Source organism: Notechis scutatus, chromosome 3, assembly GCF_049901735.1.
Source record: "Notechis scutatus isolate UNSWTSFEM ecotype Mainland chromosome 3, rNotScu1.2, whole genome shotgun sequence".
In the NCBI taxonomy this organism is placed as follows: Eukaryota; Metazoa; Chordata; class Lepidosauria; order Squamata; family Elapidae; genus Notechis; species Notechis scutatus.
In genome coordinates this window covers 113220807-113488898 of record NC_142011.1, presented here as the reverse complement: position 1 = coordinate 113488898, position 268092 = coordinate 113220807, and the positions used below count along the sequence as shown (strand labels likewise).

General features: G+C 41.9%; 4 protein-coding genes and 2 long non-coding RNA genes across 13 annotated transcripts; 3 read left to right on the top strand and 3 right to left on the bottom strand.

Moving 5' to 3' along the window:
* Window positions 1-29374: 29374 nt before the first annotated feature.
* On the bottom strand, window positions 29375-41794 carry LOC113425068 (cysteine-rich protein 1). Of its 2 annotated transcripts, none has more exons than XM_026687051.2 (5): window positions 41724-41794; window positions 33017-33111; window positions 32428-32485; window positions 30536-30583; window positions 29375-30422 (listed from the first exon to the last, which is right to left on the bottom strand). In XM_026687051.2, the coding sequence occupies exons 1-4, from the start codon at window positions 41761-41763 to the stop codon at window positions 30543-30545; spliced, it is 234 nt and encodes a 77-aa protein (XP_026542836.2). In that variant the 5' UTR covers window positions 41764-41794; the 3' UTR covers window positions 29375-30422; window positions 30536-30542. The 2 variants fall into 2 exon arrangements, with proteins under 2 accessions (XP_026542836.2, XP_087818662.1); XM_087962536.1 differs by having other exon boundaries at window positions 29375-30424; window positions 30540-30583.
* Window positions 41795-45454: 3660 nt separating this feature from the next.
* LOC148131354 (uncharacterized) lies at window positions 45455-46968 on the top strand. Its single transcript, XR_015749105.1, has 3 exons — window positions 45455-45554; window positions 45687-45911; window positions 46643-46968. It is a non-coding gene; the product is annotated as an uncharacterized LOC148131354 (long non-coding RNA).
* On the bottom strand, window positions 45509-261666 carry LOC113425066 (cysteine-rich protein 2). 7 transcript variants are annotated; one of them, XR_015749102.1, is made up of 9 exons: window positions 261332-261666; window positions 208942-209036; window positions 161985-162042; window positions 158557-158694; window positions 136795-136863; window positions 121998-122092; window positions 119663-119720; window positions 71313-72370; window positions 71163-71279 (listed from the first exon to the last, which is right to left on the bottom strand). XR_015749102.1 is itself a non-coding variant. In XM_087962529.1 (8 exons), exons 4-8 carry the CDS (start codon window positions 158600-158602, stop codon window positions 45628-45630), a joined length of 537 nt encoding a protein of 178 aa, XP_087818655.1. In that variant the 5' UTR covers window positions 158603-158694; window positions 161985-162042; window positions 208942-209036; window positions 240395-240538; the 3' UTR covers window positions 45588-45627. The 7 variants fall into 7 exon arrangements, 6 of the variants coding, with proteins under 6 accessions (XP_087818657.1, XP_087818656.1, XP_087818655.1 ...); XM_087962529.1 differs by lacking the exons at window positions 71163-71279; window positions 71313-72370; window positions 261332-261666 and adding exons at window positions 45588-45896; window positions 240395-240538; XM_087962528.1 differs by lacking the exons at window positions 71163-71279; window positions 71313-72370; window positions 261332-261666 and adding exons at window positions 45588-45896; window positions 239442-240284.
* LOC148131353 (uncharacterized) lies at window positions 106870-136365 on the top strand. Its single transcript, XR_015749104.1, has 3 exons — window positions 106870-107246; window positions 121899-122387; window positions 135616-136365. It is a non-coding gene; the product is annotated as an uncharacterized LOC148131353 (long non-coding RNA).
* Window positions 137136-144030, bottom strand: LOC148131352 (uncharacterized). Its single transcript, XM_087958994.1, has 3 exons — window positions 143414-144030; window positions 142956-143353; window positions 137136-137142 (listed from the first exon to the last, which is right to left on the bottom strand). Exons 1-3 carry the CDS (start codon window positions 143942-143944, stop codon window positions 137136-137138), a joined length of 936 nt encoding a protein of 311 aa, XP_087815120.1. The 5' UTR covers window positions 143945-144030.
* LOC148131351 (uncharacterized) lies at window positions 212522-214934 on the top strand. Its single transcript, XM_087960966.1, has 2 exons — window positions 212522-214751; window positions 214800-214934. The coding sequence occupies exons 1-2, from the start codon at window positions 213717-213719 to the stop codon at window positions 214914-214916; spliced, it is 1152 nt and encodes a 383-aa protein (XP_087817092.1). The 5' UTR covers window positions 212522-213716; the 3' UTR covers window positions 214917-214934.
* Window positions 261667-268092: the final 6426 nt, after the last annotated feature.

Here is a 268092-nt window from a genome sequence, read left to right as displayed (position 1 = left end):
CCTTTCAGAAATAGCTAGAAAATCAATCCCTGAAAGCTAGGGTTCTCTTTACTAGGACAAAATTTGTACTGTCTCAATAAAAACAAGATTTCATGTTATATATTCTTTTTTCACTAGTTATGCAAAAATAGAACTATTGATTCCAGGAGAATGCAAATGACATTTTTTTCTCCAGATTTATAAAAATAAAAAACTATTGGAGGAGGTGGTCAGAAATCAGAATTTTTTCCCCCTAAGTAAGAGGCAGTTTCATAATTTCCTTAAAAGGTTTAATATATGGGTTGATTTAATCATTGCTGTTAGAAGCAAGACCTGCTAATTTCTGAGTAATTAACTACTAGTTTATTATAGTAGAACCATAGTAAAGGAGATTGTGTGCCTTCAAAGCACACAGAGTATTTTATTGCCCTAAGGCAAAGTAAATTGCCCTAAAGAGCTGTGTTGATGGGCTCATTGCTCCTCAATATCTTCATAAATGACCTAGATGAAGAGATTGAAGGGGTACTCATCAAATTTGCAAACAACAAGCTGGGGGGAATTGCTAACACTTCAGAAGATAGGCTCAAGATTCAGAAGGATCTTGACAGATTTGAGCATTGGGCCTTATCCAACAAGATGCAGTTCAGTGGAGAGAAAAATAAGGTCCTGCACTTAGGCAGAAAAAATAAATGCACAAGTACAGAATAGGCAGTGTATAAATGGCTAAGGAAACTACATATGTTTAGCCTAATAAAGAGAAGGTTCAGAACATAGAATAACAAGAATGGGAGGGACCTTGGATGTCAGGCTACAGAACTTTTTCCCAATCAATTAACAAGAATGAACTTCTGAACACCAAACTTATCAAGAGGAATCCTTTATTGAGATGAGACAATTCATGTAGGAGTTCAAAGCAGCGTCTGAGGTCCCTCAGGCATACAGGGATAAGAGAGTTATCGATGTGTATTTAGTGAAACAAAAGCCAGTATGTTAATTCCTCCCCCACCCCTTCTCAGTTTCCCAGGGCATAACTAGTTTCCCCCCACCCCCTTTTTAGAACGAACTTTTCTACAGATTCCCAGGACACATCTCACTGGATTTTTTATGATCTTCTCATCTCCTGGCTGTGCCTCTCAGAGGTGAAAGGTTCCAGCCATCTGGCTTTTCTCCCTCCATTGTATCATGTGTGGGTTATACAAATTCGAAATTCGATATAAGATTAAATATATTCAGGTTACATCAAGAAAGGATTTCTTTATCAGTCTTTCCCCCCCCTTTTCTTCTTCCACTAAAGAAATGACAGATACACGGATCTGACATCCTGCCATCCTTAAAAAACAGATAGGTCTACCTGGAAAAAACAAAAATCATGCATTACATTTGCAATTCAGGATGGTTTATTTAGGTGGAAGTTTCGTAGTAACGTGGGTGCTTTTATATGTGTCGTTTTCTGAGGAAGGAAGGTGTTTCCAAGCTACTAAATATTGTGTGGATCCACGGTGAATGCGTGAATCAAGGATATCTTTAATTTCAAAATGTTGTTCCCCATGTACCATGATGGGGGTTGGAGGTGTGGGAAGGTGGGGTCTGAGGTTTGAAGTGATCTCCGGTTTGAGCAATCTACAGTGAAATACTGGATGAATCTGCCTAAGTGTTTTTGGAAGTCGAAGCTCTACCGTCATGGGGTTAATAATTCTGGAGATGGGGAATGGGCCAATGAATTTTGGTGCTAACTTAGAGGGTTGTAATGATTTAAAGAATTTTGTGGACAAATATACACGGTCCCCAATCTTGAAAGGTTTAGGTTCGCAACGTTTTTTGTCTGCTTGAGTTTTGAAAACTTCTCTAGCTTCCTGTAAAGATAATCTTACCACTGGCCACATGGCTTGTAAGTTATCCATCCACTCCTTGAGGGGATTTCAGGATCTTTGGTGGATAGTTCCGGCATGGAGTTGAATTCTTGGCCCGTGGCTACCTGGAATGGGGTGAACCCCGTGGTACTATGGGCTGAGTTATTGTATGCTACCTCTGCAAAAGGAAGAAGGTCAGTCCAATTGTCCTGTTGGTAATTAATAAAGCATCTTAAATATTGTTCTAATATGCTGTTAACTTTCTCCGTCAAGCCAGCTGTTTCAGGGCCTAATAGGTTTAAAAACGCCCGCCAAAATTTGGATGTGAACTGAACATCCCTATCTGAGATAATCCATTGGGGAGCTCCATGAAGGTGATAAATGTGTATTAGCAACATCGTTGCCAATGCCTTGGCAGTTGGGATCTTTTGGCATGGAATAAAGTGAACCTGTTTGGAAAAAATATCAGTTACAACCCAAATGACAGTATTTCCAGCACTTTCGGGAAGCTCCACTATAAAGTCCCTAGCAATCTCTTTCCAGGGTGCAGAAGGGTCTGCTACTGTTTGTAAAAGTCCAAGGTATTTTCCTTGTCTTCTCTTTGCAGCAGCACAGGTGGGGCAGCTCGCAACATAGTTTTCAATGTCCTTTTTGAGGGATGGCCAACAAAATTGTCTTTTGATGAGGTGCAGGGTTTTTACAAACTCAAAGTGTCTCGCTATTTTGGAGTCGTGGCAGCGTTTCATGAGGTCCATTCTCTGGCTTGCAGGAACATAAAGTTTGTTTTCTACTCAAGCCAGTCCATCTTTGAGTAAACAAGTGTTTTTGTTAGCCTGGAGCCAGTCGTCCTTAAGTAGTGCCTCCTTAAATATTGATGTCGTTGTGTCTTCAGTCAGGAATGATTTTTTTTCCTCTTGTGCCTGGGTGATTACTTTGGCTGCTAGTTGGGTCGGTTGGATCAGGTTGGATCATCGGTTTTATAACCTCAATCTTTTTGCTGTTGTATTGGGGTTTTCTGGACAGTGCATCTGCTAAGAAGTTCTTTCTCCCAAGAAAATATTTGAGAGTGAAATTAAAACGTTTAAAGTATTGAGCCCACCTTGCTTGTTTTTTGGAGAGTTTCCGTGGATTTTTCAGGGCTTCCAGATTTTTGTGATCAGTCCATACTTCAAAGGGGATTTGGTTTCCTTCCAGGAAATGTCTCCATGTGAGCATTGCCCACTGCACAGCATATGCCTCTTTCTCCCATATGGCCCATCTTTGCTCGGTTTCCATCAGTTTCTTGGATGTATAAGCGTATGGTTGTAATTGTCCACTTCCATTCTTTTGGAGAAGGACTGCTTCAACATCACTAGCGTCTGCTTGGATGACAAAAGGTTGTTTGGGATCTGGGTGCTTAAGGACCGGTTCTGCTGAGAATAGATGTTTGAGTTTCTCGAATGCCGCTTGGCATTCCATTGTCCAGATAAGGGGTTGCCTTAGTTTGGGTTTCTCCCCCCCCCTTCATTTTTAGCAAGTTTGTGATAGGGAGGGCGATGTTTGCAAAAGCTGGAATGAATTGGCGATAAAAGTTCGCAAACCCCAGGAAACTTTGCAGTTGTTTGCAGGTGTGCGGTGGGTCCCAGTCCATTACAGCTATTACTTTCTGTGGGTGGAATATCTCTATTCCCTCGTGGAATATTCTATACCCAAGTAGTCAATTTTTTCTTGGTGGAATTCACATTTAGAGAGTTTTGCATATAGTTTAGCGTCTAAGAGTTTTGTGAGGACTGCATGGAGTAGCTTGATGTGTTCTTCCATCATTTCAGTGTAGATTAAAATATCATCAAGATACACTAGAACCCCTTTATATAAAAATTCATGAAGGGTTTCATTGATCAATTGCATAAACACAGCAGGCGCTCCTTGCAGTCCAAAGGGGAGCACTTTAAATTGGTAGCATCCCAATGGTCTGTCTTCCTTTATTCTTATGAGGTAATATGCCACTCGTAGCTCTAGCTTTGAAAAAAAAATTCCCTTTCAAGAGGTGGGCTAACATGTCCTTCATGAGGGGGAGTGGATACATATTCTCTATGCAAATCGTGTTTAATTTTTGGTAATTCACACAGAGACGCATGGAGCCATCTTTTCGCGGAATAACACTGGGGCAGCTATTTTTGGTCGGGCGGGTTCGATGAAACCCCTTTTTAAATTTTTGTTGATAAATGCTCTGAGTTCTTTTAGTTCTCTGGGAGACATGCAGTACATTTGTGGTTTTGGGAGTTTAGCCCCTGGTAGGATTTCGATAACGCAGTCTGTGGTGAGGGGTGGGAGTTCATCACAAGCTTCCTCGCTAAATACTTGGGCCAGATCCTGGTACTCATTGGGGATGTTAATGGGTTCAGCCAACTGTCCGGTCATGGCTGACTCTGTTCTCTGTTCCTTTTTTTATCCTTTCCGCTGAGCTATTTGCAAATACTACATCTCTCTGGAATTGTACGGTTCCTCTCTTCCAATTTCCTCTCTTCCTGGGGCTACAATGAATGTAAGCATCTCACTATGGTTCCCTAATCTTATTTTCAATGGTTCTGTGATAAACCTAGCTGGCTCCCCCCCCCCCCGCTATAGTTCCATCTAATTGGCAGAAAGCGATGGGATTTTTCATTTCTTTCAGTTGGATCCCCAATTTCTCTGCAAGGGAGGGGTTTATTTGGCATCAGGTGCACCCCGAATCCAGCAACGCTGCAGCTTCTTCCCCCTTCCCTCGGCTGGGGATAAACAGTCTTAGGGGTAGAGTGATTGGTTCAATTGGGTTGCTTACCAGTGGGTTGTCTTCCGGATCACTTTCGGACTGGCTCAGGTCCCCTCGGAGCGTTGGGGTTTTTTCCTCTGGGTTGGGGGGGGATCGGAATCCCACAGCTACTCGGCCTCTCAAGCCAGTCTCCTTTCCTCGAGGGCTGGATGTTCCAGGTTTTCCCCCCGATGGGTGGTCTGGCTTTCTGGCAGGGGTTTTCGAACGGCATTCTGCTGCACGGTGTCCCTCCTTTCCACACTTAAAGCAACCAGACGTTCTTGGAGTCATGGTGGTTTGGAGTTTGAAAACTTCCCGTTTCCCCTGGGATGGGGATCTTTTCCAAAACTTGCCACTGCGGTACCGGTTACAAGTCATGTCTATCTCCCCCTTCTCTGCCATCATGTACCATTCATGCAGGAGGTTGGGGGCCCCTGGGCCAGGCAGGCAGCGTCATTTAGTCCATCTTTGAACCAACAGACTAGGATATCCTATGGCCAGTCGACTCGGCCAGCCAGGTCACAAAATTCCTCAGTGTATTCAGCTACCGGGCGACGGGCTTGTTTTACGACTCTGATGTGGCCTCGGGCTTGTTTTACGACTCTGATGTGGCAAGAGGGTCTTTGAAGTGGTGGTGTAGGGCTGTCATGGTCGAGGTTCCTTAATTCTGGGGCGTTGATGTGGAGCGTCACCATCCATCTGGCTGCTGCCCCTTCAAAGGCCAGTTTGGAGTTTGGAAATTCTGCCCATATTCTTCCATGTATTCTGCCCATATTCTTCCACTTGCACCAGGAAAAATCCCAGTTTCTGGGGGTCCTCATTGAATTTTATTCCCAAGGGTGGGACCTTCCTCTGCAGTTGTATGTCTCTGGGTTAGCCAGGGTTAATCCCCTGTTCTGGGGCATTTAGGGGTCGGGTACCTGGTATGGCTGCTGGTTCTTCAGTTTTTCCTGCTGCCCGATCATTCTCAGCTGAATCCAGCGTGGCGGCTCAGGTTCTCTCATTTTCTGGTTCCCTCGCTCTCCTGCGTTGGCGTCCTGGTGCATCCCTCACCTCGAGGTTCTCCAGGTTCTCCTTCACAAGGCGATTTATGTACCGTCTCAGTCGGTCATCGGCCGGTGGCTCCTCGCCCCATCCTTCCTGATCTGATAGGGCCTCCAGCTCCAATTTCCATCCGGGTTTATGATTGCCCCGGGTGAGGGTTACTCCCCTGGTTCTTCCATCCCAGCTGTCTCTCTGACACCTATACACCACCAGGGCTTTGTGGAGGCTTCATAGGCAGCTTCGCTATTTTTGATGGGGTGCACCAAGTTAGTATCTGGCTGGGTAACTGTCGACGTTTCTCCCCAGCATTCAGCTTCCCCTTGGTCCTTGCTGTACTCAGACATTTTCCATTACACGCTGTGAAGTGGGCTTGCTTGGAGAACAAGTTGATGACGGTCCAAATTACCGTATTTCCTCCACTTTCTGGTAATTCTACAATAAAGTCCATTGTATTTCTTCCCATGGCTTTGTTGGTTCAGCTACTTGTTGGAGAAGTCCAGGGGGTTTCCTGGGTCTGTGTTTCATGGTGGGACAAATTGAGCAGCTTTTTACATAGTCCTCAATGTCAGTTTTCATTTTTAGCCACCAGAATTGTCTTCTGACCAAATGTAGGGTTTTTAAAAACCGAAGTGCCCCCCCAACTGAGAGTCATGACTGCATTTTAATACCATCAGTCTCAGGGTACTGGGTACATAAATCTTATTTTCTTTCCAAGCCAGTCCTTCCCTCATTGTCAAATCAGTTTGATTCTCAGCAAACTATGGATCGTTTAAAAGTGCTGCTTTCAAATCAGCTGTTAGTTTATTCTCAGGGAGTTCAGAATGGTGTTTGGTTTGGGCTCTGGTGGTTGCTTAGGTGGTGGGTTGGGCTTCTGAAATCATGTCATGAACTATTTCCTCTCGGCTACTGTCAAATTGGGGTTTTCTAGACAAGGCATCAGCCAAATAGATTTCCACGCCCTAGAATATATTTCAGTTTAAAATTGAATCTCTTAAAGTAGAGCCCAGCGAACTTGCTTGGGGGAAAGTTTTTGAGAAGCTTTTAGAACCTCGAGGTTTTTTTTTTAATCAATCCACACATCGAATGGCTCCTTAGCTCCTTCCAAAAAATGCCTCCAGGACAAGAGGGCCTATCACACAGCAAAAGCCTCCTTCTCCCAAACCACCCACGTCCATGTCAGTCAGTTTCTTAGAAACATAGGCACAGGGTTGTGGGGGCCTTTTTGAAGGAGAACCGTGGCCACGGACACATCACTTGCATTGGCTTGGACTATAAATGGCTTGTTTGGATCAGGATGCTGAATGATAGGTTCCTCTGCAAAAAGCCACTTAAGTTTCTCAAAGGATTTCTGACAGCCCATAGTCCAAGCAAGGGGTTGGTTAGGTTTTGGCTTAGAAGGACAAGGGCCAGTTTTTAGCAGTTCAGTTAGAGGGAGGGCTACCTCCGTGAATGAAGGAATAAATTGTCTATGAAAGTTAGCAAACCCCAAGAAACTGCAATTGTTTGCACGTCCTAGGGGCTGCCAGTCCAACACAGCTTTCACTTTTCCAGGATCCATTTAAATTCCCTGGGTTGACACTCGGTAGCTAGTCCAGAGAGGTTGTATGAAACTTGCATTTTGACAGCTTTGCAGCTAGAAGTTTTTTTGCAACACTTGTCTCATGAGTTTCACATGTTCTTCCAAAGTTTCACTGTATATAAGAATGTCATCAAGGTAAACTAGGACCCCTTTGTACAGATGGTCATGTAGAACCTCATTAATCAACTGCATGAATACCGCAGGGGGGCCTTGAAGCCCAAAAGGCATGACCCTGAATTGGAAGCTCCCCAGCGGGCAGTTGAAAGCTGTTTTCCACTCATCTCTCTCTTTTATGCGCACGCAGTAATACGCTTCTCTCAAGTCTAGCTTAGTAAATGTCTTGCCTTTTGACAAGTGGTTTAGTATGTCTTTCATGAGGGGTAGGGGGTACATGTTTTGAACATACACCGCATTGATACTATGAAAATCAACGCACAATCTCATGCCCCCATCTTTTCTTTAAATGATACAGGAGCTGCTACTTTAGATTTCGCTGTCTCAATGAAGCCTCGAGCCAAGTTGGAGTCAATGTACTTCCTCTGTTCAGTCATTTCTGCTGAAGTCATGGAGTACATTTTCAGTTTTGGTAGCTTCGCCCCAGGTTCTATCTCAATGGCACAGTCTATTGGTCAGTGAGAGAGGAGGATATAGCATTCCTCTTCACTGCACACTTCAGCCAAATCTCTGTATTCTTTAGGAATTAGGGGCTCACCTGGCAATGCCTCTGAAGCAGCTGCTGCTGGTTCTGGTGGCAGGACTGGATTAACTGGCAGTTGCTTCTTGGGAGGGACTGGTGGTAGTGGTCCAACTCCAATAATAATCTTCCAGTACCCATCCTCCCAATTTATTTATTTATTTTATATTGCTGCCTATTTTATATTGCTGCCCATGGCGACTCGAGGTGGCTTACACAATCTAAAACCATATTTAAAACCAAAAAATAAAATAAAAATAAAAAATATAAAAACTAACAAAAAGAATCAGGTAAATTAGTAAAAGTACAATAGAACAAAATTTGGGAAAACAACAAAAAATCAAAAACCAACTCCCCCTCCCCTCCCTGACAACAGCATATCACACTAGGCACCTGATGGGCTCCATCCCTCTCTGGGTTCCCCAGACCCACTGGCAAAACCAGGTCTTCAGTGCCTTTTGGAAGAGGGTGGCCATTCTAATCTCTGGGGGAATGATGTTCCAGAGAGATGGAGCCACCATGGAGAAGGCCCTTCTTCTGGGTCCCACCAGGTGTATCTCCCTCAGGGTGGGACGTGCAACATTCCCTGTCTGCTCGCTCTAATAGGTCAGGTGGGTGTGACTGGCAAGAGACGTTTCCGTAGATAACCCGGACCTAAGCCATGAAGGGCTTTATAACCAGCATCTTGAATTGCACCCGGAAGCAAATTGGCAGCCAGTGCAGCTCCTGCAGGAGAGGTGACACATGTGCACACTGGGGTCTGCATAAAACCATGCAGGCTGCTGCATTTTGCACCAACTGTAGCTTCCGGATGCTCTTCAAGGGCAGCCCCATGTAGAGCGCATTGCAATAATCAAGACGGGAAATGACCAGGGCATGAGTGACTGTGAGTAGGGACCACTGATCCAGGAAAGGGCGTAACTGGTGCACAACAGTTGCACAAAGGCCCTCCAGGCCACAACTGCCATCTGCTCTTCAAACAGGATTCGTGAGTCCAGGAAAACCCCTAGGTTATGCACAGGGTCTGTTTGGGGTAGTGCCAAGACTAAAGGTAATTCTCCATGAACCAACGAACCCCAAACCCAAAGTCCCTTGGTCTTGCAAGGGTTTAGTTTCAACCCACTGCTCCCCATTTAATGATGGGGCCCATTTATCCAGCCAGGTGAGACCTAATACTGATTCTGACATCTTGGGAGCTATTATAAAATGTATGAGCTCGCAATGCCTCCCCATCTCTAATCTGACAAGTTGAGTGACTTATGTGGCTGGCGTTCCACCTATTAAAGTCCTGTCAACTTGTTCGAATCTAATTGGGTTCTTAAGGGGTTTTTGTTTTTATCCCTAGTTGTTCCACGATGGCTAATCCAATTAAGCATCTGATACAGCATGTATCTATTGCTGCCTCCAATCCCCCTTGCTCACCCATCTCTGGCACTGTTTAACACTGTTTTCAGTTTAACAGTAAAAGGGGAAATTGGTGCACTTACCATTAGATCATCTTCATTGTTAGTCTCTCCTGGAGAGGTTTCTTTGACTGGAGATTCCTCGCTCTCTTCCATGGGGAGGGGAACCTCTATGGCTTGTCTGGCAAATCAACTGGTCTCTGGGGGCTTCCATGGTGCCTTTCTGCCTCTGGCAGCTGTAGCTGGCTGCAGTTGTGGAACCAGTGCAGGAGCCAGACATTTGGAAGCCCGATGACCTGCTTGACCACAATGGTAGCATTTGACAATCCCTATAGGGATTATCAGGTACCCCTCAGACTCCACAGGCTCTTCTGACTTCTTGATCAATGGCTTCTTTAAAATAGTGCAGAAATCAGGCTTATGTTCAAGATTTCCTGCAACTTGTCTAAAGTCCCATACAAAGTATTTTATGGGTTGATTACCTTGCTTCATCACTTTTAGTTTGTCTTCATTTTCACCTGCTCTGTCAGGGTCTTCAAATCTGGCCTGGAGCAGCTGAACAAACCCATCTGCATCAGTTATCTCAGCAAACCCCTCATTGTGTAGCTGGGCTATCCAGTGAGAAGTGTCTCCTTCATTCATCCCATCTGCAATTGCTGAAACTAAGTTGCAATATGTCTCGTATTGTTCTCCATATTGATCTATATATGCCCAGATTTGGCTGAAGAAATAAGCCAGTTTTTCAGGCTACCCAGCTTATATCGCCCTAAACCTTAGTGGTGGTGGCCTCACTGATGGAATTGCCATGGTGACTGGTGGGGCGGGAACTGGCTTCTGGATAGCGGCTGACTGCTGAGCTGGTTGCTGAGCTGCAAAAGAGGGGGCTGCAGCCAGCTGCTGGATCAGACACCTTTGCTGTGCTGGGATTGTTGAGGCAAATTGGCCCCATGGTGGTCCCAAAGAAGGTGGTGCAAAAGGTGCTGGCATCCACTGGCATTGGACCCACCCATGACCAGGATAGAATCCCCAGCCTGGGGGAATACATTCTGCAGGGATAGTATAAAGGCAGACTGATGAGGGGGAGGGGAAATCGGAAGTTGCAATATTCCAAATGCCAGCTGCATCTGCTGTCTCCCCACTGCTGTTTGACCATGTTGCGCCAAGCCAATTCCCCAGTCATCTCTAGCTGAATGGAAAGAACCCCACTGGTTCCACTGCCAGGTCCTGGGTCAGGAAAAGTGAACATGGGTTGCATTAAGCTCCATCAGTTGGGGATGTTGGGACTGCGGGATATAGCTTTCCACTTCAAGCCACTCAAAATGCTCCAGGAGTTCATGATGGGTCAGACACAACTTCGTGACTAACAACAACAACAGCAACAACAAATAGGCAGTTCATCCCAGTGTTTGCCCAGATCGCTTTCCCCATCACTGACCTACTAAAAACCAAGAGGGGAGACAAACCAAAATTGGAGAAACTCTCAAAGTTCCAACCCTCAAAGGACCATGGAATGCCAAGTGGCATTTGAAAAGCTAAAGACTCCTTTTCACCGAGCCAATGTTAAAACCCCCGGACCTGGAAAAGCCTTTCATAATCCAGGCAGACACTAGTGATGTGACTGTCGGGGCTGTCTTGCTTCAAGAAGATGAACGGGAAAATTAACAGACACAGAGCAGAGATGGGCAGTCTGGGAGAAGGCGGCTTATGCCGTCCATTGGGCCCTTTTTACTTGGTGCCATTTTCTGGAAGGGGAAAAATCCCTTTCCAAGTATGGACTGACCATCAAAACCTGGTGTGATAACCCGGGGTGTAGCACAAAGGCAACACAGTCAGATAATCAATAAGAGTCCCTTTATTAGCTCTAACTTTGCCCCCAATGTCCAGGTTACTTTCTGGCTGGAGAAAAACTCTCCCAGGAACAGCCTTTGACTGCAGAGAATCAAGTCCAAAACATGGTCAACAAAAACTGTAACTATAAATCCAATCAAGCCAAACTGAGGTAATTAGTTTGGCAGCACAGGAGCAAGAATTCACAGTTGGGAAAGCACCAAGAACACAGATAAACAAAGACAACACAGGATAAAGTCACATTTGCTCCCAGCAGCTGCCATTGTCAGCATTCAGTTGTTTTAAATTTTCATTCCCAGGTGTGGCTAATGAAGGGAATCAGTGCCCTTTCCTCCCCTGTAAGCCATGCAGCCCACATTGCTCTCTTCTCCATTCCTCCCTGCATGCCCTAGGATGAAGAGGGAGTGGGCCTCTGAACTTCCTTCCTTCCTCCCTTGTTCTATCTCTCCCCTGCTCTGTCCAGCCAGACTTGCCCTTCCCCAGCCTCCTCCACAGCCAATGGAGCCACACTCCCACTCCTTGTCAGCTGTTCGTCTTCCTCCTCAGATTCAGATTCCGACAGGGGCATGACACTTGGAAACCCTTAAAACGCCATGGAAATTGTCCCCCAAGCAGGTATGCTAGGCCCAGTACTTCCAGCATTTCAATTTCATTCTCTGGTACCTCCCAGGGGGAAATAATTTTCTGGCTGATACTCTGTCGAGGTTTACCATAATACAAAAGCAACAAACTGGAGATAATTAAACCTTTGCTTCTGGCTTCACAGCTAGCCTCCAGAAAGGTGACCAGAGCGCAGATGAAGGGAAACCTCCCAATGGATAACACCACTACCCGGGCGTTTAAACAGATCCTCAGAGATGAGTGGTTCTAGAGCCACAAGGACTCTTGCCTAATAAAGGAGGCCCTGCCATGGATTGGGTGTGGGGGACTATACATCCCTGCAAACCAAAGACTCAAACTCATGCAAACCTGTCATGACTCCAAAATGGCAGGCCAGTTTGGTTTTGTGAAAACATTACATTTGATAAAGAGACAATTCTGGTGGCCATCCCTTAAGAAAGACATTGAGAGTTACATTGCTAGCTGCAGCAGTGAAAAGCCAGCAGTGAAAAATGCCTGCCCTTTCGGAGTCTGTGGCTGAATATTCAGCACCCTGGAGAGAAATTTCCATGGACTTTATTGTAGAACTGCCTGAAAGTGCGGGAAATTCTGTCATTTGGATTTTGTCATTTGGATTTTCAAAACAGGTTAATTTTATCTCATGTCAGAAGATCCCAATGGCCAAAGTGCTAGCAAAAATATTTCCACACCATGTCTATCACTTGCATGGTGCCTCACAGAGGATTATTTTGGACTGGGGGGTCCAATTCACTTCTAAATTCTGGAAGGCATTCCTGACCCTCCTAGGGACTGACCAAGGACTGAGTTCTAATCATCCACAGACAAATTGGGTGACAAAATGTTTCATAAACTATCAGCAGTAGCAAACTAAGATGTTTCATAAACTATCAGTAGGACAACTAGACCAACCTCCTGCCCTTCACAAAGGTCGCTTACAACAACACAATTCACTCCAGTACAGGGTTCACCCCTTTCAGAGTAGCTAGACTTTAACTCCATGCCAGAACTTCCAACCAAAGAACCCACTATAGCCTCTCTAAAAGAGTGGATAGAACAATTACAAGACACCTGGCCTACTGGAAAGCTTTAGAGGAGGCAAAAGCACCTTACAAAACGTAAGCTGACAAAAAACAGATAGAGGCAACACCTTTTAAAGTAGGGGGCAGGTTGTATCTGTCCACCTGATTTTTACAGTCCTTACAACCCGCAAAGAAGATAGGATCCAAGTTCATAGGTCCATTTCCCATTTCACGCATTATAAACCCAGTCACAGTAGAGTTCCAGCTGCCAAAACCATTAAGACAAGTACACCCGGTGTTCCACTGTAGCCTTCTACAACCAGAAAACACCTCTTAGACTATACCACAACCCATTATGGTGGAGGGTGAACAATACTTTCAGATTAAAGAAATACTTGACTCAAGGAAACATCACAGGGTGACCCAGTACCTAGTAACCTGGAAGAATCTCCTCTCACCTGAAAATGAATGGTGCATAAGAAACACATTAGGGTCTCCAGGTTGCTGAAATGTTTCTATGTCCAATACCTGATAAACCTATTTGCTGTATTTCTCTATTCTGTTCTTTTCCAGGTGGAGTTCTCCTTCTTCTAGGAGGGCAGCATGTCAGGTGGAGATAGATCCCTATCGGGATGCTACCATTCTGGCAGGAAGCTGAGACCTGATTACCAGCTTTAACAAGCTGCTGTAGAAGACAGATGCACTTTCCCTAGCAGGCGGGGAAGCTTCAACTCCACCATAACAGAATTAATGATCTTCACAATGGGGAAGGGACCTATAAATTTGGGTCCTAGCTTTTTGCAGGGTAATTTTAGTCTCAAATACTTGGTGGAGAGATAAACCTTGCTCCTTATTCAAAAGGGTAGCTGGAGGAACCTATGTTTATCGGCTTGCACTTTTGGGGGTTTTGCAGCTTTCTGAAGGGCTTGTTTTGTGTTCTCCCATGCTACCCTAAGTGACTCCATCCACTCACTTAAGGTCCTGGAGGAGGGTGTCTCTGATGACCATGTTTTTCCCACTCTCAGGAAGCTCTACTATAAAATCCATGGCTATTTCTTCTCATGGTCGGGAAAAGTCAGCTATTTGGTGGAGCAGTCCTGGGGGTTTTTCTGGTTGTTTTTTCATTGTGACACACATAGCTCTTGACGTAGTCTTCAATGTCCTCTTTCATCTTTGGCCACCAAAACTGCCTCCTGGCCAAGTGCAGTGCTGCCTACTTGCTGTCATGGCTCTTTTGCAATACTTGGAGGTGCAGGTTGCTGGGAACAGTTTAGAGCCCTTCCAGGCTAGTCTGTCTTTGAGGGTTAGTAGCTCCTTGTTGTTTGGGTACCATGGATCATTGGGTAATTCAGTTTTTAACTGTTGAGTCAAACCCCCTCCCTCAACAGTTCTCCGCCTTTGTGCTTGTTGCTTGGTTGTGGCTTGTCCGGCTTGCTGGGGGGGGGGGGAGGCATCATAGCATGGACCACCTCCTCATGCTTGCTGTTGTATTGTGGCATTTGTGACGAAGCTTCAGCTAAAAGGTTCCCGCCCCCCCCCCCCAATGTATTTTAAAGTGAAATTGAAGTGATTGAAGTATTGAGCCCATTGGACCTGCTTTGGTGAGAGCTTTCACAGGGTCCCAAGTGCCTCCAAGTTCTTATGGTCCATCCATACTTCAAATGGCTCCCTGGTCAGTAAAGCCCAGTGGACTGTGTATGCTTCCCCCCCCCCCATACTGCCCACCTCCTTTCAATCTCTGTTAGTTTTCTGGAGGTGTATGCACATGGTTGAAGGTTCCCCTCCACATTGTTTTGGAGGAGTGTGGCCACATAACGTTGCTGGCATCAGCTTGGACAATGAACACTTGGTCTGGGTCTGGGTGCTTAAGGACCAGCTCTTTGGCAAATAGTCTTTTGAGCATCTCAAGTGCTTTTTGGCATTCTAGGGTCCATTTAAGGGGTTGGCCTGGCTGTGGTTTAACTGCCCCTCCTCCTGTCTTTAGTAGTTTGGTGATTGGGAGGGTGGTCTCTGTAAAGGAGGGAATGTAGAAATTAGCGAACCCCAGGAAGCTGCTTGTGGGTTCAAGGGGGTTGCCAGTCCAGGATGGCTTTGTTGGGTCTATCTCTATCCCCTCAGTAGACACACGATACCCTAGGTAGTCTAGGCTAGACTTGTGGAACTCACACTTAGACAATTTGGCATACAGGTTCACTGCTAGGAGTTTTTTGAGCATTTGACACATCAGTTTAATGTGCTCCTCCAGTGTCTCAGTGAAGATGAGAATGTCATCTAAGTATACGAGGACCCCCCCCCCTTGTATAGGTGTTGATGCAACACCTCATTAATTAGTTGCATAAATACTGTGGGAGACCCTGCAGCCCGAAGGCTTAAATTGGAAATTTCTGAGGGGGAAATTAAAAGCAGTTTTCCACTTGTCCTCTTCTTTGATTCGCACTCTGTAATATGCCTCTTATAGGTCTCGTTTGGTGAAGATTTTTTCTTTCGATAGGTGAGCTAGCATGTCTTTCATTAAGAGGAGTGGGTACATGTTTTCCATGCAAATCCCATTAATTCCTCTGAAATCAACACACAGCCTCAGTGACTCGTCTTTTTTCTCTTTGAATAGCACTGGTGCAGCCACCCTAGATTTTGCTGGGTGTATGAACAATCTGGCCAGGTTTTTATCGATGTACTCCCTTAACTCCTTCATTTTCTTCAGGGTCATTAAGTACAGGTTTGGTTTGGGTAGCTTCACCCATCACAATCTATATTGCACAGTCAGTGGGTTGGTGGGGGGGGACACGTGTCACATTCTGCCTCGCTGAAAACTTCTGCAAGGTCTCGGTATTCCTTGGGAATCAGGGGGATTCCTGGGGGCTGTTCAGACATGACCTTTGCTTTATCGCCCTGCAGATGTTGGATAGCTTCCTTCTCAGGACTGACAGGAGGAGGGCCTATTCCTAGCTTTAGCTTTCTCTCTCCCACTTCCCATTTGTCCAGCCAGGACAGTCCCAGCATCACCTCTTCGGTCATTTTTGGTGCCACCACAAAGTGGTGCCTGCCCATCTCTAGCCTCACTGGTTTGGTGAGGAGCGTGGCGGGGGGCCCCAATTAATGATCTGTTGACTTGTTTGAATTTTATGGGTCAGGTTAGGGTTCTCACCCTGATTCCTAACTTCAGGATGGTTTGCAAGCTGATTAGGCAGTGGGTGCATCCCGAGTCTATTATGGCTTCTACATCCCTCGGGCTTCAGTTTTCGGTGCTATGATTTTTGAAGGGGTGGTGAAGGGGTGGATGGCTTCACTTACCATTGGGTTGTCCTTGGCCTCATTATTGATGTCATAGGGCACCAGCTGCCAGATGGAGTTCTCTCCCCTTCACTGGAGGGGGGAGAGACCTCAATGGCTGATGGGTAAACTTTTCCCTCTCTCTTGGCTGCTGAGGAGGCTTCTTCACCTTGGCAGTTTCTGCCATCAGTCATGGTGCCAGATGATCAGGACCCCTTGGTAGACACACACATTTAGCAGTTGCTTGGTCACGATCCAGACCCTCTTTGAAGAAGTAGACCAATACTCTCTCTGGCCACTGCCGCAGCCTCCCAGCCACTCATTGGAACTCTCTGACATATTCTTTGGTGGGTCAGCCCCTCTGTTTTAATTCTTGGATCTCAGCATCAGCTTGCAGGGCTTGGGAGTCACCCTCAAGCCTAGTTCTCAGCTCTTGCTGGAAGGTGGTGATGTTCCCCAGCTCTGTCATGGAGCTGGGTCACCCATTCAGTTGCCTTCCCCTCCAGGCTTGCTGTCACAGCTTGGACCATTGCTTGTCACTCGGGGAGTCCATCGTGGTCAACTAGATAAGCCCATACCTAGTTCATGAAGAATGCCAGTTTCTCTGGGTGCCCATCAAATGTGGCTGTTTCAACAAGTTTAAAAGTTTAAAAGTCATAAGCCATCATTGGGAGAATATACACTGCTCAAAAAAGTAAAGGGAACACAAAAATAAGATATCCTAGATCTGAATGAATGAAATATTCTCATTAAATACTTTGTTCATTACATAGTTGAATGTGCTGACAACACAATCACACAAAAATTATCAATGGAAATCAAATTTAGCAACCCATGGAGGTTTGGATTTGGAGTTACACTCAAAATTAAAGTGGAAAAAAACACTACAGGCTGATCCAACTTTGATGTAATGTCCTTAAAACAAGTCTCAATGAGGCTCAGTAGTGTGTGTGGCCTCCACGTGCCTGCGCATGCTCCTGATGAGGTGGCGGATGGTCTCCTGAGGGATTTCCTTCCACACCTGGACTAAAGCATCCCCCAACTTCTGGACAGTCTGTGGTGCAACATGGCCTTGGTGGATGGAGTGAGACATGATGTCCCAGATGTGCTCAATTGGATTCAGGTCTGGGGAACGGGCGGGCCAGTCCATAGCATCAATGCCTTCATCTTGCAGGAACTGCTGACACACTCCAGCCACATGAGGTCTAGCATTGTCGTGCATTAGGAGGAACCCAGGACCAACCGCACCAGCATATGGTCTCACGAGGGATCTGAGGATCTCATCTCAGTACCTAATGGCAGTCAGGATACCTCTGGCGAGCACATGGAGCTGTGTGGCCCCCTAAAGAAATGCCACCCCACACCATTACTGACCCACTGCCAAACCGGTCATGCTGGAGGATGTTGCAGGCAGCAGAACGTTCTCCACGCCGTCTCCAGACCTGTCACATTTGTCACATGTGCTCAGTGTGAACCTGCTTTCATTTGTGAAGAGCACAGGGCGCCAGTGGCGAATTTGCCAATCTTGGTGTTCTCTGGCAAATGCCAAACGTCCTGCACAGTGCTGGGCTGTAAGCACAACCCCCACCTGTGGACATCAGGCCCTCATACCACCCTCATGGAGTCTGTTGCTGACCGTTTGAGCAGCCACATGCACATTTGTGGCCTGCTGGAGGTCATTTTGCAGGGCTCTGGCAGTGCTCCTGCTGTCCCTCCTTGCACAAAGGTGGAGGTAGCGGTCCTGATGCTGGGTTGTTGCCCTCCTATGGCCTCCTCCACGTTCCCTGATGTACTGGCCTGTCTCCTGGTAGCACCTCCATGCTCTGGACACTGTGCTGACAGTCACAGCAAACCTTCTTGCCACAGTTCGCATTGATGTGCCATTCTGGATGAGCTGCACTACCTGAGCCACTTGTGTGGGTTGTAGACTCCTTCTCATGCTACCACTAGAGTGAAAGCACCACCAGCATTCAAAAGTGACCAAACCATCAGCCAGAAAGCATAGGAACTGAGAAGTGGTCTGTGGTCAGCACCTGCAGAACCACTCCTTTATTGGGGATGCCTATGCTTTCCACCTATTGTCTATTCCATTTGCACAACAGCATGTGAAATTGATTGTCAATTAGTGCTACCTAAGTGGACAGTTTGATTTCACAGAAGTGTGATTGACTTGGAGTTACATTGTGTTGTTTAAGTGTTCCCTTTATTTTTTTGAGCAATGCATATAACAGGAACCAGAAAATGCCTCACAGGAGCAGAGGCAGGAAATGTATCACAGAACAATGGAGATGAATGCTGGAGAGGGCTTGTGCTGCCTACACAGTAGACATAACTCCTATAACATCTTCCACTTTTCATATTAACACAAACAAAATTATAAACCTTATAAAACATTATAAACATTGTAAAAGCTCAGATAAGAACAGTATCAAAACAACTGTAACATCTAAACAACATTCTAAACCTTGTAAAGCATTGTAAACATTGTAAAAGTTCTGATGAGAATGATGTCAAAACAACTGCAACATCTAAACATTATAAACATTATAACATTGTGAAGTATGAATACAGTATCAACACTTCCTACAGATTAAGTCTATCAGGTGGTTCTGAACATCTGCCACACTGGCCCTCTTGCGCAGACTGGCTCTCTTTGCATTAAGGGTTTCTCCGACCTCACTAAGACCGCTGGGCTTTTCTTGCCACTTACTGGGGCGTCCAGCATTTGACTGCTATCAGGTATAATGGCTTGCTCCGAGCTCTCATCAATAGAGGTCTGAGGCATCATACCTGTGCATTCCTTATTGTCAGTGGGTAAGTGTGGCACGATAATACCAGATGCATCTAGCCTGTCCACTGAATATGGAAAATCTGGCTGCTCAGCCATGCGCAAATCTATCCGATTATGACAATAAAGAGTTCCTTCAATGTCCACTAAATAGGAGTGTGGTGCCACTTGCTGTAAGCACTTTTTCATCAAAACAAGATGGCGGCGCCCAGCGCTTCCAGTGAGCTTTTCAGGGTAGAAATGGCTTTCTGCCCGGAAAAGCTCACGAGCGCAGCGCCATCTTATGTTTGATGAAAAAGTGCTTCCGTGAGCTTTCTACCGGAAAAGCTCACCGGAAGCACTTTTTCATCAAAACAAGATGGCGGCGCCCAGCAAACCAGCGGCCTGGTAGGATTTGTTCCACGGACCGGTACCGGTCCGCGGACCGGTGGTTGGGGACCCCTGTTTCACAGAATACTGGGGCTGCTATTTTCGGTCAGGTAGGTCTGATAAAACCCCTTTTTAGATTTTTGTTGATAAACACTCTGAGTTCATTTAGTTCTCTAGGGGACTTGCAGTACATTTTGGTTTTGGAAGTTTAGCCCCCGGCAAGATCTCAATGGCACAATCTGTGGTGCGATAAGGCAGGAGTTCATCAGATGCCTCCTCAGTAAATACTTCAGCCAAATCCTGGTATTCTTTGGGGATGTTAGTGGGTTCAGTACGGTTCTTCTCTTCCAGTTTTTTTTTTATTCCATTTCTGTAGCCATTTCAGTCCTATGGCCCTTCCATTCCTGGGGCTACAATGAACGTAAGCGTCTTGCTATGGTCCCCCAGTTTTATTTGCAATGGTTCTGTGGCAAAACTGGCTGGCCCTCCCCCGCTATAGTCCCATCTAATTGACAGAAAGTTGTTGTGACTGGAAGGATTGACCCTGCTGGGAGTTTTGACTCTGATGCCTCTGAAGATGGAAGGTTTGAGCCTGCTGTGAATGTGGAGTCTGAATTATCAGAGGACACAGATGTGAGCCAGGAGGATGAGAGAGTGTCGGAGAGACAGTCCTCTCCAGAACCTTCGACTTCATTCATGCCAGCAGCTGATCCACAAAATGAGCTAGAGGCTTCGAGCGAGGAAGAGACTGACGGATGTTGGCTTGATGTTGGCTTGACTAGGAGAAGATTGAAACGTCAATCACAATCTGAAAGGAGACGTCAAGCCCAGCATTGATTAGAGAGACTGACACGCCCATCCAGGGGATTTAAGGAGGCGTGCTGACTCTCAATCTTTGCTTGGAACAAAGTGAGTTGTAGATTCGAAAGGATACGTTTGGAGCGGCCGTTGTGATTTATGGACAATTCTGAATAGCCACACAGATTCCGGGAAGATTGCCAAGGACTGGAATAACAGTGCAGTTAACTCTTTTGTGTCTGGTTTTGTTTTGCTTGAATATTTGAACTCTGGAACTTTGTATTCTCACCTGTGGATACAGGTGAGACATAACAGAAAGTGATGGGATTTTCCATTCTCCTTAGGTAGATCCCCAAACTCCCTACTAGGGTTGCAGTGATTAGGCACCAGATGCACCCCAAATCCAGTAATGCTGCTACTTCCCCTCCCTTCACTCGGCTGGGAATAAACAGTCTTAGGGGTAGAGTGAGCGGTTCAATTGGGTCGCTTACCAGTGGGTCATCTTCCAGATTGCTTTCGGACTGGCTCAGGTCTTTTTGGGGTGCTGGAGTTTCTTCCTCTGGGTTTGGAGGGGACCGAAACCCCATGGTTTCTTGGCTTCTCAGAGTGGTTTCTTTTCCTCATGGGTTGGATTTTCCAGGGTTTCCCCCCGATGGGCAATCTGGCTTTCTGGCAGGGGTTTTCAAACAGCACTCGGCTGAGCAGTGCCCCTCTTTCCCACACTTAAAACAGCCAGATGGTCTTGTTGCCATGGTTTGAAAGGCTCTGCTTCCCCTGGGGTAGGGATCTTCTCCAAGCCCTGCTGGTATGATACTGGTTTTGAGTCACGTCGATCTCCACCTCCTCTGCCATCAAGTACCATTCATGCAGGTGGTTAGGGGCCCCGTGGGCCAGATAGCCAGTGTACAGGTCATCGAGTCCATCTTTGAACCAGCAGACTAGAATATCTTCTGGCCAGTCGACTTGGCTAGCCAGGTCACAGAATTTGGCTACAGCAACAGTATTTGGCTACAGGGCTTTATGATTCTAATACAGTCGCGGGCTTTTCAATTGGCAAGGGGGTCTTCAAAGTGGTGGTGTAGGGCTATCATGAATCAATCAAGATTCTGCAACTCTGGAGCATCAACCTTGTGAAGGGTTACCATCCATCTGGTGGCTGCCCCTTCTAGGGCTAGGGTGACAACTTACACTTGAGCCCCCTGGGTTGGGAAGTTCCGCCCATATTCTTGCATATAGGCGAGGACTTGCACCAGGAAACCCCCCAATTTCTGGGTGTCTCCATCAAATTTCAGCCCCAAAGGGGGGATCTTTCTCTGCAGCTGTAGGTCCCTGGGTTGGCTGGAGTTAATCCCCTGCTCTGGAATGGCAGGAGGTTGGGTACCTGGCACAGCTGCTGGTCCTCCAGCTTGGTCAGTTTCTCAATCAGTTTCGTCTGGATCAGTGGTGACAGCTTGGGTTCCCTCGGTTGCTAGTTCACTCGCTCTCCTTTGTTGGTGAATTGGTTTGTCTCGTACATTGAAGTCTTCCAGGGCTTCCCTCATGAGTTGGTTTATGTACCATTTCAGTCTATTATCTGCTGGCGGTTCTTTGATCAGCTCTTCCTGTTTGGAAAGGGCTTCCCTTTTCCACCCAAGTTTACATTTACCGTGGGTGAGGGTTATTCCCCTGGCTCTTCCATCCCAGCTGTCTCTTTTCCCTACACCTATAGACATTGGGGCTTCATGGAACTTTCAAAGACAGCGTCGATGTCTTCAATGGGGCATATGGAGCCGGTGTCTGGCTGGGTAGTTGTTGAGGTTTCTCCCCAGCACTCAGCTTCCCCTTGCTTGTTGCTATGTTCAGACGTTTCTGCAGGGCCCCCTCAGTAGAGTGAAATTTTGGAAGAATTTTTTTTATCTCCGGGTTGACCACTATTGCAGACCCTGCCTTATTTAGATAAGTCTCTCCCCACTTCAAAAATAAGTATGAACTCTTGAAAACTTTGTATTTTAAAAGGAATCTTTTGTTGAAGAGGGAAAAAGCAAGTCAGAATTCAAAGCAGGGCATGCAACTCAGATAAAAGGAATTAGAACCCCTCTCCATAGTCAGATGTCCTCCAATCCGCAGGTGCAAACATTTTATTTTCCCCTCGTCTCTGGGAACGCAACTAAGGAAAGGTTCCCAGGAGTTTTCTTCCATTGTTGGCCCTTTCTCCCCTTTCAATCTCTCCAAGAGGTGAGAATTTTCCAGGGATCTGGGGTGCCAAGCAATGGTTATAAATAGTGTAAAAGTTTATACAGATTCAATGCAAGAATTAAGATAATTATATTACGAGTGGAAAAGAATTAACTGTATCATCCCCCCCCCCCTTTCTTCCATCGAAGAATGGCACAGATCTGACACACATCTAACTTTGTTTCCACTTGGAAATCACTTCTGGATTTTGTGCTTGAGATGGTAATAATGAAACTTTGATTTTGTGTTTTGCTGATTAGATAGGTTTGTTGTTATAGAAATGGTTTGTTGGAAGAAATATCCTCTGGGTTCAGTTCCAAGTGGGGAAAAAGATACTGGAAACATGGAAGCTGCTTGGAAAGATGGTTTAAAGGTGGACAGGATCACATGCCTTGGAGCTCTTGGAAGAAAAGGGAAAAGATGCTGAGAGTTCCTGGGTTTTATACTCTCTCTGGCTTTGAACTTCCTGGGGCACAGGAAGAGTATCCTGATTGGTTGTTGTCAGAGGTCATAGCTACCTTTGTAGGTTGTCTGTGTGCTAAGTTTGGTTGAAATTTGGTGGGTGGTGCAGTGAAGGGTAATTGAATGGCTCTGTCTGAAGGAGGTCGATCTTTGTTATGTAGAATAGACTGGCCCAGGCCTTAATGGCCCATTAACAAAGGTGGGATGGCTGAGTTTCTGTCTCTCTGAGTTTCTACTTCTCTTTTAGGGGAAATATTCTGCCTTTTTAATATATCCTAAAATATTTCATTTTTCTAGGAGAGGGGTGGATTTTAACTTCCAACGGGCTAACATGTATTACTGTGTATAAGCAAAATAATGAGGTTGTAATGCTATCATTTTCTACTGTGCTAAAAAGAGTTGGAATTCTTTCATTTCTCATCATTCAATCAGATCCGAAGAAGCTTCTTGGATGAGAAGCAAAACATTTTCAAGGAAAACACAACAAAAAAGTCTAGTTACCTTTTGAAAAAGCACCTTTGGGAAAACCATGACTTGCGTGATTGAGAATCTCCTTAGACATACCTCCACCTTGGTGTGTTTAGTGGCCATAGGTTCTACTGGTAGGTTTTATAGAGAAGTATGCTATCTCCTAGGAGCAAAAATCAAATACATGACTGAGGGGCTTTCTACAATAATTAAGCCCACAGATGATTATTCCTTTCTCCTCTGTCATGTCAAGGAAAACAATGTCAAGGAACTTTGAACAGCTAGGCATGAAAACCAAACAGATAGCAGCATAGGTGGTGTTTTCATCTGTATCCAATGAGATCAACATCCAATGACAGAGTAGAGGACTTTGGAAGAAAAGTTTGTTCACTTATTTGTGCTTTGGAATTAATTGGCTCAAGGGATGGTGCCATCGAGAGAACTTTGGATTACCTACATGAGGAGCTTCAGGCAGGGGATGGGCTACATCTTATAAGAATCAAGAAGAATGTATTTGGAAAACAACTGGCTCAGCTCAGGGTGAGGAGATCGTTTGAATCCATAGACTTTGTGGTATAGCTGCTGCTTCAGTCTATTTATTTTTCCATATCCAGCAATAGAAATAATAAATTATCTTGCAAAATTCCATTGCTAATCTGATTCATTTTTAAATAATTTTCCCAATCTTACTCAATGCGGTTTTCTCAGATTCTCCTTACATGATTACAAATTACACTTATGTTTCAAATTTCCCAAATTCCTTAAAGGTCAAGTGTAGGAAGTGTCCTAATTTTTATTTTTAATATTAGGCTTATTCCATAAGCAAAAAAGATACTTCATATACTGATAGCAGTATATAGTGAACAATGGCTAATATTGTGAGCTGTGAGGAGTTAATAAAATAGAGAGGACATCACTTTTATTCCTTGCTCAGTCACGAAACCTACATCTTGCTATTGTGAGAAAGAAAACAGTTCTTTAGGAGAACAGAGATGGGTGGGGATAAAACTTTCTAGGCTCTGACTTTATAATTCATAAAGAAAAACTAGGGACAAAACTAGGGACATAACACAGTAAATATAAAGTATTGTAGTAAAACAGTATCCTACACAGTAAACATAAAGTACATAATATAGTAAATTATGTAAACAACTGATTATTTTATTTGCTATATTTGCTTTTTGATCTTCTCAAAAAGATTTTCCCATACTTGGGTTTCCTCACAGGAAAGCTTTTATAAGAAAAGAAATGGTGGTGAGGCCGAACTGGTAGACTTATGGTAAAATAATATTTTTTAACTCAGGGTACCCTACCCTCAAATCTAAGAAGCAGATAGAATCAGAAACTCATGCTTGTCATTGGTTGATATATTTACAACTGAAAGAAAGATTTAAATTAGATAAAAAGAATCATGGGTTTAATTTTGTTAAAAATGAACTGGATACTCGACTGTGTGGTAGTGATGAACATATCATTGCTAAAGTCTATAAAGTGTTATTGAATTTAAATCTGGAAAATGAATAAGTAAAGCATTGTATGATTCAGTGGGCAAGGAATTTTGGATATAATGTAATGCTTGAGCAATTATGTGGAATAAGGGTTTAAAGTTTACATTAAATTATTAATTTGAAAGAAAATTTCTATAAGATGATGTATCACTGGTATTTAACTCCAGATAAATTGTCAAGAATATATAAAGGTACCTCAAATGAATGTTGGAAATGTAAATATAAAGAAGGGACTTTTTTCATCTATGGTGGATGTATGATAAAGCAAAGAAATATTGGAGAAGGATTCACATCTTAATAGAGAAAATCCTTAAAGTGAATATAGAAAGAAAACCAGAGATTTTTCTTTTGTGTTTAATGGAACATGACTTTGAAAAAAAACCCGGAACTGTGATATTATATTTGTTGACAGTAGCAAGTATACTCTACATACAAAAATGGAAAGTCACCTCAATTCCCACAATGGATGAATGTGATGGTGTTAGCAGAGATGGCTAAAATGACTGCTTTGATTAAAGAGAAAAATATAAATATTTGTATTTCTACTTGGAAACCACTTCTGGACTTTGTGCTTGAGGCAGAAAAAATGAAACTTTGATTTTGGGTTTTACTGATTAGATGGATTTGTTGTGATAGCTTCTATTATTATGAAAAACTAAAAAGTTGACTTAATGTCTTATTTTATTGCACCAAAGGAGTCAGAAATCAATGCCCTTTTCCCCCTTGCCTTCCCCCACTTTTCACTTCCTTTTTCCTTTCCTAATTTCCCCAATATTTGCTTTTGTGTTCTTTTTGTATGTCATATTATAAATTAATAAAACTATGTAAACACTTGAGGAAAAAAATAAAAATAAAAATATTTTCCCATACTGAGGTGATTTCAGTCTGTACATTTTAGAATAGGCCAAGGAGATCCCTGGCAGACAGTGATGCTTGAAAAATCCCCAGGCTGTAGTCAGTAGTCAAGGACAGAAAGCAGATTTAGAAATGCTCAGTAAAACAAGAGATATGTTTCAGACTTCTATCATATTTGGTTAGTATTTTTAATTTTCAGTTTAATACATAATAGCTCTGCTTTGAAGAGTTATAGCTAAGCTGAGCGTACAATACTTATTTTTTTTCTGTTGGACTCCTGAAAGCAGTACTTGTGTGTTTTGGGTAAAATAAGCTGAATAAGGGTCAGATAACAGATAATCAGAGTTGGAAGGGACCTTATAGGTCATCTAGTCCAACCCCCCGCCCAAACGGGAGACCCTACACCATTTCTGTCAAATGGCAGTCCAATCTCTTTTTGAAAGTCTCAAGTGATGGCGCTCCCACAACTTCCGAGGGCAAGCTGTTCCATTGGTTCTGTCAGAAAGTTTCTCCTTATTTCCAGGTTAAATCTCTCTTTGTTCTTGTGTCTTGGCTCATTTCTCCTTGTTTTTGATATCAGGCTGTTTATAGATACACATTTGTTATGAAGGCAATCAGTTTCCTGTATGTTCTTTCTGTTCATTATCTTTCTATTTCTATCCACACCCAGTAGAGCAGATTGCCTTTGCTTTGATGACTAAATGTTTATAGCAACTAGAACTTCCGCAAAATCTCTGAAAAAGTAACAGCCAACCTGCCAAGTTTTAAATTTAATGGTGTGTTTTTTGCTTGACAGCAGATCTTGTTATGGTGGGAATTTATTTCATATAATCTATTTTTTGTCTTTGAACAGGAATTTGACTTTTCTTTCAGTGAACAGACTAGCAAATACCCACTGTACACAGAACTTCCTTTTTTCATTCATTCTGGAGTAAATAATGTGAAAGGCTTTGTAGGGACGCATAACTAAGGCAGAACAAATAGCCCGAAATGGCAAAGACGAGGTCAGGAAAGCTAAAGCTCAGAATGAACTAAGACTTGCAACAAATGTCAAATGCATTTTTAAAAAGTTTATTTCAACATATAAAAAACAAGAAAAAAAGTCAAGGAAACAATCAGTCCACTCATCAGGGAAGAAGCAAGGAAGTAATGGGCAGTAGATAGAAAAATCTATTTAATTCATTCTTTGCATCTGTCTTCACGCAAAAAGATAATACAGTCCAATTTATAAAAAACATAACCCTAAAAGACAGACTAGGAATACAAATTAAAATAAGAAAATGGTAAGAGAACACCTGTCTGCTCTAGATGAGCGGACCATTGGGATCATCAGATCATTGGGATCTGATGGATTACATCCCAGAGTTCTGAAAGAGCTGGCAGATGTTATCTCAGAACCATTGAACCATATCTTTCAAAGATCCTGGAGGCCCTGGGAAGTTCCAGAGGCTTGGAAAAGAGCTGATGTGGTTCCCATCTTCCAAACACACCTACCAGTAGAAACAAAATTATAACCAGAAGACAACACGGGTTGTCAAAACAGATCATGCCAAACAAATCTTAAGGCATGTGACAAAGTAGACCACAAACTATTTCCTGTTAAGATATAAAAATGTGGTATAGACAGCACCACTACTAAATGATTTGTAACTAGTTGACAAACCACACTCAACATGCAGGTCTTAATGGAGCTATATCTACATGGAGGAAAATATGTAGTGCGGTACTCCAAGGTTCTGTCTTAAGACTCAGTATTCTTCAACATCTTCAAAATTATTTAGATCAGGGATCCATGGCATTCCAGAAATCGGGCCGTGCAAATGAAGCTCCATCTGCAGGATACACGCAGCACATGAAACCACACCCTCTCCAGTCTGTGGAAAAACCACTCTCCATGGAACTGGTCCCTGATGTTCAAAAGGTTGAAGGCTGCTGGTTTACATGAGATTGAAAGGAAACTCATCAAAATTACAGATGAACAGAACTCAACAGCACAGAATAACCGATTTGGAAGGGACCTTGAAGGTCTTCTAGTCCAACCCCATGCTCAAGTAGGAAATTCTATACCAAACCCAATTCCTGCCACCATTCTTTATTTTAGCCTTCAAACCCCTAACCATCTTTGTTGCTCTTTTCTGCACTTTCCAGTCTCTACGTAGATTCTTTTTTATAATCTAGTGAGCAAAACTGGATGTAGTATTCTATATTTGGGCTTACTAAGGCTAGTTAGTAAGTTCATATGATCTCCATTCTATTCCTATCTTAATGCAACCTAGGATTGCATTGGCTTTTTTTTGCTGCGGCCACACTGCTGGCTCATGTTTAAGTGATTACTGACTAGAATTCAAAGTTCCCTCTGTTACTGCTGAGCTGAACTAGATTTCTTCTATGTACCTGTGCATTTGATTTTCTTGCTTGTGTAAAACCTTACTTTTCTCTGCATTGAATTTCATTTTGTTAGATAAGGCCGTGTTGATGTCTATCGAGGTCCATCTGGATCTTGATTCTATTTTCTAGGATGTTGGCTATTTCTGGTTCATCTGCAGATTTGATGAAATCAAAGTATACTATGTCCACTGCATTTTGCTCGTCCACTAATTTAGTCGCTTTGTCAATGAATGAAGTAAGATTTGTTTCGCATGATCTGTTTTTTACAAACCCATATTGGTTTCTGGTTATAACTTTGCTTGCTTCTAGGTGTTCGCAGATTATTTTTTCCAGTGTCTTCCTCGGTAAGATACTTTTTTGAAGATAGCAACTACATCAGGTCTTTTCCAGAGATCATAGGAATGGAGGACTAAGGTAAAATTTGTAATGGAAATGTGTTTTGTCAGGATATCCCAGCAAACCTGCATAAATAAGCTTAAGTGGCTGCAATATGGAGGCATATATCCAAAACCAGCATTCAAAAGCTATTTCAAGGAGCTGTAGGCTGAGTAGTATGGTTAGATTTTTATACCATATTTTATACATACATTTTAAAGGCAGCAAACATACCTAACACTCTTGCCTCTTCCTGTTTTTCCCACAACAGCAACCCTGTAAATAAGGCTGAACTCAGACAGTGATTGGCCAAAAATCACCCAATCAACTTTCATGCTGGATATCCCTGAAGTGGGCTCAGATAACAAGGAAGAGCCTGCTTTAGGAACTTGGGAGCGGTGAGACTCTGAACTAGGAGGAGATGGGTAGGGAGAATAGGAGACTAGAAATTTAAGATGGGCCGGAGGAACAACTGGATGAGTGGCTGGTTGACAACAGAAGGAAGGAATACAGCCTCAGAAGGCAAGCCAGAAGCAGAGGTGGGAAAGGGGTGCAGCTATAACCAATGAGTGGAACTGCCTCCTCCTCCTCTGCCACCAGATCCTAGGGGTGTGGGGCTGAGAGGAGACAGGTGTTTTGCCTATAGTATTTAATGTAATCCACTCTGTACTAAATCTGTATTTTGTTTTGCTTCACTATTTTTAAAAAAATTGACAAATTTCTTAAGCATTTATTAGTAGAAATAGAATTCAGATGCATGTTTATTTCAGTGAGTAAGTACATGTGTTAATCTGTTTATAAATGACATGGCTATCTTTCTTAAATTAAGAGCACAAATGAAGATTGTAGCAAATGGAGGCAAATCCAATCCCAAGATATTCAGTCAGTGAAAGAATTAAAGAAAATACTTTTATTCAAACCAAGGCAGATATCTGAAAGCCAAAGACTCAGGAAATCCAAATGCTGAAATTCCAATTAGAAACAGCTTCACTTTGTGTTTGTCTTTTGCATTTCTTTTACAAGAATCCCTTCACTGAAAATTTGTTGTTTAAATTAGAGAAACTGAACCGAATAGGAAAAATTGTTTCTTTAATTCAGCACAACAGCTCTCATTTGAATTGGAGCCAACTACTTTCATATAATCTGGTTAATTTAAGTAAAATGAAAATATACGTAAATCTCATAATTGACTTCCTATACCACATATTTTATTTCTTAAAACATTACTGTACTTTTGCTCCCATTTTGGATGGGGGGTCTCGCTACTGTTATACACTTTTCAGCTTCAATAAAGTCAAACCTATATTAACCTTACGAGAGGCCTAGACTTGCTAGTTTGCAGATATAGGTATGGAAAAATTTATTGTGGAAAAGGAGCTAAAGAAGTTAAGGGAGAGTCAGGTAAACAGTACATTACTCTCACTTATTTTCTACTGCAAGTTGTACCCACTGCAGAATATATAATATATATTGTACAGTAAATTGTACCAACTGCAGTATGTATATTGTACAGTAAATTGAACACCTAAAAATGAACCACTAGCCTCTCAGAATGCTTTAACACAAATATACATCAATGTTCTGCAGATTATGTACTTGGTTGCTGATTGTACAATCAACCAATTGTTCCTCAATGGGTTTCAGTCTGAATTGCAAATTCATAAATTCAAAATGCAAGTTTCACTGGGTACAATAAGTGTTCATTTCACATGAGTTCACTACAAATAATTCTGAAGACACTTTTTAATATCCTTTTTAAAAGAACACCAGTAAATATTTCCCAATATTTATATTCATTTTCTGATTCATTGGTATCTGCAAGCCTCTTTTGATTTAAGATTTTATTTGTAAGGTAGAAAAATAAGAACAAAAGGAAGTATCTAAAGCAGGCTTTGATTTTGTAAAACTTCCATGCTTTCCTATGATGCCCCCAATGCTATTATTTCCTAGTTTCCACATGATTATATTTCTCAACTTATGTTAAACAGAAACCCCCCCATTCAATTATCATCCCCTTCTCCCTTTTTGAAGTCTTCGTTATATTCACTTCTAGTGAAAAACAGGGTGGTTATATTTCTTATAAACTCCGCCTGGAATCAGCAAAATTCATCCTTCCATTCCTAAGAAGGGAAAGATAATATATAAGCAAAACCAAACAGAACAAGACTTAGCCTACAAGGTTACATGTAACTCTCTAATCATGGAGCCTATTAATAGAAAAAATGGGACTCACCTAAGTTTTAATTGAAAGTGTAGCTTTCAGCACCTCCACGGCCAAATCCTTAAAATAAATAAACAAACAAATAAATACACACACAATGTCAGCATTCAGATTTCAATGGCACCTTTCCATTTCTCAGTCTAAGAATTTTGAGTCCTCCATTTTGAGATAAGATACTTGGAGCCTAAGGTTTCTGTATTACTTGATGAACCAGAAAAAAAATCAGGAAAAAAATGCTAAATGCTAGGTAAGATCTTTTAGCTCATGCTTCTTTCTTCTATACCTTCTAGATATAGAGAAAAATATTTTTCTGTTTTGGATAGGGTAGCTATAACCTGCTCTCTTCTGTAGTGATGACGTAAAAATGCATTTAAATAGACTGAGGTTTCCTGTTAAATATATAATACATTTCTAGTTTGGCAGCAAGAACATAGCAATATCCTGAATGCAAGACGTCTGTGACATTGTCTTAGTGAACATGCACTAAAGAGACACCTCACATTGTAAAAATCTTACTCTGCAGAAATTTGCTATGCAAAATTTCTGCAGAGTAGGATTGTAAAATTTTCTATTAGAAACATAGAAAAATATACTGGAGAATAAGCCCCCAATGTGTTGTAAAACATGTTGTAATGTTTTATACTGTTGTAAAACATGGATTCTTGTCAAAACAAGCTTTCTGTTTGGCAAGCTTAACCCTAATCTAAGATGAACAGAATTCTTTAATGTTGCTAATATTTGTTTGTTTTTTCTAGAACTTCAGCCAAGTAGTTGAGAAAAATATGTATAGTACATCAAGATTTCCAGCTTCATACCAAACCTCCATTCACATTTTAACTGAACAGAGAAATAAGGGGTGGGGGGAAATACTGGGCTCTATAGGATTTACATTCCCTCTCCACAGTCATTAAGTTGGTTCCAACTCCTAACAAGAAAAACAGATATACCAGATCTTTCTCCCTTCCAGCTGATCTCACTGATTTTTCATCTCTTGGGCAAAGGGTGGGAATAAAAAAGATTTACAGATCTTTCCCAGACTTCAGTTATGCTACTGACCCAGGGGAAATTTAGAACAGCTGCTGGCCTGGTTTAATAAATTCTTTCCCATAGCTTTGAATAAGAAAAATTAAGCAGTCAAAAAATAGTGACCATGAAAACTGCCAGACAGGGCTTTTGAACTGCTAGAAAGCTGGAGCATTTTGCAATACAACATGGGATTGCCCAATATATAATTTAGTAGCCAGTTTTTATATAAAATGTTTTATATTTTATTTATGCTATTTTTATTATTTGGATGTATTTATGCTAATTTTAAGTAGCAAAAGTATTCCATTTATCCAAGATTTTTTATATGCTTTCAACCCAAATACAGTACATAAAATTCACAATGAATAATCTCTTAGATATGTTACAGTGGTAATGCTTCAAATGTTATGGCTGAGTTATCAATTCAAAATTTGTTTAGAAAAACATTATGTAAAGAAACATTTGTTACAAAAGATTATGTAGAAATGCATCTGAAATAATATACATATTGTTAAGCAGACTTTAAGAAAACATTGAAAGCAAATGAGCCAATGGCATAGAACAAATGTACTATTATAAACTCATTTTCAAGAAAAAATGAATGAAATTCTACTTAGTTAGCCTGCTGATTCTTACTTCTGCTGATGCACACTAACAGTGTGACATGAGAACGATGCCAGATAGAAATGCTATTATTTATTGTTTTTAATGTATTTATTAAGTTTATATGTTGCCCATCTCATTATCGCACAACTCTGGGTGGCTACCTATAATAGGCCTATTTGGGGATGTGTATGTGTGTGTGGTTTCTAATTATGTGTGCATGCGTGTGTGTAAGTACGTAGTTTATAGAATAACATCCTCTTGCTGGCTCTTACCTTTGGGCCCAAACAGTGCAGCATAGCAGGGGTAGTTGCAATAAGGTTTCCCATCATGCTAAGGAAATAAGAAAAACATCTCAAAGGCAACATAAACAAAATGATATATGATGGAGTCTATTCAAATTTTTGTTGGATTACATTCTCCTTCTGAGGATGGAGGCAGACACAAAGTCTTGTAGCTGCCAGTTTATTTCTCCCCAAAGTTAAGCAGGAAGATATTTTGCAGGGGAAACAGATTAACCTTAAGAACTATAGGCCTGCTTTTGTCCCCATAGTTCTCTCTCATCTGGACAGACATCTCAAATATGGTCTCTCTTGTCCAGCTTTTCTGCACAGATTTCCCCCCCAAGCATCATTGGAGGACATAGCCATTTACAGAAGAACATGTTCCCAAAAGTGGTATAGGAAAAGTCTATGCAGCATTCTTTTGTCCCTTATATGGGTAAATGCCAGGTTTGATAGCTAAAGATAAAAGCAGGTAAACATTGAAAAGAACAATTACTATAAGAATGAAGCTATGAGACAGGACAAAATTGTTCTTCAAGCCAAAGCCAAGAACATGTATGTCTTCATGTAGTCCACTTACTTCTGCATGGCCACCTGCATTTAAGGTCTTCTTGCATTTTTCACACTTCAAACATGGCCGGTGCCAATCTTTCCCGAGGGAGGTGACCTTTTCAGCTACCATAAATATAGATATAAATAAAAAATGTTTTTGTGAGATGGATGGCCATATAAATGAGAGGAGGGAGAGAGGGAGATGGGGAGAGAGGGAGAGAGAGAGAGATGATAGATAGGACAGACAGATAAAAAAATCATGTATGAAAAAAGTAGGAGCATAAAGGGGAACACTTAGGCTGAATAAAAGTGCTCCATCCCTTCCTAACAACTATTTCTGAGGCAGGGAGCCTTTACCAATCTTTCCAATAAATTGCTTTTTCACAGGTTGGCGATAGATATGGGACCAGTGGCATGAAAGAAAGTGCCCTCCCACTAAGTCATAGCTTTTATATAGCTCTTCTTTTAGAGCTCTTCTTGGTCTATGTAAACACTGTTAAGGTGTAGGAGTTTGCTGTGGCTACTTTATCAAACACACAATATGCTTGCTTTTGAGTTGTTGCCTTCATTTGACTGTACTTTACACTGAAGCCATTTCAGTTAAACAGGTCTTCCTCCTTCCCCGTTCCACTGCTTTATTATCAGGCAGTCAGACAGTTTGCGAATGCATAAGTCACCACCCCCTCTGCAGAAACAGGCATGATATTCCCCTCTGAAAAAAAAATCGGGGCCAGCCAAAGAGACCCCCACCGCGCGCCAAGAAATCGCCCGCCGTGCGCGCCCGCCCCTCGCCCTGCCCGCCCGCCCTCGCCCTGCCCGCCCGCCCCTCGCCGCTCGCACCGCCCGCCCGCCGCTCGCCCACCCACCCGCCACTTGCCCCGCCTGCCGCTCGCCTGGGCTCTGCTCGCACCGCCCGGGCGATTCCCAAAAAAATCGGAATTCCGATTTTAATCGGAAAAATATCATGCCTGAGAAAGAAAATTTTTTAAAAATCCTTTTCTCATAGCGCCAATTCATCTTCTATTTTGGTAAATAATAAAACAAGTTATTTAGTTTGCTAGCAAGATGATTGAGTATGTCCTGAAGGATGGAGCATACTGAGTGGGAGTTGTCTGGGAAGAACATAAGCTAATAATAATCAAAACTCAATTGGATGTTACATAGTGAGCAGGTAAAGAAAAAAAGTTATAGTTGGTGCTAGTTGGGAAACAATTCTGACTACTATAGAAAAGATGAGTCTGACATATGGCCTATAATCATAGAAAGAGCATGCTCCAGAGAGGAAAAGCATTCTGAGATGTATTGACCAGAACACTGTTTGGTGAAGAAAAAAAATATATGACATGAAAAAAGGGAGAGAACAGATTAATATCAGGTTGTTTCCCAGAAGGTGCAACATCAATTGGATGAGCAATTTATACATTTAGTGTGAAGGGGAATTCTGAAAGTGCAAGTCTTAGTTCATTCTGAGCTTTAGCTTTCCCAACCTCATCTTTGCCATTTCGGGCTATTTGTTCTACCTTAGTTATGCGTCCCTACAAAGCCTTTCACATTATTTACTCCAGAATGAATGAAAAAAGGAAGTTCTGGGACTTCCGGTTTGTCGGCTTCGCGAGCGGCAGGGATTTGCGACTCTGTGCGATCCCTGCCGTGCTAGCCGTTTTTGGTGCTCCGATCTGGACGGGTTCGGAGCTAGGCTACCCTGTAGATAGGGGTCCAGCTGAAGATAGGGGGGATCCGGGAAGGGGTTTGGGGTGTTGCAGACCCCCTCCCGGCCGGCAGAACCCTTTTCCCAAGACGGTGCAGCGGCGGTCTGCAATGGCCGCCACAAAGAAGCTGGCAGCCGGGTAAGAATGCGCAGGAGGAAGTGGAGAAAGCTTTTGAAAAGAGAAAGTTTTTCTTGGTCCCCGGGACTCTAAGATATACTTAACAAAACTCCTGGAAATTATGGCTTTCTGAATGATACCTTCTAGAAGAGAAAATAAGCGGCAGCTTGGTGGTGCTGAAAGGAAAGTTTACTCTCCTTCTCTACGGATTTAATAAGTGGATATTAAGAAATCTATTTTTTTTAGGTAAAAACTGGCTTTAAGTGATAAGTGAGAAGGGAGAGGACTAAAAAAAATATTTGTGTGCTAAGGCTGTTGGAGGAGATGCCTTAAGGATTTGAAGACTGAAATATATATTTCAATAAGACTTTAAGAAAACAGATTTGTACCTTCTTTTTTTCTGATTGATACTACCCCAGGAAGAGAAAGTGAGAACTTTGCCTTGGCTTGGACTGATTGATAACTTTGGGACTGTTTTATTTTTTTGAAATATCTTGGTTGTTGTAGGAAGAAAGAAGGGGAAAAGAAAAGAAAAGATTTATAATGGCTTTTTCTGTTGAGGAACTGAGAAAAGAATATGAGCAAACAAAAAAAAATGGTGGAGATGCTGTGAGGGAAGCCTTCCTTTTCTTAGAAATGGCGCTTGCTAACTATCAACAAACATTACAGCAGATGAAGACAGCAGAAGAAGAAGGAGAGGAAGAAGCCATCTTTAATGAATTTCAGAATTTAACCAAGAAAGAAGGAAGAGGGAAAGGAAATGAAGGACTTAAGATTTAAAAAAACATTTAAGAAGGGGAAAAATAAGATGCAAAATCAACATAATGATAGTAAACAAAAGGGAAAAGGAACACAACAGAGAAGGGAAGCCAGTAAGGCAGAGGTTAGAAGAAGGGGGTAGAAAGGTTTGGTGGGGGAAGAAAGGAAGGAAAATGGTGGAGAAAAGCTACAAAGTTTTGAAATTAGATGGGAAAAAAGGAATCTTTTTTAGGGATAAAGGGTAAAGTATAAATTCTTTAAAAAAGGTTTTGCAAGGTACATAAGATGATATTGTAGCATTGTATTAGAAATAGAAAATTAAAATGGTTTAAGAGTTGATAAGAGATTAAAATGTTGAAATGTTTAGTAATGATTGATTTTAAATTTAATAATATTAAAGGGAAGGTTTAGAATATTGAGTTTTAATTAAAGAGTTTAATAAGATTATGATATTGATGTTATTATAAAATTTTTATTATAGCATTTGTTTTTGGAAAAGACAATGGGAATGTTATAAGATTCAACATTTAGATTTACTGTTTAACTATGTATTTAATTATTTTGGATTTACTATTTAGATAGAATGTACCAAGCAGAATCGGATTGGGTACTGGGTGTTATTTTAAATGTTAATTTGATTAATTTAGAGGGGAGACAGAAAGGCATCATACTCTGATTAGTGATTTCAGGAGAAATTCTCTTTTTTTATATATATTATAAGGGACAATATAGAATGGACAAAAGATACAAATGTAATGATTCAAATTAAGATGGATTAATTAAGATAGAATTAAGAGTGAAATGTGTGGAGAAGTTAATATAGAAGACTTAGAATGGTAAATAAAATAAGTAATGATATGTAAGATGAGCATGAATATAATTGAAGTTCATGAAGAGAGAGATATCTGGGGCCAAGTTACTTTCCTAAAAGATTTTTTTTTGTTTTTCTTTTATGTTATATGTGTTGTGTGTTTATGTTTCTGGGAGAATTAGTGGAACCTTGCAGAAGTATAGAATGGGAATGATGGTGGTCAAGTCAGAAAGAAATAGATGAAACAATAATAATGAAACTGAATAAGAGTAAAGAGAGGTAAAGAGAAACTGGATAAGAGGTTTTTGTATGCTTATATGGAAATGGTTTAAAATAGAATTAAGGTTTTATCTGACTTGTTAAATTTATAATGGAAAAAGGTTTAAGTATGTAATGGTTATTGATGATTTGTTTGTTTTTGAAAAAATTAATAAAACTTGTTTAAAAAAAAAAAGGAAGTTCTGTGTACAGTGGGTATTTGCTAGTCTGTTCACTGAAAGAAAAGTCAAATTCCTGTTCAAAGACAAAAAATAGATTATATGAAATAAATTCCCACCATAGCAAGACTTGCTGCCAAGCAAAAAACACACACACCATTAAATTAAAAACTTGGTATGTTGGCTGTTGCTTTTTCAGAGATTTTGCGGAAGTTCTAGTTGCTATAAACATTTAGTCATCAAAGCAAAGGCAATCTGCTCTACTGGGTGTGGATAGAAATAGAAAGATAATGAACATACAGGAAACTGATTGCCTTCATAACAAATGTGTATCTATAAACAGCCTGATATCAAAAACAAGGAGAAATGAGCCAAGACACAAGAACAAAGAGAGATTTAACCTGGAAATAAGGAGAAACTTTCTGACAGAACCAATGGAACAGCTTTCCCTCGGAAGTTGTGGGAGCGCCATCACTTGAGACTTTCAAAAAGAGATTGGACTGCCATTTGACAGAAATGGTGTAGGGTCTCCCGCTTGGGCGGGGGGTTGGACTAGATGACCTATAAGGTCCCTTCCAACTCTTATTATCTGTTATTATCTGTTATCCATGTAGAAGAAACTTTGGTTAGATTCTTGGAACATCAATATTACAGTATCAATAGTATTTACATATTAAAAGTATTTCTATAACATTGTTCATTAGAGAAAACATTGCTAATGAACCCTAACCCTGTGCTTTAAACAAAGTTATTCTAAGTCTTTTTTAAAAATCTATGTATAATTCAGTTCTTTTACTGCAGTCACATGGTAACAGTTGCCATAGAGAAAATTGCTGGTTAAGACAAGAAAATGATTAAGTTGTTTGTCTCAATTTTATCCAAGACTCTCCTAGTAACAAAAACAAAAGTAAAGCAAAACTTAAAATAAAGATTAAAAATACCCCCAAATTACTGCAGAAGCCCTGCTGCCATCTTGTATTTTAGAGGGGGGGGGAGGAGAGAGTGATATTGTTTTTTGAATTTTCAATGATTTGAGGATCATTTGAAGGGTAGGGAAATGTTTTTGGCTTTTCTGCAGATGCCTCAGGATTACAACCATTTTAAGGATCAAATTGTTTGAATATTAAGATAATTTTATTTCTAAACTATAAGTACCATTGTGCGGACTAAACAGTTAATCTATTGTGGATGGAAGATTCTGAAAGCTGCCAAAGCATTGTTTATCTATTTCAAATTAATTTAAGAGATGAAGAATAATCTTGCTCTGAACAATGAGAAACACACATTTATATGTACTTTCACATATTTCTAAAATATGCTTTCATAGGTGTCTGAACAGTTTGATAGACATTCATTTTCATAAGTATTTAGAATATTGATACTTGATCATAGAATCTTAGCACTGGAAGAAACCTTGGAGGTTTTCTACTCCAACTTCCTGCCCAAAGCAAGAGACCTTATTCCATCCTGGACAAAGGGTTGTCCAATATTTTATTGAACAGAGGTCCCCAACCACTGGGCCGTGGACTATTACAGGGCTGTAAAGCAGCAGGTGAGCACGCAAAGCTTCATTTGCGGATGTGCAGGTTTTAGGTTGCACGTGAAACTATTCTCTCCTTCTGCTACCAAAGCCACTGTTACCACCAGTGCATGGAATCAAAAAGGTTGGGCCCCCCTGTTCTTGAAGACTTCCAACAATGGCACACCCACAACACTGGGAAGTAAGCTCTTTCACAGATTATTTGTTCAGTCAGGAAATTTCTCCTTAGTTCCATGCATATGTATGCTTTCAACTGAGTCTGCACTGCACAGCAGGCAGCTTAACATGGAAGCATGAGCACAGTACTGCAAAATACTTTTGGATGTTGAAGACTATTATGGTACACTAACACAAATCATTTGATGATCCAAATAACAGTAATAAATTCATAGCTTTGACTGTCTGGAGAAAGAATTATTTTTGTATTATTCTTTTCTTTACATATGGGTATTTCTGCATTTTACCATACTGCAGATCTGTTTAAATTTTCTTACAAATATTAAATAAAACGCTTAACAATAAACAATGTCCAGCTTTTTCCATTGTGACAAGAGTGCTCTTTAGAACTCTCTATGCCTAGCATTTTTAAAGAACATAATTAGGTAGTACGGAATGGACTAGGTCAGCTCAGGAAGGCACTGCAGCCATTAGTCATGGCTTAGTGTCCAGGGGGAATTACCCATTCTATGTTTGATATTAAGATCATTTGTGTTAATTTTAATCATTCTGTTTAATTTTATTTTCTCTTCTTCAGTTGCATATATTCTTCCCACTTAATTATTTTTACATAATTTTTAAAACAAAAATTGTATTGCTGAATGCTTATAACACATAACTAAAAGGTTGAAATCAAAAGCTCTTGTGAACAAAAGGTAGCATTAGTTCTATGGCAGTATGAACAGCTATTACTCATTTCTGTTCAAAAGGCCCCATTATGTGCAAAGGAAAACAAACACTTCTTTTCTAAGAAATGGCAGGATATATATTTAAATTTTTAATATTTTATGAAAGAAGCGGGCTTTGATATATTCAGATCTAACTCTCAAATGTTCTAAAACTGTACTTGGCACTAAAGAAATACCCAGGATAAAACCCCAAGGTTCCTCATATCATATTAAATTGTGTCACCAATTTAATATTGCACTATCTTCTAAGATGCATGCTGTAGCTCTGAATAATATATAGTAAAAACATGTTGCACCAAACTCCTTTTATTTCCACACATAACATCCACGAAATATTGCCATGGGCCTGTTTAAACTTGATACATTGCTTAACTTGGACAGCATGCTAAGGCTAACTAAGATTTGTAAATAATTTACAATCTAGTGTGTACAAATTGCACTTAACTCTGAATTATGATCCACAAACCATAAAAAACTAGATTAATACAGTGTCAAGACATATATCATATAAATATCATGGATTTGCCTAAGGCATGAATTGCGCCACATACATATACACTTTTCAATCAGAAAAGCTGGATAAATTATTAGTTCATTTCTTTTGATAATCTTTTTATATTTCTGGTTGCCTACTTTACAGAATTGCATTGGGCATGTAAACTAATTAAATAATTGAGAATTTTTGTTCTTGGTCTTTAGAATCTAGGGTATTCTATGTATTATGAACTCTACAAGATTCACTTCTTTACCCTAGACATGAAAAATCTCTGAACCTTAATATTATATCCCTGTTAAAATACTTATTTCTCCCTTCTCTTATTGGTAAAAATTAAAGAAACCAGAAATTTATAATTCAGGTGAGAGCAATTGGCAAGTAGCATTTCTTCTTATTCTTTGTCTTAACTTTCCTGCACATAGTATATGTTGTCCAAGAGATGTCTCCAAGAACAGTTGATTGTGCTATTTTAAAATTGTTTCTTGTTGGCTTCAAGCAAATTTTATATCATTTGGCCACTCCATACAGAAATACTGGAAAATATATTTACAAAGTGATCATCAATATACTTCATTATATAATATACTTCATTTTTTAACCATGATAACAGGTTTACAGCCCAACTGGATTTTAGATCCAATCAAAGGGCACTTTCCAACCCTCAAATGTGGCTTTTTTGGACTTTGGATAGAAAACTTGCAATTCATTTTTACAATCCCCTCACATGAATTGAGATTATAACTCTCATGATGCTCAGCCAGCAAGACAATACCGATACTTCTTTTAGGTCCTTTAGGAGAATCTAGAAACACACAAAGCAGTTTAAATTGAGAGTACTCCAAAACCTCCTCTCCCCTTCTGCAACAGGCTATATATAATCTCCACCCCTCCCATTTTTTCATCTGGCACTCTCCTTTCTGCTTTAAGGTATGATAAGTTTTATATTAAAATATATTTTATTCTTTATACTATTTCCATCTCCTATTAAAATATTAATAGAATCCATAATGGTCTGAGAATCAGTATCTCCACTAAATAATTGAGTCAAGTTGAAACTAAATTAATCAAGTAAAAATAGCAAATGTTACCCAAACTTCCTGAAGCCTCCAAATAAATTACCCAGACCTATCAAAGGATAATGTTTGCAATTAAATTAGGTCGAGCAGAACTGCATATTCACAAGAACATTATAGACATACCTCTACACACACACACAACCCCCCCCAAGAGTCACTCTAGAATCAGCACCTACACACTTCCACACCCAGGACAAGCTCCCTGTTAGATTGGGTTGCTGTGCCCCATTTCTTTGGAGCTGCCGGTAAAGGCAAACAGTTTGCTTTTAAGAATAAACATTTCTTTTTTCCTCAAAGGTGTCTGGATCTCATTTTTATTTATTCTTATGCAACCCCGGCCAGAGTTGGAACCCCAAATTATTATTCTGAGAAAGGGAAGACACTTTTTAAAGTTCTAGAAGTATGGAATCTAGGACTGGTATATTAGAATCGTTTAATGGCGCTTGCAAATGTGTGAAACAATTCTTAATGCACTGAGATGCAACAAAAAGTTAGGATCAGATTATAAAAAAAAAATACTGAGAAATCGAGAAAAAAAAGGACTTTAGTTCAAGCCTTTCCTAATCAAAATTGCGTCTCCGAAGTTCTCTATGTTGTACAGAAGACCTCGAGCTCAGGTACTACAGCGAGCTCCCAGGATCTGGGGCGCTCTTCCATTGCTCCAAATTCACTGTACTTCGGGGTTAGACATTACGAGCCCGGAGCATCTGTTCTGAATCAGCCTTGATTGCTACCTTGCACACCCAACGCCTGCTGCAGGGAAGACCTTAGATTTTAGTATCTTAAATATTTTTCGGAACAGGTTCCGATGGTAGCCCTTCTTTGCTTTCTCCATTCCGGCTGTATCTGTTTTGAAGTGAGGAAGGGGCAGTAGTTCTACCTTACCAAAATAGACCTCCTTTTGACAACGAGGGCACTTGGGCATGGCGTCGCCGAAAGCGAAATCGGTCCGCAGTGCAACGAGGCAGCAAGTGAGGCTTCCGGCAGAAAACATCTTGCTTTACCGCCTCCGGCCACGCCTACAAAACAGAGCGGGAAGGCAGGACCGCGCTTTCGTGGTCTTTCGGGCCGCTGTGGTCTTTGGTGAATTAATGAGTTTTAGGCGGGAACGCAACAATTAAGGCTCGGGATGGGTAGATAGCATGGTGGGGATGCCTTAGGAAAGACCTTCTAAAGCGGAGGGAAGGAAAGTCCTTGGAAAACAGCAGAAGCTCTCAAAGGATGTAACTTCTATTCAGTTGCAGGTAGGAATAATAATTTTTAAAAATGCATTTGAAAGAGAACTAAATGGATCAAACTATTGCTTAGCTATATTATAATTGTTAGAAATTTATTATAATTGTTTTCCCAATTACTGTATTTTCCACTGTTACCAGGAAAAATCTTTTTAGATCAAAGAATGCAAGGATTGCAAGGGATCTTGGAAATAATCTAGTCAAACCTGCTCACTGAAGAAATCTACTACAATAGCAATAGCAATAGCAATACAATAGTAACAAAAAAAGTGTATCCTCTAGGACAGGGTTCGCCAACCTTTTGGATCTCAGGGGCCACCAAACTCATAATTTTAAATCCCGGGGACCACTAATATGAATTTTGACTGACAGTGGCTTTCTGATGGTGGGAGAGATCTGATCTCTCCCCCCCCCCCCAAACACACAGAGGCGGTGTAAGCATTGGACTTTTTCCCTTCAACTGGAAAGAACTTTGGAAAACCAGGTTCTTCAAAAGGAATTCTTTATTGAAAGGGATTTTATTTCAACACTAGGCAAAGCAGAGTCTAAGATATCCCCAGGCATACAGTCATAGATAAAGGAAGTTAGAATCCCTCCACTTATTCAAATGTGAATTTAGTCAAACAAAGAACCAACATTTTAATTCTCCCCTCCCCTTCTCTGGGAACTTATCTTAGCAGAGTTCCCAGGAGTGACTTCCAGAGCTGGAATTTTTATGGTTCCTTCTCATCTTGTTATCTCTTCAAGAGGTGACAGTTTCTGGACATCTGGCTCCACTTCTCCAGTTGTATATCATATGTAAGTTATACAGAATCAATATAGGATTTATATTCAGGTTACATCAAAAAGGATTACTTGTACCAACTCCCCCCCCCTTCCATCAAAGAATGGCAGATACACGGATCTGACAGGCGGGATTCAAATTTCTTAACCGGTTCTGTGGGTGTGGCCTAATTTGTGGATGTGGCTTGGTGGTCATGTGACTGGCTGGGCATGGCTTGTATGTAAATATTATAAATATTTATGTAAATATTGAATTTTTTATTTAAAAAAGAGCAACTTTTACCCATAATCAGGCAACGCAGGCAGGCAGATTAAGTTGCTCACAGAATCACAGATTCACTCAGAGATCTATCTGCCATCAGCCGAATAATAACCTGAGTCTGCACTGAATAATAGAAGCTTCAGTCCTAAGGAAGGTTCGACTCTGCTTAAAAGATTAGCTAGAAAGCAAAAAAATCCAACGATTTCTTCTTTCTAGCTAATCTAAATCTTTGGGCACAGCAGAACAGCTAATGGTGGGGGGTGGGGAAGGAAAAATAGCAACTTAGCAGGCAAGTTTGCCAGTTAAGGAGTGAGTGGGTGGGGAGAGTTTCCGGGGGCCAAGTGGGTGGCACAGCCTTTTGTTCCTGCACAGCCTGGATTAATTGCTTTGGGGGGTGCTTTGGGGGTGACATTTCTCTGCGGACCACCAAATTTTTCTCACAGACCACTAGTGGGCTGCAGCTCACCAGTTGGCGACCACTGCTCTAGGAAATATTTGCAGGAGAAGGAGATTCCACCACTTTCTGAAGTGCTGAACTGCTCTTATTATTTTTTCTAATATAAAGTAAAAAATCTGTTTTCTTGTATTTTATGTAATGCTTCCTGATTGATTGATTGATTGATTAATTGGCTGTTTCAACCTGCCAACTCTGGATACAATTGTACAATATATAACTAGGATTTAAAACAATACAAATCAATATAAAAAGAGAGGCTGGGGGGGAAGAGAAAGAAGGAGGGAAAGAGAAGGGGAGGGGGGAGGGAGAGGAGAGGGAGGGGCAGAGAGAGAGAGAATCCAAGTCAATGTAAGACTTCAGAAACAAAGCAAATTGCAAGGGCTTCTTGAACAAAAGTCACAGCAGGAAGATGCAGAGGCAACTCTAGAGGAAGAAAGAAAGGAGACTCAGCCCAGAAAAGGCAGCCAAGGGAACTGCCCAAGCAAGGAAAGAAACCCTTCTAGCTAGAGGAAAAAAAATGACAAAATGGGTGCAAACCAGAAAGTGCAGTGAAAAGTTGGGGTTAGAAAAAGGCTGAATGAGAGAAAGGAAAGAAATGCTGCTAAGGAGAAGATCATCTTGCTTTGACTATTGTAGACAAAATTCTGATAAACTAAAGCTGCCTAAAGTCAAGTCTGTGTAGCCTCAAGGATCCCTTCTGTTGTCCTCTCTGCCACCAAATCAGAAGTCTTCTAGTCTTGAATAGAAATATTAGAAAAAATGGAGAAATAAAGGGAATGAAAATAAAAAATGAAGAGTATAAATTACAAGCATTTGCAGATGATTTGGTTTTTATATTGGAAGAACCATTGGAAACAGGCCCAAAGTTGATTAGAGGAGTTTGGCAAAGTAGCAGGACTGAAAATAAACAAACAAAAATTCTGGTGAAAAATATGACAGAAAAACAAAAGAAAAGACTAATGGACAAATTAAATATTCAAATTACAAAAAAGTGAAATACTTAGGGATACAAATGACAGCTAGATGTGGAACACTTAAAGCAAATAACTATGACAGATTATTACAACAGATTGCGATAGATCTAGAAAAATGGAAAAATCTACAACTATCCTTAATAGGTATAATAGCGACAATTAAAATGAACATACTGCCAAAAATATTGTATCTATTTCAAATGATTCCAATAAGATTGAAAAAAAATATTTTGAAGATTTAATTAAAATTATGATGAAATTTATTTGGCGTGGGGAAAAGGCAAGAATCAAGATAAAATTACTACAGGAAGCAAGGTTGAGAGGGGGTTTTGGATTACCCAGTTGGGAATTATACTATCAGGCAACAATATTGATGTGGATGAAGGAGACATTATATTAGAGATGCTTTATTAACAGTATGGGAAAAGATAAGAGACTATCATTATTTGAAAATACCAGTCTGGTTATCAACTTAGAAACCTTTTCATATTCACAGCAATTTAAAAAGGAACACATAATTAGATATGATGAAATTTTAAATGAAAAGGGTGAACTCAAAACAAAGCAAGAATTTGATTTACAAGGGATAAATATAAATTGGTACTTGTATTTGCAAATACACACAAGGTATGCAAAAGACATTAAGATGACTGGGTTTTATAAGGAATTGACTGAATTAGATAAAATCCTAACAGGCACTGATGAGAAGTTGATTAAAAAACTGTATGGTTATCTATTAGGAGTGAAGTTAGAGGATGAACAAATAAAAGAAACAATGATTGGGGGAAAAACTTTGAATATGGAATAGATCTTGATATGGTCTAGAAATTATAAATTAATTATGTCAACGGCCTATAAAGAGAATTTGTATAAGATGTTTTACAGGTGGCATCTATCCCCAATGAGAATTACTAAGATGTTTGAAGATAAGTCGGCGATGTGTTGGAAATGCCAGAAGTTACCAGGATCATATTACCACATGTGGACATGCACAGAGACTAAAAGGTACTGGGCTAAAATACACATGTGGCTGGAGAAGATGATAAAACAACCTATAGACTTAAAACCAGAGACATTTTTATTGGGAATTTTGCCTGAGGGTTATAACAAAGAAATAACGTATTTGATTCCATTCAGTCAGGTACTGAAATCGCCCTCTCAACCACTGAGAGTCTCGAATACTGGCGACTTCATACTCTGACGAACTGCCTCCATCACGTGGTGCTGGCAGGGAAGGGTCAGGTTGGCGGAGCGGACAGGCCGGCTTTTCCCGAATCAGAAGGGAGCGATGGAACACCGGATGAACCCGTAGCGATCTAGGCAACTTCAGACGATAGGGCGTTAGCCCTATAAAAGAAAGTGGTGGACTTGTGAGGAGGCCAGGAAATACTGGACTAGAATTCACATATAGTTGGAAGAAATGACAAAAAAACATATAGATTTGAAACCAGAGATTTTTCTATTGGGAATCTTACCTGATACATTTAATAAAAACTTAAAGTATTTGATTGTAAATGTGTTAACAGCGGCTAGGATTGTATTTGCTAGAAATTGGAAGAGTGAGAAAATACCATTAGAGGAAGAAATTATTAAGAAAATACTGGAATGTGCTGAAATGAGTAGATTGACATTTGAAATTAGAGAACAAGAAGATAAACAATTCTATGAAGTTTGGGATCTTTTTTATCAATGGTTAGATAAAACAATATAATAATAGAATATATATATATTTTGGTTTTGATAATATTTTTAGAATATTATATTAAGATAGATTTGGTATGATTTTACGATTTGTTATAAATTAACTAAATTATAGTTATCTCGCTTAAGCATGAATTAGTTAAATTATAGTCAAATGATTGTTTAATAAGGATATTAGGATATATAATTGTTGATTGATAATATGAGTTATTATGTAACATAATTATTATGATGACTATGAAATAGATGCACAAAAAGAAGTGATAAACCAACCGATACACTGTCTGTAAATTTATGAAGAATGATGATGTTCTTATGTTATGTTTTATGTTTTATGTGTTTTTATTTGTTGTTAAAATCAATAAAACTTTTATAAAAAAAAAAAAAGAAAGAATACAAGATAAAAGGATACAAGATAAAACATGTTACACATCCTACAATATTTTAAGGTTTGTCAGGATATTTAGCATGAAATGCCTATACGAGCCAAGGGGCTCGAACATCCCTCTCATTCACCCATTCCGACTGGGAAGGAGGAAAGTGTTTCCAGATGACTAAATACTGGAAATACACAAAGACGAATATGAAATTGAGTTTGTGTCTGTATGGAGAAGTGATAACCCGGGACCATGCTGTTCTCAAAAAGAGATGTTTTATTTGTATTATGTTTTGTGAAAACCCAAATAAAATTTCTTTAAAAATAAATAAATAAATACTGGAGTTGATTTCTTTGTCTCCTAGAATCCAAAATTTCCTTAATTTCAAAATGTTGTTCACCCTCAATCAGAAGAGCAACGGGGGGATCGACCTGAGCTGATCTCAGGTCAGAGGTATGTTCAGGTTTCAACAAACTAACTTGAAAGACAGGATGAATCCTTCTAGGGTCCCTGGAACCATCTGACCCACCTCAGGGGGGGGAAAGAGGGGGAGACCGCCAGCTGGGTCGAGGGGAGCTGCATCTGTCAATTGTGATTGTGATAAATTTCCTGGGACTGTTCGGTGCCAATTGTGATAAAGAGAAGGATTAATAAGGGAAATAAAGACAAAAGGAGACTTTTGGCAAAGATCGCAACAAAAGGTTTTGAATTTTAATAACTGATTAACAAAAAAATGGAAGAAACAAGTAAAGACTTTAAGTCGGAATTGCAAATTGTGAGAGGAATGCTGAAAGAAAGAAGGGAATTATTGGACATACTGACAAAAAAATAATAATGGCGATGCAGTCCGTACAAGAACAAAGAAATTTCACAGAGGAGGAGTTAAAGGAAGAGGAAAGTGACTCATGAACATGGAGAACAAGAGTTATTGCCAAAAGACATTAAAGGAACTAAAACTATGACACTGATGATAGAGTTAATAAAGAAAAGAGAAAACGCTCCCAGGATTAAACAACAGAAGAAGAAATTCTACAAGAAGAAACTTCAAAAAAGAGAACAGGAAAGGGTGGGGGAGAAGATGGGTGACTGGCACATGGAAATAAAAAGGAAAGATTGGGAAAATTTAGAAAAGGGAAAGCTAGCTAAAACCAAGAGAAATGACAAGGACGAGAGATTTAGAGATATGATATAAAAGGGGGATGCCACATGGGAATGTATTTGGGTATTTTTATTAGGAATTTAAAATGGGGAGATTTGAAACTCAAAACGTATTGGGAATTACTCTAAGAGTATTATATAACTAAGAAAAGTGAAGATATATATATATATGTGTGTGTGTGTGTGTATATATGTTTTCTTAAGTTTTCGCGGGTACTTACATGTATGGTATTCGGCTTGGTTCGGGTATTTTCCCACGTCATTGTAGTTGTTCTTTGCTACAACTTTAAAAGAACAACTACAGTGACGTGAAAATACCCAACCAAGCTCAATACCATACATACATACATACATACATACATACATACATACATACATACATACATATATATATATATATATATATATATATATATATATATATATATATGGCCTTCAGCTTTGTTCGGGTATTTTCCCACGTCATAGTAGTGGTGCTTTTAAAGTTGTAGCAACGTTTCAGCAGAATCTCATCTGCCATCATCAGGCTTTTGTATTGTGTTCGTCTGTGAGTTAGACTTTTACAGTGGTTTCAGATTTAAATTTGGGGCAGCCTATTGCTGTGCCAGAATGGTTTTTTTCTTCATCCTGATTGGTTGAGAGTCTTGGTCTGTGTTTATTGGTCTTGGAGTTTGCTGTGTTCTGCTTCTAATATCTTCTGTCTGTTTTTTTGGCTCTTTTTGTATCTTGATTGGCTGGCAACATTGTGTTACTTTATTGGAGGCCTTTAGTGCAGCTTGGCTTCGGGTAAATGGACAGCTATCATTAGTTAGAAAGCTGGGTTTCATCTGGGTGCCTGGTTGGGGTGTGTTTGAGCTGGAGGTATCAGGGGGGATCTGTTTGTGTTTGCTTGGCTTGTGGTGTGGAGATTTGTTTGTTTGTGAGTGCAGGCTTCCAAATGATTGACAGCCTGGTGGAATCATCTCTTCTGTTCATGCTTTCTGGTCTTTTTTCAATCTCTATGGCTTCTCTGATGATTCTGTGGCTGGGATTTTCTATAGTGGCTAGGGTTTTGGTGCCATTGAAGTTGATTCTATGACCTGTGGCTTCCATGTGTTGGACTAGTGAGGAAGTGTGTTCCAGCTTTTTGACTGCATTTTTGTGTTCATCCAGGCGGGTGCTTATTCTTCTATTGGTCTGTCCAATACATGTAAGTACCCGCGAAAACTTAAGAAAACACACACACACACACACACACATATATATACACATACATACATACATACACAAAATGAAATTATAATTGACTAAACAAAGGATATGAGAAAATAAAAAATATGGATCATATTGGAACTTTATAATGAGAATATTATATTACAATGTTAAGAGATGTTAAGAGGGTTTTATTAATATTAATCCATGTGTGTGTGTGTGTGTGTGTGTATACACACAAAATGAAATTATAATTGACTAAACAAAGGATACGAGAAAATAAAAAATATGGATCATATTGGAACTTTATAATGAGAATATTATATTACAATTAAAAGTAGGGGAATGAAACTTTATTTAAATTATAGGGGTAAAATTTGGCTATGTGGAAATAAAGAAAAAATATGTAATGGTGATATGAATAGTGTTGGAATAAATATAAGATATTGAGGAATATACCATATGGATCCTAAATCCATTAATTTTATTTTATTTTTATTTTTTGTGTTTATTATATGTTGGTCTTGAGTTAATGAAGATAATAATGTATAAGGCAAAATAAAATAGGTGGTAAGCTGAAAATGGAAATAATAGGGGATAAAGAATTGGAAATATGTGAGGAAATGATTTTGATATTGAATTAATGAATTGAAATATGAAATGGAAATTTATTTGAAGATTAGTGGAGTGGATAATAATTTGATGTGATATTAAATAAGAAAGTTGGAAATGTAAGTATGGCTATGTATAAATATTGTAATCTGGAATCACGTTGCTCATGTGAAGAGATGTGTAAAATATAAAAATAAAAATCTTTTTTAATTTTTTAAAAAAGGAACTCCTTCCAAAAGTTCGAGGTGAATTGGACACCTCTATCCGAAATTATCCGTTCAGGAACACCATGCAGTCTATAGACATGTAAAATAAACAGTTTAGCTAAAGTTTTTGCAGATGGGATTTTTGCACAAGGTATGAAATGTACCTGTTTGGAAAACAAATAAATTACCACCCAAATAACTATTTCCCCCCCTTTCAGGCAATTCCACTATAAAATCCATAGAAATTTCTTTTCATGGAGCAGTCTGTCTGGCTACATATTGTAGTAGGCCAGCTGGCTTACCAGGCAGCTGTTTGGCTGAGGCACAGATAGGACAATTAGCCACATAAGTTTCAATGTCCTTTTTTAAAGTAGGCCACCAAAATTGCCTTTTAACCAAATGTAGGGCTTTTACGAACCCAAAATGTCCAGCAGCTTTGGAATCATGAGCTTGTTGTAATACTGGGTTTCTCAACTTTCCTGGCATGTATAATTTAGCCCCCACCATGCCAATCCATCTAACCATACAGTTATTTGATTGAGCGAGGAACCAATCATCAAGTTTCAGAGCTTCTTTTAACTGTGCAGATAAATCATTTGATAAATCAACTTCCTTTTTTTTTCTGGGCTCTAGTAAGCATTGGAGCCGCCAACTGTCTAGTTGGGACAATAGGGCAGATCATTTCCGGACGGGCACTATTATATTGAGGCAGCCTAGACAGTACATCCGCTATGAAGTTCTTCCCTCCTGGAATGCACTTCAATGTAAAATTAAAGCACCTGAAGTATTGCGCCCAGTGAACTTGCTTAGGCAACAGTTTTCGAGGTGTTTTTAGAGTCTCTAAATTCTTATGATCCGTCCACACCTCAAAGGGGTGTTTTGCCCCCACTAGAAAATGCCTCCAGGTTAATAGAGCCCAACGAACTGCAAAAGCTTCTCTTTCCCAAATGGCCCGTCTTCTTTCTGCCTCAGTTAGTTTATGGGAGATGTATGCACACGGTTGCAGATTCCCCATCTCGTTTGCTTGTAGTAGCACCGCCCCCACTGCTACATCACTTGCATTGGCTTGGATTACAAAAGAGGCATCCATGTCTGGGTGCTTGAGCACCGACTCAGCTGCAAAAAGTCATTTCAGCTTCTCAAAAGCGGCTTGACACTCCATGGACTACTCTAGTAGTCGATTGGGCTTCAGTTTCACCTCCCCCTTGGTTTTTAGAAGATTTGTAATAGGCAGTGCAATCTTCGCAAAAGCTGGGATAAACTGACGGTAAAAATTAGCAAATCCCAAGAAACTTTGCAATTGCTTTCTGGTGTGGGGAGGGGGCCGTTCCAAGATGGCATGAACTTTCCCCGGATCCATTTCTATGCCATCATGTGATATGCGATAGCCCAAATAGTCAATTTTCTCTTGGTGGAACTCACACTTGGATAACTTCACATACAGTTCAGCAGCTTGAAGTTTTTTCAAAACTGATCGCACTAATTTCACATGTTCATTGAGAGTCTCGGTGTAGATAAGAATATCATCAAGATAAACCAGTACCCCTTTGTATAAATGTTCATGCAAAACCTCATTTATCTTTTGCATGAATACAGCAGGGGGGCCCTGTAGACCAAATGGGAGAATGTTGAATTGGAAACATCCCATTGGGCAATTAAAGCAGTTTTCCATTCATCTCCCTCCTTGATTTGAACTTGGTATAAGCTTCTCTCAAATCAAGTTTCGTAAAAAATTTCTCTTTGGCTAGGTGGGCCAACATGTCCTTCATCAAGGTGAGTGGGTACACGTTCTCCACCAAAATAGCTTTTAAATTTATATAGTCAACACACAAATGAAGCGAGCTATCTTCTCAGAACAATACTGGGGCTGCTACCCGAGGCCTAGCAGGTTGGATGAAACCTGGTTCAAGATTTTTATCGATAAACGACCGCAGCTCCTCTAGTTCTTGCGGTGTCATCGAGTACAGTTTAGGTTTTGGGAGTTTTACTCCTGGTAAAATTTCAATACTGCAAACCTTTTGGAGGGGCGATTTCTACAACCTCCTCCACTTTAAGAGCTGTTTTGCATGGCTTGACTCGAGTTTTTTCAGGTTTTCTTCCTCCCCCTGGCGCCCCCTTCGGCTCCAGCTTGGTGCAGCAGTCTGCAGCCTGGTGACCCTCCTTCCCACATCGGAAGCATGCAATGGTCTTGGGTTTTCCTGCCGATCCTCCCTGTTGAGGTTTTGGGGCTTCTCAAGGGCTGGTAGGGGATGGCTTGCTCCCACCAAGATAACCCCTGCATCTGTTTCGGGTCAGATCGATCTCCACTTCTGCTGCCAACACGTACCAGAACTGCAGATCACTGGGGTCTTTTCTGGCAATGCAGCTTTGATAAACATCTTCACTCAGCCCATCTTTAAAAGCATCAGGGCTCCCTGGGACCAGCCTCGAATATGGCATGCCAGCTCTCTAGATTCCTAGGTGTATTCGGCCACTGATCTCCACCCCTGATTTGTGGTTTTCATCCTAATCCTAGCCTTACCTTCGGCTAGTGGGTCTTCAAATCTGGCATGCAATGAACAGGTTGTAATTCATCAACTGGGGGGCATTATCATTATGCAAAGTCACTATCCATTTTGCAGCCCTCCCCTCCAAAGTCCTGGTAACACATCTGACTTTAGCTGCCTCTGAGGAAAAGTCCTCACCATACTCTTCCATGTGATTCCACACTTGAGCAAGAAAAAACCCTAACTCCTTGGGATCCCCTCCATATTTTACTTCCAATGGAGGCACCTTTGGAGCTCGACACCTTCTGGCAATTGCTCCCCCCTCTGGGGGGCCCTGGGCTGCTGCCGCTTGTTGCACTGGCCCAGGTTGATTTATGGGGATGGCTGCCTGGGCTCTCATAGCTGGGGCTGCCTCCCCCTTTTCCCTCTCATACCTTTGATCAGGCTGGATTCCTCCGACAGTTTCATTTAGAAGATTTATGGCTTGAGCTAATAAAAGATTCTTTGTCCTCTTGCCACGCTTCTCCCTGACGCTGTCGAGTAGTGGTCACCCCTGGAGAGGGTTCTTTCTCTGGTTCCTTTCAGCCAACCCCCAGGGACCATTTAGGTTTTACGGCTGGCTTCTCATCGAGATGTAGCCCGGCTAGCAGCTCGGCCTCTCCTGCAGCATCTAGAAACAGGGAAACAGTCTTCCAGTAGCTCCCAGATCTTCTTGGTCTCTGGCTGGATTGGACATTGTTTTCAGACCCCCTCGGAAAAAATATATATTCTCTGGGTGGGCTGGTAAACTGAGATTCACAATAATGTCAGCTGGTGCTCCATTCAAAATCCAAGAAAGAAACACTTAGACTCCATTAATTAGAGAAAAGATATTTTTTACTGGAAATCAAGTGGTAGCATCAAAGGAATTCTGAATCTGAGGAATTGAATGCGAAAATCACATATACAAAGTGATGGCAACGTTCCCACCCATAATAGTTCAAATTGTCCATCCAATTAAAAGTTGTATGTAATGTCATGTGGGGCATCTTCAGGTGGTGAAGAGGTTGACCTTGGCCTATTTTGATAAAGAGGTACGCTTGCACATAGCATAGGAAGGAAGCATATAAACAAGAAACTCCCCCGTCCAATTTATACAGTTTAGTCTCTCAAAACCTCCAGCTCACTTCCCATAACTATTTTATCCCTCCTCCCCCCCCACATTACTTATGACAGCTGAAAGATGCAAAGCAAAGGAAAGAAATCTTGAAGGATGACAGCACCATCACTTGAAACTTTCAAGAAGAGAATGGACTCCCATCTGTCAGAAATGGTGTAGGGTCTCCTGCTTGGGCAGGGGGTTGGATTAGGTACCTTCCAACTCTGATTATCTGTTATCTGTTATCTGACTCAATTCTGCTTGTGTTATTGAATGCTGACTGGTGTGGCTTTCCTTTTGACACATGTCAGTAATGCTTTCTTTATGTTGAGTGACTGCATCAATCTAATATTACTCCAATTTCCCAAAATGGAAACCGTTTTAACGCTTCAGAACTCCACCCAATCAACTCCCTGAGCTTTAGTAATAAAATTTACTCTTTTTTACAATACACTTTTTTTTACAATGGATTGGCTGAAAAAGGAGGGTATTTTATTTGATCGTTAAGCAGGCTGCAGAGATCAGCCATGATTCAACTGCCAACTTTCAGTTTTTAGTTGAAAATACCCATTCAGGCAACATAATTTTCTTTATGTTGCATACATTACCTACTGGGCTCCATGAAATGCTGCTTCTCCGGCAGCTTTGGGCTGGGCAGCAGTTTGTCTTTCCCAGCTGGCTGAACCCTCGATCCTCGCCTGCCCTTCCCTTCCTGCCACAGCTGGTGGCAGAGAGGAAGACGAGCCAGGTTGAACCACTGCTGCTCAGCCCTCTCTCCCAGCCTGCATCTCACCCCTGCCTGGACTTTCCTGCTGCAGCTAATAGCAGATGTGGTGGCCAGAGATTGCAAGGTTGCACCACCCGATTGCTCCTCTCCCACCTGCCCTCCCACCCAGTCAGGTTGTGGGAGTGCCTGGCCTCCCAGCTGCACCCTGCCCTCTGAAATGGCAACAGCAGTGGCAGGGAACCCGGGATCGCCCAGTAGTGGGGAGGGAGAGGGAGAAGAGGGTGGCTGCTAGCAGAGAGGAGAGAGTGTGAGGTTGGTGCTTCTGGAACAAGGGGAGCCAGGAAGCTACTGGATCCAATTCACCCGCCTCTCACAGCCACATGTCCTCCAACCAGCATGGACGGCAACTACTGCCTCAACATGTTTTGCCAGTGCTTCTGCTAGTATGCTGAGGACATCAACTTCATTAAAGTGAGGGGGAGGGCAGCTGTGTAGGTCCCAGCCATGCGCTTTTGGTTGCCCACTGCCGCTGGCAGCTGATACTCCCTTTGTTGCCCAGAGTTCCCTGGCAATGCCCATGACATCTCCTGGCTCTAATGGTCATGTGCAGGCTAGGGAAGTAAATCTGAAAATTTGTGTAATGTACAGAAGTTATAGGTAATTTTTGGCAGAAAGTGGAGTCTGGGTGTGTGAGGTTGAATGTGTATAGTTTTAGAAGAGCTATGTGTGTGTGCGCGTGTACATACACATACAGTATATATAGTACCTAATGTATCTTTTTGTGTGCCTATACTATGTATCTACACATATGGCATAGGGACTCTGTCTTCCTGCTTTGCCCAAAGTCTGAGAGCTCTCTGAATATGTCCAGAGGCAGTCTTCACACTTTACCCAAAGCCCAGGAGCACTCTGAATATGCCCAGAGGCACTCTTCCTGCTTTGTCTGAAGGCTAAGTGGTCTCTGTACATTACCAGAGGCATTATTCTCTTCCCACTTTGGCCAAAGTCTGGGAGTGCTTTGCATATGCCCAGAGGTACTCTTCATGCTTTGCCCAAAGCCTGACAGCACTCTATGTATTCCCAGAGACACAAAGCTGAGAGCACTCTGCACATGCCCAGAGGCACTTTTCCAGCTTTGCCCGAAGCCTAAAAATCTGAGACAGTGCTTCTATGGGAGGGGAATTCTGGAGTGTTTCTATGGCAACAGCCCCACCCCACTGCAAGTTGCTCCTTGGAATTGCAAAAGCTTGGTGACACCTGCCTCTGGGCATATGCAGAGCATTCCCAAGCTTCGGGCAAAGCAGGAAGAGTACCTCTGGGCATATACAGAGTGTTCCTAGGCTTCAGGCAAACCAAGAAGAGTACCTCTGGGCATGTGCAAAGTGCTCTCAGGCTTTGAGCAAAGCTGTGCTCTGGCACCATATTGCACCATATTGCCTTCACTGGATACTTTTCACAAGCAGCCCCAAACAAAGTACTTGTGTCAAGCCCAAAATTGACATATGTGTAGCCATTTTTGTTAGGCTTAATATATATTCTTTTACTTACTTTCTCTGTGGCAGTCATGGGGGAAGGGTTTCGGGCTCGACACATTCCTAAGAGGGGAAGAGTGGAAATAAAGAGAGTGTTTTGGCTGGGTGGTCTTTCTTCCTGTGGGAAAAAAAATCAGAAAATAAAATACAAGCTGAATAGTCAAGATCTTGTTGATGACCCAAGCTCTGTAAAGGACCTTGGAATACTCACCTCTAATGATCTAAGTGCTAGAGCCCACTGCAACTACATAGCCAAAAAGGCATTAAGAGTTGTTAACCTAATCCTACGTAGCTTTTTCTCTGGTAATATCACACTACTAACCAGAGCATACAAAACATTTGCTAGACCAATACTCGAATACAGTTCATCAGTCTGGAACCCACATTACGTATCTGATATTAGCACAATTGAGAAAGTCCAGAAATATTTCACAAGAAGAGTTCTCCACTCCTCTACTCGTAGAATACCTTATGCCACCAGACTTGAAATTCTAGAACTAGAAAACCTTGAATTACGCCGTCTTCGGTCTGATTTAAGCATGGTATATAAAATCATACATTGCAATGTCCTACCTGTCAATGAATACTTCAGCTTCAACCATAACGACACAAGAGCACACAATAGATACAAACTCAAAGTTAACCGCACCAAACTTGATTGCAGGAAATACGACTTCAGCAATAGAGTGGTCAATGTCTGGAATACTCTACCCGACTCTGTAGTTTCTTCCCCAAACCCCAAAAACTTTAACCTTAGACTGTCTACTATTGACCTCACCCCTTTCCTAAGAGGTCTGTAGGGGGCGTGCATAAGCGCACCAACGTGCCTACCGTCCCTGTCCTATTGTTTCTCTTATTCTTCTTTTATTTTTCTTATATGTACCCATTTCATGTATTCACGACTATGTATACACTTATACTTATTATCTTGTAAACAATTGGCAAATCAAATAAATAAAATAAAATAAATAAATAAAAGAGCTGTCTGGGCTTGGACTCCTTGAGGTGGAGATTTATGACATCAAGCAATGTTGAACTATTGGAGAATGTGACTTTGGGGGGTGTTTCTAACTTGTAGTATTGTGGGGTAATTCTGGGTTGAGTCAGATCCAGAATTACCATGGACTTTGCCAATTTGATGCTTTCCTAAATAAAATAAATCTTTTTGAAGATGGACTTTGTTCTTTTATTTTTAAATGGATTTAATCACTTGGAAAGCTGACATTATTCTGGATCTCACAAAAACCATAATCCCAACATATCGTTCACCTCCAAGAGTGGAACATAGAGGGATGAGTAGGAGGGGGAGTCCACAAAGAATCCACCGAGGAACGAGCCCTCTCCCCACCTCGTTTAACTCCAGCTGACCAAATCCCTCCGGGATGGGCTTTTTAGCCAGGCAGAGGATGGATTTGGGAACAAGCTCAAATGAGGCCAGCCTAGGCTGCAGCACCACCTCCCCCCACCTCCCCCGCCACAACTGCATGCGAACTCCCCAACACCTTTTAAAACCATGTTTGATGGGACTGCAAGTAAATTTGCATTTTTCCTGAATAGAGTATGGTCTTACATCGAGATACATGGAAATTAATTCCATGATGAGGCAGAACTAGTCCAATTCCCTGGAGACAATTTAGAGGAAGAGGCATCTGAATGGTTCACCCAGCTCAATGATGAAGAAGCCCCTGAACTAAATAATGTGGATTACTTCCTAAGAGAGCCCCATTCACATTTTGAGGATTCTTCCCAAGCACAAGAAGCAGTAGCTGAAATAAAAAGCATCAGACAGAAGAGTAGACCTGCTTGAGTTCAAACGCCTGGCCACTAATCTCAGGCATTGGTCTCGAAGATTACTTGTGCACTATTTCCAAGCAAGCATGGATGAGGAGTTGTTAAAAATCTGCCTGTGCCGTGGGTTGCCTGAAGATAGAATCTATGAGTGGTACAGGATGGCCATAAGAATGGACAACACGCTCAGACAGCACAGGAAGAGCAATGCTGAGAGACAACCAAAAAGGCAATTCACACGACACTTATTTCCATGCCAAGGAGAAGGATGTCAAACAGCAGCCCCACCAATCTCCATGAAATGTTTCTGTTGTGGTCAGCAAGGGCATCAAGCATCAGAATGCTTAGCACCAGCCCCAGTACCTCAAGGGAGAGCACCCGCTCCCCCTAAATGGAAAAAGGCACCTAGAAAACCTGAAAAAAGCAAATTTGTGTGTCAAGTCATCGAGTCCCCAACCCCCAACAAACAACAGGGGAGGGAACTGTGGCAGCAGGAGTACCCATCGTGCAAGATGCAGACAGTGAAGAAAATGACCAGATGGTAAGTGGAGCCATTCTACCTTTTAAAATTGAAGGGACATTAACTGTTACACGCACGGGCTTAGAAGGGCCCATAGACATTATCATTGACACTGGTAGTTTGCGGTGCCTTATCAGTCCTGAGACTGTGCATAGGCTAGGTATAGAAACAAAAACACCAACTACCCCATTCGATTCCAACAAGTAGATGAGTCCATGATAGGGGGAAGTCCAGCTACGCAAATCACCGAAAAAGTAAAACTAATCATAGGAGAACACTGGGAAATAATCCAGTTCATAGTAGTCCCAAAGATGACCCAATCAGCAATCCTGGGTCTCGCCTGGCTAGACAAATGTCACCCAAATATAAGCTGGGAGGGTGACTATAGGAAAATCAAATTAACACTCGGTCCTGAGCCACCTCCTGAACAAGATAACAGCCAAATTGTCAGCCCAGAATTACAGAAAAGCCAGAATGATAAAACAGTATCATTGGCTGATCAACCCACAGGGATTCCCAAAATCCCAATCCAGAACTGTGATTTGGTTGGGAGACACCAGGTGATACCAGAATTGTAGGCTTGACAGAGAAGTCTTCTGGAAGCCTTGGCAGGGCAACACATTTGATTTTCTTTTTTTTTCTTTTTTTCTAGCACTGTTTGCATTTTCCAACAGCAGGCAGTGTAAAAATGGGTTTACACCACTTCAATGTAGGACAACATCCAGTGCTTTTTCTTTGTAGGAAAGTGTGGATTCTAGCAGGATTTTCTTTGTCACAGGAGGGGAAGGGGGAACACCATGCCCCTGCCCCTTTCCCAGGCTTGGCGGGTTTGAGAACACCACTGTAATAATTTGTATTTACAGATTAATAGAGTTGGAAGGGACCTTGTCCAACCCCCTGCCTAAGCAGGAGACCCTACACAAATGGCAGTCCAATTTCTTCTTGAAAGTCTCCAGTGATGAAGCTCAGAGAGTTGATTGGGTGGCGTTCTGAAGTGTTAAAACAGTTTCCGTTTTGGGAAATTGGAGTAATATTAGATTGATGCAGTCACTCAACATAAAGAAAGCATTACTGACATGTGTCAAAAGGAAACCCCCGCTAGTCAGCATTCAGTAACACAAGTGGAATTGAGTCAGATAACAGATAATCAGAGTTGGAAGGGACCTTGTAGGTTCCTCTAGTCCAACCCCCTGCCCAAGCAGGAGACCCTACACCATTTCTGACAGATGGGAGACCAATCTCTTCTTGAAAGTTTCAAGTGATGGCGCTCCCACAACTGAGGGCAAGCTGTTCTATTGGTTGACTATTCTCACTGTCAGAAAGTTTCTCCTTATTTCCAGGTTAAATCTCTCCTTGTTCAGTTTCCATCCATTATTCCTTGTCTGGCCTACAGGTGCTTTAGAAAGTAGCAGCCCCTCAAATATTGGAACATTGCTATCATGTCTCCCCTGGTCCTTCTCTTCACTAGACTAGCCACTAACGGTTCCTGCAACCGTTCTTCATTTATTTTAGTCTCCAGTGCCCTAATCATCCTGGTTGCTTTTCTCTGCAGTTTTTCTAGAGTCTCAACATCTTTTTTATAGTGTGGTGACCAAAACTGGATGCAATACTCTAGGCATGGTCTTACTAAGGCTTTATAGAGTGGTATTAGTACCTCACATGACCTTGATTGTATCCCTCTGTTAATGCAACTTAGGATTGCATTGGCTTTTTTGGCTGCCAGCGCACACTCCTGGTTCATATTTAGCTGGTTCATATTTAGCTTGGACTAAGAGTCCAAGATCCCTCTCACAGTTACTGCTATTAAGCCTGGTTTCACCCAGTCTATATGTGTACTTTTGGTTTTTCTTGCCTAAGATTAGGACTACTTTTCTCTACATTGAATTTTATTTTGTTAGCTAGGTCCCAGTGTTCAAGTCTGTCAAGATCCGGACTTCCAGCTGGACTTGCGTCGCCTTCAGAAGCAAGGACCGCAAGTTCTGCATCCCCTTTCCGAGCTCACCTCGTCAGAGGGCCCCTATCGTGGCTATAGCCACCCTGGAGGGGTGGTGAAGTAAAGGGGGACCACCTGCCAGGTAGAGGAGAGCTGCACCTCTCCTATAAGGAATATATGACATGGAAAGCCCCTTATCTGAAGATGAGCTGCAGCAGCAACCAAAATGGCTGCCATGAAGATGGAGACAGTCAGAATATCCAAGACTGTGCAGGAGCGAAGAGACAGTGAATAGTGTGCAAACTGGGTGAGAATATTTTTGAACCTTTAAGCACAACCCTGATAAAGATATCCAAAACAGAGGACTCATAAGGATTTTAAAACTGGCAGCGAACCTAACATTGGAGCAGAATCTTTAAAATAAAAACCTAATTTTATGAACTGAAAAACGGAAGTAAAGGATTTCCTAAAAAATAACTGAAAATTGGATTTTATGATTAGACAGATCGTGGCTTTGGATAGGCATTGTTAAATTGCAGTAATCTATTTATAAAAAAGGAATATATATCTAATTTCTTGAAATATTGGTAAAGTTTGTTGAGAACAGTAAAAAGAAAAGAAAAGTGGAAATTGATTAAAGGGTGCCACTTGCTGTTAAAAGAAGATATTACAGATCCCTAAATTTTTGACAAGGAGAATTGAGAGCGAGGGGAAAAAAGGGAATTGAATTATTAAAAGACCCTGAAAAGCTACAATATAAAATTTAATTTAATTCATGAAGGTTTCACCCTTGGACTATTTAAAAGAATAAATGGACTAATATTGGGATATAAAGACTCCTGGGCATTGGAATTTTAGTCTGAAAAGTCACTTTGGAATGAATAAAAGACTATTGGACAATTTGGACAGAAAGAAATAGAATAAATAAAAACAAAGATAAGCAGAATTTATAAAGAAATTGTGGTGGAACTTCAGGAGATAAAAGACATGAATAGAAGATTTGAGGACATTTTGAATAAAATACAGAACATGGCAGAAGATATGGAAATAAAGATGCAAATAATAGAAAGAAAACAAGAGATACAAGAAGAGGAGGAGCCATTTGGAAGAACAACTAGAAAAATAGAACAAATAGAACAATAGAAGTGATAAAAAGAAAATAAAATTAAAAATGACAATGATTGATGTAATAAACCAAGGGGAGAGTATTTTAAGGGAGATGCCAAAGGGAGTGGAATTTCAAGGAGAATTTCTTGGGAGAAAGACGGGGTAAGAGTAGATAATTTGAAAATGAGACAATGGAACGTAACAGAAAAGGAAGGAATGACTAAAAGGAATGGTCAAAAAATGTTAGATAAAGATAAAGAGGAACATGGGAGACAAGCTAGGAAGCGATCAATTAAAGCTTTAAATGAGAGTGAGAGACAATGGCTAAAAGGGAAAAAAGATTATGATTTCACATGTATATATCTAAGGATTTTTAATTAACTGTAATAAACATGAAAATTGATATTTTATTGCAGAAAAAGAAATGATATGTGGAATCTGATGGACATAAAAATAATATGGTAAAATATAGCATAAGATAAAAATAACTACGGTATTATTAGAATTGTATAATTTGTTAAACGTAAATAAGATGAATATTTTGTTTGTACTAAAATGTGATTAGAAAGGGATTAATTTAATAAAATATGTGTACTAATGTTAAATTACAATGGTTAAAGGGGAAAAATTATGATTTCACATAAATATGTGAATATGGTGAAATATAGCATAAGATAAAAGTAATTATATTATTAGAATTGCATAATTTGTGAAACATAAATAATATGAATATTATTTTGTTTGTATTAAAATGTGACTAGAAAGGGATTTTGCTTTAAATATAATAGCACAATCAAGAATTAAAAAGGGGATAAATAATGGAAAATATAAATTAATTTGAATTTATGAAAGAATATTAGAATTCTATAATTTGTTAAATATTGCAAATATAACTATTAATATAGTATCTGTTATAAAAGAAGTTATGTTAAGAATATAGAGATTGACACAAAAATAACATGGTAATATTGAATAATTAAGATTGATAATTTAATATCATAAGTGACCTAATAGCAAATTATATAAGAATCTCAACAGTATTAAATATGAAATTATTGTCATGTTTGTTTTAAAATGTAAAACACTCTGGAACCACACGGTTCACACAATGATGATTGTTGAAGCAAAAAAATAAAAAAAAATATTTATTAAAAAAAGTCTGTCAAGATCCATCTGGATCTTGAGCTTATCTTCTAGGGTGTTAGCTATTATAGACTTGCTCAATTCAAATGGTATGTTATTGTTATTTAAACTTAAAGGAGAATGCACTCTTTTCAAATAACAAAAACAATAGTTTTATCTGTTCTATTGTTTCAATAGTTTTTATTAAGTTATAAGGTATAAAATACAAAATACAAAAGCAAATAAGAGGACAATGAGGGGAAAGGGAAAAGGGGAAAGAAAAGTGAGGAGAGATAGGGGAAGAAAAAGAAATATTGACTTCCAACTCTGTTACAGTAGAATAAGACATTAACAAATCACCACTCATCAGCTTCTGCAACCAATCTTACATAGTAGAAATCAAAGTGTCCTTCCAGTTTTGCGCATACAGTAGTCTTCCTGCTGTCAACACATATAGTAACAAAGTCTCAAATTTTTTCTCTAGTTCTTTTTCCATTAGACCCAAGAGGAAAAGTTCTGGTTTCATTTTTATCTCCATTTTCAAGATTTTCTGCAGTGGTGGGATTCAAATAATCAACTACCGGTACACCCAGGGTCACATTAGCCCTTGTGGGAGGTGTGGCCCTCCAGCTCTGCCGCACATGTAGGATGAGCCTCCCGCAATGGCCAACCTGACCCTGGGCAAACCGGTTATTAAATTACCCCCCCCCCCCCATCAAAGTGCATCCTGGGTGCTGCGCTGCAATGGAGAAAAGGGAAATGGGGTGGACAGCACAAAGGAAGGATGAGGAGCAGGGAAAGAGAGAAAGCGGCCTCCTCCTTCCCTCATGCTGGCTGCTGTGTTGCCCATTTCTCCGTTGCAGTGCTGCAGAGATTGCCCTGCCTTGCCCATCAGTGCCTGCACTGGCACCTGGGGGGTCTGTTCTGCGGGGGGATCCCTTTGATTTATGGGAATAACTTGATTGTGGGAGGCAATAATGGAGGTGTCAGTGAGTGCCAAGGGCTGCCTTTCTCAAAGTAGAGATTTGGTGGGAAAATGTGGCAAGATGGGAGTTCTGTGGAGCTTGGGCTCTTCTACTCAGGGTTTTCTGCTTTGAAGAAAAAGCAGCAAAGAAGGGAGCCCCTTTCCTGGATGGGGGAGCCATGAGCTTTTGCCACAAGCAGCTGCTGGCAGCTGGGGAGTAGCCAGGCCCACCAGACCCTTGTCTCCCTGTCTCAGCAAGGGGAAACCACTGTTTTTTGCTTGGGCATACTTACCTCCTTCAAGATGGGCAGCCATTGCCTTTTGTGCCTCTCTCAGGAAGATACCTCCCCACTCCATGTCAAATGCCACCGAGTGAGGTATTCACACGACACATTCCATCACTCCCTCCCTTCCTGAACCTGGGCATCGGAGGGGTGCCACGGAAAGAGGGCGGGTGCATCAAACCAGAGGCCTTTAGGAAAAGGACACTGTTCAAGAGCCAAAAAGAGATGTGAGTGGGTGCTGCTCTCATGTTTCTTTCTGCCCACCTCCTCTTCATCCTAGGGCACTCAGGGAAGAACAGAGAAGAGAGCAACATGGGTTGCATGGCTTACAAGGGAGGAAAGGGCCCTGATTCCCTTCACAAGGCATAACTGGGGATGGAATGTAAAGAAGAGGCAGATGGGAGGGGCAAACTGAGTTCACCTAGTGTTGGCTGCTGTTATCTGAGTTCCTGGCATCCTCCCAACTGGTTTGATTTACTGCCGTGTTACTTCACTTCTGGAACTCCTTATCTTGTTCTGCCGGATTTATTACCTTATCTTGCCTTGTTGGATTTATAATTTGAAGTTTTCTTTTATATATATAAAATTATTATTATTATTATTTACGTATATAAATATTGAACAACCATTCTGGCATTTCCTCCGCCATACATACTAAAATAAAAACACACAAATAGCATACATATTATTTATACATTACTAATTTTGTTGCCTTATTTTGATCACAATACATCTTTTAGTTCATTTATAGTGTCACATTTTGGGTCTATTCTAGCTCTTTTATGTTCCGACTTCCACCTCTCATTTGCAATCATCTGTAAAATCTATTCCATGTATCGTAATACTCAGTTTCCCCTTTATTTTTTAGTTTTAGAGTTAATCTATCTAATTCTGAGCAAACCAGTATTTTCTTTATTATCTCTCTTTCTAGAGGTGTATTTTCACTCTTCCATTGCTGGGCATATACCATTCTCGTTGCTGTCAGGATGTGTAGTATTAAATAAATTGTCCCTGTGATGTAGCTCTCTGTTGTAATTCCTAATAAAAATAATTCTGGCTTGAATTCTAGATGTTGTCCCACCATTTGTTTTAGCCAATTATGAATCTGTCACCAAAATTTCCTTGCATATTTGCATGTTCACCACATATGTGCCTGGTAATTGCTTGCTTCTCCTCCACGCTGCTAAGAGAGTCCAGGAATGGGATATGACTCCTACTGATGTCATGGAGCTGAGTCTGCCACTATAAAAACAATCAGCCTTGGCTGCTCGCCATCTTTTTGACTCAGCTCTTGACTTGGAGCTTTGTATCTGGAGGAGATTGTCTGAGTTCAAAGAATTTAAAGTGTGTTTTGGTTTCTCTTTGCCTTTTTCGGCTGTTTGCTGCTGCTCCTGGGGCTCCGGTTTGAGCGAAGCTTCAGGAGGGCGGGGACCCGCTCTCCCGCAGCATTGAGGCTTCGGCACTGCCTCGTAAAGGGGCTGCGGTTACAGGGATCGTTCTACAGAGCCTCCCACACAGCCTGAAGATTGAAACGTGTTGTCACGCTACTGCTTATCTTCCCGCTTCACAGCTGACTCCGGAGCTTGTTTTTGGCCACTTTGCAGCTGTTCTAGGGCAGCGCAAGATTGCTCGGGGCTGATAAGGACCTACTGAGCTGAGGAGGCAGTGAAGCTGTTCCAGTGCTTGCCACACATGGCGGGTGGCCATTTTGGGAGGCCAGGAGGCCATTTTGGGAGGCCAGGAGGCCATTTTGTCCCACTGAAGTGATTGTGGATCGGGCCTCACAGCTTTAAAGCTCACGTAGCCCTCGCTACAGGTAGTACTAGCAGTGGGGAAGCTCACAGCGCCTCTTGTGCCTGCCCTGTTTGTGTGATGGAGAAGAAAGCTGCACATGCAGTCCCTTAAGGGGCCAGAAGAACCTCTCAATTCTCAAGCCGCTGCAAGAAAAAAGAGAAGACAAAAAGGCCATTCTACAAATAGAGAAATGGCTGCTAAACTCAAGGCCAAAGCCCTAGCTCCAAAAAAGACTTCCAAACCAGAGAAGGGCTGAGAAGAGAAGACATGCTGCTTTAGAAAAGCAGTTTGAGAAGACATTGGCAGAGATGAGAGATCAGATTCAACAGGACTCCCAGTCTGGGGAGATGCAGGTTTGCCCTGATATTTCTGTGGGGGGTGGGGGGAAGGTTGCCTCCACCTCTGCTAGTCACCTTTTAGCTTGGTCTCCTGAGAGGGTGGAGGAGGAGCTTATGCCCCAGGATTTAAGTAGAACAGGCCCATCTTCCAGACAGGCAGCCTGGTCCATCTTTCCCCATAGGTCACTTGGTCCAAGGGGGTCACAGGCCTAGGCCAGAAGCTACATATATTCCTACGGCTGCTGGTGTCCACCAGCAACAAGGACACAGGAAATGGTAGTCATCAGACAGGGACTAGCTGAGGGGTTTCAACAATTCCTTCGCCCTCAAGAGCGGCAGTCCTTGTTTTCTTCCTTATTTCAGGGGGTCTCTTCATCATACAGAAGTTACCCTAGTCAATGACCAGCTCACTCAGATTGGGGGAAGGAGGAGGAAGGGAATTATACTAACCCTTCTGATCACAGTCGCTCCTCACACTTTGAGGAGTAAGAGGGTGAAATAATAGATCACAATATGTCTGAGGAGAAAGAGTTTAGAGCTGATCAACCTTCCTCAACTGGGGTTTTCAAACCTTTCTTCAAGCCACTTTTGCACAAAGCTTTGGTTATGGCACAATTGACCCTGAGGAAGTGGCCCCAGAACCTCAGGTGGCCCCTCCTGGCCACAGCCATTCTCTGTTCACCAGACCAGTGGTTCATACTGAAATTCTCCCTTCCCCTACCATATTCCTTGATTTAGTGAAGGAGCAGGGTGCATCCCCTGGATCTGGGCCACGGCCTTCTTTGCATGATAGGTGATTTTACAATGTTGGCCCTGCCTTAGCCAGTGCCCTGATTATACCTTCAGTAGATGCCCCAGTGGTTGCCTCGTTCTCTTCATCAGACACGCCCACTGAACCTGAGGATGTGCTTAAGGCAGAAGATAAGAGGTCTGAGCAAACCCTTAGGTGCACCCACCAGGCTGCAGCTTGGGCTATCAGGGCATCTACGGCATCCTCATTTTTCATGAGATCCTCATTGCACTAGCTCCATCAGCTACAAGAGAGACTCCCGGCCACTGATTTCAGGGCGCATCAAGATCTTAACAAGATAATTGCTGCTGCGGAATTTACGGCAGATGCGACTTTGAATTCTGCCAAGTTCGCCTCCAGGGCCATGGCTTCCTCTGAGCTCCTTTGACTGCGGAATTGGCAGTCAGATACGCATCATAAATGGAAGTTGGCGTCGGCCCCATGCTCTGGAGATAAGCTGTTCGGCGACGCCCTGGAGCCTTACTTGGTCAAAACCAGTGAAAGATTCTCTCTACAGCGGGGAAGACATCTGAATATCGTCTCAGTCTGTACTATCAGCCCATTTCCTTCAGGTCTGAATCCACAACGCGATTCTCCAGAGGCCAGAGATCTTTCCCTCAGCGCCAAGACCAATGTCCTGAGGCTTCAGGCAGGCAACAACAGGCCCATGGTAAACGGTCCTTTCAAGGGGGAGGAGGTCGTTCGTTCCGATGCTTGAAGTAAAGATCCTATTCTCCCCCCCATCGGAGGCCGTCTGGCTTTTTTCGCCTCTAGATGGGAGGAGTCAACATCAGACGCCTGGGTGCTTAAAACAGTGGGGTTTGGCCTACAGCTTGAGTTTCTCTCTCCACCCCCACAATTTTTTGTTCAATGTCCTACGTCAAGGGACAGCTCTTTTATGTTCCAACTTTGGGCCATTGAGCCAGTTCCAACGAGGACTTGTTTTCTACTCTTGCCTCTTCATGATCCCAAAGGCCTCTGGGAGGTGGAGGGCCATCCTCAACCTTAAACTCCTAAACAAATTTATTCTGTACAGGCGTTTTAAAATGCAAACTCTGCATTCCATTCTAGAGAATGTTTGAGAGGGTGACCTCCTTTCCACCATTGATCTCTCGGAGGCTTACCTCCATATTCCTATCTGGTCTCATCACCACCAGTTTCTCTGTTTCTGTTACCAGAATGTCCATTTCCAGTACCAGGCCCTTCCCTTTGGTCTTTCATTGGCACCCAGGGTCTTTACAAAGGTTCTGGCACCTCTGGCGGCTTCACTTCAGTCTATTCCAGTGAGGGTCCAGTGCTATCTGGATGACATCCTGATCCAGTTGCAGTCAGTCGGCTCTGCCCATCAAGATCTTTGCATCATGCTGCAGTGCCTGCGAGACCACGGCTTCTCGATCAACCTGAAGAAAAGTCCCTACGATCAGGCTGTTGCATCTCGGGACGATCACTGATATTTCCTGTTGCCAAGTTTTTGTTTCCCCACACCGCAGAGAGAGCCTCAACGCCCTTATACTCCAGATTCGACGCTAGCACACCGTTCCCCTGTCTCTCCTGTCTCAGCTCCTGGGGAAGATGATTGGCATCGTCCCATGGGTCCACCTTCATGCCCATGTACTCCAGTGGTTCCTGCTGCCATTCCAACAGGCAGGCACCAGCCACTCATCCATCAGAGTGCAGGTTCCACCCCAGGTCCTTCAATCCTTCAGGTGGTGGCAATCCCAGGCAGTATGGTGGGGTCTTTCCTTCAAGGAGCCAGATAGGGGAACTATGGATGCCAGTCTTCAAGGCTGGGAAGCCCATCTAGCAGGCGAGATAGCTCAAGAAAGTTGGTCTCAGAGAGACAGAGCTTGCCCCATAAATTGGCTCAAACTCAGGGCCATCTTCTTGGCCCTGAAACATTTCTGACACAGGGTGGCGGGTTGCCACATTCTAGTCATGACAGACAATGTGGCCGCAAAGGCCCATGTCAACAGACGGGGGGGGACCAGGTCCAGGGCCCTCATGAGGGAGGCAGAACACCTGGGGAGATGGGCCAAGAGACATCTTCTGTCCAACAGGGCAGATCACATCTTGGGGGTCGACAATGTCCAGGCTGACTGGTTGAGTCAGTCTCAGGCCGAATGGATTGGAGTCTCCATCCTTCATTATTTCTGGCCTTGTCCCACAGGTTTGGAACAAGAGTGGATCTCTTCTTGTTTGGAACAAGAGTGGATCTCTTCTCCCCTCAATGCTCAGGTAAGCAGAGTCTTCACCAGGTTTCCAACTCCTGGACGACAGGATCTCCTTGCGTCAGGGGGCCTTGCTCCACCAGGACCCTCAGTGGTTCCGATTAGCCGCTTGGTGCTTGAGCGGCAATCTATGAGAAAGGCCAATTTTCCTGATAGAGCGATTGACACCAATCAGGCCTTCCGAAAACCTTCCATCACGCGCATCTACAATGCTACTTGGGGGGGGTCTTCTGTTCTGATCTGCTAAGTCAGCAATAGTGCCATCTTCAGCATCAGTTGTGGAGGTGTTAATGTTTCTCCAAGATGGGCTCGATCAAGGCCTCACCCTTAATACTCTTTGCCATCAAGTGGCGGTTCTTTCCTCTGTTTTGTCCAGGGAGGGTCTTGATTCCTTATCTCATCATCCCTCGGTACACAGGTTCCTACAGGGGGCAGCTAACCTCTGCCCTCCCATGGTTCATAGGTTTCCCACTTGGGATCTCCCTAAAGTTCTGCAGGCCCTTACGGGTCCTCCCTTTGAACCCCTTAAATAAGTGTCTCTCCAACTCATGACCATCAAGGTGGCATTTTTGGTGGCCATCACTTCTGCCAGGAGAGTGTCGGAGTTAGCCGCTCTCTCCATTAGACAGGATCTTTGTGTGTTCCATGACAACGGGGTGGTATTGAGGTTAGCCCCCACGTTTGTTCCTAAGATAAACTCCTGGTTTCACCGGGCGCAGGAGGTTTTTTTGCCAAATTTCTGCCCCGGGACACAACATGAGTTGGAGCATAGGTGGCATAAGTTGGATGTAAGGCGGGCCCTCAAGATCTACATCAAGCCGACAGCTGAATTCCGGACATCTGAGGCCATGTTTGTGTCATCCCACCTCCTTGGGGACCAAGGTGGCCCCTTCTACAATTGGGAGATGGATTCAGACTTGCATCTCCAAGGCCCACCAAGCTTTGTCCCTGCTGGTTCCCAGGAACATCACGGCCCACTCCCCTAGGAGTGCGGCTACTTTGGCTGCCTGGTCTACTCAGGCGTCACTGGAAGAAATTTGCAGATTTCCATAATGGGCGTCTCTGTTGCCGTTTATACGACATTATAGGCTGGACTCTTTTGCTTCAGCAGATGCCTCATTCGGAATGAGGGTGCTTCAATGGGTGGTACCACAGTCAGAGTAACCTACCCAGACGTTGATCCTCCCATGGACATGTGGGCTTTGGTATGTCCCATACTCTCTTAGCAGCATGGAGGAGAATGGGTGTTGATAGAATTACTTGAGAACACCCTATCTACGCTGCAAGAGAGCCCAGCCCCACCCTGGTACGTCGGGGGGGGGGGGAATTTATCTAATTTGCTTGTTTATCTTCCAGAGACACGTTAACTCTGTCAAGAATCTTCGCCTAAAAGATGGCGATCAGCCAAGGCTGATTGCTTTTATAGTGGCACACTCAGCTCTATGATGTCAGTAGGAGGAGTCATATCCCATTCCTGGATTTTCTTGCAGCGTAGATAGAAAGGGCGTTCTCAGGTAATTCTATCAATGCCCAATTTCTAACAATTCGGGGATAAATTCCTAAACATTTTGGCCAGTCTTGCCAGAGGAAGATGCCACCTATAAAACATTTTATACAAATTCTCTTTATATGATGTGGCCAATGTTAATTTCCTGTCCCCCCTGCAAAGTTTTTGCCATCTATCCAGTTCAATATTGCATCCAAAAATTTTGGCTCATGCCACCATTGGTATATTTTTATCTTACCTTGATCAATTTATCATCAATCCCCACTAATAGTGTATCTCGTGTCGTTAGTTCTCTATTAATATCCCACATTTTCACATCCTGTACATATCATGACTGTATTTATAGGTATGACCACCACTCCCAATCCACCCCTTGTTCTTTTAATTCTAGTCTGGTTTTCAATTCCCCTTTTTTGTTTAGTATATCCTTATATGAGACAATTTTTCCCATATTTGTAAGTTTTGGGTATACCAGCGCTTCTAATGTGGAACTGGAATTTCTATATAGTTTTCGTGTTTAATTTTGTTCCACACCACCAGTAGTAATTTGAAGTTTTCTCTTTACAACATTTGGACTGAAGTATCTGCAGCCAAATGTTGTTACAAGTTCATGGGTGAGGTTTTTCTCCGGATCGGAGAGTAACAGGGATGTTGGGGCGAAGTTAGAGCTAATAAAGAAACTCGTAATTATTCTCTGGCTGTGTTGCCTTTGTGCCATGCATGTGCCATCACATGTGCCATCCAAATCTTAATTCTTGAATATCTGGCATTAGCTTCTTTGGCTTCATGACCCCCCCCCCCCCCAATGCCTGTCTCCTGCTGCCCTGATTGGATGCCGGGAGGCGCAGCTTTTGTCCCCTGCACCAAATTAACAAGGTAGAAATGCACCTCCAGAAATGGGGCTAGGACTGGAGGGCTGGGGAGTGGAGAATTGTCAGAAGAAAGGCTGCTTTGTTTTGGGTATGGTGGATGACCGAGAGTGAAATGGGCATGACCAAGGGGGTGGTGCCTAATTGTCCCAGACATCTCTGTGAATAAAGGATTTTCTTAAACTTAGGATGAACTACACCCCTTCTCTCCTACAAAGAACAGCTTCAAACACAGTACACATAAGTTGTAAAACATCTTTATTAATTGCAAAAGGTATGCAGATAAGCATCCTGCATTGGAAAAATTAGTCTGCAGGTTGGGTAATGCAGCTTTTACAATGCAAATATTTGTATATTGCTACCTCAGCTCATATATATTGTATATTGCTACCTCAGCTCATACTCTTAATTAGTTTCAATTGTGCCTTAGGACCCAGGGCTGCTAAAAACACTAGAAGAATAGAGCAAAAAAGAACATTACTATCTGGCTATAAATAAATTTCAAGCATATAAATAATAAGATCAGAACTGGTTCCTTTGCAAATAGCTACAATCCCATCCTATCACATATAAACACACACACAGTGTCTCTTTTTCTACTTCTCCCATTTTTGCTGCTTGGTCTTTATAGCAAGTTGCTTGGTTTGTAAGCAGTAATATTTTCCATGTATACATGCATACTTACATAAATAACTTATACTTCCATATCCAAGTTAGGACCATATACTGTCTGGCATAACATTAGTAGGGTCATAATTTCTGACAGATTCCTCAAGAATACAAACTAGTTTCAAAAAACAACTCTTTTGCTTCAGCTAAGTATAGTGGACCCAGCTGCTAGGATGAGTTTGCTGCTGACATCTGCTTCAACAAGGGACAGTGATGAAACTTTATGTAGGAAGGTAATCCATAGCTGGTAAGAACCTTAGCTCTCAATCTAGGAGGCATCATTCTATATTTAATAGCCTTGTTCAAAAATATACCTGATTTTTTTTACCTCCCTGAATAATTTGTTTATTGCTCCAGTTGTTCAGCCACTAATAGCGAATGGTAAGTTGTACCTTAAAAAAATGAACTCCAAAGGCTGGAGGGGACATTGCAAAATTGTGTTCTGTCATATAAAGTAATGGCAGCAAAGATATTTGCTCAGAACACACAGAATTGAAGTGAAATCAGAAACTTGGGGGAGAAAGAGCTCTGTCTTTTTAAAGCACAGCCATTAAAAATTTGCAAAGGAAACAGAATATCATCTCCTGCCTGGGGAGCATATAAAAGAACAGATACAGCTATCTCTTCTAAGCAGGTTTTACTATGTTTACACACATAAGATTAATCAGTGCAAATGGGCTGAGCAGGTGGATAGTTGGCTAGAAAAAAGCTCTCAAGGTTGGGCTTTTGCTTCAGAATCTTTATCATAGATGTAGCTTCCAACTGCACCTGTATTCACCCCTACAAAAGAAAAAAACACAGAAAAAAGTCAGTAGAAGAAGAATTAAGGATAAAGAGGCTAAAGGGAAAAGAGGAAGTATAAGTCAGTTTGGGAATTATTTTAATGTATATGACCTTGAAAACCAATAGTGAATTCATTATTGGAAAATGAATGTTTATATATGGCAGTATATAAGTAAAGTATTAGCAGATTCAAAGAACTGGGGGTTTGGGAAATGCTCAGAGGCCACACAGTTTTGACTGAGAGAAAGAGGCAACGTGATAAAATGAAGGAGATATTAATGAGAAGGAGGGAGGGAGGCAGTGAGGGAAGGAAGGAACCATAATGCTGATGTGGCACTCAATGAAATTGAGTTTGACACCCTTGCCATAGCAGAATGCTTTCATTTATCATTTATTATGTTATGATCCTGTTCATATATATATATATGATACATACTATGTAATATATAATAATATAGTAATATATTGTGATCCTGCTGATAAACCTTTGGAGGAAGACAAATGGAGATGTGTCACACATAGAAGGAATAATAAAAAAGCAAGTATATCTAACCCATATCTAACAAATCACTATTGTCCAATCTAACCCAACCAGAAGCAGCCCCATTAAAACTGACCAATCGATTTCTCCCCCTAGACAAAAATATGCAGGCCCAAGTTTTCCTTCCTCAAAGAAAACTTGCAGACATCTAGAAAAGAGACATAATCAAATAGCCCTTTAAAAAAATCATATCAACAAACACACCTGAGATAAACAGAAAAGCACCCCAGACTGCACCCCCCCTCCAAAAAAGGAAGGTGAGTGTTGATGATAGAAGATTCTATTCAACAGCTTATAAAGAAAATTTGTATAAGATGTTTTACAGGTGGCACCTTCCCCGACAAGAATAGCAAGAATGTTCAAGAATAAATCTGAAAAATGCTGGAAATGTCATCAGATACCTGGCTCATATTACCATATGTGGTGGACATGTGAGGACGCTAGAAAATATTGGACTAAAATTCGCATGTGGTTGGAAAAAATGACAAACACATAGATTTGAAACCAGAGATCTTTTTATTGGGAATTTTACCTGATACATATAGTAAAGATTTGAAATACCTGATTGTAAATGTATTAACAGCGGCTAGGATTGTATTTGCTAAAAACTGGAAAAATGAGAAAATACCATTGCAAGAAGAAATTATTAAGAAAATATTGGAATGTGCTGAAATGAGCAGATTGACATTTGAAATTAGAGAACAAGAGGATAAACAATTCTATAAAATTTGGGACCTTTTCTATCAATGGTTGGATGATAAAACACAATAATAGAATATTTAGAATTTTAGACAATAATGAATATATAAAGTGATATTTCTTTCTTTTTTATCTGATATTATATTTACAGAATGTTTTTAGGATAGATTTGGTATGATTATATGATTTGTTATAAGATAAATTAAGTAAATTATGGTTATCTCGCAAAGTATGAATGAATAAAATTATAGTCAAATTGTTTGATAGTGATACTAGGGTATATAATTTTCGATTGATAATATGAGTCATTATGTAATGTAACTGTAATTGAGACTACGAAATGGATGCACAAAAAAATTGGTAAACCAACCGACACACTGTTTGTATATTTATGAAAGAAAGCTGGATGTTTTTATGTTTTGTTTGTTTTGTTTGCTTTTAAAAACTAATAAAATTGTTTATAAAAAAAAAGAAGAAGATTCTATTCTCAAAGGAACAGAACCAGCCATCCGCAGACTGGACATACAATCTAGGGAGGTATGTTGTCTCCCTGGAGCAAAAATCAAGGATGTGGTTGAGAACCTAACCAAAATAATTAGGCCTACAGATTAGGCCCCTTTCCTCCTTCACGTTGGGACAATGACACAACAAAGAACCTGAATACAATATTGAAAGATTATAAGCAACTAAGGCAATACAGTTAAGAAGCTAAAAACACAAGTATCTCATCAGTACTCCCAACAAAAGGTCAACCCTCGTTGAGGGAAAAAGGAATCATAGAAATAAACAACTGGCTAAAGGGTTGATGTAGCCAAGAAAACTTTGGTTTCCTGGACCATGGACTGCATTACCTAAAAGAAGGACTCTTGGCAAGGGTTGAGCTGTACCTCACAAAAACAGGAGAAAATGTACTCGGAAAAAGATTGGCCCAACTCATCACAAGGGCTTTAAACAAACCACAAAGGTGATGGTAAATGGAGATATGACTGAAAAGGTTAATATTAAGAAGGGAACAAGGCAAGGATACCCCTTGTTGCCATTACTATTTGTTACTATTACTATTTGATATTAGAAGTACTAAATAGGAATATCACAAGATAAGGAGATAAAAGGTATGGAAATAAAAAAGGAAAAATATAAGCTACAGGCATTTGCAGATGATTTAGTTTTTATCCTAGAAGATCCATTAGAAACAGGACCTAAGTTAATAAAAAAATAGAAGAGTATGGAGAAGTGGCAGGATTAAAAATGTTACAGAGAAGCAGAAATAAGAGTTAATGAAGATATTAGATATCCAGATCACTAAGAAAGTTAAATATCTAGGGATTCAGTTAACAGCAAGATGTGTGAAGATAAGGAAGATAATTATTATAAATTGATACAACAAATTAATATAGATCTGGAAAAATGGAAAAATTTGCAATTATCGTTAATAGGGAGAATAGCAACAATCAAAATGAATATATTGCCAAGATTTCTGTACCTGTTTCAAACAATTCCGATAAAATTGGAGAAAAAATATTTTGAAGATCTTAATAAAATAATATTAAAATATATTTGGCAAGGGAAAAAAGCAAGAATTAACTTTAAAATGTTACAGGACACAAGAACTAGAGGAGGGTTTGGACTACCTAACTGGGAATTATACTAGCAGGCCGTAGTGTTAACATGGATGAAAGAATGATTATATTGAGGAATACAAGATTATCTGGAGCAATGGTCGCCAACCAGTGGGCCGCGAGAAAAATTTGGTGGGCCGCAGAGAAATCTCACCCCCAGAGCACCCCCCCAAAGCAATTAATCCAGACTGCGCAGAAACACAAAGCTGCTCAGCCTCACAAACCCTCCCTGCCTTACCCGGCAAACTTGTCTGCTAAATTTCTATTTTTCCTTTTTCTGACCATCATCTGTTCTGTCTAATTTGTGGGTGTGGCTTGGTAGTCATGTGACTGGCTGGGCATGGCTTGTATGTAAATATTATAAATATTTATATAAATATTGAATTTTTTATAAAAAAAGAGCAACTTTTACCCAAAATCAGGCAAAGCAGGCAGGCAGATTGAGTTGCTCACAGAATCACAGATTCATTCAGAAATCAATCTATCTGCCATTGGCTAGCTCAGTCTGTCACATAAAATTTGCTTGCAAGCAAACTTACAAAATTAACTCACAACGCACCATGTATGTAAATATTGAATTTTTTATAAAAAAGCAACTTTTATCCAAAATCAGGCAAAGCAGGCAGATTGAACTGCTCACAGAATCATTCAGTGATCTATCTATCTGCCATCGGCTAAGCTCAGTCTCTCAAATTTGCTTGCCGTGAGTCTGTACTGAATTTGCTTGCAAGCAAACCTTCAGTCCTAAGGGAGGTTTGGCTGTGCTTAGCTAGAAAGCAAGAACCATTTCCAGTTAGAACAGAACCAGTTAGTGGTCCCTGGGATCTAAAATTATGAGTTTGGTGGTACCTGAGGTCCAAAATCTGGAGGGCATGATCTGGAGGGCATGATTTGCAATTGGGTTGGTATGGGAAAAGTAAGATACACGGTTACTTTCAAAGACATTATATAAGAAATGTTTTATTGTTAATATGGGAGAAAATTAGAGAACAGCACTACTTGAAGATACCAGGCTTTTGACAATGGAAGCACTTATTCATCCAAATATTATCAATATGGGAAATATTGTTAGATACAAAGACATTTTGAATGATGAGGATGAGCTCAAAACTAAACAAGAATTAAAGAAGCAAGGGATCGATATGGTTTGGTATATGCAAATACAGGCTAGATATGAAAAAGATGCTAAATTAGATGGTTTCTATAAAGAATTGACAAAATTGGATAAATTACTAACAGGAACAGAAGAGAAACTGATAAAAAATGTATAGTTATTTATTGGGTATTAAAATGGAAGAAGAACAAGTGAAAGAGACAATGGGCTATGGCAGAAACATTGGGACAGAAACTGTAAATTAACAATGTCAACTGCATACCAAGAAAATTTGTATAAGATGTTTTGTAGATGGCATTTTGTGCCGGCAAGACCGGCAAGGATGTTTAAAGATAAATCAGCTAAATGTTGGAAATGCCATCAGACACCTGTATCATATTATCATATGTGCTGGTCATGTGTAGAAGCCAAAAGATATTGGATAAAAAAAACATACGTGGTTGGAAAACATGATACAGCAACATATTGATTTAAAACCTGAAATGGTTGGGGATTATACCTGAAACTTATAGTAAAGAGAAGACAAACTTAATTATTCATGTATTAATTGCAGTTAGAATTGTATTTGCACAAAATTGGAAAAGTGAACAGATTCCGACAGATGAGAATGTGATCAGGAAAATATTAGAATGTGCAGAAATGAACAGGCTAACACTTGTGATTAAAGAGAAGGAACAAAATGAATATTATATGATATGGAACTATTTTATCCATGGCTGGAGAATAAATATAGAAGTTAGAAAATAAAGAAGGCTAGCGAAAAATAGTAAGCATGTGAATAGAATTAAATATGTTCAGATGGGGATTGTTATAATAATCAGGTATATTATGTACATCAATATTAAGTAAGAATAGAGTATTAATGCTAAAGTAATGAATATGTATAAACTGTAATTGTTATTGCACAAGATATTTGTACCCAGACGACACACTGTTTAAATGAAAGATGGATTGTTTGTATAAAATAAAATAAAATATTTTTTTAAAAAGAGCTTTAAATTAAAATTGAGGGGGGAGGGTGACCAATCTTTAGAATCTCTAGAACACAAAACCAATCATAAATCCCAAGAAAACAAATCAAACGAAGAGGTAGGGAGTGATGGGAAAAAAGAAAAACCTAAACAACAATGAGGAGATGCAGGAACCATATTCATGGACAGAAATAAAAGTCTTAAATTTTATATACAAATGCTCAAAGCTTTTATTTATTTATTTTTATTTATTTGATTTGTCAATCGCTTACAAGATAATAGGTATAAGTATATACATAGTTATGAATACATGAAATAGGTACATATAAGAAAAATAAAAAGAAACAATAGGACAGGGACTTATGCACTTATGCGCTTATGCACACCCACTACAGACCTCTTAGGAAAGGGGTGAGGTCAATAGTAGACAGTCTAAGGTTAAAGATTTTGGGGTTTGGGGTAGAAACCACAGAGTCAGGTAGAGTATTCCAGACATTGACCACTCTGTTGCTGATGTCGTATTTCCTGCAATCAAGTTTGGTGCAATTAACCTTGAGTTTGTATCTATTGTGTGCTCTTGTATTGTTTTGGTTGAAGCTGAAGTATTCATTGACAGGTAGGACATTGCAATGTATGATTTTATATACTATACTTAGATCGGACCGAAGGCGGCGTAGTTCTAGGTTTTCTAGATCTAGCATTTCGAGTCTGGTGGCATAAGGTATTCTGCAATGAGTGGAGAACTCTTGTGAAATATTTCGGGACTTTCTCAACTGTGTTAATATCAGATATGTAATGTGGGTTCCAGACTGAGGAGCTGTATTCGAGTATTGGTCTAGCAAATGTTTTGTATGCTCTAGTTAGTAGTGTGATATTACCAGAGAAAAAGCTACGTAAGATTAGGTTAACAACTCTTAATGCCTTTTTGGCTATGTAGTTACAGTGGGCTCTAGCACTTAGATCATTAGAGATGAGTATTCCGAGGTCCTTTACAGAGCTTGGATCATCAACAAGGTCTTGACTATTCACCTTGTATTTTATTTTCTGATTTTTTTTTTGCCAATATGTAAGACAGAGCATTTATTTGTTGAGATTTGAAGTTGTCATTTGTTTGACCATTCTGATACATAGTCAAGATCTTTTTGAAGGGTAGCAGTATTGTCTGTGGTATTGAACAGCTTTACATCATCAGGGAAGAGAACACAGTTGCTCTTAATATGATCACAGAGGTCATTTATGTAGAATATGAAGAGAGTTGGTCCTAGAACACTGCCTTGGGGGACACCACTATTGACAGGTACAGGATTTGATAGGACACTCCCAATTTTGACCATTTGTTGTCTGTTTGACAGGAATGCTTCTATCCAGTTATGCAGTTGTCCAGAGATACCATAAGATTTTAGTTTTAGTAGTAGTTTGTTGTGTACCACTGAATCAAAGGCTTTACAGAAGTCTATGTAGATTGCGTCTATTGTTTTGCCCTGATAGAGTTGTGTAGTCCATATGTTTTTGCAGTGTAAGAGTTGCAGATTACAGGATAGTTTTTTCTGAAACCAAATTGTTTATTGGAGAGTACGTTGTTTGTCTCTAAGTGGAGGATGATGGATTGGTTAAGAATTGATTCCATGACTTTACAGGTGACGCAGCATAAGGAGATTGGTCTGTAATTTTCAATTAGGCTGGGGTTTCCCTTTTTGAAGATGGGGATGACCGTGGCTTGTGACCATAGGTTAGGCAAGGAGCTGGTCCTGAAAGATTTTTCAAAGATTATGCTTAGAGGCTCTGCTATGGCAGTGGATAGCTTTTTTAAGTAGTAGGCACATATTCCATCTGGTTCAATAGATAGAGATGGTTTTAGATTGCGTAGTCCTTTTTCAACATTGTCTTCTGTAAAATCGATAAGCATTAGATCATGGTAGTTTTCTGTGGTTCGGCTAGGAAATACTGGGCATGATCCATTGCTGTTTACAGCTTGGGGAACAAACAGGGTGAACTAGAAGCAATAGTATATGAGGGTAGGTATGACATAGTTGCCATTATAGAAACCTGATGGGACGAAACCCATGACTGGAATATACTGATGCATGGAAAAAAATGTGGAGGTAGAGTTGCACTATATGTGAGAGACCACTACATATCTATAGAAATGCACATAATCGAGACTTCCGGTGGCAGGACAGGGACGTGCAGAGGTGGAGAAGACTGCTGCGGTTTTTGATTACCTTTTCTTGCGTCTGGAGCGATCCCTAGAGGATACACGAACCCCGGAGAGATTTGTGTCAGTGTAGGGGACTCTCGGGTTGCAGTGTGGGGAAAGGCAACCCCCTGGCAACGAAGGGAAGAGCCCCTGAGCCCAGCGTGAAAGAGCCAGCTGCCAGTCTATGGTGGCTCCAAAGTCCGGTCTGCCACCGATGTGACTAAGCGAGAAAGTGACAGCCGGTAAGATCGGAGCAGAAAGAGGTGCAGAAAGACTATAGTATTGAAGAGTGAGATTGGCGTGAGATTTCTTTTCCTGGATGTGAGCAGTCTTTTTCGGAAGCCGGTGAGAAAAGCGGCCAGAAAAGCAGCTTGAAAAGCAAAAGTGTGATAAGCGTGGGCGGAAAGGCTTGATCGTTAGAGCAAAAGTGTGGATTACAGCATCAGAAAGGAGAAACCTGGGGAAAGAAGAACTCAGGAAAACTAAGAGACTGGAGGACTTGAGCTTGTGAGTGGTTTGCTATTTGGGATTAGTTTCTTGATAAAATTCGAAGAGGAAGGAGGCGACGGAGGAGAAAGAAATGTGGCGCTGAAAGTGATTCATTGACTTTCTGAATTGAGCGTAACAGGATTATAGGCTCTATTTAACACTGTTTGTAGGACAGACTGCTAAGCGATTGGGAGGAGAACAATATCGGATTGAGGAGAAAGTAATAAGCGAAGGAGATTTGTACATTGGACTCAAAAGTGTGGGGAAAAGGAAAAAGGAAAAAAGAGGAAGAAGAAAGAGACTAACTGAAGGCTGGGAAAGATCGACTGCTGACAGTGATTAGTCAGCACTTCTCACCATCCTCTTTCTGGTGTGCCGGAAAAGAAATACAAAAACCCAAAATCTCTAGCTTTAAGTCTGATCGTAAAATTCTTTTTCTTTACCACACTATTCTAGCTTCTTGAATCCCTTCTTGGCATTATTTCTATATTATTATTCCTGCAGTACTTCTACAAAGTTAATTTCTTGTCTTCTGCTTATTGACTGCCTGAAGTTAAGGTAAATTTTTCTTTCTTTCCATTTTTTTCTCTTCTTTCCTTTTCTTTCTTTTTCCCTTAATAACATATATAAATTTATTTACTTAGAAAAGGTAGATTGATTTTACAGATTTCAGTGACAATTGATTTGATTGTTTTGAATAATTAACAACAACAAAGATTGTAAAATATTGCTGATTTAGAATATTTAGAATATTTAATATTATCTTATAGCATAAGATAAAGGTTTACAGGGATTTAGAAATCTTAGAAATGTTTCAAAGTGGTAATTGGGTTTGATTTGATATATTATTTGTTATAAATATTTGTATTTGGCATACACACTTATTATAGAGAACATTATATAGTATTGGATAGCGCTCTATAATACGGGAATATAGACTGCCCAACTACATACCTGACTGAAGTAATAGAACAGAATCCTTAATTTAGGAGCAATAACATCGAATGGTGATTTGGGACAATATAATTAACATAGTTCAACAGCAAAAACCAATTTTAAAAGATGACCTCCATGACAACTACAGCCCTGAAAACAGGAAGGAAGACTACCCCGACCCTAACGACCACCTTGACATCAGCCTCACCAACAATCCAAAAAACTATTGAAGAATCTTTAACAGGAGAAAAACAACCCAACGTCTCCAATGCTAACATACAAGCTACCCTACTATCTTTGCAAGAATCAATGTCCAAAATGCAAGAAATAATGATTAAGAACCATAATGAAACTAGAGCGGACATTAGCGAATTAAAGGAAGAGATGGGAAAGCTCAAAGTGGAAATGAAAGCAGATTTACTTAAGGTGGAGGATAAGATAGGGACATTGCAACAGGCTATGGAAAAAAATGAAACAAAGATAAAAGAAATAGAGAGAAGGACAGAACGAATGGAGAAGAATTTAGAAAGGGTAGATGAAGAATTCAAAAACGTAACCAGAGAAACGGAGGACTCCCTGGTTCATCTAGAAATGGATAAAGCAGCGGCATATTTAAGATTTCAGAATGTGGAGGAATTTAAGAACGAAGAATTAGAGCAGCTAATGGCAAGATTATTGGCCGAACTGTTAGAGAAAGAAAAAAGATGATCTACTTAAGGAATTCGACGAGGTGTATAGGGTCAGCACCAGCTACGCAAGACGCCACAATTGTCCGAGAGAGATTCATATCCATTTCACAAGAAGATGTGTGAGAGATTTAATACTCAGAATGTCTAGAGATGAAACAATAACATATAAGGGCAAAGAGATTATGATCCTTAAGCAAATCCCAAGAAAAGTGAGGGTCATAAGACTACAAATTCCTAGCTAATTATTTAAATAAAAAAGGAATCCCATTTAAATGGTTAATCCCGGAAGGGATGCTGATAACATGGAAAGAAAGAAAAATTAAAATAGACTCTATAGAACAGGCACAAGACTTCCATGAACAGTTAACAGGCACGGATGACCAATACACTAAGGAGGAAACCAAAAGGAATCTGCAGGAAGACCGTAATCGCTATAGAAATAAAAAAGAAGGACCCCTCCAAAACCAAGGGAACGACAACCCACAACCAGAGAGAGAAGAACCAATCCCACAACAACCGCAAGAAGAGAACCGAATTATCACAAGACAAAAAGCTAAACAGACCTAGGTAAATGGAGGAAGGAAAGAAACTCCTTTCAGGCATGATATTCCCCTCTGAAAAAAAAATCTGAAAAGTAGCCAGGGATGCAGGGGTTACCTAAGCACCCGCCACGGTCCGCGCAGCGCCCCGGTGGGAATTAAATTGCTTTAGCAATTTAGCTTTAGCAGAGTAAAGTAATCAAGAGTGATTTTTCAAGGTGAGTCTGCATGATAGTTTTATTATTTGTCAAAAAATAATAATAAAAAGCACCATGAGAATGCTCTCGGGCAAAGGATTTCACATTTAAAAAATAAAACAAACAAACAAAAACAACAAACAAACCCTGCTTAACAGACAGAAAAACAGCCACAATGCTTCATCTCTAATTTGACTTTTTCTTTGTTCCCTTTCCTTTGATCAGCATTGCTTCTCTATGCTTCTTTCTAGCTAGTTGAGCTGATAGCATAACTTTGAGTCTGGCCTGTCTTTTGGCTACAGTTGTCTTCCTCTTCAGTTCCAGATTGGCCCTCTTTGCTGCAAGCTTCTGTTTTATTGTCTTCAGTTCTTCCATGTACAATTTATGTGCCCTTCTCATATTTCTTACAAGACTTGGATTCACTGGGTCATGTTCAAGGTTCTTCCTTTGATACTGCTGTACAGCAGACTTCCCTGAAGCCTTCAATGAGTATTTAACACTTTGAAGAGCATCAAATGTCCTTATGCCAAGGCGAGATGTCTTGGAAGTTATAATGAAAGAAGTTTAGGCTGAAAGAACTCTCAACTTGGGGTCCATGGAAGCAGCTCATGATTGCTTTCATCATCTTGAAGAGGCAAGGATACTTTCCTGCTGAAGCAATCCCAGTCCACCAGTTGTCTATTATTGCTTGGTCTGCTGCACTAGGTATCCTGGCATCACTGTGATACTGGTGAACCTCTAGTATGTAGGGCTCTACCTTTGAAGCTTCCAAGACATTTGGTAGAAGCTGTGGAAGTACCTTCATGCACTTCAGTGTCCTCATAATTAGCTAGGAATTCATGCACTTGGGAGTGTCCTCTCACAATGGGGTCTGTTGCTGAGAAATGAGCAAGTAATTTGTTCTTGATAGGCAGTTTTTCTTGCAAGCATTTTCCAGCTGAAACATAGGCAGACCTTGCCCTAGTAAGGAATCTGTTCTTCACCTCCTTCTTCTCTTTCTTGAGAATCTCTTTCGCTTCAGGCCCAACAAACATGGTAACAAAGAAGTCTCAGCTTGGACATCTACTGCACACACTTTACAGTCACGAAGTACTTCTGGCTTCACAAAGCATGCAAAGAAGTTCTTTGTCAAGTTTACAACTTCATCATGCAATTTGTGGATTTTTGTTTCCTTCTTCTGAAACACCAGAACAAACTTCTTCAATAGAGGCAAGGAAGCACAGTAGAAATGAAGGAGCAATCTTGTGTAGCTGCGATTCACAAACAGCTTCTGTGTGATTCTTTCTTTTCGTTCTTTCCCCTCTCCTGTCATCTTCTTCTCTCTGAGCTTGACTTGAATTGCTCTGATAGCCCTGAAAGCTTTGTCTCCAATATCCTTTGTGTTGAAGATACCCTTGCACAAGAAGAAAAAATGCTGACGGTCGAATGAAGGTAGGAAGGAGAAGTAGAAGATAGTGTACACTTCAAACAACCTTAGAGTGTCAACTGCTACATCATACACACTAAGCCACCTGGTTGGAACGTATCTCTCTGGCATGGTGAACTTTACTCCAAGAATGATGCTCAGCTCCTCCAGGTACTGGCGAAGATCCGTAGACCATTTGAAATCATTGTAGATGGAGGTGAATAGCTCTTCTAAATAATGTTCAAAAGCACTTGAGAACTTCTTGCAAGAATTCTGTATATGATGACACACATCTCCATCAATGTCCAGGAGATGAGGAGCATGCTTTGTCCTTATCCGTGTCTCCAATCCAGCCTTTGAGCCCCTCATAACATTGCAGGAATCCATGAGAATAGACATGACATTTTCCCATGGTATGTTGTGTTGTTTTAGCAATGCATCGATTTCTTTTTCAAGATTCTCACTGTTCACCACTATCAAACTAAGTGAGGCAAAGTGCTGAATTATAACCTTCTTCAGAGAATCAGAGTAGTAGCTCACCAGGACAGTCAAAATTTTCTTGTTGCTGTCAGAGGTTGCCTCATCAATGTTCATTGAGAACTTGCTGCTTTGCAGGTCCTTCACTAAGTCATCTTTGATAGTCTTCGCAAGGCCATATTGCATTTTATATGATGCAGTGTTTCTGTCCATGGAGAGTTGACTTAGGACCTTGGGATCTCCAGCAAGAGCCTGTGACAAGCTGATCAAATCTGGTGCCAAGCTGAATGGAAGCGACTTCTCTGCAAGAAACGCCAACAGCATGGCCTCGTGGTTAGTAACTCTGTCCACGAGAGGAACTGAGGCTTGAAGAGGTGGACAAGATGGTGCTACGTTTGACTTGAGGGAAGGGTGCAAGCCATACATTGAGCTGGAGGTTGATGTAGTTGAGGGAGCAAATGCAGCTGTAAAAAGAGAGAGGGAGAGGTAAAACAAAGCAATATGACATAATAATAATGATGATGGTGATAATAATAACTACAATTATAATTATTATTATATTATTATTAATAACAATGTACTACTATAAAATTTATGATACTATGTACTGACATTTCCTATATAATTACTATTACAGGAAAGAAATAATTTTTGAAGATATTGTGAGATTTGTCACGCTTTAAAACATTTTTAGAAGTACAATTTATGACGCATTTACTTCATGTTTCAATACCTTGAAATTATTTACAAATTTATCTTCCCTAAAGTCATAAATGTTCATAGATTTCCTCTGAGGCAGATATTGAATTGGAAGCATGATTTTTCTCCTGATCTAAACTTGCTGAGTTTACAATTGGTTATTTACATGTTGTTTATTCAAAATTGTTTGTGATCAAGTCTAATTATATGTTTATTCAATTTTTTTTTGTTTGTGATGCTATATTAATTAATATGCAGGGCCATCATATACAGTAAACCAGTTTATAATAACCACTGATAAAGCTACCCTGGGTAAAAAAAAAAAGAATAAATAAATAGAATAAATAAATAAATTGAAAAATAAGTTTGGGTGCATTCACTAAACACTCCTTCAATCACTTACTCTCTAATTAAATTTCATCAAATAAATCAAACCAGCATAAAAACCCCATTCATAAAATATAAAATAAATGAGATCACAGATGAAACTTACCACTAAGGCTGTAATTTGTCTTCCTAAGTTTTTTCACATCCATATGTTTCTTCTTGGTCATATGCCGCTTTATCACAACGAGGCCACCCTTTGCATAGGTGATAACACTTTCACACCAGACACAAAAAGCTTTCCCTGGTTCCGCGACTTTTCTGATGCATTCAGATATCATGGTGCCATCAACAGTTCTCTGGGTCCATTCCCAATTCCACTTGTCACGGACAGTTCCATCAATTTTCCTGACAAGGGCTTCATCCTTTCTTTCCAAAATTTTCCACCGAGAAGCCATGCTGTTTTTGCTGTCTTGTACAGGAGGCCAAATCCAGGAGTCTGGCGCGAAATGCAAGAAAATTTCCACACCACAACTTTTGGGCATGCGTACAAGGTATGCACGCTGCTAGCACGCGCCTCAGCGCTCCTACACTAGCTCGCTCTGCTGGCTATTACGTCCTATGGGCTGGAAAGTCTTCCGTTTCAAATCAAGCCCGATCCTGGAGCCTTTTCCTTCTGACCTCACCCTTCTCCCCAAATCTAATCATCCCCCCCACCGCCCTATCAACGGCGAGAAGGGAGTAAAAAAAGAAAGGGAAAAAAATTCCGAATTGTTAAATCAAGGGAGCTCAGGTTCCAGTCGTGGCTCCAAGCTCTTTTTCCCCCCTCCGCGCGACTTCCCGCAGGGGAATTTTTATTAAATGATTGCTTTCGCTCTCCGGAGGGAGCTGCAGCCGTCTGGCTCTTTCCACATCCCGGGAAACCTCTCCCCCCTCCCCGCCTCTCAGGAAGTGAGGCTGCTCTACCTGGGCGATTGGACCTCCAGAGGTTTTTCTTTAAAGCCCCTTCTCGATTCATGGAGGACCGTGGGGTTGCTCCGATGCACGTCGGTTTCCCCTACCTGCGGGTCCTCCTTTCGTGCGGAGGGCTGCGGGGGAAGGCGCTCGCCCGAGAGGATCTCTCCCTCTCTCTCCCTGCAAGGTCAACGTCTGCACTGCGGAGGAGAGGGCAGGAGGTTCCTCCTGCTTGCTGAGAGGTGAGGAAGCCGCGGCTCGCCCGGCAAGATTTGGGAACGAGGGGCAGGGCTCATGCGCACACCCGCAGCTCACTTTCCCAGCTCTGCCCAGCCCTCGCGGCTCTGGTGCGGTCCTGGCAGGATGAGCGGAGGGTCCGGCGGGGAGGCGCTCACTGCCCACCGGGGCCACGCCAGAGCCGCGAGGGCTGGGCAGAGCTGGGAAAGTGAGCTGCGGGTGTGCGCGTGAGCCCTGCCCCTCGTTCCCAAATCTTGCCGGGCGAGCCGTGGCTTTCTCACCTCTCAGCAAGCAGGAGGAACCTCCTGCCCTCTCCTCCGCAGCGCAGACGTTGACCTTGCAGGGAGAGAGAGGAAGAGATCCTCTCGGGTGACCGCCTTCCCCCGCAGCCCTCCACATGAAAGGAGGACCCGCCGGTACAGGAAACCGAGCCGCGGAGGCGGGAAGGACGGGCTGGCGGGCGCTAACCTCGGCGAGCGGCTCAGACCCCAGGGCGCCTTCCGCCTTCTCCTCCTGGAGCAGCCCAGCCTCGCCTTTCTCCGTTCTCCCTCTCCCCAAACCCGGACTAATTCCAAGCCTCTGGAGTGCAACGAGCGTTCAAACCCACTTTGCAACGAGGTTCGCTTCCTTCTCGCATTCGCTACCGCATCTCCACCGCCCGCCCCGCACATGCTCTTTCGGGGCCGGCCAAAAGAGACCCAGTGCCGCGCGCCAAGAAATTGCACACACACACCAACACCCTTCCTTTCCAGCCGGTGGTGTGGATCAGCTCCGGAGTTGGGCAGCTGCTTCCCTGCTCCTGACTCAGGGGGCCTCCGAGGGGAGAGGAAGGAGGAGAAGAAGGGGGGAAGGGGGGGAAGGCACGATGAAAAATCGGAATTCCGATTTTAATCGGAAGAATATCATGTATGTCCTTTCTATTAATATGAATGGTTTAAACCTAACATCTAAAAGGAAAAGGATATTAACCAAACTAACTAGACAAAACACCGATATGTCTACAAGAAACACATATTAGGAAAAATGATGAAATATATTTAATTTGCCCGAAACTTGGAAAGCTATTCATGGCACCAGCAGACAAACATAAAAAGAAAGGAATTGCAATATATGTGAAAGATGACTTAAAAGCAGATCTAATTTGGTCAGACCCGGAAGGAAGAACTCTGGTTGTACAAATCTTGATTAATTCTATTACATTTTTACTGGTTGCAATTTATGCTCCAAATGAAGAACAAGGAAAAAAATTTTAAAGATCTCCACCAAAAAATAATAGGTTTTGAAAAAAGTAACATTTGCATGATAGGCGACTTTAACTCTATTGCTGACCATCAAAAAGACCATAGTAAGAACAAAAAAGGGCAAAGAGAATTCTCTAAGCCCTGTAAGGATATGATGAAAGAACTAAATTTAGTAGATTTATGGAGAAAACTAAACCCAGAAGATAAACAATTTACATATTATTCTAATCCGCATAAAATTTGGACAAGAATAGACATGGCCTGGATGAATGGGGAATTGGCAAATGAAATAAAAGAAATCCAAATTTTACCAAACGAATGGGCCGACCACAACCCAATTCAAATAATTTGGAGAGGCAGGAGAAAAACAAAGAAAAGATGGACACTAAACAATCATTTAATAAGTGAAGAGTACATGAATAAGCTGAAAGAGGAATTAAATCATTTCCTGAAAGAAAATAACAATGAAACAACCTCGAAACAAAATATCTGGGATACAATGAAGGCAATCATAAGAGGAATAACAATCTCTTATAATGCCATGAGAAATAAAAGAATACATGCCCAACAAAACAAATTACAACAACTAATTAAGGAATTAGAAATTCAATTACAAAAAACTCCCAAAAACCAAAGAATACAAAATCAGTTAATAACAACTAAACACAAATTGAACCTATTCGAACAAGAAAAAATGGAAACAAACTTGAAAATGACCAAAAAACTTATTTTGAGTATGCAAATAAACCAGGAAGATGGTTATCCCACAAACTTAAAAAAGGGAAAGAAAAGAGATTGATACATCAACTAATGGATGAGAAGGGCAATTTACAACACAAGATAGAGAAGAAAAAAGATATCACTCACAATTACTTCCAAAGATTATATAAAAAGGAAGAAGTCAACGAAGATAAAATAAGAAACTATTTAGAAGAAATGAATGATAAAGTAATTGGAGAGGAATGGATAGAATTACTAAATAAAGATATTACATGGTCCGAATTGAAGTCAGCAATAGAGAATCAAAGTAATAACAAATCTCCAGGACCAGATGGGATTCCGGCAGAATTATACAAAGCAATAATGGAATTAGTTGGACCACTGATGCTGGAAGTGTTCAATGAGGTACTTCTAGCAGTTAGGATGCCAGACTCGTGGAGGGGAGCATTGATCTCGCTAATCCCGAAGGAGGATGTAGACCACAGATATATTAATAATTACAGACCAATCTCACTTCTAAACGCTGATTACAAACTACCGTGTTTCTCATATAATAAGGCTGGGTCTTATTTTTTTTTGAGCCCTGACAAAATGGCTAGGCCGTCTTTTCGGGGGTGACTTAATTCCCCCCCTTGCATCTTTGGGCGGGCAGGCTTGGATGTTGACCTCGGCGTTGGTGAGGCACTTAGTATCGGGGTCAACGCAGGCAGCACCATATCCGGGTGTGCAACAAAAGTACTTCCTAACGGCAAGCCCCCCCCACCATTCCCCCCCCCATTTCACATGTTTTAATATAGGCCTTAATTTGGGGGGAGGGGCTTAATTTCATTTCATGCCTATAAAACATGCTGGGACTTCCTATTGGGGGAGGCCGTATTGTTGGAGAAACAGGGTATTTACCTCCATTATAGCTAACAGATTAAAACAAGTTTTAAACCCACACATTCACGAAGACCAAAATGGATTCCTCCCATCCCGACAAATACAGAACAATCTAAGAACAGTTATTGATGTCTTAGAATTCTGTGAAGCCCATCCGGAGAAACAATTCGCACTTATGTTCTTAGATGCAGAAAAAGCATTTGATAATTTAAATTGGCATTTTCTAATTCAAAAAATTTATAACATGAGTCTTGGCACTAAATTTGAAAATATTATAACAACAATTTACAACACACAACAGGCTAATATATTAATTAATGGGGAACAAACAGATCCAATAAATATAGAAAAAGGTGTTAGACAGGGCTGCCCTCTCTCACCTCTTCTCTTCATATTCGCCTTAGAATCACTTTTAACATGCATTAGGCAAAATTCTGAAATTAAAGGATTGAGGATCAAATCAGAAGAATATAAATTACAAGTGTTTGCTGATGACATGGTTTTCTTTTTGGAGGAACCTATAGAGAAAGGATACAACTTAATAAAAGAATTAGAACGATTTGGCGCAGTCGCAGGATTAAAAATTAATAGAAAAAAAGACAAAATTAATGACCAAAATCTTAACAGAAAATCAGAAGAAAGAATTAGAAGTAACAGGTAACAAAAAGAGTCAAATACTTAGGAATATGGTTAACACCACAAGGTAAATCACTTAAAGAGAATAATTATGATAAATTACTCCAACAAGTAAAGAAAGATTTAGAAACCTGGAGCAAGTTGCAGCTTTCTCTATTGGGCAGGATTGCTTCGATTAAAATGAACATACTACCAAAATTTCTATACCTATTTCAGACAATCCCAATCAAGTTACATAAAAAATTCTTTGAAGACCTAAATAAGATAACACTCAAATTTATTTGGCAGGGAAAGAAAGCCAGGATTAATGTAAAGGCATTACAAGATTCGAAGAGTATAATTTCCAAATTGGGAATTATATTACTCGGCAGCCACCTTACTATGGTTAAAAGATTGGGTGAACCTACTTAATAAAAGAACTCTATTATTAGAAGGGCACGATCTCCAGAGAGAGTGGCACGCCTTTTTATGGGAAGTGGGGAAACCCAAGCAGTCATACTTTCATAGACATCTTATTAGGGACTCACTATTAACTAATTGGAAAAAAATACGCAAAAAACACTATCTAAAAATACCGATTTGGCTATCAACAATGGAGGCAATGGTACACCCTAATAACCTGGACATAACAAAAATGATCAAATACAAAGATTTATTAGACCCACAAGGAAAACTGAAAACACGACAAGAATTACAAGAACGAGGATTTAAAATTGATCAGTGGTTATATATTCAAATCCATAGTAGATACAAACAAGACAACAAAGATTTTGGAATTTATAACAAACCGCAGTACTTAGACAAAATTTTATTAGGACCAAATAAAAAGAATATATCTAAATTCTACAAATACTTACTGGAAGTAGAACTAGAACAAGAGATAGTCAAAGGAAATATGATAGCCTGGAGCAAGAATGTTGGACGAAGTATTACACTATCAGAATGGGAAAGGATTTGGAATAGAAATATCAAGATCACAAAATCGGCAGCTTATAAAGAAAATACATATAAAATGTTTTACAGATGGCCCCTGGCCCCTTCGAGGTTGGCGAAAATGCACCCCAACACGAGTCCAAAATGCTGGAAATGTAAAAGCATAGATGGAACCTTTTTCCACATGTGGTGGTCATGTAAGGAATCCCAGAAATATTGGCAAAAAATAAGAAAATGGTTGGAGGAGATAACCAAAGAACAAATTGAATACAAACAAGATTCCTTCCTACTAGGGATTTTCGACAAACAATTACCCAAAAAGATGAAATATGTAACAATTCACATTTTAACTGCAGCCAGGCTAGCGTTCGCTCAGTGCTGGAAATCACCTTATACACCCACAGAACAGATGGTTATCCAGAAAATATTAGAGTGCGCAGAAATGGACAAATTAACGTTAGCCTTAAAGAACAAAGAGTCCTCAATATATTACAATAACTGGAACCCCTGGTATAATTGGTTAATTCAAAGATAGACCGTTTATAAGAGAAACTTAGTTGAGGGTAATTTATGTATAGATACCGATAAGATGTGCGCATAAGATGTGCGTATACGATACAACTTAAGAAGAATAGATCTTACAGATTGTCAAAAAGGATATTGTTTTTTTTAAATGTCTCTTTTTCATTTCTCTCTCTCCCCCCCCCTTTTTTTTACAGTACAGGCCACCCAGCTAATCAGAAGAAATAAATGCCAACCAGTTAACAAATGTATGTAGGAAGCATACCACAGTTGTAATGGGAGACTAACTATTCAAATATCAACTGGGAGACCAACTCTGCAGCAAGTGGGAGATCAAATAGATTTCCAACCAACTAGCCAACAATTTTATCATCCAAAAGATATAGGAGGGAACTAGAAGTAAAGCTATACTGGACCTAATTCTTACTAATGGAGAATAACTGATAGTTGGAGTAGAAATTGTTCGAACTTTGGATGAAAGTGACAACTTCATACTAGGATTCAATATAATGCAAACCCAAGCAATAGAAAATAATCCAAACAGTGTCTTAAACTTTCAAAGAGCTGATGTTGACAAACTCAGAGAGGGCATAGGAAAGATTCCATGGATAAAAATCCTAAAGGTGAAAACAACTCAAGAAGCATGGGAAACTCTGAAAAATGTGATCATAAAAGCCCAGTCCACTACAATACCACTAAAAGGGAAAAACAAGAAATTCAAGAAGAAATCAGCATGGCTGCACAAAGATCTCTCTGACAAATTGAAAGACAAAAAGGACAAGCACAAAAAATGGAAAGAGGGACACATAAATAAGGCTGATTATTACCAGATAGCCAGAACATGCAAAGATGAAGTCAAGAAAGCAAAGGCTCAGAATGAACTAAGGCTTGCTACAAAACTCAAAGATAATTTTAAAAAGTTTCTTTCAACATATTAATAACAAGAAAAAAGTCAAGGAAACAGCCCACTAAAGAGAGAAGATGGCAAGGAAGTAACTGGCCGTTGGGAGAAAGCAGAGCTGCTTAACTCTTTCTTTGCATTGGTCTTTGTGCAAAAAGAAACTATAGCCCAACCTACCAAAAACACAACTGTAAAAAACAGACTAGAAATAAAAGTTAAAATAAGCAAAAATATAGTGAGAGAACACCTGTCTGATCTTGATGAATACAAATCACCGGGACCTGATGGATTACACCCCAAAGTTCTAAAAGACCAATGAGATCAATCAGTCTAACATCAATACCTGGGAAGATCTTGGAAAAGATAATAAAAAAAAAGATCTGTGAACAACTAAAAGCAAATAAAGTTCTAACTAGTATCCAGCATGTGTTTGTTTAAAACAGATGGTGCCAAACCAACCTTATTTCATTTTTTGATAAAGTCACTAAATTAGTAGACCAGAGAAATGCTGTAGGCATAGTATACTTAGATTTCAGTAAGACATTTGATAAAGTACACCACAATCTACTTAGTAAGCTAGAAAAATATGGAATAGACAATATCATCACCAGATGGATTTGTAGCTGGCTGACAAATTGTACTCAACGAGTTAATGGTAGTACATCCACATGGAGAGAAGTCAGTAGTGGGGTATCACAAGGCTCCATCTTCATAAATGACTTAGATAAAGGAATAGAAGGGGAACTCATCAAATGTGCAGATTATACTATACTCCAGAAGACAAGCTCAGGATCCAAAAAGATCTTGTCAAACTTGAACAATGGGCCCTGTCCAACCAAATGAATTTTAATGTGGGGAAAAGCAAAGTTTTACATTTATTCAGGAAAAATCAAAGGTATAAGTACAGATTAGACGAGACCTGGCTCAAAAACAGTAACTATGAGAAGGACCTTGGAGTCCTAGTGGATGATCACTTGAATATGAGCCAGCAGCAGCCAAAAAAGCAAATACAATCCTGGGTTGTATAAACAGAGGCATAGAATCAAGATCACATGAAATATTGGTGCCACTTTATAAAACCCTAGTAAGACCACACCTGAAATACTGCAACAAACTTTGGTTACCATACTACCTAGAAAATGTTGCGACTTTGGAAAAAGTTCAAAGAGCAACTAAGATGATCAAAGGCCTAGAGACTAAATCATATGAAGAATGGCTGTAGGTTTTGGGTTTTCCTGGTCTAAAGAAAAGAAGAATTATGGGTGACATGATAGCAGTATTCCAGTATTTGAAGGGCTGCCATAAAGAAGAGGGGGTCATTTTTTTCTCCAAAGCACCAGAGGGCAGGAGAAGAAATAATGGTTGGAAACTAATCAAAGAGAGAAGCAACCTGGAATTAAGGAGAAACTTCTAACAATGAGGACAATTAACTAGTGAAACAACTTGCCTTCAGAAATCATGGGTGCTCACTAAAGAGAGACAGTCACTTATCTGAAATGGCATAGGTTCTCCTGCTTGAGCAAGGCGTTTGACTCCAAGGTCCCTTCCTACTCTACTCGCAGTCAGGATTCCAACGATCACCCTAATCATGAGTCTTGAGCCAAACTTCAAAAAACTTCGAAGAATTCATTAGCGACATACTGGCCGATTCTGGCATACGTAATTAGTAACCTGTGACCCTGCTTTCCCCCTTCCCCATGGGTGTGCCATAAGCCAGTTTCCCCAATTAAGCACGTACACGGGCTAGGTGTCATCCATCACATTCTCCAATTAAATTTTTTTGTGGGCAAAAGCTTCAGTTGCTTAGCTACAATCTTTTTAAAGATAAAGTTGGAATATGCTTCTAAGTTCATTTGCCATATGTCCCCCCCTCTTCCTTATGCCAACTTGAAAACAAGTGTAGGAATGTTTTTCAAGTTGAAATCCGGCTGCCCTCACTTCTTGAAAGCGATCTGTGCAGAGCAAAAACAAGTTGAGTGCAGGTATAAAATTTATGGTTGTGACCCTCTGTTGAGGTAATTCCCCGTTAGGAGAATAGGTGCATACAGGGAGGTGCATACAGGTAGTGAAAGTAATGAAGAATAATATACAAACAGCACACAGATACACTGTACAGTAAATGTAGGTTTTTACTTCCAATAAACGTTTAAGCACAGTCCAAGATAAGCAGTCCAAGTCATTCACAGGTAAGGCAGTCAGTGTTCAGTTCAGGGATAATCCAAATATCAAAGTCCAGTATCAAAAAATAGTTCAGTAACAGACTTACATCAATGATCAGTAACAGTCATTAGGAGGAACGGCAATACTCTCCAACAGAGGGAAACAGAGACTCACACTCTCTTCTGAGACTAAACAACCCCAGGTTTCTGGCTCCATCTTATGGCCATTTGCGGAACCACCCCCAATTACAGTTTTAGGATTCTCTAAAAGATAGAGTATTAAAATTTCTATCCTGGTTTATATATTTCCAACCCAAATAACAGTTAGGTGACTTATATTCCTAACACCCTCCCCCCAGACTTGGTTGGATTTTTTGCATGGAATCTTGTACATTCCTACTCTTTTACCCAAGATGCCTCTGATAAGGGGTAGCCATTCCACTTGATTAAGTATTGGAGTTGTCTCCTGTACCACCTCGAATTAAGGATTCGTTGCACGTCATAATGGATTTGGCCTCCTATGACCACAGGGTCTGGGGGCTCATGAGGTAGAGGTCTCAGGGTCGATCCAACCATGGGTTTTAAGAGGTTACTATGGAATACTGGGTGTATTTTCCCTAACAATCAGGGCAATTTCAATTGCACCGTGACTGGGTTGATAATCTTTACTATGGGGAATGGTCCCATAAACTTTGGCCCCAGTTTCTTGTTAGTGAGTTTTAACCTCAGAGGTAAACTTTCTCCCCCAACTGGAATGAGAAGTGAACCTTATCCCCTAACTGGAATGGTCGTTGCGATGCTCAGTATTTATCTGCCTGTTTCTTATAGCATTGACATCCAATCAGTCAGGCTGACTGATGAGGAGGGATCCCTTGGATACTCAGGCATTGGGATGAAGTCCATACCGCTCACTATTCTGAAAGGGATTAGTCCCGAGCTGCTGTGAACAGCATTATTGTATGCAACCTCTGCGAAAGGCAAGAAGTCCACCCAATTGGACTGCTGATAATTCATGTAGCACCTCAAGTATTGCTCCACCATGGCATTCAGTCTCTCTGCCCCCCTCCCATTGGTGCTCGGATGAAAGGCCGAGCTAAGATCCTGGGACGACCCAGTAGACCACAGGAACTCCTTCCAGAACTTAGCCGTGAACTGGATCCCTTGGTCTGAGATAATTCTTTGTGGTACTCCATGCAGGTGGTAGATGTGCTTCAGGAACAGCTTGGCTAATTGGTGAGCTGAGGGTAGTCTGCTGCACAGTATGAAGTGCGCCTGTTTGGAGAATAAGCAAGTCCAGATCATTGTGTTCCCCCCATTTTTCGGAAACTCCACTATGAAGTCCTTTGCGATCTCCTCCCATGGCCTCGTCAGCTCTGCTACCATTTGTAGCAGTCTGGGGGGTTCCTGGTCATTTTTTCATTGCGGCACAGATGGTGCAACTTTTCACATAACTGTCCACAACTTTCTTTATGCCTGGCCACCAGAATTGCCTCCGTGCTAAGTGTAAAGTCTTTAAGAACCTGAAGTGGCCTGTCGGTTTGGCGTCGTGGCTCTTGTGGAGGACTAGGATGCGTAGGGATTCTGGGAGATAGAGTTTCATCCCCTTCCACGCTAGATCATCTCTTTTTGTCAAGATGTGTTGATAGTCCTGGAACCAGGGGTCTGCTAGCAGTTCACTGAGTTTCGTGGTTAGGTCACTTGTGGGTTGGTCTTGCCAGTCGCGGTGTTGTCTGGTGGTTACTTGGGCAGCTATTTGGGTAGAGGGGATGATGGCATTCATGACCTCCTCCTGTTCACATTTACACCAGGGCATGCATCAGCCAGAAAGTTCCTCCCCCCTTGGATGTATTTTAGCACAAAGTCGAATCGGTTGAAGTATTGAGCCCAGCGCAATAGTGATAGTTTTCACAGGGTCCTAAGGGCCTCCAGATTTTTATGGTCGGTCCAGACTTTGAACAGTCTCTGCCCCACTTCCAGCAGGTGGTGCCAGGTTTGCACTGCCCATCTCACTATGAAAGCCTCTTTTTCCCATGCAGACCATCACCTCTCTGTGTCCGTGAGCTTAGGGGAGTGTAGATGCAGGGTTGTAGGCTTCTTTGGTTATTTCTTTGGAGTAACACTGGTCCAACTGCCACGTCGCTGGCATCCACTTGAATGATGAAGGGTTGTTCAGGGTCAGGATGCTTTAGCACTGGTTCTTTCACAAACAGTTCTTTCAGTGTTTCAAATGCTTTTCGGCAGGTTAGGTCCCACTGTAGGGGTTGTCCTGGGCGGGATTTCGTTCCTGGGCTTGCTGTATTTAGGAGGTCCCTCAGGGGTTTGGCAATCCTCGCAACGGAGGGGATGAACTACCGGTTAGAAGTTTGTGAACCCCAAGAAGCTTTGTAGCTGTCTTGGGTGCGAGGGGGCTGCCAGCCTAGAAAGGCTTGTACTTTGGCTGGGTCCATCACTATGCCCTCATTTGAGACTCAGTAACCCAGGTAGACTAACTGGTTAAATTCGCATTTCGACAGTTTGACGTACAGGTTTGCCACTAGAAGTGTTTTCAGTACCTGGCGGATTAGGGATATATAGTCGTCCATGGTCTCAGTGTAGATGAGAATATCATACAGGCAGACAAGGACCTCTTTATAGAGGTGCTTGTGTAGTACCTTGTTTATTAACTGCATGAACACCACCAGGGGGGTCCTGTAGTCCGCAAGGCATGACTTTGAATTGGAAGCTCCCTAGGGGGCAGTTGAACGCTGTTTTCTATACATCTCCCTCCCTGATGCGGACTCGGTAGTATGCTTCTCTGAAGTCTAATTTGGTAAAGACCTTCCCCTTGGCCAGGTGAGATAGCATGTCCTTCATGAGCGGGAAGGGGTATAGATTGTGTACACACAGACCATTTATAGTCCACGCATAATTTCATGGTCCCATCTTTTTTCTCTTTGAACAGGACTGGGGCTATGACCCATGGCTTGGCTGGCTCAATGTATCCTCTTGCTAGGTTTTTGTCTATGTATTTGTGCATTTCTTGCATTTCCCGGGGCATCAGGTAGCTTTGCTCTGGGGATGATTTCTATAGCGCAGTCTGTCTCACGGTGGGGAGGTAGGACGTTGCACTCAGTCTCGCTGAACACCTCCATGAGGTCCTGATATTCCCTCGGGATCTGTTTGGCCTCTGGGGTTTTGTCGTAGGTGGCTGCTAGTTGTTCAGGTGGGCTCTCTGGGAGGGTTCCCTGCATGGGCGGTGCTTCTATTTGCTGATGAGGAGGGGGTTGGGGTCTCCTTGCTATCCTCAGTCTGCGGTGGCCCCCTACCACCAGATAGTCGGGCCCCACTTTTCTAGCCAGGAGAGTCCCAGTATGACTGCATCTGTCACTTTGGGGGCCACTACGAATTGTTTCTCAGTGATCTGCTAGCTCTAATCTCACTAGTTTGGTTAAGTGAGTGGCATGGGCCCCTCCCAATAGGGACCCATCGACCTGTTCAAACCGGATCGGGTGGGCCAACCTTTTTGCTCTAATTCCCAGTTTCAGGACTGTGGTCAGGTTGATCAGACATATAGTGCAGCCTGAGTCGGGGCTTGGAAAGTCCCGAGTCCCTGTTTTTGTGGCTATGAGTTGTAGTGGGAAGACAAAAGGGGAGACCAGTCCACTCATCATTGGGTCATTTTTGCCCTCGTCCTTGCTGTCATAGGAATCCGGCGACTGGTCATTGTAGCCTGGGGTTTTTCCCCCCTTCAGCTGGGTGGGGAGCAGTGGTGGGATTCAATTTTTTTTACTACCAGTGGGCGTGGCTTGGTGGGCATGGCACAGGAAGGTTACTGCAAAATCCCATTCCCTCCCCACCCCACTAACCTGCTTTCCAGCTCCGTTCTGCCATGCAGGGCAAAAAAAGAAGACCCAGCTGACCAGCTGGGACTCAGGAGGCAGAGAATAGATGGGGGATGGGCCAGTCAGAGGTGGTATTTGCCGGTTCTCTGAACGACTGAAAATTTCCACTACCAGTTCTCCAGAACTGGTCAGAACCTGCTGAATACCATCTCTGGTGGGGAGAGACCTCTGCAGCCTGAAGGGCCTTGTGGGGCACGTTGGTGGCACATCTGGGGCCTCGTTCTGGTTGTGCCTTGGGCAGTGACTCTGGCTTTGGTTTCAGAGCTGGGGTTGCGCACACCATTGCCATGTGGCCCATTCCTCTGCATCTGTAGCATTTAATTGAGCTTCGTGGGATGGTTTTGGGGACAGTTGTGCTGTGGTCAGCTGGGTGGTCTCTGGTCTGGTTGATCTCTCTGCTTGGTGTCCTGATGTCTCATGTCGTTGATGCGTAATCCCCCATTGACTTTTATGGCCACTCAGAACAACTCAGAGAGTCTGTTCAGGATGTCTCGATAGGCGGTTCCTTGGCCAATTTGCTTCTCCAGGCTTGTTCTGAAAAAATGGACCAGCATCTGCTCAGGCAAAAGGGGTAGCTTCCCACTTATTTTCCTGAATTCATGGATGTGTTCCTTGATGAGCCGCCCTCCCTGCTTTAGACTGATGAGCTCATCTTCTGCGTACGGGTCCTCCTCTGCCTCCTCAAATGTGGCCTCTATATCCTGCAGTTGGGAGCCCTTCTCTTGTGGAGGATTGCTAGCCGTCCTCTGGCTTCTCCCTCTAGCTCCTCAGAAATGGTATTCACCATGGCTCTGGGGGATGGGTCCATAGTGTTCTTGGTGGATCTCATCTGAGTCAAGGAATAGAGCTAGCTGGTCTGGGTGCCCATCAAATATTTTCCTGAACCGGGGTGGATCGTTGAGCACTATTCCCCCTTCCTCCTGTCGCCCTCCATAAGCCTGAGCTTGAGGTGGCTGGCCTTCTTCCCCAGCTCCACTTTGTAGAGAGGGAGGGGGCTACCTTCTGTGTGGGGAAGGCACTGGCTGCAGCTTCGGACTACTCTTTCTTCTGGTGGGTGGAGAAGGAGGGCTGTGATCTTGCCTGCTTCTCCTCACTTCAAAGTGATGGAAGCAAAAGAATAAGTGATTTCAAGGTCTGCTAGCTTTGCAGAGCAAAACTGGAACAGAATTGATGCAAATTTATGGAATGATTCACTTAGTAACGGTGATCCATTTAGTGATGGTAATTCAGTGATGGTGTCAGCATTCAGGGAGGAGAAGCTGAAAAAGATATGAAGCAAGAGAAGGTTGGAGCAGTCAATACCATGCAGGTCAGAGTGATGGAACAAAGGGATTTCACCTGACAGGTATTCTGCTAAAAAAGTTAAGGTGTATAATGTATGGTATGATCCAAGAAGCTATAAGGAAGTATTGGCATTACCTAAAATTGAACAAGTAAAGTGGAAAGAAGCCATGGATAAGGAAATCAAATCCATGGGAGAACATGAAGTATTCCCATCTATGACTTTGCCACAGGGTGAAGGGGGTATATAAAAAGAAAGTACTACCCAATAATGAGATATAATATAAAGCAAGGTTAGTGGCACAAGGTTTTTCACAGATGAAAAATGTGCACTATGATGAGGTATTCGCACCAAGTGTAAAGAGTGAAAGCATCAAACTGGCACTAGTGTTGGCAGTGGCACATGGCCATAAAATTCGGCATTTTGACATAATCATTGCATTCCTCAATGCAGAATTATAGGAAAAAATTTACATGGTTCAAGCACCAGGGTATGAAAGTAAAAAGCCTAACATGAACATTGAACAAGGCCATTTATGGGCTGAAGCAGTCAGCCAGGAATTGGAATATATGAATTGGAATATATACTGCATTGAAGGGTCTTGGGTTCAAGAGTTGCAAGGCTGATGGTTGCATATACACTGGAAAGTTACAAGGTGGGGATTGTCAACTATTAGCATTTATGGATGATCTTTGTTTCATTGCAAAGGATATCACAGGTAAAAGAATTTGCTAATAAGTTGGAGAAGAAATTTGAATTAAAGAATTTGGAAGAAATAAAAAAATACCTCAGTGTAGAGATACAAAAGACTGAGAAGGAACATTGGCTTCCCTGAATGTTAATTTTCTGTCTATGTGGAGTGAGTCCAGATAGGATGGGGTTAACCCTGCTTAAACCAGTTGGATTGAGTCTGCTCAAATTCAAGTTCCGCCCCTTTGCTGAAGCCAGTTTTCGACGAAGCATCAAGGCAGACGAAACGTGATTCCACTAGTGTATATAAACAGTCACACATTAATGCCCACCCCAGACCAGACGAACCAGGGTGGGGCTGGACTCACTCCACATAGACAGAAAATTAGCATTCAGGTAAGCCAATGTTCCTTTTCCTGCCTATGTTTACATGAGTCCAGATAGGATGGGATAGCCTGCTAATTCCAGGGAGGGCAATAGTCTGGTCCTACTTACATTAGTGTTCATGTACACTTTGCAGGACTCTTCTGCTGAAAGTGGCATCCGCCACAGCGAAGGCATCAATGCAATAATGGTGGATAAAAGTAGATGGAGAAGACCAGGTGGCCGCTCTGCAAATTTCCTCAATGGGGGCTTGGGTAGCCCAGGCCGCTGTTGTTGCTGCTCTCCTGGTGGAATGTGCTGTCACTCCTCTTGGAATCGGAAGAGCCGAAGTGTGGTAAGCCTTAGCAATGCAGGCCCTAATCCACCTGCCCCCCCGTCGTTGGCGACACCTTCAACCCCAGGGGGGCGTGCATAAGTACACCAACGTGTCTACCGTCCCTGTCCTATTGTTTCTTTTATTTTTCTTATATGTATCCATGTATTCATAATTATGTTTTTACTTATACCTATTATCTTGTAAGCAATTGACAAACCAAATAAAAAAAATAAAAATAAAAATAAAAAAGTGGGTTCAAATGATACAAACAGGGCCTCCATCCTGTGGAATGGAAGGGTCCTCTGGATGTAAGTCTTCAAAGCCCTCCGTACATCCAGAGTGTGCCATGATCGCTCGAGAGAGTGGGAAGGAGTAGGACAAAAATTGGGAAGGATAAGTTCCTGTGCTCTATAAAATCTGGAATTGATTTTAGGTATAAAGGAGAGATCCAACTGCAACACCACTCTGCATGGAAGACACACAAGCCCTCCTTGACAGAAAGAGCGGCTAACTCTGAAATCCTCCTAGCCGAGGTAATGGCTATGAGGAATGCCACCTTGAGAGAGGAAATACAAGGTTATGGATTTAAGTGGTTCAAAAGGTGGAGACATTAAGGCTTTTAGAACTTTGGGAAGGTCCCAAGTGGGAAATCTGTGAACCACTAGTGGACTTATGTTGGAAGCCCCTTTTAAAAATTTACGAATGGTCAGATTGAGAGACAGGGAACCTTTACGATGCAAAAACAAAATTGAGGAAAGGGCTGCTACCTGTCTATGCAAGGTATTAGCGGAGAGTCCCTTGTTGAGACCCTCCTGCAAAAAGTCCAAAATATTGGCCACAGAAGCCGAAATGGGGGAAATCTTGGATTTCAAACACTACTGGCAGAAAGCTTTCCAAGTGGCTTGGTAAATTCTGTTAGTGGAAGGCCTTCTGGCTGCTAGGATGGCCTGGATGGCCTTCTCAGAAATCTTTTGCTTCCTCAGCGCACTCCACTCAACCGCCATGTGGTCAGTTAGAACCACTGGGGTGTGAGACTTCTCCTTGGAGAAGAGAGACTTTGAGAGGAGGGATTCTCCAAGGTGTGGAGCACGAGAGGTTCACCAGGTCCGCGAACCAAGGATGTCTGGGCCAGTATGGAGCTAATAACAATACCTCCTCCTCTTCCTGCAAGATCTTCCGAATCACCGCTGGTAACAACAGAAGAGGAGGGAAGGCATACAGCAGCCCCCAAGGCCAATGGCACCTCAGGGCATTGGTCCCTTCTACTCCCTGGTGCGCGAACCTGGTAAAGAATCTGGGAAGTTGGGCATTGGTCGGAGAGGCGAACAGGTCCACCACTGGAAGTCCAAATATCTGAATCAGCTCCTGAAATAGAAGAGGGGGAATACTCCACTCTCAGGGGTCAATTTTTGCTCTACTTAGCCAATCAGCTTGTGTATTATCTCCCCGGAGATGTGTTCTGCCCCTAATAGAAAGCAGATTCTTTTCTGCCCAAAGTCCCAGACACTCAGCCTCTAACATAAGAGCTTGGGATCTGGTACCTCCCTGTCTATTAATGTGACCCTTGGTGGTGGTATTGTCCATCAAGACAAGGACACAGGAGTGAAATATGTGTGACCTAAATTGTTTAAGAGCAAATCTGACTGCTCTTAATTCTAGTCAATTAATACTCTTCCCTTTTTCTATTGGAGACCACAGGCCCTGCGCCAAATTCAAGTCTAGATGGTCTCCCCAGCCAGAGACTGGCATCCATGGTGATGACTATATGGGAAGGTTCTTTGAATGGTTGTCCAGCATGTAAGGCTGGAGAAGACCACCACAACAATGATCTCTTGATTGACGTAGGGACAGAAACCCTGATAGCCGAATGACTTCTGCCAGCCTTTTGATGAGGCAAAAGGAACCATTGAAGCTTTCTGAAGCCTGTCCCAAGGCACAATGGAGATGGTAGACATCATTTTCCCTAATAGTTTGGATAGAGAAGCTAGGGTGGAAGAATGAGCCTTCACAATCTCCCCAATCATAGAATGCAGACTGTCTATCCTCTCTTGTGAGAGAAAAACTTTTCAAGAAAGTGTATGTTAGCCCCCAAATGCAATAAAGTTGTGGAAGGAGAAAAATGGCTTTTCTTCTTATTTATGGAAAATCCATGGTCTTGCAACATGTCCCTTAGGGCATGGTTCTTAGAAGTAGACTGGATTAAAATGTCACCTAAGTAACATTGAACCCTAATGGGGATATTCCTCAAACGGGCTGCCAGGGCTGCCAAGATTTTTGTAAAAACCCTGGACACAGAAGACAAGCCAAAGGACATGGCCCTGTATTGGAAATGTTTGCCTTGGTAAGTGAAACGTAAGTATTGCCTATGTGACTGACAAATTCTGATATGAAGATAAGCTTCAGTTAGATCTATAGAAATGAGGAAGTCACCCTCCCTGACCCCAGCCAAGATAGTCTGTAGTGAATGCATCCTGAAATGCTTGTACAAAACAAATTTATTGAGCCTTTTAAGATCTAAGATCCCATCCCCCAGAAGATTTAGGTACCACAAACAGACGGGAATAGAATCCCTTGCGGTGTTGGTTAATGGGGACCTTTTGTATGGCCCTGATATCTAACAGGTGTTGAATTGCTTGTTCCACCAACTGTCTACGAGAGGGTATTCTGGAGACTAAACAAGGTACAAAAGATCTGGGAGGGGATCGAAATTCGAGGGATAGACCCTGTCTAACAGTTTGTAACACCCAAGCATCGGATGTGGTAGTTTCCCATTGGGCAGCAAAATGGGATTTTGCCCCCAATGGGAGGACTACTGCTATCTTTATTGGGAGCGTCTGAAGAAGTGACTTCCTCTCCCGCGAAAGGGCCGCTTGCCTGAATACTGTGGTCTGTCACGGGCTGCTCTGTCCTGAGGGCGTTCTTGCCGGTAGTAGGGTTGCCTCTGGGACCCCTGAGCCCCTGAAGTGCCCTCTCCTCTGTAAGAGAATCTACAGTTAGAAGGAGCAGCCCTAAAACTGGAGCGTCGATTTAGAGAAGGAAGATAATTCTTCTTGTCCCTGGTTTCATCCAGGTGTGGCTCCAGAACCTCACCAAACAGTTTGTCCCCTTTTATGGGAGAAGAGGCCACCTTCCACTTGTGCTGAATGTTTGCCTACCAACTCTTCAGCCAAAACATTCTACAGGCAGCTATGGATGTGGCGATGGCCTTGGAGGCAAACCTGGCACTATTCAAAGTAGCGTCTGCAGTGAATTCTGCAGCTGTGACCACAAAGAGAAAAGAAAACCCTCCCTCTGCTGCCACCGCTGCTTTCGCCCCTCTCTTAAACCCTGCCATCTCCCTGGTGTCCTGTTTGCAGTCCTGCCCCCCTGTTACATGTCTATCAGGAGCACCTGAGTCCAGCTTCTGAAGTCCTTTGGGGCACCGGGTGTAAAACCGCATCCGGCCGGCCACTCCTTTGTCTCAAGAGGAGATTCCTGGTTCCTTGTGCTGCCATGTTTTTTCTTCTCCTGTGGACGGTGGAGGGTTTCATGTATTTGTGGTGTGGGTCCCTGTCACAAAATCAGAGCTTTTTGGCAAGGCTTCTTGTATTTTATGTTATTGGCTCATTGCAGGCTGATAAATATAATAGTTGGGGTAGAGAGGTTGTTGAGAGAAAGAGAAATTGTAATATAATGGCAAAATAGTTCCATTTTATTATACTGGTTGGAGAGTGGCTTCTAATCAAGAAATGCAAAACAGTAAATGTTTCCCACTCCTAATCAAAGTGACAGTACCTGAGGCAATAAGCAGTAGAAATTCAACAGTACAGAATGAACCATTTTATGTGACACCTCACTGTTGATACTTAGAGACAATTTTGCCTGTTAGCGGAGAGAAGCAGCCGGAGTCACTCTCATCTCTTGAGAGCCCGGCCAAAGTTTCCTGCACCACTGTCAGCCAAAATTCAAATTAGTGGTCCACGGGATTTAAAATTATGAGTTTGGTGGTCCCTGAGGTCCAAAAGGTTGGCGACCCCTGGTCCAGACCAGACATAGCTTGTGAAGTAAGCATTTTGAATCGCTTTACTGCTGCACCAATGTAATTGCATTGGACGGGTGTAAAAAGGATTCTCAGGTATTTGAAGGGAACTGTGAATTTGGGTCTTCAAATACAGGTATCTGATTAATATTAAGGTAATTTGGATTTATGTCTATTCCAATCATGAAGGGAGGACTGTCAGAATATTCATGAACTGGAATAGACATGGCAACAAGGTCAGCCAATGTATAGGCATAGCAACTAATCAGCCAATGAGGGCTGTTTGGGAGCTGAAACAGCTTGGAGCCTGGACATGGTTTAGGCTTAGCTTAAGTGCCCTGTATAGAGGAGGTTCTTTTTAGGTCTGAGTTCTGAAGCTGCAAACAAGTCTATCTGCTGAACAGAAACTTACTAACAATCTCTCCTCTCTACCATGTTGGAAGAATCTGCTGTTGATATTGTAAATTTACTTCATGTATTATTATGTATATAAAAAAGTTAATGAATCCTACTGAATCAGTTATCTGTGTGTGCTTTCTGGATTTGATTTTCTGCAACAAACTCTGACAGTGTATGTGTAGGGGACATTGAGAATAGTTTTTCAGCCCCCTATCCAATCCTGCTGTGTCCCCAAAACCTTCTCCACACCCAGTCACCCATCATGCACTTACCATTTGAAGAACTCTAGATATTTGGACCTCAGGAGGGCAGGCTACTCCATCTTTCAACATCCGTGGGCTGCATGGCTGCATCCTGGAAGCAGCTGCCATTTTTAGAGTGGCCATAATTCTTGCGTTGCACAAAATGGCAGCTCCTTACAGGATGCAAGCACATGCCCCAGGGATGGAGTGATATACTCCACTTCTCTAATGTGGTCTCCACAGTGCTCCAAAAAGATCCAGAGCTTTTTGCAGTGCTGCGGAGATCAGATTAGGAAAGCAGGATGAACTGCTTCATGCCTGGGCCCTCCTGCCTGTGGCTGCTCAGAAAATGGAGGCTGCTTCTAGAGTTGGAAGGGACCTTAGAGGTCTTCTAGTCCTAAAGTAGGAGATCTTATACTATTTCAAACAAATCATTGTCCAATCTCTTCTTAAAATCCTCCAGTGTTGGAATGCCCACAACTTCTGGAAGTAAATTCCACCAATTAATTGTTCTGTCAGGAAATTTCACCTTTGTTCCAGGTTGGTTTTCTCTTTGATTAGTTTCCATCCATTGCTTCTTGTCCTGAATTCAGGTGCTTTGGAGAATAGGTTGATCCCTTCTCTTCTTTGTAGCAGCCCTTTGATATTGAAACACTGCTATCATATCACCTCAATCCCTTTTTTTAGCAATATACCGCTTTAAATGCTTTACAGCCCTCTCTAAGAGGTTTACAGAGTCTGTATATTGCCCCCAACAATTTGGATCCTTATTTTACCCACCTCTGGAGGATGGAAGGCTAAGTCAACCTTGAGCCTGGTGAGATTCTAATTGCCAAATTCGTTATTTGTGTTATATGTGAAAATTACATATTGTGAGTTACACCTGAGAAAATGAAGAACAGAAGGGAATCCATGTTTATCCAATATTTGAACTATGCCATGATTACTGGACAGTTATTTAACTATACCTAATAAACATGTTATCTTTTGTAACTTGTTATGTTCTAAAGTAAGAGTCAGGTTTTGGGCAAGAACAGAAGCCTGTAATTTCTTGGTTTACAGATATATGTGAGAGATACAGGGTTATCCTGACCCATGAGAACGAGGTAGTTTCCCAGAGATGATGTGTTGGGCAGAGCTAGAGGTGAAATTGAGGAAAGCCCCTAAAAACACTGAAAGAGCATAACAGGAAGAATTATGTAATCCTCTGAATGTGATATTCTATAAAAGCAATAATCATTTTGGGGACTTCATCTCCTAATGAATGGAGATGGGGTCCTATTCTGATATTTGCAATTTTCTGAACAAAGCTTTTTACAGTTCTTTGGTTGTCAAGTCTATTTTTTTTTTGGGGGGGCGTTTATCACAATTGGCAAAGCCAGAGCCAGGAGCAAGACTTTTTTCTTCTGACGGATGATGGATTTTGAAGGCTGCAAGGCGCCCCCACTGTTTTCAGTGGATTGTCAATTTGATGGATCTCTCGACTGGGAGGGAAATCGCTCTTAGCAACCTGTTGACAGATGACCTGTAACCTGACAAAGGCTGACAAACAACCCAGGCACTGGTGCACCAGGATACAGGTGAGCTAGCTCTTATAGTTTGTTTATATTGTGTTGCAACACTGTTAAATTTGTTTAAGGGTTGTTTAAATCACTGGGTGGAAAGGATTTTTTCTAAGCTTGTAAGTGTATGTTAGTAGTGTATGTCTTCGTATGCTGTGTGCGGCATAGGTTTGTGTGCCTATTGTATTGCATTATCATTTCCTCTGTTCCATTTCCTCTGCTGGGAGAGACAGTTTTACTGTTTTTAAATGGGGTCGTATTTTTCTAAGATAGCTGCTGTAGAGTTACCATCCATTCCTCCTTCCTCTCCCTCGGATGAATTGCTCAAACAGTGGGGAGAGCTTACTGAATATACAAAACACTTAAATAAAGTGACAATGATAGAGCTTTGTACTGGGATGTGGCCAACTTTTGTGCTAATATCCCCAAATTATAGGTGGAGTAAATTTGGTGAGTCAGATCCTTATTGGGTTAAAGCATTGAGAAAGATTCTTGTTAAAAAGAAGTTACAAATGCAGTTGATGTATGTGGAGCCCTGGCTGCACATCCAATGGACGGATCCTTTCCCTTTTACAAACAAGAGACTTTTATATGCTGAGGAGGAAGGAAAGTGGGATCCACTTGAATATTCCATCTGCCCGAGACCTCCCCATATAATGTACAGGATATGGCAGCTGCTGCTCCAGTAGTGGGGGATGTGGCAGACAGAGCTGAAGGAAGTGATTTTTCGGCAATGACACAATATAGAGAGCTAAAAAGGGAATTAGATTCTATTGAAGATGCTGCTGGAACTCAGCCAGCTTCTTCTTTAGGAGCTTTACTAGATCTAGAGCTAGAAAGGAAAATAAATTACATCCACTAAGGGTCTTACAGATGCGGGCGTTCCCATGAATGTGCCTCTTACTTCCTCTGAGTTAAGTAATTATAAAATGAATATGCTATCTTTGCAATCTGATCCAATAAGGTTATTTGAATCTTTGGATTTATTTCTTGGCCCTAATATCTATACTTTTGTGGAATTGCAACATATTTTGGGTTATTTGTTTACTCCAGAGGAAAGGGTTCAGATAAGGAAGGCTGCAATGCCATATTGGGATAAAACCCAGATAGGGTTGCAGAACCCCCCTGCAGCTGAGACCACGTTTCCTTTGGTTGATCCTAGTTAGAATAATAATAATTCTGAACATTAGAGTACAGATGGAAGATCTTAAGATAATTATTGTTCAAGGTGTATGTACTGCAGTTCCACAAGGACGCAATCTGATTAAGGCTTCTGAAGTAGGCCAGCTGAAGGATGAGCCGCTGGCTAAGTTTTTGAATAGAATCAAGGAGAGTTTGAATAAGTATTCTGGTCTTGCTCTGGAGACACCAGCATATAATTCTTTGGTGAAAGTAGTTTGTGACAAAGGCGTGGCTGGATGTTAAACGTAAACTACAGAAGCTAGTTAGCTGGGCTGATGTTGACATCTCCATTTTATTGCAAGAGTCGCAGAAAGTTTTTGTAAATTGTGACGAACAGCAGACTAGACATAAGAGCCAGATGATGGTTTCCACATTCAAGGCAGTTATGAAGCCTGAAACTAAAATGGAAGGAGCTGGTAGAGGTAGAGATAGAAGGGTTGGAGCACCATCTACTGGGGATAGATGGAAGCGTCCTGGACAAGGTAGAGGGTTTCTTCCTTGGAACAAATATAGGGTGATTGGAGGAAACAAAAAGTGTTTTGCTTGTGGCAAGAAAGGGCATTTTGTTAGAAATTGCCCGGACAAGCTAAGAACCCAGAGAAGGGAGCAGAGATTGTATACCCTAATTGAAGGGGGGGTCGAGGGCTCGTTTCTCGGATCCCACCAAGAGCCCTTGGTAAACCTGAAAGTGGGACCAGAAGAAGAGGATTGTGTTTTCTTAATAGATACTGGTGCAGCTAGAACTTCATTGTGTAGATTACCTAAAGGTGTTAGTTACACAGATAGGGAAAACTTTAGTGATATCTGGTGTAAAGGGAGAACCATTTAATGTTTCTGTTGTTGAGAATATGTGTTTAAAAGGAGGACAATATGAAATAAAACTGGGTGTTTTATTGATACCTGAAGCAGTTTGGGCCGGGACTCAACAGCTTGCCTTTCCTCTCCCCACCCTTGCTTCCCCCTTAGGAAAGCAAGGTTGGGAAGTGTGGTTGACCGCCATCCGATTGCCATGGCCTCAGGTTGCCCTGTGCCCACCTCCTGCCTGTCTGAATGACCACCTTGACCTATCGATAGATCCGCCTCTGCCCCCAGCTCGTCTCGACCACTTCAGCAACCGATAAGCACAGTCGGGTGCCCCCTCGGGGAAGCGGGCCTGGGAAAGGTGGTCAGCCAGGGCCTCACCTGCAGCCTGCCCCTTGTACAGCACCTTTAAACTTTGTGCGCTTCACAAATGGGGAGGAGGAGACACCAGCGCCATTGCCGCCGGTGCCTCATATGTGAAGCACGCTAAGTTTAAAGGTGCCGTGCAGCATGAGGCTGCTTGCAGCGAGATAAATGGGGGGGTGAGATGCTGCACAGCACCTTTGAGGTTAGCGCACTTCACAAATGAGGTGACAGCAGCAATGACGCTGGAATCCCCTTCTCATTTGTGAAATGCGCTAAGTTTAAAAGTGCTGGGCAGCGCGAGGGTGCTTGCAGCAAAAGAAATATGAGGGGGAGATGTGCTGCAAGCACTGTTGAGCTTAGCATGCTTCACAAATGAGGCGGTGATGGGAATGGCCCTGGAATCCCCTTCCCATTTGTGAAATGCACTAAGTTTAAAGATGCCGCTCAGCACAAGGCTGCTCATGGCAAGATAAATATGGGGGGGAGAGGTGCGCTGTGCAGCACCTTTAAGCTTAGCTCATTTCACAAATGAGAAGGGGATTCCAGTGCCATTGCTGCCACTGCCTCATTTATGATGTGTGCTAAGCTCAAAGGTGCTGTGCAGCACATCTCCCCTTGTATTTCTCTCACTGCAAGCAGCCTCGTGCTGCGTAGCACCTTTAAACAATGGCTCTGGAATCCCCTTATTTGTGAAATGCGCTAAGTTTAAAGGTGCCGCACAGCACAAGGTTGCTCGCGGTGAAAGAAATATGGAGGGGAGAGGCATGCTGCACAGCACCTTTAAGCTTAATGCACTTCACAAATGAGGCAGTGATGGCAATGGTGCTGAAATCCCCTTCTCATTTGTGAAATGCGCTAAGTTTAAAGGTGCTGCGTAGTGCGAGGCTGCTTGCAGCGAGAGAAATATGGGGTGGGGAGAGGTGCACTGCACAGCACCTTTGAATTTAGCGCGCTTTGCAAATGGCGCTTAATTTGTGAAGCTAAATTTGGTGCTGCGTGAGGCTACTCAAGGTGAGATGAGAGGAATATTGTGGGGGGCGACTTTTCTCCCGAGACACTGACACTGCTGCTCTTGCCATGGAGGAGTGAGAGAGATGAGAAATAGAGAGAGGGAGAAAGAAAGAGAAAACTATACTCAGAGGTGGTATTCAGCAGGTTCTGATGAGTTCTGGAGAACTGTAGCAGAAATTTTGAGTAGTTTGGGGAACCAGCAAATACTACCTCTGACTGGCCCCATCTCCATCTATTCCTGCCTCCTGAGTCCAAGCTGATTGGCTGGGTCTCTTTTTGTTGCTCTGCACAGGTGAACAGAGCTGGAAAGCAGGTTAGTGGGGTGGGGTGGGAATGGAGATTTTACAGTATCCTTCCCCTGCCATGCCCACCAAGCCACGCCACAGAACCAGTAGTAAAACTTTTTAAATCCCACCACTCACTATACTACCATAAGTATTCCAGAAGCAACATGCTCCCTTCCAGTTTCCACAGCCCCAACCAATCTACCACGCAACAGGAGCAGAAATTTCATCCACGCAAAAGCTGCATGACAGGAATAGGAAATTAAGTCTTCAAGTTCCTGTATACTGTTTCTCGCCATCATTGAGCCTCAACAAACCAATGTTCTTCCCCCCCCCCCTTTGGGATAATTGTGTTATTCACATGGCTTACCTTCAAAACATGCTATGAATATATTAAAGATGGCATAAATGAAGGACGTTACCAGGATTTTTAAAAGATAAAAAAATTTAAAAAAAATTAAAGGTAAAGCGCACACACCCACCTCCCCAATTCATCAACTCAACAGAAATACAGATGTATAGGATGAAGAGAGAGATACTGTATAAGAAACTGATACCCTGTATTCATTTGCTTGGTTAACAATATTTGCAATCTATTCACTTCCAAAACACAGGCAGCTAACAACAAATACAAAGTAAATGAAAACCATGCAAAATGAGTAGTATACCATAAAGAAAAATAAATAAATCTGTTTGTAAAACTCATATTTAAGCCTATCACAATATATCCAAATCTATATCACCAGAAGAAGACCCAGCTCAAGATATTTTCCTGCCCCAGGGTGGAGCTGGCGTTGCGACGATACGGCATGCGATCTTGGAGGTCTGAGATCGCTGCCAATATCTTTGCTCCTGGATGATCCTATTGGATCTAAACCGTCCTGAAGAGATGGTGAAAGTGAAGAGCGCATCCTGTTGATCCCAGGTACACCGCAAAGTCCCTGGTAGATCCAGGAGAAGCTCTTCTTGCCAGTGGCAAAGAGGCAGCCACTAAAGCTGCTGAAGTTGGGACAGCTCCGAAACGGAAGAGAACAGAAAGAGAAAGTGTGCCAGTTTGGTGAGAACTTTTTCTTTATTCTAAGATCTGAAAGGACACCCTAAGGAAAAGAAAGAATCTGTAAAAGTTTTGACAGAAGTGATTAAGCAGCGATTTTAAATAGGAATGTCAAAGTAATGTTTTTTCCTCATTGCTGGATTTTCTATACATGATCTTATATTTTGAAACTGGACTGGTTTTTTCTTTTTTATCTATTTTTTTTCCTCCTTTTTGATTTTGTAACTATTTTAGGCTAGAGACTCCCTTTTAGTTATTTCTTTTTTTAAAATATCTTTTTCTTTTTTTTATTAATTCTTATTGCATTTTGCTTGGAAGAGGGGGAAAGTGAAAGCAAAGAAACTTTGTTAACACTGCCAACTAGAGGCTTGGAAATATTCTATTTCTCTTGTGACCAGACAAAGCTGAGAAAGAAAGAACGGAGACTTTTTTTTCAAGGACATTGCTATTTGATAAGATAGAGGGAAGAGCATGGGAGAGTATTATTGCAGGTGCTCTTCTGGGTTTCTATCAACAGCTGGAGTCTGGGGTTGAAGTTTATAGGAAAAGAAAAGGTGATAAGTTTCTGGAGAAGAGTGTTATAACAAGAGCCTTGGATAACTAAACAAAGTGCAGTGTGTTTTCTTGTTTTTTCCTAAGCTGTGCTACCCCTCCTCAACAGTTTACTTTTTGAAATAGCTATTTGGACTTTTAGTTCTTTGGAACTTGTCTTTGCTTTTTTTTTCTTTATGCTTGTCTTTGGAAGTTAATTTTTTACGTTTGTTTTTTATTTTAAAAGAAAAGTTTTAGTAGTAATGATTCCCTTCCTTTTCTTTTTAAGGGAGTAGCCTTTTTTTCTTTTTCTCTTTTTGCCTTTCTGGTACTTTTGTTTGTCCATCTACCTCCAATACTGGTTTTTTCTTTCTTTTTATCTTCCTGGCTTTTTTTCTTTTTCTCTTATGCAGTCTTTTATATTTGAGACCTCTTAATTGGATTAAGATGTTGAAGAACCCGAAGAATTTTTCTTTTTTTTTTTAGCTTTTTATTTTTCACTTTTCCGTCTTTTTTAGGATTTTACAACTTTTTCTCCTTTGTGTATGTTTATGTTTTTTTCCTTCATTTTTGAATTTTCATTGTTATCTAACTAATCGGTTGGATTAAGGTATACAAGAACCTGAAGAAATTCTCTTTTCTTTTTTATTATTATTACTATTTGGCTTATTTTTCCCTACTATTTTTATTTGGAATCGCAATTGGTTACTTCACAATTGGATTAAGGTCTAGAAAAACCTGAAGATTTTGAATTGTTTGAAATGAGTAGGAAATTAACAGCTACCAGTTCTTCAACTTCTACTTCCTCCTCTCCACCATCTGGAGGACAACGTTCAATACAGACAATGTTAAGGCAAGAGAAAGAACAAGAAAAAGAAAAAGTGACCCTGCAGATGATTATGCAAGGAATTCAAAACATTCAAACAAGATCAGAGAATATTGAAAAGAGAATAGAGAACATTGAACAGGGAAAACCGATGAAAAAGTGGAGAACATCCAATAAATGATGATGAAGTATGATGAGAGACTACTAAAAATTGAAGAAGAAGATAAACAAAGAGATAAGAAGATTGGAGACATTGATACCAGATTAACTGTGGTTGAACAAGATAAAAGTGGTATGCTGAGATGGGAGATGGACAGATCAGAATTTTATCTCAGATTCCAAAACATAGAGGAAGAAAAAGGACAAAATCTAGCTGAGATAATGATAGAAATATTGGCTGAAGCTTTGGAAATAACTGAAGAGAAGATGATGGATGGAATAGATGAGGTTTATCAAGTCTTCACAAGATACGCAATGAGAAATAGCCTACCAAGAGAAGTTCACATCAGATTTACAAAGAAAGCCATTAAAACGCAAATATTGCAAGTGGCAAGAGAGAAAACATTGAAATATAAAGACAAGGAGATTGTGGTTTTGAAACAAGTACCCAGAAGAGTGAGACAGATGAGGAGAGAAGAGATTACCGATTCTTGACCAAATTGATACTCAAAAAAGAGGTGAGTTATAGATGGCTGATTCCAGAAGGTTTAATGTTCACATGGCAAGCACAGAGATACAGAATTGATTCAATTGAGAAAGCTGAATCATTTTATACAGAATTTTTCAGAGGGAAAGAGGAAGAGGCAGAAAAAGAAATCTCACTAATTGAATTCCAAGAGGACTGCCAAATGACGACTGAAAAACAGGAAGGTGCAGTAGGTGGAAAGGAAGAAGCCAAAGGACAACGTGAACCAAGATCCACGAGAGCTGCCAAACCTAATTATAAAATATAACCATGGAAGAGAAAAAAATGATTACAATTAATATAAATGGACTTAATTCAGCCGTTAAAAGAAGGAAAACTTTCCATAAATTAGAGAAACAAAAATTTGATATAATCTGCATACAAGAAGTACATATTAAAAAGCAATATGAACAGCCAAAACTAGGGAAAATATTTACCTCCTTGACACAATGCAAGAAAAGAGGAGTGGTTTTATATATTAAAGAGACCATCCCAGCGAAACTGATTTATACTGATGACGACAGAAGAATACTAATGGTGGAAATAATGGATAATAATACGAAAACACTCCTGATTGCAATCTATGCCCCGAATGATAAACAAGAAGAATTTTATAAAAAATTACATATCAAAATAATTGAACTGGACTATGCTAATATAGTTATGATGGGAGATTTTAATGGAATTGTAGATAATAAACTGGACTACACAGCACAGAAAACAACAAAGCAAAACAGAAAGACTCTCCCTAAATCTTTTTTTAAAATGATAGATGAAATAAATTTAAAAGATACATGGAGAGAAAGAAATGCTAAAACTAAACAATACACCTTCTACTGAAATAGACACTTATCATGGTCCAGAATAAATATGATATGGATGTCAACAGAATTGTTAACTAATATTCAAGAAATAAATATTGAAACAAGTACTTGGGAAGATCACAATCCAATGACAATTAAATGGAAAGGACAAAGAAGAAGATCTAGATGGACACTAAATAATACTATTTTAAAGGAAAAAGACTTCACACAGTGGATGGAGAAAGAATTGGCTTTTTTCTTCAGAGAAAACAAAAAAGAAGATACATCAATCCAGAATGTATGGGATACAATGAAGGCATATGCCAGAGGCTTGATAATAGACTATACAAGGAAAAGAAACACCATGAAAAGATTAGCCTCTAAGGCATTAGAGGATGAGTATAAAGGACTTGAAAAAGAGTTACAGAAAATGCCACAGAAAAAGGACATTAAGTTAAAAATGGATATAACTAAACATAAAATGGGTCTAATAGAAAAAGAAGAATTAGCACAGAAAATTAGAGGTGCTAAACAGAATTACTTTGAAGATGCAAATAAACCAGGTAGATGGTTAGCATATAAATTGAGAAAGGAGAAAGAATCAAGGAAAATATTGCAATTAATAGATGATCAAGGCCAAGTTTGCTATGGTAGTAAAGAGAAGAAGGAAATCATTTGAGACTATTATGGGAAACTATACACACAAGAGAATATTGATGAGGAAAGAGTCAAACAGTACCTACAGAATGCTAAGTTACCCCAGATACCTAAAGAGACTGAAACAATGTTAGAAAGCAATATAACGATGATGGAGTTAACTGAAGCACTCAAGAAGCAAAATGATGGAAAGGCACCAGGCCCAGATGGACTTCCGGCAGAATTTTACAAAACATTACAAGAATCATTGAATCTTCCACTGCTAGAAGTTATGAATGAAGTTATGTTAAAGAAGAGGATACCTAAATCATGGTCAGAAGCTTATATTACACTTGTTCCAAAAGAGGAGCCTGATCCATTACAAATCAAGAACTATAGACCTATTTCCCTACTAAACACAGATTATAAATTTTTTGTTTCAATATTGGCAGAAAGACTTAAAAAATACTTAAATAATTTTATTCATCCTGATCAAAATGGATTTCTGCCAAAGAGACAAATTAAAGACAATATGAGAGTAATCTTGGACACTTTGGAATATTACGAGGCACATCCTGAAAAACAAATGGCTTTGCTAGAAAATTTATTCAAGCAATAGAAGCTATATATCATAAGCAAACAGCAAAGGTAATGATAGAATCTATCGATATAAGAAAAGGAACAAGACAAGGGTGCCCACTGTCACCTCTGTTGTTTGTGTTAACTTTGGAAGTGCTAAATAGAAATATTAGAGATGAAAAGAATATAAAAGGGATGAAAATTAAAAAGGAAGAATTTAAGTTGCAAGCATTTGCAGATGATCTGGTTTTTATTTTAGAAGACCCACTAGAAACAGCATCAAAATTGATAGAAAAGATAGAGACATATGGAAAGGTGGCTGGTTTGAAAATAAATAAAGATAAGACAAAGATCTTGACAAAGAATATGCTATCTAGACAAAAGGAAGAACTGGCAGACCTATTGAAAATTCAGGTCACGAATAAGATCAAGTACTTGGGGATATACTTGACAGCAAGATGCAGTACACTAAAAGAGAATAATTATATCAAACTTAAACAGCAGATAGCGCTAGATTTGGTGAAATGGGAAAATTTACAACTGTCATTAATAGGGAGAATCTCAACAATCAAGATGAATATATTACCCAGAATTTTATATTTGTTTCAAACAATTCCAATTAGGCTTGGAAAAGACTATTTTGAAGATTTAAATAAAATTGTGTTGAAATATATATGGCAAGGTAAGAAAGCGAGAATAAAGTTAAAACTTTTGCAAGATGCTAGAATAAGAGGAGGATTTGGTTTGCCTAATTGGGAGTTGTATTACCAAGCTACAAATTTGATGTGGGTTAAGGAATGGATAACATTAAGGAATACTAGATTGTTGACATTAGAAGGACATGATCTGTTGTTGGGGTGGCATGCTCTTCTATGGTATAAAGGAACTAAAACACAGGGGTACTTTAGAACAGTGGTCCCCAACCTTTTTTGTGCCAGGGACCAGTTTCACTCAGAAACACTTTTTCAAGGACCGGGGGGGGGGGTGTCCGAGTTTGGTGGTTTGCTTGCAGACGTTTCATTATCTGCTTAGGTAACATCTGATGTTGTTACCTAGTCGGGTAATAAAACATCTGCCAGCAAACCACCAAGTTCAGGGAACGCCAATGCCTCCTCATTGCAACCCTGAGTGACAGATAGTCCCTGCAGGACGGCTGAGAAGCCTCGCCTCTCGGCCCTGCCTTCATCAGCCCCATCCCTCAGGTGTCTCCCTCCCTCCCTCAGCCTCATCCCTCAGGTGTCTGCCTCGTTCCTCTCTCAGTCGCTCTCTCACTCCTCCACCAGCCCAGGAAGAAACTGCTTCAAAGAAGCCAGCAGGGTGGCTTTTCCTGTCGGTGCAGCTTCCCCAAAGCGCCCGTTCACCCCCACCCCGCCGCCCACGGTTCAATCCTCCATTCTGCCTGCCTGCCTTCGTTTCTGGTGGTTTCGGAGCGCAGCTTCTCCGAAGCGCCCGTTCACCCCCGCCCCGCCCCGCCCCGCCGCCCGCGGTTCAATCCAGTGCTCCGTTCTGCCTGCCTGCCTTCGTTTCTGGTGGTTTCGGATCCTCCGAGCGCCTGTTCACCCCCGCCCTGCCCGCCCGGTTCAATCCAGTGCTCCGTTCTGCCTCCTGCCTGCCTGCCTTGGTTTCTGGTAGTTTGGAGCAGCTCGCTGAGAAAAAGAGGCAAATAGTTATTATTCTCAGCCGAAGCTGCTCCGAAACTACCAGAAACGAAGGCAGGCAGGCAGGCAGAACGGAGCACTGGATTGAACCTGGATTGATTGGCGGCGGGGTGGGGGTGAAACGGGCGCTTCGGAGGAGCTGCGCCGACAGGAAAAGCCACCACCCCCCGGCTTCTTTGAAGCAGTTTCTTCCTGGGCTGGTGGAGGAGCGAGAGAGCGACTGAGAGAGGAATGAGGCGGGAGGAAGCCGAAGCCACTGAGCCAGAGAGCAGGACAGGCTTCGGTTGCTTCCTCCCTCCCCTTCTCTCATTTGTGTCCTTGATCCCCGATCCCAGCAGCATTCACCGAAGGCGAAGAAAGCCGCCATTTTTTTTTTCCTTTGCGGCCCGGTACAGAGTGCTCCACGGACCGGTACCGGTCCGCGGCCCGGTGGTTGGGGACCCCTGCTTTAGAAGACATTATATACGGGAGTCTCTGTGGTTAAACTGGGAGAAGATTAAAAGACAATGTTATTTGGAAATTCCAGTCTGGCTATCGACTATTGAAGCATTTTCTTATCCTATAATATACAAAAAGGAACAAACAGATATGGTGAAATATTGAATGAAAAGGGTGAACTTAAATCTATGCAAAAACTAGAGGAACAAGGTATAAAGATGAATTGGTTTTCATATGCGCAAATACATTCAAGGTATGATAAAGATTCTAAAACAGAAGGTTTCTATGATAAATTGACTGATTTAGATAAGATTTTGACAGGTACTGATGAAAAGGTGATTAAAAAATTGTATGGATATTTATTAGAAATTAAACTAGAAGACTTTCAACACTATCAACATGATATCCTTCGATGAGAGAGAGAGAGAGAGATGGGTGGGAGGCAGTGGTGGTATTCTACTGGTTCGGTCCAGTTCTGGCGAGCTGGTAGCAGCAATGAGCAGTGAAGACCGAACCGGTTCTCTCAGCCGTTCTGCTGTTGGGCCCACCCACCTGTCCAGGCTCCCATACTCACCTTTATCCGCTAAATTTGAAGCGCACCTGCTTTGTGCGGCACAGAATAGTGCCGCGCGGCAGCTGTTGAAGAGTCCGGAATCATGCAGGCTTGCTGGAGGTGAGTTAGAACACCTCTGCGCCTGCGCAAACGCCTCTGTGCCTGCGCAAAGTGCATGTTTGGCATGTGCGTGAATGCAAAGTGTGCGCATGAGCGCAAAGCGTGCCCACCAAGCCACATCCACTGAACCGGTGGCAAAAGTATTTGAATCCCACCACTGGTGGGAGGAGATGAGAGAGAGAGAGAGAAAGAAAAAGATAGATGTGAGAGAGAGAGATGAGATAGAGAGACAGAAAGAGAGAGAGAGAGAGATACCTGTTTAAAAGAAAATAGAAAAATGGCTCTGAGTGTTTAAGGTTGCAGACCCCTGAGTTAGGCAAACACCATAGTCATTAAGTGAACCTTGTGGTCATTAAGCGAACACTGTGGTTAAACAAGTCCATTTTTCCCAATGGGCATTTTTAACCAGAAACCAGAAGGAAATGTTGGAAACTGGCAAAAAACATAAAAACCTCAATCACATGACTGTGTGGGAGGTTGTAACTGGTCATAAGTGTGTGTGTGTGTGTGTGCATGGCTGTCAAAACTCCAAAAACAGGTCAAGTAGCTCTGGGAAGGTCAGTTGTAAATTAGAACAGTTGCTAAGCAACTGGCCATTAAGCGAGGACCACTTGTATTTGGTTTGTCACCAGGCGACGCTCACCCAGTCACATGACAAAGCACACCCACCAGGCTACGCCCACCCAGTTTGAATCCCACCCCTGGCCCCAACTCTTTTGTAACATGGTTCCCAGCATAAACTTCAAAGCTTATGTCCTCACCCCAACCAAGGTTTTGTTATCTCTGCTCTAAATCTGCTAAGCCTGAATTGTCAAATACAAGACTATATTTTAATTCCAACAGAAGAGGTAAGTGGTAATAAACAAGCCAACTGGCTTTTCAATATTTAAACTGTCCATCACTTCACCTTTTGGTCCAAATAGGATCCCATAGCATGGTTTGTGGCAATATGGCTGTCCATCATGCTAGAAGAAAAAAAATACAAGATGAAAACATTAGTGTAAGTCATGAGATTAGCCCCCTTTCTGCTAAATTCAATGCACTGTTAACTTTTGAACAAAACAAATGGTTTTTGTTACCATCAATATTTTCAATCACTTTATACCTCAAAGAACATTAAATATAAATCACCTAGTTTATATAAAGAGTTTATATATAGCAAGTACCCAAAATAAAACAAACTTCTTAGCCCCTAGTACCTTGATGGCGAACCTATGGCACACATGCCAGAGGTGACACACAAGCCCTCTCTCTGGGCATGTGAGCTGTTGCCTCAGCTTAGCTGTGCTGTGTATGCGCACCTGAGCCTCCCGCTGGCAAGCTGGTCTTTGGGTCTGCCGCCCATGTGCAAGAGGTGGGCTATGCAGGGGTCGCGTGCATATGCAGGGGGTGGGACATGCCAGGGGGCGGGTGCACACACGGGGGTTGTGCAGCATGTGCAAAGTTCACTCATGTGTACATGCGTAGGGGCGGGGCGCGCATGTGCAGGGTTGTGCAATATGCATGGGGTGCACATTCAGGGGCCATGTGTGCATGTGCAGGGGCGGGGGCTTGCTCAGGGGGTTGCACAAACATGCGGGGGGGTGGCGCATGCTTGGGGTAGGGCACATTTGTGGGGGTTGCGGGGGGTTGTGTGCACATCTGCAGGGGGTCACGCATGGATGGGGGAAGGTGGCACACATGCATGCATGCATGCATGGGGGCAGGGTGCATGTGCAGGACATGCGCAAGTTACATTTGCAGGACATGCGTGCATAGACGTGCGTTGGGCACTTGGTGCCGAAAAGGTTAGCCATCACTGCCCTAGTATCTCTCATACTAAAATATTGACATTTTTTTATTTCAAGGCAATTGCAGCATAAGACTGCTGCCTCAGTTCTAGCATGCACAAGAATAAAACTGCAAGCCTTTGACCTAATTAAAAGTTATGTCCATTAATGGTAAGTAGTACATATTGTGCCTGATTGCAAAAACATCTTTTGGATCCCAAATCTCACTGATTGTCAATGCAGAACAATGATCTCTCTGTACCTAGGGAGACGTTTAGTCTTCATTGCTTATACTTTTGGCATACAGTTTCCTTGCAGCAGGAAAATAAATGCTATTTATTGATTTTCTAATAGAATCACTCAGAGTTGGAAATTCTTCAGAAGTCATCTGATATAAATCTGGTGCAGGAAATGTTAAATAAGTTTGGAACAGGTTAGGCAGGGATATGATTGCATTAAAAATTATTACAGAAAATTGTTGTGAGAAAGGTGACAAAAAAGGAGAAGAGAGTATGTACAGGAACATGGTGCTAGAAGCCAAAATCTCTGTTGTGTATAAGTCTGTGGTAGCTCTGTGTGTGTGAGGGGGGGAAGGGAGGGAGGGAGACAGAGGGAGAGAAAGAGAGGAAAAGTGAGAGAAAAATGAAAGAGAAATTGAGAGAGAAAATGAGAGAGAAATTGTGTATATGTAAAAAATGTATAAAGTGGAAAAAGAACAGCTCCAAACATTTGGGCATTGGACACTGATATAATCCACTTCTCACCAAGCTAATGTCTAGAGTGGCAATGCAGCTCTTTGTTCTAAGAATTTCTATATCCATAATACAATATATTAGAACTATTAAAAAGTGAAGTCTCCTTTGAATTAATTGATTCTCATCCAAGTAGATGCCTTGATTTGCCACGACTGTCTTCTCAGATTTTTTTTAAACTTAAGTTGAATGTACAACCCTAGAATTTCCTGGTAATCTCTATTCCAAAAAGTAACCAGTGTGATTGCTGTACGTTTTTATGATCAGCCCAGATCAACCAGGTACATCACCTGGTTTCTAGTCAGAATAGCAGCATACGTTACAGTTTACAAACAAAAACATACACCTCCAAAATTTCAGTAAGAAAATGTAGAAATCAGACAACATATACTTTATACTGTTGTAGATACACCTATTAATAAATGAATCAGATGCAGACTATATCAGAATATTTGGGAGTTATTGTCCAAAAGACACCTAGAAGGACCAAAGGATACTGTAAGGCAGAAACAGTTGATTATGAAGTAAAATGTAAGGAATAATTAATTATAAAGAATATGTGGTTTATTTTGGGATATCAAATATTAATTGTGAAATCTGTCAAAATCTACTTCTCTTTCAGATCTTGGAATCCAGATAGGAGCAAAATATGTAAAAGGCCTGCCAATTCAGTTCTAAAAACACCAGAAGATAAAACCTGAATCCAACAATAGATTCCTACCTCAGCATGGCCTCCAGGAATAAGAGTCTTCCCGCAACGCTCACAACGTAGACAGGGACGGTGCCAATCCTTGCCCAATGAAGTCACCTTCTCAGCTACAATACAGAAAAAAATGCATGTAGTTCAACTTATCTATAGGCGTAAATCAATATGCTCACCTTGGAGTCAAGGCAGTTGTTAAAAATAAGAATTGTAATACTTCATCCTTATCCTCAATGTTGATTTCAAGACCTTCAAAGAATATTACGTTCTGAAGTGAATATAGTTTTAAACTGTATTTAAAACTCAACAATATGGGATAAACAGCATCACCACCAAATGGATTTGTAACTGGCTGATACACCCTACTAACTAATAGCCCTTAATGGTACTACATCTACATGAAGGGAAGTAAGTAGTACAGTACACAAGGTTCTGTCTTAGGTGCAGTACTATTCAATATCTTCATAAATGACTTAGATGTGGGAATAGAATTTAGTATCAGATGCTGCTAAACTGGCAGGAATAGTCAAAACCCCAGAATACAAGCTCAGGATCCAAAAGATATTAACAGACTTGAACAATGGACTCTATACAAAATTGAAATTTAATGTAGAGAAAGGCAAGGGTTTATACTTAGGCAGGAAAAATCAAAGGAACAGATTAGGCAAAACTTGGTTTAAAAACAGAAATTATGAGAGGGACCTTTGAGTCCTAGTGGACAATCACTTAAATATGAGCCAACAGTGTGTGGCAACAGCCAAAAAAGCTAATACAATCCTTGTGTCAGGTTCCATCACACGGATGAAAGAAAGCACAACAGCCACAACAGGATTTGATGTAAGCAGTTTATCTTCCTCCGGATTGTGCCAGCACTTAACTGACCAGCTGCTAAACAATATAAGCTAGCAGAGATTAAAGTCAGGGCTAATCACTTAGCCCTCTCCATCACCTTTATTGACTCGATGTGTCCCGCCCCAATTATCCCAAGCATCCCGGTAGGCACACACCCAGTTATTCTTCCCAAGAGGAGATAGGTATTTTCCCCCAGCTGTTGGTCCTAGCCGCACGTCGCCCCTGCCCCCAATGGATCACATGCCCTGCGCCCGCCATGCCTCCCAATCAGCTGTTTCACAGCAACTTTGGGATTTCCCTCTCAGCTCTTCTGCCATCGCTCAAGGCAAGCCTGCATGCTTGCGGCAGCTAAATGATCTGGAGTCACAGGGCTTCATAGAAATGTCCATGGTCAGCAGCTTGAATGATCGGGAGTCATAGGGTTTCGTAGCAACGTCCACGGCTGGCCTGCCCCACAAATGGCAGCCCAAAGATGATGTTGGGCTGACATGCGGCCCCTCTACCACAAAAGTGGCACCAGGAAATACAGGAAGAAGCATTATTAGCATAGTCACCCCCTCCTGGCTTATGCGGGTTCCTCCTATGGTATTTTGCTATTCCTTGGGGTGCCCTCATAGCTGTACTGTTTACCCAGGAGGCCTCAGCCAATGGGTATCCCTTCCATAGCACTAGATACTGTAACCGGCCCCTAATACTTTATGGACCTCATAATGCTTTTCACCTCCCAAATAATAGGACCAGGACTTGGGGGTAAAGGGCCTCATATGGGAGCTGACCTTACTGGTTGTAAAAGACTACAATGGAATACTGGCCGAGTTCTCCCAGGCAACTTTGGTAATTTAAGTTGCACAGTGACCGGGTTGATGATTTTCTCAATTGGGAAAGGCCCAATGTATTTGGGTAGCAGTTTCTTGCTGGGAACTTTTAGGTTTAAATACTTGGTTGACAAATAGACTTTCTGACCCACATGGAAGTTGGGGCTTGTTTCTTTTCTTTTTTTTAATTAGAAAAACTTTATTAAACAAATAAACAAACACAAAAACAAACAAGTCTTACATTAAAAATTTGAATGTGGTAGTTTCCTAACATCAATCATTGTCATTACTTTGTTAAATCCAATAGTAGTATTATATAATTTCCATCTACATGCTTTAAATATAAATATAATCATTCCTTATTCTCATGGATCTTCCTCATCTCTAGCCAACCATAAAATTTACCCCATGTTTTATAATAATCCAAATCTTCCTTATTTTTTAGTTCTTTTGTTAATTTATCCATTTCTGCACACATTGTAATTTTCCTCAATATTTCCAATTCATTTGGGATATCTTTACTTTTCCAATTCTGTGCATATGCCAACCTTGCTGCAGTAATTACATGGATCATTAAATACAGATTTTCTTTATCGTATTTCCCAGTGTTAATTCCTAGCAGAAAGAACTCAGGCCTATGTTGTACTTTAATTCCACACATTTCTTCTATCCACTTATGTAGATTTTGCCAATATTTTTGGGCCTCTTTGCAACTCCACCATGTGGTAATACGTTCCTATTTCTTTATTGCATTTCCAACAGATGGGGGAAAGTTTAGGGTTCATTTTTGCCAATCTTGATGGTGGTATGTGCCATCTATAAAATAATTTATACAAATTTTCTTTGAAGGGTATCGCTAAAGTCATTTTTTTGTTTCTATCCCATAGTTTTTGCCAATCATCTAAATTAATGCTATAACCAAAATTTTTCATCCATACCACCATCATTTCTTTTACTTTTTCTTCTTCCAATTTAAATTCCAATAAAACTTGATATATATTTTTTTATCATCTTCAGTTCAGGTCCTAATAAAATTTCATCTAATTTTGTCCTAGTTCTACTAATTCCCCATTCTCTCTTATCTTTTAAATATTTTGATTGGAGTTGCTAATAGGCTCACCATTCGACCTCAATTTCCTGATTCTTCAACTCTTGTCTAGTTTGTAGTTCCCCTTTTTCATTTAATAGCTCTTCATAGGTGATGATTTTTCCTTGTCGCAAAAGGTGTGGGTGCATCAGTGCCTCCAAAGTTGATAGCCAAATAGGTATTTGTTTTCTTAAGTTTTCGCAGGTACTTACATGTATAGTATTCAGCTTTGTTCGGGTATTTTCCCACGTCATTATAGTTGTGCTTTTAAAGTTGTAGCAACATTTCGGCAGAATCTCATCTGCCATCATCAGGCTTCTGTATTGTGTTCGTCTGTTCGTCTACCAAATAGGTATTTCTATATACATTTGCCTTTTTATCTTATACTATGTGTTTAAGAGAGTCTGTTTTACTTTATGCCTTTGCACATAACTATAACCCTTTAATTTCTCCTGCCAGAGGAAAGCGTGCCATCCTGACTGTAAGTTGTAGCTTTCTAATAACAATATTCTTTTGTTTCTATGATTAATCCATCTTTCACCCAAGTTAATATAGCAGCCCTGTAGTACAACTCCCAGTCGGGTAGGCCAAATCCTCCTCTTTCAGTAGCATCTTGCAACAACTTTAATTTAACTCTTGGTTTTTTCTTTTGCCATATAAAATTTGTCATAATTCTATTCAAATTATCAAAACACTTTTTTCCTAGTTTTATAGGGGCATTTTGAAAAAGAAATACTAATTTGGGTAAAATATTCATCTTTATTACCGCTATCCTTCCCATGAAGGATAGACTTAATTTGTCTTACTTTTCCAAATCTTTAGTTATTCATTTTATTAGTGGGTCATAATAGTCTGAGTGTTATATATCTTGCCGAAATTATAATTTCCAAGTATTTGACCTCTACAATTTGGATGCCCATTATTGTTTCTAATAATTCTTTCTGTTTATTTGTCATATTTTAGTAATAATTTTTGTTTTATCCTTATTAATCTTTAGCCCTACGACTTCTCCAAATTCTTCTAATTTGCCTAGTAGTTTTGGTCCCGAAATTTGTGGTTCCTCTAGTATAAAAAGTAAATCATCCACGACGGCTTGTAATTTAAATTCTTCATTTTTTATTTTTAGACCTTTAATTTCTATATCTTTTCTAATTATTTTTGTTAAAACCTCCAGCGACATAATGAAAAGAAGTGGCGATAATGGGCATCCTTGCCTAGTTCCTTTTTGGATTTGAAATTTATCCGTTATCCCCCCATTCACTAGAATTCTGGCTTTCTTGTTCTTTATATACTGCTGAAATTACATTTAAGAATTTTTGTCCTAAGCCCATGTATTTAATTTGCTGCAAGATGAACTTCCATTTAACATTGTCAAAGGCCTTTTTGGCGTCTAAAAACATTAATGCGACTTGATCCCCACTATAATCCTCATAATATTCTATAATGTCTAGAGTTGTCCTGATATTATTTTTAAGTTGTCTATAGAGAAGGAATACGTTTTGATCTGTAGAGATGAATTCATTTAAAAATTTTTTGAGTCTTTCTGCAATAATTGACACAAAAATTTTATAATCAACATTAAGTAGGGATATCAGTCTATCGTTCCCAGGGTAAATAGGATCACTTCCATCTTTAGGTATAATTGTTATCCTTGCTTCTTTCCAAGATTTGGGGATTTTACCTTCTTCTAGGACTTCGTTGAATATTCTCAGCATTTTACTACTTAACGTACCTTGTTGCATTTTATAATTTTCCGCTGGTAGACCATCTGGGCCCAGAGCTTTATCATTTTTTTGCTTATTTATTGCCCAGTGGACTTGTTCTATTGTTATTTCCCGATTCAGGATATTTTTATCTTCATCTGAAATTCTTATAAGTCCTGTTTTCTTTAGGTATCCTTTTATTTTTTCCTCTGCTGGATATTCTTCCTCTCTATATAATTTCTCATAATATTTTAGAATTATCTCTCTTTTTTCTTCCTCTTGGTAGCAAATCTCTCCTTGGTCATTTCTTAATTTAGTAATCCACCTCTTTTCTTTTTGTTTTTTCAATTTATACGCTAACCAGCACCCTGGTTTATTTGCATTCTCAAATTGATATTGTTTTGCCATTTTTAATTGGTGGGCTAACTCTTCTTTCTCTATAAGTTTATTTTATGTTTTAATAGTTCCATTCGTAACTTAAGTTGTTTCTTCTGTGGTGTCTCTTGTAATTTCTTCTCCAGGTCTTTATATTCCTGTTCAAGTATTTTCCTTTGCTGTTTTTTCTCTTTATTTTATTTTTGCTATGTATTTTATTGCTACTCCTCTTATCAATGCTTTACCCGTATCCCAATTATTTTGTGGGGAAGTATCTTCCTCTTTATTTTCATCAAAGAAAAATTCCAATTCTTTTTTTAGTGTCATGTTAAATAATTTCTCTTTTAGGATCGACTTTTGAAGTGTCCATCCTATACTTTGCTTTTGACCCTTCAGCTAAAACTGATCATACTATGATCTGCCAAGAAATTTGTCTCAATACTAATTTCAAATAATTCCGAATTTAATTTTTTGGTCATCCATGTCATGTCAAGTCTTGACCATGACTGATGCTGATTAGAATAGTATGTATATTGTTTTTTCCCCAAGTTTCTTTCTCTCCATGCATCACAAATATTGAAATCCTTCTTCAAATTGAAGAAAATTTTTTGTAATTTCTTTTTTTTCTAATTTTGTGTTATTTCCCTTATAATCTAGTAATTTATCAACAACTGCATTAAAGTCTCCCATTATACAAAATTCTTCATATTGCAACTCTTTAAGTCTATAATATAATTTTTGAAAAAATGATTCCTGCAGGCCATTTGGTGCATATATTACTACCAATAAAATCTTTCTATTTCCCAATTCAATTTCAACCATCAGAATCCTACCCTCATTATCTTTATAAATTTCCTTAGCAGGAATCCATTCCTTTATATAAAGTGCTACCCCTCTTTTCTTTTGTATATCAAGAGCAGAAAATTTTTTCCCTAATTTTTTATTTTCTCGTAAGTATTTTTGTTTTTTTTAAGATATGTAGTTCCTGTAGTGCTATTATTTCAACCTTTAATGCCTGTAGACTTTTAAACTATTTTTTCCTTTTTACTGGGGAATTTATGCCATTAATGTTCAATGATATCAGTTCACACCTATCCCAATTTTTATTGGTTCCTTTGTCTAGTGCTCCGTGTAATTCTAATCTGCTTAGGTTCTTTATTTTCCTCTGTAGATTCACTTCTTCCATTCCTTCTCTCTTTGTTAGTTACTGTATCTCCTTCTGTATTTACTTATTTTCTTTCATTCTCATCCATCTCTCTCCTGTATTGTTTCTTCTACTTCATCTTCCCTAGTGAGTTGTTGATGAAAGAAGTCTTCCGCTTTTTCAAGGGTATCCAGCCTAAATCTCTTTTCCTGCCATGTTACCATGATACCCTCCGGCACCAACCACCTAAAATTTACATTATATTTTATCAATTTTGATGTTAGAAAATGGTATGGCCTCCTTAGATCTCTTACCCTCTTTAGAATTTGCTTTAAGACAGTTGTTAACCCACATATTCAAGTGGTTCATCTCGTCTTGTGTAAAATTTCATCTCGCATGGATTTTTTGACTAGTCTAATATGGACTTCTCTTGGGAGGTTAAACCTCCTTGCATAATTTGTTTGAACTCTATAGAGGTCGTCTATCTCTGTAAATATCTCTTTCTTATTCATCCCTAATATATTTGCTAGTATGTCAGCCATAACCTCGAATAAATTTTCTCCTTTTTCCTTCTTCACATTTTGAAATCTTAGGTAATGGGCTGCCTTTTCTACTTCCAAAAAGATTACTGTTGTCTCTAATTCCTTATTAGATTTTTCTAGTTTATCTGTTAAGTCATCTACCCTTTTTTCCTCTTTACCCATCTTTGTCTCAATTTCTACAATTTTTTCTTGATTTTTCCTGACCTCTTGTTAAAAGCTTCAAATTTTTCATCTATCTTTTGTATCTTTTCCTTTAATTCTGATCTCACTGTCCCCATCTCATTCTTCATATCCACATGATGTTTAAGCACCATCTCTTGCATATTCATCATTAAACTTTCTAGGTCTTTTATAGAGTTTGATCTTTCTTTTGGAAGCATTTCATCAATAGCCCTCTGTGTGGAAGGGCTTGCCATAGCTGTTTTAGTCATCATTTGTGTGGGTATTTTCCTAACTGTACCAATGCTAGATACGTTTGAGGTGCTTAACATATTAAACAATCTTGTCTCTATGTTATTTTTAATCCACCACTCCTACTTTTTCTCCCTCTTCCCCAATCCCTCCACCTCCCCCACACTTCCTCTCCCCCCTCTCTCCCTCTTATTTCTTTCCCCTTAATAGCACAGTATCAATATAATTCTCCTGTTATCATCCTCCAGTAATCAATTTCTATAATATTCTGTAACAACCTTAAAATATCAGATCTCTCTACTCAGTTTTCTTTAAATCTATAATATGTTTATATTAACAGATGTATAATATATTAAATAGATTTATAATATTGATTAAGATATTATAGTATTACGCTATAATATCTTAATTAATCAATATTATAAATCTATTAAATAATTACTTTCAAAAATTCTATATACTTTGTAACAATAATACTTTGTATTAATATTAAACCCATATTAGAAAGTCTATTAACAAATATTTAAGTATATCAGTTTTTCAAATCGCTTAAACTGCTTAATCTTTTTTTTTAAGGTATATCAATATATTGTCATCAAAGAAAAGAAAAAGAAGACAAAAACAGGGAGGAGAAGTAGGAAAAGAAAGGGAAAGGAAAAAAAGGAGGATATCTAAAAGAAGGGGAGAGAAAAAAGGAGGATAACTAAATGCTTCAATTTCAATTAAATGATTATTAAGGAAGGCACCAATAAGGTTTATCACTCTGAGTCCTTTTCTAACATATCTTCACACTGTAACAAAAACAGAGAGAGAAAAAAGATCCAGTAACAGCCACTGATCTCTCCTCTTTAACTTTTTTGCAAAGAATTGTTATGTATCTTCCATCCAGTCCCCTTTTTTCCTTTTTTCCTCCCCCCGCATTACCAGTAGGTGTCTCTTTCCCGATACAGTGCCTCTCTGTCTTCTTTAGATTCGCTGTGTCACTCTCCAGTTTGTGTCCATTTTCTTAGGGAAATTTTTTTCCTCTTTTCTTTTTAAGTCCCTCCAAAATCTCAATCTAGGGTCCAACCAGGAAAAGTAAGCAAAAGTAAACTTCCAGTCCACCGTTAACGATCACTGCTTCCACTGGTCACCTTTCTAGTTTAGGTGTCCGAATCGATCTTCTTTCACAACGTCCATCCAAAATAAGGAAAAAAGACTCCACTATCAATATTATATCCCAAAGATTATTTTCTCCCAATCGTGTGTTCTGATACCAGAACCAAAGTTAAAGTTTAAGCAGCCAGTTTTTTCTTCACCCCCATCTCTCATTTGGCTTTACAGTAATCTTCTGATGGTTCCGCTCACCATGAATCTCACCGCTCTGTCACCTCCTCAACTAGAGCCAACTCCGATTGCCAAGCTCTTTTTCACTATTATTGTATTGCTCCTCCTCTTAATTTCTGATTCGCTTTCAGGTTGTTGCTTTTGTTAGTTTAACTGTACCTTTGTTCCGCTAAGTCACCGCTTGTATGACCGGCTGTCAGCGCTCATGGGCGGCCATTGTTGGTCATCCACTCCACCGTTCACTCGTGCCTGGTTTACCCCGATTTCCACCACTGACCGCTGTCTGTAGCTTGTCTTCAGAGACCCCTCTCCTTTGGAAGCCCTCTGAGCTTCCTTTAGACTCCGTAGAGTCCTGCAGAATGGGGATAAGGGTCTGCATTTCGCAGAGCTCTCTGCTTGCACGTCCCTTCTTCCTGACAGCTGGCTCTGCCCCCGTGGGGCTTGTTTCTTATCAGCCTGTTGTTTATACAGGCTGTTGCCTGTTTAACCATTCCCCACACCTGTTGCATATTATTTATCCATTTTTGTAACCCCACCCCCTTTGGCAATTCCTGAGGGCACTCTGGTATTGGGACAAAGTTTTGGCCATGCACTATCTTAAGTGGGGAATAGTGTGTACAGCATTGTTGTAAGCCACCTCAGCGTAGGGTAATAAATCTGCCCAATCTGCTTGTTGATACCAAATATAACACTGCAAATACTGCCCCACCGTGGCATTGGTCCATTCGGCTGCTCCATTGGTAACCAGGTGAAATGCCAAACTCAGATCTTGCGAGGACCCGACCATGGTGGGAAATTGGCGCCAGTACTTAGCCATACACTGGACGCCACAATCCAACATGATTCTTTGTGGTATACCATGCAGACAGTATGTGTGCTGAACGAACAGTTTGGCTAGTTTCCTGGTGGACGGCAAATCGGGACAGGCAACAAAACGGGCTTGTTTGGAAAACAAGTCTATAGCGGTTCAAATGACTGTATTGCCATGGCTTTTGGGGAGGTCAACTATAAAATTCATGGCGATCTCTTCCCATGGTCTGGTTGGCATAGTGACTGGTTGTAGTAACCCAGGTGGTTTTCCTGTTCTTTTCTTCATGGTGGCACACACTACACAGCTTTGTATATACCGTGTTTCTCCAACAATATGCCCCCCCAATAGAAAGGCCCAGTATATTTTTTAGGTATAAAATGAAATTAAGCCCCTCCCCCCAAATTTAGACCTATTTTAAAACATGTGAAATGGGGGGGAAGGCAGGAGGGCCTTGCCGTTAGGAGCACCCCGCGGGCAGCCACGCGCCACCACCACTCCTAATGGCTAATCATGGTGGAGCACAGAGAGCTCCCTACTCCCACCAAGTACCTTTGCTGCAGACCCGGGTATGGTGCTGCCTGCAGGCCGGGTCAGCGGGCGGGCAGCGGCAGCACGTCAGCCTCGGCGTGGCGCCCACCGCTGCTTCCTCTTGGAGCATCCTCTTCCGTTTGGAGCATCGCCACCGCGTTTGGAGCATTGCTGCCATGTTTGGAGCTGCCACCGCCGCATTTGGAGTGCCAAACGCAGCGGTGGCAGCTCCAAATGCAACAGTGATGCTCCAAACGCGGCGGTGGCAGCTCCAAATGCAGCAGCGATGCTCCAAACGTGGTGGTGACAGCTCCAAACGTGACGGCAGGTCCAAACGTGGTAGCGGCAGGTCCAAACGCAGCAGCAGCTCCAAATGCGGCGGTGGCAGCTCCAAATGTGGCGGCGATGCTCCAAACCAGTTCGGTGTCTGCTGCTCTGTTTGGCCCACCAGCTCGCCCGGGCTCTTGGCTGTCCTTTATTTCCTGCTTTTTCAACCTCAGCTGCTTTGCGTGGCACAGCTGAGGTTGAAAAAGCAGGAAAGAAGAGGCATTTGAAACACTGAGTACCCGCGCACAGCGCTTGTCAGCTGTCCGGGCAGCACACTCATGTGCAAAATGCACTTTCACCAGGGGTGGGATTCTACCTGCCAGTGAACCGGCAAATCGTGCCACTGGCTGGCCCCGCCCCACCCACTCACTCCTTACGTGGCATGCATGCCATCAAACTTGCCTGCTAAATTGCTATTTTTCCTTTCCCCCCCCCCCAACCATCAGCTATTCTGGTGTGCCGGGAGATTTAGATTAGGTAGAAAGCAGGAAATCATTGCATTTCTTGCTTTCTAGCTAATCTAAAAGCAGAACTGAACCTGAGTTTGCTTGCAAGCAAATTTTATGTGACAGACTCAGGTAGCCGATGGCAGAAAGATAGATCTCTAAGTAAATCTGTGATTCTGTGAGCAACTCAATCTGCCTGCCTGCTTTTGGGTAAAGTTGCTCTTTTTAATTAAAAAAAAATCAATTATTTACATAAATATTTATAATATTTACATACAAGCCATGCCCAGCCAGTCACATGACCACCAAGCCATGCCCAGTCAAGCAAGCCATGGACAGCCAGTCACAAGACCACCAAGCCACACCTACAAATTAGGCGACGCCCATAGAACTGGTTGTTAAGAAATTTGAATCCCACCCCTGCTTGGAAGCCATGTTAGCACCAGAAGTTTCCACACTGCCACATTCCTGTGCCTGGGAAACTGGGAGGGGGGATTTCATAGAGTGGATGTAGTTAGACATAATAGCATTCTTCTTTGCAGTCAAGGTCATGTTATCTGGTTGAGGAGTGGTTGGAGGAATGTCTCAAGTTGGGATGGATGGTGATTGGGCCATGTGATGGACTGAGGGGTGCAGGGGATGGGTTTTTGATTTTCAATTATTGAGGGAAAACCCAGAACTATCAGATTCAGGTTTTCCCAGATGTGCCACTATGACAACTCTAATAAAATGGAACTTTGAGAAAATGCCTGTCTCAGAGTTTTGGTGTTTCAGTTTGTTTTTCTGGAACGCTGACAGCCCCATTGCCCCACAGACTGCAGTATCAAATCCTTCCTGGGGCTAAACTCCCGAAGCCTAAACTTTACTCGATGAGCTAGGAGAGCTTTGCACCTTCATAGACAAGAACTTAAAATGTGGGTTTATTCAACCAGCAAGGCCACGATATTAGCGGCCCTGGTATTGTTCTGGGAGAAGATAGGAACTCTTTGTCTATGTGTTGTTTATAGAGAGCTTAACACAGTATGCATAGAAAATGTCTACCCACTGCCCCTGATGAAGGGCATGTTGGCACATTTAGCCAAAGGAAAGATCTTCACTAAGTTAGACTTGTGGGAAGCTTACTACCAGATTCAGATCAAGGAGGGCAATGAATGGAAAACTGCTCTGGGATGTTTCCAATTCTGGGTGCTCCCTTTCGGTCTACAGGGGGCCTCTGCAATGTTCATGCAACTGATCAATGAAGTGCTACATGATTATCTGTAGAAGGTATTTGATGACATTTTAATATATACTGAAATTATGGAGGAACATGTGAAATTGGTACGAGTGGTCCTTAAAAAGCTCCAAGCTGCTGAACTGCACGCAAAGTTTCCAAGTGTGAATTTCACCAAGATAAGATCGATTAACTGGGTTATCACATATCAAATGAAGGAGTGGAAATGGACCCAGCAAAAGTGAAGGCAGTATTAGAGTGGGCCCCTCCCTGTACTAGGAGGCAATTGCAGTTTCCTGGGTTTTGCCCATTTCTATCGGCAGTTCATCCCTTCATTTGCAAAGATCACATTACCAATCACCAATTTTTAGGGTGAGGGGAAGTTGAAGTCAAACCAGCCACTTAAGTGGACCATGGAGTGCCAAGCAGTGTTCAAAAACCTCAAATGACTGAAGCACCCCAACTCAGCCACTCCATTTGTAATTCAGGCCAATGCAAAGTGATGTAGCCATGGGGGCGGTGTTATTGCAAAAGAATGTCCAGGGGTTGCTACAGCCATGCACATACACCTCTAATAAATTTACTGAGACTGAACAGAGGTGGCTGATATGGGGGAAGGAGGCATATGCAGTGCATTGGGCTCTACTTACTTGGCAGCATTTCCTGGAAGGGGCAAAGACCCCATTTGATTTTTATGGACTGACCATAAAAATCTACAAGCCCTGAAAATTCAGTACAAGTTATTCCCTAAACAAATCCATTGGACTCAATATTTTAATCAGTTCAATTTCACCCTGCATTATATACCAGGAGGGAAAATTTATGGGGGATGCTTTGTCTAGGTTGCCCCAATACAACAGTATTAAAGCCGAAGTGGTCCGACCTGTTTTCACCTTGAAGCAGCTAGCAGACCCAGTAATCACTAGAGTTCAGGAGAAGAAGGAGCCTCAGTTTCCAAATGAACTGTGTGAGAAACTTAAAGAAGCACTAAAGGTTGATGAACGGCATACTATCTCATAAAAATGACGGCACCATGCACGATGGATGGCTTGGGTCGGAGCCAAATTGTATGTGCCTTCAAGCTTGAGCAGCACCATTTCAAAAGGTGATTCTAAGTCAGCAGGACATTTTGGATTTGTAAAAATCCTGCATTTGGTTAAGAGGCAGTTTTTGTGGCCCTCCTTGAAGAAAGACACTGAAAGCTATGTGGCCAGCTGTCCAATTTGTGCAGTGATGAAGAGGCCACCGGGGAAGGGCTTTTACAGACTGTGGCCAGCCCCCAGGCACCGTGGAGAGAAATATCTACAGACTTTATTGTGGAATTGCCTGAAAGTGGGGGGAACACTATTATTTGGGTTATTACTGATCTTTTTTCAAAACAAGTGCACTTTGTTCCCTGCCCCAAGACTCCTTCCGGAAAGATGCTAGCTGAACTTTTCGTACAACATGTGTATAGGTTGCACGGTGTGCCTGCACACATTATTTCAGATAGAGGAGTGCAATTTACATAGCAGTTGTGGCTGGAATTTTTGAAGCTGTTAGGAACTGCCCAGGGCTTAAGCTTCTCCCATCACACCCAAACTAATGAGGCATGTGAGAGAACTAACTTTTGCCTTGTAGAGATAGCATATAATAATTATGTGCACAGTAGCACAGGATTCATCCCATTTAAGGTGGCCCCTGGCCAAGACTTTGTAGCTATGCCAGAGCTGCCTCAAGAGAAACCACATGTACCCTCCTTAGCAGAATAGATAGCACAACTGCAGAACACTTGGCCAGTAGTCCATAAGGCACTGCAAGAGGCATGTCAGGCAGATAAGGAACAAGCTGACAAAAAATATGTGAAGCCAAAAGATTTTAAAGTAAGTGATATAGTTTACCTCTCAGGTGATATAGTTTATCTCTTTATGAAGTACTTACAGTTCACCCAACAATCAAAGAAACTGGTTCCTAAATATATGGGCCCATTCCCAATTGTTGAAGTAATTAACCCAGTTATTATACAACTGGAGTTGCCTAAGAATCTTAAATGTATTCACCCTCTATTTCACTGCAGCTTATTGAAACCTGAAACTTTGTATTCCCAGCACCTGAGACTTTAATCAAAGGAGAGCACCATTTTGAAATTAAAGAAATTCTGGATTCCAGGAAACATAGAGGGAGGGTCCAATACCTCATTGCCTGGAAACATTTCCCCCATGAACAGTCTGAATAGGTGGGTGCTAAACATGCTGGGCATCTAAACTCCTCAAGACCTTTCATAGAAAATACCCCAACAAACCCTGAATGAATCACTGTCCTTATTGAGATGTGTTGTTTGTTTTGTATAAATTTTATGTGTGTGGCTAAAGCCTCTGTTGTGGGGGCCTAAATGTCAACTGCCCCATTGACATGTACAACAAAAGAAATTCCTGGGATATCTTTTTGTTACCAAGAATAAAACTTTACTGACAGATCAATATAAGCACAGAAAAAACAAAGCCAGTTCTAAGGTTTTGGCATGAAACGTAGCATCGTTAAAAAAAACCTTTCCTTCCCCGGGTTCCCCACTGTCCATCAATCCAGGTTAAGCATTTTATTTTGGGAAAATGGTCTGCACCTTTCAAAGATCTTCAGCATCTGACCTTGGGATTGCAAGTTTCTCAGGCTGCAAACTACTCACGTAAAATTCTTTTCTTTCAGCTTCCCACACAATCCAATCATACCTAAACAGACACATCTTTTCAAGTTGCAAGCAGACTTGTGAGTCAATTTTGACAGTATGGAATAACCACAGCCATCTGCATGCTGATTGCAGAAAGCTATTCATATGGCAAAGGAAACCACAAATCATAACTTTTAGAACTGTTTGTGTTTGGATAGCACGACAGCTTAACCCATTCTGGTGTCCAGTAGGAGTGTGTTTGGGGGCAAGCATGATTTAGAACAGCATGATTTTATACCAGATCTGAGACAGGCTGGGGTGGGATGGCATTAGGACAAGTAACTATGTGAATGTGGCTGGAATGTTGTATTGCTATGATACATCTCAGAGAGCAGTAATGATCCTTAAATTTCTCAGATGTACATATAAAAAAATACTTTGTATTTTCACAATAAAATTAGATTAACTCCATTTTAAAAAAGCTACCATTTCCAGATAAAGTGTATTTCTTTCACGGAATTGTGAGATCCATTGTACTTGTGAGATAAAGATAGTTCAGGTCCAATGCAAACAGATCTTCACAAAACTCACCAAAATAGACTTTCTTGGAGCAGCGTGGACAGACATTGGCCTCTCCAGTGAACGTAGTAATGCTGGAGGCTGAAACAGGTAAAAATGCATTTAATTACATACACAAACAAGCAAAATTCTGATGACCTGCATTCATTCTCTTTGGAAATATACTCTGAACCTGATATTGATGCCCTGAATACACTCTGCGTCTTTTGTGGAAAAGTAAAAAAGCAGAATTACCCTGGTATTAAGAAGAAACAAAATTGGAATATCACAGAACAGTTAAGTCAAGTGGCCAGATATTCTAAGCAAGATTTCAATCATCTATTCATTAAACACAGATCATTGTTCCATGCTACTCAGATCCTAAATAATAAAAGACATTTTAAAATATCTTAATTAGGCAGTGAGGCTTAAGAATATTGTATTGTACTTTAAAATCAGTTATGTATCAATTTGATACCATGAAAAATTAATTTATTCACCCTTATAACTTATCCAATTGAAACTACATAAACAATTTATTTTCCATATTCCATTCTATATTTTTACTCTTAACCTATTCTGGTTTGCTAATCCAGAGGTACCTGACTTGCAGGCTGCAGCCCCATCTACTGAAATTCTTGTAGCAATCCTTCTGGTTCCTTACATTTTAGTGGACATTAACCGCACTCCTTAGTATACACTTTGGTTTTTAACAGAAAGTTGAAAAAATTGATCTGTCCCCAATTCCAGACTGTTTATTATATTCTGAAACATATTCAGCTCTGACATATCTGGATTTATTATTTAAGCTGTTCCTGCCCTGTACTCAAGCTGACCTGACTCAAAGCCGACTTAATAAAATACTGTTCAGACATAGACACTGTGGGATCCTTGATGCTCTCTGAACTTGGTTGTTTTCTTGTAGATGTTTCATTACCAAACTAGATAGTATCATCAGCACTCAGCAGGAAAACAACCAAGCTCAAAGAACACTAAGGACCCATAGTTCAACCTTGAGCTACAAATATTCTATTAAGACACTTGTGAGGTATTCAGTCTGGACAGTAAGCTAACCATGTCAACGCACTGGAGAGTTTGCTGTTGCTGTGCCTTCCCAGCTTTCTTTGATAGAAAAGCAACTGCAGTTCACTTTCCATTCTATGGTGATGTCTTATACAGTTTTTGTTTGTGTATACACTCTTATTTTGGTACAATTTTATATCTATATATAAAAAAACAAAATACCACTCAGGCATCATCACAAAATCTCCAGAACCGTAAAGCCTACAAATCTGAAATTTGGCATGTATGTTCCTCTTGGCTTCTAGGTGCTCACTAAGAAAGGATTTTTTCAAAATGACCATCAGAGCATTAGTATTTTGTATATTATTATTAACACGCTCTGATGCTAAGGAGTTCTACTCTCCCTCTCCACCTGAAAACAAATCTGTTCCAAATGCAAAACACAAGCAGAGGAGAGGAGTTTCAGTTTTAGTTTCACAGTAGCAAGCAGCTTTAGCTGAGCTAAGCCACACCCAGACTCCTTTCTGTCTCCTCTTGCTCACACAGCAAACATTGTTTCACTTTCCAAACAGCCCTCAACTCTCTCACATACTGACAGGATGCTAGCCAGACGAATACCTATGGATGCTGGTAGGCAGAGGCAGTTTCCCCCCCCCTTATTTTCCTCCCCAAAAACTAAGCCCAACCACATAGTTTCGTAGCAAAGTATGGGTATCAAGCTAGTGTATGAATATATACTACATATATAAAGAGTTAAACTGAATTTTATGTAAACAGTTAAAGTGTCAAAATGAATGTACATGTCTTATTGTCCTGTTAATTTCTAAAGGTTTTTAGAGCTATAATAATATAATTATAACACTAATAAAAATAAGGCTGTTTGTTCAAAATGCAGTTTTTTTAATAAATATAGTTTATTAATTTTTACAATTAAAACCAGTCACAATACATACACAAATAAGCAAAAGAAAGAAAAAGAAAGAAGAGAGAAGAGGAAGAGAGGGAAAGAATTTTGAGAAAAGAAAGAAAAAGAAAGGGGGAAGAAAGAAAGAAAGCGGTTACAAGATAGAAAGTATTCTTATTTTAACAGTTTGCAAGATCTTCTTTTGTTTTCATAACCTTAACGTGTCATATAACCACACCTGTTTTTAACTTATATCGCTACCTCGTTATTATGGGTTGATACTTTTCTTTTATGCCTTATGATATATAATTTATCTTTGGTCAATCCAATTATACCAACAATTCCAGCTATCGTAGTATAGTGAAGTGTCTTTGTTTTTTAGCGCCAAAGTCAATTTATCCATTTCTGCGCATTTTGAGATTTTTTCAATAATCATTTCTTCTGATGGAATTTGATATTGTTTCCATTGTTGAGCGAAGGCTAATCTGGCCGCTGTTAAAATGTGTATTGTTATGTATTTGGCTTTTTTGGAAATTTGCTTATCAAAAATCCCTAGTAGGAAGGACTCTGGTTTGTATTCGATCTGCTCTTTGGTGATTTCTTCCAACCAAGTTTTGATTTTCTTCCAATACTTTTGGGTTTCTGCACAAGACCACCACATATGGAAAAAGGTTCCTTCTTTTTTCCTACACTTCCAGCAATGCGGACTCATGTTGGGGTGCATCTTCGCTAACCTCGAAGGGGGGAGATGTCATCTATAAAACATTTTATAAAGATTTTCCTTGTATGCTGCCGATTTGGTAATCTTATTGTTTCTGCTCCAAACTTTCTCCCATTCCGCTAATGTGATGCTGCGCCCTACGTTCTTACTCCAAGCAATCATATTTCCTTTTACAATTTCTTCTTCTAGTTCTGTTTCTAATAAGTAGTTATAAAATTTGGTTATGTTTTTTTTTATTTGATCCTAATAAAAGTTTATCTAATTGTTGCAGTTTGTTATTAATTCCGAATTCTTTTTTGTCTTGTTTGTACCTGCTTTGAATCTGAAGGTAAACCTATTGATCAATTTTATGTCCTTGCTCCTGAAGATCCAGCCTCGGTTTCAAATTTCCTTGTGGGTCTAATAAGTCTTTGTATTTAATCATTTTGGTAAGCTCCAAATTGTTTGGGTGAATCATTGCCTCCATTGTTGAAATCCATACTGGTACTTTTGTATAATGTTTTTTCCTTATTTTCCTCCAAATTGTTAATAGTGCGTCTCTAATTAAATGTCTTATGGAAATATTTTTGACTGGTTTTCCCTACGTCCCATAGAAAAGCGTGCCACCCCCTTTGTAAATCGTGGCCTTCTAGAAATAGTATTCTTTTATTGGTTAAATTCACCCAATCCTTCAACCAAACTAACGAGGTGGCCATATGATATAACTCCCAGTTTGGAAATGCTAACCCTCCCCTGCTCTTCATATCCTGCATTGCTTTTACATTTATTCTGGGTTTTTTCCCTTGCCAAATAAATTTCAGGGTTATTCTACTGAGTTCTTCAAAAAACTTTTTATGTAATTTAATTGGGATCGTTTGGAATAGGAACAAGAATTTAGGGAGAATGTTCATTTTAATAGTAGCAATTTGGCCTAGTAGTGAGATTTGAAGTTTCCCCCACGATTCTAAATCTTTCTTTACCTGGTGTATCAGTTTATCATAATTGTTTTCTTTAAGTGTCTTATAGTGTGGGGTTAGCCAAATTCCTAAGTATTTCACTTTCTTTGTCACTTGTATATGCATTATTTCTTCCAGTTCTATTTTCTGTTTTTCTGTTAGGTTTTTGGTCATTAATTTGGTTTGTTTGTTTGTTTTGTTTATTTTAAGTCCAGCTACTGCTCCAAATTTCTCTAATTCACTCATCAATTTTGGTCCCGTCTTTTGGTTCTTCAATGAAGAAAATAATGTCGTCCGCAAATGCTTGCAATTTATATTCCTCTTTCTTAACTGTTAATCCCTTTATATCTGAATTCCACCTAATTCGTGTTAATAATGTCTCTAATGCTAATATGAAGAGCAGGGGAGAGAGTGGGCAACCCTGTCTCACTCCTTTTTCTATCTTTATTGGGCGGGTGCATTCCCCATTCACTATTATATTAGCTTGTTGTGTATCATATATAGTTGTTATAATATTTTCAAATTTGGTGCCCAAATTCAAATTATAAATTTTTTGAATTAAAAATTGCCAATTTAGATTGTCGAAAGCTTTCTCTGCGTCTAGGAACATAAGTGCTACTTGTTTCTCAGGGTGAGCTTCGTAAAATTCTAGTACGTCTAATACTATTATTAAATTGTTCTTTATTTGCCTAGTTGGGAGAAATCCGTTTTGGTCTACATGTATATACAAATTTAAGATCCTTTTTAATCTGTTCTTCATATGTGTGAATATTTTAAGTGTGAATATTTTGTAATCAGTATTTAAAAGTGAAATCGGCCTGTAATTATTTATATATCTGGGATCTGTATCCTCCTTTGGGATCAGCGAGATCAACGCCCCTCTCCATGAGTCCGGCATCCTCGCTGCCAGTAAAACATCATTAAAGACTTCCACCATAAGTGGTCCGATTTGATCTGCTATTGCCTTGTACAGCTCCCCTGGGATCCCGTCTGGGCCCGGGGTTTTATTATTTTTCTGGCTCTCCATTGCTGATTTCAATTCCGATTCAGTAATGTCTTTATTTAATAGTTCAGCCATTTCTTCCCCAATTGCCTTATCCTTTACTTCATCTAGATAATTCCTTATTCTATCTTCACTGACATCCTCTCTTTTGTATAAATCTTCAAAGTATTTATGAATGATTTCTTTTTTCTGTTCTATTTCCTGGTATGTATCTCCTTTGCTATCTATTAACTGGTATATCAATCTCTTCTCTTTCTTTTTTTTTCAATTTATAAGATAGCCATCTTCCTGGCTTGTTGGCATGTTCAAAATAGATTTGTCTGGTTAAGTTCAAATTCATAGTCATTTTCTCTTGATCAATTAAATTCAGTTTGTGTTTGGCTATACTTATCTGATTTTGCAGTTTGGGTTCTTTTGGGTTATTTTGTAGAAGGGTTTCTAGCTCCTTAATTCTTTGTTGTAATTTGTTTTGTTGGGAATATTTTTCCTTGTTTCTCTTGGCGTTATAAGAGATTGTTGTGCCTCTTATAATCGCCTTCATCGTATCCCAGACATTTTGTTTCGTGGTTTCTCCATTATCATTTTCTTTAATAAAAAAATTCAATTCCTCCTTTAATTTATTAATGTATTCTTTCTCTCTTATTAATTGAGTGTTTAAGGTCCATCTTTTCTTTGGTTTTACCCTGCCCTTCCATATTACCTGTATTGGATTATGGTCTGCCCATTGATTAGGCAAAATTTCCATTTCTTTTGTCTCATTTGCTATTTCCCCACTCATCCATGCCATATCGATCCGTGTCCATGTTTGGTGGGGATTTGAATAAAATGTAAATTGTCTTTTTTCAGGATGTAATCTTCTCCATATATCTGTCAGATTTAGCTCTTTCATCATTTCCCTACAAATCTTGGGGAGCTCTCTCTTCCCCTTTTTATTCTTCCCGGCATTATTGTGATCATTTTGGAAATCAGCAATGGAGTTGAAGTCCCCTACTATGCAAATATTTCTTTTTTTGCAATTCAACCAATTTTCCATTTAGGTGTTTAAAAAACTCTTTTTGGTCTCCATTTGGGGCATATATTACTACTAAAAGAATTGGAATATCATTAATCCAGATCTGCAAACCCAGAGTCCTTCCTTCTAAGTCCGACCATATTAGCTCAGATTTCAAATCCTCTTTCACATATACTGCGATTCCCTTCTTTTTCTCCTCATCTGCTGGTGTGGTAAATAACTTTCCTAATTTCGGGCATTCTAAATATTTTTCATCCTTCTTCTTTATATGGGTTTCTTGAAGGCACGTTATATCTGCATTATGTTTAATTAATTTAGATAATATCCTTTTTCTCTTAATTGTCGAATTTAAACCATTTATGTTTATTGATAGTAATTTTTTTTCTTCTCCCATCTATTTAGTTTTGTTTTGCTCTTTGTTGTGTAACAATTCCTCTCTCTTCTTGCGCTTGTGTTGATGTAGTTCCTTCTGTCTTTTGTTGTGGATATGTATTTTCTTGGTTTCCTACCGTTCCAGTTCTATTTTTATGTCCACCGTATTCTTCTTGAAACTTTGTGTCCAATTCCTCCCTACTACTTTGCTCCTGTGGGCCCACCATTCGTAAAAATCCTGGGCTTTTTCTATAGTGTCTATTTTGATTTTCCTCTCTTTCCACGACACTAACATTCCTTCTGAAATAAGCCATTTAAATGTGATTCTTTTTTGATTTAAATATGCTGCCAGAAATTTATAGTCACGCCTTTGTTCCCTTATTCTCCTCGGTATCTGTTTAAGAATCACAATTTCTTTCTCTTTGTAGGTTATTGTTTTATCTCTTGAGGTTCTATATATCATGTCTCGAACACATCTTCTAGTGAATCGTATGTGTACTTCCCTGGAACATTTGTGGCGTCTTGCATAGTTTGTATTGACCCGGTAGACTTTATCAAACTCTTTTTGAATTTCATCTTTATCCATCTTCAATAAACCAGCCAGTATTTCTGCCATCAAGTATTCCAGGTCTTCTTGTTTTGATTCTGCCACATTTTGGAATCTTAGGTAAGTTGCTGCCTTGTCCATTTCTAGGAGGACAAGGGAGTCCTCCATTTCTTTGCTCATGCTTTTGAGATCTTCATCCACCCTTTCTAATTCCCTTTCCGTTCGTTCGGTTCTTTTCTCTACTTCTTTTATTATAACTTCGTTTTTCTCCAAGGCCTGCTGCAACACCCCCACTTTATCCTCTACTTTGGAAATGTCCGCTTTCATTTCTGTCTTTAGTTTCCCCATTTCTTCCTTCAATTCATTGATATCTGCCCTTGTTTCACTGTGGTTTTTAATCATTGTTTCTTGCAATCTTGTCAATGAGTCCTGTAAAGTTAGGAACATTGCTTGGATATTCGCATTCGAGATGCTAGTTGACTTCTCTGTTGGTAGTGTTTCCTCTATTGTTTTTTGTGCCATGGGTGAAGTTGTTGCCAAAGTGGTCGTTATTGTGGGATTAACCTTCCTACCAGATTTCAGAGCAGTGGTAGTTGTAGTAGTCATTTCCTTTAAAATTTGTTTTTGTTGTTGTACAATGCTAAATATATTATTCCAAATTGGCATTCAGTATTCTTAGTTCTGTAACTAAAATTGACCAAGATCTATCAATCTATTAAGTAGCTATATTCTTAACTAATTAGTAAAGTGTATATATTTTTCTCTAGTTTAATTTCAATATAAAGTAACCTTAACTACAAAATATATTACATTCACAGATAAACCCACACAATGAAATATAATATTGGTCTAGAGAGCTCTAAGATTGTTAAATAACTAATGCTTAATATTCTTACTGTCTCCCCTATATTCCCATTCAAATTATAACAATCTCTATTAATAATAACTTAACTAAATTAATTAATCCAATATTTTAACACTCTAATATTTCTTTACTAAATGTACATATTTATCAAGAGGAAATCAGAGAAAAAAAGCAAGCATATTTCAATATAGCATACCATCAACAAGTAAGAAAGAAGAGAGGCTATTTTAGCAAGTATGTACACACAGAAAAGGGTAGAGGAAAAGAAAAAAGAAAATTCCAAAGACAAGAGTTTTGTTTCCGCTTTTCACTTTGGAAGCTTCCACTTCGAGCACACCGGAAATGGCAAATGAAGATTTGCTGAGTAACAGCTGCCAGTAAGCAATGTTCCCACTCGTTTAAAGACTTCCTCTTTTACTTATATTTTAGTGTTCTTTAAATCAATTGTTCTGATCTCCTTCGAATAGAAAAGGAACTGTCGCCTCTGCTAGGACCGGTTCTCAATTTTCCCAGAGTTTATAGATTAGATTGTGTCCCTTCAGACAGTTAGATCTGTTACTTTGTTGTAGCCACTTCAGCGTTCTGGATACCGCCTATGGCGCTGCTCTGTCTTTCCCCCCGATCGGCTTCGTTCTGCTTCTGGCTCCGATTTAATAGCTTCAATCCAAATGTTAGTGATAATAGAGTCTTTTTAATCGCCCCCCCCCCCCGTGCTGGTCTTCAGACTTCCAAAATTCTCTTTACTTCTTTTTTATTTCCGACTCTCTTCTGCCTGCCAAGTTTTTTCACTTTCACTAGACCAATTCTTTTGTAGCCGCTTTCTCTTAGAGCTCACAGCAGGCATTCGCACAGTATTTAACAGCCTGAAATCAGTCTATTGTCAGTCAAATATCTTCTCTGCCACTGCCTTTAACCACGACTCTCTTTCCCCACGAGCTTGCAAACTTTCACTCACTCTTTTCTTCCCATCGATGGCAGTCCGGACTTCGGAGCCTCCATTGTTAGGAGGCTGTTCTTGATCGTTGGGCTCTGGAGGGCTTCCTCTTCGTTGCAGGGGGTTTGCTTTCCCCACACTGCAGCCCGAGGTTCCCCCACACCGGCACGGGTCTCTCCAAGACTCGAGCACCCCGAAAGATCGCACCAAACTCAAGAAAAGGATGGCTAGAATCACGAGCGGATTTCTGCCCGTCTGACCGTCCTTGCCTTGCCACCGGAAGTCCCAAAATGCAGTTTTTTTAAAAAAAAACTTTTCTTGAATGTCTTTTCCTTGTAGTTATTTACTAAAACAAGTCCTGCAATGCATTACTTCATCATTTTCCCAGTCACTCAAGGTAGAATGATTTCAAAATAGTAATGATGTATATATGTTTCTCCTCAGTTTTGAATCAGCAACCTCCTATTTATCTTCTATTTTCAAGGCTGGCATAAGTACCCCTTTGCTTTTATAGTATTCATCATAGTAATTCTAAAAAGTAGCAAAAAGCAGCTATGGGTGCTTTACAATGCAATAAAAATAGAGGTATAAAAACAAATATAAATATATGAGCAATTAAAATTACAAGAATTAAATAGACCAAAATCCAAAGGCTCATGTGGATCAGGGTGGTGTCTTCTATCATTGCACCAGCTACCTCCAGCCTAAAGCATCTGTCAGGGTCCCATGCCAACTGGCAGAGCCAGGTCTTAAGGCACCTTCAGAAGGCTGACAGAATGTTTCAAAAGGCAGGGGCCGCTGCAGAAAAGGCTCTTTTCCTAGGCTCCACCATGCAAAATTCCAGTGCAACTTGCATAACAATGGTGTTATATATGCCATCCTAAGGATTTCCTGTACATGCCACTGCATTCTGAACCAAGTGTAGCTACCCTCTTCAAGGGCAGTCCCCTGTAGAATGTAATCTACAGACGAGATGATCAAGGATCATCATTAAATTGGGGCCTTGTAATCCAGGAAGAGGCGCAATTGGCAGATGACACAAAGTTGTGCAAAGGCTCTTCTAGCCTTGACTGCTCCCTGCTGCTCAAGCAGAAGTTTCAAGTTTAGGAGACCCTCAAATTGTGTACCAAATCTGTCTGGGATAATGCAACCCCAGACAGAACGTTGATTAAAACTTCGAATCCTGATGCTCTGCACAAACACAGTACTTCATCTTATCAGGGTTCAGCTGAAGCCTGTTGTCCCCCATCTAGGCCTCTACAGCCACCAGGTACCACAGAAATGAAGTCATGATATTACTTTGGATTCCTGGGCTGGAGATATACAGTGTGGTATGATTGGCCTATTGATGAAACTTCAATCCCATGGTGTCAGATATCTTACCTAGTTGTTTCATGTAGAGGTTAAAAAGAGGTGGAGAAAGTTCAAAGCCTTGCATTTCCCACAGAGGAGCAGTTCTGTGTTGCACTTCTTGCTTTCTAGCAACATTAATTGGAACTGACCTTGGAGAAAGGAACTGAACCAGCACAACATTGTCTCAGTGCCACCCAGTCCCAAATGTTGCAGACAGCCCAAAAGGATACCAAGGGTGATGGATAATGATCTGTTTCATCCAGAGGTCTCTGGAGCTGCAACACAATAACTTTTTCCACCACCTTCCCTAAAGATGAGAGAGTGGACTGAAATTGTTAGAGAAGTGGGTCTAAAGATTGTTTCTTAAAGATGGTGATACCTGGTGAGTGTCACCATCTCCTTAAAAGGTGCTGGGAATATCCCCCAAATGTAGTGATGCATTAATCACTGCCAGAACTCACCAGGTGTCACCATCCTAAAATTTTTCACAAACTAGGAGGGACATAGATCTAATAAGCAAGTCCTGAGAATCCTGACCACTTCATCAAGTCCAACAGGTTCAAACTTCTCCCAGATAACTGGGTAAGTCCATTCCCCAGGCATTTCTACTAGACCTGCTCTAGCTTCATCTCTAACTGAGAGTAGATCCAAGCGATTTTATCTGACAGGTGTTCCACAAACTCATATGCATGCCTGAGATGATTGACTGAGCCCTCCTTCCAGAGGAGGGACAGGGTGACCTTGAATAGGGGCACTCTGAGATACTCTGCAGATGCAGTAAGTGCAGAGAAATATTAGCATTTTGCCTCTCTTACTGTACTATCACAAGGTAGGTGTCAGATCCGTGTATCTGCCAGTCTTCAATGGAAGAAGAAAGTGGGGGGAGTTGGTACAAGTAATCCTTTTTGATGTAATCTGAATATCTTAAGTCTTGTACTGAATCTGTATAACTTGCACATGATAACTTGCACTGATGACTGGAGCCCAGATGCCTGGAAACTTGTCACCTCTTGGAGAGATAGCAAGAGGAGAAGGGGCCATAAAAATTCCAGCTCCGAAGGAAACTTCCTGAGAAACTTTTCTAAGCTACGTTCCCAGAAAAGGCGGGGGGGGGGGAGGGAAATTAACATGTTGCTTCTTTGTATTGACTAAATCCACATCAGCATAAGGGGAGGGGTTCTAACTCCCTTTATCCATGCTGTATGCCTGGAGGCATATTATACCCTGCTTTGACTGGTACCTGGATAACTTTCTTTTCACAATAAAGAATTCCTTTTGAAGTAACCCAGTTTTCAGAAGTTCATTCTTATCGTTTGAAGGGAGAAAGTCTGAACCTTACATAAAGCAGGGTCTGCAATAGTGGTCAACCTGGAGAGGATTTTTTTTCTCCTTCCAAAAAAGAACTTCACTCTACTGAGGGGACCCTGCAAAAATGTCTGAACATAGCAAGGAGCAAGGGGAAGCCGAATGCTGGGGAGAAACTTTGACAACTACCCAGCCAGACACTGGCTTTGTGTATCCCATCAAAGACATTGAAGTTACCTATGAAAATTCCACAAAGCCCCCATGATCTATAGGCATAGGAAAGAGACACAGCTGGAATGGAAGGATCAAGGACCCTCACCCATGGTAACCGTAAACCCGGGTGGAAAATGGAGCTGGAGGCCCTTTCTGATCAGGAAGAATGGGTCCAGGAACCACTGGCAGATGACCAACTGAAACGGTACATAAATCATCTCGTGAGGGAAGCCCTGGAGGGGCTCAATGTGCAGGATGAACCAGGTCAGCAACGAAAGAGAGCGAACCAGAAATTGAGAGAACCCAAGCCGTCACCCCTGATCCAGCTGAGAATGATTGAGCAATGGAACAAGCCAGAGGACCAGCAGCAGTGCCAGCTACCCGACCCCTTGCCTCTCCAGAGCAGGGGATTAACCCCGGCCAACCCAGAGACAACTGCAAAGAAAGATCCCGTCCTTGGGGTGAAATTTGATGGGGACCCCCAGAAACTGGGATTCTTTCTGGCGCAAGTCCTCACCTATATGCAAGAATATGGGTGGAACTTCCCGACCCAGGGGGCCTGAGTGCGAGTCGTCACCCTGGCCCTAGAAGGAGCAGCCGCCAGATGGATGGTAACCCTCTGCAACGTTAACGCCCCAGAGCTGAGGAACTTGATCGCTTCATGACAGCCCTACGCCACCGCTTTGAAGACCCCCTCACCGATCGAAAAGCCTATGACCGCATTAGGGTCATAAAGCAAAACTGTCGCCCTGTGGCTGAATACACTGAGGAATTTCATGACCTGGCCGGCCGAGTCGACTGGCCAGAAGATATCCTAATTTGTTGGTTCAAAGATGGACTCAACGATGACCTGTTTGGCTTGTGGAGCTCCAAATCTTCTGCATGAATCGTACCTGATTGCAGAGGAGGCGGAGATAGACATGGCCTGTAACCAGTACTGCAGTAGCAGGATTTGGAGAAGATCCCCACCCCAGGGGAAGCAGGCATTTTTCAAACCCCAAACCACCATGACTACAAGACCATCTGGCTGTTTTAAGTGTGGAAAGAAGGGGCACCGCGCAGCAGAATGCTGTTCAAAAACCCCTGCCAAAAAGCCAGACCACCCAATGGGGAGGGAACCCTGGAAAATCCAAACCCCAAGGAAAAGGAACCGCTCTGAGAAGCCGAGAAGCCATGAGGTTTTGCCCCCCTCAAACCCAGAGGAAGAACCTCCAATGCCCCGAGGAGACCTGAGCCAATCTGAAAGCTATCCAGAAGACGAGCCACTGGTAAGCGACCCAATTGAACCACTCACTCTACCCTTAAAACTATTTATCCCCAGCCAAGGGAAGGGGGAGGAAGTAGCAGCATTACCGGATTTGGGTTTCACCCGGTACCTAATCAACCCCACCCTAGTAGGGAAATTGGGAATCCACCTAAGAAAAATGGAAAACCCCATTGCTTTTTGCCAATTAGATGGAACTATAGTGGGGGGGGGGGGGGAGCCAGCCAGTTTTTCCACAGAACCGTTGAAAATAGAACTGGGGAACCATAGTGAGACACTCACATTCATTGTAGCCCCAGGAATGGAAGGGCCACTAGTCCTAGGACTCACAAGGCTACAGAAATGGAATCCAAAAATAAACTGGAAGAGTTTACATGTTCTAGAAACATGTAGCACTTGCAAACATTCGGGGGGGGGGGGGGGAAGGAAAGAGAACAGAGAACCAGCCGTGGCCCGCCAGCCGACTGTACCCATTAACATCCCCAAAGAGTACCAAGATTTAGACCAAGTGTTTAGCGAGGAGGCTTCTGGGAAAAATAAGGTGCAAAATCAATATAATGATAGTAAACAAAAGGGAAAAGAAACACGACAGAGAAGGGAAGCCAGTAAGGCAGAGGCTAGAAGAAGGGGGGGTAGAAAGGTTTGTTGGGAGAAGAAAGAAAGGGAAAAGGTGGAGAAAAGCTACAAAGTTTTGAAATTAAATGGGAAAAAAGGAATCTTTTTTAGGGATAAAGGATAAAGTATAATTTCTTCAAAAAGATTTTGCAAGGTACATAAGATGATATTGTAGTATGGTATTAGAAATAGAAAACTTAAATGGTTTAAGAGCTGATAAGAGATTAAAATGTTGAAATGTTTAATAATGATTGGTTTTAAAATTTAATAATATGATGGGAGGTTTAGAATATTGAGTTTTAATTAAAGAGTTTAATAAGATTATGGTATTGATGTTATTATAAAATTTCTATTATAGTATTTGTTTTTAATATTTAGATTTATTGTTTAACTATGTATTTAATTACTCTGGATGTACTATTTAGATAGAATGTACCAAGCAAAATCGGATTGAGTATTGGGCGTTATTTTAAAGGTTAATTTGATTAATTTAGGGGGGAGATAGAAAGGCATCATACTCTGATTAGTGATTTCAGGAGAAACTTCTTTTTTTTTATAAGGAACGAGACAAAGGGACAATAAAGAATGGACAAAAGAAATATAGAAAAAGGTGTCAGACAGGGCTGCCCTCTCTCACCTCTTCTTTTCATTTTTGTCCTAGAATCACTCTTAACACGGGTTAGACAAAATTCTGAAATTAGAGGAGTGACGGTCAAATCAGAAGAATATAAACTACAAGCGTTTGCTGACGATATGATTTTCTTTTTGGAGGAACCCATGGAAAAAGGTTATAATCTAATAAAAGAATTAGAACAATTTGGCACAGTGGCAGGATTAAAAATTAATAGAAAAAAGACGAAATTAATGACCAAAAATTTAACAGAAAACCAGAAGGAAGAATTAGAAACAATGATGGGGATACAGGTAACAAAAAGGGTCAAATATTTAGGAATATGGTTAACACCACAAGGTAAATCACTCAAAGAGAACAATTATGATAAACTACTTCAACAAACAAAGAAAGATTTAGAATCCTGGAATAAGTTGCAGCTTTCCTTATTGGGCAGGATTGCCTCGATTAAAATGAATATATTACCAAAATTTCTTTATTTATTCCAGACAATCCCAATTAAGTTGCCAAAAATTTTTTTGAAGAATTAAATAAGATCACACTTAAATTTATTTGGCAGGGAAAAAACCCAGGATCAATGTAAAGGCCTTACAAGATGCGAAAAGTAGAGGGGTCTAGCCCTTCCAAATTGGGAATTATATTATTCGGCAGCTATCTTACTATGGATAAAAGACTGGGTGAACTTACTTAACAAAAGAATTTTAGCATTAGAAGGGCATGACCTCCAGAGAGGGTGGCATGCCTTCTTATGGGAAGTGGGGAAACCCAAGCAGTCTTACTTTCATAGACACCTCATTAGGGACTCATTATTAATTAATTGGAAAAAAATATGCAAAAAACACTATCTAAAAATTCCGATCTGGCTATCAACAATGGAGGCAATGGTACATCCCAATAATTTGGACATAACAAAAATGATTAAATATAAAGATTTATTAGATCCATAAGGAAAATTAAAAACTCGACAAGAACTACAGGAACAGGGATTTAAAATTGATCAGTGGTTATATATACAAATCCATAGCAGATACAAACAAGATATAAAAGACTTTGGAATTTATAACAAACTGCAGTATTTAGATAAAATTTTACTAGGATCAAACAAAAAGAACATATCCAAATTCTATAAATACTTACTGGAAGTAGAATTAGAACAAGAGATAGTCAAAGGGAACATGATAGCCTGGAGCAGGAATGTCGGAAGAAGTATTACATTATCAGAATGGGAAAAGATTTGGAACAGAAATATTAAGATTACAAAATCGGCAACATATAAAGAAAATACATACAAAATGTTTTATAGATGGCACTTGCCCCCTTTGAGGTTGGCGAAAATGAACCCAAACACGAGTCCAAAATGCTGGAAATGTAAAAGCATAGAAGGAACCTACTTTCATATGTGGTGGTCTTGCAAAGAAACCCAGAAATATTGGCAAAAAATCAGAAAATGGTTGGAGGAGATAACCAAAGAACAAATCGAATACAAACCAGAGTTCTTCCTACTAGGGATCTCTGATAAACATTTACCCAAAAAGATGAAATATGTAACAATTCATATCCTAACTGCAGCCAGATTAGCGTTTGCCCAGTGTTGGAAATCACCCTATGCACCTACAGAACAAATGGTCATCCAGAAAATATGTGATTGTGCAGAAATGGATAAATTAACTATAGCACTTAAAAACAAAGAGGCTTCAACATTTTACGATAATTGGAACTCTTGGTATAATTGGTTAGTCCAGAGATAAACTGCTTAATGGACAATGGGTAATTTAAGCATAGATATCGATAAGATGTGTGTATTCAAATTAAGGTAGGAGAATTGGATCTTGCAGACTGTCAAAAAGGATATTGTCTGTTTTTAAACGCATCTTTTTTTTTCTTTTTTCTCTTTCTCTTCCTTTGTTTCTTTCTTTCTTTTACATCTCTTCTTCTCTTTTCTTTCCAGTTTGTAAGACCGAGTGTTCTTTTTTTGTTTTTTTCCCTTTTGTGTATGTAATGTCGATATGTTTTTAATTGTAAATTTAATAAAATTTATTTATAAAAAAAAAAAGAATGGACAAAAGATACAAATATAATGACTCAAATTAAGATGATTAATTAAGATAGAATTAAGAAGAGTGAAATATGTGGAGAAGTTAATATAGAAAGCTTAGAATGGTAAATAAAATAAGTAATGATATGTAAGATGAGCATGAATATAATTGAAGTCCATGAAGAGAGAGATACCTGGGTCCAAGTTACTTTCCAAAAAGATTTTTTTTATGTTTTATGTGTTGTGTGTATATGTTTTTTTTTGGGAGAATTAATAAAACCTTGCAGAAATATAGAATGAGAATAATGGTAACTAAGTCAGAAAGAAATAGATGAAATAATAATAATGAAATTGAATAAGAGTAAAGAGAAGTAAAGAGAAATTGGACAAGAGGTTTTTGTATGTTTATATGGAAATGGTTTAAAACAGAATTATAGTTTATCTGACTTGTTAAATTTATAATGGAAAAAGGTTTAAACATGTAATGGATAATGATGATTTGTGTGTTTTGAAAATTAATAAAACTTGTTTTAAAAAAAAAAGATATTGAAAGCTATGTTGCTAGTTGCCCTATCTGCACTGCTGCAAAAAGAAGACAAGGAAAATCACACACACACCCCTGGCTTTTACAAACAGTGGCAGAACCTTAAGCACCCTGGAGAGAGATTTCTATGGAGTTTATAGTGGAGCTCCCTGAAAGTGCAAGAAGTACTGTTATTTGGGTTAACTGACCTTTTTTCAAAACAGGTTCATTTTGTACCCTGCCAAAAGATCCCAACAGCCATTGGCAAAGATGTTTTTAATACACATTTATTGCTTCCATGGAGCTCCCCAACGGATGTGTACAATTCACATCCACATTTTGGCAGGCGTTTTTAAACCTATTAGGCTCCACCCAGGGGTTGAGCTCATCGAGTCACCCCCAAATGAATGGCGGATCAGAACAAGCTAATAGCGTATTAGAACAATATTTAAGATGCTTTATTAATTACCAACAGGACAATTGGAATGACTTTCTTCCTTTTGCAGAGGTACCATACAATAACTCACTCCACAGTAGCACTGGTTTCACCCCATTCCAGGTAGCCACAGGACAACAATTCAACCCCATGCCAGAGCTACCTACCAAGGAACCTGAAATTCCCTCCCTTAAGGAGTGGTTAAATAATTTGCAAACCACTTGGCCAGTGATTAGACTCACCTTACAAGAGGCTAGAGCAGCTTTTTTTTTTTTTTTTTGGAACAAATTTTATTGATTTTAAAGACAAACAAACCATCATTAACCATTGAATACATAAAACCTCTTTCCATTATTAATTTTACAAGTCAAGTGAAATATTATTTTATACAGCATAATTCTGTTTTACACAATTTCGATATGGACATATAAATATCTCTTAGCAAATTTCTCATTGTTTCTCTTTTCGTATTCAATTTCATTATTATTATTATTATTTTCTATATTTATCCAGTTTATAATCATCATCTACATTTCTCTCTGACTTAATTACCATTATTCTCATCCAACATTCCTCCGAGGTTTTATTAATTCTCAAACAAACGTGAACACACAAAACACAAAAATATAAAACTTCTTTTAAGAAAGTAGTTTGGCCCCAGATTACCTCTCTTTATATGGACTTCAATTAAATTCGTGCTCATCTTATATACCATTACTTATCTTATTTACCATTCTATATCTTCTATATAACTTCTCACCGCTTTTCATTCTTCTTAATTCTATTTTATTTAATTCATTTTAATTTAAATCATTATATTTGTATTTTTTGTCCATTCTTTCCAAATTATCCATTTATCTCATTCCCTACAGTAAGAAAAAAAGGATTTCTCCTGAAATCACTGATCAGAGTATGATGCCTTTCTATCCTCCCCCTAAGTTAATATTTGAAATAACGCCTAGTACCCAATCTGATTCTGCTTAGTACATTCTACCTGCTAACCTTTAAAAAGAGAAAAAAATAATAAGTCCATACTAATTAATATAATTAGGTAATAAATCTAAATGTTGAATCTTATAACATTCCAATTATCTATTTCAAAGAACAAATGCTACAATAATAAGTTTATAGTAGAATCAAGACAATAGTCAATTAAACCTTTTAATTAAACTCAATACTTTATAAACATTCCTTTTAATATTTTGTTAGATTTTAAAATCTGTCATTACTAAACATTTCAATATTTTAGCCTTTTATTAATTCTTATAACATTCTAGTTTTCTATTTCTAATACAAATACTACAATACCATCTTATGTACCTTGCAGAATCTTCTTTTTTAAAGAAATTATACATTACCCTTTATCCCTAAAAAAAATTCCTTTTTCCCCATCTTGTTTCATACTTTTGTGGCTTTTTCCTCCTTTTTCCCTTCCTTTCTTATCCCACCTGGCCTTTTTACCCCCTCCTCTACTAATCTCCGCCTTTTTAGCTTCCCCTCTCTGTTGTATTCCTTTTTCCTTTTGCTTAATAACATTGTGTTGATTTTGCATCTTATTTTTCTCTTTCTTGAATGTTTTTTTAAGTCTTAAGTCCTTCATTTTCCTTCCTCTCTTTCTCCTTTCTCTCTTAATTAAATTTTTAGATTCATTGAAGATGGCGTCTTCTTCTTCTTCTTCTTCTTCTTCTTCTTCTTCTTCTTCTTCTTCTTCTTCTTCTTCTTCTTCTTCTTCTTCTTCTTCTTCTTCTTCTTCTTCTTCTTCTTCTTCTTCTTCTTCTATTTCTTCCATCTGTTGTTGTGTTTGCTGATAAATAGCAAGCGCCATTTCTAAAAAAGGGAAGGCTTCTTTCACAGCGTCCTTTCTTTCTTTTTCTTTTCTCATATTCCTTTCTAAGTTCATCAACAGGTAAAGCCATTATAAATCTTTTCTTTGTTCTTCTTCTTAAAGAAACCAAGATGTTTCAAAAGTTAAAACAATTCCCCAAAGTCCCAGAGACATCAATCAGTCCAGACAAAGCACAAAGTTCTCACTTTCTCTTTGGGGTGCTATCAGTAAAAAGGAAAAGGAAAAAAGCCCAATCTGTATTTTAGAGCCTTGTTGCAATTAATTCTTAGTCTCAAAATCTTCAAGACATCTCCTCCAGCAAAATCTTTATATATCCTCTCCCTTCCCACTTATAACAAGAAGCCCACTTATAACAAGAAGCCTTTTATAAAAGACAACAGGTTTCTCAATAGCAATTTGTTGATTCCATAGGGAAGGAGAGTAAACTTTCCCTTTCAGCACCTCAGTTTTGCCGCTTGAAATTCTCCTCTGGAAACAAAGTATCATTCAAGGAGTCATAGTTTTCAGGATTAGACGTCTCTTAAAGTCCTGGGTCAGCCAAAAAAACTTTCTCTTGGAAACTTTCTCCCCTCTTCCTCCTGCTCAGTCTTACCCAGCTGCCGGCTTCTTTGTGACGGCCATTACAGACCGCCGCTCGACTGCCTTGAGAAAAGGGGGTTTTGCCGGCTGGGGAGGGGGACTGCAACACCCCCAAACCCCTCACCAGCTCCCCCCTGTCTTCGGCTGCCTCTGCAGGGCAGCCTTAGCCTCCAGATCCGTCAGGATCGGAGGCACCAAGACGGCTAGCACTGCAGGGATCGGGCAGGATCGCGAATCCCTGCCGCTGGCGAAGCCGACAAACCAGAAGTTCTCCAGGCTAGAGCAGCTTTTAAAGCTCAAGCGGACGAAAAACGCTGTGATCCTAAACCATTCAAAGTTGGGGACCGCATATATTTGTCTACAAAGTTCCTAAAATCGTTGCAACCCTCTAAGAAACTGGGACCAAAATTCATTGGCCCATTTTCCATCTCCAGAATTATCAATCATGTTACTGTAGACCTTCTACTCCTCAAGACACTTAGACAGGTTCATCCAGTATTTCACTGTAGCCTACTCAAACCAGAGATCACTTCAAAACTTAGACCCCCCCCTTTCCACACCTCCAACTCCCATTATGGTACATGGGGAACAACATTTTGAAATTAAAGATATTGTTGATTCACGCACTCACTGTGGATCCACACAATATTTAGTAGCTTGGAAACACCACCTTCCTCAGAAAATGAGTGGGTAAGCCAAACGACCTGTAAAAGCACCCACATTACTATGGAAGTTCCACTTGAAATACCCTCACAAACCATCCTAAGTTGTAAATGTAACACATGTTTTATGTCTTCCAGGTGGATTTCTCAATTTTTTGAGGAGGGCAATATGTCAGATCCGTGTATCTGCCATTCTTCAATGGAAGAAGAAAGGGTGGTGGTGGTACAAGTAATCCTTTTTGATGTAACCTGAATATCTTAAGTCTTGTACTGAATCTGTATAACTTGCACATGATATACAACTGGTGTCTGGAGCCCAGATGCCTGGAAACTTGTCACCTCTTGGAGAGATAGCAAGAGGAGAAGGGGCCATAAAAATTCCAGCTCTGAAAGAAACTTCCTGGGAAACTTTTCTAAGCTACTTTCTCAGAAAAGGCGGGGGGGGGGGGAATTAACATGTTGCTTCTTTGTATTGACTAAATCCACATCAGCATAAGGGGAGGGGTTCTAAGTCCCTTTATCCATGCTATATGCCTGGAGGCATATTAGACCCTGCTTTGACTAGTACCTGGATAACTTCCTTTTCACAATAAAGAAAAAACATGTTTTTTCATAGTACACAGGAGATTCATAAAGGGTGACGCTGTCTATTTCTGCTCTCCAGAAACAGCTCTTCTGTAAGATATTACAAGGATCAGCAAAACAAAGATGAAAGATAGCTTTAGAAAGTAAATCTCAACTGAACAAACTATTTGCTCATCCTTTATAAAAGAATGCACAAAAAGAAAAAGCAGATGTATCTGCTTGTACATTTGCAAGATTTTGCTATTTTTCATATTTTTATTTTAAACACAAGAATAAGACTAATACAAATTAAAATACAGGAAAAGAAAAAAAAAAAGGAAAAAGAGAAAGAAAACCTAAACGTGCAAAAAGAAAAAGTGTAGCAGAAAAGTAAAAAAGAAAAAATATATATAAAGTGGCTTCCAATCTTCTTTACAGCAGTAAAGAAGTAAGATTATAAATTAACTTGTCTATCTAAAGTTATATTGTGACTCCTCATTCTATGTTCTAATCATCAAAACCATCATAAATCATAAGTGTTTTATTTTTATTTGTATATTAAAAGTCATAAGGGGTTTCTAGACACCAATAAATGTAGATACTGTCTTTTTGCTAATCAGACAAATCAGTTTGGCCATTTCAGCATGTTCTGTCTTCTTCACCAAATCTTTTTTCTGTCAGAGATATTGTCAAATCTTTTCATCTTTGTGCATCAATAATCTATATTAATAATCTATATAAAACAATGACTTTTTCCAACTGCTTATACATCACTCCCAAAAGTTCTGATTTCATTTGAATGTTAACTTTAAAATCCTCTGACTTGCTGTTTTTGAATCCAATATTTTCTAGATTTTTTGCACATCTACCAAACATGATAAAATGGCTCTTTTTGTAATTCATATTTCCAACATTAATTTGAAATGCCTTTATATTTTCCTGTGTCATATACTAATGGTACGTCATTTTGCAAAAAATATCTTTAAGATAATAACATACTATTTCAGTCCTTTCAACTGCATATTTTAACTGTATATTATAACCTGAAATTTTAGCTCATTTTATCATATATACGTTAATTTGTTCTGTTTCAAATTTTAGTAGAAGCTTATACATTTTAGCAATCACATGTTCATGATTTGTATAGAAATCTGTTTCAAAGTCAGTCTTACAATGTTCATATCAAAAATTGTTTTATCTTCTATAAAGTTTTCCAGTAACTAAAGAAGAAAAACATTGATAATGATGTCCCTTGGTTGTTCTCTTGATTCTACAAGATCTTGCTAGCAGATTCAGAATGATAAAAGCAGCATCCCAGTGTTGCATTACAAGTATTGCCTCTTTTGAGTGTACATACAACACTGTAACACATAGAAAGAGAGCATGAGTTGAATTGCAACACTGTAATAGGTCTGAGCCTAAAGCATTTTCAGGCTTCTATTTTACTGTTTACCTTTGCTAGGTCCTTTTGGTGCAATATTCAGTTTCCTTTCTTCCATTTTGGATGCATGCTCAATAGGGCCTGGTATAAGCTGTCCTTCAGAAAGAGGCTTATCATAAATGTAGGATCCTGCTCCTCCAATATTTACACCTGAAAATTGAGCAGGAAAAGAAATCTGATATTAAAAGCTTCTGATGCCAGAAGTTATCAGCCATATTTCCATATTTTGATAAAATCAAGTGAAGTCATGAGCAATGTTGATTACTCTTCTTTTTATCAATGGCTCATTACATCATTTTTTTAATCTCAAAGGTTAAAGAAATCTCTCTTTCCCTCCCAAAACATTCTTTTTACTTTTCAGTGTTAATACCTTTTCTCTGCTTCCTAATACAAAATAGAATACAGAATAGAGTTGAAAGGGATCTTGGTGTTCTTCTAGTCCAACCCCCTTCTTAAGCAGGAGATCCTATACCATTCTGAACCCATGGTTATCCAATTTTTTCTTGAAACCCCCCAGTAATGGAACAGCCATAATTTCTGGAGGTAAGCCATTAGTTTCTCTTTGATAAGTTTCCATCTGTAACTTTTTTAAAAAATAAATTTTATTTGGGTTTTCACAAAACATAATACAAATAAAACATCTTTTTTTTGAGAATAGTATGATCCCGGGTTATCACTTCTCCATACAGACACAAATTCAATTTCATATTCGTCTTTGTGTTCTATTCCATCTCTTATTACTATTTTAACATTTTCTCCATAATTTTTCCCCTCCCTTAGTTTTCTCAACTTTGTTTTTAATTATCTCATACCTATCTAAATTCAATTATGTATCTTTTTCTAAGTTTCAATATCTTTCTAATCATTATATTTATACTTTTGTTTGTCCTGTTTCAATTTCATATTTTCTTTTCTCATTAAACAAGTTTTCCCCTGTAGTTACTAATTGGAGTATGACACCTTTGTATCTTTTAATTTTGTTCCATTCAACTCTTATTTAAACTTCAATTTATGATTTTACAATTATAACATTCGATATAACACTTAACTTTTAAATTTTCACCCATTATCTCTATGTCTTCTAAATAGGCTTATACCTTTAATCCTTGTACGTTTTCCCTGTTTCTCTATATCTTGTTTCTGTCCTTTATAACTTCTTTTCCTTTCCTTCTTCCCCCTCTTCTTCTCCCTCCCCTTTTTGACCCCTTGTCTCTCTAATTCTAATTCTCTCTTCTGTAATCCTCTCTTCTGTTTCTTCCTAGTATTGTAATTACTTTTCAAACTATTCTTTTTTTGATGGTTTTTTCAAATTTTAAACTTTTCACTCTTTCACCTCTTTACTTTTTTCCCCCCACTTAAAATTACTTGGTCATTAAAGATGGCTTCTTCTTTGTCCCGCCCTTCTTGTTCTACAAGTATTTCTTGTTGTTTCTCATAGTTCCAGATCTCCATTTCTAAAAATTGAAATACGAAGCCAAAAAAGCCTCTTCCTTCTTGTGCATCTTCTTTCTGTTTTTTTAAGTTCCATTTTCAGTTCTTCCAAGATTGATGCCATTTTAAACACTTTTAAACAACCACCCGATTGATTTTAGTCATTTAAATCCAATAACCAAAAATCCAAAAATCACCAAGTAATCCAAATAACCCAAAACTGTTTCTTCTTGCTTCTTTTTTTCCACTTTCTCTTCCTGGGGTTCTATTATCTTGTTACAAAGTTTCAGTTAGAATGTATCTTTTAGGAATCTTCTTGAACTCTTGCTGTAAATTCCTTTTACTTCCAGGCAGTCTCCTCCATTTTTCCAGATCCCGCCCTTTTATTTTTTTCCTTTTTTCTCCTTTCATTCTTTTAAAGGTTTTTGAATATCCAAAAGTCTTTGTTATCCCTTTGACATTTTATTTTCAGCTTGAATGCCTATTGATGTCAAAGTGGATTTTTGTCAGTTTCTTACTTAAATCTCTTAACTGTCAATATTAGGAAGGAAAGAAAAAAAAAAAGCCAAATCCTTTCCCTTCCCTCTCCTTCGCTGTTTCAAAATCTTCTTTGGGAACAATGCTATTCTTTATAGTTCAAATTCCAGGGTACCTTATATTGTTGCTTTTTCAGTTCAGCCCGGTCAACCAAAACTTTCTCTTCTTATCTTCCTCCTGCACATTCTTTTCTGGTTGAGCTCTTCTTTGAGGTGGCCATTTCTGACCACTGCTGCAACTGCCTTCAGGAAAGGGAGTAATGGCCAGCTGGGGAGGAGAGATGCAGCTCTCCTCGACCCTGCTGGCAGTCTCCCCCCTCTTCACCACCTCTATGGGGTAGCTTAGCCCCGAATCCAGCCGGCTCGGGGTACTCCGGCGGCGAGCACGGATCAAAACCGTGCATGATCACGGATTTTGGTCCATCTCCAAAGAAGCTCAAACCGGAAGTCAGTTTTCATCTGTAACTTTTTGTCCTGCCTTCAGATGCTTTGGAGAATAGGCTGATCCCCTCTTCTCTGTGACAGCCCCTCAAATATTGGAGGACTGCTATTATATCAACCCTATCCCTTTGATAGACTAGACATACCCAGTTCCTGCAACCATTCATCATAAGCCTTAATGTCCCTGATCATCTTTGTTGCTCTTCTCTGCACTCTTTCTAGAATCTCAAAACATTTTTGCATTGTAGTGACCAACATCTTTGCAATCACCAACAAAATTTTCTGCCTATAATCACAATTGATGTGACAGTAGAGATGGGTTGAGAAACAAAAATGTTCTTTTCAGCAATTATAGTTTATTCTTACAAGAAGATTTCAACAACCTCTCTATTCTCTTACTGTATAAAAGCAAGCAATCTGTTTTTAAGAAATGTGGATGCTATTTTTCTCCATCAATATTTAAGGGTTATCTCTATAAAGCTAAGTGCCTGTCTTTTAATAACATTTTAATAACATAATTACTTGGAATATCATTTTGTCACTGTAAGAAACAAAGTCCTTTAACTTTTCATTTAATTCATACATTGGAAGTAACCAGAAGGTAAACAATGGCAAAAATACTTCATGCACATTTGTGAGAAAACACATACATTCAGAACATTATGGGAGGGAGAAGACTGGGACAGTTCTATCAGAAAAAGTGGCAGAAGGAAGAAAAAAGCTGAATACTCCCTCTTCCTTTCTTTCCTTATGACTTTATTCTATATTACGTCTTCTCACAATACTTTTCTTGTATGATTTGTCTGCACTGTTTTGTTCATTAAACACTAAATCAGATATAGGGCATATCATAAACAGGCAAATTTTGTAACAACAGAGAGAACTACAATTTTCCAGCCACACAAAACTAGACTCCTTTGGCTGGTTTGAAGAACTTAGTTCAGAACAAGAAGTTGAGAGGGAGTAAAAAAGAGTGACTGCAATTTACCAATCTTGAACTAAATTGCCAACTTACCAGGAAGGGACACATACCTTTTGGTCCAAACAGCGTTGCATAACAAGGTTTGTGACAGTAAGGCTTCCTGTCATGCTAAAATAGAAAAATGCCAAGAATTAGGCTACAAAGATATTGGAAATTATAATTTGCTTCAAGCAAGTGCTTCATTTCATTCAACACTAAATCAAAACTTGAAGGTCCTACATATTTCACGAGGGCATCAGCCTTTCAGGATTATGGGCACTCGAAAATGTCTAGCATTTCAGTTCCTTGCTTTACAAATGCTATCTACTCTTTCATTCAGAGTAGGATGATTCTTATAACATTTTAAAAATAACAAATCATTATAGAAAAATAAAAATGTCAGGTCCACCATTGTGTTCTGTCATTCTATTGGATGGGGTTAGGGTTAGGCTGGCATTTTTTGCATCTTTTTGCTGTAGCTGCCTGGGAATTAGGGAGAGGACTGTCTTTGGAGATGGAGAGGACTCCCTCCCAGCCTGTTCCAGCCTGGTTCCAAGGCCGCTGTGCCCCAAGAATGAATGTTATCTGCCTAGCACCTTAGCATTCTCAAAACAACCTTGTGGCATACATTGGCTGCCAGTGGACTTGAGGTTGAGGTTGGGGAAACAGAAGAATTGTTTTGTGCTTGTGTGGGACCTTCAGATTCTACCTGACTTTACTGCAACCATTTCTCTCAGTAAAAGTTTCTTTGATTCAATCCAAAGGATTCAATCCAAAGGAGTCAAGAGTTTTGCTTTCCTGAGGGACCAGCTGGGGTAGGTCCTTGTCATGGTTCCAAGTAATGCTCCCAACCAATTCATGATTCTGAGGCCTTGGCTTCCTCAAAAATCTGGTTTATTGGGTACATCATATTGGCACAGTCAAAGTTAAAGCTACCACTGAATAATTCCTGTGTTTTTGGTATAATTAAAGAATAGATACTGTCCACCCCTATCATGCCACAGGTCACGTTAGCCAACCAAGCAGGTGATGAATTTCTCAGCACTCCCTCCTGCTATTGCTGGACACACTGATTTGGCCTTGGTTCTCAGGAGACTTATTGTTATGTCTGGCACATTAGAGGGCCATAGGGGAGGGGCTGGGCTGACCACTCCTTGTGGCTGCTGGGGCCCCTGGCTGGGGCTGGGACTTATCCTTGTCGCTACCACTGGTGAGGATTGGGGGCTTCTCCTGGAGCTTGTCCCCGCTGTTCCACACCCCGGATGCGCTCGTGTGGTCAAACCATGCTCTCAGCTGCTCTACCAAAGAGTTCCAAAGCACGGTCAAATATTTCTACTCCCTTGGCTCATCCCAGTGTACTGCTCTCCTTTCCCTCCACTGCGAGGCTGGGGTGTACATGGGTGCCTCCAGGGGGAGTTTGAATTGCACTGCTCCGGGGACCCTCCTCCACCAGAATTTGTCTGCTGTGAGGAAGGGTTTTCCCCCGATTGCTGCTTCCTCCTTCATCTCTGTCAGGTTAGGCTTCCCCAGATGCACGTTCAGCCATGTGATCACCAGCAGGGTGGCCTCGCTCACTTGGACTCCTGCTTGCATCATCATCAAGACCATAGAGTGGTAGTGGAGTACCCTGAGGAATTCTGTAACCTAGCATGCCAACCTTATCTCAGTCCACTATTCCATCTTGTTTGAAGGCTTCCACCACTGTTCCGCTGCCAAAGAAGTTCCCTATCAATAACCTCAATGATTACAGACCAGTGGCACTCACTCCTATCATCATGAAGTGCTTTGAGAAATTGGTCTGCTAGCACATCATTTCTGGTCTTCTGCATACATTTGATGAACACCAGTTTGCATACAGAACAAATAGATCTACAGAGGATGCTATAGCCATCACTCTTCACACTGCTCTGACTGGTTTGGAACAATGGGTGGGGGTGGACAGGCTATGTGAGGATGCTTTTTGTAGATTTTAGCTCTGTATTGAACACAATTCTTCCATATAGAATAGTGTCTAAACTTATGGATCTTGGGCTTTCTTATTCAATCTGCCTTTGGATTGTGGATTTCCTGTCTGACCACAAATTAGGTGAAGATTAGGTAAACATCTCTCTTCAGACCTTGTTCTTAACATTGGTACACCACAGGGTTGACTGTTAAGTCCCTTACTCTATATTCTTTATGTGCATGACTGCATTCCCACTTACGCCAGTAATACTATTATTAAATTTGCAGATGATACAACAGTGGTGGAACTCGTCTCGGGGGGGGGGGGGAATTGAATTGCCTATTGAGATGAAGTGGACCAGTTGCTTTCATGGTGTGAAGACAATAACTTGGTCCTTAACACCAATAAAACCAGGGAGCTTTTTGTGGACTATAGAAGAAATAGATCAGACATCCAGTCCTTGCTTATCAATGGAGACCGAGTGGGACAAGAGGTGGTATTCAGCAGGTTCTGACCAGTTCTGGAGAACCGGTAGCAGAAATTTTGAGTAGTTCGGAGAACCGTAAAGACCTTACTTTTTTCATCACTTAATTCCATTTTATTAGATAGAGCCCAATGTTCAAGTCTGTCCTTCTCCACTAAGATCCTTCTGTATCTTCAGCCTATCTTCTGGAGTGTTGGCTATTTGTGCCAGCTTGTCATTTTCTTGACTTTCTTCTTGTTTTTTTACATGTTGAAAGCAGCTTTTTTTTTTGTTACTTTTGACTTTTGTTGCAATCCTTAATTTATTTTGAGCCTTAGCTTTCCTTACTTCATCTTTGCAGGCTCGGGCTATTTATAGATTCTGCCTTAGTTATGTGCCCCTCTTTCCATCTTTTTATACTTGTCTATTCAGAGTTTTGCAGTGTTAATTTAGGGCCTGAAAAATAAACACAGATGGCTGATGCTTCATTTAACATCTTTATAAACATAATAAGTAGATTTTACAAACCAGTTGTAGATTTCTCCAACATGGAGCAAACTCAGACAGAAGTAGAGATGTTACAAGTGCAGAGCTTCAGCAGCAACTCAGGAGATATGAAACAGACATCAGTTTCACTTTAGTTCAGCAGGCAAGCATTACACACAGCAGAGGAGAGAAGCAGTTTCATTTTCAATAGACAGCTTCAGAGCTAAACATAGCTGCAGAGTTTAACATAGCTGCCACGCCTAGGCTACTTCCAGTTTCACTTTCCAAAACAGTCCTCATCGGCTGACTTAATTGCTATGCCTATTCATTGGCTGAGCTTGTTACCAAGCTTTATTCCTGTTCATGAATATACTCTGACATTGTCCTTTTTGTCTTTCAATTTATCAGAGAGTTCTTTAAGCAATTATGCTGGTTACTTTTGAAATCTGTTTTTTTCCTTCATTGGTATTGTGCTAGATTGGGCTTTTATAACCTCAATTTTCAAAGTTTCCCAAGCTTCTTTGGTTGTTTTTCCCTTGACAATTCTCATCCATGGAATCCTTTCAAAGCTTTCTCAAAGTTTATTGAAATGAGCTCTGTTACAGTCCAACACTCTAGTTTGACTTTGTTCTATTGCTTATGCTTGCATAATGTTGAATACCAATATTGCATGATGGCTGATCTCCTAGTTCCTTTTTCTAATTTTTGGGAGACAAAGTTGACTGTTAGGTTTGTGTCCCAGTTGATGTCAGGGAGTTATACCAGGGGTGAATAAGCTAGATGTGAGTGAGGCATACTACAGAGTGAGGATAAAAGAGGGGGATGAATGGAAAACTGCATTTAACTGCCCACTAGGGAGCTTCCAATTCAAAGTAATGCCATTTGAGCTCCAAGGAGCCTCTGCGGTCTTCATGCAAGTCATCAATGAGGTGCTGCATGAGCATATAAGGGGTTCCTGTGTACTTGTCAGCTTTAGAAGCCATATTAGAACCAGAAGCTTCCACGTTGCCACATTCTTGACCTTGGGAATTTGGGAGGGAGGATTTAGTAGAGTGTATGTAGTTAGACATAATAGCATTCTTCTTGTCGGTCAAGGTCAGGTTGTTCCTGCACCTGGAAGAGGCGTAATTGAAGGGATGTCTCAAGTTGGGACGGAATGTGATTGGACCATGTGATGGACTGATGGGTGCGGGGGTTTGGTTGGTCTTTTTGAATTACTGAGGGAAAACACGGAACTCTCAGAGTTGGGTTTTCCCAGATGTGCCAGTATACCTACTCTAATAAAAGGAACTTTTGAGAAAATGTCTGTCTCGGAGTTTTTCGTTGGAGCTGGGTTTTTCTGGAATGCTGACATTAACCCAAATCCCTGACTTGAAAGCAGAACCCCAGGAGGGGGCTGTACGGGGTCCTGAGCCCCAGTGCCGACCTGATTATTGGGCGGTATGAAGACTTAGTGAAGATGGAGGAGAAAGAAGAAATAGTAGAAGGAGCTGTGGGGACAGATCCTAGGGAACTCATTGAGTCCTGGTATTCCCCTTCTGAGGAAGTGGTGTGAGTCATTGAAGCTGCAGAAAATGAATGGAGGCTAAGCACTTGGCCCAAGGAGATGGATTCCTGGAAAAGTTGCCAGTCTGATCCAACTCCTGAGATGGGACCGGAACAAAGGCCACCAGAAAATCATTCAGATTCCAGCCCAGTGAAGTCAACCCATGCAGTGGTGGTATTCAGCCAGTTTGCACTGGTTCAGGCGAACTGGTAGTGATTTGGCGTGGGTCACCAAATTGGTAGTGACTTCTTTCTGGCCCCACCCCCGCCCTGGTCACCTGGTCGCCAATCGCTCACTTGCGCCGCCCCGCCCAGTCACTTCTTCACCTATGTGGCACACTGGGTCCTCATGGCTTGCCTTTAACCTGCCTTACCACGTGGTGCCTGCACCCCAATTGAGCAGCCTTGATCTGCCTGCTCACAGCTAAGCCTGCGAGTCGCGTTAGCCTCCCCCACCATTCCCGGATCTTGCCAGGCCTCTGCCCACCATTCCTGGATCTTGTCAGTTCTCTGCCCCCCGTCCCTGGGCTCGGCTGGCTGGCTTCCCCATAGGTGTGGCTCCATCCAGGCAGCAGCGCTGGCTGCAACCTAGCTAGATGCTCCCCCTACCATCCCCAGGCTCAGTTGGCTGGCTAAGCCACCACGTGGCACTCTCCCAGCTCTCCCTACCACGTGGTGGCCATGGTGCAGTTCTCTGGGAGGGCAGGAAGATGTCCTGGGGTCGCCGCCACTTGCTTCCTTTCGTCCCCTGGAAGAAGTGAGCGATGATGGAGGTGCTCCAACCGGGAAGGTGGGGACTCCCGGGGCTGCCTCACGCAGCAGTGCTGCCACTGCCACCGCCGCTCACTTCCTTTCATCCCCCAGAAGAAGTGTGCGGCAGCTGAGTGCTCCGAACTGGAGAGCGGACAGATGTCCTGCTCACTTTCTTCATTCTCCCACTGCCCGCTGCTCTGGAGCTCGCTTGATCAGTTCGTCCCAGACCAGGTGTGTGTGTGACAGAGAGTGTGGTGGGGGGGGGGAAGAAAGAAAGAATAAAGAAAAAAGAAAGAGGAAGGGAGAGAAAGAAAGAGATAGAAAGAGGAAGAAAGAAAGAGAAAGGAAGAGAAAGGAAGAAAGGAAAAGAAATAGGAAGGGAGTGTGTGTGTGTGTGCGTGCGTGTGTGTGTGTGTGAGTGAGAGAGAGAGACAGGAAAAAGAAATAAAGGAAGAGGAAGGGAGAGAAAGAAAGAAAAAGAGTAAGAAAGAAAGAAAAATAGAGAGAGTGTGTGTGTGGTGTGTGAGAGAGAGAGAGAGAGAGAGACAAAGAAAGACAGACAGAAAGAGGGAAAGAAAGAAAGAGGGAAAGAAAGAGAAAGGAAGGAAGAAACAGAAATAGGAAGGATGGGAGAGAGAGAGAGAACTCTGTGCTATTATTTTAATTGTTCCATTATTTATCATATATTAATATTTTACACTGTCTCTACATCTAGAGTGATTTTACTGCCTTTCTTTTGCCCAGGGCTACCACATATTTTTCAGGGTTTACATGCATTCAATGTCTATAGTCCAGAGCATAAATACGCATGTTTAACAGAGTTGAAAGGGACTTTGGAGGTCTTCTAATCCAACCCCCTGCTCAGGCAGGAAAACTGAGGAGGCCAAAATCTGAGTAGAGGTCCTGGGAAAGGTTCAGAATAACACTTAGAAGGGACCTTGGGGTGAACCCTATACCATTTCAGAGAAATGGCTGTCCAGTCTTTTCTTAAAAACTTCCAGTGATTGAGCACCCAGAACTTCTGGAGACAAGCAGTTCCACTGTCAGGAGATTTCTCCTTAGTTTTAGGTTGCTTCTCTCTTTAAGTTTCCATCCATTGCTTCTTGTTTGCCTTCTGATGCTTTGGAAAATACATTGCCCCCCCCTCTTTCTGGCAGCCCCTTAAAAGCTTGTTGCCTATCACATTTCCTTCTTTCAATGGTCCATGAAAGTACATCTATAATATGTACATAATAAAGTCAAAAAAAGGTGAAATTTTTTATAGAACTATAGATATGTTGAGGCTGGGTATGACAAGGAATGGCTGGGAGGGGAGGGGTCAGGTGAGGCACCCCTTGATGTGAGTGACATTGAGTTGGCCACACCCACCCAGTCACATGACCACCAAGCCACACCCACCCAGTCATGACCAAGCCACGTCCGCCCAGTCACATGACCACCAAGCCACGCCCACTAAGCAAGCCAGAACCAGTAGTAAAAAAATTTGAAACCCACCACTGAACCCATGATCCAGAATGGAGAGATGTAAGAACCTTGGAGTCCGACAGCTCCCAAGACTGGAACCTGCTTCCTCTGTCTCGAAGCCAATCATTGACCAGACTACCGGAATGGTTTGAGAGGCTCAAAGTGGGAAGTCCCACGTTCCCAACCTCCTCAGCTGAGATGAAGCTTAATGCAATCCACATTCACTTTTTCTGATTCAGGACCTGGCAGTGGAGCTAGTGTTACCTGGCATTTTTTTATTCAGCCAGACATGACAGAGGAATCTGTTTGGGGCAACAAGGGCAAGCTGCAAGTGGAAGCCAGCAAATGCAACCAGCATTTGGAATGCCGCAACATCCAGTTGCCCCACCTCACCAACCTGCTTTCATGCTACTCCCTGCTGAATGCATCCCCCCTGGTTGGGGTTTCTATCTCAGTCATGGGTGGATTCAGTGTCAATGGACGCCAGCATCTTTTGCACCACCATTTCCAGGACCACTATGGGGCCAAATTGCCCCAACGGTCCCTGTGCAACAACAGGGTCTGATCCAGCAACTGGGAGCAGCACCTCCTTTAGTGTAGCTGCAGGTCCCTGCTCTGCCGCCAGCAGCAGGGGAGCAGCAGATCCTTATCCCATCGCCAGCCACTATGGCCATTCTGCCAGCTGGACAGCTTGCACCCCCAGCGAGGCCAATGCCATCACAATTAATGCGACGTTTGATGGAAAACCTGCAAAACTGGCTTACTTCCTCAGCAGGATCTGGGCTCACATATGGAGAACACGAAACAGAGTGCAATCTAGTATTGGTGATTTCAGAAGGCATGAATGAAGGAGATGCTTCTGACTGGATAGCCCAGCTACACAATGAGGCGGCTCCTGAATTAAATGATGCTGATGGATTTGTTGCACTATTCTGGGCCAGATTTGAAGACCCAGACCGAGTCAATGAAAATGAAGCCGCGCTGAAAGTGATGAATAGGCCCATAAAAGGTAATAGACCCATAAAAGACTTTGTTTATTACTTTAGACAGGTCATAGGAAACCTGGGGCATTGGCCTGATAGAATCCTTCTGCACTATTTCCAAGAAGCCATTGATCAAAAAGTCAAAAAAGCCTGCGGTGTCCGAGGGATTCCAGAGCGATTACTAGACTGGAATACCAGGTCCATAGCTCTGGACAGAAATTCACTGTTAGAGTTTGCACCATAAATTCAAGCCCAGAAAACACAGAGATGACTGTTTCTGCAGGATCATTTACTTCTTTATACTAATATGAGTAAAGTTTACAATACCATTTGTAGATTCTTTCAATGTTAACATAAGCAAAAAACACAAGCAGCAGCTCAGAGAGCTCAGAACAGATATCAAGTTTCAGTTTCAGTTCTCAGCAAAGCACACAGAGCCAAATCACACCCAGGCTGTCAGCTCCCATTGGGCTGGTCTGTTGCCATGCTTACTTTGTTAACCATGTCTCTGCCAATATACTCTGACACACCAACACCGCAATAAGCTCTCATCTGAGAAGCCTCTGAGGAGCACTTTGGCTAGGCACCCCTTAACTAAACCTGCAGAAGCTGCTCCAATTCAGCCCACATGGATTATCAAATGCTATCATTGTTGCCGAACGGGTCATCAGTCTTCTGAATGCTTAGCTCCTGCACCAGTTCCACAACAGTGGCCAGCTGCAGCTGCCAGAGGCAGAAGAGCTCTATGAAAGCCCCCAGACACCAGCCAATTTGCCAGACAAGCCGTAGAGGTTCTCCTCCCCACAGAAAAACACAAAGAACCTCTAGCCAAGGAAGGATCTTCTGGAGAGGCTAGCAAGGAAGAGGACCCGATGGTAAGTGCAGCCATCCCCCCTTTTACAATTAAAGTGAGGTTGATGGTACCTGAGACTGGGGAGCAAGGAGAATTAGAAGCAGTAATTAATACAGAATGTACCCGATGTTTAATTGGGCTTCCAATTGTTGAACAATTAGGGATAAAGACTAGAGCCCTAAAACGCCTAATTAGATTGGAACAGGTGGATGGAACTTTGATTGGGGAAACTACCAGCCACCCAAGTTATGAAACTGGTCAGATTAGAGATGGGAAGACATTGTGAACTTATTCGATTTGTAGTGGCATCAAAAATGTCAGAAGCTGTCATTCTGGGTCTGGCCTGGCTAGACAAGTGGGCCTCTATCATTAAGTGGGAAGATGGATTCCGAAAAATCATAATTGGGGTGGGGCCACTTCCCCGTTCCCCCTGGCAAGCAGCTGCCTCTCAACGTGAGCCAGCCACCAGAACCAGCAGCTACCGCTTCAGATTCACCTCTAGGCAAGACCCCGGTTCCTAAGGAATATAAAGACTTAGCCGAAGTATTTAGTAAGGAGGAATGCAATATCCCCTCCCCACCCCTATCGAGCCACTGATTGTGCCATCAAAATAGAACCTGGGGCCAAACTGCCAAAACAAAAAATGTACTCAATGACACATGCTCAAATGACTGAACTGAGAAAGTACATTGATACTAATTTAGCCAGGGAATTCACTGAGACAGCAAAATCAAAAGTAGCAGCCCCAGTATTATTTAAAGAAAAGAAAGATGGGGGGCTTAGATTATGCATGGATTTCAGGGGGATCAATGGGGGGTGTACAAAATACATACTCTCTACCCCTAATGAAGGACTTGCTAGATTGTCAAAAGGCAAGATTTTACTAAGCTGGATTTAAGAGAAGCCTATTACTGAGTCCGCATAAGAGAAGGAGATGAATGGAAAACGGCTTTCCAATTCCATGCCTTTTGGACTTCAAGGGTCCTGCAGTATTTATGCAGCTGATCAATGAGGTGCTACATGAACATCTGTATAAGGGAGTCCTAGTTTACCTGAATGACAATCTTATATTTTAGTGAGAATGGGCGTTGGTTCTTACCTGATATGCCTCTTCTCGTGGAACTGCGTAGAGCATCCAGAGAGTGGGAGGTGCTCCAGTCTTCACTTCTCACAGGCTGAGCTATAATTGAGGAACGCTCCTCCTCCTCCACGTGACTCCTCCATGCGTTCCCCCAGTTTTAACGAAGACGAGAGGACAGCAACAATCCTCTAACCTTAACTATTATACAAATCTCAACTATATACAATAAAGATCATTGGCCGAAACAGGATTCCCCACCAGACGGACCAATTAGGGCGGGGCTGGATGCTCTATGCAGTTCCACGAGAAGAGGCGTATCAGGTAAGAACCAACGCCCATTCTCCGTAGAACTGCTGCGAGCATCCAGAGAGTGGGACATACCAAAGCATGTCTGTCCTACGGGCGGGACTCCGTCTGGGTCGGAATCTCCTTAGGTTCTCTCGCCACTTGCTGCAGGATTCGCCTGCCAAAGGATGCCTCAGCTGAAGCGTAAGTATCAATTTTATAGTGGCGTATAAAGGGAGACGGGGAAGCCCAGGTGGCCGCCCGGCAAATGTCAAGAATAGAAGCCTGAGTAGCCCAGGCTACCGAAGTAGCTGCACTTCTGGTGGAATGGGCGGTTATCCCACTGGGGACCGGAAGAGCTTGAACTAAATAGGCCTTGGATATGGTAGCTCTAATCCATCGGCCCACCGTGGACGGGGATACCTTACAGCCCAGCGTCTTTGGCTGAAAGGACAGAAACAGAGACTCTGATCTCCTGATGGACTGCATGCGAGATGTAAATACGTAGAGCCCTTCGAACATCGAGGGTGTGCCGCTGTCTTTCTCTTTCATGCAAAGGCTTTGGACAGAAATTAGGTAGGACCAACTCCTGTGCCCTGTGGAATGCTGAGTTGATTTTTGGTAGAAAGGCAGGGTCTGGTCTCAGAACCACCCGATCAGAGTGAAAAATGCACAGGTCCTTTCTCACGGATAGAGCTGCTATTTCAGATATCCTTCTAGCCGAGGTTATTGCCACAAGAAATACCACTTTAAAGGTGAGAAATTGAAGTGGCGCCTCCCTGAGAGACTCAAAGGGAGGTTTAGTCAAGGCGATGAGAACCTTGTTAAGGTCCCATGTCGGGTATCTGTGCACCACTGGCGGGCGCAAATTGGAAGCCCCTTTAAGAAAGGCCTTAATTCGAGGGTGGTGGGAAAGAGGGCCAGAGGAGCCGCCAGCAACCACCGTTGATAGGGCCGTGACCTGTCTTCTCAAAGTGTTGGGTGAGAGGCCCCCATCTAGGCCGTCTTGTAGAAAGGCCAGGATCTGCGCAATTGAAGGAGAACGTGGATTGATGAAGGATTTATGGCACCACTTACAGAAACTGCTCCAGGTTGCATCATAAATGCGAGTAGTAGAAGGCCGCCTAGCAGCTAGAATGGTGTTAATGACCTGGGCTGACAAACCCTCCTCAATCAGCCTTTCCCACTCAACGTCCAGACGGCTAACTGAAGCCACTGTGGGTCTGGATGAAGCAGAGGGCCCTGTGACAGAGAGATTTGGTCTAGCGGGATCCTCCACGGCGGAGCTACCGACAGACTGCGAAGGTCCGCAAACCACGGTCTCCTGGGCCAATATGGTGCCACCATGAGGATCTCTGCCCTCTCGAATATCAATTTCCGAATCACTCTGGGGATCAACGGAAGTGGAGGGAAGGCGTACAGAAGCCCGGGAGGCCAAGGGCAACGCAGTGCATCGTGATTCTCTGCCCCGTTGGAGGGGTAACGAGAGAAGAACCTTGGTGTTTGCGCGTTGAGCGGAGATGCAAACAGGTCTACCAGAGGCTGACCGAACATGGCTGCTGCCTCCCTGAACAGGTGCGGGTGTAGACGCCACTCTGCTTGGTCCAGTGTGGCTCTGCTCAGCCAGTCTGCTTGGACGTTGGAGGTTCCTGAAATGTGCTCCGCTCTGATGGATGAAAGGTGTGCCTCTGCCCACCGACACAGCTGCTCGGCCTCCCTCATGAGTAGGATGGAATGGGTGCCCCCTTGACGGTTGATGTGGGCCTTGGTTGTAGTGTTGTCCATTAGGACCAGGATATGGCACCCTCTCATCTGAGGAAGGAAAGCTCGCAGGGCCAGGTACACTGCGCGAAGCTCCAACCAGTTGATGCTGCGACTTCGCTCCGTAGGAGTCCAAACTCCCTGGGCCGACAGAGACTGCAGGTGGGCCCCCCATCCGGAAAGGCTTGCGTCTGTTGTGAGAGTGACCCTTTGGGGCTCCTTGAATAGATGCCCTCTGTTGGTAGAGGGTCGTGTCCACCATAGGAGGGAGGTGAGGACCCTTGGAGGCACTTTCACCACGAGGCCTGATGTGCTCCTTCCTGAACGCTGGTATGGCAGGAGGAACCACTGCAAGGATCTGGAATGTAAGCGAGCCCATGGGATAATAGATATGCAAGAAACCAGCTTCCCAAGTAGTTTGGATAAATTGAGCAAAGATGCTCTTCCAGTTCGTCTGATAGCCCTGATAGCTGTATGGATACTGTTGAGCCTCTCCTGAGAGAGGGAGACCTTCCCTTTAACAGAATCAATCACAGCCCCTAGGTGGGCTATACGGGTGGAAGGGCTAAGCTGATTCTTCTCCCAGTTCACTAAGAAGCCATGAGCCTGAATCACCGCGAGAGTAGTGTTAGTATCACTCTCGGCCTGATGCCGGGAAGGGGATACAATAAGGATATCGTCAAGGTAACAGTGAATGCGGATGGGAACCTGTCTAAGGTGGGCCGCCAGAGCTGCCAACACCTTAGTAAAGGACCTCGGGGCCGAGACGAGGCCAAAGGGAAGGGCTACATACTGGAAATGCTGATTGTTATAGCAAAACCTCAAATACTTGGAATACGAGGGACGGATGGGGATATGGAGGTAAGCCTCAGAGAGGTCAACAGATGTAAGCCAGTCTCCTTCTCTGATGCCCTGCAAAATTGACTGAAGAGTATGCATTTTGAATTTATGGCGTATGATATAACGATTGAGCCTCTTAAGATCCAAAATGGGTCTCCAACCCCCGGAATGCTTAGGCACCAAGAACAAGAGGGAATAGAAACCCCTTCCCCGTTGTGAGGGCGGTACAGGTTGGATGGCCCTAATATCAGACAGATGTTTGATAGCGGAAGCCATAAGGGCCCGCTTAGTGGGATCTCTAGAGATGGGTGAAATTCTGAAATGTTCAGGGGGAGAAGAGTGGAACTGCAGAGCGAGGCCAAAACGAACGGAGTCCCTGACCCAGGCATCCGAAGTGGATTCCTCCCACTGGTCGGCAAAATGCCTGACCAAAGTTCATAGGGCCTTTCCCCATCACTCGCATCATAAATCTGGTCAGAGTAGAATTGCAATTATCTAAGTCCACCCAATCTTCCACTGCAGCCTACTGAAACCAGAAGTGACCTCACCTTTAAGGCCTGTGGCTCCCTCTCTGCCACAAGTTATCATGGTAGAGGTCGAACAACATTTTGAAATTAAAGAAATGCTAGATTGAAGGAAACACCATGGGACCACCAGTATCTAGTAGCATGGAAGGACCTCCCCTTACCACAAAAAATGGGTTCATAAAAAGCACATTAGAGCCCCAAAATTAATTAAATGTTTCCACCAACTTTACCCTGAGAAACCTAATTGTTCCTATTATTTTCTCTCCTCTTTGTTATTTTCTTTGTCTCCAGGTTGAATTCTCCCTTTTTCGGGGTGCAGCATGTCAGGTCCCATAGATCTCTATCAGGATGCTGCCATTCTGGCAGCAGGATGGAGACTTGGGGATGCTTTCACATGGGGTTTTCCTTTATTCTTTTTCTGCTTTGATGTACCTTTTGGGGAAACGAGAAGGGGAAAGAATGTGCCTGGGACCATATGTTTTGTCTCAATGCCAGAGGAATGAGATCGTGGCACCTGAGAACTGCTTGTTATCACCTTCTCAGCCAGAAGTTCTCACAACATGTTCGCACCTTTGGATTGGCTCACAGTTGAACTGGCTATTGGGAGGGGCCTCGAAAGAAGCAGTTTAACCTAATGTTCTGGCACAGGAAATTCAGATTCTGCATACACTCCCTCTGCTATCATTGTCTCCGAATAAAAGTTCCTGTCAGGATTCCAGCAATTGTCCTAATTATATCACAAGCCTTGAGCCAAACTTCAAAAAACTTCAAAGAATTCATTAGAAATGACATACTGGCATGACCTGTACGAAGCTGATTCTGGCATATGTAATTACAGTCACCTGTGACCCTGCTTCCCCCTCCCCCCCGGGTGTGCCATAAATCAGTTTCTCCAATTACGCACATACACGGGGTAGGTGTCATCCATCACATTCTCCAATTAAAGTTATTTGTGGGCAAAAGCTTCAGTGCTTAGCTACAATCTTTTTTAACGTAAAGTTGGAATGTGCTTCTAAGTTCATTTGCCATATGCTTCTCAAGTCCTTTGCCCCCCCCTTTTTTATGCCAACTTGGAAACCAGTGTAGGAATGTTTTACAAGCTGACATTCTGCTCCCCTCACTTCTTGAAAGCGACCTGTGCAGAGCAAAAACAAGTTCAGTGCAGATATAGAATTTAGGGTTGCGACCCCCTCCTCCATGCTTGGTTGGATTTTCTGCATGGAATCTTGCTTAAGGCGATAAGCCTGGACATTCCTACTCTTTACCCAAGACGCCTCTGATAGGGGGTAGCCTTTCCACTTGATTAAGTATTGGCATTGTCTCCTGTGCCACCTCGAATCAAGGATTCGTTGCACCTCATAATGCAGGGGTCCCCAACCACCGGTCCGTGGACCGGTACCGGTCCGTGGAACAAGTCCTACCGGGCCGCTGGTTTGCTGGGCGCCGCCATCTTTTTTTGATGAAAAAGTGCTTCCGGTGAGCTTTTCCGGGTAGAAAGCTCACCGGAAGCACTTTTTCATCAAAAAAAGATGGCGACGCCAGCGCTTACGGTGAGCTTTTCCAGGTAGAGCCATTTCTACCCGGAAAAGCTCACCGGAAGCGCTGGTGCCGCCATCTTTTTTTGATGAAAAAGTGCTTCCGGTGAGGTCACTGGAAGCACTTTTTCATCAAAAAAAGATGGCAGCGCCCAGCTAATGCCGGTACCGGGCCGCACCATAAAAAAGGTTGGGGATACCGGGCCGCAGCATAAGAAAGGTTGGGGATCACTGTCATAATGGGTTTGCCTCCTATGACCAAGGGGTCTGCTAGCAGTTCACGTTTGAGTTTCGTGGTTAGGTCACTTGCGGGTTGGTCTTGCCAGTCATGGCGTTGTCATCTCGTGGTTACTTGGGCAGCTATTTGGGTAGAGGAGATGATGGCGTTCATGACCTCCTCCCATTCGCATTTGTACTGGGGCATCCGGGAGAGGACGTCAGCCAGAAAGCTTGTGTTTTAGCACAAAGTTGAATCAGTTAAAAGTATTGAGCCCAGCGGACTTGTTTGGGTGATAGTTTTTACGGAGTCCTAAGGGCCTCCAGATTTTTATGGTCGGTCAAGACTTTGAATGGTCTCTGCCCCCTTCCAGCAGGTGGCGCCAGGTTTGCCATGCCCATCTCCCCACGAAAGCCTCTTTTTCCCATGCAGCCCATCTGTTGAGGTATTCCCTGTTAGGAGAATGAGTGCACTCAGGGAAACGTAGTGAGAGTGATGTTGAATAATACATGACCAGCATACAGATACACTGAATAGTAAAATGTAGGTTTTGCTTCTAGTAAACGGGTAAACAAAGTCCAACGAACAGTCCAAATCATACACAGTTAAAGCAGTTAATATCAGTCCAGGGATAATCAAAAAACGAAGTCAAGTATTATAAACAAAGTTCAGTAAACGGAGTTTGCTAAGAGTTGCAAAACTCACAACAATCCAAGCAGAACGACGATCAGGCAATACAGCAAAACAGGAAATGCAAGGAGAAAGAAACCAGGTTTCTGGCTCCATCTTATGGCAGTTGGAGGAACCTCAGCCAATCACAATTACAGCATTCTCTTAAAGATACAGTACTAAATGACTATCCTGGTTTACATATTGCCAACCCAACTGTTAGGTGACTATCATTCCTAACACCATCACCTCTCCGTGTCTGTGAGCTTATGGGAGGTGTAGGTGCAGGTTTGTAGGCTTCTTTGGTTATTTCTTCGGAGTAACACTGGTCCCACTGCCACCTCACTGGCATCCACTTGAATGACGAAGGGTTGTTTGGGGTCAGGATGCTTCAGCACTGGTTCTTTTGCAAACAGTTCTTTCAGTGTTTCAAATGCTTTTTGGCAGGTTAGGTCCCATTGTAGGGGTTTTTCTATTTTTAAACCAAGATACTGTTTAATCTCTCCTAAATGTTTTATTTTGAATTTCTTCTCTAACAGTGAAATAATCTCAGTAGCTTCTTGCTCAGTCTTAGTGATTAATGCAATGTCGTCAGTGAACCATAGCAACAATGAAACTACACCATCACTTTCCTTTTTGAACAAACATGGATCAGCCATGCCAGCTATAAAACCTATCTTAGTTAATTCCTGTACTATGCACTGATTCCATTCATAGCCTGATTGCTTCAAGCCATAAAGACTCTTTTGTAATCTCCAGCAATCAGTTTTGTTATCAGTTTTTATACCCAAAGTTTTCTTTAAATATATAGTATGTTGCAACGGTGCATGAAGATATGCCGTCTCCACATCCAAATGGTTTATTGTGTATTTATTCTTAACTGCCCACACTAATGCTGCTCGTAATGTGGTAGCTTTCAGACTAGGTGCAAACACCTCATCATAGTCATTGGCTGACTGATCAAACTCTTGTGCTACTAACCTGGCTTTATGGGTAACAGTCCCATCGACACCTGTCTTAATTTTATAAATCCACTTACACCCTATGGCAGGCTTACCAGGTGGTAACGTGACATTTTCATATACCTCCAAACTTTGTAAAGATTTCAGTTCCTTATCCATTGCCTCCTGCCAAGCAGCCTGATCCTTAGCAGGATACAGTTTCAGTTCATTATAGTTATTAGGAACTGTATTTACTTGGCATACAATACTAGCCTGATATCTATCTGTTGGTCATGTTACACGGGTTGAACATCTAGGCAACTCAGGGCTTACTGGTGGACTCTCCTGTTCCACCTGCTCCTGTTTTTGTACCTCCTCCTGTGCCTGTTCTTCCTAATTGCTATTGATGGTTTAACTATCTCATCATTAGGGACTACTTGGGTGTCGATAACAACATCATTGTTAAATTCCTGTTCTAGTTTATTCCACCCAACGTGCTCAAGAAATTTAGCACTAGCGCTACAGTAAACATTAGCTGTGCCTGGATCCCAGAATCTAAAAGATCTATGGTTGGCCTTGTAATCTATGAAAATTAATTTCCTAGCGCTATGTTGCCCTTTCAGTCTTACTTGTGAGGGAATATGCACCCATGCTGGAGCTCCAAATGTATGAAGATAACTTAAATTTGGTTTTCTGCCATGCCAATGAGCGAATGGCAATTCACCAGTTGTTGTGTTAACCACATTGTTTAACACATGGTTGCTACACATTATGGCCTCACCCCAGTGTTTCAGGCAAATCTGAATCAGATAACATAGTGCGAGCCATGGCTTGTAACATTTGCCCTCTTCATTCTATAAATGAGTTATGTTGTGGCCTGTAAGGTGCAGAACATTTATGCTCGACACCAGCCAATTTTAACATTATTTGGAGTCTAGTGTTAATAAACTCAGTCCTCTTATCTGTAACTACAGTAATTACCTTATGTTTCATTTTTCTTTCTGCAAACCTTAGCCAATTAAGGAAATATTGGAATGTTTGTTTTGTTTTTCATGAGATAGCAGAAACCGTACCATGAATAATGGTCCATTATACTCAAAACATAGCAGACACCTCCCAAACTGGGTTTCTTAGGACCAATTATGTCAGCAAACACAATCTCTAAAGGTTCTTTGGTCTTAAACCCATTCAGTCTGTTTGCTGGGGTAACCTTGCTTTTCTTCTGGTTACAGGCATTACAGTTTAAATACTTGCTACAAGGTTTTAATTTTACTCCCTCTGACAATTCAACAGTTTCAGCATTTTGAAATTAATGTGCCCTAGACATCTATGCAGTAAATGTATACATTCGTCATGTGGCTTAACATTGTTATAAACCGAGTTAGCCATCTGCAATTGGTCATCATGTATAACATATAAATCATTCTCTAAAGTAACAGTAACACTTTTACCTAAAAAGTAAATGAACATTTTACCTAAAAACTAAAGCCCTTACTGATAACAAATTAAATTTCAGTTTAAGTACATATAACATAGATAAATGTTCATTTACACATGAACAATATGCAGTACCTTCACCAGATGCTTTCATCTTCCATCCATTTGCCAGTGATACATGTTGCTTACTTGTGGACATCTTTACAAACCTCTATTTCTAGTAATGCACTGCGATGCTCCACTATCAACTACCCACAAATCATGGTTTACAGTTGAATTGCTAGACATAGCTAAATTAACATTCTTCTTAGCCTTCTGGTGATTACCAGTATTTTCTCCCTTCTTACAGAATCTAGGTATATGTCCCTAGCTCCACAAGAAAAACATTTCCTAACAGTATAGGCAGTTGAAAACAAATCCTCTTCTTGTGGTTGTTTTTCTCTCAGTTGGTCTCTTTCCAGCCTTCTTCTTGCCTCTTCCAACAATCGTCCGGTTATGTCAGTCAATGTCAGTTCATTTCTGGTCAGGACTTCCAGTGAAGATATGTAATCATCATAACTTTCATCCAACGAGGAAAGAATGATGTAAACTTGATGCAGCTCTGAAAGTTCCTTTTCATTTAGCTCTTGAAAAGTTCTTTTCATGAAGTTCAAATGAGCTAACATATCTTCACCTTTCAGAAGACCTGCTCTAAACAGTTTACGTGTAAGATGTATGTGTGCACCTACACATTCACGAACATAAATCCTCTTAAAATTCTCCCAACACCTAGCAGCAGACTCTTCTCCACGAATATGGACTAGCTGCTGGTCAATCAGTGTTAGTCCAATTATACGAAGAGCTTGTTCATTGTTCCGTTTAAAGTCAGCTAACTTTTTGGCATCATCCTCATCATTTGGATCCCAAGCATTTACATCCAGTGGATCTTGAACTGCAGCCCTTAACCCTTCCCTACGCAGAAGTAGACTGCACTTCATAGACGAGGAAACATAGTTTGTTCCATCCAACTGGGTTATTGTTGACGGGTGTTGTGCCATCTTTACCAGGACAGTAACCCACAATTAAACAGTAAACAGCTGTCTATATACAATACTGTGTATTCACACTAACTCTCAGTTATCTGAGCCTGGGCCTATAACCAGTGTTGAAGTATTCCGTTAGGAGAATGAGTACATTCAGGGAAACGTAGTGAGAGTGATGTTGAATAACACATGACCAGCATACAGATACACTGAATAGTAAAATGTAGGTTTTACTTCTTGTGATACAGAAAAACAGGAAATGCAAGGAGAAAGAAACCAGGTTTCTGGCTCCATCTTATGGCCGTTGGAGGAACCTCAGCCAATCACAATTACAGCATTCTCTTAAAGATACAGTATCAAATGACTATCCTGGTTTATGTATTGCCAACCCAACTGTTTGGTGACTATCATTCCTAACACCATCACCTCTCCGTGTCTGTGAGCTTATGGGAGGTGTAGGTGCAGGTTTGTAGGCTTCTTTGGTTATTTCTTTGGAGTAACACTGGTCCCACTGCCACCTCACTGGCATCCACTTGAATGACGAAGGGTTGTTCAGGGTCAGGATGCTTTAGCACTGGTTCTTTTGCAAACAGTTCTTTCAGTGTTTCAAATGCTTTTTGGCAGGTTAGGTCCCATTGTAGGGGTTGTCCCAGGTGAGATTTCGTTCCTGGGCTCCCTGTCTTTAGGAGGTCTGTCAGGGGTTTGGCAATCCTTGCAAAGGAGGGGATGAACTGCCGATTAGAAGTTTGCAAACCCCAAGAAATTTTGTAGCTGTCTGTGGATGAGAGGGGGCTGCCAGCCTAGGATGGCTTGTACTTTGGCTGGGTCCATCTTTATGCCCTCACTTGAGACTTGGTAACCCAGGTAGTCTAACCGTGCACAGTGAAATTCGCATTTCAACAGTTTGACATACAGGTTTGCCACTAGAAGTTTTTCCAGTACCTGGCGGATTAGGGGTATGTGCTCCTCCATGGTCTCAGTGTAGATGAAAATATCATGCAGGTAAACAAGGACCCCCTTATAGAGGTGCTCATGTAGCACCTCATTTATTAACTGCATGAACACCACCGGCGGGTCCTGTAGTCCGAAAGGCATGATTTTGAATTAAAGCTCCCTAGGGGGCAGTTGAACACAGTTTTCCATTCATCTCCCTTCCTGATGCGGACTCAGTAGTATGCTTCTCTGAGGTCTAATTTGGAAAAGACCTTCCCCTTGGCCACGTGAGATAGCATGCCCTTCATGATTGGGAGGAGGTATAGATTGTGTACACACAGACCATTTATAGCTCTAAAGTTCACACATAATCTCATGGTGCCATCTTTTTTCTCTTTGAACAGGACTGGGGCTGTGACCCATGGCTTGGTTGACTCAATGAACCCTCTTGCTGAGTTTTTCTCTATGTATTTGCACATTTCTTGCATTTCCCGGGGCGTCATGGCATACAGTTTAGGCTTTGGTAGTTTTGCTCCAGGAATGATTTGTATGGATGTCACATTCAGTCTTGCTGAACATCTCTGTGAGGTCCTGATATTCCGTTGGGATCTGTTCGGCCTCTGGGGTTTTGTCAGAGGTGGCTGCTAATTGTTCAGGAGGGCTCTCTGAGAGGGTTCCCTGTGTGGGTGGTGCTTCTATTTGCTGGTGAGGAGGGGGTTGGGGTCCCCTTGCTATCCTCAGTCTGTGGCTGCCCCCCTACCACCAGATAGTCGGGCCCCACTTGTCTAGCCAGGAGAGTCCCAGTATGACTGCATCTGTTATATTGGGGGCCACTACAAATTGAATTGTTTCCCAATGATCTGCCAGCTCTAGTCTCACTGGTTTGGTTAAGTGAGTGGCATGGGCCCCTCCCAATAGGGACCTAGAACCTGTTCGAACCAGATTGGGTGGGCCAACATTTTCGCTCTAATTCCCAGTTCAGAACCATGCTTAGGTTGATCAGACATCTAATGCAGCCTGAGTCTAGGACTTGGAAAGTCCCCTGAGTCCCTGTTTTTCGGGCTGTGAGTCATATTGGGAAGACAAAAGGGGGGACTGGTTCACTCACCATTGGGTCGTTTTCGCCCTCGTCGTTGCTGTCATAGGAATCTGATGAGTAGTCATTGTTACCTAGGGTTTTCCCCCCTTCAGCTGGGTGGGGAGGGACCTCTGCAGCCTGAAGGGCCTTGTGGGGCTTGTTGGTGGTACGTCTCAGGCCTTGTTCCAGTCATGCCCTGGGTGGTGGCTCTGGCTTTGGTTTCGGGGCTGGGGTTGTGCACGCCATTGCCATGTAGCCCATTCCCCCACATCTGTAGCATTTAATTGGGCTTCGTGGGAGGGTTGGTTTTGGGGACAGTTGTGGTGCTATGGTTCCCTGTCAGCTGGGTCTGGTTGATCTCTCTGTTTGGTGTCCTGAGGCTTTCTCATGTCGTTGGTGCATAATCCCACATCGACTTTTTTTAAAAAATTTAAAAATAAACTTTATTAAACATTAAAAAATATTTACACATTACAATACATTTAGTTAAGAACAAAACCAAGATGAAAGAACATATCCAATAAACACAAAACATGTACATATACATTTCTAATTGCTTAAACGGTGTATTCCTATGAGACTGTTTTCTAATGTTTATTTCCTCTATCTGGTTAATACTCCTATTATAACCTCTATATATTTTCTCTTCCCTATCTATTCACTTGCTGGTTTCTATTTTTATCCAATTATACCAGTTTTCCCAAACTGTAAAATATTTTGAGTCTTCCTTATCCTTTAACTTTTGAGTGAGTTTGTCCATTTCTGTATAGTCTTCTGAATTATCAAAGTATCCATTGGCATTTGATCACCCTTCCAACATTGTGCTAGTGCTATTCTTGCTGCAGTGATTATATGTAAAATTAAGTATTTTGTTTTTTTTTGCGAATTCACCTTTTATTATTCCCAACAAAAAGATTTCAGCCTTAAATTCCAATTGAATATTTATTATTTCTTGTACAGGTGAAACTTGAAAAATTAGAATATCGTGCAAAAGTTCATTTATTTCAGTAATGCAACTTAAAAGGTGAACCTAATATATGAGATATACTCATTACATGCAAAGCAAGATAGTTCAAGCCGTGATGTGCCATAATTGAGATGATTATGGCTTACAGCTCATGAAAACCCCAAATCCACAATCTCAGAAAATCAGAATATTGTGAACAGGTTCAGTATTCTAGGCTCAAAGTATTCCACGCTAATTAGCTAATTAAGCCATAACACCTGCAAAGAGTTCCTGAGCCTTTAAATGGTCTCTCAGTCTGGTTCAGTAGGAATCACAATCATGGGAAAGACTGCTGACCTGACAGTTGTGCAGAAAACCATCATTGACACCCCCCATAAGGAGGGAAAGCCTCAAAAGGTAATTGCAAAAGAAGTTGGATGTTCCCAAAGTGCTGTATCAAAGCACATTAACAGCAAGTTATATGGAAGGGAAAAGTGTGGAAGAAAAAAGTGCACAAGCAGCAGGGATGACCGCAGCCTAGAGAGGATTATCAGGAAAAGGCCATTCAAAAGTGTTGGGGACTTTCACAAGGAGTGGACTGAGGCTGGAGTCAGTGCATCAAGAGCCAGCACACACAGACGGATCCTGGACATGGGCTTCAAATGTCGTATTCCTCTTGTCAAGCCGCTCCTGAACAACAAACAACGTCAGAAGCGTCTTACCTGGGCTAAAGAAAAACAGAACTGGTCTATTGCTCAGTGGTCCAAAGTCCTCTTTTCTGATGAGAGCAACTTTTGCGTCTCATTTGGAAACCAAGGACCCAGAGTCTGGAGGAAGAATGGAGAGGCACACACTGCAAGATGCTTGAAGTCCAATGTGAAGTTTCCACAGTCTGTGTTGATTTGGGGAGCCATGTCATCTGCTGGTGTTGGTCCACTGTGCTGCATTAAGTCCAGGGTCAACACAGCCATCTACCAGGAGATTTTGGAGCACTTCATGCTTCCTTCCACAGACAAGCTTTATGGGGATGGGGATTTCATTTTTCAGCAGGATTTGGCACCTGCCCACACTGCCAAAAGCACCAAAACCTGGTTCAATGACCATGGGATTACTGTGCTTGATTGGCCAGCAAACTCGCCTGACCTGAACCCCATAGAGAATCTATGGGGCATTGCCAAGAGAAAGATGAGAGACATGAGACCGAACAAAGCTGAAGGCCACTATTGGTCTTCCATAACACCTCAGCAGTGCCACAGGCTGATAGCTTCCATGCCACACTGCATTGAGGCAGTAATTGCTGCAAAAGAGGCCCAAACCATATGAGTACATATACATGCTTATACTTTTCAGAGGTCCGATATTGTTCTATGTACAATCCTTGTTTTATTGATTGCATGTAATATTCTAATTTTCTGAGACTGTGGATTTGGGGTTTTCATGAGCTGTAAGCCATAATCATCTCAATTATGACACATCACGGCTTGAACTATCTTGCTTTGCATGTAATGGTCTATCTCATATCTTAGTTTCACCTATTAAGTTGCATTACTGAAATAAATGAACTTTTGCATGATATTCTAATTTTTCGAGTTTCACCTGTATCCATGTTCATATTTTTTCCCAATATTTTTTACTCTTCGGGCATAGCCACCAAGCGTGGAAGAAGGTACCCTTTGTTTTTTTACATTTCCAACAAAGTGGACTGTGATGACCCATAGTCTCTCAAAATAACCCAAAACATATATTAAAGTCCGGTAAGGCCTTCAACTTAACTTCACTGTTTTATTAGGCACAGTTTAAAGTCACAAAAGTAAATAATGAGGCAAACAGAAAACCAAAACAAACCGCACTGATGAGAGTTCTGAAGCCAGATGAGATAACTAATCATAAACTCCAGGAAAATAACCGAGAAAAGTCCATGGGAAGAACGCCAGCAAAGATAAACCCCTTTCAAGGTAAACACTAATTGACTCCAGCAATTCTAACTACATAGTTGAAAACTTATATACATAACTCCCACCTGCAAGCCACGAGGAGGATCACGGTAATCTCCTCTTGAGTAGACCTCACTTTTCCCTGATCCTCTCCTCCCTGCGTGACATAGGATGGATAGGGGATGGGCCTGGATCCTCCTCTCAGCCGGCCTCTGCCCTTCCCCAGCCTCCTCCACCACCTCTGGAGCCACACTCCCACTCCCTGTTGGCTGTTCCTCCTCTTCCTCAGAGTCAGACTCCACCAGGGGCATGAGATGGACTTAAATTTGGATACATATTGGCCAGTCTGGAGGGTGCCAGATACCACCGATAGCACATTTTATATTGGTTCTCCTTATAGACCACCGATTTTGTTAGTTTATAATTTTGCTTCCAAATTTGTTCCCAATCTTCCAAATTAATGTTATGTCCTACATTCCTCGCCCATGCTATCATTGGGCCCTGTTTCCTCTGCCAAATCAAATTCTAGTAAATAGTTATAGATTTTAGAGATTGCTTTTTCATCTGTTCCCTGTAAGAGTTTATTCAATTGGTTCGATTTTATATCTATACCATTTCTTGGGTGTCTTTTTTATACCTTGATTTAAGCTGTAAGTATGGCCACCAGTCTATCTTCACCCCTTGATCCCTAAGTTCTTGGTTTGTTTTCAATATTCCTTTAGAGTCCAAAACATCATAATATATAATCCTATTTCCAGTTTCTAATGCATTAGGGTGTATCATTGCCTCCATGATGGAAACCCATCCTGGAATTTTCATGTAGTGTTTGTGTTTAATTTCACAACATATTCTCATTAATGAATTTCAAATCACATATCTATTAAAGAGTATAAGTCTTATCTCCTGGGTTCCCAGATGAAGGCATGCCACCCTGCCTGCAGATCATGTCCTTCTAAAATTAATAATCTTTTGTTCCACAAATTAACCCAATCTTTAATCCACACTGAGACTGCCGCTTTGTAATATATTTCCCAGGCAGGTAGTCCAAATCCACCTCTACCTCTATTATCTTGTAGTGCCGTCAATTTAATCCTCACTCTTTTTCCTGCCCACACAAATTTTGTAGTCATTTTATTTAATTCACTAAAAAAATATATATCTAATTTTACAGGAATCGTTTGAAAGATAAATAATAATCTTGGTAGAATGTTCATTTTAATAATCGCGATTTTCCCTAACATTGATAACTGTATCTTCCCCCATTTTCCTAGATCTCATTTTATTTCTTGTACTAACCTTATATAATTATCCTCTTTAATTTTTGAACATCTTGCTGTGAGCCAAATTCCTAAATACTTAATTTTTTTTTGACAATTTGTAAGCCCATTACTTCAACTAATTTCTTTTTTTGACTGTCTGTTAATTTTTTTGTTATCATTTTAGCTTTTTCTTTATTAATTGTTAAACCGGCCACTTCCCCATATTTCTCTATCTCTCTAATTAAATTTGGTCCTGATTCTATTGGTTCTTCTACAAAAAATACAAGGTCATCCACAAAGGCTTGAACCTTGTATTCTTCTTATTTAATTTTTAATTCTTTTATTTCCTGATTTGATCGAATTCTTAACAAAATTTCTAATGACATAATAAAGAGCAGAGGTGAAAGTGGACATCCCTGTCGGACTCCTTTTTCTATCTTAAATGAATTTGTAGCTTCTCCATTATTATATGGGCATTTTGTTTTGAGTATATTGACTCTATCATTTTTTTGAATCTATCTCCAAATTTCATCTTCTTTGCCTGGTGGGTAATAAATTGCCAATTAACTTTATTGAATGCTTTTTGGGCATCTAAAAAAAATAATACAATTTGTTTTTCTGAGTGTGCCTCATAATACTCCAGTACATCTATTACAGTCCTTGCGTTGTTTTTTATTTGTCTTAATGGTAGGAAACCATTTTGGTCGGGGTGTATCTTATTACTCATTATTCTTTTCATTCTTTCGGCCATTATACTCATAAATATTTTGTAATCGGTATTCAGTAAAGAGATTGGTCTGCAATTCTTAATCTGTGTGGTATCTGCAACCTCCTTCGGTATTAGCATAATGTACGCTTCTCTCCACATTGGTAGTCTTGCCTTTGCTAATATGTCATTATAAATTTCTAAAAGTATTGGGCCAAATAAATCTCCTAGACTTTTGTATATTTCTCCTGGTAGGCCATCTGTTCTGGGAGTTTTATTATTTTTTTGTTTTTGAATTGCCTCTCTTAATTCCTCTTTGGTAATCTCTCCATTCAATTTTTCACTTTCTTCTTCTGTTAAGGCTGGGGTATTTTCTTCCTCTAAATAATATTTTATTTTCTCATCCCTAATTTCTTCTTGCCTATATAGTTCCCTAAAAAATTCCAATGCTAATTCTTTTTTTTTCTCCATATCATTTGTACAATTCCCTCATCTTGTAATTGCTGAATCCATCTTTTTTTTCTTTTTACTTCCTTAATCTATAGGCAAGACACCTTCACAGCTTGTTATCATTTTCAAAATAATTCTATTTTACCAATTTCAAAGCCCTTAAGATTTTTTCTTGTTCTAGTATATTAAATCTGTGTTTTGTTAGCCTATATTTACCTATGAGTTGATCATTCCCCGGTGTTACTTGTACCTGTATTTCCAAGGTTCTAATCTCCTTCTGTAGTTCATTATTTTTTTCTCTTTTTCTTTTTTCCTTTTACCATTATATGCTATCCTTTTAGATATGCTTTCGTATCCCACAAATTCTGTAAAGATGTATCTTCTTTTGTATTTATTTCAAAAAATATTTCCATTTCTTTTTTAACCCTTTCTAAATATTCCTTTTCTCTCAGAATTTGTGGGTCCAACATCCATCTCCCTCTTCATTTTTGTTGACCTTCCCATGTTATTATTGGGTTGTGATCTGCCCACACATTTGGTGCTATTTCTACTGATTCTATATCATTTACTAAAGTTTTACTTGTCCAGGCCATGTCAATTCTCGACCACGATTTGTGGGGAAAGAATAAAAGGTGAACTGATTTTCTTTTGGGTTGTGTGCTCTCCAAATATCTGTTAAATTTTGCTCTTCTAGCATATTAAAGAATATTTTTGTGTTCTTTTTCTTTTTCGTTTAATGAGTACTGTGATAATCTCTTTTCCTATCCACAACTGCATAATAGTCTCCCATCATAGAAATATTTTCTTTACCTAATTCTAAAATTTTCTCATGAATGTGTTTATAGTAATTTTCTTGTTGGTTATTGGGTGCATACAGTACAATTAATAATAATTTCCTTTGTTCCCAAGACACTTCTAACATTAATGTTCTACCTACTAAGTCTGCATATAATATTTCTGCTTTTATTCCTTCTCTTACATAGATTACAATCCCCCTTTTTTTTTCTTCTGCTAGGGCCACATAGAGTTTTCCTAATTTTTTATATTGTAAGTACTTTTCATCTTGAGTTCTGATGTGTACCTCTTGTAGGCATATTATGTCCATTGTTTTTTACTAATTTCGTGAAGATTTAATTTTGTTTTGTTAAAGAATTAAGTCTGTTTATATTTACGGATAGTATTTTCAAATTACTTTCCATTCCTCTTCTTTGCTGCTACTCGCTAGTTTCTATTGTTCCTTGCCTCTGTTTGTGCTCTTGTTCTTATGGTTCTCCTTCTTCTCTTCCTCTTTCTCCTTCTTGTTCTTGTTCTTTCCTTTCCAATTGTTGATCTTCTTGGCTAGCTGATTCTAGTTCTTCTCTACTACTGCCCATTTCTTCTGTGCCTCCCAGTTGGTTGTAGAAGTCTTGCGCTTTCTCTAAGGTATTATCTTGATTTTTTTTCCTTGCCACGATATCAACATTCCCTCCAGTGTTATCCATCTAAATAGTATGTTATTCTTGTTGAGTCATGCTGCTAAGAAATGATATCCTCTCCGCTGTTCATGTACTCTTTTTGAGATTTGCTTTAATGTGGTAATCTCTTTTCCTCTATAAGACATTGGCTTGTCTCTTGTCATCTTATATATTATATCCCTCACTTTTTTTCATGCAAAGTGGACGTGAACCTCTTTTGGCAGTCGGTGACATCTAGCATAATTTGTACAAACTCAGTAGACTTCATCCAATTTATTAATTATCTCACATTTTGATCTCTTTGAAGAGACTTTTATGGCCACTCGGAACCACTCTAGAGAGTCTCTTTGGGATGTCTTGACAGGCAGTTACTTGGCTAATTTGCTTGTCCAGGCTTGTTCTGAAAAAATGGACGAGCATCTGGTCAGGCAAAAGAGGTAGCTTCCCACTGATTCTCCTGAATTCACGGATGTGTTCCTTGATGGGCTGTGCTCCCTGCTTAAGATTGATAAGCTCATCTTCAGCATACAGGTCCTCCTCTGCCTCCTCAAATCTGGCCTCTATATCCTGCAGTTGGGGGGCCCTTCTCTTGTGGAGGGTTGCCAGCCATCCTCTGGCTTCTCCCTCTAGCCCCTCAGAAATGGTATTCACCATGGCTCTGGGGGATGGGTAGAGATGTCCATAGTGTTCTTGGTGGATCTCATCTGAGTCAAGGAATAGAGCTAGCTGGTCTGGGTGCCCATCAAATATTTTCCTGAACCGGGGTGGATCGTTGAGCACTATTCCCCCTTCCTCCTGTTGCCCTCCATAAGCCTGAGCTTGAGGTGGCTGGCCTTCCCCAGCTCCACTTTGTAGAGAGGGAGGGGGCTACCTGCTGTGTGGGGAAGGCACTGGCTGCAACTTTGGATTCCTCTTTCTTCTGGTGGGTGGAGAAGGAGGGCTGTGGTCTTGCCTCCTTCTCCTCACTTCAAAGGGCTCTATAAAAACTCCCCTCTGTTTTGGATGGTATGACGGGCCGTCATCCCGAATGGTGACCTGGTCAAATTCCTCCCTCAGCTGCTCTATAGACCTCCCCAGGGATTCCATCAGGGACTTTGGGGCGCTGGTCTGTGCCCAGTTCCACATCCAATCAACTCTTCTCAGTTCACTCAGGGGCCTTCCCCATTTTTGGGTATGGGGGTGGGTAAACCCAACCTCGAGCCTTTAGGAATTTTCTTTTGCCACCAGTACTCATCTGTTTTTCTTTCCTCTACTGGAGCAGATTTCTCCACTTTGGAATTCAAGGGGGGGGGGGCTGACCTCTAGCTGCAATTATGTTGTCAACTTCTGTCTGCTTCTGGCTGTAGGCCAAGTCTGTTTCTCCTTGGGTTGCCTGGAGTAGACTTTTTTCCAATAGCCCACCCTCTGCCATGGCTGCCTTTCTCTCCATGAATCCCAGATGTTGGGGAGCTATTGGAGAGGCTGGGACTCAGGTACCCCAGTAATGTTAATTAAGAGAATCGGCTTGCTGTCAGGATTCCAGTGATCATCCTAATTAAATTGGGCGTTGGTTCTTACCTGACACACCATTTCTCTGGGAGCCGTGAGGATCATACAGTGAGTGGGAGGTGCTTCAGTCTGCGTCGTTGTAGGCTGAGCTTAATTACTGAGGATTGCTCCGCCCTTCATCACGTGGCTGCCTTGCAATCCCCAGTTTACGTGAAGTTGAAAGTGAATAGAAGATCCTGCTCTCCTCTTACTATGCTAAAGGGTTCATTGGCCGAAACAAGGCCCCCCCCAGATGGAAACTAATAAGGGTGGGGCTGGATGATCCTCATGGCTCCCAGAGAAATGGCGTGTCAGGTAAGAACCAACGCCCATTCTCCTGGAAGCCGTTCGGATCATCCAGTGAGTGGGACATACCAAAGCTTGGCTGTCCTACGGGGGGGACTCCGTCTGGTTCTGTGATCCCTGTGGTTCCTCGAGGACTCGCTGGAGGACTCGTCTACCAAACGAAGCCTCCGCCGAGGCAAATATGTCGATCTTATAATGTCTAATGAAGGGAGATGGGGAGGCCCAGGTGGCCGCCCGACAGATATCAGCGATTGGAGCCTGGGTGGCCCAAGCTGCCGAGGTGGCTGCACTTCTCGTGGAGTGCGCTGTTATCCTGCTGGGTACCGGCAGAGCCTGGGACAAATAAGCCTTGGAAATGGTAGCTCTAATCCAGCGGCCTATGGTTGAAGGGGACACTTTGTGGCCTAGGGATTTGGGCTGAAAGGACAGAAAGAGGGATTCGGACCTCCTGAAAGACTGGGTACGCTTAATGTAAATGCGGAGGGCCCATCTTACGTCCAGGGTGTGCCAAAGCTTCTCCCTTTCCCGCGAGGGATTGGGGCAGAAGTTCGGAAGTGTGAGCTCCTGTGCCCTGTGGAACGCTGAGTTGACCTTGGGCAAGAAGGTAGGGTCCGGCCTGAGCACCACCCGGTCGGCGTGGAAGATGCAAAGGTCCTTCCTCACCGACAAGGCCGCTATCTCTGATATTCGGCGAGCCGAAGTAACAGCCACCAAGAACACGACTTTGAGTGTTAGGAACTGGAGTGAGGATTCCCTGAGAGGCTCAAAGGGATGTTTGGTAAGGGACACCAGGACCTTATTGAGGTCCCAGGTAGGGTATCTGTGTACTTTTGGGGGACACAAGTTAGAGGCTCCTCTGAGGAATGCCCTAATGCGAGAGTGAAGGGAGAGGGGCCCCAGATTGTCACCAATAATGACAGTTGAGAGGGCCGCTACCTGATGCCTCAGGGTGTTCGGGGAAAGACCTTTCCTCAGACCCTCTTGGAGGAATTCCAAAACTTGGGCGATGGAGGGTGAAAGCGGGTTGATCTGGAGACCATGGCACCACTTGCAGAAAGCATTCCAAGTGGCATTGTATATTCGGGTTGTTGAGGGCCGCCTGGCGGCTAAAATGGTATCGATAACCTGGTCGGAAAACTGTTCCTTTCTCAGACGTTCTCGCTCAACCTCCAGACGGCTAACTGGAGCCACTGAGGATCCGGGTGTTGGAGGGGCCCCTGGGAAAGGGATATCCTGTTCGGGGGAATTTTCCAGGGAGGGGCCACCGATAGGTTGCGGAGGTCCGCAAACCATGGGCGTCTGGGCCAGTAGGGTGCGACTAGAATCAGCTCTGCTTTCTCGTAGATGAGCTTCTGGATGACTCTGGGGACCAGGGCTAATGGAGGGAATGCATATAGAAGTCCTGTGGGCCAGGGGCAACGGAGGGCGTTGTGGTTCTCGGCCCCGTGGGATGGGTACCTCGAGAAAAACCTGGGGAGTTGTGTGTTGAGCGGGGATGCGAAGAGGTCCACTGAAGGGAGACCGAACCTCATGGTCGCCTCCCTGAACAGTGATGGGTGGATGCGCCACTCGGACTGGTCCACCATGGTCCTGCTTAGCCAATCTGCTTGGGTGTTTGAATCCCCTGAAATGTGTTTGGCTTTGAGGGAGAGGAGATTGCGCTCCACCCAACGGCAGAGGCGCTCGGTCTCTCTCATCAAACGTATGGACTGGGTGCCCCCTTGTCGGTTGACGTGGGCCTTGGCGGTGACGTTGTCCGTTGTACATTTACCCTAACTGTTTTGGGTAAAGATAATAAAATGATGAATCATGGTTTGTCAGATAAAGTGTATGTGACTTTAAGCTAAAGGAATGTAATTAAGGGTGCAGCTGTAAAAGTACTATATAAGCAGCAAGGCACTCTCTGGCTTACTGATCCCTAATTACTGGCTGGCTTATTGAAGACTGCGTTCTTGCTGGATCGGGGAGGAGAAGAAGTGTTGGATTACTTTGAAGATATTTCTCAACGGAGAGAAGATAAGTTTTGGACAGATTTATTATATGTGTACTGACACTGGCTATTCAACACGGACTTTGCAAATAGAGTATCCCTGACAAGACTTGACTGAAATTGATATATGACTAATGGACCGTTACATTTGACTATGCTATAATTCTTAAATGGACTAAACTATATTTTTGATAGCACAAGCGTATCTGTATTTTTACTGCGTGTTAACTAGAAAACTTATCTCACACATTTACCTGTCTTCCTATCTGACTTCGCTGCACGTTCTGTTTAGTTTGTTTTCCTTAACACCCGTTGGGGAATCCAGGCTTAACAAGTATAAGGACATGCCGCCCGCGTACGTGAGGGAGGAAGTTGCGCAGGGCTAGGTGGATGGCGCGGAGTTCCAACCAGTTTATACTGCATGCCCGTTCTACCTGTGACCATGTGCCCTGTGTCGAGAGCGAGTGGATGTGAGCGCCCCATCCGGACAGGCTGGCGTCTGTGGTGAGGGTGAGGCGTTGGGGCTCCTTGAAGCAGTGTCCCTTGTTGATGGCAGGACTGGTCCACCAGAGGAGAGACGTGAGGACCCTTGACGGCACCTTGACCGTGGCCTTTGAATTGCTTCTGCCGGTCCTTTGGAACGGGAGCAGGAACCACTGGAGGGATCTAGTGTGTAAACGGGCCCAGGGAACAATGGAGATACATGAGACCATTTTACCCAGTAATTTAGACAATTCTAAGAGTGATACCTTTCTTGATCGTCTGATATGTTTGACGGTTTCCTGGATGCTCAGGAATCTCTCGGAGGAAAGGAAAACCTTTCCCTGAATTGAGTCAATGACGGACCCCAAGTGGGTGATCCGTGTGGATGGTAACAGTTGGCTCTTTTGCCAGTTCACTAGGAACCCATGGTCTTGAAGTGCCGAGAGAGTGGCCCTGATATCCTTCTCTGCTTGGAGTTTGGAGTGAGACAGGATGAGAATGTCATCCAGGTAACAGTGGAGGCAAACCGGGAGGTTCCTGAGATGGGCCGCCAGAGCTGCGAGGACCTTGGTGAAGGTTCTCGGGGCAGAGGCCAACCCAAAGGGAAGGGCCACGTATTGGAAGTGGCGATGGTTGTAGCAGAACCTGAGGAATTTGGAATGGGAGGGCCGGATTGGGATGTGGAGATACGCCTCTGAAAGGTCTATAGAGGCTAGCCAGTCCCCCTGCCTGATGCCCAGTAGTATGGACTGCAGGGTGTGCATCTTAAACCTGCGGTAGATCAGGTAACGGTTAAGGCGTTTCAGGTCTAGAATAGCCCTCCAACCACCTGAGGATTTGGGGACCACGAAGAGGTGGGAGTAAAACCCCTGCCCCCGCTGGGATGGTGGGACGGGTTGAATGGCCTGTATTTTGAGGAGATGATGGATGGCTGAGTCCATTAAGTTGCGTTTGGTGGGATCCCTCAAGGGGGGGGGGATGCCAAGAAAAAATCCGGAGGGGCGCGCTGGAATTCAAGCGCGAGACCAAGTCTGATGGTGTCCCGGACCCAGGCATTGGAGGTGGAGGAGTCCCATCGGTCGGTGAAATGCTTGAGGCGTCCGCCGATGGGAAGGGAGGTACGGGATCTATCTGGTACGCCGGAAAGGCTTCCCCCCTGAACCCCTAAAGCTGCCTCCTCTCCTGCTTCTGTCGCCCGGATCGGCTCGATCCTGGGGCTGGAAGGGCTGAAAGGAGGGGGGTCTCGGATACCTGGGCGGGAAAGGTGACTGGTAGAAAGGTCGTGAGGAACCTCTCCGAAATGGCTGAGGAGCTCTTGACTCTGACCTCCGAAAAAGGGGAGGAAGAAATTTTTTCTTGCTTCGGGTTTCGGATAGCAAAGGCTCCAGGGCAGTGCCAAATAGTTTGTCCCCCTTAATGGGGGCAGTGGCCAACTTAACCTTGTTTTTTACGTCTGCCTGCCAGTGCTTGAGCCAGAGCAGGCGGCGAGCTGTAATGTGAGAAGTTATTGCACGGGCGGAGAACTTCACCGTGTGGTAAGTGGCGTCGGCCGAGAATTCTGCCGCAGCCGTTAATTTTGCGATGTCCTGATGTGCCCTTGTGTTAGAGGGGGGGACATGCTGTTTCAGTTGGCGGAGCCACCGGATCGAAGACCTGGTGAAGAAGGAAGCGGCCGTGGCCGATCTAATGGCCCAGGTGTCAGCTTGATGAGCCCTACGTAAAGCCAGTTCGGACCTCTTGTCCTCGGGTTTCAAAGCCTCCAGGGGGTCACTGGGGGAGGACGAGGATGCTAAGCCGACGATGGGTTCGTCTACCTCGGGGGTGTTAAGCAAGTTGCAAAAGCTCGCTTCGAGGTTAAAGAACCTCTTGTCCTGGCTGGATGGGGCAGGGGGGGCCCTCGTAGAGTCCAACTGGCTTGAGAGTAGGTCGTGGAAAATGGGCGGGGCCGGAATAGCCGGAATAACCACGGGCTGCCTAAAAATAGCGTCCTCTTGCTCCTCCGCCGGGGAAGGGAGAGCCGGGGAGGACTGAACGGACAGGCCAGAAATATTCTTGGCCTTAAATAGAAGCGATCTAAACATGTTAGGCTTGAACAGGCCCACAAAGGTGGGTTGGTCGGGAGTGAGGCCCTCGTCCTCGGACATGTCCCCTTCCATCGGGTCTAACTCCGATAGAGGCTCTCCTTGGTGCGTGGACCCCCATTCAAATTCCTCTTCCTCCCCCCCGGACCAATACAGATCCTCCATGGCCTCCTCCATTTCCCTTTCTGGGAGAGGACTGTCCCCCTGTAAAGGTACCTGACCATAGGTAGGGTCCGGTCTAGGCGAGGACCTGACTGATGGCGCATCGTGTTCGGGCGCTATCGAGGGGGGGCCAGACCTGGACATCTGTTGAAGGCCCTCTGCTATCCCCTGGCGGATCGCCCGTTCCATCCATGCCTGCATATGCGCAGGGATCTCGACTGTGGTGGCCTCTTCCTGGCGCAGACCAGCGGCCGTGGGGGTGAACATGGCTTCGGGCGTCCGTCTGGTCGATGGTCCGGGAACCTGGTGTCCCTGGGACGAGCTGAGCCTGGAGAGGGAAGAGCAATCTGGAGGAGGGGGGGTGTCTGGAGGTAGAAGGAATGGAGAGGGGGGGGGCTGGAGGCACCGGTTGTGTCTCTCTAGAACGCCTGTCAAATTCCTTCTCCAGTGCCTTATGACGTCTTAGGGCGTCTCTCTGAGAGGCCTTGGAAGGTTCCTTAGAAGCTTCCTTAGCCTGTCTGCGCAGGTGGTAGGACTTAGATTTGGCCTTCAAAGAAGGGCCTCTAGCGGAATTGTCATCTGCCATTTTAGAAGTAAGGACTGTAATAATATCTAAAGGCGGTTGGCTCGCCAAGGGTTCGACCTACAACAAAGGCCAGGAGTCCTTTCAGCTGGCCCGCACCCCCTTTTGGAATTTAGATGTATACAATCTATAATATTATTATGTTATAATTACTAATATATATATACGTATGCATCTAATTAAAAATAAATCCAATTAGTATTGGTAATGTGTTATAATCATATATCGATTATATATATATATATATATATATATATATATATATATATATATAATATATATATATAATAAATAAAATATTCAAGTATATATTTCTTGGTTATATTATTATTATTATTATTATTATTATTATTATTATTATTATTGTTATTGTTATTATTATTATTATTATTGATTTTTTATTTTGAAGGGATATCTAACTCCGAAGTTGGTTCAGTGCTCCCAGGAGGGAGTGACCCCAGAGGTTGATGCTAGATATATTCCAATTGGCCAAATGAACGCCTGAGGCTGGAAAAGAGGCCTCTGGCAGCTGGAGCTCCCAGGCAACAACCGGGAGGGATAGGCTGCAATACTTGCCCTGAGCGCTGCTGCGGAAAGCCAACAAATTGTTTTATAATGCCCAATACAACTCTCCCAGGCTGGAAGGCCTGTGAATGAATGTGGTAAACCTCGCAGTTACAATGAGGCCGGAGAAAAAAAAGGCGCCCGACCACGCGGCGGCTCCCAAAATGGCGGCCGCCCACAACCGTCCTATGTCGGGCCGCTCAGAGCGAAGATTAAGCCTCTCCAGCCGATTTAGAGGCCGAGAGGCAGCCAGGCAAGATTTCGCCATCGGCGTTCGTAGTGGGGGGGAACACCAGCTGCGCTTGTAGCGCGATCGAATCGGGCCGCTATAAGGGTGGCGTGGAGAAGCGGTAGGAATAAACCGAATGGGGGGGGTTGGCGCCGGAGCGCGAAGGCACCGCCCGCTGTTATCCCCCCCTGGGGGCGAAGAACGCGCTCCCCTTGCTGACAGTCCACCCCAGATGCGCAGAAGCTAAGGAAATGAACAATAATTCAAACCTGAAGTAAAGAGGGAATACTTGAATCGGCCAAGGAGAAAGATTCACACAGCCTATCCTAACGAAGGCTGAGCGTAAACTGGGGATTGCAAGGCAGCCACATGATGAAGGGCGGAGCAATCCTCAGTAATTAAGCTCAGCCTACAACGACGCAGACTGAAGCACCTCCCACTCACTGGATGATCCGAACGGCTTCCAGGAGAACAGGCTTCTCAGCCAGAAGTTCTCATAACTTGTTCACACCTTTGGATTGGCTCACAGTTGAACTGGACATTGGGAAGGGCTTCAAACGAAGCAGTTTAACCTAATGTTCTGGCACAGGAAATTCAGATTCGGCATACGCTCCCTCTACTATCATTGTCTTCGAATAAAAATTCCTGTCAAGATTCCAGAATTGCCCTAACTAAATCACAAGCCTTGAGCCAAACTTCAAGACTTCAAATTAACCCAATTGGCCAACATGACACTTGGAGAATGGGGCTATTTCCTATTTTAATTATATTAAAACTGCAGGAAAGATTTAGACTTGGTTTTCCTTTGAAGCTGTACCAGAATGATGTATTCAATAAAGAAGAGCTTTGAGGAGGATCCTAGTATTATTTGCTTGGGTTCATTAGTCGGAACCTTGATAAGAATTATGGTAGCTCTCAAAGGGCCAATAGCTGGGTCACTGTGACTAGGTGGATGTGGCCGGTTAGGCACAGTTGGCTTGATGCCACTTACTGGGCGCGGCTGACTCGGGACAACTGGGTCAGGAGAGAACAAGTCACACTGGCTAACTCGATGTGCTTCTCAGGCTTCCTGTCCTCAGCAGTTGTCGGATTGGAATTTGGTTTGGTGAGGCAATCAGCTGCTCGGTGTCCCTCCTTCCCACACATGAAGCATGTTGTGGACCTTGGTTTCGCTACTGGCCCACCTTTGGCAGCTCTCGGAGCCTCTTTAGGGGCAGAGGGGGAAGGCTTGCTCCAGCTGCAGCTTCCACGGTGTCCACCTCGGTTACCAACACATACCAGCACTGAAGATCTTGAGGGGCTCCCTGGGAGACACAGCTCTGATAGATGTCTTTGTTAAGCCCATCTTTATTTATTTATTTATTTATTTATTTATTTGATTTGCCAATTGTTTACAAGATAATAAGTATAAGAGTATACATAGTTGTGAATACATGAAATGGGTACATATATGAAAAATAAAAGAATAAGAGAAACAATAGGACAGGGACGGTAGGCACGTTGGTGCGCTTATGCACGCCCCCTACAGACCTCTTAGGAAAGGGGTGAGGTCAATAGTAGACAGTCTAAGGTTAAAGTTTTTGGGGTTTGGGGAAGAAACTACAGAGTCGGGTAGAGTATTCCAGACATTGACCACTCTATTGCTGAAGTCGTATTTCCTGCAATCAAGTTTGGTGCGGTTTACTTTGAGTTTGTATCTATTGTGTGCTCTTGTGTTGTTATGGTTGAAGCTGAAGTATTCACTGACAGGTAGGACATTGCAATGTATGATTTTATATACCATGCTTAAGTCAGACCGAAGACGGCGTAATTCAAGGTTTTCTAGTTCTAGAATTTCAAGTCTGGTGGCATAAGGTATTCTACAACGAGTAGAGGAGTGGAGAACTCTTCTTGTGAAATATTTCTGGACTTTCTCAATTGTGCTAATATCAGATACGTAATGTGGATTCCAGACTGATGAACTGTATTCGAGTATCTAGCAAATGTTTTGTATGCTCTGGTTAGTAGTGTGATATTACCAGAGAAAAAGCTACGTAGGATTAGGTTAACAACTCTTAATGCCTTTTTGGCTATGTAGTTGCAGTGGGCTCTAGCACTTAGATCATTAGAGGTGAGTATTCCAAGGTCCTTTACAGAGCTTGGGTCATCAACAAGTTCTTGATTATTCAGCTTGTATTTTATTTTCTGATTTTTTTTGCCAATATGTAAGACAGAGCATTTATTTGTTGAGATTTGAAGTTGCCATTTGTTTGACCATTCTGATACATAGTCAAGATCTTTTTGTAGGGTAGCAGTATTGTCTGTGGTATTGAACAGCTTTACGTCATCAGCGAAGAGAATGCAATTGCTCTTAATATGATCACAGAGGTCGTTTATGTAGAGTATGAAGAGAGTTGGTCCTAGAACACTGCCTTGGGGGACACCACTATTGACAGGTACTGGATTTGATAGGACGCTCCCGATTTTGACCATTTGTTGTCTGTTTGACAGGAATGCTTCTATCCAGTTATTCAGTTGTCCAGAGATACCATAGGATTTTATTTTTAGGAGTAGTTTATCGTGTACCACTGAATCAAAGGCTTTACAGAAGTCTATGTAGATTGCGTCTATTGCTTTGCCCTGGTCAAGTTGTGTTGTCCATATGTTTTTGCAGTGTAAGAGTTGTAGATTACAGGATAGTTTTTTTCTGAAACCAAATTGTTTATTGGAGAGTAGGTTATTTGTCTCTAAGTGGAGGATGATGGATTGGTTAATAATTGATTCCATGACTTTACAGGTGACGCAGCATAAGGAGATTGGCCTGTAATTTTCAACTAGGCTTGGGTCTCCCTTTTTGAAGATGGGGATGACTGTGGCTTGTGACCATAGGTTAGGCAAGGAGCTGGTCCTGAAAGATTTTTCAAAGATTATGCTTAGAGGTTTGGCTATTGCAGTGGATAGCTTTCTTAAGAAGTAGGCACATATTCCATCCGGTCCAATAGATAGAGATGGTTTTAGATTGCGTAGTGATTTTTCAACATTGTCTTCTGTGAAATCGATATGTATTAGATCATTATTGTTATCTGTGGTGCGGCTAGGAAATACTGGGCATGATCCATTGCTGTTTACAAATACTGAGCGAAGAATGTGTTAAAGATGTTGGCTTTAATGGTGTCGTCGTTGCAGTCTTTACCATCAGGTCCTATCAAGGGAGGGATGGACCTTGAGTCTTTTAGTTTGTTGTTTACAAAATTGTAAAAAGCACAGGTGGAATTGGTGCTTAGAAGGTTTTCCTCTTGTTTAATGTGATAATTGATGCATTCGGTCTTTATCTGGTGGCATAAATTTTTGTATCGGTTTTTGAAATTGGCAACGTGACCAGTTTTGTTTTTCCTCCAGAGTGATCTCTTTTTGGATTGAAGTTTCCTTATTGATATGGGTAATCTGCTTTTTTGTTTTGTTTTGGGAGTTGTTGTTGGTACATATAGTTTGATGACTTTTTTGACTTCAAGTAAAAATATGTTGTAATGGTCTTCAACAGTATTGCATCCAGTGAATAGAGATTGCCAATCCAGGGATGAGAGATCGTTGTCTATAAGATCATAGTTGCCTTTTTTGATGTTACAATTGGGGATTACATCATTGTGGTGATTTTTGTGTGGGCGTATGTTGAGACAAAAGTCAATCATATTGTGGTCACTACTGGAAAAGGGTTCTTTAGTTTGTATTCCGTAAATTAAATTCAAACTATTGCAGAAGATGAGATCGAGGCAGTTGTTTAGTCTAGTGTTGTTGGTTACTAGTTGTTCCAGTCCCAGATTTGTAATAGCATTGTAGAAGGTTGTGTGTATGATTTCAGTTGTACAATCATTTAGGGTCCAATCAATATGAGGTAGATTGAAATCACCAAGAAAGATAAAAGGGTATGGGCAGGATGCAGCCCATGTTAGTAATGTATTTAGCTTGTTTACATGTTCGATGTCATAATCAGGTGCTCTGTAACATAGTAAGAATCGAATTGTGATATTTAAGGATAGTTCACAGATGATGGTCTCAGGAAGAGCAAGCTCCTGGGTAACTTGGATATTTTTTAGATGTAAGGATTTTTTATAGAATATAGCAACACCACCTCCTCGACGATTTTCACGATCTGATCGGTAAACATGATAGTCTCTTACTGTGGTAATGGAGTCGGGGAGAGATGCATTGAGCCATGTTTCACAGACAAATATAATGTCGAAGTTAGCCATATTTAGGAGGATGAGAAATTCAGGTATTTTATTCACGAGGCTTCTTGCATTGAGTAGTTTGCATTTAAGGCCGGCAGTAGTTGGAATTGAGGTAGTTGGGGGCATGCGTGCCTAGTTTTGGGTGATGGTGGATCGGTTGAGGTAGGGTTGTGGTTGAGGGTAGAAGCTGAGTATTGGGTTGCGTGGCTTACTTTTGATACAGTCAGCATGGTAGTCAATGTACAGGTCCTTCTCTCCATTGTCTAGACGGTTTTTTGAGTTCAATGCGGAGTGCACGGGAGCGGGCACGTTGCTGTATGGTTAGGTCAGGGCGGCAACGAAGGTTCTTATGGTTGGTGTTGGTTTTGGCGAGTGAGTTTATGGTATAAATGAATTTACGTTTGCTTGATTCATTTTTGCAAATGACCCTGCACAAGCGTGGGGCCACAGAGCCGTCTCTATTTTTGAGCTCTCGGTCGATGCGGGAAATGTCAAGTATTTCATCAGCGGAGATGGTTGATGCTTGATAATCTCTGATGATGTTTCGGACAGTTGTGATGTCATCATTGACATTGATGTCCTCTAGACCAGGGGTCCCCAACCGCCGGTCCGCGGACCGGTACCGGGCTGGAACAAGCCTTACCGGGCCGCTGGTTGCTGGGCGCCGCCATCTTTTTGGTAAAAAAGCAATTTTTCATCAAAAAGATGGCGGCGCCAGCGCTGGTGAGCTTTTCGGGTAGAAAGCCATTTCTACCCGAAAAAGCTCACCAAGCGCTAGCGCCGCCATTTTTGATGAAAAATCACTTCCGTGACGTCACCGGAAGTGATTTTCGTCAAAAAAATGGCGGCGCCCAGCTGACGCCGGAACCGGGCCGCGGCGCCCAGCTGACGCCGGAACCGGGCCGCGGCGTCGAAAAGGTTGGGGATCCCTGCTCTAGACCAAATAAGATGGCGTTTGGACGTTTCCGTTCACGCTCAACGGCTTCTCTGATGAGGATTGGGATATCAATATTTGTCTGGGTTGTGTTTATTTGTGGATTGGGTTTTGGATCGGATTGTGGTTGTTGGGGAGAGATGTGGTTTGTCTTTGTAGCACTCCATCAGGACCTCTGGGAGCCAGCCATGCATGTGGCAGGCCAACCCACGAAACTCCTGGTGTATTCTGCTACTGACCTCCACCCCTGGTTTATGGTCTTCATCCTGGTCCTAGCCTTGTGTTCGGCTAGGAGGTCTCAAACCATGTGTGGAGCACCATCATGAACTAGTTGTAATCCCTCATCTGAAGGGCATTACCATTTTGAAGAGTGCCTATACCAGTGATGGCTAACCTATGACATGCATGTCACTCGTGACACGCCGAGGCACTTTGACTGACACGCCTGTTGGTGTGGGGAAAACCTGCACATTTAGAGGCTGCCTGTGCTCTGCTCCAATCCCTGCTCCCTGCTTGTTGCGTGGAGGCGTGGTGTCACCGCTGCCGCAAGATCTTTGCAGCAGAGAACCAGTTTTAACCGCCATAAACTGAGGTTTGTCAGTTTCATTACCTCAGGAACGCTACAGGAGGAAAGGAGATCCATGAGGTTCACAGCCCTGTAAGGTGGCCTTCCGATCCCCACATCCAACACCTGCAGCCCTGAGACCAGGGAGACAAGTTTCACAGCCCTGTGTGATCACCCCAGCCCAGTCTGTCATAAACCAAATTATTGATATTTCTTGAAGTGACAAACGACCCGAGGAAGGCTACACTTTTTCCCGATTTTCGACACACCAAGCTGAAAAGGTTAGCCATCACTGGCCTATACAATCTGCTGTAGCCATGGCCATGGTGACACATCTCACTTTAGCTGCCTCCGAAGCAAAGTCCTCCCCATACTCCTGCATGTGATTCCAGACAAGCTAGGAAGAATTCCAGGGCTTTGGGATCCCATTCGTATTTTACTCCCAGCAGAGGAACCTATGGAATTTGGTGCCTCCAAGGATGGACCTCCTGCTAGGGGGGCCCTGGGCTGCAGTAGTGGTGACTCCCAGGGCAGCTGCTGCCAGAGCCGGCCCCTGCTGAACTACAGGAATCACAGCTGGGTTTGCAGAGATGGCGGAGCTCCAGCTTATCATGCACTGGCAGGGCATGCTCTTATGCAAGCCCCCCCCTCCCCCCGAGCTCTCCGATTCACAAGTGCTTCATGCAGAAGTTGCTGGGCATATGTCAACAGGAGGTCCTCTTTCTCAGCTTCCTGCAAGGCATAATCTCTCTGCCATTCTCTAGTGAGAGTTACCTCTGGGGGTGCTCCTCCGGATCTTCCATGCATCCAATGCCCAGCGACCATCTGGCTCAGACTGGAATCTTATCGAGCCGCATCCATTCTGTCTCCTCATGGTACCTGTGTGGCTGGGGGGAAGTTGACCCCAGGGCTCCACAGTCTTCCTAGTTGCTCTGGTGGGTTGACATTATGTGCTCAGTCCCCTTGGTAGACTGGGTCTACGGTTTAGCCAATAAAGCAGATCTTGCTTAATGTTAGGCCTGCCTCTGTTCAAAACCCAAGAAAGAAAACCCCCAACTCCATTGAGGTAAAGAAAAGGTACTTTTACTGAGTTTGAAATGATAGCGGTGAAAGCAAAGCAAGTTCTGATTCAAAAGGCATGAAAGTTACAGGTTGAAAGTTTCCCCAAATCCCTCCCCTCAGAGACCCAGGCTGAATGTCCAATCCACATCCTGCATAACGTCATGTGAAGCACATCTTCAGGTATTTTTGTCCATCTGGAGTTCTAGGATGGGTTGGCCTTGGCTGGATTTAAACAACTCCACTCAGCAGCGCAGTAATTCTTGAGAGCAAACCTCCCTTTTAGTTCACATGAGCCTTTACTTCACCAGCTCACTTCCCAAACCCAAATGCCATGCCCCCTCTCCCCGTTATTATGGCAGCCAATAGTAAGCATGCATCAAAGGAAAAACCCATGCTGGAGATTCGGCTGACACATCTCCTCTCCAAAGGAGAAGTGTCAGCATGGGTTTTTCTCCTCTCCAGAGAAGTGTCATCCGGATCTGTCAAGGCAGAAGTTGGACTCAGAAAAAATTGCTTCCTGTGAACTTTCTGCTGCATGCTTCCACACGCAGAAGCAGCATCCTTTGCCTCCTGTGGGTGGGCCAGGCAAGGCTGAAAGTGGGGGGTCTGGAGTTCTCCAGGGAGGAAGGCAAGACCAGGGCAAGTGCCAAAGCCTAGTCCACTAGAGGAGCCTTGCAGTCCCTCTCAGGCCATGCAGAGGACCCCCAGATGGCGGCACAGCAGTGGTGGTATTCAGTCAGTTCGCACCGGATCGGGCGAACCACTAGCAAGAATTTGGTGTGGGTCGCCAAACCGGTAGTAACTTCTGGCTGGCCATGCCCCCGATCCGGTTGCCCTCCTGCCCGATGCTCGCTTACCCGCCTGCCTGACATTCACCTAAGGTATTTTTTTTCCCTCCCGACAATCAGCTGTGCATAGATCAGCTGTGCCGGGATTCCTCTTGCTGAGGCCCAGGAAGGCAAAAAATGAAGGGAGCTCAGCCCCCCCCCCCTCCATTTTTTGCCTTCTAGAGCCCCAGAGGAGCCTTAGGGGAGCAAAAACGCCCTCCCAGAGGCTCCTCTGAGGCTAGGAAGTTCCCAAAACGGAGCTTGAAGGAGTGCTGCGTGCCCCTCCCATGCTCTGTTTTTTTTCTTCCTGAGCCTCAGAGGAGCCTTAGGGGAGCAAAAACGCGCCCCCCCCCACCCGAGGCTCCTCTGAGGCTTGGAAGCTCCCCAAAATGGATGGGGTGGCAAAAAACCTCCCCAAAAAACCCCATACCCACCCAGTCACATAGCTACACCCACCAAGCCACACTCACAGAACCGGTAGTAAAAAATTTTTGAATCCCACCACTGCGGCACAGGCTGCCCAGAACCCTAGGCAGAAGAAGCCAAGTGCCCAGGCCAGCTCTTGACTTCCAAGGCACTGGGTCCCTGCTGCCCAGCCCAGTTCCGCTTCCATAAGGGGGTGTCCAGCTGCGCTTACATCGAGGTTGCTGCTGCTGCTGCTGTGATTGATCTCCTTGGCCAGGTTGCTCATAATGGGTGCAGGAGAGCAAAGTGCATGGCTCAGAGGGAGGCTTGGTCCTCCAAACACACTCTCACCTGATGAGGGGAAGAGGAGAGATTAGTAGCGCTGCCAGTGGGCGTGCCGCAGTGGCCATGGCTTTCCCACACAGAGATGGGGTGGTCCCAGTGAAAGGGAACCCTTGCGGGCTTGTGAGACCTGACTGGCAAGTGGGCCTTGGAGGCGCTGGTGTGGGCATGGCACTGATCTATAACTTGGTGGTGACCATCCAGGCCAGAACATGGTCAGACTTAGATCTGACCCGTGGACCTCCCTGGAGCCAATGAGAGGTGTGCACACAGGGGCTGGCGAGTATGTGGGAGCTGGCATCCTGGATTAAAGGGAAGCTGGCATCCTTTAACCCAGGATGCCAGCTTGCAGGGCAAGACAGTCACCAGGGACACCAGGCACCATGTGCTTGCTTCCTCCTATGTGTGTGCCCAAGAGGCGGGGCAGGGGTGGCCCGTCGCTGGCTCCAGGGCAGCCCCATGGATCAAAGGGTGCATTCCAGTCTAGATGTCTGCCACCAAGGGATTGATCAGCACCTGGCCAGCCTGGGCTGAGGCCAAGGCACTGGGGGCTGGTCCTTCACTGTCTGTCCCATGGGCCAGATCTAAAAACATCATGGGCTGGATCTGGCCTGTGGGCCTTGAGTTTGACACCCCTACTATATAGTTTAGTTAACTGACTAACAAAAAGTTCATCTATTTCCTCTGTTTGGTTGGGCGGCCTATAGCAATGGTCGCCAACCGGTGGGCCGTGAGAAAATTTTGATGGTCCACAGAGAAATGTCACCCCAGAGCACCCCCCAAAAAAATTAATCCAGGCTGCTCAGGAACACAAGGCTGCGCCACCCACATAGCCCATGGGAACGCTCCCCGCCCACTCACTCCTTACCTGGCAAACTTGCCTGCTAAGTTGCTATTTTTTCTTTTTTTCCCCCTGACTATCAGTTGTTCTGCTGTACTGGGAGATTTAAATTAGCTAGAAAGCAGGAAGCCGTTGGATTTCTTGCTTTCTAGCTAATCTTTAGATCTTCGTCTCTAAGCAGAGCCGAATCTTCCTTAGGACTGAAGCTTCAGTGCAGGTTCAGTGCAGGTAGCTGATGGCAGAATCATAAAATCTCTATGTGAATCTGTGAATCTCTGAATGAATCTGTGATTCTGTGAGCAACTCAATCTGCCTGCCTGCTTTGCCTGATTTTGGGTAAAAGTTGCTCTTTTTCATAAAAAAATCAATATTTACATAAATATATTTACATACAAGCCATGCCCAGCCAGTCATGTGACCACAAATTAGGTCAAGCTCACAGAACCAGTTAAGAAATTTGAATCCTGACCCTGCCTCTGTAAGTGTGGGGGGGGGAGGGAGAGAGAGAGAGAGGTTAGATCTCTCTCTCTCCCCTCCCCCCCTTCCCCAAGGTCAGCAAACTGCTGTCAGTCAAAATTCATATTAGTGGTCCCCGGGATTTAAAATTATGACTTTGGTGGTCCCTGAGGTCCAAAAGGTTGGCGACCCCGGCCTATAGTATACATCTATGGCAATGTCATTTCCCCCATTTCTTGACCCAAATCCCAAGAGAGGTTTCATCATTGTTGTACTCTATTTCTGTAGAGATGTAGTTTTTTCCTATACATAGTACAACTCCACCTCTTCTTTTATTTAGTTTGTTTATTTTAAACAATATCATATCTGCCCTCAATTCCTTGAATTTTTAATTCACCTTTATTCCTCGTACTCTGTGCGTTGGTGTGTAGACATTTGAGTCCTTTTTGACTGACCCTGTGTTTACATAACCTGTTTTGTCCCTGAGTTCCCCTACTTCCTTGCCACCTGTTTGATTAGTGAACATGGCACTCACTATTAAAAGCTTGGTTTTGCTTGACAGCAAAGTTGATATTCTTGTCTGCACAAATATCTATGTTACATGCACAGATAACCCTATTAGTTTTAGATTGTTGGGGACAGAAATGTTCTGAATCAATTAACTCTCTGTCCCCAATTAGGACGACAGTTTAGGAGTTTAGTAGAAAAGTTTAGTTTAGGAGTTTAGTAGAAAAGAATTGTGGGATATCTTTATGACAATAAACCGCTATCTCCATATGATCTGTCCCAAAAGTACCATGGAGTTATTTGGACAAAGGTAAAGGTAAAGCCAAAACTTAAGAACACCATCAGACACTATCTACAAGTCTGGTCAAATCTCTCAGATCATCCCCTGAAATAGACTTGTAAACATGAGAAAACAGAAATGTCTGGTCTCACCACAGAGTTTACAGAATTAAATGGATCAGTTCTGAATTGCTTTTCCATCCACAATTAATTGAAGCAGCAAATTAGGGATTTTTAAAAAAAATTAAACTGTATGAAACAAGAAATATAACATTTTATTAAACACAAGTGAGATAATATGATAATATAACACAAGTCAGCAATATGTGGCAGTTGCCAAAAAAGCTAATTCTGTCCTAGGCTGTATCAACAAAGGGATCGAATCAAAATCATGTGAAGTCTTAATATTGATTTATACCACACTGGTAAGACACTTGGAATACTGTGTCCAGTTTTGGTCACCATGACACAGAAAAGATGTCGAGATTCTAGAAATAGTTCAGAGAAGAGCAACAAAGATGATTAGTTGACTGAAGGCTACAGCATACGATGAATGACTGCAGGAATTGGGTATGTCTAGTATAATGAAAAAAAGGACTAGCGGTGATATGATAGCAGTCTTCAAATATTTGAGGGGCTATTGTAGAGTGGGGGAGTCAACCTTTTCTCTAAAGCCTCGGAGGGGCAGAACAAGAAGTAGCTGATGGAAGCTTATCAAAGAGAGATCCAACCTAGAATTAAGGAGACATTTCCTGACAGTGAAACAATTAATCAGTGGAACAACTTGCTTCTAGAAGTTGTGGATGCTCCATCACTGGAGTTTTTAAAAAGAGATTGGACAGCCATTTGTCCGGAATGGTATAGAGTCTCCTGCTTGAGCAGGTGGTTGGGCTAGAAGTCCTCCAATATCCCTTCCAACTCTTTTATTCCTCTAATTATGTAAAATTATTCAAGTAAAATACAGATAATAAAGAGGGGAAAACTAATAAAACAAAAATATTCCATATAGTCTCTATTTTGTATCAAAATGTGGCATTTATGTAACTCAATCACTGACTGTAAATGATACAGAAACTTAATGCTTAATCTTCTCATTATCTGATCTCTTACCTCTGCATGCCCCCCAGGTGTCAAGGTCTTGTTGCAGCGCTCACATTTCAAACAGAATTTGTGCCAATCTTTTCCCAAGGAAGTTACTTTTTCAGCTGTACAAACAAACAAAAAATAGAGTGTCAGAACTTTACAGACCAGATTCTCAACTTTTATATCTTTCAAGACTCACTTGAAAGGACTAAAAATTATTGAAGACCATCACTCACAAAATGTAAGTGGAGGCAGAATCACATATATCTGCTGCAATCTGTGTTTTATGAATGCTTTAGAAACCTCTCCCTCAGTAAACATATGCTAACAATTTAAATAATCAACACATTGCTTGCCTTTTCATGACCTTACAATCAGCTGCCTGAGGTAGCTACTTAATTCTGCCTCACAGTATCTCACCACCACTTCATTTATTACAAGTTTTAATCATGACACTAGTAAATCTCTTCTCAAGGTAAAAAGTTCAGACATCAACAGTTTAGTCAAGTATAGACTGAAGTTATTTAAATAAAAATATTTCAACTATGATGCCACAAATGTGACGCCACCAATACCATCTTGTCTCTTAAGAGTATACAGGTTGTTGTTTTTTTAGAAAAGGAAGTGGGGATCTGGGATGCCCTAGTTCTCCTTAGAGCTGCTCGGATCATCCAGAGAGTGGGTGGTGCTTCACTCTCTGCTGTTGTAGGCTGAGCTTAATTATTGAGGAATGCTCCTCCTTCCATCACGTGACTCCATTACAGCGTTTCCCAGTTTATGCTCAGCCTCGTGCAGAGTAGGCAGTGTTTCGAAGTTCTCTTGGCCGTTTCAACAGATCCTTAGTTTGACTCATTGCTTTGCTCCTCTCAGGTTGTATTTTGTTTTTCTTTATTCCTCTTAGCCCTGCGCATTTGGTTTGGACTGCTAAATTCCCCTGGGAAGCCCTTTTCCTAGCCCCAGTGGGTGACAAGGGGAGGGCTAGCAGTGTCTCCACGCTACCCCCGCATCCTTCTTGTTGCCTCCCTGCCGTTTTCTTTCCTTTCTGAACTTTTGCCACGATTTGATTTAATTCGCTCCGATTCGCTCCATTTCCCCCCCCACACACACCGAACGCCGTTTTTCTTCTCCGGAAGAGTTGTTTGCCTCTTCCTTGCCTATCCTCTTCTTTGCGGACCTTGCATTGTCCCTGGGGAGGCTTTTCTTTTTTTTTTGGACAAACTTTATTAGTTTTTTTTTAAATACAATATACAAACAAACAGAGCATAGGATGTAGTAACATAAAATATCTTTTCTAAAAGAAACAAATAAACCATCTGATTTAAAAAGATAATTCCAAATTATCACATTTCTATAATTTAATATATATATTTATCTTGTCTAATCAACTTCATATCTTTTCCAAACTTCTCTTTATTACTCCCTTTCTTTCTATTTAGTCATATTTCTTCTGCCTTGAAGTTATATACTCATTGAATATAATTTCATTAGTGCTCTTCCACATCCTATCAAACTTAAACAAACATTACACAAAACATAAATACATAAAACTTCTTTTTGGAAAGCGGCTTACCCCGGGTTAACTCTTTTTATACAGACATCAATCCAAGTTTATACTCACTTAATATACTATCTCATATCTTATTTAACATTCTCTATTTTCCATATATTTTCTCTCTCCTACTCATTCTTTTAATTCTATTTTATTCATTCCATCTCAATTTAAATAATTATATTTGCATCTTTGGTCCGTTTTCTTTCAATCACCTATTTATCCTTTCTATCTAATACAATATTTCTCCTGTAAACACTGATTGAAGTGTGACAACCTTTTATCTTTCCCCTAAGTAACACTTAAGATAATACATATTTTGCGTACTGATTCTGCTCCGTACATTCTAAGTATTACATTACAAAATAATAAAACAAACAAATAATATTGAATTTAATAAGTAGTAATAAAACTAAAAAAAGATGAAAAAGGAATATTAAATTTATAATATAATAAGAACAATGTTTCATAGGGAATTAGATTCTATTATTAATTCTTAAACAATAAAAACAATATTTCATAAGAAATTAAACTCTATAATTAAATCATGGCTTCCCTTTAATACATTTTTAACTCATATAATATTTTGATTTTCTAACTCAGCTTCAAATACTAATGTCTACAATACATTCTTATGTACTTTTGCAGAATCATTTTTATAAAATTATCTTACCCCTTATCTCTGAAAAAAATTCGTTTTTTAGCATCTTGTTTAAAGCCTTTATGACTTCTCTTTCCTTTTCCCCTTTCTTTCTTCTCCATTCTAACTTTTTGACTCCCCCATCTCTCAAATTTCACTCTCTTAGTCTTCCTCTCTGTTGTATTTCTCTTTTCTGTTGCTTTCTGACATCATATCGCCTTTTCATCTCATTTTTCTTTTTCTTGGTTGCTTTTTTAAGTTCTAAGTTCACCTTTTCGTTGCCCCCCTTCCGCTTTTCTTCCTCCACTAAGTGTGTTTTGTCCATTAAAGATGGCTTCTTCTCCTTCATCCCAGCCTTCCTATCGTTGTCGTATTTCTTGATAGGTAGTGATTGCCATTTCTAAAAAGTGAAAAATAGATCCAGAAGAGCCCTTATCTTCTTCTTTCAGTCTTTGAAATTCCATTTGTAGTCCTTCAAAAGATAATGCCATTTTTTCTTTCTTTCTTTTTTGAAACAACCCTAATGTCTTTAGTCCCTTTTTTAAAAAAAAAAAAAAATCACAGAAATCCCAAAGTCACAAAGCAAACCAAATCAGAGCAAACAGTTTCATTTAGCACTTTCTTCTTTCTATATTTTCACCTCCTAGGGTAGAATTCAAATACACAGTTCCAAGATGATCTTCTAGAAGTCTTAATGTCTTTTATTCCTGTTCTTATAAGCTCAAAGCAGTCTCCTTCAGTACAATCTTATAATAAGTCTTTATCTCTTCCCTTCCCCTTGTAACAAATAGAAAGAATTTTAAGTTTTTAAATCCAATGTCCAGAAATCCTTTATCTCTTGGCTTTAAATTTCAAATTGAATTACCTTCGGTGCCCAAGTAGATTTTCCAGATCTCCGTCTGCTATTTCTATGGGAAGGGAGAGTGAAGAAAAAAAACCTTTCCCTTGACAGCTTTCTTCGCAGCTTTCCAATCTTCTTTGGGAAACAATGTATCCTTCAAGCAGTTCAAGCAATTCAGTTTCCAGGGTATTTAAGAGTATCTTATTGTCCCGGTTCAGCCAGCACTTTCACTTTCTCCTGCTTCCTCCAGCACAAATCTTACCCGGCTGCAGGCTTCTTTGCGGCAGCCATTACTGACCGCCGCTCCACCACCTTGGGAAAAAGGGGTTTTTCCGGCTGAGGAGGGGGTCTGCGACACCCCCAAACCCCTGTCCGGATCCCCTCTCTCTTCGGCTACCTCTACGGGGCAGCCATATCCCCCAGACCCATTTGGATCGGAGGCACCTTGGCGGTGAGCGCAGCAGGAATCGCGGAGAGTTGCGAATTCCTGCCGTCGAAGCCACGCAAAACCGGAAGCCTGGGGAGGCTTTTCCTTGCCACAGCTAGAGGCCCCGTAATTCCACGCTGCAGGCGGCAGCCATTTTAAGCGACGCCTCATGGTTGGGCGCCATTTTGTTTTTTGTTGTACATCATTCCGAACGCTGTGGTGTGATTACAGCTCAAGCAGCAGGACCCGCAGGCCTGCTCAGAGCAATAAGTTAGTTTTTCCTCCAGCCTTGTTTGCTTTGGAGTCCAGCTCTCCATCTTTACTTGTTGGCTTTTCCTGCAGCCTGCCTTAGCTGGCGCAGCAAATACAGCACCACTTCCATCCAGTTCTGCCTGGGAAGGCAGTTGGTATAGGCCTAGCTGTCTCTACAAGGCCTCTGGTGTTCATTGCTTGATTGAACCTGTTTTTTCATATATATTTTATTTTGCATATATAAAAAAATAGAGAAAGAGGAAATAATATTATAACTCAATATAGAAGAAGTTAAAAGGGGGGGGGGCGTGAAAGAAATTTTTTTCAGGGCTCCCGGCCTTGTTGTAGGTCGACCCCTAGGCGTGCCAACCGCCTCTTATTGCTCCTTATCTTACTCAATTATCTTTGAAATGGCAGAAGGCAATCCTTCCAAAGGCCCTTCCTTGAAGGCTAAATCTAAAACCCACCATCTGCGCAGGCAGCCTAAGGATACCTCCAAAGCCTCCCAGAGGGACGCCTTAAGACGCCACAAGGCACTGGAAAAAGAATTTGATAGACGCACCAGGCAGGCAGGCTCTGTGCCTCCCGTTCTACCACCTTCCACTCCCTCTACCTCTACTCAACCCCCCCTCCCTTAGTCTATTCCTCCCTATCCAGGCGCAGCTCGCCCTCTCAGGGTCACCAGGCCCCTGGAACACCGGCCAGACGGACACCAGAGGCTACCTTCACGCCCACAGCCACCGGCCTACGCCAGGAGGAACCACTTATACAGGAGGTTCCGGAGCAACTGAGATCCTGGAGGGAGTTGGCTATCCGCCAAGGAATCGCGGAAGGACTCCAACAGATCGTTAGGCCAGGCCTACATCCGCTGGCCCCCGAATCTGAATCTCATTCCGTAAGATCCCTCCCACTCAGATCAGAACCGCTCCAGGAACAGGTACCCCCTCAGGGGGAGGTTTCCCCTTCAGTAAGGGAGGCGGAGGCGGAAGGGGACTTAGATCTGTGTAGGGAGGAGGAGGAGGAGGAGGAGTTTGACTTGGGGTCCTTACAATATAATGAACCCCTTTCCGGCGTGGACCCTTCGGAGGCGGAGATGTCCAAGGATGAGGGTCTCACCCCCGACCAACCCACCTTTGTAGGGCTATTTAAGCCCCAATTATTCAAATCCCTCCTGTTCAAAGCCAGGAATATATCAAGGCTAAAGAATCAGAACCCCTCTGATCCCTCCCCTCCTGCTCCGGAAGGTCCGGAGGACTCCATTTTCAAACAGCCAGTAGTGGAAACCGAGGTCATCCCAACTCCTCCCATCTTCCTTGACCTGGTGTCCAAACAGTTGGCCTCTTCGGTGGCCCCCCCTGCCCCTTCAGCCCACGATAAAAAGTTTTTCAATCTAGATCCAGAACTTTTCAACTTATTGGGCACTCCTGAGGTTGATGAGCCCATCGTAGGTCTGGCCTCTTCCTCCACCCTCAGCGACCCCTTAGAGGCCTTGAGACCGGAGGAGAAACGAGCCGAGCTGGCCTTGCGCCGAGCTCACCAGTCAGATGCTTGGGCAATCAGATCAGCCACGGCCACCTCCTTCTTTACCAGGTCGTCCATTCGCTGGCTTCGCCAGCTTAAGCAGCATGTCCCAGCCTCCAATGTCCGAGCCCATCAGGACATAGCCAAGATTACGGCCGCAGCTGAGTTCTCAGCTGACGCTACCTTCCACTCGGTCAAGTTTTCCACCCGTGCTATTTCCTCCCATGTCTCTGCCCGCCGTCTGCTCTGGCTAAAGCACTGGCAGGCAGACCTCAAAAATAAAGTAAAATTGGCTTCCGCTCCCCTCGTGGGAAATAAATTATTTGGACCATCCTTGGATCCCCTTTTGGTCGAAGGGAGGAATAAGAAAAAATTCCTTCCTTCCCTCACCCGAAAGCCAGAACCAAGATCCCTGCAGCCCTTTTGGAGAGCTCCCTTTCACCCCTTTGTCCAGGCTTCCTCTCCCAGGTACCAAAGGGTACCTTTGGGTCGGGCCAGCCTCAGGACAGGTCCGACTCTGATAGAAACAGAAGGGGCGGTAGCTTCAAAAGGCCCTTTCGTGGCTCTGGCAGCAGGCCCTTCAGACGCTCCAGATAGGCCACCTGATCTAATTCCCATTGGCGGGCGGCTTAAGACCTTCGCCAACCAGTGGGACTCCTCCACTTCTGACGCCTGGGTTAGGGACACCATCAGGTTTGTCCTTGCCCTCGAATTTCAATCTACCCCCCCCAACTTCTTCATGCCATGCCCCCTTCTCCAAGAACCACACTAAGCGCAGCCTCATGGACTCAGCAATTCAGCACCTACTTGACATACAGGCCATCCAGCCTGTCCCTCAGTCTCAAAGAGGACAGGGATTCTATTCCCATTTATTTGTGGTCCCCAAACACTCGGGGGGATGGAGAGCGATTCTGGATTTAAAGCGGTTTAACCGCTATCTCGTATACCGCAAATTCAAAATGAACACGTTGCAATCCATCCTGCTAGGCGTTAGACAGGGAGACTGGTTGTCATCCATTGACCTCTCAGAGGCATACCTACACATTCCAATCCGACCTTCTCATTACAAATATCTGCGTTTTTGTTACAATAACCTCCACTTTCAATACGTGGCTCTCCCATTTGGGTTGGCCTCTGCCCCCAGAACCTTTACTAAGGTCCTGGCCACACTAGCTGCCCACCTTAGAACCCTTCCTGTGCGCCTCCACTGTTACCTGGATGATATCCTCATCCTATCCCCATCTAGGGTTCAAGCAGTGAGTGATACTCAAATTACCCTATGGGTTCCTTATCAATTGGAAGAAAAGCCAATTATCCTCCTCCACCAGGATAACCCACCTGGGGACGGTAATCAACACTGTGAAAGGGAAGGTGTTCCTATCTCCGGAGATAATCCTCAGCATCCAAAAATCTGTCAGAAGCATCAGACGCCTTAAGAGGGTTTCCCTTCTAGAACTATCTCAATTACTGGGTAAAATGATATCATGTCTTTCCATTATTCCCTGGGCCCGTTTACACTCCAGATCCCTCCAGTGGTTCCTGCTCCCGTACCAAAGAACTGGATCAAGCAACTCAAAACGCAAGGTCAGGGTTCCACCAAGGGTGCTCACGTCCCTCCTTTGGTGGAACAACTCGTCCATCAACAAGGGCTGCCTCCTCAAGGAGCCCCCAAGACTCACCGTCACCACAGACGCCAGTCTGTCCAGATGGGGCGCTCACCTTCAGTCCCTTACAGCACAGGGCAGATGGTCAGCGACAGAGAAACTGGGCAACATAAACTGGTTGGAGCTTCACGCCATCCACCTGGCCCTCCGAGTGGTCCTCCGGCTTGACCTTTCCTTCTTGCCCAAGATCAATTCGGGTTTCCACAGGGCTCAGGAACTTATCCTCCCTAATTTTTGCCCCAGGCCAACTCAGGAAAGGGAGAGACTATGGCACACTCTGGATGTCACATGTGCCTTGCAGATTTACATTAAACGCACTGAGACCTTTCGTAAATCCGAGGCCCTGTTTATATCCTTCCAACCTAAATCACAAGGGCTCAAGGTTCCTCCAACCACCATAGGCCGTTGGATAAGGGGACCATTGCCAAAGCATACCAGGCTCAGGCCCTTCAGGTGCCCAGGGGTATCACGGCTCACTCCACTAGAAGTGCGGCAACTTCAGCTGCCTGCGTTACCCAGGCTCCAATAATCGACATTTGCCGGGCAGCGACGTGGGCTTCCCCGTCACCCTTCATTAGGCATTACAAGATTGACAGGTATGCCTCAGCCGAGGCTTCTTTTGGTAGAAGGGTTCTTCAAAGGGTTCTTAGGGAACCCGAGGGGACTACAGACCAGACGGCGCCCCTCCCGTAGGACAGGTCCAGCTTTGGTATGTCCCACTCTCTGGATGATCCGAGCAGCTCTAAGGAGAATGGGCGTTGGTTCTTATCTGACACGCCATTTCTCTTCGAGCTGCGAGGATCATCCAGCCCCTCCCTTATCTTTCACCGTCTGGTGGGATCTTGTTTCGGCCAATGAACCTTTAAGTCTAGTAAGATGAGAGCACGAATTTCTGTTTCCTCTCGCCTTAGCATAAACTAGGGAACGCTGTAATGGAGTCACGTGATGGAAGGAGGAGCGTTCCTCAATAATTAAGCTCAGCCGACTTCCGGTTTGCAACCTTTCGGCGGCGGCAGGGATTCGCGACCGCGCAATCCCTGCTGCGTTCACCACCAAGGTCCCCCCGATCCATTTGGATCTGGGGGATATAGCTGCCCCGCAGAGGCAGCTGAAGACAGGGGGGATCCGGCAAGGGGTTTGGGGGTGTCGCAAACCCCCTCCCCAGCCGGCTAAACCCCCTTTTCCTGAGGCGGAGGAACGGCGGTCAGCAATGGCCGCCACGAAGAAAGCTGCAGCCGGACAAGCAGGTGCAGAAAAGTGAAAGTTGATTCTAACCGGGACAAGACGGGAGAAAATGACCTGGAATCTTGAAGGCTGCTAAGTATATATTGTTCCCTGTGAGAGTTCTAAGCTGCGAATATTCTAAAGGGGAAAGTTTTTTCTTTGTTCTACTCTCCTTCCTAAAGTGACAGCGGAAAAAAAACAAAAACCTTTTTGGCTGTGAGTGGGAAGGGAGAGTGAAAAAAAGAATTAGAGCAAAATTTGAAAATAAGGAGAAGATTGCCTAGAATTACAAAGAGTTTAAAAACTTTCAAAAAATATATTTGAAAATGATTTGTGATTACTTTAACCCCAGAAAGAGAAAGTGAAGAAGAAGAAGGTATCTAAAAGAAATAGTCTGTTTGGATTGTTTGGTGACTTTGGAACCTTTGGAAATTACTTCTGATTAAATCATCTGGGTGGTTGTTTGGAAAAACTTTTTCTCTACACAATGGCATCATCTATGGATGAATTGGAACTTATATATCAAAAATTTGAAAGAGAAAAACAAGGAGGGGAAGATGGTCTTGACACTATTTTTCAATACTTAGAAATGGCGGTTTATACTTATGTGAAGCAGAATGAGGATGATGGGGACAAAGAAGAAGGAGAAGCCATCTTTGATGACCAAATGACTTTGACTGGAGAAGAGAAAAAGCAAGAGAAAAAGGTAAAAAGGTCTTTAAGATCTGGAAAAATAGCCCAAAAAGAGAAGAATAAGGTGAAAGGGGGACATTATGTTAAGAAACAACAGAAAGGGGGAAAGCAGAATAAAAGGGAGGGGGAGAGACAAGGGGTTAAAGAGGACAAGGAGAAGAAGAAACAAGAAAGAAAGGAAGGGATGAGAAGTCCTAATGGTGGTGAGCAAGATGTTAAGAAGCATTTTTTTTTTAGAGATAATGGATAAGCTTTATGGTTAAAGGGATTCTAGAAAGGTACATAAGACTGCATTTTTATACTTGTATTTAGAAGTAAACATAGAAAATTAGAAACAATATGTAACCTAAAATGTGATAAAATATTTAACATAAATTAGTGAAATTTTTGGTTAAGAAAAGGGAGTACTGTAACGTAACATGATTCAAGATTGTGATGTGGGGGGGTAATAATCTTTGAAAAGCATAAGTGTTCCCACAAAGGCATGATATTTAATTGAAATGGATAAAATGTTTAAGATATAAATGATTGTTAATATTAATGATTAGAATATGGTATACTAGCGAAATTTCTTGTGAAATGAGAATTGAAGTAGAAGAAGGAGGTACTTTTTAATGAAATAATGAGTTATAATATATGATGAGGGATATAATATATAACTATGGAAAATAGGGCTCCCATAAAAGTATGTGATTTAATTGAAAAGTAGTGAGTTAAATGTTTAAGATATGAATGAATATTAATACTAATGAATTGATTTGTATTATTTTTGATAATATAGTATAATTTTAGAATGTACCAGACAGAATCCCAATATATGTCATGTGTTTTATATTAAGTATTATAAATGTAGGGGAAAGAGATAAAGGCATCATACTCCATATAGTGTACAGTAGAAGTTTTTTCTTTTTTTTAGAGAAGGAAAATAAAGGGCTGGCTGGAATAGAACAGACAAAGAATAATAAATATTATGATATGAATTGAGAGGAGATAAATAAAATAAAATAAAATTGAGAAAATTTAAAGGAGAGGAGAAGACATATAGAAAACTGAAGATGTTAATAAGATATGAAATGGTATGTAAAATGAATATGAATTTGAATTTGTGTCTGTACCAAGAGTTTTAACCCGGGACTAAGCAACTTTCAGATAAGAGATTTTTTATGCTTTTATGTTTTGTTTTATGTGTATCTATGTATTGTTTGTCTTGAAAATAAAACTTGTTTAAAAAATAATAATAATAATTAAGCTCAGCCTACAACAGCAGAGACTGAAGCACCACCCACTCTCTGGATGATCCTCGCAGCTCGAAGAGAAATGGTGTGTCAGGTAAGAACCAACGCCCAATTTCCAAGAGAGAAACGTTCATTAAGACAGAATAGCTATCTATGATCAAGGCAGAAGAGCTAATACAACTAAATTCTAAATGACACTAACTATAGAAGATGATCCATTTGAGTGAAAATACTATTGAATATGTTGGGATGGCCAAGAACTGAGAAAGGTGAATGCTACAATCAAGAAAATTGATGTTTTTAGCTATATGTGATATCTTTCTCAACTATATAGATGAAAATGAAAGTGCAGATGAAATATGGCAAGGATTATAAGAGCTATTTCAGTAAAAACAACATGGCCTCACAGGTTTCACTTGGGTAATATAATCTTTAAAGATATACTATACACCTTAATATCAGCTTCTACTTAAGAATGATAAAAGAACTAGAACTACAAGATGCAAAACTGCCTAGGGAGCTAAATTGATGTTCTACTCCATAGTCTGCCTGTGGAATATGGAAAGATTATTAATTTTGTTCAGGTAAAAGAAAATCCAAGATTTTTCCTAGAACAAGTACAGGAGTTTTATCTCCAAAAGCAAACTCAAAAAAGAACGAACTGTCCAAATCAGCCCTATAGGCTCACATATTTTTTTAAAAAAACAAGGACATCCATTTCTCTTTTGGAAGCAGTTTGCATTTAAAAATAAATTCCCACAAACAAAAATAAAGAGCTCTCAGCAGAGAAATTCCATTGAAGGCAAATTCCACACAAATGAATCAGGCATGCTGATACAAAAGAGAATCAAGCCAGGGTTTTATGAAAATGAACCCCATAAACTAAATATGTTGCTGGAGAAATTATTTTCAGAATCAGCTGAAAATGGACTCATAGCAAAACAGTTTGGATAGTGAGATTTTTTCCTCATATTTCTTTAACGATGTAAACTTTTTGGGCATAGATATGAATTGCAAACTTTAATTTACTTTGACAACATTGACAGCAAACATGCAGAGGGCAAAGGAACAGTATCTACTATAGTATAATATCTATGGAACAAAATTTAAGTTTGCATTTTCTTGATCAATTGATCATCAGCAGGTGTGACCTACCTTTATAAAAACTGATTTTTTAGAGTTTGCTAGTCTTCAGCATTGAGGTATGTGTTAACACAATGCAAAAGAGGAAAGTTATCAACAACAATCTTAGAAAAGCAATTATTGCTGCCATCAATCTGGGAAGGTTTATAAGGCTATTTCAAAACAATTTAGAATCCATAATTCTACAATGAGGAAGATTATTCACAAGTGGAAAACATTCAAGACAGTTGCCAATCTTCCCAGGAGGAGATATTCCAGCAAATTCATCCAAAGGTCAGTCCAAGTAATGCTCAGAGAAATTGCAAAAAAAAAAAAAAAAAGGCAAGAGTTAGATCTCAGACTCTACAGACCTCGGTATGTTGTGTTAAAGTTCATGACAGTACAATTCAAAAAAGATAGAACAAGTATGGTTTGTTTGGAAGGGTTGTCAGGAGAAAGCTTCTCCTAAAAAGAACATGGCAAGCTTAAGTTTGCAAAGTTGCATCTGAATAAATCTCAAGACTTCTGGAACACTGGATAGATGAGACCAAAGTGAAGATGTTTGGCCATAATGCTCAGTGCCACATTTGGCGAAAACCAAACACAGCATATCAGCACATCTCGTACTGTCAAGCACGGTGGTGAAGGGGTGATGATTTGGGTTTATTTTGGGCACCTTGCAGTCATTGAGTCGACCATGAATTCCCCTGTCTACCAAAGTATTCTAGAGTCAAATCTGGGGCCATCTGTCCAACAGCTAAAATTTGGCCAACATTGGGTCATACAACAGGACAATGATCCCAAACATACCATCAAATTGCAATAGAATGGATGAAAAGAAAACAATCAAGGTTCTGGAAAACAGCTGTTGCTTTTCCAAAGCAGCATTTGACGTCTATTTCTGCATCTCCATTTTGTGCAATGGATCACATGGGAAGACACTGATGTACTCACCCAAAACCAAAAATACTGGGACCCCCTTGCTGCCTGATAGGCTATATAGCATGGAAGTATCTAAAGCGAATCAGAATCAGAATAGGTCTTCTAGTCCAGCCCCCTGCTCAAGCAGGAGATCCTATGCCATTTCAGACAAGTGACTGTCCAGTCTCTTCTTAAAAACCTCCATGATGAAGCACCTACAATTTCTGAAGGTAAGCTGTTACACTGATTAATTGCCCTCACTGTTAGGAAGTTTGTCTTCAATTCCAGGTTGCTTCTTTCCTTTATTAGTTTCCATCCATTGTTTCTTGTCCTGCCCTCTGGTACTTTGGAAAATAAATTGACCCCCTCTTCTTTGTGGCAGCCTCTCAAATACTAGACTACTACTATCATATCCCACCTAGCCCTTCTTTTCCCTAGACTAGCCAAATCCAAATCATCCAATTGTTCTTCACATGTTTTAGTCTCCAGGCTTTTAATCCTCCTCTTCCTTGCACTTTTTCTGAAGTCTCAACATCTTTTTTGTAATGTGGTAGCCAAAACTAGATGCAGTATTCTAGGTTTGGTCACACTAAGTGACACTAATACTTTATGTGATTTTGATTCTATGTCTCTGTTTATACCAAGAATTGTATTAGCTTTTCTGGCGGCGGCTGCACACTGCTGACTCATGTTTAAGTAATTGTCCACTAAGACTCCAAGATCCCTCTCACAGTTACTGTTTTGGAGCCAGGTCTCACCTAATCTGTACTTGTAAGTTTGGTTTTTAATGCAAAATTTTACTTTACAAAATGTTTCTGTCCTAATTTTCTTCTGTTTATGTAAAGCATACAGTAAAAGTGTGACAAGTTTTTTCAAGAACACTGTTTGTAGTCTAGGCTGGTAAGTTGAAAAATATATAAAAACCAGTAGGAAAAACTAGAGTAGAATTAATTGTTTACCCTCAGAAATAAAAGACATGAAGTAAAACATTGGGCAACCAGGGAAACACCCTAGGAGTGTGGGATAAGATCCAAACATAAAGCATATTTTAGTCTGCCAGTTCAGGAAGCAGCAATGATGTAATATCCCACGCGCAGGTCTGGTGATAACCAATGCCAGTAGCCAGAACAGAAACATAATGTTCTCTTTAGAGAGGAAACTAACTGAGCTAGTCAACAAACAGAAAAATATTTCCTACTGAGTGCTACAGTTCCAAAAATGCACAAAAAAGTTCTACTTTCTATCCCAAACATTCCTTTTCTGGGCGGACAGCAGAAAATACCAAAAGCAAAGATTTGACATCTTGTTATAAATGATAAACTAAGGCACACCGAGTTGCTTTCCACTGAGGGAAGTAAGAAAAATCCTCAGGAAACACAAACTTAAAGCTGCTTTTAATGATTTCTGTGTTCCCAGAAGATTTGATTCAAGCTAAGTTTTGCTTCTCTCCTTTAACATTTAACACTTGGCTGAAACATATAGTTTGCAGTTTCAAAGAAATCTAAGAGGAAGATGGATGATTCAAGCCCGGGGTTGGAATGTGGACTTTTTTTCTCTAAAATGTTTCACTCTGTCTAGTTATTTCCCTTTCAAAAGGATTTTTTTCCAGAACAGGAGAGGTATTTATAAATAATTCTGAAATATCGTAACATAATATGATAATAATAAAACAATAAAAATTGTGGGAATGGGTAGGTTGAAAGCAATGAAAGACTTTATGAATTGTTGATTGAAGGAAGAAATAGGGTTGGCTTGGTTATTTCAGAGACAAGACAGGTCTTGAAAAAAGGTAACCCAGATTCTAAACTTTTGTAAATATAACTTATGATCATGATGTGCCAAAATGAACTTAAGCAGAGGCTTTGAAGAACAAAATCTAACTTTTATTGATCAGTAAAAGGGTAAGACCTCTCCTCGCATAAACACAGATATGTGAGGAAAGTTACAAAGCATATAGACGAAAGTAACTCTTCTTATACCTTAAGATTCTTTTAGAAGTAGAATTTAAATTTACATCTTTCCTGCAAAAAAACAAATGTCCTTCTGGCACTTGTTTATCTTTCATTATCCCTTCTCCTATTGTACTGCTAATCGATCACAATTGACCATTTAAGAGCGCTATTAACAGCATACTTCAAAAGGTGTATATTGCTCCAGATGTAGGGAGTTACATTCCCAGGGAGTACGTTCCATTCAGATTGATTTAGATGGGATAATCATGTGTCTCAATAGGAGAGGGATGTAACTGATTGCAGGCATGTGTTATTACTGATTGCAGGCATGTGTTATTAGTTTTACAACATGTGAAAGGTTAAAGAAATATTTTCTACAACAGCAAGATAAGAAATGCCTATAGAGATAAATACTTCTATATATATAAGAAAATCAAGATAAGACATGCCTATAGAGTAACTCTCTACTTAATGCTATAATATATTTTACTTCTTTCCTTTATTACCCTTATACTTTAAAAAAGCTATACTCCACATAATTGGTACTTCTATATATATTTTTCTGTGTGAGATCATTCAGATTCAAATTGCTTTCTATCCTAGCAAGCAATCCCCATCAAGCTATTTTTCCGTTATGAAGCAAATGTGAAAATACCAAAGATTAGAAATGAAAATGTCAAAGGTTAGAAACTGAGAGATAACATCTATACTTTTCTGTCACCAAATAATTCTAAAAATGAGGCTATGTTGTTCCAAAACAGATTTGTTTGGATGAGTTATGAATGTATGAACTTTTTTTAAAATCCAGGCATACAATTTTATAAATTATGTAAATGATCTGTTAATATGTCAAGCCTTTCGTGTAAATATGCTTGAAGAACCTGCACTTGATAGAAGGGACTTGTTTTGTGTGCTGTTAAAAACTGGCATACATGTCTACATGCAGAGTGCTTGTAGATTCTAGGTATCAGATTATACACAGAGTTGGTCTGACGTATTGGCCAAATTTAGGGACCACCAGGTGGGGTCAGATCCAACCTATACCAATGAATTGATGATGCGATCGACTCATAATGTCTGATTTTCAGCAATTGTATAGACCAGCAATCTTCACATTGTCCAATCTTATGTGCCTTTTTTCAGTTGTTTTATGTTATATTCTGGATGGTATTTACTTTAATGGTGTAGCCACTGTGTTTTTGGTGGCCTCGTTTCCTTTTACAACTGCCTTTTCCAGTGAATTTGATTGTATAACATTACTGTAATAAGTAAGGCAGAATTTTGTGATTTTGCCTTCCAGCTATATGTCTTGTTCTATATGTTCCAGTACTTGCTTATTCACACGAGCTTTCTCAAACACTGCAGTTTGAACAAATTGTCAGTGCTGCCAACTCACTTTGCCCTTTTGCTGCTTCGCTGATGCTAGACTGCCATGAACCCTTGCAGATAGGAAGGGAAGACAAGAAACCAAAATCACTTTGAGTGCCTACCAGAGACATCGGTTGACTGACCGCAAGGTCACAACCATGGAAATGGAATGTTTACCATAACTGAGCCCGTCAAGCAGAAGAACTGTTACCAAACAATTTGTTTGAATTCAGTTGGACACCAGAGAGATTGTAAAGGGGGCAGGGGAGGACCTAAGAACAGGGAAAATAAGTAGATATTTTTTGCGCTCAAAGCTCAGATTTGGCTTTTCTTATCTTGGCTTTAGTAAAAAATATACCTTTCAACTTGAAGGCTACAGCTGAAGGCTCTTTCTTTCTAAATGGCCAAGTTGGGACAAGCCCAATATTAAGCCAGATCTGCAGTAATGGTCTAACCAGAAAATTGCCTCTATGAAAGGGATCATGCAAGAGATATCAGACCATGGAGGAGAGGAGATGATGGAGACCTGGTGTCAGATCCTTCTTCAGTGGAAGAAGAAAAGGGGTGGGGGGAGACTGATAAAGAAATCCTTTCTTGATGTAACCTGAATATATTTAATCTTATATCGAATTTGTATAACCCACACATGATACAATGGAGGGAGAAAACCCAGATGGCCGGAACCTATCACCTCTGAGAGGCACAGCCAGGAGATGAGAAGACCATAAAAATTCCACAGTGAGATGTGTCCTGGGAATCTCTGGAAAAGTTTGTTCTAAAAAGAGGGTGGGGGAAATTAGGTATGCCCTGGGAAACTGTGAAAAAGATCGTTTTTACAGAAGGGGTGGGGGAGAATTAACATACTGGCTTTTGTTTCACTAAATACACATTGAGATAAGGGGAGGTGTTCTAAGCTCCCATATCTACCCCTGTATGCCTGAGGGACCTCAGACCCTGCTTTGAACTCCTACATGAATCTCAATAAAGGATTCCTTTTGATAAGTTTGGTTTTCAGAAGTTCATTCTTAATTAATTGAATGGGAAAAAGTTCTGTAGCCTGACGCCTGGGAGGAGGCTGCTTTGAGACCAAGGGATAATGAGGAGTAACCCAGGCTAGGAAACTAAGCAGAGATCCCCACTAGAAGCAAGCAGCTGACCATAAGCTTGGTGGTCAGCCAGAGTCATGAGATTGGAAGACTGGGATAAACCTCCTCCCAGAGTAACTCTTAGCTGAGGGAGCTGATCCCAAGCCCGACACTCCACCAAGCCATGTGAGGACATTCCGGACAAACCAGACACCCATGTCTCAAGCAGGCAATCAATTTTCTGAAGGAGACCTTTGACAAGCTGACAGTTGAAGTCCTCCTAAAATGGCCAGACCCACCACTGCTGCAGCAGCCCAGCCAACTGCTGCCAAACTAGCTCAGGCACTGAACCCAAGCCGCTCTCCTGGGGAAGGGGGATCACCATCCACTGGTGCTAGGAGTAAAATTGACAAGGATCCAAAAATAGCTGGCCTTCTTCCTCACCCAAGTGTGGAATTATATGAAAGAATATGGGTCAGACCTGTCAAATGACAATGATACTGTGGAATTGTGGCATTTTGACAGATTTACAGCTGCCTTGAGGAAGCAGTTTGAGGACCCACTCACCAACCAGAAAGCCCAGACCAGAATCAGAACCTTCAAGTAAAGGAAACAGCCCATCACAGCCTACATTCAAGAGTTTTGAAGCTTGTCCAGCAAACTGGCAGATTGATCCCAGGATATGCTGATCAAGTGCTTCCAAGAGGGATTGGCCAGCAAAGTATTCTAGACCTGCCTATCAAAGGGGGTAACCCAAACCCTCCAGGGTTGGTATGTTCTGGCAGATGAGGTGAAAATTGACCTGGCCAGGTACCATGCCTGTATCAACCAAAAACAGTGACAGTCATTTGGGCCAGAAAAACTGGAGTCTTCAAAGCCAGGAAAATGAAACTCCAGCCCTCACTGCTGTGGCACTGGGTGAGGGTCATCAGGCTGCTGACTGCCTCATGGGAACCAAAAGGGAACAGAAACGCCAAAGAGATAACACTCAGAGGAATGGAGGTTGTAGTTTCCCCCTTTCACCAAGGGTGAAGGAACTCTGACCAAGGACCCCAAGACCAGAACAGAGAGTGACAGCAGAAGAGACAATGACCTGCCGATAAGTCACACTATAATACCAGTAACTATCCAAGTAGAACTAATGGTGGCTTCCTCGGGGTGCAAAGTTATAGTGGCCACCATACTGGACTCAGGGTGCACCAGGTATCTAGTCAGCCCTGGCATCTCAGGGAACTGAAAACTCCAATAATATTCTCCTAGCTAGATGGATAGCATGCAGGGCAGGGGTGGGGAGGCTCATGTTCATTACTGAGCCACTGAGGATGAAAATGGGGCCCCACTGAAAAGTATCAGTTTCATTATGGCACCAGGTATGGACAACCCATGGTGTTGGGTCTAGCCTGGTGTCAGATCCCCGTGATACTTCCATTCTTGTGGGGAGGAGGCCTGGAGGGAGCTCTTTCAATAAAAGGTTTCTTTTGAAATGCTGAAGTTTCAAGAGTCTTTACTTTCTTGAACAGAGAGGAGAGACAGACCCTTACACCTGGTTAGAGAATTGGAATCCCTCAGTGCTGGAGGAGAAAACTCAGCAAAGGTGGCATGGGGATAAAATCACAGTGACAGCAGATTCATGTCACCACATGCCACCAATTAAGAAAGTGAAAGAGGAAAGTGCAGCACTTGGCTTTAGTAAAAGTATTCCTTTCACTATGAATGCAGCTGAATGCTCTTTTTAAATGAGCAAGTCGGCACAAGTTGATTTTCTTCCTAATTTTTCCAAGGCCCAACATTTGCAATTTTAAGTATCTAGGAAACACAATAGTGCTAACTAATCTGAATTTAGTTACCAAGTTGATGTCCTTGCTTTTCCATATTTGATTCAAGCTCATCTTTGCTGAGTGATCCCAGTGAGGCTTTATTTCTGTGCAACATTCACTGTTCTGATCAATTGCTTCATTTGAGAACTACTTGTGCTTTTTCTCTTTATCAACTGTCCAACTAGCAAATCCAAGAAAAGTAGGCATTCTCAGGAACTTTAAAATCCCCAAAGTAAAACTGTATTGATATACCATTTCGGCACTGAAGAAATAAAACCAGCTCTGAGGTTTTCCCGCACAATGCTAACTTACCGTAGTTAAACATTAGTTTCCCCTTCTTCCCACCCAATTAGGAACCCAATTCTTCCCGTCTAATTAGGAACCATCTTTTGTTTTGAGAACAGTTCATTTCTTTGCTGACACCTGCACTAAGTGATTTTGGTGGGTTCTTGGCTCACATGGTCTATTCTTGGATCATCTGTATTCCTTCTCACCCTTTCCTCCCCCTAGTTTGTTGGCAAGTTGAATAGTGATAATAGCAATAGCACTTAGACTTATATACTGCTTTATAGTGCTTTACAGCCCTCTCTAAGTGGTTTACAGAGTCAGCATATTGCCCCCAACAATTTGGGTCCTCATTTTACCCACCTCTGAAGGATGGAAGGCTGAGTCAACCTTGAGCCTGGTGGGATTTGAACTGCCAAACTCTAAGCAACTGGCTGCAGAAGTAGCTTGCAGTACTGCTCTCTAAGCACTTTGCCACAGAGGCTCCTATGTTGATAAGTGTTCAAATGGTTCAGAAGTGGTTCAAATTTGACACTCTTTTGTATGAAATTTGTTCAACTGCTGTTTCAATGATGGTCAACTGAATTTCTGGTCATGATTTGTTAACTATTTTCTCAGCAGTGTCCAGTAGTTCAAACCCATTTTTAAGCTCAGTTGCGTACATGGAATGGATTTGGGTGATATCCAACTTGGTGGTACTTTTTTTGATGTTGCATAATTTGACTTTGATCTTGACTGATGATGGAATCTGACTTGGTTACTTTTGGGCAGTCATTATCTCTCAGCCCAGTTAACTCACAGGACTGTTATGGGGATAAAATGAAGGAAGATTCTTAGCTGCCTTGAACTCCTGAAGGAAAAGGAAAATGTAAATCTAACAAATGAGTAATATATATTGTCAGATCGCATAGATCCATATTGGGGATGCTGCCATCCTGGTGGGAAGGGGGCCTGGGTGCATTAATTAGTTTATAGCCTTTTTCCTGATGCCTATGTATCCTGTACTTTGATTTACCTTCTTGGGAATGTAAGGGGGGAGGGCCATCTATTTTATCTCAGTCCCGAAGCCTCCAGGCAAGAGATGCCTGGGAACAACTTATCACCTTCTCAGCCTGCACTACTCAAAACAACTCTGCACTTGTGGATTGGCTTATTCAACATCAGACTAAGGGAAGAGGTTTCTAACTGCTTTATCCTAACTGAATTTCCTGAGAGACTTTAGATCCTGCTTCCTTTGTCTTGCAATCCCTTTCTTTCAATAAAAGGTTCCTTTTGAAATGTTAATTGTTTCAAGAGTTTTACTTTCTTGAACAGAGAGGAAAGGCAGATCCTTACACATATCTTTAAGAAAGCATCTTTAAAAAGTAGTTGTCAGCCTCAAGATATATTCACCCCTAACTATCAAGATATCTTCACCCCTAATTATTGCTTATTTGTTGCTATGCTCTTTTCCTCTCTTTCGGCTGTCATGAAACGGTGGGAGGGGGGGAATCTTGGAGGGGAAGAAGGCAGGAGGTGTTTTGCATTCCTTTGCTGGGTTAAGAAAGGGAGGGGGGATTCTTTGTTTTAACTTTCCATTTCTTCGCTAGCCTCTGTCCTTTTTTCTGCGCAGCTGCGAACTTTTATCAAACTATGTCAAGGTCACTGACAGTAGCCTCATCATCACCTGGAGATCACCACATGATCCTATTCAGAAGTTTTAATTGGAAGAATCATTTGATCTTTGGAGGGGGGGAGCAATTCTATCCCTTTGTATATGCATTTTACCCGCCAATATCTCAGTTTCAGAATTGATTCTGTTGCTACCATTCAATTTCCAGTAAAAGAATAATTCTGCTCTACACCATGGAGTCTGAGTATTTCTTTCTTGGGATTTAGAAGGAGCACAGTCTGACATTATTCCGAAACTCAGACATCAACCCACCCGGAGAAAACAGCAACTTTTCTTCCGAGGGGGTTTCATCTCATGTCGTCTCCAGCCAGCGATGAAGAGGACCAGGGAGCTGTGGGGGCAGCCAATGCTGCTACCAGAGATACCGGCTGCTGACCTGCTGGCCGACCTGACTCTGGAAGAAACCCCAGCTGAGATGCCCAGATGGTCGTTGGGGGTTGGTTGGAGAGATCGGGACGACCCCCCTCCTCCCAGAATCACTGTAAGACGAAGGGGTGCGAAGGAACGGCTGTGGCAGGAGGGGGAGGAGATGGAATGCAAGCTGGATCAAGGCAGCAGATTCCTTATGGATGTTTCTGAAAAGCCCGGCACGGCTCCAAGGTATGAGGGGGAAGAGGGAGCGAAGTCAGCCCGGGGAAGTCGAGCTACCCCCACCCCCCTAGCCCAGCCTACACCGGCGCAGCCACCCGCGGCTGCCTGGGGAGCCCCAGCAATAGGTGTGCTTCCTGGAAGATGCCCCCTGCCTCTCTTAGATGTGAAGTTTGGAGGAAATCCCAGAGACTTGGGGTTTTTCCTGGTACAAGTTGGAAGCTATATGGCAGAATTTGAAAGGGAGTTCAATTCTGAAGCAGCCAAAGTGAGATGTGTTACCAGGACCCTGGAAGGGATGGCAGCAGACTGGGTGGTGACTTTGTTCAATGATAACTCCCCCCAACTGTGAAACCTCGATGTTTTCATGACTGCATTGAGGAGAAGATTTGAGGACCCCCTGGCAGAGAGAAGGGCTAGAATCAAAATGAAAACCCTAACCCAAGGGGGGAGATCGGTTGCAGATTACACCCAGGAGTTCAGGCAGTTGGTCTCCTGTCTCCAAGGCTGGCCCCAAAAGGCCCTGGTGGAAACCTACAAAGACGGCTTAAATGAAGATGTATACCACATGTGCATCTCCCGGAGGGACCCACGTGATTTGCAGTCGTGGTACTTGCTGGCGGAAGAGGTGGATATTGATCTGGCTTGAAGCAGACGCAGAGGAGGCCCCGGCTGGAGAAAACTACTTCCCTCACGTCTCCAAGAGACCTCCACGCCCCAAAGAGGAGGGATGGCGGCAAGAGCCAAGACCACAGCCTGCTTCCGTTGCGGAAAGGGGGGCCACCAGATGGTGGAGTGCCGAGTCAAGTTGGTCCCACCGAAGACGCAGGGTCTAGGGAGGAAGCCCGAAAACCCCTCAACCAAACCCCACGAGACCGGACTGAAGGCGAGGGAGGTTGTAGAGGTCGCCCTTCCGGCGGGAGAGGAGCTGGGACCTCCAACCCTACTCGACGAGAACGAGACCGATTCGGAGGATGACGCCTCGGTAAGTCCTACCCAGGGGCCCATGATCATCCCAATAAAGTTAAGGGAGCCTACATCGGGGACCGAGGGAGAGATGTTGGCCTTGTTGGACTCGGGGTGCATGAGGTGTGTAATTAACATGAAAGTAGTTAAAAATATGGGCATCGGACTGAGAACTTTAAGAACGCCCATAGCTTTCTGTCAATTGGACGGATCTGTGGCGGGAGGTTGCCCGGCGAGCTTTATAACGGAACCCTTAGAGATGACCATGGGAACTCACCGCGAGATTTTATGCTTTATTGTGGCCCCTGGGATGGAACAGCCTTTAATATTGGGATTACCTTGGCTTCGGAAGTGGAACCCCCAGGTGAACTGGAGAGAGGGGTGGATACGCATCCGCACCGATCGGCCACCGGAAGGGGAGGAGCCCCACCCTCGGGAGGTGGAGGAGAAGTCCCATCCGAAGCCCCAAGTTCCGGCCGAGGTAGCTTCCGCAGGTGTCGAATGAGCGGATGGGGAGGAGAAAATCCCGAAGGAGTACTGGGACTTAAGAGAAGTGTTTAGCGAAGAGGACTCTGACGAGCTCCCTCCCCATCGATCAACTGATTGCAGCATTGAATTTCTACCGGGGGTAACGCTCCCGAAACCGAAGCTGTATTCGATGACACCGGGGGAGTTGGAAGAACAGAGAGCGTTCATCGACAAAAACCTGAAACGTGGTTTCATCATACCTGCCAGACCTCGAGTGGCGGCCCCCGTAATGTTCCGCGAGAAGAAAGACGGCTCAAAACGTCTGGTGGTGGACTACCGAAATTTAAACGCTGTGTCGGTGGAGAACGTGTACCCCCTCCCCCTTATGAAGGACATGCTAGCCCACCTGGCGAAGGGGAAGATTTTCACAAAGTTGGACTTGAGGGAGGCATACTACAGGATCCGAATTAAGAAAGGCGATGAGTGGAAGACTGCGTTCAACTGCCCGATGGGTTGTTTCCAGTTCAACGTTCTTCCTTTCGGCCTACAGGGGGCGCCTGCTGTTTTCATGCAAATGATAAATCAAATGCTTCACGAACATCTATACAAGGGGGTTCTGGTCTACCTTGATGATATTCTCATCTACACGGAGAATAAAGACGAACATGTGAAACTGGTACGCTCGGTGCTGCACAAGCTGAGGGCAGCCAAACTGTACGCCAAACTGTCCAAGTGTGAGTTCCATCAAGAAAAAATCGACTACTTGGGATATCGTATCTCTCCTGAGAGCATCGAGATGGATCCAGAGAAAGTGCAAGCTGTATTGGATTGGGCCCCACCGAGAACCCGGAAGCAACTTCAAAGTTTTCTTGGGTTTGCCAACTTCTATCGGCAATTCATCCCGTCTTTTGCAAAAATCGCCATGCCCATCACCAACCTCCTGAAGACAAAGGGGGAAGCGAAACCAAAACCCAGCCAACCGTTGAACTGGTCCATGGAATGCCAAGCCGCATTCGAAAAGCTTAAAAGACATTTCGCTGCAGAACCAGTATTGAAACACCCCGACATGGACGCCCCTTTCGTGATCCAAGCTGATGCGAGCGATGTGGCGGTGGGGGCGGTCTTACTTCAATTAAATGAGAAGGGGACACTACAGCCGTGCACTTATACCTCCCGTAAATTGACTGACACTGAAAGGAGATGGGCCGTCTGGGAGAAGGAAGCGTTTGCAGTCCGTTGGGCTCTAGTAGCCTGGAGACATTTTTTGGAAGGAGCGAAACATCCATTTGAGGTATGGACGGACCATAAAAATCTGGAAGCTTTAAAAACTCCTCAAAAGCTATCTCCTAAGCAGGTTAGGTGGGCTCAGTTTTTCAAGCGATTCAATTTCTCGTTGAAGTATATCCCAGGGGGAAAAATTTTTATGGCGGATGCTTTGTCTAGAATGCCTCAATACAACAGTATCCGAAAAGAAGTGGTAAGACCAATCGTGTCCACTACACAGTTGGCTGCTCCCGTAGTTACCAGAGCACAAAAAAGGGACCAGGAGAGAGATCTGTCCACTGACCTGATGGAACGATTTAAGGAGGCTTTGAAAACAGATGAGTGGTTCCTAGCAAATGCGAATAATTGCACCGTTCGAGATGGTCTAGCCTGGATAGGTGCAAAATTGTATGTACCTCAAATCCTGAGAAGCCAAGTTTTACAACAAACTCATGATTCTAAAGTGGCTGGTCATTTTGGGTTTGTGAAGACTCTACATTTGGTGAAGCGGCAGTTCTGGTGGCCTTCGCTGAAAAAGGACATTGAGACTTATGTGGCGAGCTGTCCAGTTTGTGCTTCAGCAAAGAGGCCTCCGGGTAAACCACCAGGTTTGTTGCAGAATGTGGCCAGGCCAACTGCTCCTTGGAAGGAAATTTCCATGGATTTTATAGTAGATCTACCCGAGAGTGTTGGACACACTGTCATTTGGGTAGTGACTGATTTGTTCTCCAAACAAGCCCATTTCATCCCTTGCTCCAAGATTCCTTCAGCGAAATCATTGGCCAGAATGTTCATTATACATGTCTACAGGTTGCACGGCGTTCCTGAGCGTGTAGTTTCTGATCGGGGGGTCCAATTTACCTCGAACTTTTGGAGGGAATTCTTGAAGTTGATAGGCTCCACCCAGAGTTTAAGCTCCGCCCATCATCCCCAAACTAATGGGGCCTGTGAGAGGACAAACGGGGTGTTAGAACAATACCTCAGATGTTATATAAACTATCAGCAAGACAATTGGGTGGACTTACTGCCTTTTGCGGAGGTGGCGTATAATAACTCTGTACACAGTAGTACGGGGTTTACTCCTTTCAAAGTAGCCACGGGACAAGATTTTGTGCCCATACCTGAACTGCCTCGAGAAAAACCCAATGTCCAATCGTTGGACGACTGGATATCTAAACTTCAACTAAATTGGCCGGTCGCTCGCAAAGCTTTGGACGAGGCACACCAATCTCATAAGAAATTTGCTGACAGAAAGCGAGCCCCACAGATGTTGTATAAGGTGGGCGATAAAGTTTTCCTCTCAACCAAATACTTGCAGACTACCCAGAAATCGAAGAAGTTGGGTCCTAAGTATGTGGGACCTTTTCCCATTGAGAGGATTGTAAATCCGGTGACTGTTCAACTGACTTTACCAAAGACTCTTCGTCGTATTCATCCAGTTTTTCACGTCAGTTTGTTGAAACCAGAACATACCAGTACCTTGAGACCGACCCAGTCTGATCCCCCCGTACCTCTGTTGATCGAGGGGGAACAACATTTTGAGATTAAAGAAATTCTAGACTCTAGGAAATGGAGGGTCGTGTCCAATATCTTGTAAGCGTGAAACATTTTCCTCCATCCTATGCTGAATGGGTAAATGAGAAAGACATTAGGGCCCCTGAACTGCTTAAGGAATTTTATGCCAAATATCCTGATAAACCATAGAAATGTATGCCAATGATTGTTTTTTCTTACAGGGACTAATGTCCTTCTTCTAGGGGGTCCGAATGTCAGCCTCAAGATATATTCACCCCTAACTATCAAGATATCTTCACCCCTAATTATTGCTTATTTGTTGCTATGCTCTTTTCCTCTCTTTCGGCTGTCATGAAACGGTGGGAGGGGAAGGCAGGAGGTGTTTTGCATTCCTTTGCTGGGTTAAGAAAGGGAGGGGGGATTCTTTGTTTTAACTTTCCATTTCTTCGCTAGCCTCTGTCCTTTTTTCTGCGCAGCTGCGAACTTTTATCAAACTATGTCAAGGTCACTGACAGTAGCCTCATCATCACCTGGAGATCACCACATGATCCTATTCAGAAGTTTTAATTGGAAGAATCATTTGATCTTTGGAGGGGGGGAGCAATTCTATCCCTTTGTATATGCATTTTACCCGCCAATATCTCAGTTTCGGAATTGATTCTGTTGCTACCATTCAATTTCCAGTAAAAGAATAATTCTGCTCTACACCATGGAGTCTGAGTATTTCTTTCTTGGGATTTAGAAGGAGCACAGTCTGACAGTAGTTTTCAGAAGAATTCAACTAAGCAGCACAATTCTTCTCGTATTATAAGCACATCTCTTACTTTCATTTTATCTTGATGGATATATCAAGTGACATCATTGCAGTAATAAATCAGCTTCGGTACATACCAGGCCTCAAGGCCTCACGTAGGCTGAAAGCGTGTACCAGGAACATCAATCAACAACACGTCACCATGGGCTAATAACTGGACTGCAAACGCTAATTGGCTACTTTGTACCCTCTAAACTGACCTTATGCACTGTAATTGGATGTAACTATGTGTCCACTAATATTTCTGCTCATGTAACAGAATGATTGGATAGAATTCACCGCTTATGATGTATCACTATGTGTTTTTAATAAAAGAGCTTCCCGAACTCATGATCGGGGCAGCTCACCCAAGATAGAGCCGGCCTGGTGTCTTTCTTGATGCATTCGACCACCCAGTGAGAAGCCTTCCTAATGCGGAGCAAAGCCGCATCTGGTGACCCCGACGTGATCCGTTAAAAGAAACGGGTGCGTCTGTCTTTGACTGCTTATCTCACCCGGCCGGACGAGCCAGTTGCAACTCAGGGACGCCGTCTCGTGTCATGGATCCCTCCCCAGAAATCTTCCTTAAAGAAGACATCCTCCCTTCAGGTGAGTATGGGCGGAAAGTTCTCCAAAGCGCAGATGGCACATTTGCAGGAATTAGGAGAATTAACGAAGAGCTCAATTCTTATTCCCCTGATTCTCCCAAACCACAGGTATACTACCGCCAACTGCCAGACCCTACTTGGAAGGGCCCTGCTGGTCTCATCACCTGCGGTCGTGGCTACGCAGCTATCCAGCTTCCAGATCGTGTCCTGTGGGTTCCTGGACGGCACGTCAGACCATACCACCCCAGGGTAGAAAAATCACCACCCGCAGACATACCAACATGATTCATCTCGTTGCCTTGCCGACCCTCTTCCTCCTTCTTGCTGCACATGCCTCCAAGGTCTCCATTCTGTCTCGAGTGATGTACTTCACACTAGGCACCCCCCTCCTGCTGACCTGCACCGCGTCTGGGGACATTTTTCCCCCCTATCTCAGATGGTCGACACTCCCTCAGCCATGACTCCATATCTCCAGCAATGCTCCTTTCCAGATCAACACCTTTGAACACTCCCCCCTTTCTACATCGGGTGAAGAGATCGCAGAACTCTACCAGCGTGTCAGTTGGCTGCGCCCCCTGCCTTTTCAAAACCACACAAGCAGGCTTCATTCAACTAACTCTCATCTACCATACCCAACAACCACAGAAGTGCCTTCCTACCGGAAAAACTTGCCAAAAAAACGGAACCATGTACCATCTATGCAAGATGAACTCAAAAACCATTTGCTACGATTCCAAGACAGCTGTACGTCTCAACGTTACCTTATGGGCGGGACTTCCAAGAGCCTCTGGCAGATCTGATCCTGAGGGGGAGGGAAAACTTTATTACCTAAACCACACCACCGTGCTCAAGGACGGTACTAACCCAATTGTTTTAACCTTTGATGTTTGTGTTGCTTGTTCTAAACCAGGGGGGTAGTCATGCGGGTCGGATGACTGGAAAACAACATATGCTCACAATCATAAATATTTGTGTCCTACACCCATTAACTGGGCCATAGGGAACCCCAATCAATGGGTCCCTTGTGGAGGCTCCATCGAGTGCTCAGGTTGGTCTTGTGTCTGTGATTATACCGGGGGAGGGTACTCAGGTTGCAATCATCTGTCACATTTCAAACGACTATCAGGGTCTACCACAGACAATAAGGTAGAAATCACCATCTCCAGACAACACCCTGCTTTGGATACTTATGGTATAGGGATTGATGGCACAGGATCGGATCCAAACACTTACATCACCATAAAAACCGAAGTAATATATGAAGGTAAGGAAACATCATTAGGCTGGTCGGTATACTATAATTTGAGGAAATTAGATAACCAGTGTAATTGCAAAAAACTTGTTCATGGATATGGCAGAAAAAATTGCAAAACAACTTGCAATAACCAATTGTTTTGTCTATGGGGGAACCACCACAGGAGAACAATGGCTGTGGCAAGCCTTAGAAGCCTCACCATCACTGTTCAACAACATGTCTTCTATAGGAAACATAACAGCTAGAACAGTTTCAGATCCACTTATCTGGACAATTACCACTAACTTAATTGGTAGAAACTGCTTTTCCCGAAATGGATCCACTCCAGTAGGACACCTCCTTTGCTTAGGTACATGGGATAACTCCTACCAGACTTGGACAGCACCTGACAATGCTACCACCACACCTGCCAAATTCAACATCTCCCTCTTCCCTTATCTCAATGACACAACATCTTCCCAAGACGGGTCCTATGGATATAGAACCCCCATATATATGATTAATAGAATCATTCGTTTACAAGCTGTTTTAGATTTAGCTGGCCAACGAATAGATAAGGCTCTAAACACTCTAGCAACTGCTACAGACAAATCACGCACAGCTGTCTACCAAAATCACTTAGCTTTAGATTACAAAGTAGCCAAAGAAGGAGGGGTGTGTGGTAGGTTCAATCTTACAAATTGTTGTCTTCAAATTGATAAAGTTGGCAAAGTAGTAGCACAATTAACAACTGAAATACGACAATTAACCTATAATCCTGATCAAGTATGGCAAGGTATTGATTTTAAAAATATTTTTAGTTCCTGGTTTCCAAAACTACCAGGATTACAAGCTATAGTAGCTCTCATAGGTATGATTGCTGCAGGATGCGTTATTCTTCCATGTGTATTGCCAATTTTTATTCGCACTATCTCCAATAGTCTATCCTTGTTAGCTGAAAAGCGCGGGTTATTGCACAGGTTAATGCCCTCTGGGAAAAGGAACCTCTGTACAAAGTCATACCCTCAGAAGACCCTGATGCGTACGCTCGCACAGATTTTCGCATGGGCAGTGACGAAGATCCAGAAGAAATTTCTCTATAAAACTAAAACAGAGGAGATGCAGTAATAAATCACCTTCGGTACATACCAGGCCTCAAGGCCTCACGTAGGCTGAAAGCGTGTACCAGGAACATCAATCAACAACACGTCACCATGGGCTAATAACTGGACTGCAAACGCTAATTGGCTACTTTGTACCCTCTAAACTGACCTTATGCACTGTAATTGGATGTAACTATGTGTCCACTAATATTTCTGCTCATGTAACAGAATGATTGGATAGAATTCACCGCTTATGACGTATCACTATGTGTTTTTAATAAAAGAGCTTCCCGAACTCATGATCGGGGCAGCTCACCCAAGATAGAGCCAGCCTGGTGTCTTTCTTGATGCATTCGACCACCCAGTGAGAAGCCTTCCTAATGCGGAGCAAAGCCGCACATCATGGACTGAATATCATCAAAACTAACAAAACATGTATACACAGACTCCTACTTGACATTTTTCACTTGCTTCTTGCCTGCTATTATGCAAATAGCTTGTTGCATAGGAGGGCACAAATATTTAAAAATTCACCCAAGAAACAATATATTCAATCTTTAATTATCCTGGTAACTCTCAGGCAAAGCTAGTAATAAGGAAACACATATAGCAATGATAGAGAAGATAGCAGTACTCACAATCATAAGGAAGAATTTCAGATTAATTTGTAAAAAACTAGAAGTTTCTTAACTACTCCTACTTACTCTGAAGCAGGCTTTCACTATAACAAGAATGAAAATGTTTCCCTGTTTCATTAAACTCAGGAATAAAAAAAGACCGTAATATGTAGGATAGTTCTATAAAACATTGTGTTCATAGAAAACTTATTTAGATTCATAGACATAAAAACTAAGCAGATTCCCACAGAGAATTCAACACAATGTTGCCAATAGCATGTTCAGGACACAAGGTTTTTTTCCTGCTGCAGTACAGAATGAAGATTATTGTTTGAAATTGTAAAAGAGATCTAATATTTCCAGTCCGAAGAATTACAAAAATGTAGCCAGTATTGTTGAGCTTGTTGATACTGCAGTAAGAATTTTTGCTATTGTTACTGCTAGCACGCTTATTTTGTTTTGGCATTCAGTAATCCCCAATTCAATATAAACTAGACTGGACATAGGCAGACTTCTCACAATTCTATGAAGGACGTAAATAAATAGGATTCATGTCAGTAGTCTCTCTCTCTCTCTTTCTCTCTCTCTCTCCCTCCCTCTCTAGAAATCAAATCCCCCCATTATCCCAAATAAAATATTAACTATAAGCCTTAGAAATATTAGCCATAAGGAAAAGCTTCAGAAAAGCCAAAAGACCAAAAAGCTAATAAAAAGCTGCCTGAAGCCCATTCCACATTCCAGCCAGACATCTAAAGAAAACATTGTAACAAGAAGCTAACTGCAGATGGTGGCACTTAAGGAGATAACGAGCTTATTGAAAGAAGAAGCCAACTATATAGATGGCTCCATTCATAAGCAAATCAAATGCTGCCTGCAGAAGTGCATTCAAGACAGGATATTTCGAAACCCCTTAGAGCAATTTCGACAGCTAACAAAAGCAGAGCGATAGGATTAGAGCAAACAGCCCCTCACCCAAAAATCTAACATAGGACATAGCCATCAGCCACAAAAAGAATTACCTAACCCTTTTAAAACACAAAATCCATTATTGCACAAATTCCAAACTTCAAAGTTACAGAACCATATAAGAACACTTCCACTCACCCAGTTGGTTGTTCAGCTGTCCCAGAACTGCATGCTGTGTATGTTGGTTTTGTTCACCAATAAGCAGAATCTTTCTTTCCAATCAGCCTCCTGTGTGTGTGTGTGTGTGCGCGTGTGTGGGTGTGTGTGTGTGAGAGAGAGAGAAAACGCACACACTAAAATGTCTTCTATTGCCAAGAAGAAACTTGGGTTTTTACATTACAATGACTGAAATCTGAATTGGTGTTTCATTAAGAATGTGGTAGAGAGACTACTGGTCTAGATCAGAAGTGAGGAACTATGGCCTCTTTATGACTTGTGGACTTCAACTCCCAGAATTCCTGAGTCAGCATGGGAGTTGAAGTCCACAACTCATAAAAGGGCCACAATTCCCCACGCATGATCTAGGTCAGTGATGGCGAACATTTTAGAGACCAAAGCATCCAAACTGCAACCCTAAACCCACTCATTTATCACGTGCCAACACAGCAATTTAATCTGAATACTGAGGTTTTAGTTTAGAAAAAACTCATACATTAGTATTTTTGACTTAAAAGAAAAGCACAAAAACAGAGCTTTCAATAATACAACTTTTTATTGAGGTAAAAGTTTGCATTTGGCATGCTTTTGAACTTAGGAAAGTTAAGAGTCAAGGCTTCTGCGTTATAGGTATGGTGCATGTAAGATAATGCAGTGAACCCTAAACTTTTAGAGACAAGCTATTAACAGTTTTAATTCAGGCTTTGCAGATAACTTTTAGGACAGGCTTATAAGGGAGGGAAAAAACAATTTACTGATCAGGAGGGTATTTCGGCTAATCAATAACTGGGATTCCTCCGCACAACCCTATTGAATAACACAAGAGCTAAGCTGGGCACAGAAAGAATGCTGGGGAAGAAGAGTTGTTATTTCACCATCCCTTCCGCCCCCCCCCCCTAAAAAAAAAGCCAGAGGGGAAATGGAGCATTCACCACCTTTCTCCCAAAGCTTTCAGGGGTTTCTTGGCTGCTCCCAAGGACTGCGAGCAGCATCACGGAAGAGGAAAGCCTTCCGGCGCCGCTTCCTCCTCTAAACCTGGGTAAAGACCGTAGCGTGTAAAAGCCGTGTGCCGAAGGGGAAGGGGGAGAGCACCGCGCGAAATTCCTTCAGAAGAGTGTTGGAAACGGCCGTTCCCGGCAAGCATCGCTTGGGTGGTGGGCCGACGCACAATACCCTCCCCCTTAGATGCCACGCCTCTATCATAAGGTTCTGCTTTTAAGGAGGAAGTGGGTAAGTTTTCCTTGTAACCCTGGCTGAGGAGTCCGGTATCTAGAGCTCGTTTTCTTCGTTTTGCGGGAAGGCGAGCAAGATAGTTTAGCAGCTACCATGCCCACAGAGGGCTCAGAGGGCTTCCTCTGGCACACGTGCCATAGGTTCTCCACCACTTATCTAAATGATCCTCAGCCCAGCCCCTTTCTCCCCTTTGCCTCTTATTTGGTGGGAGGGGAGGTGGAGGTAGATAAATAAATAACCTCAAGAACTGGCAAGAAGACAACAGAGAGAAATAATTTGCAACATGAAAGAAACAGCCGCAGTTCAGGTTCTTTAGTAAAGAAACACACTCGACTCCATTTGATTGAAGCGATAGGATCTTTTACTAAGGTTAAGTGGTTGCAGCAAAATAAAGGATAGATCTGAATATTCCTATGCAAAAGATTACACTTCACCCTTTTCTCTGCCCCCCCCCGACCAGTCCACTACTGCCCAATGGTGTGCCGTTCAGATGTTTTGGGAATGTCTTGGATATTTGGCACCACTAGATGCAATTTCACATTCTGTTCTCAGCCCAAGTGTCCTTGAAGACTGGTGCAATCCAGTCCTGGAACTTCTGGTTTACATCAAAGCTGTTATCCCCCTCCCCCCCCCCCATTTGTCCTTTCATTCCCATCTGTACTCCCTACATTCCATTGCCCCCCTCCTCCAGGATGCCAGCAAAGCATAGAAGCGGAAGATGCCAGATCTGACACAGGTCACATTCCCCTTTGATTTTCTTATCAGACTTCTACTTTGTTTAAAACTGGTGTTTCAAATCTTAATTACAATAGTTGATACCATGTTGTTTACATATAAATTGCATAAGCTGAAGCCATTCCTTATGACACCATGGTTGTTAATTGAATGCTTGTCAGTAAATTAAGATTAAATTCACAGAGCAGAGCAAACAGGCATAGAATTGCACTTACAATATTCTTTCTTGGTAATCAAAAATGGGACCTAGAAGAAAGAGGTAACTCTGCTTCTTCCAATCAGAAGACTATTTTTCCCAAACATTTTTATTAGGTTATAAAATATTATAAAATGCAAAATACAAAAGTAAATAAAAGAGCAGTAAAAGGGGGGGAAGGGGGAGAGAGAAATGAGGAAAGGTAGGGAAAAGAAAAAAGCGTTGACTTCCAACTCTCTCTCTCTGTTGCAGTAAAATAGGGCATTAACATCAAATCACAACTTTTTGTTTTTCCATAATAATATCAAGTCATTCCTATAAAAATATATCAATCTAATCTGTAAAACCCAAAGTTAAATTACATTCTTTTCCACATCAAGCATAGAATTCTGAAGCGGTTTCCATGTGGAAATAAAAGTACTTTTTGTTTTTTTCTTTAATCAGAGTATCAGTTTTGCCATTTCAGCCAACTCCATCAACTTCTGCATCCATTCTTCCACGGTAGGTATTGAAGTGTCTTTCCATTTTTGCGCATACAATAGTCTTGCTGCTGTCAACATGTATAGTAATAAAATTCCATATTTTTTCCTCCAGTTCTTTTTCCATTAGTCCATTAATAAAAGACTATTTTTTGAGAATAGCCTCACTTCTAGATCTGCTTTCTGCTTAGTATGGTCACGGAGCAGAGGTGGTATTCAGCAGGTTCTGACCAGTTCTGGAGAACCGGTAGCGGAAATTTTGAGTAGTTCGGAGAACTGGCAAATACCACCTCTGACTGGAGATTTTACAGTATCCTTCCTCTGCCACGCCCATAGAACCGGTAGTAAAAAAAATTTGAATCCCACCACTGTGACGGAGCAGGTTCAATCTTTTTTTTTTTTTTAAAACAAGTTTTATTAATTTTTTTCAAAACACACAAGTCGTCATTATCCATTACATATTTAAACCTTTTTCCATTATAAATTTAACAAGTCAGATAAACTATAATTCTGTTTTAAACCATTTCCATATAAACATACAAAAATCTCTTATCCATTTTCTCTTTCTTTCTCTTTACTCTTATTCCATTTTATTATTATTATTTCATCTATTTCTTTCTGACTTAGTTACCATTATTCTCATTCTATATTTCTGCAAGGTTTCATTAATTCTCCCCCCCAAAAAAACATATATACACAACACACAAAACATAAAAAAAGATCTTTTTGGAAAGTAACTTGGACCCAGGTATTTCTTTCTTCATGGACTTCAACTGTATTCATACTCATCTTACATATCATTACTTATTTTATTTACCATTCTAAATCTTCTATATTAACTTCTCCCCATATTTCACTCTTTTTAATTCTATCTTAATTAATCATCTTAATTTGAGTCATTATATTTGTATCTTTTGTCCATTCTTTATTGTACCTTTGTCTCATTCCTTATAAAAAAAAAGAAATTTCTCCTGAAATCACTAATCAGAGTATGATGCCTTTCTATCTCCCGACTAAATTAATCAAATTAATCTTTAGAATACCCAATCCGATTTTGCTTGGTACATTCTAACTGAATAATACATCCAAAATAATTAAATACATAGTTAAACAATAGATCTAAATATTAAAAACAAATACTATAATGAAAATTTTATAATAACATCAATCCCATAATCTTATTAAACTCTTTAATTAAAGCTCAATATTCTAAATCTCCCCTCATATTATATTTTAAAACCAATAATTATTAACATTTCAACATTTTAATCTCTTATCAACTCTTAAGCCATTTAAGTTTTCTATTTCTAATACAATACTACCATATCATCTTATGTACCTTGCAAAATCTCTTTGAAGAAATTATACTTATCCTTTATCCCTAAAAAAATTCCTTTTTTCCCATTTAATTTCAAAACTTTGTAGCTTTTCTCCACCTTTTCCCTTTCTTTCTTCTCCCAACAAACCTTTCTACCCCCCCTTCTTCTAGCCTCTGCCTTACTGGCTTCCCTTCTCTGTCGTATTTCTCTTCCCTTTTGTTTACCATCCTTATATTGATTTTGCGCCTTGTTTTTCCCTTTCTTAAATGTTTTTTTAAATCTTAAGTCCTTTATTTCTCTTCTCTTCCCTCTTCCTTCCCTCTTGGTCGAGTTCTGAGATTTATTAAAGATGGTTTCCTCTCCTTCTTCTTCTTCTGCTGTCTTCATCTGCTGCAATGTTTGTTGATAGTTAATAAGCGCCATTTCTAAAAAAAGGAAGGCTTCTTTCAAACCAGCTTTACCATTTTTTTTTGCTTGCTCATAATCTTTTCTCAGTTCCTCAATAGAAGGAGCCATTATAAATCTTTTCTTTTCTTTTCTCTTACAACAGTCAGAATATTCCAAAGGAAAAATAAGACAATCCCAAAGTTATCAGTCAGTCCAAACCAAGACAGAGTTCCCACTCTCTCCTCCTAGGGTAGTATCAATCAGAGAAAAAGAAAGTCCAAATCTGTTTCTTAAAATCTTATTGCAATATATTTTAGTCTTTCAATCCTTAAGGCATCTCCTCCAACAAAGTCTTAGCATACAAATATTTTTTTTTAGTCCTCTCTTTTCCCACTCATCGCTTAAAGCCAGTTTTCACCTAAAAAAATAGATTTCTTAATATTCACTTTTTATTCCGTAGAAAAAGAGGGTAAGCTATCCTTTCAGCACCATTAAACTGCCGCTTTTTTCCTCTTCTCGAAGGTAATCATTCAGAAAGTCATACTTTTCAGGAATTTTGTTAAATATATCTTAGAGTCCTAGGAGCCAAGAAAAACTTTCTCCTTTCAAGCACTTTCTCCACTTCCTCCTGCGCATTCTTACCCGGCTGCTAGCTTCTTTGTGGAGGCCATTACGGACCGCCGCTGCACCGTCCTGGGAAAAGGGGGTTCTGCCGGCCGGGGAGGGGGTCTGCAAAACCCCCAAACCCTTCTCCGGATCCCCCCTACCTTCAGCTGCCCCTGCAGGGCAGCCTAGCTCCGTACCCGTCTGGGTCGGAGCCCCAAAAACGGCTAGCGCGGCAGGGATCGCGCAGCTTCGCAAATCCCTGCCGCTCGCGAAGCCGACAAACCGGAAGTCCCGGAGCAGGTTCAATCTTCTTGTAGGATAGAATGGCTCCAAAGATTGCACCGAAGTCAGGGTTATTTCTCTATCTTCCCTCTGCCCAGGTAACTCCATTTCCTGACCACCATTTCTGTTCTGGGCCAGTACCTTTTCTTCCAACAGAAATCATTCATGGAATCCCACCCTTGAGAATATCAACAGTGAACCATCCAGTAGGCTGTCAATTTCCTTTGGAAGCTCTATGCAATGCTGAGCTATAGGCCATGGATGCAGGAGTAGAGTGAAACCCAAACATTTGAATTCTGGTGGCCAGTGTCACAAAAGTGTCTGTTGAATCAAAATTGGAGATGCTGCACCTTTTCACTGAAACAAAAATTGTGGAGCTTAGTTTTCTACATGCATTAAATTCCATGAATTGGTAGCTATGTTGGCTAAATGTTCTTGCTATTCACATTTAGGAGCTAAATTGCTTACTTGGAATTCCCTAGTCTTGAAGTATTCAATCCACAACAATGAAGCTAATATAGCCTGATATACACTTGCGTAATTCTTACAGAACCACATGAAGAAATTAGCCTTACAAGTGATAAATTATATCAGGGGTGTCAAACTCAAGGCCTGGGGGACAGATCCAGCTTGCAGGATGCTTAGATTTGGCCTGCGGAGTTACCCTGGGAACAACAAAGGACCGGCCGTGGTGCCTCTGCCAGCAAAAAGGAGTGGGCGGCCCTCCCGAGCTCCATTTTCACTGGCAGAGGGTTGCAGGAAGCCGTCACAGCTGAAAATGGAGCTTGGGAGCCCGTTTTTGCTGGCAGAGTGTTCAGGCCACCACAGGTGCCCCCGACACAAGTGACATCAAGCTGGCCATTGTTTTGGCAAAGATAAATAAATCAGTAAGCCTTTTGGCCAATAATGAATTTAGATCAGTATACTTGAAGTAACATTCATTTTTATCATAAGTTCTTCAGTACATTTGCCAATGCACTGGATTTAATTGGACAGTCTTCATTTTTCAGTTGTATCTATGGCTAGAGGTGACTACCTGTTGAGGTCTATGGTTCAGGAACTGGCAGGTCAACACTAATTCAGGGTCAATCTTGCCCTTTATGAGCAAGAAATGGTTTGCTGAGTCCATGGACATAGCAGAGAGTAACAATAAAAATATCTATCTTTAGTAATAAAAATAAAAAAGAATTATCCAGAATCTAGCAGCTTCCATTTGAGCTACAGAACAGTCTGCCAAATCTTTTTTATTTTGGAGTGATCAAGAATATGGTTGCTGGGATCAACAGTGCAAATATTTTAGCAGTGCTCAAGGCAAGGACAGGTTCCAACAGAAAGGAAGATCAAATTAATACTAAATACACCTACACAATTTTGAGCCACCTGGGAACATAATGCAGGCACAACTGGTGCTCAAGGAGATTAAGGTTAGATTTCTACTATTGCTAATGTGGGAAGCCCCTCCTTCTAGAAGAATGAAAAGGGCGTTCATGGTAACTTCTACCAACGCCCATTCTGAGCTTGCTCGCTGCCTCATAGGGCAGGTGTAAAGTCACCAAAAGGGCCGAAGTGGATGGGGAGATAAGCAATGGGGAGGAATTGCAGTGTCCCCATGATTGTGTGAGCGGACTTCTAACTACCCAAATTTTTATCACAAAACTCAAGGACTGCAATGGCTGTAACTTTGGGCATGGGTCATAGATCCCTTTATTCAGAGCCACCATACAGCCACCAAATGAATGGTTGTAAGTAAAGGACTATCTGTAGCTTCTGCTGCGTATACCAATATCTTCATTATAAATGTATGACGTCTGGTGAATCTGTTTAGTGGTTCAAATTCAAGCAGCATTTCAGGTCCTGATTTTCTGTGGGACAATAAACGACACCTAGAACAGGTAAGTAAAACTGTTCAGCCTCAAATGCTCAACAGATGATGAATAGCCTCCAACATTTTATTTTATTTATTTTATTTTGTCAAGCAATTATACGATAACAGGTATAAGTATAAACATACATGAAATGGATAAATGTAAGAAAAATAAAAAGAAACAATAGGACAGGGACGGTAGGCACGTTGGTGCGCTTATGCACGCCCCCTACAGACCTCTTAGGAAAGGGGTGAGGTCAATAGCAGACAGTCTAATACTGACTTCTTGGATATTAATGTTGGAAGAAATATCCATCTGGTTCAGTTCCAAGCTGGGAGAAAGACACTGGAAACATGGAGGCTGATTGGAAAGAAAGATTAACGATGAACAGAACCAACAGCAGTCCTGAGTTAGCTGACCAATTGGCTTGATGAGTACATGGATTTTTATATGTTTCAGAGATGCTGCTAGGAGGATTGTGCAACGTCTGAAATGCCCTTAGGAGATTGTGCAATGTAGTGAGTTCTGTGTCTTCTGCTAAATGGTAGTGGGTTAATCCTATTATGTCTTGAAGGATCATATCCTGTTCTTAATCCCATCACCCAGGAGCCGAAGTTCTCTTGTTTTGTAGATAGGCTGGCCCAGTCTTTCTTAATGGGCACAAAATATCTACTAAGGGGGGCTATTAAGAAAGAGTGGGGGCTGCTTTCTGCCTCTAAAAACATGTTTCTTCATTTCTCAATTAGGGAAATACAATATTCTGCCTTTTTAATATTTCCCAAAATATTCTATTTATGCTGTGAGAGAGCCCAGGATAGGTTGACTCCTTCCTATGATGTCATTTAGCTGAGTCTGTACTAAGATATAAAAGCCAGCCCCTGGGAGAGACCCCAGCTTTGGCAAAGATACTTGACAGACTGAAAGGTGTCTCTGAAAGCACAAAATGAATACAGAAATACGTCTTACCCTCTCCGGACGAATCAAGGGAGGGGCTGGGCTCTCTCGCAGCATAGATAGAAAGGGCATCCACAGTAACTTCTACCAACGCCCATTCTCCTTCATGCTGCATAGAGAGCCCAGGATGGGACATACCAAAGCTTGCATGTCCATGGGCGGGTCCTCGTCCGGCTCATCACACCAACTGTTGAACCACTCGTTGAAGCCTCCGTCTGCCGAAGGCTGCAGTAGCCGAGGCAAAGGCATCCAGTGCCTGATGAAAGGAGACGGGGATGTCCACGTGGCCGCATGACAAATCTCCTCCAAGGGTGCTTGAGTCGCCCAGGCAGCAGAAGTGGCCGCGCTTCTGCTAGAGTGCGCCGTCAGACCTCGGGGAACCAGAAGGGCCACAGCTTTGTAGGCCTGCTCAATGCAAGATCTGACCCACCTGCTAATAGTAGAAGAGGCCTTGTGCCCCAAGTGAGAAGGGAAAAAGGAAACAAACATGGCTTCCGACTTCCTGAAGGAGGAATTGCGCTTAATGTATATTCTAAGAGCCCTTCTTACATCTAGCGTGTGCCACTGCCGCTCTAAGTCATGGTGCAGGAGGGGGCAGAAGTCAGGCAACACAATGTCCTGGGACCTGTGAAACCAGGTGTTAACCTTCGGAATACATGAGGGGTCCAGACGGAGAACAACCCTATTATCGTGAAAGGAACAAAGGTCCTGTCTGATGGAAAGAGCAGCGAGCTCGGATACCCGCCTGGCTGAAGTGATGGAAACGAGGAACACTACCTTCAGAGTCAGGAAACGGAGAGACACCATTCTAAGGGGTTCCAAGGGGAGCTTTGTAAGGGCATTAAGGACCACATGAAGGTCCCAGGAAGGATACCTGTGAACCACCGGTGGGTGCAGGTTGGAAGCCCCTTTCAAAAACCTGACTGAAGGGTGATGGGATAAGGAAGGAAGCGAACCCCATAAAGAACCGAGGAGAGGGCCACAACCTGCCTGCGTAAGGTGTTGGGGGCCAAACCTTTCTCCAGACCATGCTGAAGGAAGCTAAGAACTTCTGCCAACTGGGCTGAAGCAAAAGAGAGACCCTCCCTAAGGCACCATCCAGAAAAGGCCTTCTAGGTGGCATCATAGATGCGCCTTGTAAAAGGTTGGCGAGACACCAGGATAGTGAGGATGACCTTTTCTGGAAAATCAGCCTTCTCTAGCCGCTGCCGCTCAAGTGCCACACAGTCAACTTGAGCCACTGGGGCTCTGAGTAGAGCAGAGCTCCCTGATGAAGGAAGATTAGATCGGCTGGGATCCTCCAAGGAGAAGCCACCGATAGGTTGACCAGGTCTGCAAACCAGGTCCTCCTTGGCCAATAGGGTGCCAGGAGGAGGAGCTCTACTCGTTCTTCCAACATCTTCCGAATTACTGCCGGAATGATGGGAAGCGGGGAGGAAACCTTTGGGCCATCTGCACCGAAGAGCATTGGTCCCCTCCACTCCCTGGCAAGGAAACCTGGTGAAGAATCTGGTGATGTGGGCTTTTTGAGTAGTGGAGAAGAGATCCACCTCCGATGTTCCAAATCCGAGGGAAAGGTCCCTGAATAGAAACGGAGGAATGGACCATTCTGCCTGTTCGACTAGGCTCCTGCTGAGCCAGTCGGTCTGGGTGTTCTCGACCCCGGAGATGTGGTCCGCCGAGATCGACAACAGGTGTTTCTCTGCCCATAACCCCAACTGTAGAGCCTCTCCCATGAGGGCTCTGGACCTCGTCCCCCCTTGCCAGTTGACATGAGCCTTTGCGGCCATGTTGTCTGTAAGGACTAGAACATGAGAGCCGGTCACTGAGTGCCTGAAATGCTTGAGAGCCAGAAAAATGGCTCTTAGCTCTAGCCAATTTATGGGAAGGGTCTGCTCTGACCTGGACCAAACGCCCTGAGCTATCTGGCCCTGCATATGGGAACCCCAACCCAGGAGGCTGGCATCGGTGGTTATCACTAGCCTGTCTGGGACCCTGAACAGGAATCCCTTCCAGATTGATGGTGAACACCACCAATTGAAAGATCTCCGGATTTGTGGCGGGAGCGGGACCTTGATGGATGAGTGGCTGGTTCCTGCTCATTGGAGGAACCCATTGGAGTGGACGGGAGTGGAGCCGAGCCCATGGGACGATGCCAATACAGGAAACCATCTTCCCCAGAAGTTTGGACTGCAGCGACAGGGGGACAGTTTGATATTGCTGGATCTGGCTGATAATCTCTACAAGGCTCTTTCCACGAGCTGGGGACAGGAAAACCTGGCATGACGTGGTATCGATGACTGCTCCCAAGTGTTGCAATTTGGTTGTGGGAGAGAGCTGGCTCTTTTTGGTGTTGATGGAAAATCCGTGGCTCTGGAGATATGACAGGGTAATTTGCAGATCCTGATGGGCCGCGTGGATGGAGGAGGACAGAATCAAAATGTCATCCAAGTAGCATTGGATCCTCACTGGAACAGAATGCAGAGATGCCATCAATGCTGCCAGAACCTTCATGAAGACCCTTGGAGCCAATGAGAGGCCGAAGGGAAGTGCTCGATACTGGTAATGGGTATTCTGATAACAGAAATGGAGAAATTGGCGATGATGAGGCCAAATGGGGATGTGGAGGTAAGCCTCCGTGAGATCAATGGAAGAGAGGAGATCGCCCTCCCGAATGCTCTCTAAAATAGAATGCAGAGTCTGCATTTTAAATTGCCTGTATTTTACAAATTGGTTGAGAAATTTTAGATCAAGGATGGCTCCCACCCCCCCGAGGCTTTGGGAATGATGAAAAGGCGAGAGTAAAGCCCACGTCCCCATTGAGAGGGGGGAACAAGTTGAATAGCTCTGATTTCAAGAAGGTGTTGAATGGCCTGATTCATGAGGGCTTGCCTTGAAATGTCCCGAGAGACAGGACAGATCAAAAAAAAATTTGGGGATGGCATTAGGAAGTCCAATTGTAACCCTGACCTAATAGTGCTGAGCACCCAGGCGTCCGTCGTTGACTCCTCCCATTTGGAGGCAAAGAAGGCTAGGCGACCTTTGATGGGTGGGGAGAACGAGGGATTACTTAGAGCGACGGAAGGAATGACCCCCTCCCCCCGAAAGGGTCATTTACCAGTAGAAGGTTGTTGCCTGCCAGATGCTTCCGCATGTTGGTCTTGGTGTTGGGAGTATGGCCTGAGAGCGGGGGAAGCAGGATGAGGTCTCTGCTCGAAAAGTAGGAGGGTGATAAGGAGCTGGGCGATAGTCGGCTTTCTTCCCAGAAGAAGAGAGAATTTACGTTTATCTCTGGTTTCGATGAGATAAGGTTCCAGAGCATTGCCAAAAAGCTTATCACCTGTGAATGGAACTGAAGCCAGCTTCCATTTTCGGCATGATTCTGCCTGCCAATTTCGGAGCCATAACAGTCTTCTTGCTGCTACTGAAGATGCCATGGCTCTAGATGCAAATTTGGTGGAATTGAGAGTGGCATCTGCAGTGAATTCCGCCACTTCGATAATCTTAAGGTCTTGGTGAGACCGAAGGTCAGAAGCAGGCAATCTATTCTGGAGTTGGCGCAGCCACCGTATGGATGCCCTCGTGAAAAAAGATGCTACTGTTGAAGCCCAAACAGCCCATGCAGCGGCCTGGTGATTGCGCTTGAGGGTCTGTTCAGAACATTTATCATCCAGTTTCAGGATATCTTCTGGCTCCGTGGGAGTGCCAGAAGATGAGAACGAGGCCAGAACCGGAATGTCAACAGAAGGCACTGCCAGGGCATTGTCCAGGGCTGCGCTGATGTTGTAGAAACGCTTATCCAGAGAAGATGGGCGAGGACCTGCCGAAGGGGAAGCACACTGCTCCTTGACCATGTCCAGGAACAAAGTGGGAGAAGGCAAAACCTCTGCATGCACCACAGGCTTGGAGAAGAGCGAGTCTCCTTGGCTAGAGGGATTTCCTTGTGGCTCCGGTGACAGCTTGGTAGTGACCAAGGCCTTGCTGAGTAATGGCCTGAAGAGAGAAGGTTTGAAGACCAATGCAGAGGATGTCTGCTCTGGGCGAGAATCCTCTTCCTCTGAAATATTTTGGTCAAAAATCTCGCCCTCTTCACACTCTGAACGAGAGGAGTAACTGTGTTCAGATGGTGAAGCCCTTCCTTCCTCATCAACCTCCTCCCATTCTGGTAGAGAAGAATGGACCCTGAGGTCCTGAGGCCTGTGTAAATCAGGGTGATCAGGCAAGGAACTTATAGATTGAGAAGGGAGAAGGGCCTGAACCCTTTCCAAAGGCTGAAGAATTTGCTTGAAGCCTTCAGCCAATCCCTGCCTAATGGCCAATGAGACAACATCTTGGATATCCCTTGGTCTATGCTCAAAGGTAGAGGCAGAAGGCCGAAGGCCCACTGCTGTGGGAGTGTAGGTGGCTTCAGGCCTAGATTGAGGAGAGATTCGAGGCCTGGAGGGAGGGGGAGGAGCATAGGGCACAGAAGCCTGTTGGAAATAAGGCCCAGATCTGCTTAGATCCTGAGGATCTGATTGTACTGCAAGAGCCTCAGGAGACCAGGATGGAGGATAGAAAGGCTCATAGATAACTTCTCCTCCCCTGGAAGGGCTTGGCTGGGGCCTACAGGTATCACCTGAAACATGCTGCAGTTGCACTCCCTTCTGTTGAATAGTTCTGTTGAACTGCCTCTCCAGGAGCTCATGTCTGAGCTTCTCTGCCCTCAATTCAGCCTGAGTTGCCTTCTTAGAGGCTAGAGCCTTAGCTCTGATTTTAGCAGCCACCTCCCTCTGGACTGATTGGGTGCGTTGCCTACATCTTTTTCTCTTATTGGGCTTAAGAGACTGTTCCACTGGGGGGGGGGGGAGCCCTGCCTGAGCCTTATCTTGCTCCATTTGTAGAATAAAGGCTCTTGCGATGGAAAGAAACTGTTTGGAAATTTTTTGTATTAAGCCCCTTAGGGTATAAATTGGCTCCCGGGCTTACAAAATGGCCGCTCACCTCATGGTGGAAGGCTTCAATCCAAGATAGCCGCTGACTAGGGGAAACGGGCTCTGAGATCGAAGAATCTCTCCTTAGGCTATAAAGAGCCCCGAGCGAAGTCAGCAAAGGAAAGGGCAGCCTCCGGCCGCACAATCAGCTGGCTGACGCTGTTATCGGTTTGCTGATCACTTTTTACAACCGCTCAAACCGCAGGCGTGGGGGAGGTCTACAGACTCTGCCCAACTTGTCTGAACAGTGCTCTGGCAACGCTGCTCCCAACGTTGCAGGAGAGAGAGCCCTGCTCTCCTGGAAGAGCAGCTGCCCAGATCCCTGGAAGCTGCATGAAGCGAGGAAAAAAAAGTACTGAAGATCGCTGGTGATTGCTATCGAACAGAACACTTTCAGAGACACAGCTACTGACTGAAAGGAGCTGAATCAAAAGCTGGGGTCTCTCCCGGGGGCTGGCTTTTATATCTTAGTACAGACTCAGCTAAATGACATCATAGGAAGGAGTCAACCCATCCTGGGCTCTCGATGCAGCATGGAGGAGAACCATGGTGCACCTAAAAGATATCTCAGCTGGACCCATAAATTAGAACTGCCTGGGAATTGTAAGGAAAGAGTCCACCAGAACTGAGGCAAACTGGGGTCTGACTTTGCCACACCACCCCCTGCACCTCCTTATCTCTCTCCCTAACCCTCATTCATCTATTGGGTTTTTCCAAAATAAACACAGCAGTGTCTCCACCTCACTGCCCAGCTGTTAGTCTAAGTGTGCAGGCAATGGATGCTTTTGCTTTTAAAAAAAAAAAACCCTTAAAACATCTGCCACCAAAGGAGGGTGTGTGTGATAAAGAACAAGGCAAACTGAATAGGAGTCTGAACTCCATGCTTTCTCCACCCTGCCTCCCACATCTAACCCTCCAATTTGGAAGAAAGACTTTGAAGAGTGTTCTTCACAAGCAACAAGCATGTGACTGGATCTTGCTAACAGAGTAAATGCAGCCTCCCTACATGGAATTCTGTTTCCTTGGACTGAGAGATAAAGAAGGTGGCAGTGATGCAAAGGGGCATTTTGGCAGACTCATGCAACAGTTTTCTGCAAAGAGCTGCATTGTACTGCTGTTGCTCAAGGGATGCTTTAAGCTTTTGTTTGTCCCTGGATCCAATCCCAGCCCAGCTCAGAGAGAGCTGAGCTATTAAACTTCTCTATTGCCATTTTCATTTAAAACACTGAGAACTAAATAAAAAATGTAAGAGAGAAGTCAATATGTAACAAATGTATGGGATTGTGCCTGGGATAGGGTTGGGGGTCACTGGGGTCACTGTGGTGGACAAGCAACCCCAGAGCTTTGCAATTCTGAGAGTGTTTGCAGCTCAGCAAGGCAAGGTACAGAGTGCTCAAAAGGCAGATGGTAGTGCTGGTGCTGGTGGTGATGATGTGGGTAGGGGGAGTTGGATCTCCTGTAGTCCTAAGTGCGGGCAGGCTGCCAAGCACCTGAATTTTGATCACATGACTGCAAAGGCACTACAAAAACTGTAACCTATGGCATAGATCATAAGTCCATTTTTTCAGTACTATCATATATTTGAATGAACACTAAGCAAATGGTTATAAATCCAGGACTATCTGTAAGGTTTTCTTCAGCACTAAAGTTCAAAAACATCAATACACTTTTTGTGTATCATGGAAAAAGTTGTTGCCAATCACTGCATGCTTCTGTCACAGTTAGATACAAGTGTGGAAAGATCCTATTTAAAGCTGTTTTTATATCATACCTTTAATGTACTTCATCTGTTCATTTCACAGAACATCCAGATAACACTGTCTCAGCTGTCAACATATGATAATCGATACAGTATTGATAATGTTTCCAAAGAGCATTGCACTAAAATGTTCATTAACCGGAGGGGGGGAGGGAAGAATATAACATAGGTGTATTACATTTGGCAAAAGTTCAAATTTAAACATCTATTTTAGAACTTACATCAATTAGTGAAAGCCAGGTCAGCACAAATAAATCGTTTGTCCCCTAGCTTGGGAATGGATGCTTGTGGGATCCAGGTACTCTCTGCAGTTAGCTAGCTATATAGCACAGGGCAGAAGCCTTTAAAAGCTGAGACTTATGAGAGATATGCATAGCTACAAAGATCCAGCTTCTCAACTTTCAACCATTTGTATATGTGAACAAGAAGTAGGTAAAAATCGCTATCTGTTCAAAAGGTTTTTATCGAGTTTGCTTTTGGAAGAACAATTTAGAAAAAGCCTACACATTTCTTATGACATTTCAGAGATGCATAAATCAGTCTCTCACACACATTTGTTACATATTGACTTCTCTCTTACATTTTTTATTTAGCTCTCAGGGTTTTCAATGAAGATAGCAATAGAGGAAGTGTAACAGTTGTCATCAGACTTGTTTCCACGGTACTCTGTCCAAGAAATTTTTTTAACCAAAAGAGTACCCTTATGATTTTGAAAGAGTATCTTAAGAAACATTCAATTGTACTGCTTAGCAGAATCTATATATCAAATAACTTTTTAAAAATGAATTTAATATAAAAAATTTAAAATGTTGCAACACATGGTTGGTTTTCTTTGCATTCCTCTTGATATGAAAGCTACAAAATGGAGATGAAGCTCTGTTGAGGAGTGGGACACACAGCTCTTTCCTTGAGCATGATGATAGGAACCCAAATTGCCTGATTCCGGGGGGTGGGGGGTGGGGGTGGAGTTGCCTTTATGCTGAGTCATACACATCCCAGAAACTCTTAATGTAAATAAAAACATTTAAAATAAGATGAAATTTATCTATAAAAATCCATTTGATTTTATTTGTTTTCAATGTAATAATCAAAATCCAATAAATGATGGAATGTAAATTGACCTCATATGTGTAACCACAGTTACTAACCTCAGTCCAAAGTGTGTTCTTCTTCTGCATATGGACAAACAGTCTTTATACAATGTTGTTATATCTGAACCAGACCAATAACTGCTGAAAGATGCAGAATGCATGCAGAATTTCAGTTTTGATTTTTATATTTTCCGTAGATATTTTTTTCTACAGGAATGATTCCAAAAGGACTCAATAGAGGAAAATGCTACGAATATACTTATTTTTATTCTCAGTACGGAAATATGTAGAAATATTTCATAATAAACTTAACCACTCCTGTATATAATTTTTAAAAAAACTATCTTCCTTAATATGGCTATTTGAAAATGGTGAAAATGAAACAAGCACATTGGGTTGTATACAATTCAGTTACAGGAAGGGTTTGGAAAACTGAGTATTGTGTTGTCACATTTATCAAACTCAACCAATTCCAGGAAGGAAAAAGGAATTGTGTATAACAGATGATCAAAATATAATTGATGTTTAGCTGAATGTAAGAAAGCAATTTCTACCAATTCTATTAAAAAATAAATTGGTGAACAGATTGTTTTCCTAGATTCTCCACAATCAGCCAATAATACCTAGAACAAAGACTGTCAGAATAAAGAAAAGAATCAGGCCAAGTTATTATGCAGCACCAACCAAACCACATTCTGGACCAATGCATCTGTTGTTGAACAAAAGATAGCAATGTTCCTTTGATAGAAGCAGGAAAAAGATTAGCAGTTTAAAATAAATACTTGGCTGCTTACTCAATCCCATCCCTAGCTAAAGAATATCAACAAAGAATCCATGAAAGCTTAGACCAGTGTTTAGCAAACATTCTGCAACTATGAACGTTAGATAAATGTTTGAAATATGAAGACATTAGAGAATCTATTTAAATAGCCAATTGCATGTTTTCATCTTGATGTTTTCTTCTTGAAGAGCATGGGGTAGATTTTTCAGTAAATGCGATTAGGATTATTGTGTACACTAGCCCTTCGTTCCATTTTTAAAACTCATTTTAAATTGAATTTTTCTATCATAACAACTAATAACATAGAGTATAAACTAATCAAGATTGTTATTCATTAGAAATATCTAATTACTAAGGAACATTTAGATGGCCAGTCTAATACAATCCCAGTTTTAGTTACTCTTTCTTCATATCTTCTATTCATTTTTATTCACATATGCAACATCACAGTTCTACTCATATTTGGATTCCCCCACCCCCCCGATTAAAATATTCTTTATTCTTAATATTAAAAAGATGCAGGATAGAATATTTCCCCTAAAAGAGGAGAAAAAATCTTAACAAAGGCAGCCCCAGTAGCAGCCCAGTTTTCCTGCCATAGGAAAACAGCCTCAAGCAAAAGCTTGAAGACAACTTTGTTTCCTAAAAAGTAGAGAAGGGAACAAAGGATCAGCCATATTGGACTTAATTCTCACTAACAGAGATGAAATGATAGAACGTGTTGAAGCTACAGGAACCTTGGGGGGAAGTGATAATATAATATTGGAATTCAACAATATGCAAGCACAAGCAATAGAACAGTCAAACTAGAGTCTTAGAATTTAAAAGAGCTAATTTCAATAGAGAGAGTTTGGGAAGGATTCCATGGATGAGAATCCTCAAGGGGAAAGCAACTCAAAAAGCTTGGGAAATTTTGAAAAGTGAGATTATAAAAGCCGACTCTTAACACAATACCAATGAAGAAGAAAAATAATTGCTCTCAAAAGAAACCAGCATAGCTGCATAAAGAACTCTCTGATAAATTGAAAGACAAAAGGACAAGTATAAAAAGTGGAAAGAGGGGCACATAACTAAGGTAGAATATCAGCAAATAGCCCAAACCTGCAAAGATGAAGTGAGAAAGCTAAGGCTCATAATGAACTAGGGCTTGTGACAAAAGTAAAAAAATAACAAAAAAAGCTTTTTTCAACATGTTAAAAACAAGAAAAAAGTCAAAGAAATGATTGGTCCTTTGGTTGGAAAAAGTGGCAAGAAGTGACAAGCAACAGGGAGAAAGCAGAACTCCTTAACTTGTTTTTTTGCATTCCTCTTTACACAAAGGGGAGGAAAACAGTCCAATCTATCAAAAACAGCACTGCAAAAAATAGATTAGGAACACAAGTTAAAATAGGGAAGAAAATGGTGAGCACCTGTCCACCCTAGACAAGTTCAAATCACCAGAACCAGATGGATTACACCCCATGATTCTGAAGAAACTGGCCGACGTGATCTCAGAACCACCGAACTATATCTTTCAAAAATCCTGGAGTACTGGGAAGCTGCCAGAGGACTGGAAAAGAGCTGATATAGTTTGTCATGAAAGCAACTGCCTGTGAAGGGTCTTGGATTGGGGCTGAAAGGTGAAAGCGGAACAGTAAGCTCTGTCCCATAGTTGGGTAGACCAGGTTGCCCTGATTTTTTTAAAAAAACACTTAATTCTTCCCCTGGTACAGCCAACAAGTTGAGGAGGATCCGTGGCTTAGGGGTTAATCATCTACCTAATATGTAAGTAGCCCGGGTTACCCAGAATCCCAGAAGGGTATGGCTAGCTGATGAGAGCTAAATAGCTTGAAATAGATCTATACTAATCTCCCTTTATTTCTTTGTCGGTAAAACATAAATTCAACACAAAGTAATAACCAAAAGCAAACAGACAAATCTTACTGCATTCTTTGACAAGTAACAAAATTAGTGGACCAGAGGAGTGCTATAATTTACTTGGACTTCAGTAAGACATTTGATAAAGTAGACCATAACCTACTACTTGATAAGAAAGACAGCATCAACACCAGATGGATTTGTAACTGGCTGATCAACTGTACTCAACGTATAATCCTCAATAGAACTGCATCTATATGGAGGGATATATGCAGTGGGGTACCCCAAGGCTCTGTTTTAGGCACAGTACTCTTCAACATCTTGATCAATGACTTGGACAAGGGGATAGATGGGGAACTCATCAAATTTGCAGACGACACCAAGCTAGCAGGAATAACCAACACTCCAGAAGATAGGCTTAAGATACAGAAGGGTCTTGACAGACTTGAAGATTGGGCGCTATCTAACAAAATGAAATTCAGTGGTGAAAAAAGTAAGGTCCTATACTTAGGCAAGAAAAACAAAATGCACAGGTACAGTATATGTGGTACCTCGCTCAATAATAGCAACTATGAGAGAGATCTTGGTGTCCTAGTGGACAATCATTTACAGTAAATATGAGCCAGCAGTGAGCAGCAGCTGCCAAAAAAAGCCAACACAGTTCTAGGCTGCATAAACAGAGGGATAGAATCAAGATCATGTGAAGTTTTAACACCACTTTATAATGCCTTGGTAAGACCAAATTTGGAAATCAGTTTTGGTCGCCACAATATAAAAAAGATGTTGAGACTCTAGAAAGAGTGCAGAGAAGAGCAACACAGATGTTAGGGGATTGGAGGCTAAAACATATGAAGAATGGTTGCAGGAACTGGGTATGTCTAGTTTAATGAAAGAAGGACTAGGGGTAACATGATAGCAATATTCCAATATCTCAGGGGCTGCCACAAAGATGAGGGAGTCAACCTACTCTCCAAAGCACCTGAGGACAGGACAAGATGCAATAGATGGAAAACAGTGGTGGGATTCAATATATTTTTACTACCAGTTCTGTGGGCATGGCTTGGTAGGCATGGCAGGGATAGGATACTGTAAAATCTCTAGTCAGAGGTGGTATTTGCCCCTTCTCCGAACTACTCAAAATTTCCGCTACCGATTCTCCAGAACTAGTCAGAATCTGCTTAATACTACCTCTGATGGAAACTATAATCAAGGAGAGAAGCAACCTAGAACTAAGGATAAATTTCCTGACCGAACAATTAATCAGTGGAACAGTTTGCCTCCAGAAGTTGTAAATGCTTCAACACTGAAGGTTTTTAAGAAGAGATAAATGGATAACCATTTATCTGAAATGGTATAGGGTTTCCGGCCTAAGCAGGGGGTTGGACTAGAAGACCTCCAAGGTCCCTTCCAGCTCTGTCATTCTGTAATAATCTCTTGAAGAGGCTAGATTTTAGGGATGGAGAATTTGTATTAATTCAGAAAAACTGGGTCAATTTATTCATAAGCAAAGAGCAGCCAGAAATCCTAAATAAGCAATAGGCAAGGAGTCCAAACTGACAAGATTATCTCAGACAAACACCTAGGATTTGCATTATCCCTTTTGCCTGTAGAGCCAGCCATGACCCTTACATGACCCCATAGGAATTTGGCAACAGCCATTAAAATATTGAAGGACATATTCTTACAAAGGAACAGCATGTCAATCACAAAGCCCCAAAGAATGTATAAAAACCCACCTACTCTCAATCTTAAACATTGTATGTTTCTCATCTTCTCACACAGAAGCTGCTTCCAACAAAAAGAATGGGAACAGACCAGTTACAAATGCTTTTGTAAAGATGACCAACTATTGTCTTACCTGTACCTGCACAGAATTTGTTTCCTGCCTCTGTTATTTTTACAAACAAGTCAAGGCAGCAAACCTATCCAACACATCTTCCTCCTCCTATTTTCCCTACAACAACCCTGTGAGGTGAGTTGGGCTGAGACAGTGACTAGTCCGAGGTTACCCAAACAAGCTGAGTTTCATGGCCAAGACGGGGTTTAAACTCATGGTCTCTTGCATTCTAGCCAAGTGCCTTAACTCCTAGACCAAACTGATTTCATGCTTAAGTTGATCATTTCCTTCCAACCAATGCCCCCTGAAATATTTAAGGTCATATATGAAAACAAAGCTCTGTTCCAGTAGAATAGATAATTGTTGAGCTGGTCCTTCTAGTAGAGCAGCTTCCCATTTAATATGCTTTATCTTAAACAAGAACAGTAACTGATCAGATATGCTACTAACCCAACAGCAGCACTAGTCTAAGTGACAAAAATAGTAATGTATTTTGATTATGACACAGAACTTATTTAGATAAAAGTTTTCCTTCTTGGAAAGTAGTTAACAGGCCCTGGAATAAATATGGAAAGGAAGAGAATTTTTAAATATATAGAGAGAGGGTGGGGAGGGAGGGAGGGAGAGGGAGGGAGAAGAGTATGTGTGGGACAAAAGAATTTCTGGAGTTCTCTGTTGTGTTTCCAACATCTACCAGCCATACATTTTAAAGAAATTTCCAAGTAGAGCATTTTGATGATATTTCTGTTTGTCTGTAACTTCTGGGATTCTATTGGTTATGAAAATTGAAGTTCTATTTTTTACCATGACTGAAGCTGACATGGACACCATAGAAATGCAGCAATAGCCTTGGGTGGGGTTAATATATAATAAATGGAAATGGCTGAAGAGGGGAATTTGAACCATTCCTAACTTCTTGGAAGAAGCAGCTGGAGAAACAGAGGAATTGTTTGATTTTTAAGAAAAAAATGAAGTTTTCTAAAACCTGCATCCTCTGCAAATTAAAAACCTTTAACCTTAATCCACAAGGGTTTAGGAAAATCATAATGCACTTCCATAGGAAGACCTGTTTTTGTTTTAAGGGCATCTCAGTCATCAACTGGAAAATATCTCAAAGTGATGAGAGGAGTGATGATAGATAACAAAGGGAATTGAGATACCACCTACACTGGCTGATCTTTGGGTTCCCACAATGAACAAATCATAATTTTTCCATATAATCAATAACATTTATTTTAGAGATGCACTTTTGAGAGTGGAAAGAAACTGAGTTACATATCGCTCCCTGGAAAGAAGGCTGACCCCCTTCCAACCCACCCAACATAGTCTCGGCGCTCCAGAAGGCAGTTTCTCAGCCAGGGCAGAGAACTGTAATGTGTCATTGAAAAAGAGAGCCAAACATCACTAATAGCTGGGGTAGAATGCTCAAATCTCTAAATTGCAGGATTTAGAAAACACGAGAGAGGGAGATACACGCCCGAGAAATACAATAACACAAAGAAGGACAAAAAGACTCACCGAAGTAGACAGTCTTGTCGCACTTGGGGCACTTGGATGCCATGATGGATAATGAAAATCTAACCGCGATCTTTTTCTGTGCCTGTCAGCCCCCCACTAACACGCTTCTTCTCTCATCCACCCACGCCGGCTAGAACACGCCTTAGTCGCATGTCCATTGGCTGCGCTCTCCAGTCAAGGGAAGAGAAGGTATGTAGATAGAGTCGCCACTGGGTGGGGCTATTAGTTCCCCTCATCGCCTCCCTTTATTGACGAAAGATCAAAAATAGAGCAATGTGATATCTTCCTGCTGTATCCTTTCAAGCATACAGAAAGGCAGCTTCCGGCGGCTGGGAAAGTGAACTCTGCTTTGCTTCGAGTTCTTAGGTTGGTTGCTATCTGCTGCCTCAGTGGTAGTGCAGTGGTAATGCCTGCCATCAAAAAGAAGAGTGCGCACTGAGAAGCAGCTTCTCCTTTTAGTCAGTGTTCCCAAATAGCATGGTGGGAAGACCTGGGCCTAGAAGGGTCTTATTAGCATTTTCAATTTTCTATATAACTTCTCCTCTCTTTTAAATTTTCTCAATTTTATTTTATTTATCTCCTCTCAATTCGAATCATAATATTTATTATTCTTTGTCTGTTCTATTTCCAGCTATCCATTTATCTTTCTTCTTTGAAGAAAACTTCTCCTGTACGCTAATTGGAGTATGATGCCTTTATCTCTTTCCCCTATATTTATAATACTTAATATAGAATACATAGCTTACATTGGGATTCTGTCTGGTACATTCTAAAATTATACAATATTATCAATACCAATACAAATCTATTCATTAATATTAATATTCATTTATATCTTAAACATTTAGCACATTACTTTTCAGTTAAATCACATACTTTTATGGGAGCACCTATTTTCCATAGTTATTCCCCCACCCCCACATCACATATTATAAATCATTAGTTCATTAAAATGTTCCCCCTTCTCCTACTTCAAATCTCTCATTTCACAAAAAATTTCACTAGGATAACATAGTCTAATCACTAATATTAACAATCATTTATATCTTAAGCATTTTACCCATTTCAGTTAAATATCATGCCTTTATGGGAACACTTATGCTTTCCAAAATTATTTTTCCCCCACATCACATATCTTAAATCATTGTTTCATTGAAGTACTCCCCTTTTCTTAACAAAAATTTCACTAAATTATACTAAATATTTTATCACATTTTAAATTGCATATTATTTCCAATTTTCTAAGGTTATTTCTAAGTACAAATGTAAAAATACAATCTTATGTACCTTTCTAGAATCCCTTTTTCAATAAAATTTACCCATTATCTCTAAAAAACTTTTGTTTCTTTGCATCTTGCTCCCCACCATTAAGGCTTCTCATCCCTTCCATTCTCCCTTGCTTATTCTTCTCCTTGTCCTCTTTACCCCCTTGTCTCTCCACCTCCCTTTTATTCTGCTTTCCTCCTTTCTGTTGTTTTTTAACATAATATCCCCTTTTCACCTTATTCTTCTCTTTTTTGATTGTTTTTCCAAGTCTTAAAGTCTTCTTTTCCTTTTTCTCTTTCTCCTTTCCTTCCCTGACCAAAGTCACTTGTTCATCAAAAATGGCTTCTTCTTTGTCCCAGTCGTCCTGTTGCTCATTCAGCTTTACATAAGTACAAACCGCCATTTCTAAAAATTGAAAAAGAGTGCCAAGAACATCCTTCCCTTGCTTTTCTTTTTCATATTTTTGGTATACAAGTTTCAATCCATCCACAAGTGATGTCATTGTATAGAGAAAAAGTTTTTCCAAATAACCACCCAAGTGCTTTTAATCAAAGATAATTCTCAGAAGTTCCAAAATCACCAAACAATCCAAACAAGCTGTTTCTTTTAAATACTTTCTCCTTCTGGGGTTAAAGTTTAGTCACAAAGTTCCCTTTAAAATATATCTTTTAGAAGTCTTATTAATGTTTAGCAACTCTTTAGAATTCTAGGCAATCTTCTCCTTATTTTCAAATTTTGCTCCAATTTTTTTTTCCTCTCCCTTCCCACTCACAGCCAAAAAGATTCTTTTTTTTTTTTAAGTGTTCAGAAATCCTTATCCCTTCAGCATTCAATTACCTCCGATGCAGGTTTTCCGATTTCTCTTATGATTCCATCCGCTGTCACGTTAGGAAGGAGAGTGAAAAGAAAAAAAAAAGAACTTTCCCTTTTAGGATTCCATTCGCTGCTTGTAACTCTCTCTGGAAACAATGTATTTTTAGCAACTTTCAAAGTTCCAGGGTACTTTCTCTTGCTTTGTCCCAGTCAAAAACCACTTTCACAACTCTTCCAACTTTCTCCCTCCTGCACAATCTTGTCCGGCTGCAGGTTTCTTTGTGGCGGCCATTACTGACCGCCGCTCCTCCGCCTTGGGAAAAGGGGGTTTTGCCGGGTGGGGAAGGGGTCTGCGACACCCCCAAACCCCTATCCGGATCCCCCCTGTCTTCAGCTGCCTCTATGGGGCAGCTATATCCCCCAAATCCGAGTGGATCGGGGGAACCTTGGCAGCGAACGCAGCAGGGATCGTGCAGTATCGCGAATCCCTGCCGCTGCCGAAGCCTTGCAAACCGGAAGTTCTCGGGGCATACCTTCTTAATCACTGTTGACGCTTACTCGAATTGGCTCGAGGTGAGCAAAATGAAGACAACCACCACGGAAGCTGTCATCAAGAAATTAAATAGACTTTTCACCACGCATGGTCTGCCAGGTGTGATAGTATCTGACAATGGCCCACAGTTTACCGCCTTGGCTTTTGAACAATACTTGGCAGACCGCGGCATCCGACACGCATTGACATCGCCAGCTCACCCGGCTGAACGCATGGTTCAATTTACAAAAAAAACTCTTCAAAAAATGGAACATGGCAACATCCATGAGAAAGTCACCAAAATGCTTCTAATACCAAACACCACTACCAAACACCACTACCAACAAAAGCCCAGCAGAATTGCTAATGGGGAGAAGACTCCGGTCACCCCTGGACCGCCTGCACCCTGCTTACACCCTGGAAAGACCCCTTGGCTCCAGCAGCAAGTACCGCGCCTTCAAAGTAGGAGACACTGTTTTTGCAAAAAACTTTACGGGGGACCCACTTTGGCTCCCTGCAAAAATCACCCAAATCACAGGCCATCGCTCCTACCGGCTCGAGACCACCGATGGGAGGTCGTGGAAACGACATATTGACCAGCTAAGATCCAGGCTGGCCACTTTTCCCCTCAGACTCTAACCAAGAAATCAGAGGGGGGGACCTCAAACTCCGAAAAAGAACTGGCACCGGTACAAGCAGAACACCCCCCATACACATCAAATAAAAACCAAACATTAAACCAACAATACTTACCAGCCAGCAGGGATTTGTGGCAGACTGGTACTTCGCCTGGAAGCAGCAGCCGGACAAGCTCTACCAGCCCAGAGAACCCAGGCGGGAGCAACAGAGCAAACGACTCAACCGACCCGGAATCACCAGGTGGGAGTCGCAGCTATAGGCCCAGCTCACCCTTCCAGGCAGTTCCATCGAGGAGCTTGAGAGCGACGCGGAGCCCGTCCGAACCCGACGATGACCAGAGACATTGTGAACCGCGCAAGTCAAGTAGGCAGGTACGAAGACCCACCTACTTGCGTGACTACGTTACCCCGCCCCTTGGACGGAACCAAGAGGGGAGGGGTGTTCCATACTAGCAGGCTTGTAGGCCTGCATTCCTATTGGTCCGGAAGAGCCAGGCCGTGATTGGACGATATAAAGCAATCCTGATTGGTTCGCATGTGGTTTGCCGCGATTGGGTAAAACCAAGCGCGGCAAGCTCAAAAGTCTGTCATAGGCTGTCTAGCCGCGGCCAGCTCTATAAAAAGAGCTGCCGCGGCTAGGGTTCTTGTCTCAGAATCTCAGAATCCTAAATAAAGAGCTGTTGTTCACTACTTGAGCCTCGTCTCTCAATGGGACCCACCCACCATACTTAACAGAAACAATTCCAAAAAGGAAGGCAAGTATCTGTCAACAAGGCTTGCGTTTTCTGCACAGATGGGAAAGGTGAGAAGCACAACAGTCAATAATTGCAAACCATTGGAATCTGGACTGGAACTTGCTATGTCGGCTTCAGCAATGGCTGAGAGTGGCATAGAAGATAGGCAAAAATGAAGGAAGGAAATGTTATATTAGGCCTGACTTGTTAGTTTGACAGCAGTCTCTTGGTCTCCAACTCAAACATGCTTCAGTTTACTTCACATTACTGCCTTGTAACTATTTTCCATGTGGATACTGCAGCTTTTGATTTTAGCAGCTGACCCTTGCCTTATCTGTGTAGCATAAATAAGAACAGCCGATGCCTGTTCATACAGTATATGGAATGGTATGCAAAATGAATATGAATTTGAATTTGTGTCTGTACCAAGAGTTTTAACCTGGGACTAAGCAACTTTCAGAAAAGAGGTTTTTTATGTTTCTATGTTTTGTGTTTCTGTGTGTTTATGTTTTGTATGTCTTTAAAAATTAATAAAATTTGTTCAAAAAAAAAGAAAAGAAGGTATGCCCCTTGGTCGGCCCTGCAAAGTCGATATGGATGCACGACGAAGGGCCTCTGGGTGTCTCCCATTCTAATGGTGGGGCTTTTGGAGGAGCCGAGCGAGTCTCTTGGCATCTGTTACAAGCGGCGACCCAAGTTTCAATTTGCTTGTCCATGCCTGGCCACCAAGCATAGCTCCTGGCCAGGGCTTTCATTCGTACAATGCCAGGGTGCCCATCATGCAGCAAGTCTAAAACTTTTTTCTGTAATATCTATGGTATTACCACCCGGTCTCCCCACAACATGCAACCCCTTTGTGAAAAGAGTTCAGTTTGCCGGTTTTTAAACGGTTTAAAAAGTTCGTTTTGCTCGTTTTCTGGCCATCCCCTCTCCACCCAGCTGAGAACTCGCGCCAAGCGTTTGTCCTTTCTTGTTTCATGGGCAATGTCTTGTGCGGTTAATGGTGGCATGGGTACTATTTGGTTAATGGTGGCATGGGTTTCTATTTGCAAAATTGGTAATGTGGGTGCTGGGTCATCTTGCAAGTCTGGCAAAGGAGAGCGGCTTAACGCATCGGCGTGCGAAATAGTCTTGCCTGGGCGATGTATTAATTGGTAATTATAAGCGGCAAGAAATTCAGACCATCTTGTCATTCTAGGTGACAGGATGTGTGGAGTGGGTTTGTTACCCGCCAATATGCCAAGTAGGGGCTTATGGTCTGTAATAATGGAAAATGTCCTACCATAAATGTATTCGTGGAATCACTTTACTGCTGAAACAATGGCGAGGGCTTCTTTGTCCAGCTGGCTGTAGTTCCTCTCCGGCTTGGACAGAGTTCTGGAGAAAAATGCAACGGGAGCCTCTGTTCCATTTGGCAAAGTGTGGCTTAAGATTGCGCCAACACCAAAGGGTGATGCATCGCAAGTAACAGTCAGTGGTAGGGTTTCGTTATATTGAATGAAGTTAAAAGATTTTTTATTTGTTGAAAAGAGTGTTCTTCTCGCCGTCCCCATATCCAGGAAGCCTTTTTATCGAGGAGTCTGTGCAAGGCTTCCGCGACAGTTGCTTTCTGGGGTAGGAAAATAATATAGAAATTAATGAGTCCAAGGAAAACTTGGAGGTCCGTTTTGTTTTTTGGTCTGGGGGCTTCTTTGATGGTTTTTAGTTTTTTGTTGGTAGGGTGAATTCCTTGTTTGTCAAGGAGGTATCCGAGGAATTCCACCCTTTCGGTACATAATTGACACTTCTCTTTTTTTACTTTGAGGCTGGAGTCTTTAAATTTTTGAAGGACTGCCCTGAGTCGTTTTTCCAATTGTTTCTTATTGGGGGCTGCTACTAAAACATCGTCGAAATAGGGTACTACTCCTTTAATTCCATGCAGCAGTCTTTCCATTAGGCTCTGGAAAACCCCCGGTGCGACACTGACTCCAAATTGGAGTCGGTTGCATTTAAATGCTCCTCGATGTGTCATGATAGTTTAAGCCTCAGCGGTTTCAGCATCAACCGGCAGTTGTTGATAGGCTTGTGCCAGGTCGAGCTTTGCAAAGATTCTGCCACCCCCCCCCCCAGTGAGTGCAGGAGATGCTGGACTACGGGCACGGGGTAGGCACTCTGCTGCAGGGCATGGTTGAGGGTGGCCTTGTAGTCTCCACAAATTCTCAGGGGGCCATCTGGTTTGATGGGGGTGACAATTGGTGTTTCCCATCGGGCATGGTCAATAGGTTCTAATACGCCTTGCGCAATGAGCTTATTTAATTGCTCATCTATTTTCGGCTTGAGTGCGAATGGCACTCGGCGCAGTTTGAGGCGGATAGGAGCGATGTCAGGGCTAAGATTAAAGGAGATTGGGGACCCCTTGTACTTGCCTAAGGTGTCATCGAAGACCTCTTGGAAGTCCCACACGAGTGTCGCTTCCCAATCCTCATCATCTGTGTGGTTGATGCCTGCCATCTCGATCCCCAACGGTGTGAACCATTGCAAAACGAGTAGACTGGGGCGATCCTTATCAACGATTGTGAGTGGTAGGATGTTGGTACGGTTTTTGAAAGAAATCTTGAAATGTCCTGTATCCACAACCGGGATGCGGTTTCCTTGATAGTCCCTCAAAATCAGTTTCTGGTCTCGTAGGTCTTCGCGGCGTATGGTGGGTATCAGGCATTTTATAGTCCGCCAAGAGACCATAGAGAGGTAGGAGCCAGAGTCTACTTCCATGGTGCATGGTTGGTTTTCAATGGCGAC

Excerpts from the sequence above, each read along its gene's own strand:
- LOC113425068 (XM_026687051.2), bottom strand. The coding sequence starts at position 41,763 with ATGCCCAAGTGCCCTCGTTGTCAAAAGGAGGTCTATTTTG. Across the intron at positions 33,112-41,723 it reads TCAAAAGGAGGTCTATTTTG|CTGAAAAGGTCACCTCCCTC; the intron begins GTAAGGTAGAAC and ends TATTTATGGTAG. Across the intron at positions 32,486-33,016 it reads ATGCAGGTGGCCATGCAGAA|CATGATGGGAAACCTTATTG; the intron begins GTAAGTGGACTA and ends TTATTTCCTTAG.
- LOC113425066 (XM_087962527.1), bottom strand. The coding sequence starts at position 261,374 with ATGGCATCCAAGTGCCCCAAGTGCGACAAGACTGTCTACTTCG. Across the intron at positions 119,721-121,997 it reads TTCCTGGAGGCCATGCTGAG|CATGATGGACAGCCATATTG; the intron begins GTAGGAATCTAT and ends TTTTTCTTCTAG. Across the intron at positions 45,897-119,662 it reads GATCCTATTTGGACCAAAAG|GGCTAACGCCCTATCGTCTG; the intron begins GTGAAGTGATGG and ends TTTCTTTTATAG.
- LOC148131352 (XM_087958994.1), bottom strand. The coding sequence starts at position 143,944 with ATGCCAATTTGGAATAATATATTTAGCATTGTACAACAACAAAAACAA. Across the intron at positions 143,354-143,413 it reads TTGTCCTCCTAGAAATGGAC|TACTTGATGGCAGAAATACT; the intron begins AAGGCAGCAACT and ends GAAGACCTGGAA.
- LOC148131351 (XM_087960966.1), top strand. The coding sequence starts at position 213,717 with ATGTCCAAGGATGAGGGTCTCACCCCCGACCAACCCACCTTTGTAGGG. Across the intron at positions 214,752-214,799 it reads CTCCAGATAGGCCACCTGAT|TCCTCCACTTCTGACGCCTG; the intron begins CTAATTCCCATT and ends AACCAGTGGGAC.